This window comes from Camponotus vicinus, unplaced genomic scaffold (assembly GCF_025532165.1).
Source record: "Camponotus vicinus isolate PSW18456_S1 unplaced genomic scaffold, iyCamVici1.0 SCAF_11, whole genome shotgun sequence".
In the NCBI taxonomy this organism is placed as follows: domain Eukaryota; kingdom Metazoa; phylum Arthropoda; class Insecta; order Hymenoptera; family Formicidae; genus Camponotus; species Camponotus vicinus.
The window spans coordinates 7986281-8230073 of NW_028141947.1; the positions used below are offsets into that span (position 1 = coordinate 7986281).

Below are 243793 nucleotides of genomic sequence, written 5' to 3' on the forward strand. Positions count from 1 at the left end.
CAGTTAATTCTATAGTTCAATGGGCCACATCCATTTTTAGGTGCCGATAAAACAGTCAATTGGTTCATGTCCGTGCTACATCCACAATTTATAGACCAGAAATACGTCTCGCATATAGACGTAATTAATAATATACTTCGTTAGCGCGATTTCTCTGTTCCATTCAAGCATCCTAGCAAATAACACCAAGTAACAGTTATATAATTGTTAGTTATAATTTCCTACTCAACAATATAATTGTTATCTAACACATAACAGTTATATAACATGTAATAGTTATATTGTTGAGTAGGAAATTATAACTAACAGTTATATAACTGTTACTTGGTGTTTGCTGGGATATATTATAAACATCAATATATGCTATTAATAAAATAAATTTATGTAATATACATTGTTTAGGATATTTTATTTTCGTGATAAAAAATGGAAAAGAGAGATAAAACTTATATAAAATTCAATAAATTGAATTTTATTTGTTAAAAAACAGTCCTAGAAAAAAGATAATTATAGACCATTCCCAAGATGATGAGATATCACACGGTTTGAACACTACATTTGATACGCAACATATACAGGGTGAGTTTTAATGGTTGTGTCAATCTTTTTATTATGCGGGAGATTACCGATCGCAATTTTAATAAATTGATCGATACTTGGAAGTCAGTTAATTGGATCGACCGTATCAAAGGCCGAAATATAATGTGTACAATTAAAGCAAGTTAAAAGCTGAAATTATGTAGTATGGATTTATTATTATTGTTAAAGCTACGCACTTGTTATTATTATTATTATTATTATTAAATATATATATTATTATATTTATTATTATTATTATTATTATTATTATTATTATTACTATTATTATTATTATTATTATTATTATTAAAGCTACGTATACATATTTAATATATTAAAGCAGTAAGAATACATATTTAAAAATTCAGTTCAAATTTAACACTTTAACGTTTTATGTAAAACTTTATTTCAAATTCCGCATTTATTTTTATGATAAAAATTTTTATTATTGTTATACGCTAAAGGTATGTAGTATTTCTGCCTTCTTGAAATAAAATCACGCAATTGTTCCACAAGAAATACATTCTTATGAAACAATTGCGTAATTTTATTTTAAGGAAGAAAATTTTTTGCTCCATATTTTTAGCATATAAAACAATAAAAATTTATCATAAAAATAAATGCGGAATTTGAAATAAAGTTTTACATAAAACGTTAAAGTGTTAAATTTGAATTGAATTTTTAAATATGTATTTCTTCCGCTTTAATATATCGAATATGTATAATAATAAATCCCTAATTTTATCACAGTAAAATAATAATAATAATAAATATAATAACATATATTTAATAATAATAATAATAATAATAATAATAATAATAATAATAATAATAATAATAATAATAATAATAATAATAATAATAATAATAATAATAATTGTAACGATGCACCCCCAAATGCATCGTTTCCCGGCGAACACCGGCCGGAAGCTGCCGCCCGACAAACACCGGTCGGGCATTGGCAGAGGCGCTGTGCGCCCAATTTTTTAATAACTTAGGAAACATCCGGGTAGGAATTACGATAATCGATTATCGCGACACTGCCGTCGGGAGCCGACAGTTGAGAACCCGCGCTCGGCACCCCGAACTTCCCCGGGCGGACCCGAACCGCTCCGATATTTTTACCGCCGCTTGGTGGGAGTAATTACCGATTACGCCGGCGCGGGCAATTAACCGGGTATAAAACGGGCTTTCGGCGGCACATAAAGACAGATCCTTCCGATCCCTCTCGAGCAGCTGAGCTAGTCTGACGGCAAGCAAAGCAACCACGAGAAATCCTTGCGAGAGTAAAAAGGCCAGAAGGTAGTGCGAACGCTGCCTCTACCGATTGATATCGGCGCCTTCGAAATCGCCTCCGAATCCAGATCCAAATATTAGGAGTCGCACCTATCCCGGGGGGTGGAACTTGAGCCGCCTCCGACGCTTGCTAGCGTCGCGACGCCTTCCGAAACCCGCAATCCATCAGGGGAAATATTAGCGTCGAATTTAAATAACCGGATTTAAATCCCGAACAGCTGAGCGATAAGAACCGCGCCAAGAAACGCGACAAAAACGCGCCAGACGGTTTCGCGTCATAAAAACCCGAGCGCGCCGTACCGATAGACGTGCAACCGTATATTGCACGCCTTATTGTATTGCTATCATTTATTTCCGCGCCGCTAATTGTACGAATCAATACCACGCAAGATCCGTGACACGTCCACGGACGAATTGCATCTCGCGAACTCACAGTTAAGGGGGACTTCCACCAATTACAAGCGCGGCGATTATTCACGCCGGAATCCCGTAGATCCTCGGCCCGCGTTTATCGATTATAGCTCGCTCCGCATACGTACCGATACGCGCGCCCGCACACACACGCACACACACACTCAGACATTGTAAACACACGAGCTCGCATACAACTACACATTCACACACCCACACTCACACTTTGTAAACCACCACACACACAGAGAGTTAATAAATACATTTATTACACATACACACGCAAATCGTTATTATATCCGCCACCTGGATCCAATGGCTATCCGAATTTAGAGATTCCGCGGTACGAAAACCCGCACGTTACATAATAAATGCGTAGCTTTAATAATAATAATAAATCCACACTACATAATTTCAGCTTTTAACTTGCTTTAATTGTACACATTATATTTCGGCCTTCGATATGGTCGATTCAATTAACTGACATCTATGTATCAATCAATTTATTAAAATTGCAATCGGTAATCTCCCGTATGATAAAAAGATTGACACAACCATTAAAATGTATATACAGGGTGAGTTTTATTTCGTGTGTCAATCTTTTTATCATGCGGGAGATTATCGACTGCATAATAAATTGATCGGTACATAAATGTTAATTTTTTTGATCGACCGTATCGAAGGTCCGAATATAATGTGTACAATAATAATAACAATAATAATAATAAATACGTAGCTTTAATAATAATAATAATAATAAATCCATACTACATAAGTTTAGCTTTTAATTTGCTTTAATTTTACACATTATATTCGAGCCTTTGATACGGTCGATCCAAATAATTGACATTTATGTACCGATCAATTTATTATGCAGTCGATAATCTCCCGCATGATAAAAAGATTGACACACGAAATAAAACTGTATATATAACTGTATATATGACTTTTAAAAATAAATATAATATTGAATATATAGAAACTAAATTTTTTTAACTAAATAATTAGGCAATATCGAGCCAACGCGGATGAAAGGCGTGAAGCAATAAAAACTACTTCTGTAATCCACACTTTATTGATGATCAATCATACGTTTCGGACTCCTTTCGAGCCTTCTTCAGTGATATACTGCAAATGTACAAAAAAGGAATAAAAACAACATAAATACAATGTATAAAAGAAAGAAATTAAGAAGTCACTGTTAATATACATACAAGTCAAATAGTTCGACATTACGTAACCATCTCAACCGCACGTCCAATCTAAGAATCTCCTAACTGAGATGTTCGTGTCCGGCCCCGTCGCGTTTTTTGTGTCCGAGTAAGTACCGCAAGTATAATATTTGCATCCATTGGCGTCGTAATAATCATTGGAATATATTTGATAGTGCATTTTTCCTTGCGCCTTGTACCGTTAGGAGATTCTTAGATTGGATTTTTAATGTCGAACTATTTGACTTGTATGTATATTAACAGTGACTTCTTAATTTCTTTCTTTTATACATTGTATTTATATTGTTTTTATTCCTTTTTTGTACATTTGCAGTATATCACTGAAGAAGGCTCGAAAGGAGTCCGAAACGTATGATTGATCATCAATAAAGTGTGGATTACAGAAGTAGTTTTTATTGCTTCACGCCTTTCATCCGTGTTGGCTCGATATTGCCTAATTATTTAGTTAAATTTATATGTTTTTATACTTGAGCCGTCAATTTAGTTAATTTAATTAAATTTTTTTATATTTCTTAATAGTTTATCTTATAGAACATAATTTTAAAGTTAACGAGATTCTTGCAAAAAAATAAAGAATAATCATATTAACAACTCAATATTTGTCATTCAAATAATTTTCGATTAGATATAATTTTTTTATTTATCTAACAATAAGGAAAACTTGTCCGAATTATATTATACTTGATATCATTTTAAACATAAAAATTTCATTAATCTATTTTAATTACTTTCAAAAAGATTAAATAAAATATAAAAATTTTAGTTCTCATTTTATGGATATTTAAAGTTGTAAATTATTATAAGTAACGAACAAATTCCCGATATTGAAAGCGAGAGCGAGAACGAATAGAGCAAACGAGATGATGTATCGTAAAAAGAGTTCCGAAATCACACGCGAGATTCCCTTTCTCTATAACATTTCACAAATTGTATGTCATCTTACTATAAAAAATAAAATGCATTTTATTTGTTTTAACTCGTGGTTTCGTCCTCTTTGTCAGGGCCTGAGCAGAATGGCTGCCTCATAATTTTAAGACTATGTTTTATGCCTTAGGTCTTTGTCTTAGGTAACGCACAATACTGTGTGTTATGTCTCGAGTCTTATGTATACGTGAACGTTTGTAAGAAATAAACGTTCGCGTATACATAAGACTCGAGACATAACACACAGTATTGTGCGTTACCTAAGACAAAGACTTAAGGCATAAAACATAGTCTTAAAATTATAAGGCAGCCATTCTGCTCAGGCCCTCAGACTTCACAATCGTGTTAAACAACTTGGAAAGATAAGCGGACCCGAGAATCGAGAGCGAGACCGAGTAGAGAGTGAGCGAGATGACCTATCATCAAAGAGTTCCGAAGTCTCTTATAATAAGTCGGCTTCCTCACTTTCTCTATCCATTCGCAATTCACGAGAATGTAAACATCTTATAAAATAAAAATTAAAACTTTTATTTTTTATTTTATCGATTTGAAAATAACTGTAATAAATTAATGAGATTTTTGCGATTAAAATGACACCAAATACGATATAAATCGGATAATTTTTAATTAGTCTAATAATAAAAATTTTGTTTACATTTAACTGTCCGATTTATATCGAGTTTGATATCATTTTAATCGCAAAATTCTCATTATTTCATTAAAATTATTTTCAAAACAAATAAAATGCATTTTATTTTTTATAGTAAGATGACATACAATTTGTGAAATGTTATAGAGAAAGGGAATCTCGCGTAAGTAATTTCGGAACTCTTTTTACGATACATCATCTCGCTTCCCTGGCGAAAATAAATAACGGAGCGTAAGTCGAATGTAAAGAAAGAGTAACAGAAGTGTAAACGAAGCTTCTAGAAGGCGTAAATTGAAACAACGAAATGTAAACGAAGTATTAACGCTTCGTTTACGTTTCGTTGTTTCAATTTACGCCTCCTAGAAGCTTCGTTTACACTTCTGTTACTCTTTCTTTACATTCGACTTACGCTCCGATATTTATTTTCGCCAGGGTTGCTCCATTCGTTCTCGCTTTCAATGATATCGGGAATTTTTTCGTTACTTATAATAATTTATAACTTTAAATATCCATAAAATAAGAACTAAAATTTTTATATTTTATTTAATCTTTTTGAAAGTAATTAAAATAGATTAATGAAATTTTTATGTTTAAAATGACATCAAGCATGACATAATTCGGACAAGTTTTCCTTATTGTTAGATAAGTAAAAAAATTATATCTAATCAAAAATTATTTGAATGACAAATATTGGGTTGTTAATATGATTATTTTTTATTTTTTTGCAAGAATCTCGTTAACTTTAAAATTATGTTCCATAAGATAAACTATTAAGAAATATAAAAAAAATTTATGATAAAGAATACTTTTACTCTCTTCTCTCTTTCTTTTTTTTATATATTGATATAAATATATTTTAACAAAAATGTGAGAAACAAAACGCAAATATAAAATAATAGTTACACTGGAATTATAAATAATAAAGGACTATTCGAGACACACTCTCGTGATCCGACTCGATCATCCACGTCTCGACCACCTTTGACGACGCGTACGCTACGATTCCTTCTTCACGACTCGCCACGTGCCTTGCGCTCGACTACTATACATGCCCATTTTTCACTTACGTGGCACCTTTCTGGCGATACCCTCGCTTAGTCGCCATCTTGGGACGTGCGAATATTTAAATAATACTACAGTCTCTAACATTCGGCCACGCTATAAAAGCTCGTCCTCGAGCGTTTTAACGATCTCGAAGTCTTTAAGTCTTCGCGGAACATTCTTAGTACGTGTCGATTTTCGTACTTTACTCTCGTTTTCCCGGGACACGCTTACATTTTGACCTTCACTCTTAGACTTATCACATCCGGTTTCAAACATGGCACTCACATTTACATTTTCGTTATCACATTTCGTTACATCATCAGTCTCGCATTGCATAACATTATCACAGGAATTTGTTTTAGGTACGGTTACATTGATCTTACGTTTTACAATCGTTTCGCTATCTGAGGAAGTCTCTGAGTCACTTTCGTTGTCGAACTTATCATCATCAGATTCACATTTTTCGGCTTTCCAAATTTTCAATTGACTAGCATGGGCAGTTGACGCATAACGTCGCCCCTTACTATCATTGTTTAGATCAGTAACTAGATATGTGTCACTTGGTAACTTACATACGACAACTAAAGGACTTCGCTTGGAGTTTAGTGAACTCGCCCGTCGCACTAGGTACAGTCTTCATATAAACGATATTACCTACATTAAAATCTATGTTACGAGTTCTATTCGCATCGTATCGACTCTTCATTTTCGTTTGCTCGGACAAAATTCTCTCTTTCGCTTCGGCTTGCAATTCCACTGGATTACGATACGTACTCTTATCATCCCTCGTTAACTTGCGCACTTCACCTTCATCACGCCTTGGTACATATCCAAGCTCGAATGGACTTTTACCCGTACTCGCGTCTTTCATCTCATTTAGATCGCTTTGTATTTTACATATATTTTTATCCCAACTTTTTCCTTCATTCTCGATAAGATTGCTCCGAATTGCGGGTACCAATGTCGCGTTTAACCTTTCCACTTGTCCGTTGGCTTGTGGATGACGAGGAGAAGTCAACGTATGACGAATACCATGTTTCTCGCAAAATTTTTCAAACGAACTCGATGTAAAACAAGTTCCTCGATCGGAAACAATTCTCGTTGGAGACTCGTATTCTCGAACAAACTCCTCAAGCACACGTATCACACTGGCAGTTTTCGTATCTTTTACCGCTCTAATCATCACAAACTTCGTTAAATTATCTACAATCGCAAACACGTATTTATTTCCTCGCGCGCTCGTCACAAATGGTCCTAAGTGATCTACATATATGGGGATGATAGAAAAAGGTCTGTGTCCAGGGGGAATGGGATATAGTTCCCCAGCTTGCCTTCCTGGTACCGATTTACAAGAAATACATTGTAAGTTACGCTCGAACGTGACATTTTATATAAGCTCTCATTCGCGGGAAATAATAGTGTTCTAAGATTCGAGACACGGTACGCTCTACGCCCTGGTGACTTTTCAGATCATGAAAACGAATCGCTATACTCTTTCTCATCATTTTCGGAATCACATATAACAGTCGATCATTCCTGCGCTTATACAAGATTCCATCCACTAATTCAAAATCATTCACACATCCTCGTTCATACCTTGTACGTTCACTCTCAGGCTTTAACAATATATCTTTCTTTTGTCGGATATCATCGTCGAGATACTGATACATTTTCACCGAGTCTTCCTCATTACTAACCGACATGACAGACAAGTTCTCGAAACTATCGTACGTTTCTACTGGTGCTCGGCTTAAAGCATCAACGTGAGCAAGTCTTACACCCGGTCTGTGTACAATTTCGTAGTTATATTCACTAAGAAGGTCATTCCAGCGTATCATTTGCGGATTCAACGTCTTTTGAGTACGCATGTAACACAATGCTTGACAATCTGTAACTACGGTAAACGGAATATTCACTAGCATGGTTCGTAAACGCGAAACAGCCCAAACTATAGCCAGTAATTCAAGTTTACTGCTATGGTATTTGCCTTCGGATTCGCTCGTTCGCCTATTTATTGCATATACCAAACGTAATTTTCCTTTTGCATCTCTTTGCATGAGCATTGCCGCTAAACCCGATGCACTCGCGTCCATATGCAATTCCGTTTTTGCTCGAGGGTCGAACATTTGCAATACTGGTTGTTCCATAAGTTTCGATTTTAATGTCTCAAATGCGATACGCTGTTTTTCTTCCCACTCGACTTTTACATGTGACTTCAAAAGTTTGTGTAATGGTTCCGCGATTTGCGCAAACTTCGGAATAAATTTACGAAAATAGCTCGTAAGACCCAAATATCTCCGTACGTCATAAACGTTTTGTGGTATCGGAAAATCCTTAATCGCGCCTACCTTGTCACGTGCCGGCTCAATACCATTGGATGAGATTTCATGTCCTAAATACGCAACTTTACGATGCAAAAATTTACACTTTGCGAGTTTTATTGTTAATCCGGCTTTACGCAATGCTTCGAATACTAATTGTAGTTTTGGTTTGAGATCCGCCCATTCTTTTCCCGGAATCAAAATATCATCGAGATAAAATAAGACAACGTTATCTCTCAGGGGTCCCAGAGCACCATGCATTGCCTTTGAGAAAAAAGCGGGCCCATTCATGAGGCCAAAGACCATGCGAGTGAACTCTGCTGTCTCTTCCGAGGTTATTATCGCGGTTTTCTCTCGCGCATCCTTGCTAAGAGGAATTTGCAGATACCCGTGGGCTAAATCCAAAACAATGAATAACGAACTATCTCAAATCAAGGCCAAATGATCGTCTATGTTTGGTAATGGGAAATGAACTCATTTCATCTGCTGATTGAGTTTTCGAAAATCGACGCAAAGCGATTCGCCCGTTTTCTTTTTGACTAATAAGACCGGACTAGCATAAGGGGATTGAGTATCCGTAATAATCCCTGCTTCGCGCTATTCGTTTAGAATTTCTTTAATCTCACTACGTTCCTTTTCGGTTGTTCGATAAGGCTTACTGTAAACCGGCGTCGACGTCTCTTTTATACTCAGATATCCATCTCTATATTTTTCGCACACCCTAAATCACGCAAATTCGTTGAAACGCAATCTCGAAATTCGTTGATCATCTCACACAGCTCGTTTGCAACTTCTTTGGTCTGCTCCACTCCAAAGTCGATGTCTTCGATACGAATGATAGGGGGATCGATGGATCGCTTTGTCGATTACTGGAAGTCTCGATATTTCGCCTCGTACCATATCCGTCCGTCCTTTTTTCAGAGTTTTCTCGCTGACTCCCAAATTAAGGATTGGTAACGCGTAGCTGTCGCGACAATCGGCTACATTGATGAAACTTATCATCCCCGATGGTAGGGTGACATCTTGCGTTGTTGTCGGATACGACGGCATCGTGATGGCTCGTCCCGGTAAATCTTTATTATGACAGAAGGTAAAGACGTCGCCCACCTTATGATACTCAACATACGGTTTGTCAGTAAAGGTGCGCCCTATGATGGTATCTACCGGCTGTGCTGAATCCGGTACCACTCTCATTACAACGTCCGGTACTTCAACGTCGTCGATAACTATCATTGCTTTCACGATTCCTGGACTCGTGACCACGAATTCTGGAGGACCAAAGCCTTTTAAATCCGTCTCGTGAGGGATCATTTCAAACTGCTCCGTCAACACTCGTAATGCTCGTATCGTACAGTCTGAACTTCCTATATCAATAAAGGCGTTCATTTTTCGTCCATTAACTTCCGCAATTTTCACGTACTTTGTCGCAGATATATCACTTAACTGTCTGATTGTTTGTACCACTGCTTTATCTTTTACGGAACACTTTTTACTAATATGTCCTTTTTCGCCACATTTATAACACGTAATCTCGCGTACTGGTTCAGGGCAATCACGCGCGAGATGTCCCGTTTTATTACAATTATAACATTTACGTTGGCCGTTACTCGACCCTTTCGATACCGATATTTCTCGAACGTCTTTACGCACTTCACTCGCGTCTTCCGATTTCTTCGATTCCTTTGTACTTGTCTTTTCGAATTGCTGTCGCGGTTTCATCACATTCGCTTCACGCGAAGAACGTATACGCTCAGTACGCTGATTAATGATCTTGTAATACAACAAATCATGCAGTAACTCAGTCGTCGTATACTGCGTCGTCGGCATCACCGCGTTTGCTAATTCTCGAGACCACAAACCGATAAGCACTTCTGCTTTTATTTCTCGATACGTGAGTTGTAACGCACAACACAATTTTGTTTTTGCATGGAAATACTGACTTAACGATTCCGATTTCCCTTGCACACGCGCCTTCATTTTCGCCCAACAAGTTGACATGTCATCCTGAATAACAAACATCTCACGAAAAGCCTCACGGAAATTACTCCACGTCATTATTTCTCTCGTATGACTCCGTAGCCAATCTTTCGCGCCACCTCGTAAATGCATGCGCGCCGCTTCAAACAAATAGTCTTCCGGCCATTGGTGTAGTCGCTGCATGGACTCCAGGTTTTCAATCCACTCCCGCGCTCGTACGCTATCATCATCGCCCGAAAATGTCTCAATATTTTTCGATAAGTCCGGAATGACGTGATACGTCGGAATTGGCGGTACGAATGGTGGTTGCGCCTACGCGCGGTACGTTGCGGATTGGACACCAAACTTGCAAATAGTTGCGCCAACGCTTCGTCTCGGTTCTCATTCGACAGTAAATTACGAAAAGCGTTCACCAATGCGCCGTTCGCTGACTCATAAATTGACGAATGTTGTGGAGGGGGCTCACGTGAATACATCGACGAACCTGATTCATTGACTGGATTCTCGCAATCGTTCTGCGCATGAAGTGATGCTCCTTCGTTCACATGCAGTCGCTCACATGATGGTTGCCGCTCTGTCGTTTCCGCGGTTCTGACCGTTGGATTCAATACGCCGCCATTTTGAGGACTATCTTGGGCTTCACCCATGCTCGCACGACCCGGTGTGCCCGGTCGTTCTCTGGATTCACTTGCCCTACCTCGACCCCGTCCCATAGAGTGATTTAGCACCATTCTTTCCAATTCAGCCAACACGAATTTCTCGAACACGTGTTCATCGACCATGTGCCGCCGGTACACTATCTTTACGCACTTTCACGCGAACGATCTATTCTCGTAACTGATGCGCTTTCCCAACCGCTCGGTACAATTTTCGCACTATAAAGGATACGGAATCCCACTTCTGAATTTGATAAAGAATACTTTTACTCTATTCTCTCTTTCTTTTTTTTATATATTGATATAAATATATTTTAACAAAAATGTGAGAAACAAAACGCAAATATAAAATAATAGTTACACTGGAATTATAAATAATAAAGGACTATTCGAGACACACTCTCGTGATCCGACTCGATCATCCACGTCTTGACCACCTTTGTCGACGACGCGTACGCTACGATTCCTTCTTCACTTCTTCTTCTTCTTCTTCTTCCGTTTTGGCACTGGGCAATATTAATCCTCGCCCATGCTGCCAGATATCTTCATTGTATTCCAATTTCCAATAGGTAAAAAGTACAGTTCATTCAGCCAAAGAAAAAATCATCAAACTATATGAGCACTTCAGTCTTATGGAGAAAGGTTAAGATAGGATTAATGATATTAACAGAAGGATTCCTCAAAAGATCGAAGATGCTATAAGGAGGGGGAGGTGCCCAGGGCTTTCCCAAGCGATCTCGTCAGTTGCGTCCGATGATTTCTCAAAAGTGGACAGGACCACAGGATATGTTGAATGTCTTGTCGGGGTGAGCCACAGGGGCAGTCAGAACGTCCGATGAGTCTACACCTGTGGAGGCTGTAATTTAAGTTGTAATGGTTAGATCGGATTCTACAAACAGTTGTTATTTCAGTGCGACTAAGATTAAGCTTGTCAAACCAAGGTCGTCTCGCAAAAGCCGGATAGAGGCCGAAATACTGTGCGCCTCGAATTTCTGATTGGGCAAGCAGATATTTCTTGACCGTAGTATAATGTTTTTCTCGCACCATCGAGTAAAAGTCAGTATGGGGAGGGAGATAGTCAATCTTTTCTCCATCCTGAGCAGCATCCCCCGCTAGGAAGTTCGCCGTCTCATTACCGAGAATACCCACATGGGAGGGGATCCAAATAAGAGAGATGTCAAGGCTCTGTAAGAATGCTGACCTCAGCTTGTTTTTCAAAACAAATATAAGATATGAAAGATCTCTGTCCAACAAACCGTCGGACACAGTCTCCACTACGCTGCGGGAGTCAGTGAATATCGAGGACCTTTTGATGCCCCTTTCCAAGATACAATCGACAGCACAAATAATGGCAATGCATTCAGCCGAAAAAACAGAGAAGCAACCATCAAGCTTATACTTCCTCCACATCTGAATGCAGGGGGAATAATAAGCTGCGCCTAAATGCGGGGACGAATCGGTCTTCGATGCATCCGTAAAAAAGGTGCATCTGCCCTCGATAAGATACGAAAAATGAGAGAAAAACAAGCTGAGGAAAAGCTGCTAAAGCGATTTCCTCAACCACATGTGGGGGGGGGGGGTATAATCAACTCTCGGAACGAAAGGGGAAGTTTCATAAGAGAACAGAAATAACGGTATCCTAGTAAAAGCCGCGACTTTAGATCTATAGTCCTTCGCGAAGCGATAGGCCCGATAGAGAGGAAATCTCCCAAGCAAATCGGTGCGAAAACCAGACTGAAAAATCACCACTCTCGGGCGGGCGGGGCGCCAACACCCGAGAGTATAGTCGAGAAGAAGGAGGAGGCGAAAGAGCAAGTCTCTCGCGAGTCGGGAGAGAAGAATTCGGGAGACTCGGGTACTCCCTGTCGTGCTGCAAAAGGCGACCCTCGTTCGGCGCTGGCGCCCGACTCCGAACACAAGAGGCAGCCTCCGAGAGAAGGATATTTTCATATGCCAAAAATTCTCTAATTTTTCTTTGAAGGATGTATTCGGGGCATGAATAGTCAGAGGCCCTGTGTGGTCCGCTACAATTTATACAGAACGGAGCACAGTCCCTTCTGGGGCAGGTCTCGCTGTCACCATGCCTATCACCCCCGCAGTCCATACAACGAGCGTGGCTTTTACATTGAGCGCCAATGTGTCCGAATCGAAAACATGAAAAACATAATGACGTTTTCGATACAAATGGAAGAACGGAATATCTTAGCATATATAAATATATACAGTCTAGTAAAGCTTAACCTTTAAACGTAATCAGAATAATACGAGAGGGAGTCAAATTATTACTATTATTTACATTACTATTTACACTTGATTGCACAGAAGAGGAAGCAGGGAGGGGACCCCCTTCCGCCTACCTAACTTTGTACAGACAGCACCGCAACAACAGATTCAAGGCCACTCAGGATCTCCCCATCCGAAAGGTCAAGCGGAACACCGCGAATGATACCTTTTCTAGTAGTGCGATAGAACGGAATGTATGCACTATATCCTTTTTCTTTTAAAATTAAATTTGAAGTTAGTCTGTTAGCTGCCTCACGAGTTTTGAAACGAATGTTAATTTTAGTATACCCAATCTTCTTTAGTTCAAGGAAGTGTCGTTTTTATTAGAAAAGTAAAGGAGGCGACCGACCGCTAAAGGGTCAATAGGAGAAGTTATAGAATTACTGTTGTCGCTAATTTTTTGAACTATCACGTCAAAGGGACCAAAAGAATTGGGATCATACACATTCGCGTTTGACGCGGGGGGATCCTGAGTGTCCACAGAAACCGTGGCAGAGCCCGAGGAGGCAAGGGCATGATTGGCCTTACCTTGAAACGAACGACTATCTCCCTCACCCAGAACCTGACGTTTACTCACAGACGAAGCAGAGCTCTGGTCCTTTTTCCTCTTATTTTTATTAATTTTCGTTTCCGCATCCGAGGTATGAACATATGGGTCAACATCCATGTCGGGTCCAGTCGTCAGAACGACACAATTCGATTGCCCATTATTTGGCTGTAAAATAGACGTGATTGAATTAGTATTAATCTCCGTCGCAATCTCTACAGCGGAATCAGAGGACGGGGAGAAGGGAGGGAGTGAAAGAGCAATAAAGTTAAGCCTGTTTTCGTCGCTAGGTCCGGTCGGATTAGAAGCTGACTGTAAAATGAAATCGTCTTTGTCAAGCAAAAAAGCATATGAAAATTCATTAGTAGAACTGTTCATAGGATCTTTAATGGACATAATGTAGGATTACAGACCGTGCTCTCGATGAATTGCCACGCGAGCGGTCGACCAAGATGGCCGGCAGGCGCCGTGATACGCAGAAAATCTGTACGGCCCATGGATGTAATAAATACCTGGATGGAGCGTAAGGTACCCGTTTAGACGCGGAGAGTAAAGCCTGAGGGGTGAGGGGCCATCGTCGCGTCCATCTTAGATGCCTCAGATTTAGCGTCTACTTTCACGTCGCGCGGTATTACACGACGTTAACCGAGATATTGCAACGCTCACATTCCGTGAAATTATCCGCTGCGTAATAACGTGATTAATAGTGATTGTGAGATTAATATAGTGATTATTAATATAGTGAGTACTAATAGTGTACATAACATGCCGGATTGTTGGGCTAAAGGCTGTAAAATCCGAAATAACAATAGCCGAAAGAATAAAATACAATTGCAATGGGAACAATCTCATAACCAAAAAATTACATTTCACAGGTAAGTGTGCTTAAGTATTGCAAAGAAATTATATATGTCATAACTGTTTTATGTTATTGTTAACTTTAATAACAATCGTATAATTATAGAATGCCTAGGAACCCAGAAGAACGTAAAAAGTGGCTAGAAAGGATGAGTTTAAATAATGAAGATGTACCAGAAAATGCAAAATTGTGCTCGCTACATTTTGAAGAAAGTGCCTTTGACAGAAGAGATGATTATTATATTAGAATCCGGCCTGGTGTCATCCCATTTGTATATAAAATATAAAGAATTAATTTAATTATAAATATAAAATCAACTATATAATATTTAAGAAAGTATATTTTTTACAGGGAAACGCAAGTGTAAGTAACATAGAAGCTCCTAAAAAAAAACAGAAAGTACTGGACACAAGAAATCAAGAAAATATTGTTCCCAAGACAATTGTACAAGATAATTCTGATTGCCACTTTATAGAAACTGTACAAAATAATTCTGACATTCCTGGAACAGTAAGATAGATAGTATTATTATTAGTACTTCTAGCACTTCTGAAGGTTATTATTCTCTTTTGTTAAGATAATTAGTCTATTTTCTTGAAACAAATAGTTGCAGATATTTAATTAATTTCATTAAATTATTGTATATTTTTATATATAGTGATTGATGCAGTTTCCCAATCAAGTACACCACGCAAAGTCAAACATCAAGGAACGGCTGTTTCACCACGTTTGTCGGAAGATACACCAAGGAAACAAACATTGAGAATTGCATTGATCAATACAAGAAAGCATTATAACAAGAAAATAAAATCTCTGCGGCAAAAACACCGAAAGTTTGTGAAGTGCATTGCAAATTTGAAAGATGTATTGGCATCTTTAAAGAAGAAACATCTTCTTGATCCACAACAGCTGGACATTTTAAACGGCATAGGTATGTTTAATAAGCAATTGTTACTGCGTCAAAGTAGTAAGATTCATAAAACACTAATGCGTAAACAATACGAGCCCGAGTTAAGATCGTTTGCTTTAACATTACATTTTTACTCGCCACGAGCGTACGCATTTGTCAGAAAAAAATTTAATACGTGTTTGCCCCATCCTAAGACAATTTGTGGGTGGTATAAATCGATTAATGGTGAGCCGGGTTTTAATGAGGAAGCATTACAGTCGATCAAACAACGCGCGGAACTAGTCTATTATCCTCTTTTCGGCGTTCTTATATTTGACGAAATGGCCATAAGACAATATGTCGAATATGACGGTCAAAAATTTAAGGGGTACGTCGACTTAGGTCCTGATATTGATTGCGGTGACACTATAGCTAAAGAAGCATTAGTGTTTTTAGTAAATGTAATAAATCAGTCTTTGAAAATTCCCATAGGATATTTTTTGATAAACGGATTGAATGCCGAACAGAAATCCAATTTAGTTATTCAAGCATTAAAAGCTTTGCACGAGCATAATATAAATATAATAGCAATGATTTTTGATGGAGCTCCCGTTAATTTAACAATGTGCAATATTTTAGGATGCAATTTAACGCCTACTACGTCTTTTCAGACTTATTTTTCTCATCCAATGACACAAGAGAAAGTAGCAGTATTTCTTGATCCATGTCATTCTCTTAAACTATTACGTAATTGTCTTGGAAATCACAAATCAATAATTGATGACAAAGGTAATATGATCCGGTGGGAATATTTCATGAAGCTTCATGAAATCCAATCAAACGAAGGGTTACATTTAGCTAATAAGTTAAGAACACAACATGTAAATTACCAAAAACAAAAAATGAAAGTGAAACTTGCGGTGCAAATCTTTAGTACTTCTGTAGCTGATGCGATAGACTTTTGTGCAAATGATTTAAAATATCCCGAATTTGCAGATTCGACACCAACAACACGATTTATACGATTAATAAACAATCTTTTTGATATCTTTAATTCAATAAATATGAAACAAAGTGGATTTAAACAACCGTTGCATGAAAATAATAGCTCTATTATTATTAACAAATTAAACGAAAGTTATAATTATCTTTCACAATTGCGAACAACGAAAAATGGTATATTGTTAATTCAGTCCAAAAACAAATGTGGAGTGATCGGTTTTATGATGTGTATCAAAAGTTTATTAGAAATTTACAACGAGTTAGTTGTTAGTCAAGACATTCTGAAATACATACCGTGCTATAAATTTAGCCAAGATCACATTGAATTGTTTTTTGGTTGCGTAAGAGCTCAGGGAGGTTGCAACAACAATCCAACAGTTCGGCAATTTAAAGCCGCTTACAAAAAACTTCTTATCCACACAGAGATTGCAGATATAAAAACCGGTAATTGCATTCCTTTGGATGCTATTGCAATTTTACATGTTTCTTCGAATCCTGAAATTATTATTAATCAGTCGATTCCAAGATCACGTTTATTTGAGGATAGCAGTTGTGAAGATAATAATAATTTAGACTTACCATTTTTGCCAGGTATCGTTCAACTTTCTCAATGTTCTACTCGAATAATTGCTTATATTGCTGGTTTTGTGGTCCGCCATTTGAAAAAAATGATACGTTGTGACACTTGTGTCAAGGCTCTCTGTGGAAATGAAACACATCGGGAATGCTCTTTTATTAATATTAAGAATCGCGGAGGATTGACGCTCCCTTCGCATGATGTAATTGCTATTTGTAAAATAGCAGAAACTGTTATTCGTTTTGCTTTACGCGAAAGTGGCGGCAAGCGTTTATTAAAACAAATGACTGAAGCTTATCTTTTACATCAAGTATTACATCGTTTTATTGGAAACAATAATGTATTTCTTAGTTTGGAACAGCATTCCTGCGATCAAACTCCGTTACAAAATCATGCGGTTCATCTAATAAGGGCGGTCGTTTCTAAATATATTCACATTAGACTTTACTTTATAGGGCGTAGTGCAATCGAAAGCAATGTAAGTATAAGGCAACAATTTAACAAAATAGTATTGTTTAAGGGGCAATAATAAAAGATTAGTTTTTTTTAATATATTGTCTGATTAATCACATTATATGCGCAAATGCAGTCTTTACGGAGCCAAGCTGCATTTTGCGTGATGTGATCTATTGATCAGACAATGCATTAAAAAACTTTTTCAAAGTTTATTGTTATTTTTTATTATATTTTTAATAAATTATATAAATTATAAGAGAGTATGTAATAAATATTTTATTCCATTCAATTATAATTTTTTATTTTCCACATTTATTATTTAGTATTAAATATACAATATAAATACAAATTAAATATAATATAATACAACAAATTAGAATACAATTAACTATAATATAATTAAACAAATTAGAATACAAATATTATATATATATATATATATATATATATATATATATATAAGTACAAATCTAAATACAAATAATGTATTACAAAATATGTATATATAATATCTGTAATACATATAAATATATAAATACAAATACATACATATATATAAATTTTATTCATTTTTTTCGAGTGAGAAAGCTTTCTTCGTTCCAAGACGTTAAATAAATCGCACTCCGTGACATTATCCGCCGCCGCCATCTTAAATGCCTCATCTGTTTCATTAGACATTTCATTCCCCTCACCCTTTGTGCTTCTACCCGGCAGCTTTGTGCTCCATCCAGGTATTTATTACATCCATGGTACGGCCAATATATGGTAGCCGAGTCATTTGAACGGCTCAATATGCCAAAAATCGAGTCACACAACAATGTAAAGCAAGCAAAAAGCACTCCCCGTAAAGCAGAGGAGATTGTTATATAAAACTTTACAAGCAAAGCAAGCGAGCACTTCGATAGTACGTCCGTCGTAGTCGAAGATCCAAACGGAAGTCCTTCCTTCTTCACGACTCGCCACGTGCCTTGCGCTCGACTACTATACATGCCCATTTTTCACTTACGTGGCACCTTTCTGGCGATACCCTCGCTTAGTCGCCATCTTGGACGCGCGAATATTTAAATAATACTACAGTCTCTAACATTTAGTTTCCATATGTTCAATATTATATTTTGTTATTTTATTTCGTTGTCTCACATACAAGTGCAATCAGAGTAGCTATACATATTGTGTGTATATATATATATATATATATATATATATGCACAATATTGCACTTGTATGTGAGACATGTGAGATATATATATATATATATATATATATATATATATATATATGCATGCATATATACAATAGAGAAAGAAAAAATAAAATGACATAAATAATAATAATAGTAGCCACAAAACACACTATATATAAGCAAGCAAACAAAGAGAATTTTACTGAGGCGTGTAACGTGAAAAATTAAAGGAAGACTTAGTAGGACTAACGAACGACACGCAACGTAACGCGATGCTATGAACTTCTTCTTCTTCTTCTTTTTCTGTTTTGGCACTGGGCGATATTATTTTTCGCCCATGCTGCCAGACATCTTCTTTATTTAAAAAATTTATTTTGATTCAACTAGCGTTTGTGTGGGCCAATTATACTTGCACTTCAGTCTTATGAAGATAGGACAAAAGAGGATTTATGATTTTGACAGTAGAATATTTTAGGATCTCAAAAATGTCATAAGGAGGAGGTGCACCCAGGGCTTTCCTGAGCGAGGTCGTCAGTTGCGTCCGGTGATTCTTCGACAGTGGACAGGACCACAAAATGTGCTGAATATCCTGTCTGGGACAACCACAAGGACAGTCCGGTCGTCTGACAATGCCACACCTATGAAGGCTGTAATTTGAATTATAATGGTTAGATCGGATTCTACAAACAGTTACTATTTCAGTGCGAGAAAGATTAAGTCTATCGAACCAAGGACGCTTCGCGAAGGCCGGGTAAAGGCTAAAATACTGCGCGCCGCGAAGTTCAGCTTGCGCACGCAAGTATTTCTCAACCATTGTGTGATACTTTTCCCGAGCAATAGAGTAAAAGTCAGTGTGGGGAGGGAGATAGCCAATCGTTTCACCATTTTGGGCAGCTTTCCCCGCCAGAAAATCCGCCGTTTCATTGCCAAGAATTCCCACATGGGACGGGATCCAAATTAGAGTGATATCAAGACTCTGCAAAAAGGCTGACCTCAGCTTATTTTTCAATACAAATATCAAGTATGGAAGGTCTCTGTTCAACGATACGTTGGACACAGTTTCCACTACACTGCGGGAATCAGTAAATATCAAAGACCTCTTAATGCCCCTTTCCAAGATGCAATCCATGGCACAAATAATGGCAATGCATTCAGCCGAGAAAATAGAGAAGCAGCCATCCAGCTTATACTTCCTCTGAATTGGAATGTCAGGGGAAAAATAAGCAGCGCCCAAATGCGGGAATGATTCAGTCTTAGATGCATCTGTAAAAAAGGTACTTCCGTCCCCGATGAGATATGAAAAATGAGAGACAAACACAAGCTGAGGAAAAGCTGCTAATGAAATTTGTTCGACCACATGTGGGGGGGTGTATTCAACTTTCGGAAAGAAAGTGGAAGTTTCATAAGAAAATAGGAACAATGGAACCTTGGTGAAAGCTGCGACTTTGGCTTTATAATCCTTCACACAGCGGTAGGCCCGATAGAGAGGAAATCTACCGACCAAATCGGTGGAGAAGCCAGATCCAAAAAAAGAAAAGTGAAGGTTCTGAAGTTTGTCTATTAGAATATTAGGTCTAGTAGCTAGAGATTTAAATAAAAAGTTTTGAGTTAAAAGATCCGATCTAAAACGAACCGGGCTAATACAGGTTTCTGCGTAGACTATGTTACATGGTGTGGAGCGCCTCAGGCCGGCACAGTATCTCAGAGCTCTACGTGATACCCGTTCAAAACGTTCCGTGAGGCCCTTGTTATGGAACGGGAAAAGGAAAGAAGCGTAGTCCGAGGTGCCCCTAATCATAGCTTTATAAGTATTTAGCAGGGTCCTGGGATGAGAGCCCCACCAGACTCCTCTCAAGAATTTAATTATATTAGCAAGTTTGCCACATTTGTTAATAACGTAGTTAGCATGGAGACGGCCGGTGAGCCGGGGGTCAAGAAGGACTCCTAGAAATCTGGTAGAGGTAACAGAATGAATACTAGTATTTTCCAAGAGAATAGAGTAATTCACGGGTTTAATCCTTTTTTTCGTGAAAATCATGAGGGCCGATTTGGAGGGGGAGATCGTCAAGCCCCGCTCGAACAAAAAGGCAGACAGGGCCCCCGCAGACCTCTCAAGCGACAACAGAGAAGAGTCTATATCAGAGGAACGCTTATATATAGCAATGTCATCCGCAAACTGGATCATCCGGCAACCACCAGACAGGGATGATTCGCATCTTGACAGGTAAAGATTGAAGAGTAGGGGACTCAGAATCGAACCCTGAGGTACACCCTTATGAGGGAAGAAGCTCTCCGTCAATTCTCCATTCACTACAAACTGCAACTCTCTGAAACACGTTAACTGATACACAAACCAACAAAGTTTAGGCGGAAGGCCCAAGTCAATAAGATAAGAAGTCAAGATAGAGGGGATGACATTATCAAATGCGCCCTGTATGTCAAGGAATAGACAGCTAGTTGATTGTTTTGAAATAAATCCATGGTGGATTTCAATAGCTAATACGCCCAGATTATCAAAGCATGAGGTTCTTTTACGAAATCCGAATTGAAAGGGAGGCAGGATGAGAGAGGACTCCACCCACCAACCAAGACAATATAGAATAAGTCTTTCGAGGACCTTAAGGAGACGAGAGGTGAGGGAAATTGGACGGAGTTTACCAGGAGTGGATTTGGGGATGAGAAATACCAAAGAGTGTTGCCAAGAATTTGGAAAAGAGCCGGAGTCAAAAATAGAGTTAAGAACATCAAGCAAGATTGTTAAATACTCCTCCGGTAAAAGAGAGAGCATTTTATTATCAATTCCATCTAATCCAGGAGAGGAGCGGATTTTTAAATTGCGGGTGACCGACATCAATTCCTGGAGGGAGAAAGGATAATCAAACATCTTGCATGAATAGTTCATTGGAAATTCGTCGATTGATGAAAATGAACGGTGGAAAACAGAAGGAGGACAAAGAGAGTTAATAGATTCCTGGACGGAGTGCGAAGGATGGAGATTGGAGGAAGGGGGAATAATAGGATCTTCAAATTGACGGGATCTAAATCGCTTGATAAATCGCCACAAATGGGAGATGGGAGTGCTCGGATTAAGTGTAGAGCAGAATTCCTTCCATCCTCTGGTCTTTTCCGATCTCAGAGTTCTCCTAGTAATTGCCTCTTGTTTTTTAAAAGCAAGATAATTAGAGAATGTAGGCTGTCTTTTGAAAGTAGAAAGAAAAGAGCGTCTGACATTAACCGCCTGCTGACAGTTGTCATTCCACCAAGGAGCCGGTGGGGAGAATCTTTTTCTCCCTTGTGAAGAGCATCGACCCATTGTGTGGGGCTTATCCGGATCAGAATGCCATTGACGGCGAAGATGATCCGCAAAACAAGAATATTTCTGGACTGAATCCAGCGAGGGATCACTCAAGGATTCCCTCAGTGAGTCCAATGAGGAGAAAAGATTTTTAACGAAAATTTCGTCTTGCCGTTTTGAATGTCTAATTTTGTGGGAGAAAAAGTTCCCCCTTGCTGGAGTACGGTTGAAAAGAGTTGCGGTTGGATAATGATCACTAAGAAAAGTGTCGTCAAGGACCGCCCAATCGCAGAGGCCTATAATAGAAGAGGAAATGAAAGTGAGATCGATGGCAGAAATTCTCTGCCCCGGACGTGTCAAAAAAGTAGGAGAACCGTTATTAATGCAGGTGAAGGAGGCCTCTATAGCAGAAGTGAGCAATAACTCACCTTCGTTGTCAGAAAGTTCGCAGCCCCATTCACCGTGATGCGCGTTGAAGTCGCCGAGTAAAATAACATTCGTGTATGAAAGCCAAAAAGCAAAAAGAGCACCGTACTCCTCTGGTGTGAGGGAGCCTCTAGGATATCTGTAGATAGAAATAATAGTTAAGTCAAAATTATCAAAATGAATCGAAACAGCCTGACTATCTAGTCTGCCCTCAAAAGAGATACTATCGTGAATATAAGAGTAGGATAGAGAGGGGCGAATCGCCAAGGCGAGACCACTCCAAATTGAGAGGCTGAGTCCTTACGAAAAGTAATAAAATTGCGGAGGGCAAAACGAGAGTCGACCGTCAACCATGTCTCAGAGAGGGTGTCGTATTTGTCAAAAAGGGCCAAAGATACATCAGACTTATTCCGAACGGAACGACAGTTCCACTGTAAAATGGCCAAGGATGAAGCGGCCGAAGGGTTGCCAGGAGCAGTATCAGTCATCATGAGAACGGTCTCGGGCGGATAGCTCGGTCAAAGGAGTCACAAGAAAATGATCAATGAGGCCACTCACAACATCACGGACACCTAGCGCCGCAAGCACAGGTTCAAGTTTCTCCATTAAGACACCAATCAGATGAAGGAGCACACTCAATTGCGACACTTCCAAGCCCAAAAACCGCTGGATTAATGAAAGAAACGGAGGAAAATCGGGCGCCGCATCCATGGCCACCCCGTTACCGGATACCGAGGGGGTTCTGCCATTAGGGTAGAACAAGGAAGAGAAGGAACCGGAAGAGGAGGCATCAGCCTTCAGAGAGGATGTCCGCGCAAAAGGTCGGGGGGTGGCTGTGAAAATTCATTGTTGTTGTTATTATTGTTGTTATGATCTTGGAATTTGGTTCTCGGTTTGACAGTTTTTTGCTTGAGTTCAGTGGAAGCCCTGAAAAGAGAATCACGGTAGTCAGAAGAATAAGAGGAGGGTGGGAGCAAGGACTCACCCGATGAACCGTTTTCCCTCTCGGAGGGGGGATGCTCTAAAACCCGTGAATAAAGACGAGCAGGCCGAGGAGGCGAGGGAGCAAGACGCCCTCGAAAAGGGGGGGAGGAGTTAGGGAGCCCTGGGTACTCCCGGTCCTGGAACAATGGACGACCTCTATCGGGGACAGGCTCCCCACCCCCTATATAAGTTGCAGCCTCCGACAAAGGAACGTTCTCTCTCGCAGAAAATTCTCTGATCCTCCTCTGGAGAATATATTCAGGGCACGAATAGTCAGAAGCCCTATGCGGCCCTTTGCAATTTATACAGACTGGGGCGAAATCTTTCCTGGGGCAGGCCTCGCCATCGCCGTGTCTATCACCACCACAATCCATACAACGAGCGCGGCTCTTACACTGAGCGCCTATGTGCCCAAAACGAAGGCATGAAAAACATAAAGAAGTCTTAGAAACAAAAGGGAGGACGGAATGTCTCAACATATACAAGTATATACAATCAGGTAAGGATTGACCTCTAAACGTAATCAATATAGTACGAGAGGGGATTAGAATATTAGTATTTGCATTATCTACATTATTATTTACATTATTATTTACATTAGGCCGTATCAAAGAAGAAGAAGGGAGGGGATCTCCCCTTCGCCTATTCAATCTCTGCATCGATAGTATTGCTACAGCAGATTCAAGTCCAGCCAGGATCTCCCCATCAGAAAGGTCAAGCGGAACACCGCGTATGATACCCTTTCTAGTTGTGCGATAAAGTGGAATATAAGCATAATAGCCCTTCGCCCTCAGAGTTTGACACGAAGTTAATTTATTGGCAGCTTCACGAGTTTTGAAGCGAATATTGATTTTAGAATAACCAGTTTTCTTAAGTTCAAGGATTTCATTTTTATTAGAAAAGAAAAGGAGGCGACCGACCGCTAGAGGGTCAATAGGAGAGTTTGCGAAATTATTATTATCACTAATCTTTTGAACTATTACGTCAAAAGGTCCAGGAGAACCAAGACCGTATATATTCGTATTAGGGAGGGGAAGATCCTGGAGACTCGCAGAAGTTGCAGCGCAGCTCGAAGAATTAGAGGCACAATTAGCCTTACCTTGGAACGAATGACTATCCCCCTCACCCAGGACCTGACGCTTACTCACGGACGAGGCGGTGCTCTGGTCTTTTTTCCTTTTATTTTTATTTTTGTTAATTTTCGCTTCCGCGTCCAAGAGATGAATACTAGAGTCAATGTCGGACTCAGTCGCCGTGAGAGTAGAATCCAATTGTCCATTAATTGGCTGCGAAACAGACAAAATTGCATTAGAGTTAGTCTCCGTCGTAATCTCCACAATGGGATCAGTGGACGGAGAGAAAGGAGGGAGAGAGAGAGCTATATAGTTAAGTTTGTCTTCGTCACTTGGCTCAGTCGAGTCAGAAGCTGACCGTATAAAACTACTGTCATTGTCATGTAAAGTTACAGATGCTTTATTCGAAAAGGATTTCATAGGATCCTGAATGGACATAGCAGAGGAAATACAGACCGTGCCGTCGATAGACTGCCACGCGGTCGACCGGCCAAGATGGCCGAGGATGACGTGGTGCTATAATGCGCAGAATTTCTATACGGCTCGCGTGCAGTAGCCGAGTCGTTCAGAGGCTCGAATATGCCAAAAATATGTCGAGGCGGAAATGCCAAAATTGTTAGCACTCCTCTAGTACTGAGGAGGTTGTTATAACACACTCAAGGAAAAGAAAAACAAAACGAGAGAGCACTTCGGATAACACGTCCGCCACTATCGGAGTTTCGATCGGAAGTCGATGCTATGAACGCCATCTACCGATGTAGATAAAAGTAATACAAAAGAAACTAATACAGTAAGGCTGAGTTTCCACTGAGCGCGTAACGCGTCGCGTCAACCAGCGTGAGCCAATCAAAACATCCCATTGTAATAACATGTTTTCCGTGTTATTATAATGGGATGTTTTGATTGGCTCGACGTTTCTGCAAACGTTCGTCAGCATTCATTAACGCATTGTACAACGTGTCAAGAGTTTGATCCACATCCGGCCGGTTGTCCCATGTAGTACAGAAGTGAACAAAACTTGACGGCAAGCCATCCAGGATAATCGTTATCACATTTAGATCTTCGATCTCTCCTCCTGCCGCTTTTAGTGCACTAAGCGTCTTCTTGATGTTCCCAATGTAGTCAGTCATCGACAGATCCGGAGACATCCTTGAATTATGCAGCTGTCTATATATACTTACAATTCGTTGACTCGACTTCTTTTCATAGAGTCCTAGAATTGTCTCCCACATCTCATTTGCAGAATCACAGCCCATGATGAGATTAATCACGTTCTCCTCAACTGTTAAGCCAATTAATCTTCTTGCGCCTTTGTCCTTCCTCAGCCAATTATCCAGCTGTTCTTTCTCAATCGGCCTAGGCTCAGTTCCGTCAAGGACACTATCAAGTCCTTTCTCCTGCATTATGAGCATTAATTGGAACTTCCATACTGGAAAATTGTCTTGTCCTAACAATTTCTTAATTGTGGCTAGTTCGTTACTAGACGTAGTCATCTTTATTCGTTTTATTACTTACTTTCTCTCTCTCTCTTCTCATTTACGGATATAATTTTATTAAATCGATATACCTTATGCGTGCACGCTCGTTTCGAGATATATCCGTATTGACTTGAACTGTGCAGACAATTTACTCTACTGCTGAATAATTTGCGCGTAGTGGAAGCGTGCTGGGCCCATAACCTGTTATTTTATTTCGTTGTCTCACATACAAGTCCAATCAGAGTAGCTATACACATATATATATGCATATATATACAATAGAGAAAGAAAAAATAAAATGACATAAATAATAATAATAGTAGCCACAAAACACACTATATATAAGCAAGCAAACAAAGAGAATTTTACTGAGGCGTGTAACGTGAAAAATTAAAGGAAGACGTAGTAGGACTAACGAACGACACGCAACGTAACGCGATGCTATGAAAGCGATGCTATGAACGCCATTTACCGATGTAAATAAAAGTAATACAAAAGAAACTAATACAGTAACTCTTATACAGAATATACATAGAACAGAAACGCAACGAAATATATTCTATAATAAAAAAAAAAAGTAAAACTAAGTATAATTATAACATATTGTTATAGTCTCACAGACTATAACCCGTACATGATTAAAATATTAAACGTTAGCAAATTATTATTGCTAAATAAATATTATTGCTAAATGCGATATCGAGCATTCACCTCACAAAGTCACTGTCTCAGCGAACCACCAGCGAATTCGCCAATAAACGCGAAAGTGCAACGAAAGATTTCGACACCAAATCATCTTCGCTTGCACTTCAATTTGACCGCACCATGACCACCGTGTGGCCATGTTACTAAGCGGCCCCCCTCTCAAAAAATCTCCTCAAACAAGGGTTTAAATACGAACCACCGGAGAAGCACGAAACAGTAGGACAGCAAGTGTAATCCGTGTTAAGTGCGAACCGATAATTTTAACGAATACTATCGAAGACGAAGGACAAGGCGACAAGACTTACTAAATCAGCGTAGAAAGGCTCCTGTGTAAATTAATGTATATTTCGAAGAACCAAATACAAGGTATAATTAATTTATAGAAAAACATTGCAAATTATTAAAACAGCCGACACCACGGCTCCTGATCCTCGGCGGCCTGAGATATACCATATCTCCCGATTGCTCCCCACATCCCGTGCCGCTCGCGGCATAACATACTGGTGGCAGCGGTGGGATGCACGCCGGAAGAACCGCCAAATTCAGACCACTAACGGCTGGAACAGAAAAGAAAAATACGAATTAAAAAAAAAATATATATACATCAAAAGGAAGCCTAAGAAAGCAAATACACTAAAGCGGATGGACTAAAACAAGCCACCGAACACCTACGGACGACAGAAAGCAGATAAGGAATCACGGTCAAGCAGCTGAAAGCCGAAAGGAAACACCAGCGCTCAAGGACCAGCACCGATCCACAACCTTCGCAGAGGCAACGCATCGCCGACGGACAACGCGTCACCGTGGGACAACGACCCAACATATCAACACGCAGCGTCAGCAATCGAGCAACCCGATACGCGACCATGCGAGTCATCGTACTACTAATGTAAGTCGCAAATTTATAATTAAATGTCGGAACAATTAAAGCGAGTTAGATTCCAAAGCCCGCGATTTTTGAGCGAGCCAGCACGATTGGCAAATAGATTAAGACTTGTAACACCGATACAAGTAGCGGAAGAAGCTGCTCGCGACATCCGAAATAGCGTACGAAAAAATTTAGAAGACTGCTATTCGAGTTCCGAATCGTCCGAAGCACGCGAACTAGACAATAACGATAATTTCGAACAAAACGAACGAAGCGTTAACCGAGTCACTTTTAGAAGAACTTATTCGCCATTATCCGTCGATCTTAGTATTTTCGAGCCAAATCCGGGAAGAAATATGGATAATATCCAACCCGAAGCCGTCGATAGGGAAATCGAACGCTTACGTGCACAAGCCGGACAAGAGGCTGCCGCGAATTACGAAGGCACAGATCACCCGGCCGAAAACACGAGTAATATCTTGTTAACCGAACTCGTACATAGTCTCCGCGAAATGCAAGAAGAGATGAGAAATTTACACGAACAAATGCACAACTTGCGTACTAATCGAGGAAATTTTAATGAAACACGAGCAAATCCAGATGACGTCCCCCTCGACATAACGTACGGTCGCACCGAACGAGATATAAGACATAGGCGTAGCACCGCTCCGCACTATTTACCGCTGAAAGAAGCGCGAACAATGATTCCAGAATTCGATGGAACATCGCGACATAAATTACAAGAATTCTTAAATGCCTGTACATACGCGGTACAAAACACAAATCCCGCGGACGAAGAATCATTAATGCAAGCAATTCTATATACCAAATTAAAAGGCAAGGCTATGCAAGAATTCGAGACGCGAGACATACAAACGTTCGAAGAACTGAAGCAGCAACTTGAAACTTGTTACCAGACAAAGCAGAGCACGACCCACTTACAAATAGAATTCAATTCTTTAAAGCAGAAATCGAGTGAAACCGCTTACGCTTTCGGGCAACGCGTCGATATATTAGCCATGAAACTATATCCATGGTAGAAGGAGAAGAACGCCCTCCTTCATTCAAAAAGGCGATTCAGGAAACAATTAAAAAACAAGCATTAATAAATTATCAAATCGGATTGCGAGATGACTTAAAAATTCTCGTGCGTTCACAAAGATACACCACTCTCCAAGAAGCGATAAACGGCGCGAGCGCGGAAGAAAAGCTGATCGGGCCAACAGTAACCCGAGCATACGGCTTCTCTAACAAAAACAAACACGACATAAAACACACGCGACCTAATCGCAATACAGTTACCCAATGTTATAAATGCGGAAAATCTGGGCATTACGGACGTGATTGCAGAAGTAGCAAATTTACGTTACCAAAACCGGGAGGAAATCCGCGAGTAAATACTTTAAGTAAATTTTGTAAATATTGCAAAAAGACCGGACACACCCGTGAAGAGTGTTGGAATTTGAATGGACGTTCCAAAATAAATAACAATAATAACAATAACAATTCTAAACCGTCTAATAAAAATAATCGCCAAGAGGATAAGCGCGAGCAAAAGACTTCGTATAGGCAACGGAAAAAGAGCACTGACTCCGCCAGCAATAGCGAAGAAGAGCAGGAGGAAGCAAGAAAGAAGCAACCGCGACCTGCCTTAGAATATCGGGTAACGCATATTAAAGATCTGCCTGCACCGATTAAAGACGAACTGCTGCAAGTAACACTACCAATTCGCGAAGTAAAAAACGGAAAACTCAATATGTTATATGATTCTGGATCGACTATTTCTTTAATCAAATTAAAAAATCTAATAGATAGCGCACCGATCTACGAGGAGAAAATTGCACTTACCGGAATAAGCGGACATAAAGTATATACACTCGGGAAAATGTACGCTACGATTAAAATTAATAACCATAAAATTAAACACGCTTTTTACATAGTAAAAGACGATGTAGCGGTAGAGCACGAAGGAATCTTAGATTTCCTTAGAAAGCAAACGGCAAAATGCGACTACGAAAAATCAAATAACGATAAAGGATAGCATATTAAAATTACATCCGTGTAATAAAATTACTTTGAAGCCACGTAGCGAAACAATTATACGAGCCGCAACCAACCACAATCAGGTAGGAATAGTCCGAGCCGAAGAAACAGCACCAGGAGTTTTCATTGGAAGCTGCCTGGTAGAGACAAAAAACCTCTCATGCCCTGTGAGCATAATAAACACAACAGATAAGGTGATTGAAATACCCACTCCAATAGTCACCCTAGAAGACATGGAGAAAAATAGGAAAGAAATAAACATAATAGAAACAGGAAGAGAAATCAAACATACTATTCCTCGTAAACAACAAATCTGACAATTACTGCGAACGCAACATTTAAACGCAGAAGAGAAGCAGACACTCTTAAAACTCTGCGAAGATTACAGTGACATATTCCACTTAGAGGGCGAGCCACTGACATGCACTGCGACGGTAGAGCATGAAATAAACACACGTGCCAACACCGCGCCGGTGAACGTGAGACCATATCGCTTGCCAGAGAAACATAAAACGGAAGTCAACCGACAAATAAATGAAATGCTGAAAGATGAAATCATACGGACTAGCACAAGTCAATGGAATGCACCATTGCTAGTGGTACCGAAAAAAACAGACGCATCAGGAAAACCAAAGCTCCGAGTAGTAATATATTTTCGGAAGCTCAACGAATTAACAATAGGAGATTCATTTCCTCTGCCTAACATAACTGATATTCTAGACCAGCTAGGAAATGCAAAATATTTCACTACATTAGATTTAGCGTCAGGATATCATCAGATCCCAATGGCTGAACGGGATAAAAATAAAACAGCTTTTTCAACTCCCTACGGTCATTACGAGTTTAATCGAATGCCGTTCGGACTAAGGAATGCGCCAGCAACATTTCAAAGATTAATGAACTCCGTCTTAACAGGAATACAAGGACTCAGATGCCTGGTATATCTCGAAAATATTGTGATATACGGATCAAGTTTACAAGAACATAATGAACGACTTAAAGAAGTGTTACAAAAATTACGAAAATCTAATCTAAAGTTGCAACCCGATAAATGCGAATTTTTGCGCAAAGAAGTAATTTATCTGGGACATATAATTTCAGAAAATGGAATATCACCCGATCCGTCAAAATTAACCGCAATAAAAGAATTTCCGATCCCAAAAAAGGTCAAGGATGTTCAATCTTTTATAGGGCTAGCGGGATACTATAGGAAATTTATAGAAAATTTCTCGCGAATCGCTAAGCCGCTCACAAAGTTAACCAAGAAAACAGAAAAGTTCGAATGGACAACGGAGCAGCAAGCGGCATTCGAAGGACTAAAAGAAAAATTAATGACTGCACCAGTGCTAAAATATCCCGACTTCACAGAAGAATTTATTGTGACCACTGATGCCTCCGACTATGCAATCGGAGCAGTGTTATCACAGGGAAAGGTAGGCAACGACCGACCGATTGCTTACGCCAGCAGAGTACTGACAAAAGCAGAGCAAAACTATAATATAACCGAAAAGGAATTATTAGCTATCGTTTGGGCAGTAAAACATTTCAGACCGTATGTTTACGGAACAAAATTCAAAATAATAACTGACCATAAACCGTTAATATGGTTATTTAATGTAAATGACCCCGGATCGAGATTAATCCGATAGAGATTAAAACTCGAAGAGTATGATTATGAAATTATACATAAAGCCGGACGAGCAAACGCGAATGCCGACGCCTTAAGCCGCAACGCGATACCGGAACCATCCACAGAAGAGGATGACCAAGCCATTTTATTAATAGAAACAGAAGAAGGAAAAGAAGAAACCAACACAGATAACATAAAGATATATTCGGAAACAGAGAAAAAACAAATTTTAGCCGAATATCATGATGCACCTATAGGGGGGCATCAAGGAATCGAACGAACAATAAAAAGAATTCGACTTCAACATAATTGGAAAGGTCTAACAAAAGATGTCGAACAATATATAGCAAAATGTGAATCTTGCCAGAAAAACAAATTATCACGGAAAAATAAAGTGCCGTTAATAATTACGGATACGCCCAATAAACCGTTTGAAAAATGCGCATTAGATATAGTCGGACCGCTAACAATTACGACTAACGGAAATAAATATTTATTAACCTTTCAAGATAATTTAACAAAATTTAGCAAGGCAATACCGATTCCGAATCAAGAAGCGAATACAATTAGTAAAGAATTTGTTACAAAAATAATACTTGAATACGGAATACCGGAAAAAATTCTAACGGATCAAGGAACTAATTTTATGAGCGAGATATTTAAAAATACTTGCAAATTATTAAAAATAAACAAAATTCAAACAACCGCGTATCACCCGGAAAGCAACGGCGCGTTAGAACGATCGCATCGCACATTAGCCGAGTATCTACGACACTATATAAACGAAGATCAAACGGACTGGGACGAATGGATACCGTTCGCGATGTTTACTTATAATACAACACCGCATACTGCTACAGGATATACACCCTTCGAATTGGTGTACGGACATCAAGCCGAAATTCCGACAGCATTGACAAAACCGCCTAAACCGACGTATAATTACGACGATTATGCGCAAGAGTTAAAAGAAAGATTGAGAGCAACTAATCAACTCGCGAAAGAAGAAAAAGAAAAAGCTAAAAAGAACTATGACAAAAACACAAAAGAAGCTCATTTTAAAATAGGAGATAAAGTACTAATGTACGAAACGTTACGACGAGGACGATCGAAAAAGCTCGAATCATTATGGACAGGACCATACACGATTATAGAAAAAAATTCAGACGTAAACTATACAATACAAAGAAGAAGAAAAACAGTACGCATACATATAAACAAATTAAAGCTATTTATAGAAAATTAAAATAGACTCACCGAAGGGGAGGCTGCAAGGGGCGCTCCGGACCTGGTCCAAGTTTGAAAAACGCACGGATCTTGTCACCCCGCCGCTTGGACTCGATTTCATCAAACCGGATGGCGTCAAGACGACGGGCTAACTTCAAATATGCCCACAGCCCGAGCAGCTCCTCAGGGGACGTAGGCATCACCCGCTGCACTACGCGTTCCCCCGTAATCAAATTTACGTGTACAGTTAAGCCGTACGGCTCATTCGAGCCGTAAACGCGCGAAAACGCCCTAAAAAGTGGGTCCGAAGGCAAATCATCCCCACGAATATAAATAGGTGACCGATCACGCGGTCGAGGAGACACCACAACACACTTATGATGTACAAATGCGTTAACGCAAGACATTATACAAAAAAAGAGAGAGAAATCAATCGAAGAAACTTCTCGTCAGGGAGACAGCGAGAGACTGAAGCTCGCAAAAGAGTATAAAATATAGCAGAGCTAGTCAAGGAAAACTAAAATCATTCTTAGAAACAAAAGAATATGACACTCGCAGAGTGCATAATATAATACTTAATATATATTATTACAGAACATTAACAATAGGGATCAACCCCGTTCTCGCTAAGCAAGACGAAACCCGTCTTCCGTTTGAAGTGACAGAATTGATCGCACTCCAGGAATTTATTACGAGAAGATTGGACACCTACATCAAATCCAGAAGACATGGAAACTCGTCATCAAATTAGATATAACAGAGCTAAATGATAGGACTTGGCAAATAAATAAATATATAAAACAAACAAACGAAATGTGCGATAACATAAGAACCGAAACTAATATAAAACGAACATGTGATAATTTAAAACACATTATCAATAATGATTCTAATACGTTAGCCAAAATAATAACATTAATAAACACCTTATATAAGACGCCAACAAACAAACGAAGAGGCCTCATTGACGGAATAGGTTCAATAACAAAATCCTTATTTGGAATCATGGACGCAAACGACAGACATTTAATAAACGAACAGATACAATTATTACAGAACAACCAACAAGTATTACAACACGCCGCAAAAAACCAAATCAAAGTTTTAAATACTACCATAATTCACTTAAACAAACTAGAAAACATATTAGATTACAACGGTAAATTAATAAATCATTATATTCGGGAATACACTACACGCGAAGAGATCGACGAACACTTTACTGTTATTATAGTAATGATAATAGATTTAGTAAGAGATGCGAAAGACATTTTAGAATATCTGACACATGTTCAGAAAGGCATAATGCATCCCCTGTTAACGCCGATAAACGAAATTATATTTCATTTAAAAGAAGCGGTATTACAATTACCACGAGGTAGCTACTTTCCATTCGATATAAAAATTGACGAATGTCTAACGATCGAGAGTTATATAAAAGTAAGCGCGTACAGCGATAAAACAAATATATACACGATCTTAAAGTTCCCAATAATTACGCAACCAATGTTTGACGTTTTAAATGTAATTCCGTTACCAACACTTAATTATGAAAATAAATTCATGTATACAGAAATAACTAATAAACTAATAGCTACAAATAAAGAAACACGTACATACTTAATTTTAACAAAACAAGATTTAGACGAATGTATTAATAATAATAACATATACCTATGCGAAAAAAATCAGCCGATCTATCATGTAAGCGAAAATACACCGTGCGAAATCAAAATATATACACAAAGACAAAAGTACCACGAAAATTGTAACATAGGCCATATGATAGCGACCCGCACAATATGAATCACATTACGACAGCCACACTCCTGGCTATATTTAACCGCCTCCGAGCAACAAATCACGATAACATGTAATACGTATCCTGAATACAAGAGGATAATTAAAAAATCAGGTCGAATTACTCTACACGACAATTGTAAGATGACAACTACAGACATGACGCTACAAACAGAAACAAGCACATACAGTACAATTATAAAAACATTCTTACCAGAATTTAATATAACAGTTTCAAATAAAAGAGATAATGACGACCAACTTAAAAACATAATACATGATCCATTAGAGTTAAAAAATTTAAACAATAACTTAGAAGAAATAAATAACGATTTAAAGAATAACAAAAATAATTTTTTCAAACAAAAACAATTTATTTACCCAATGGCATCCAGCGGAATAACCACCATAATTATTATAATATTAATAATATGGATAATTATCCAAAATAGGAAAAATAAACCTAAACAAACAACTGTTAGAATAGTAGATGAAATCGACAGATATCAAGCATACGGAATGCCTAGACCGATCTTAAAAAGAAGTAGAAGCACACGGTTTTAGAAAAATAAAATAAAATAAACATATATATATATATATATATTGCGACGTCTTTTTATTTTTAATTTTTCGATCCTCCTCGGGTGTTGGAGAGGAGGATGTTAATGGGGAGCGAAAACGCCGTCAAAAAAAAAGACACAAGGTGGATAGAGATACTCGCGCTCGGAGGAACTCAGATGGAGGGTGTTCTCGCGCGAGCCGCGGCGAAGCGAAGGCCGTCTCGAGATCTCGAAGTTGGGCGCCAGATACGGTCTTCCACGTATCAATTCGCAAAATCGTCAGAATAGCGCGAAGAACGTTAGCCTGTTTCGCCACGGGCCGACTAGCTCACCTAACGGTAGAGGGGCAGGGTCCGTTGAAAAGGATCTAGAATTATTTTATGCGAAGCTGTCGGTGATTACGAAAATTGACGAACACAACGGAATTTAACACACACGAGAAACGAACACTCAAATAAATTACGCGAATTTAATATAAAAGAGAATGTAACACATTTATTTAAATAAAAGAAATATAATAGAAAGGAATATAAAGTGAAAGAAATAACAAGTTCTAGAAAGAAATAGTAATAATAACATAAATTAGCGAGACTGAATTAACGAAATATAACTGAGTTTAACATAAATGCGAAAATTTGAAATAACGTACCACAGATCGACAGCGATGATAACAATAGCAATACGAAATCGAGATCATAAGACAGCGGAGATATTTATCGTCCTCTAGGCCCGTTTTTATGGCCGGACTTTGCGAAACCGAACGGCGTTTCGAGAGCGTAACGGAAATTTCGACAATCTCCTCGAGGACGCATTTAACAGATCTATTCCCTTTGTTACTCGCTCTTTTAATCGACAGCACTATGTTTGAAATGAGGCTTAATAATTGAGCGATAGTAATCAAGCGATTTGCGAAGACGAAAAATCTCGCTTGCTACGAGCAAGATCGATTCACTCGGAATTCGATAGCCGTCGGACGCCGCTTCGCCTCTTTTCGGCGTAACGCTTTCTATCTACGCGAAACCCTCGAATTTCGACACTTTCTTAATCTATTATGCACCGCGACACACTCCAACGTACGACAAATACCACGCAAATACCACGCAATAAACGCAATTCGTACCAGTATCAAGAGCGACAAGGACAGCACGACATTTGCCACGTCGTCACACGCACACGGTCACACGCTCACATACACGCTAATTACAGACGAAAATTGCCCGGAGATCGATTGCGGGGATGTCTTACGCGGTTTCGACAACTCTTTTCGACAGCACGGATAGCGGACGCATTCCCCGCGATTTACCGCGCACGTGGTCGATATACGAGAGCCGGTCACTACGCGTTTTACGACACCCCGAATCCCGGAGAGAGACGAACGGTTCCTTATCAGCTACGGCCTACGTTACGATCGTCCTTGATGCCTCGGTCGCTTGTCTCCGGTCGCCCGAAATACACGAAAATCGCGAGCTCGGTACAATGCCCGAGCGACAACGAGACACGAAAATGGCGATGGCGACAGAACGGCCGGTCCGCGGACGGAATCGCGTACGTGGCGTACAAGATAGCGATGGGCAACCTCACCGATACTCGCTCCCGTTGACAGGGGATGATCCTCGGTCTCGTCCTCTCGACAACCTCGGCTGCGACACACAAAACGACAACGACAAAATACGTTTCGCAGAACGACTACAAGCTGAGAGCGCCCGCACCAGAGTGAGTCCCTGGATCTCGCGATCCAGGGTCGATAGCGGCGTCAATTCTGCGCGCAGGGGTGCGCGGATTAGCGGCCAATAGCGCCGCGACACGCGAGGTATTACTGCGCCCCGCGACAACGCCGTATCGGGGGTCGTAACAGCCCCGATACTTTAAAAATGCTGACTTTCGGCGATCCTGTTATCTACGATCGTCCGGAGGTAGATTTTCCGTCCTCCCTCCTCTGAGGGTGGCGCCGATCCGGCCCGGTTATTTCGGCCCACAAGACAGATGATTTCCTTCCTTTACTTGAAGGGGGCGAAATCCACCCGCGACTCTGTTCCTCCGGCGTTGTCGTATCGGCTGTCGTAATGATTCCTCTTGGCCTCTTCTGGTTTCCCTCCGGCGGGTTGCCCGACGTATAAAAATGATACAAAAAAATAATTAATACTAGCGCGAAAAAGGATAATGGCTCGTCTCTCCGGAGATTTCGCTACGGCTCTCGCAATCTTTTTCTGGCGCGGCCGCTCGGCTCGCGCCCCGTGAAGATTTCCGGGGCGGATGGACGCGCCTCGGGACGGCAACGTCACAATATATATATAGAGGCTAGATGTAAGAAACGATTGTAATCAACATTGTAAAACGGATAAAAAACATTATATTATATTTAAGATTGAAAAATTATAGAAAAACCTCGTTTCAACCTCCGTTTTTCTTTTTTAACGGGAGAGGGATGTTATAGTCTCACAGACTATAACCCGTACATGATTAAAATATTAAACGTTAGCAAATTATTATTGCTAAATAAATATTATTGCTAAATGCGATATCGAGCATTCACCTCACAAAGTCACTGTCTCAGCGAACCACCAGCGAATTCGCCAATAAACGCGGAAGTGCAACGAAGGATTTCGACACCAAATCATCTTCGCTTGCACTTCAATTTGACCGCACCATGACCCCGTGTGGCCATGTTACTAAGCGGCCCCCCTCTCAAAAAATCTCCTCAAACAAGGGTTTAAATACGAACCACCGGAGGAGCACGAAACAGTAGGACTGCAAGTGTAATCCGTGTTAAGTGCGAATCGATAATTTTAACGAATACTAACGAAGACGAAGGACAAGGCGACAAGACTTACTAAATCAGCGTAGAAAGGCTCCTGTGTAAATTAATGTATATTTCGAAGAACCAAATACAAGGTATAATTAATTTATAGAAAAACATTGCAAATTATTAAAACAGCCGACACCACGGCTCCTGATCCTCGGCGGCCTGAGATATACCATATCTCCCGACTGCTCCCCACATCCCGTGCCGCTCGCGGCATAACAATATTTATTTTTAAAAGATATATATATATATATATATATATATATGTGTTGCGTATCAAATGTAGTGTTCAAACCGTGTGATATCTCATCATCTTGGAAATGGTCTATAATTATCTTTCTTCTAGGACTGTTTTTTAACAAATAAAATTCAATTTACTGAATTTTATATAAGTTTTATCTCTCTCTTTTCTATTTTTTATCACGAAAATAAAATATCCTAAACAGTGTATATTACATAAATTTATTTTATTAATAGCATATATTGATGTTCATAATAAGTAGTAATACTATGAGGTTTCTAACCCAGGGACTCCGAGGGGGGGTGAGGGGCGAGGGGGAACCGGCGGGGGGGTGACGTCACGCGGGGGGGACGTCACGGGGGATGACGTCACGCGGGGGGGGGGGGGTGACGTCACGCGGGGTGGTGACGTCACGGGGGGGTGTGACATCATGCGGGGGATGATGACGTCACGTGCGGGGGATGATGACGTCACGCGGGGATGATGACGTCACGTGCGGGGATGATGACGTCACGTGCGGGGATGATGACATCACGTGCGGGGGATGATGACGTCACGTACGGGGGATGATGACGTCACGTGCGGGGAGTGACGTCACGCGCGGGTAGGGGGGATCCGCGGCGCGACCGGTGGACGAGGGGGTCCGCGCGGGTAGGGGGGATCGCGGCGCGAGCGATGGACGAGGGGGTCCGCGCGGGTAGGGGGGATCCGCGGCGCGAGCGATGGACGAGGGGGTCCGCGCGGGTAGGGGGGATCCGCGGCGCGACCGATGGACGAGGGGGTCCGCGCGGGAAGGGGGGATCCGCGGCGGGCCCGCGATGTGTCCACGTGTGAGAAGGACGGTGCACTGGTTTGAAAAGGATAGCGTAAAGTGTGTGAAGAGGACAGTGCGACAAGGATGACACGTGACATCATCAACGTGTGACAAGGATGGCGTCAACGTGGGACAAGGACGACGCATTGTAAGATGCTGCATAGGTGGGAGAAGGACGACGCAAAGGTAAGTGAGTGATAGCGATGAGCATATGAATGAGAGAGAACGATAATATCGCGAAGAGAACGCATACGAAAGAGAACTATAATATCGCGAGAACAACGTATGCGAGAGAGAACGATAATAGCTAAGATAACGCGTGCGAGCGAGAACGAAGATATCGCGAGACTTACAACTAACGCGAGACTTATTGTTAAAACGATAGCGCGTACGAAAGAGAGAGAGAACGATATCGCTATATTTACAACTAGCGCAAGAGAGACGCAAGGGATGGGAACGCAAGGAGAGGCGCGTAAATAATCACATTCTTTTTTAAATTAAAACATAAAATTTATTTAAATGTGTGCGTGTACTATACAATTTGTGTGTGTATATGTGTGTGTACTTAAAATTAAGAATAATAATAAAAAATATAAAAATATAAAATTTAAAAATAATATAAAATTAAAATTCAATAGGGTGGGGGGGGGGGGTGATGCGCCGGGCTAAGGGGGAGGCCGCTCCTGGAACAGAAAAAAGATGCAGCGTTAATAGAAATATATTACGATAAGATTTATAAAAAACACTTACATCTGTCAATCCATTCCTCGTGTTTTTCCTCATTCTCCTCCTGTTCCTCTTCTTCCTGTTCCTCTTCTTCCTGCTCCTCATTCTCCCCTTCTCTTTCCCCATCCTCCTCTTCCTCCTCTTCTCTTTCTCCATCCTCCTCTTCCTCCTCTTCTCTTTCCTCTTCCTCATCCTCTTCTCTTTCCTCTTCCTCCTCCTGCTCCTCTTCTTCTATGTCCCATAGTTCCTCTATTTCTTCGTGAGGCTCTTCCCCGAAGAGCTGCCGCAGGTCGAAAATATCTTCGACCTGGCGACTCTCCGGGGTGTCGCCCCACATATATAAAAAGTGGCTTCTCCTTGCCCGGCGCACCACCCGCACCCACTGACGGTGCTCAATATTTATGAAGCCTGGTATCCGGATTTCATCCTGGAACTACAAGACAAAAAAAAAATTATTACAAACACATTTTTACAATTTTTATAAAATAATCATAATACATTCAATACTTACATTCCATAGGAACATCAGCTTTAGGAGCACGATGCATAATAGGTCAAAAAATTTCTTTTTCCATAGAGGATATATATTTACGCGATCCATTATTTAAATCTTTACTTAATATAATATTTCTTCTTAACTCGTGCACCGGTCAGAACTTTCTGATGAGAGAACGAGGTCTCGGCACGAGGTTTTATAGTAGAGATGTGGCATTATCACCATATCATAAACGCATCGTAAGACAAAAGTACGGTCCCATGCAACTCAGCGTGGTATATAATATAATATTAATATTATCATATCGCAACTTTGTGAGGAGACAACGAGGTCTCGGTACGAAACTTTAGAATAAGGACGTATCATTATCGCTTTACCAAAAACGCCTCGTAAGACAAAAGTATGCATGATATAATATAACATTATAATATAATGTGTCAACCCTGCTCGAACGGTCATCGAACGGAAATGAACGACCGTTGAACGGCTATCGAACGGTCATCGAACGAAAACGAACGACTGTCGAACGCAAACGAACGCTCGTCGAACAGCAATTGAACGGCTATCGAACGGTCATCGAACGGAAACGAACGACTGTCGAACGCAAACGAACGCTCGTCGAACGGAAATGAACGACCGTCGAATGGTCATCGAACGGAAACGAACGCTCGTTGAACGGTTGTCGAACGGTAATTGAACGGTCATCGAACGGAAATGAACGCCCGTCGAACGATAATTGAACGGTAATTGAACGGAAACGAACGATCGTCGAACGGAAATGAACGCCCGTCGAACGGAAACGAACGCCCGTCGAACGCCCGTCGAACGGAAACGAACGATCATCGAACGGAAATGAACGCCCGTCGAACGCCCGTCGAACGGAAATGAATGCCCATCGAACGGAAATGAACGACTATCGAACGGAAATGAACAACTGTTGAAAGGAAATCAACGACTATCGAACGCAAAACTATATTCAATTATCAAATATTTAAATATTTTATCATATACCACAATATAGTATCGAAATACAATATCTGCGGCAGCTGTGTCACATACGGAAACACGATACTGCACACGTACATAGATAGAGATGAGGAAAGAAAGGAGAGAATAAGAAAGACGATAAAAATATATTGCATCATCAATTTATTATAAATATGGATTCGACGAATCATTATCATGATGTTTCAACCACCAATTATAAATCTTAAATACATTTTCTAAAGCGCAATTTTTTACATGATTTTCACAACGTACAGTATTCTTAATATCTAACTTATTTAAAGAAGCTGCATCCTCATAGTCTGCATCCAAAGTTTCGATAATCACATCGTTTCTCGCATCATTGTCCAGTACATCAGCTAACCATTGTCGTTTTTCGTACCCTTTAACATACACGAGAGGTGACGCATCATCATCCTCCCCCGTTGCACCCATCACCGCCGTCATAATTAAACGTTTCGATTTCCAATATGAAACGTGTCCATCATTCCACGATAATCCATGATGATTTTTCATCAGCCATAAAACCTGACATCTCTCAGATTTTGTGAGCATGTGCCATGGTTCGGGACATGTAAAAATGTAATGAGAAAGTATGGATCCCTTTCTCAGAACAGCAGCTTCCTTCACGACAAAATTTTTGTCAACGATAAATCCTTGTAGATCCACAAACGTTGGCACAGCCATGATGACAAGATCTGATCGCAGACTGATGTCGATCGTCAAACATCTCAATCTTTTATATTTTTTCATATGCAATGGAGGGGATATTTGTTGACTTATGTAATTTTGCGGACTACATTGGTCAATGGATTATATTCGACAACCCGATCGTGCAAGATGAGACAATAGGCGGTAGTATTCGCCGGTATATTTTCCCTGCATTCAAACTCTATTCTCACGTCCACGGTAGCAGTTTTGACAGACTCGTTTTGTCGCGAGCAATCAATGACCGCGAGAGGACCGCAATGTAGAAACTTTGAAATGGTTAATAGCGTGGTGCTGTTATCGCATCCGTAATAAGATTTGCGAAAACGAGAGTACATGTTGAATAGAACGGCGAATCTATTTTTTTCAAAATCTAAATTTAAATCATCATAGGGATAAAATTCCGAGTTTAAATAGAGTTTAACGTTGGTCAATTTGCAATCATCGAACAATGTAACATCTTGTGGCACTGAATTCTTTTTACCAGTTTGCAATGCAAAGATCACGTACCGTGGTTTCTCTAGCTGGGAGGCGGCTTTCACGGTCCATGAATGCTTAGTCGTGCTATGCAGCAGAGGAAATTTGTATAGATCCCAAGATCTGAAACTCATGTTCAAGTATCGTCCGCTTTCCAACATTCGCAACATCGACAATTTATTAATCTCGTTCAATATTACATGAGGCATACGCCACTGTATCTTGAGTAATTCAATCTCTGCTTCCGACGATGGGTGTCCGAATAGACAATTATTATCGTTGCGCGAACGTATCAAAATCAATTCGTGACGAGCGTTAATCACAACGCGTTTATAATCTTCGCAAAATCCCAGCAGCATGTTGAGCGGTCCGCAATAGTTGAAATAATTTTTGTCACCATTGTACGTCAAATCCCACGCAGCGTTCTTCAAGTTTATACTTTTCTGGTGTGTTAGAGAGACATAATTTTTGAGCGTCGAAGTTATTCCAACATTTCTGTTGCGATCAATCTCTACTCCGTCGAGTTCGTATCGAAGCTCATCAAACATGAATGCGACGCAATTGTTTCCCAATACAACCTTCATTTCGTCATTCGCTTTACGCACATTAAACCTTCCCTCGATGTAAAGAAAGCTTTCGCACGCTAACGTGTACAAATCCTGATGTTGTATAGGTATTCGTATCTCGTCGTTGTATCCAAGCGTCGTATTGGCGTACGGATTGTATGTATGAGTCTCAATCTTGACGATGCGATCGTCAAAGACTGGCTCACCTCCTATATTCAAAATATCAATCATTCTTTTCGTACGATGAATCCCAATGATTTTAAAAATTCACGATTCAACGCGCTCAGCTTCTTCTTAATGGCTATCTTATTATTGTCACCCGATACCGCAATAGTATTGTCCCTCGTAAAAGTATTGTCTCTCACGTGCTCAGTTTCGTTCAGCACGAGCATACTATGTTTGTCGCCGCCGTATATGCAATCTTACGGTAATTTCCTCTCCTCGAAAATCAAGCAATCGACCTCTTTGATCCACAATACGTATCGTTTAATCCGTACTGCTCCGTACGATGATCGGCAGGTAAATGATCTGTGCCGGCGTTTCCGATATCTTATATCCTGGTGGTACGCTCGGTGAAAATTCATGTATTGTGTGTACGCGCATGCCATTGCTGTACGCACCAGTAGTCACGTTACATTCTATACGAATAATATTTACGTTTATAATATTAACTGGTTCGTCCGATTCGTACCACTCGCGAGGTTGCAATATACGATTCGATGAGAATCCAAGCAAGGATCCTACATTGTCGGGTTTGGTAAAGTTTATTCTGTAGGCACATTTGATTTCGCTCTTTAGCGTGCTATGATTGGCGCGAAGCACTATTGGATATTCCTCATCATAATCGTTTTCAACATCTCTGGAAAGGTGTTCATCTTGCAAAATTGCACGTTTGAGATAGTCATTTATAGCGTGCAATTCGTACGATCCTTCGGGAATCGTAATTTCTTTGTCGTCGTTGCCAAAGTAAAATTTATTATTTAGATCATTTTTTTATTTAGATCATTTAGATAGATATTTAGATAGATTATTTAGATAGATATTTTTAGATCATTTATTTATTTAGATCATTTTTAATAAATTAACATTTCAATCTCATAATTTCATGTTTAATTTAGTACTTTTTCTTTCTTTGTTCATATTAATTACATTATTTATTTAACTTATTTTACTTTTGTCCTTTGTTTTTACGTAGGCATCGTCAAGATAATGAGATACCGAGACATTTATTATCGCTTTAGACAGCACCCTTTGTAACAGACTCCGATATAAAACACTTTGTTATTATATTTTTTCATTATATTATCTTTTATTATATACTTTCGCGCTGAAGATGACCCAAAAATAGGGTCGAAACGTTCGCTATCCTCTCTTTGTATGCTTTAATATCAATATTTATTTGATTGTAATATAAATAAATGTGTTATAACATCGACACTAGACTCGTATTGCCATTATAACTGTTTTGTTAATTTTATATTTCGAGTTTTATATTTATTAATTTTTTTAAAATTTATTATTCAAAAAATTTACGTTTGGAATCGTATGATAAGTTTCAAAATCCGTTAATCCAAGCTCGTAATCGGCATCAGTCAAATCTATAGCGGGAAAATAGCTTACAGCGAGAACGCTGCTTCTGCCAGTCAACGTAAGTGTCAGTGACATGTCGAACGAATACTGAGTCGTGACGATGGATTGTCAGGCTTTAAATTGATCGTCGACTGTTTGAAAAAATTTTAAACACAACTGTCCACAGATGCTCTGATTGTAACTTTGATAAGATGCATAATTGTATTCAATTTTCACTCGTCCGAAATATCGCACAAGTTCCTTGGGTGGTCGAAGGTTTCCAAAACTGTCGAAATATACGACACGATCTCCCCTCTTTGCGTACGCTACCCAATGAGTACCGGGACCATCAACGTCATCCAAATTGACGATACCGCTCTCGTTTCGTCGTACACCGCTTATTGGTAAATTATTGCGCATGAAAACACCTCTAAAGAACGGTATGTGCATACGTTTCGCCAATTGTTCCAATTGCACGTTAGTTGTCGCACCCGTAGGCATTTTTAATGTTTTTTCGACGTTTTTTTTTTTCTCTTAGACTTTGTTGAGAATCCCTGTCCACGCTTGTACGGAGCGAGATAAAGTCCGCGACCTTCCATAGCGTGATTGTGACGCTGCAACTCTTCCAGCTGACGTTGCGCCGCCTTGCTATCGTTTACCGCCTTTGCGATTCCCGCCGCACCGCCGGCCAAAGAACCGACAACTCCCAACAACGGTAAAAGTGGTAAAATACCACCGCGTTTCGCTACTGGAAGTATTCGTTTTTTCCTCCTCTTTGTCGTCGATGGCTTTTTCATCCCCATGCCGAGTTTTGTCTTTGCCTTCATTGCCGCCCAAACAGTCGTAGCGGCTGCTCTTTCACCAAGAGTCGAATCCCTCGCGGTAATGCGTTCTCGCGCTCTTGCAGCTAGTATGCGATCCGCGACGTGTCGTTGACCGAGGTCGTTGCTTCGCGAGTAAGCAATGTCGTGCTCGCGACAAGCGGCGTCCAATGGATTGATGCCTCGATCGCCTCTAGCCAATCGTTTCTCTAATCGAGTTCCCGGGCCGCAAAACTGATAACCGGGAATATGTAATTCGATGGGAAGCGCGTTTATCGCACGATTTAAGAGACCGCTACCTCTTACGATTCTCGCTGACATTCGTAGCAATCTTTTATTAACGGTGGCGGACCGTCGATGTGCGTTCGCTGCCACGGCTGATTGTAATGTCGCATGCACGAACGATATTGTCGAACCTCCGAATCAGCCTTTATATATTCTGGAAGCTTGTCCCACAATCGTTCCACGTAATCACCAAAATTTTGTAGTAAAACAATCTTTGGGATATACTGCAGTTGTTCGGCGGTAAGCCGGAAAATGTCTCTTTCATCCGACAGAAGGAGAAACATTTTGATACTGAACGGTTTCGAGTTGAGATACCTCTATAAATAGGTCTCCCCCTCGTGATCATTCGCAAAATTGATTCGAAAGAGAAAACATGCGGTTCGTGCGACAAGCGCGGATAATCAAAGTATCAAATTTCGACGATAGACTAATATCGGAGAAAAAAGTACGCAAGCATGGAAACATGCTACCGACTACTATACGCGGTATCGTTTGCGGCCCTTCAAACTGCGGTAAGACAAACGTGTTGATTAGTTTGATAGAAAGTCCGTACGGTGTACGTTTCGAGAACGCGTACGTATACTCGAAATCGCTTCAACAACCGAAATATAGATACTTGGAAAATTTATTAGCACCTATAGACGAAATTGGTTATTTCACATTCTCTAATAACAGTGATGTCATTCCACCGAGCGAGGCGCTTCCGAATTCCATCTTTATCTTTGATGACGTGGCATGTGGCAAGCAAGATACGATAAGAGAATACTTTGCAATGGGTTGACACTCGAGCGTCGACTGTTTCTATCTTTGTCAAACGTATGCCAAGATACCTAAGCATCTTATACGCGACAATGCGAATCTTTTGATTTTATTTAAACAAGACGGCAAACTTGAAACATGTATACAACGATCATGTAAATACCGACATGTCTTACGACGATTTCCGCGCATTGTGTCAGAAATGTTGGCAACGCAAATATGGCTTCGTAGTCATTGATAAAGACAGCACGTTGATCAATGGACGATATAGAAGAGGATTTAATGATTTCGCGATACCGTAAAGCGATCAGTCGTCATCGACACATCGATCAAGCATCATGAACGGCGATCGTGAAAAGATTGCGATAGAGATTGCAAAAATGAGCGAATCAATTCGCAAAAAATATCGCGCTTTGAAAACTGGTAAAATGGAGGAAGACGTTGCATTGGAAAGACAATTTAAGCCAATTACCGAACCTTTAAAACAGCTTATCGAAAATACTGTGGAATCTGATGCGCCGAAAATTGAACCATGGAGTTTAACGTTTGGAGAGAAGCACGAGGAAAAAATAAAAGAGTCGAAGCAAGGAATAAAGCGAGCACGGATAAATATGCCGATAAACGATTCGCCGATATATTCGACACCGAATCGATCGAAACGAAGGAAACAATTTTCTAATATGGCTACTGTTTCTACTCCGATAAAAGTACAACCGCGTCAAACAATACCATCCCCGTCCGTCGAAGAAATTTATGAGACCACGCCCGATTCGTTTGTAACATCGGTCCGACATGAATTAGAAACGTCCGAAGGTCAGAAAACGTTCCGAGATCATTTTGGTCCACTAGCGCAAAAATATATAGGAGCTATCATGAGTGTTGATAAAAATAAGAGTATGGATTACGTCTACGGTGTTAAATTTACCAGCGAAGGAATGATGCTCGGTGATAAACGTTTCGATGTGGACATGGAAGATAATATAATTATCGATGGAATAAAATATACGGGATCCGAAGGTATCTACGATTTGATTTTTAGAAAATTTCCCAATCATAAAAAATACACTCAAAACGATTTGTATAAATATCAAAGTATATTAAAAGCAACAAATGCGCATAAACGTGACAACAAAGTTAATAATCCTATTAAAAGTAACAAAGGATACAAGTACAAATATATAATTGCACCATTATTCCCCGATAGAAAGGTGGGAAGAGGTATAGACGCGCCGCACACCATGACGCTAAGCGACAACATGATCGATTACGTGCATTGGAACGATCCCAACGAATTGGTAGATCGTTTGCGATTGCTGGACGCCTCGCGTCGAGCCGGCAACAATGCTCACGACAATGAAATCTTGTCAATTATCGAAGAACTTCGCGAGGCTGGCATTATTATAAATTAAACTATGCGTCAACGATACATGTCATTCCGTCAAAGTTCTCGGTACCGAAATGTCGATTAATAAATTTGAATTATCGCTCGGAACGTCGAATAATTTGTACTATCAATGGAATGGATTATTGAGAAATTACGTTCGCGATAACGCTCTCTGCCAGACTACTACCGGCTTTGACGCAAGGTCGCGCAAGATTCAACGTGTAGCGCAACCGGAAACTGATACTGACGCCGTCAACAAACGATACGTGGATAAACTTTTGAGAGATCGACAGGGAGAAATTGAGCAAAAAATTATCACGCTTGAAACACACGTGCAGGCGCTACGAATAATGATGGACGAGATAAAGAATGTGCTGAGATATGCAACATCTGACTCGACACAGTAAACGAGACATACTAATATCGCAATATTAATTATGCCTCGATCAAACGTGCGAAAGAAGATAAACACCTCCGAAAAGCGACAACTTGTCGAGGAACTACATGCTCCGGCGAGAAGAAATTTTCCACGAAGACGCGTCATTGTACGCGGATACGACGATCTGTGGCAGGCGGACGTGGTCGACATGCGTTCGTATTCTCGACTCAACAAGGGTCATAAATACATACTCACAGTTATCGATGTGTTGAGCAAGTATGCGTGGGCCGTACCGCTCAAGAGCAAGAGCGGAAACGAAATGTCCGAAACGATCGCAAAGATTATTGGAGACGATAAAAGGTGTCCGAAAAATTTTCAAACCGACAGAGGAAAAGAATTTTACAACGCGAGTGTGCAGAAACTCATGAAGAAACACAACATTAATCATTACTCGACGTATTCCATTATGAAAGCCTCGATCGTGGAACGATTCAACCGTACTTTGAAAAACAATATGTGGAAAATGTTTACGCTCAACGGAAATTACAAATGGATCGACGAGCTATCTCGACTCGTTGCAGAGTACAATACGCGAAAACATCGCACCATCGGTATGAGACCTGCCGACGTCACTCCAGCGATCGCCGAAAAACTTTTAAATACGGTGTATAGCAACGTAAAAATTGCGGCTCCGACAAAATTTAAAGTAGGCGATTCGGTACGCGTAAGCAAATACAAGACCATCTTTGAAAAAGGTTTCACACCTAATTGGACGACCGAAGTTTTTAAGATTGTCGAGGTGCAGAAAACTAATCCCGCGACATTCATACTCCAAGATTCGCGTGGAGATCCCGTCGCTGGAGGATTCTACGAATACGAATTACAACGCGTCGCTAATCCCGACGTATATCTCGTGGAAAAAATTTTGCGGGAAAAGGGTGATGACGTATACGTGAAATGGTTGGGAATGGATAAATCATACAACTCTTGGATACATAAAAATAGTGTATTATAAATATTTATTAAAATAATATACATATAAACTATATAAATAATTTAATATATAAATATTTAATAATATAAAAATATATAAAGTGTATTAAATATAAAAATATATACATGGTTATGTACAAAATATACAATTAATAATAAATAAAATATACATTTATTTACAATGGTATTCTATAATGTCCCCACGGTAACGTATCGGTGGTTTCGGGTACGATATACCGCTTATCGTCGTACGGACTCAGAGCAATTTTCGTCTCGCAGATCGTGTATACTTGGTGCAGTTTAGATCGTATACACGACTGCTGACGCGTCATTTCAATTTCTTCTTTCAAACACCGCGTGTAGTCGTCAAACGTTATCGTTCTCGCAACAACGTTACTCTTGACACCTTTAACTTTCTTCGTGTCCTTTTTTCCATTCACTCGTAACGCGTACATCTTTGCTCTGAGCCCGACGAATTCGGTCATTATGGTACCGTTGTTTTCGTCCTTCATCAGGCCCGGTACCTTTTTATTTACAAGCGGTATACCGTACGCATTATCCACCGCATAATCGCTCGTGTCGAATCTGATGATATCGCGCTTCATATTCTCATACACATCCGCGCACTCAATGTGATATATGAGACTATTCGTATCGGTGTACATTACCTGGCATTTGTCGCGATACATTGGCGCCATATACTCGTGATGAAACTCGTACAAACATGTCTTGGATATGTCGAGTATGCACATACCCACGTAAATCGGTTTGTAGAATTTCACCTCGAGTTTGCGCAATTCCACAGCGATTAAGTTTTCTGAAAAAACGCTTCTGCTGTGGAAATTTGGTTTCGCGATCATTGCCTCTGCGCCATACCGACCATCCCACTTTGTTAATAATTTAACATCGACACGATTGCGTACATTTTCCATCGTTTTACCAAACACCGCATTGTTCATTAATTTATATAAATTTTTTTCGAAATCATTTTTAGCCAATGTTCTAAAATGTGTATTTAATTCTATGTAATTTCGAAGCCAGGGAGATTGTGAAAACTGTAAAAATCGATGTATTTTTGTAACGCGAAGACCGTGACGCGTACACTGCTGCAGGTTGCGGTAGTGTATCACGTAACGCTTCTTATCATATAACGTTGCAAGCAGTTTGAATTCCCGCTTGCCAGGTGGTTTGTCGCGTGTCGGGCAAAACGGTAGGTCAGTGTGCGCATCGTGAAGATGTTGCGGATACTCGAGGTCCACTTCGAGGACATAGCCTGTAGGCGAATCTAGCGTGATGGATGATACGTCAAAATTGATCACGTCGTCGACCCATTGAAAATCGGCGTAAGGTAACGGTTGACACATTGCCCATCCGTACAAATTATTTACATCAAAGTACATCAAGTACGATGCTGGTTTCGATGGATCGTACGACTCCATGTACTTGTTATTAGCGCGAGCATATCTACCCGAACATTGACTCAGACCGCCGCGTATACCACGTTCGATGAACATAACCATGTCGATGTCAGTAAGCAACTCGAACGTAATTTTCGTATGCTTCAACATGGCGTCCCACGTGTATCCGGGGAGAGTATAGTAATACGCGGGGTCGAGTCCGTAACTTTCGATACATTTATCTCGAAAGTTTTCGAAAATGTCGGCTAATAACAAGACATCAATTTTAAGGTACAAGTCGCTATATTCGCCTAGCGTCCGAATGGAGAATCGCGTCCAGATGTTCTCGGCGTGCGCGTAATCGCTCTCGGATACAGTGTCACCGGTCAAAGAACTGTAAAACGATTCGCGCGGTGGTAAACACGTATCTTGCAACCTATCTACCGAGTCGATGTATTCGTACGGAAATACACCTTTCCGCGTTAACAAATTGAAATGTTCGATAGATAAATTTTGATATTCTGATTTTAAAATTTTGAGTTTGTCTTTATCCAAAAACGATGCCAATTTGTCGAGACTCGATGCGAGAAATTTGTATGAATCGATGAAACGTAAGTTTACATGATTTTTTGATTCTTCATCCATACAAACATCTTTTGTGAATGAAATATATTTCTCTTTTGTTATCGGAAGTAACTCGATTTTCCCTTCGAACGATGTGGCTATTTCCTCGATAATAAAGTGTGAATCATAACCTGATAAATTATGAAAAACTATTGGAATACAAAAAGATTCTTTATAATTTAAATTGCAATTTGAGTGTGCTGGACCTCTGTACTGCCCGGTCAGATGGCAATGATCGCGAACGCGTGTATCGTCTTGCACGAACGGTTTTTCGCATATATGACATTGAGTGGCGCTATGGAATTTCTCCCACTCTTCGGGTGTTAAATTTAACATGGGGACATTTGTCTTTAAAATATTTTTTACACGTAACGCTAAATTTTTGAGGTCTTCGGCGAACCAAGCTATACAATCGGCGCTACGACGCGAATGATATGCCGATAAAGATTCGTCGTATGAACAATGTACATAATAAGCTAAACTAAATACTTGGTGATGTTGATATGCGTTTTTCTCTTCTTCCGTCTTGGCCAGAACGCATTCCAGGTCGGCGTAGACCACAAATGGAAGCCGCTCCTTCCGATTAAAGTTGTTGAACGATAACCACTTGTCCTTATCGCTCGGCAATCGGACAGCGCAATCATTCATCTTTCCACAGTCGACCGTATGCGACTGCAACTTGGTGTCCGAATTAAAATAATGCAGGCATCTGTAAAAGAAAAATTTTTTAGATTTATATACAATTTGCTACATAACTTATAATTATTCAAATTAAACTTACCGATCGCAGATATATTTTGGATTCTTGTGTTTGCTCAATTGTGAGCTCACGAGCCGGGATAAATTCTTAATCCAAGTGAAATGTCCGACGCTGTTGTCGTCTTCAATGTACAGCAAGTTGATATGCTTATCCCGCTTCTGCTCCGTAAGACGCATCGGGACAATGCTGTTCTTGTCTTCGATGCTGTACACATTTATAGAAATGTCATTGGCAAGTTCAAAATTTTTTATTTGGTTCACAGTCACTGGAAACTCAATGTTCTGGAGATTCAGCACTGTCGTGTAATGCGGGTACGATGATTCCCGTTCCGCCTTTCTTTCGGCGGGGTATAGTGCGGCGACCACTGCCCACGCAAAACATGCATTGTCCTTTGATTGTACATTAATCACCGCTCTTTTCATCATAATGTTCCGCAGTAATTTGATGTGACATCCCGCACGCAAAGGATTATACTTATTTATATTTACAGTTAAATTTAATATTCGCGACAAAGCCCACCCGCTGTCGCGTTCCTGAAACTCTTCCAGAGACGCTAGGGTGGGTTCGATAACGCGCCGTTCGTACCACTCGCGTAAATCGGATGTGCGAAAGAGTTCATAGTTTTTCGTGTTTATACTTTTATTGGCGCGTTTATCCCCAGCCACAAATTCACCGTTAAATATTGTGTTCACTTTCACATTATAATGTTTTTTCATAACGTCCTGCACATGTTCCAACACAATGTCTTTGGCATCATCGAGAAATTGGCGCGGTTCGATGTGATTATAATTTATCACTGCACCAGTCAATATACGACTCTCGAACGCCGCATCAATCTCGCGCCACGCAAGTCTATTTTGACGCGCACTACATCCGGCACCCGCGTGTATGAAACGTCCACGTACCGAATTTTTCAACCCTTCGAGGCGCGCGATCCGAGCAATCAGCGATTGTCGATATCCGATCGATAATCGCGGTCGCTTGATGCGACTTTGCTCTTCCAACGACTCGATATACGTATCACATCGTTGCTCCCACACAATGTAGTCTTCCAATGAATTCACCAAAGTGGATTGCTCTCGCAAATTTTGTTCCTCCATATTGTATCAGACTTGCGAAATGCGCTTCCCAATGATAGTTCTGGATGTACTTTAGCAAAAATACTGGTGGGATGTGCCTCTTGATCATGATTTATATACTGTCTCATGCATATCATCGAACATTCTAGAATGATTTCATCTTAAAAAATTCCCCGGAATAGCGTGTGCAATTTAACCTTGATAATTTCACGTTTTGTCACGTACATTTGAAAAATCTGATGTGGTTGCATCGGGAGCAGCCGTACATCGGCGCTTGATTTTAGCACATTCAGCTAAATCTTTGTCTAGGGGTGATGTGCGTTTTAACCTTGACGGTTAATCTTTGTTCCGATGTGCATCTTAACCTTGAAAATTTCACGTTTTGTCACGTACATTTGAAAAATCTGACGTGATTGCATCAGGAGCAGCCGTACATCGGCGCTCGATTTTAGCGAATTCAGCTAAATCTTTGTTCTGGGGATGATGATGTCATCACAGCCGTACATCGGCGCGACAAAATTTTAGAGGAAATTAAAATGTCGTGTCAGCAATAATCCCCTCTACATCGCAATTTGCGATACTATTTGAATTGATATTAATTCTAATACGATCAGTATTGCATCAATCGCGCGTGTGAAAGGTTCGCTGAAGAAATCGATATGAATTTTTACGTTCCGATTCGAAACGGTGAAACTCCACCGTGTAAGAAGCAAAAATGTGACACGTAAGTTTCGATCGTTTAAAAATTTTATTTATTATTTAATTATTTAATTTTTTAAATATTGATCTAATTTATATATTTTTATAGCATTCAGCCTCGTCGTGCGACTCGCATACTTGGAAGAAGATATGCTCTAACCCCAACGTCGTACAAGTATTTGGACATTGGAATAAGCGTTGGAGCTGTGTCGTACGTGGAACTGATTCTCGGTGATAATCGAGGTAATCAAATAGTGTTGCCTTTTTCAACATGGAATTTGTTGATGCAGAAGCAAGCAGACATTGAACAATTTCTACAATCGACTGCTCTCCCATTAAGGATTGGAGATTTATCGATTGAAATGTATCAATCGAAAATTGTAAAACTCACATTATGTGACAATTCTTTGTACATGAAACCACTGACATTATTACATTTATTTAATTTTGAAAATTGTATCGATCATATGCACAATTGGTTATGTGAGAATACGTATCTCGTAAATGAAAAATTTAAACAATTTGAAACTGTTTTACGACGTAACAATATTACTACTGTATGCGATGCTGTAAAAACGATACGTGATAGTGACGTCTTTAACAGCGAATCAATAATCGATTGCGAATTATTAACATGTACTGTAAATGATATTCTTTACGATGCGTGCAATAAATAATTATTTTTATTCCATCTATGATTTTAATTCTTTCCTTCCATACGAATAAGAATAGTTATACTTTTCTCAACACGCTTCGCTAAAGATGTAGAGAAATGCTGAGGTAGATGAGACGTGATGCTCTAGTTGGAATGAGACAAAAGATATTAAAAGATATATAATGAAGAGGAGCCTGCGACATTAGAATATTATTTCTTTCGTTGTTCTGTGCTTGTCACAAAGTTGTGGAGAGTGTGTGAGGAAGAAAAGTGAACAAAATTATGTGTATTCCTAAACCATATAAACCGAGGTCCGATCCTCGCTTTTACTCTGATCTCCCGAGAATACACATTGCAAAATGTTTCTGGACCGAATCCTACCAACGTCGAAACCGACACTACTGCAAGGATTGTCGGTACGGATTTTATCGAAATTATGCATTAAAACATAATTATTTCTACGGGTTCTTCGAGGGACCGTTTACACCGTTTAGGTGCTGTCACTGCGGCACGGAGGTAACGGTGATAAGATCTGTCCTAGACTGCAAGGATTGTTACCAGGAATATTGTCATACGTTCCGTACCCTCAAGAGACAAGGATATGATGTAGATAATATGTCCATCATAGTATATAATACTGACCGAATGGAAATATGGAAGATACATTTTTTACCATCTGAACCTCCTAGTATAGAAGAGCAACGAGAGGAGTTGCTGGAACCTTATTACATGCTGCCTACTCAGAGCGAAAATTCGGCGACGCGTAACGAACTCTTCTTTCAAGAAACATAATTTGTAAGTAACTTTCAATTTATAATATATCAAAAGTTCTAAAATAAATTATTAAAAACTATTCAAATGTCTTTCTCTGTTCCAGGAGCGGCTCCACTCAGCCCGGCACATCGACCCCTTAGCATTCTAGGAGCGGCCTCCTCCTTAGCCCGGCGCACTCCCCCCAAATATATTATTCTTATTATTTTATTATTATATTATTATTATTATTTTTTTTTTAATTTTATATCATATATTATTATATATTAAGCGCACGCATACACACACACACACACACACACACACACACACACACAAATTGTATAGTACACGCACACATTTAAATAAATTTTATGTTTTAATTTAAAAAAGAATGTGATTATTTACGCGCCTCTCCTTGCGTTCCCATCCCTTGCGTCTCTCTTGCGCTAGTTGTAAGTATAGCGATATCGTTCTCTCTCTCTTTCGTACGCGCTATCGTTTTAACAATAAGTCTCGCGTTAGTTGTAAGTCTCGCGATATCTTCGTTCTCGCTCGCACGCGTTATCTTAGCTATTATCGTTCTCTCTCGCATACGTTGTTCTCGCGATATTATAGTTCTCTTTCGTATGCGTTCTCTTCGCGATATTATCGTTCTCTCTCATTCATATGCTCATCGCTATCACTCACTTACCTTTGCGTCGTCCTTCTCCCACCTATGCAGCATCTTACAATGCGTCGTCCTTGTCCCACGTTGACGCCATCCTTGTCACACGTTGATGATGTCACGTGTCATCCTTGTCGCACTGTCCTCTTCACACACTTTACGCTATCCTTTTCAAACCAGTGCACCGTCCTTCTCACACGTGGACACATCGCGGGCCCGCCGCGGATCCCCCTTCCTGCGCGGACCCCCTCGTCCATCGGTCGCGCCGCGGATCCCCCCTACCCGCGCGGACCCCCTCGTCCATCGCTCGCGCCGCGGATCCCCCCTACCCGCGCGGACCCCCTCGTCCATCGCTCGCGCCGCGATCCCCCCTACCCGCGCGGACCCCCTCGTCCACCGGTCGCGCCGCGGATCCCCCCTACCCGCGCGTGACGTCACTCCCCGCACGTGACGTCATCATCCCCCGTACGTGACGTCATCATCCCCGCGTGACGTCATCATCCCCCGCACGTGACGTCATCATCCCCCGCATGATGTCACACCCCCCGTGACGTCACCCCCCCCCCCGCACGTGACGTCATCATCCCCCGCATGATGTCACACCCCCCGTGACGTCACCCCCCCGCGTGACGTCACCCCCCCCCGCGTGACGTCACCCCCCCGGTTCCCTCTCGCCCCTCACCCCCCCTCGGAGCCCCTGGGTTAGAAACCTCATAGTATTACTACTATAATATATGCTTGAATGGAAAAGAGAAATCGCGCTAACGAAGTATATTATTAATTACGTCTATATGCGAGACGTATTTCTGGTCTATAAATTGTGGATGTAACACGGACATGAAGCAATCGACTGTTTTATCGGCACCTAAAAGTGGATGTGGCCATGTAGTTCCACGCGGCGTAAAATGGATGTACGCACCGCTAGTGCACGACGTAGGGAAAGTGTTCCCTGAAAAATGGCAGCGTGGCCCTTCTCATGGTGCCGTCACATGCGGCGTAACTTGCGTAAGCGTAACTTGCGTATTCTAGTAACTTTTAAAGGAAGTTACGTCATTTTGAAAGTCGGCTTTTACATGGGTCGTATTGTGCGGAATGCGTAACAAATACAACCAATTGTAGATTAGATTTTCCGTTATACGCTCTAATGGAAATGCTAAGAAGATTTGCGATTGGTCTTCGTAACCTACGCGTCTCGAAAAGTACGCATCATGGGGAACCGATGCTCTGCATACAAGTATGTGTGATGCGGAATGTGTGCAATATTTATAAAGTTAAAAAGATTGAAGTATATATTTACTTCAATCTTTTTAACTTTAAAACAGTACATGTGTTCTTGAGGCCATGTTAAGGACTATCAGTGATACCAGTAGGCTCACTATTCAAAAAAATATTAATTAAATCTATTATTAATCCTAATTATGTTATAATAATTTAGACAAAATTAAAATTTAAAGTTAAAATTTGAACATTAGTATTTACATATTTAGAAAGTAATTCAGAGGTTTTAACCCACAGAAAAGTATATAATAATGGATCCTAACTTAATATTAATAATTATTTGGAAACGATGGCAAAAGTGGAAGAAGATTTGATCGTTATTCATATTTTATTAAAACTTTTTGATGCCTCTTCAACCTACACTATCCTATGTCTTGTACAACACTGTACGATATGCTTACTAATACACATACATCAGCGTTTTTTCCGCCAAAAATTGGATTCGGCGTAACGATAATAGCGTAAAGAGCGTAAAATGACTAGGCGGAAGCTGATACTTAAATGAAACGATGTGATTGGCGCAAGTTACGCTTACGCAAGTTACGCCGCATGTGACGGCACCCTCAGCTTGCAGTCCCATGGAGCATATCGCGTGTATCGCGGATTGCGCGTATTGAAAATCTGACCAATCGAAACGAAACTTTCGCGTATCAAAAACAGCGGAACGTCTGCGATTGGTCAGATTTTCAATACGAGCAATTCGCGATACGCGCGATACGCTTCATGGGACTGCACCCTCAGGGTGACGTCCCATGGCGCGTATTGCGATACGCGCGTATCGAGCGTATCGAGCTCCGACCAATGAGTACGTTTACACGGCAACGTTAATCAGGTTTAGGGCCTCCGCACAAGGTGTTCCGTATCGCATTACGTTACGTTAAGTATAGATCGTAAATTTAACTCCGTACGTAAAATTAAACTTCAGTCAACGCACAGAAGAAATCGTAACGTAAAGACATGTCTGTTCTCTTTTCAATGTCGGAGAAGTGCTCCCCACTTCTCCGACATTGAAAAGAGAAAGAAACTCATCTTACATCTTTTGTCTTTCTTTTCGTATACTTAACGCTTATACAATGGATGTTCGGTCTATACTTACTATGTCTATGGTTCATGCATTGAACTATAGAATTAACTGGAATGAGCGCTCCTTTGTTACGAGCCGAGCCTGCCTGTGCGACGAAGGCACGGTCGTGTATACAGGTCTTGCAACTCAGGCTCTTTTTAGGTACAGTGAGTGACTCGCAATTTGAAGGAGTTTTTAGTGTTTGATTTTGCCACCATATGTCGCAACGATCGGGTGAGAATCTCAATGAGGCAACGTGCTCATCAACAAAACTTACTGTTGCCAGTACAGTTTGTTAAAAAAAAAGAAACAGTCAAAATTAAAAACCTATTAAAATAATATATTTTACGATATTGCGTTATTATTTTTTTCCTATATCTTTTTCTATAACACTTAAGAATATCTATCACACCCTGGTGCTTCGCACGAGCGCAAGAGATATCGTTGCATATTACAAACGCACTTTTCTCTGAAATTATCAATGTTTTGTAAAAATAGATAATATTTAGCCACTTTTTGCCATAATTATGCAGTATTTACGGAAATACGCTTTGAATATAAAATATGCTTAATGTTTGATGATTTATTAGTCATTGGTGTATTTTTAATTCCATTGCATTTTTATCATTAGTCTACTTAATTTTACAGTTCTTATAACTTCATTAATACAGTTATATAATAAACTGAGATTAGATTACAGTGCGCTGTAACCTTTGAGTATATAGACATGGAGGAGGAATTGCTTTGTTTCCTTTAGACCGAAAGTGTGTCCAAAGTCTGTGCAAGAGAGAAAGATATAGAGTGATATTCGTCCTCTCTGCGCATGCGTCAACATCGTAACCTGCACTACAGTTTTGACACTTCTGTACTTAATGTACGAATTGTGTTTAATTATTGAGATAGATATTGTTAATAAAAATGTCTACTCAATATACCAAATACTCAAAATCTGTGTACTGCATTTTATGTGGCAATCGCGAGAAATCGGTTTCTTATCATGCGTAAGTAAATATAAATATACTGTTTTTTACAAAATATAAGATGTGATGAAACATAGGTTAGATTTTATACCAAGTTTAATAAATATATGCAGTATATTTTCATACATATTATAAATTATACAATCAATTTTGGATTACATTAATAGATTTCCCAAGCAAAAGGAAATCCGCCAACAATGGGTAGCATTCTGTGGAATCAATGAAGATGTCCTTAATACGGCTACTAAGTTATGTTCGAATCATTTTCATGAAGACTTGAAGAACAAACGTGGGAAGGCTGTAGTACTAAGTTTTAATGCTGTGCCTTCCATTCGTATGAAGAAGAAAGAAAAGTCTAAGCAGTCAAATTTTGTTCTTAATGAAGTTCATGATAGCATAATACAGAAATATATTGCTACTGATAAGGAAAACATCCATTACAATGTATCAGTTACAGGTAATAATAAATAATTATTGATTTTATACATATTTGCTTGGAATCAATTAAAAACAACTAATTACTTGATGATTGATAACTTCTAGATACTTCAATGATAGTAGATTCTGAATGTGCTCTGGAGAGTTGTGAAAGTACTCAGTTGTCAAAGTGTCAAACATCTCCGAAGGCTATATCACCTTTGTGTGTGAGTTATACTGAAACACTAGACTCGACTACAAAAGCTGAAAGACTCAATAAAAATTGTCTTATATTAAATTGTATATATTAAAATTTATTTATCCCTTTATCATCCTAATATAATAATCCGTTTACCATCCTACTAAACCAATAATGCACTTTATATACAAATATATTTATATTCTAATATAATGCCATTTATAATGCTTTGGCATCTGTTACTCATTTCAGCTGAGATAGCTAAGACACTAACATGCTATAGTATATTTCTCTTATAGTTTCATGACGTACTATCTGTGTCCATACCTTAGTCAGTATATGTTCGAACAATGAATATATAAAAAATATTATTGTAATGAAATGGATTATTTAAGGAAATATAATGACGACAATAAACGAAATGAAATAATGCTTTATTTTGCTAAATTTTTGGTGAAAAAATTCTGTATACAACTTTAATGCGCAGACGTATATTTTTAGCTAAGGTAATACATGAAAAAGAGAGACGGCAATATCAAATAGATATTATCTCCCTCGGCTCGAGGTCACCGGGCAATAACAAAGGCAGCGCTCGTTCCAGTTAGTTCTATAGTTCAATGAGTTCATGTCACGTATATTATACATTTTCTGTCACTTCATGCGCATCATGCGTGAATCGGAAAGTACCCTAGGTGTTCGCGTCGCGATAGAACATACTCTATGGAGCAATTAGGAGCATGCTCCATTTGCCTCAGGGCCTGAGCAGAATGGCTGCCTTATAATTTTAAGACTATGTTTTATGCCTTAAGCGTCGTCTACAATAAGATTTTAAGGAGACTTAAGGCGTAAGACTTAAAAAATTGACCAATCACAGTCGAGTATTCTCTTAATTCTTGACTGTGATTGGTCAATTTCTTAAGTCTTACGCCTTAAGTCTCCTTAAAATCTCATTGTAGACGACGCTTAAGACAAAGACCTAAGGCATAAAACATAGTCTTAAAATCTTAAAGCGTCGTCTACAATGAGATTTTAAGGAGACTTAAGGCGTAAGACTTAAAAAATTGACCAATCACAGTCAAGAATTAAGAGAATACTCGACTGTGATTGGTCAATTTCTTAAGTCTTACGCCTTAAGTTTCCTTAAAATCTCATTGTAGACGCCGCTTAAGGCAGCCATTCTGTTTAGGCCTCTTTGGAGGCCTGCCCCGGCCCTATCTTAAGGTGGAAGCATATAAAATTGCAGGAGCACATAACCATAAGCATAAGAAAATTGATTGGTTCATTTTCTTATGTATATATTTGTGGACCAATCAATTTCCTTATGCTTATGGTTATGCGCCTATGCAGTTTTATGTGCTTTTACCTTTAGGGTCCATCCGCCACTGCTATTTGGTACAGTGGGGATTTTAGTATACAGGGTGATTCTGAACAGACGTTTGTCTTTAAAAAGATAAATTGTCGAGTCTATTCTGAGACGATTTTCCCTTTACCAAAATTGTCTACGAGGCTTAGTTTTTAAATTATTAAATAAAATAGTTCGCGAATTACGGAACGAGTACAAGAGGTAGACAGGGACGGCGCAACTCACTGTCCGATACAGGCGATCATGTGGGGCGCGCGAACAGCTGATTGCTGCACACGATGAGTGTAACAATCAGTGTGTGTGTGTGTGTGTGTGTGTGTGTGTATGTGTGTGTGTGTGGGGTGTATTTATGCACGCGTATCCACACATGCACCGTACTCTCTCTCTTTCTCTCTCTCTCTTTCTCCCTCTTTCTCTCTCACTCTCTCACTCACTCACTCACTCACTTATTCTTACCTTAATAATGAGATTCTTCATACTGCTGATAAATAGCAGTGCTCAGTGTGTTGCACGATAATAATCGTCGTCGACGAGACGTCGTTTCTTCAACACGCAGTCTGACACAAATAAGCGAAGTTTTTTCTTTCATCACTTTCGACACTTTTACAAATTTATTCGCGCACTTAATCACTCACGATTGAACGATAAAAGGAGGAATTTACCAACGGTTACGGTACGAATTTAATAAACGGTTAACGCATTTAATTATTAATTACACACTCGATTAAAGAAACGCGTTAACAGAACGCGATACTCGATGCAAAGCGCGCGACGCGACGACCGACGACAAGCAGGTCAGGTTAGTACTAGCGCCTCTAGCGCTGCCAAACATAAACGTGTAGCATTACGCGCTAGTACTAACCTGACCTGCTTGTCGTCGGTCGTCGCGTCGCGCGCTTTGCATCAAGTATCGCGTTCTGTTAACGCGTTTCTTTAATCGAGTGTGTAATTAATAATTAAATGCGTTAACCGTTTATTAAATTCGTACCGTAACCGTTGGTAAATTCCTCCTTTTATCAATCGTGAGTGATTAAGTGCGCGAGTAAATTTGTAAAAGTGTTGAAAGTGATGAAAGAAAAAACTTCGCTTATTTGTGTCAGACTGCGTGTTGAAGAAACGACGTCTCGTCGACGACGATTATTATCGTGCAACACACTGGGCACTGCTATTTATCAGCAGTATGAAGAATCTCATTATTAAGGTAAGAATAAGTGAGTGAGTGAGTGAGTGAGAGAGTGAGAGAAAGAGGGAGAAAGAGAGAGAGAGAGAGAAAGAGAGAAAGAGAGAGAGTACGGTGCATGTGTGGATACGCGTGCATAAATACACCCCACACACACACACACACACACACACACACACACTGATTGTTACACTCATCGTGTGCAGCAATCAGCTGATCGCGTCGCGCGCCCCACATGATCGCCTGTATCGGATGGTGAGTTGCGCCGTCCCTGTCTACCTCTTGTACTCGTTCCGTAATTCGCGAACTATTTTATTTAATAATTTAAAAACTAAGCCTCGTAGACAATTTTGGTAAAGGGAAAATCGTTTTAGAATAGACTCGACAATTTATCTTTTTAAAGACAAACGTCTGTTCAGAATCACCCTGTATACTAGAGGGATCTTGGGGGATGTGGTCACTTTACGGCGTTGTGCTCGTCGGTGCCGTTTCATACGGAAGGCCAGTCGGAAGCCAGCATGCACGCGAATACCTCCACCGGCACTTATTTGGTCAGCGAGCGACCTTTCAGGGATCCTCCGTGGCAATCGGCATTGCATCCATCGAGTGAGATACCAACATCGCTCTGGAGTCGCATATCACTGTGTTAAAAAGCAGCGTTAGGTGTGATTCGTATTAAGTTAGCCGGAAATTTTTCAGCCAACCAAAAATCTCCTTATGGAATCGTTTGTATTTCGTATGAAGATGTTTGAAGTGTGATAAAAAACGTTTGTGAGTAATTAGAATAATTATAAAAAATTAATCATTTTTACAGTATGTAGTTAGCCAACATAACTAAATATTAAAAATTCTCCTTATGAATCGTTTGTATTTCGTATGAAGAATTTTGAAGTATAATTAAAAAGGTTTGTGAGTCATTCGTTTAATTTTAATTAAATTTTTTTATATTGTGAAGTTAGCCGGAAGCTATATAAAATGGACGCCGTCCTGTGATTGGTCGATTTGCTTATGGTAAATACTAAAATTTTCTCATGTGTACTGACTTGAAGTGTAAGCAAAACGAACAAATTTATCTCTTTTGTAACTTTTAATCCATGACTAATTTATTATTAATTCCGCATAATCGCATAATATATCATGGATCGTGGATAAGCGTAGATAATTGAAATATGTTTTTCTACCAATAAATAAATAAATCTTTTATAATTGTTTTATAATGTAGTCATCATTCAGAAAATGATCACAATTTGTGATTATGTATTTAATTGTTATTTTATATTCGCTTTCAAATAATAAACTATATAATAATAAAATTTATATAAAAAGATGGTAATATATGTAATCCAATTAATTATAATTGACAAAATAATTTCTTGTGAAAAAATAAAAGTAAAAAATATAGAAGAATTTTTTTTATAGCTTGTATAAAAAATCAGTTTTATGCTAAGTATATTATAATTTTCTGGACTGTAGTAATATTTAATATATAATTTTTGCTATATAAATATATATTTCTTCTATTAAATCTATATTTCTTAATTGACAATAATTAACAAAGTAATCAATAATAATTAACAAAAGAAATGATAACATAAAAGAATATGCTAAAAATGTGCGCTTATATATATTTGAAAATACAAAAGAAGACTTATTTCCGATAAGGCATGGGCAACTTTCAAGTTTTCGGATGCAAAAATAATAAAATCTACAGAGATATCTATTTTTGCTCTTACAACATCAGCAATGGATTCATATTGATATATGCCATCTCCTCTCTCTCGCATTTTGATGTAAGCCTTCCGATATTCTGTGACATAACTCAGCCGATCTTACTATCTGTAAAAATAGATTTTATATCAGAAATATATATTTATATAGCAAAAATTATATATTAAATATTATTACAGTCCAGAAAATTATAATATACTTAGCATAAAACTGATTTTTTATACAAGCTATAAAAAAAATTCTTCTATATTTTTTACTTTTATTTTTTCACAAGAAATTATTTTGTCAATTATAATTAATTGGATTACATATATTACCATCTTTTTATATAAATTTTATTATTATATAGTTTATTATTTGAAAGCGAATATAAAATAACAATTAAATACATAATCACAAATTGTGATCATTTTCTGAATGATGACTACATTATAAAACAATTATAAAAGATTTACTTATTTATTGGTAGAAAAACATATTTCAATTATCTACGCTTATCCACGATCCATGATATATTATGCGATTATGCGGAATTAATAATAAATTAGTCATGGATTAAAAGTTACAAAAGAGATAAATTTGCTCGTTTTGCTTACACTTAAAGTCAGTACACATGAGAAAATTTTAGTATTTACCATAAGCAAATCGACCAATCACAGGACGGCGTCCATTTTATATAGCTTCCGGCTAACTTCACAATATAAAAAAATTTAATTAAAATTAAACGAATGACTCACAAACCTTTTTAATTATACTTCAAAACTCTTCATACGAAATACAAACGATTCATAAGGAGAATTTTTAATATTTAGTTATGTTGGCTAACTACATACTGTAAAAATGATTAATTTTTTATAATTATTCTAATTACTCACAAACGTTTTTAATCACACTTCAAACATCTTCATACGAAATACAAACGATTCCATAAGGAGATTTTTGGTTGGCTGAAAAATTTCCGGCTAACTTAATACGAATTTAGGTGTGAGGTCTGGATAGCTCAGTGGTCTAGAGCAGTTGCCCGGAAAGCGAAAGACTCGGGTTCGATTCCCGATACAGCCACTTGCGCCTCACATATTTTTCTAGTCTGCGAATATTGTTTTCTAGAAATTATTCGTTAGGCTGAAAAATGTGTGAATGCTCTCTCCACAGGATATGCGTCAATGCCGTTGCCACGGATGGATTCTGTCGCTCGTTGATCAAATGGGCGTAAAGACACGTCCGACCTCCTGCCACATACATCCCTATCTTTCTCTGGCCCTAAGACTCAATGGTCCATATTCTGAATCCTCTTTTATCGATAAAAGTGCCTCTAAAAGTGGCTTATAAGCCTTCTGATTGGCTATAAGCCACTTTTAGAGGCACTTTTATCGATAAAAGAGAATTCAGAATATGGACCAATGTATAAGGATTTGGAGCCAAAATGACGCCAAAAAGTACAAGTGCACACTTTTGTTACATATATATGTACACTTTAAGTGCAATTTTCTAACCTGTATGTGAAATCTGAGAAGCATTCGTGACTAGGTTGTTGCATAAAAGGCTATAGAAATCAAAGCGAAAAAGGTTTTCGTTTATTTCGCATCCCAAAAAGCGAAAATAACAACAAAAAATGCAAAAAATGGCTGAAATTAATTGCCAAAAATACATTATCATTAAGGAGTCATGTAAATATATAATTTGAATGAACCGCTTATTGGAGCCAAAATAGCAAATGATTGCGGTACTTTGTATATCTAGTGACTTTAAGTGTGTGTATAATAGGTTAGAAAGAGAGAGAGAGAGAAAGAGAGAGCAAGCGAGACAGAAGGTCACTGTCGTGATTGGTTACCTACAAAGTCCGCGCGTGTGCAGTTCATTTTTACTTAGGGCCATTCTACAATGAGTCATTAGTCGTCAGTCTTAAGCAAATTGACCAATCACAGTCGATTATTTTCGAAATAATCGAGTGTAATTGGTCAATTTGCTTACGACTAACGATTAATGACTCATTGTAGAATGGGCCTTACGCTAACATCAAAGGTGCCGACAGAGAGTGGCAGTCCTCATTCCAGATTATATATAGTTCAGTGATCGGAACAGTCTGAATAAGCAGCTGATAGAGCTAATAATAGATGCCAGATAGTTAATGGCCGCATTCAGCGGACTCAACAGTTGGGCAACATTACTAGACTTTCCGATGTAATTCGACGCTGATTGGTCGGACCTGAAAGTAGAAACCAATCATGTTCGACTGCTACTTAGCGGTTGAGTCCGCTGAATGCGGCCAATGTCAATGCTAGGCCGGTATTCATAGTCCGTTCTTATATTTAAGATCGTCTTAAGAACCCATTCAACCAATCAAATAGCTGCAATGCGGTCATTGATTGGTTGAATGGGTTCTTAAGACGATCTTAAATATAAGAACGGACTATGAATACCGGCCTTAGTCAGTCAAGTATCAAATTAGATAAGCTTAGTTCAGTTATTTTAGTTGCTTATAGTATGTTCAACATTCAAATAATTGCCGCATCTACTAAGTTGCGACAATTAAGTCTCTGTAATAAATTGCACGAAAAATTGCATTGTTAAATATGGGTTTAAGCCATAAGAAATTAATCAATCATATTCAATTATTCTTCTTATATTCAACTGTGATTGGTCAGTAATTTACGGCTTAAGGCTCATTATGGCTGCGTTCCAATATTCACTGCCAGTACTGAAAATCTATAGTATGCGTGACATAAACTATAGATTCTCAGTACTGGCAGTGGGTCTGTTCTTTTTAGCTGCACTGCTGCACTAGTGCAATAAGTTAGAAAGAGACAAACATACTTTCTTTCACTCTAAGGGTGCAAACCCATGGAACGGAACGGCGTACGCAGAAAATCGCGGAACGGGAGCCTCGACCAATCACAGGCATTCCGTGATTTTCAGTGTCATTCCGCGGTTTTCAGCGGATAGCTTTTGTCCGCAAAACGGCAGAACTGCGCAATACGCAATTTCATGTACATGTGCTCAATATCACGAGGTTAAGTATCTTGAAGTGTCAATATACACAACACAACGGATAAAACGAATATGAATAAGAATATGAACAAGAAAATATCACAAATGGTAAGAAATATTTTTATTATAAATTCTAGTTATAATCAATTAAGATAATTAATTCTAATTTTTTTAATTTTAATGCTTCTTAGAATTAAAATTACTTGTTATTTTTTACATTATGTTATTATTTACTCTTTTTTTTATAAGAGAGAATTTTAATAAGGTTATGTTACTTTTTTTATATTTATTATTATATATAAAGTCTATCCTTTTTCTTCATAAGAGATTAATTTCAGAACAAAAAATGCGGGTATTATGGCTGGATCCTATCGAGCAAAGTGGACCCATTGCAGCATTCCTGTTTCTCCGATTATGATACAAATGTAAACGTACTGCTCATGGATGAAAATAATGTTATAACAATAAACTGAAATATAGAATATAAACACTATAATAAATAAACACTATTTTTAATATTTTGACAGCACACGTTCAAAGGACATTTAAGGATATTTAACATCTTTCGCCTTTTGAACATGTATATGCTTCAGGGATGTTATAATTAAATTAACACCTATTATTTAATATCATTACTCTGGCAAAAATGAGACGTTTGTTTGGCGTTTACATGAACGTTTGTGGAAGTTCGTCGAGAGTTTAAAAACGATTAGTAAAGAGTTTGTAGAACAAAAATTGCAACACTGCAGCGTTTAAAAGACGTTTGTACGTTATAGCGTAAACGTAAACGTTTGAAAAGTCTGAGTAAACTCTGTACACGAAGATGTATCAACGTTTACTGAACGTACTCTGAAAAATGTTACCTCAGCATTGCAAAACTTTCATGTAACATTATATAAAGAGTTTGTAAAACAAAAATTGCAACACTGCAGCGTTTGATAAGCATTCAAAACCCAACAGCGTTATGTAAGTGCTCTTACAAAGTTTGAAAAGCATATAAACTCTCAGAAAACCCTCACTCAACGGTTGTTAACGCTTTATAAAGTTTCTTATTTTCGCCAGGGTATCTATATTACTTGGCAGTTATTATTATTTTATAATTTGCTGAAGATTTTTGTGGATTAACAGTTCGCTAACACTATGTAAATCGGTGATATTTTTAGGAGCAGTGTGCGTGCCACATTCGCAACATACGTTACGCGAAATCACATCCCGAGGTACCCATGGAGCGGAATAAGCAAAGCGTAACGATTAGTATATTCCAATAATTACTTTTAAATCATTCTATTTACAAGTAATTATTATAATCATGTTTATAAATATAATATTTAATGGATTTCCTGTTAGAAATATTTAATTTAATGCATAAAACATTGAAATAAAATTTAAACAAATTTTAAATGGAGACTCGTGATTGGTCACATGCAATCCGCGCTGCTCTCGTTACGCTCCATGGGTACATAGGGATCGTGAATCCGCGCAACGAAAATAGCGGAATGCCTGTGATTGGTCGAGGCTCCCGTTCCGCGATTTTCTGCGTACGCCGTTCCGCTCCATGGGTTTGCACCCTAAAACTCACTGATGCCAGAATGATTACGCTGGCAACAACAAATTATTTCGCATAGAGTATAGCTCGGCATTCCTCGACGCCCCTCGATCCCCGACTGTACACAGAAACGCCGAGCTATACTCTATGCGAAATAATTTGCTGTTGCCAGCGTAACCATTCTGGCATCACAGCGGGGCGGCGTGTGGCTAAGGCGACAAAGTACTTGCCTGCCATATAGGCCAAAAAGGGGTCTTGAGTTCAAGTCCCGCTGAGGCAGAAAATTTATTTCTGCGATATAGCCGCCCCAATCCCCCTCCTACTCCTTCCCCTCATCCTTTCCCCTTCCTTACCTATGACCTCTGATTGTTATACTTTATTTAATGTAAGAAACTCTGCTGATTATTAATACTCACGAAGATATCTGGCAGCATGGGCGAAAAATAATATTGCCCAGTGCCACAACAGAAATACAGAATACAATACTGGCATCACAGCTCTAACTAATTGCACTAGTGCAGCAGTGCAGCTAAAAAGAACAGACTCAGTGAATATCGGAACGCAGCCTATACCTATTGTGGATTCGGGCTTGTTTATGAAAATCGTAGAAACTGGGATTTGAATGTTTTCATTTATAATGAATTTTAAATTCATTACACCAATCACGAGGAAAAGATAAAAAATGAGCCGGCCAAAATGGGATGTGCTGTGGTGCCCTTTTCACTCCGACAGGTTCATTACCTGGGACAGTGATGCAGTTTTAAGTCTTTACGAAATTGGACCGCGAGATAATAGCATACGAGACAATGATCACATCTGTAAGTTTATGATAAAAAATCTTTATAATATTGTTTCTCATTGAAAATAATCTTACATGTTCTTTCTGACACAGATCTACAAATCTCAGACCACTCCATCGCTGAACTTGTCTCATCCATTACTATTAATAACTATGCAAAGTGTATTGACATATATCCACAACCAGAGCCAGATATCGTGGCGAGCGGTCATGCAAACGGAAAGATAGTTCTGAGTACACTTAGCCCCCCAGAATTTGATTATCAAGGACTTGTCGGGAGAGAGTTTTGTAAATTGTGTTTTAGTATATCATAGTTTAATTATATTAATTATTTTGGTATATTATAATCTTTATGTTAAAAATTTTAGTTCCAAAATATATGCGAACATGCAATGTTGTTGCTTGGAATCCTGTGGATATTCATTTGATTATGTCAGGCTTGGATAAACATAGTAAAGAACACTCTGTATTACTCTGGGATGTGCAACATTATCCAAAAGGTTCCGAACGACCGATAGCAGAAGCTGGTATATCAGAAACTATACATTCCGCTGCTTGGTTTAAACATGATTCGAGATGTCTGGCTTTTGGTGCTAATAACAAGCAATTAAAAGTTGTTGACTTTAGAGGTCTGTTCAGGAAAGATCAATACACAATCAACAGCTTGTTAATATGAATCAATGATGTGATTTAATTCTTCTTTCATTAGATTCTGTCAAAATGGTGAATGCTACTTCCACAAAGGCAGTATATAATCTGGCAGCAAATCCCCATAATAATTATCAGCTACTTTCGCATGTCGATAATCTGATCACAGTGTGGGATACTAGATATTTTGAAAAACCAATTGTTACTATAGCACCACAAAGACAAGTTACAAAAGTGCTATGGTGTCCAACTAGGCGCAATCTAATTGGTACATTACATAAAGACTCAGGTATAAAAAAATGCATTATGCTTTTAGATTATAGTTACACATATATGTATGATATATAGTTACATGATCAATAAGTATGTGTATGCATTTTACAATTGTGATTAAAAAGTATTCAAATAGATAAACTCTTATAATAATGAAAAAAATTAAAGTGAAAATATATATAAATTATATATAAATTATATATAAATTATATATAAATTTATTTTATAGCGGGCTTGCATTTGTTTGATATCCAATACTGTGGAACAGAAGATACTGAACCGGGTGTTTTGGAAAGAGTGGTTTTACCACCATGGCATAGTCCTATAAGTTTTTCATGGCATCTGACTGATGAGAATCGATTGTTAGCGATATCATTGCAAGGTATCTAATAGTATATAAACTTATTTTAGAACAATTCTTACATTTTATAACATATCGCGATTACGATATTGCTTGTTGAAACATTCTCATTTTGCAGGAGTAACCGATTACACTGTATGTGAAAGAATAACACTCAACTGGTCTGCACGATCGTGTCTTATGTGGAATTATGCTTTTAAATCATTCAAATATATAAACAGTGAGGATAGCATTTATAAGGAATTGAATGATATTTCAGTTTTAACTAAAAGACGTGCTATCCTTGAATATGGCTTGCTTGTAAGTGAATAATAAAAAAGATGAAATGTTATTAAGCCTTGAATATTGGCTGTTTCTAACTATTTATATTGAATGTATTTAACATTAATTCTTGCTTCAGATTTATACTAGTCTCTTGTGTTTTTTTTTCTATCTTTGATTATGTTTATTCTTTGAGATACAGTATGTATGTATACATTTGCAGACAGATTTAGCGCAAAATGGTGATATAGCCGAAAATGAAAGTTTGAAGAATTTATGGCAATGGTTATATCTGAGTCGCTCGTTAGTAGAAGATGGCACTATACAAAGCCCGGACAATAAGCACCCCGGTGTGAGGTAAAATTATAATGTGCCATCAGTTAAAATGCACATATATATATATATATAGTTTAATGCTTTCAATCTTTATACAGGACAATTTTGAAATTGGACAGTCAACAAAACTTAAGTAACGGTTTTTTAAAGTCTGAAATCATTCATCGTTCCTGGGCAGACATAGGTTCGAATTATACAACAAAGATTTATAGGTGATGATTGTTTTATCCATAAATGTGTGAATATTTGTATATATCTTATGTAATTTTTATCAATACCTGTAGATCGCCAGACAGAGAAAAAAGTCTTTTTCTTTGTGGTTTGCGATTTGACAAAGAAACTAATACTGCATATGATAATGCATATCTGGAGAAATTAGAGAGGGAAGGTGCATACGCGAAAGCAGCAGCATTCGCGGTATTTAATCTCTGCCTAAGACAAGCTATAGACATCTTGAATCGAGGTGCCAGTAAAAAACAAGCTACTATTCTGAATATGGTGGCTATGGCACTATCGGGTTTTTCCGAAGAACGTACTACGTTGTGGAGGGAATCTTGTCAGAAATCTAGATCTCAATTATCGGATCCATATCTGAGAGCGACATTTGGTTTCTTAACATCGGATAACGATTCTTATGAAAGTGTACTTGTAAGTATAAAAAGTATGCAAATGTGAACCAAATTTTGACGAAAAATTAATTTTACGCTTAATAAACTTGACATCACAGAACGAAAACGGTATGACTGTTGAAGATCGAATAGCATTCGCTCTTATATTTTTGTCTGATAATAAATTGCACGAATATTTAAAAAGATTGACTCAGAAATTAATCGAAGAGGGAAATCTAGCAGGCTTCTTGCTTACAGGTATGTAATTCAAGTATGTTTTATAAGTACATAATATTATTGCATCTACAGATCAATACTTTGTGGCAGTCTCTATATTCTCATTATCACAAGATGTGATAATATTAATTACATTAATAACATATATTATGCTTCAGGAGCAAGTATGGAAAGTATACAATTATTGAATAAATATTTGGAAATCACATCAGATGTTCAGAGTTGTACTCTAATTGCTATTAGAGCTTTTACACCCAAATTGCTTCAAGAGAATCAAGTCCAAGTGTGGATTACTAAGTATTAATCTTCTATCTGTAAATATTTATCGAATAATTGGCATTTCGATTCTATATGTATTAATAATCGCTGTTATAGTTATAGACATCTTTTGAATGCATGGAAATTATGGTTTCAAAGAGCTAGATTTGACATTGCTATGAAATCGACGACACCACAAGAAAGACCACCGCAACAGATACATGTTTCTTGTAATTTCTGTGGTAAAAGTATATCTGCTTTCATGCAAGGACTGAGCAGGACTAGAGTCCCATTTAGATTAGGTACTACTCCTAATAAATTAAAGGTAGATTGCCTACACTTTTCTGTGTATCTTATATATTTATTGGATTTGAAAAAGTCGCAAGGGTTTTCCTCAATGTGCTTTCCAATTCATAGATGACAGCATGCCCAAATTGCCGCAAACCTTTGCCACGTTGCGCAATATGTTTGATGCATATGGGAACTGTCAGTGGACTGCAAACTGCTCCTAGTCCTGGTGGCAGCAGAAGTGAAGAATGTGATATCAAGGTTACAGAATTCAATAGTTGGTTCACGTGGTGTCTGACATGTAAACATGGTGGACACAGCGAGCACATTGCCCAGTGGTTTCGGTAAGAATTCTAAATTACATTCATGTTGACTTTCAAAAAAATCTGCAATATTATTAATTTCTATGTTCTAGGCAACATACAGAATGTCCAGTCACATCTTGCAACTGCCGTTGTTCATCTTTAGATTATACACGTAATGCAACTGTGACATAAGAATATATACCTCTTGTAAATAGGAATTTTTATATATTCTTATATAATGCTAAGGACATCTTACATGACACTTGTAATTCTAGAGTTTCTTGCATGTTTGTCAGATTTAATTGGATTAATTTTATATACAGACAAAAGACAACACATGTCTCAATAACTTTTATTGGCATTTATAATTTTACGAAAATATATGCCATAATAGCTAATAGAATGTAAAGAAAATATGAAACAGTAAACAATTTGCATATATTATTAATTTTTCCTATTCTCTGTTAATCCTTATAAAACACTCCCTCCAATTGATTACCCACTGCGCAGCGCATATTCATCATGGTATTGTAGCCATTTAAATCTATAAATATATAAATTTTAATTAAGTGGTGTTGATACTTTTAGTGATAGAAAAAAGTCAATAATGAGAAATATTTTACTTACCAAAATCCTTTGTCATGTTTAAAGGAAACAATACAAAATTGCTGCATGACATAGTAGACTTTGATTTTATAATACCACGTATTTCCACGTAACCTGACGCATCGTCGTCGAGAAATTCTGGGAACGTTACATTAATTCGAGCATCATCCGTTGTTGTTATCTCTGCGCTCTTGCCATCCGAACTTTTCTGTAAATCGCATCAAACTAACAGTACACGCATATAACATATGCTATCGACATATAAATATTTATTTTAAAAAATGCGAAATTATTCTAAAAAATATTAAACAAATTAGTCAATTTAGATTAACCCTTTGGCATTTGTTAAAAGTACAATTACAAAAAAATGAGAAAATTAATATTTTGTTGAATTCTAACTTATTAGACTATATTATGATAATGATAATATTAGTGTTTATTGCAAAAAAGGCAATATTAATTATTTTCGTAGCGCAAATCAAAACGCCGGCGAAAACGTCATAATCTAACCTATTCTAATCTAACTTGGAATATTTTCTTACTCCCGTAATTCTGCCGAGTACAATCGCCTCTTGTCCGACGCGTTGTACTAATCGTTTGCCCAATGTACGTATATCCGACATTTTTCCAAATTAATTGATATATCTCTCCGATGCCTTAGAAACTCGCACGGTTACTGCTAAACTACATAAACGAAGAGCCGGAAGAAGTTTTGGCGCCAAACGCCAAATGACAAATGATGCACGTGCAGTGATGTCAGAAAGAAGACGCAACTACTTATAATGCTGTATGCAGCACATGTACGTGATTCTGATTGTGTATGTGAGCCGCGTCCTCTTTGTAGCACCACTGCGCACGCGCAAGTTGGAACGTCTAAATCCAACTTGTATGTACGTACGGTGGCATTCTCATATTCTTTTTATGAAATATTTTTGTATGGGTCTCCATTATTTATTATAACAATTTTATATCTTGATTACTTTTATTTATAAAAAGTAAATAATTGAAATATAACGAAATCAATATAAATTTACAATTTCACAATTATTACAATCTTAAATCTATTACTCAAATGTAAATAAACTACGCTACAATTAAAAAATTGACATTTCTTATTTGTATCTGTTTCTTCACATGTACTCTGTGATTTTATACATGTATACATTAAGAAATGTTTAAAAATGTTAAAATAGTTACAATCACATTATACATTGCTTTAATCTCTGCTTTATCTTCAGTTTCACCCATGCCAAGTTGAGTAATAATAGGCTGGGATGACAGACGTAAGCTTATTATACAACCTTTCGTTAAGCTAGGTAAAATAATTTTTTCTATCTTGATTTCTAACGTTCTCACAATATCTTGTACGACTTCTTTTATTACATCTGCACGATTGATATATTTGTCCCGTACAGTTTGCATTTTTTTTCTCATATTAGAAGAAATTTTGCTGGAATAAGTTTTTTCGAATAAATCATGAAGGTCTTTGAGTAGAAAATCTTGCCTGGTCATTTTACGTTCTTTGTTGGTACATTTCATATACAATGTTTGTGCCTTTTTTGATAGATTTGCGACTGGTAATGTTGGTTTGCTAATCACACATTCTGATATTTCTATACCTGTATTCTGTAATTTCTGTATAGTTTCCTGAAGCATTTCTTTGCTATTTACTTTGTTATTTTTTTCATTATTTCTTTCTAATAACTCATTTACATCAGGATGTAGACGCTGAAGCAAATTTTTTGCAGCTTCTTGCTTGGCAGTCTTTTTACATGGTGCTGAACCTTTTTCACGTACAGATCCTATACTGACTTCTATTGTAAACATCTTCATATGAGCTGGTCCACTCTCATCAACAACGTTATACAAAATGTTATTGACCAATAACTCCTGTTGTACACAAAATTCCTGCATATAAAATATAAGGTGAATACGAGAAGTTGAATAGTTAATTGTTAGAGTAATAACTCTAACAATTAACTATTGTATTATCTGATAAGTAAATCACAAAGTTTACTTGCAACAATCCAACATAATTAACAATTTTAGGGCTCGATTGAGTCTCCATTTTTGATGGTGATATTTGCTCGCAAGTTTTTATTGGCATAGAGGTTTGTACTTTGTTTGCAATTGGAGACAATACTGAAATTTCATTTTTCGCAGCCAGTAGTGATAACATTTTCTCTGCAGCATTATGTTTAGCATCTTTTTTAGAATTTCCTTCACCTTTAGCATTGAATTCTTTACAATCTACTCTACATACAAAACGATTGTAAATTCCATCCCTCTTTACACTCACATCATTATAAATAGGAACATATCCCTGTTTAAAAGCTAATTCTTGGAGTAAACTAATTGGTGATTTAGCCATCCTGAAATTAAAAAATACAAGATACTTTATTTATAAAATTATATAAAAAAAGAGCAAAAAAAATGAAGCAAACATATAAGTTTATAGTTTTATAAGAGTTTTTACTAAGGTTTTAATCATTGTGTACATATTTCAAATATAATTATACATTATCATGCATTATAATACATAGTATTGCAATAAATAATTAATATTTTAATTAATTTCCCATAGAACTATATAAGACTTACTTTTAATGTAGAATTATTTACAAATAGGCAACAAAATTGTTCCAAAATCTTGATGTAATTTTGAATTAGAAATATTATTTCTCACACAAAAAAATCTGTTTTTTTATGCTTAATGAATTATTTCAGCTTTCTACTCAATTAATTAATTATTAGCTTTTAATTATTGATAATATCTCGTAGTAATATATCGTATAAGTCGGAATCAAATTGTCTAACGCAATCTTTCGAAATCATTTGTTGATATATGCGCTCGGAATCAAAATTTATTCAAATAATGATGATAATAATTATGTCACATCTGCATATATTTTTTTCTTATAATTTACACCTTTTTCGTTTCTTTATATATGTATACGTTAATGTGATAAGAGAAACTTATGTTCAATCATGGTCCGAGACGTACTGACGTGGCTATCGAAAATGTTTCATAAAAGCCGGGGAAGTCTCATCATGTAAATCGATAAATACCTAGATTACGTTCCAAAACGTCCTCTCCGAGGAAAATTTTACTCGATGGCCGTTCCGAAACTCTTGCCCGATTTCATCAACCGCGTTTAACTTTAATCTTAGTTCAACTCACTCTTTGTCTCTTTCTAAAGGAAGAATTAAAAGAAGATAAAGAGTGAGTTAAACTAAGATTAAAGTTAAACGCGATTGGTGAAATCGGGCATAAGGCTGCGTTCAGCAGGAAAAGCTGCTTTGCAACTGTTATAAAATTCGTGAATCTGATTGGTGTATGCTCTTAGATTCAGTCAAAATTAAGAGCATACACCAATCAGGCTCACGAATTTTACAACAGTTGCAAAGCAGCTTTTTCTGCTGAACGCAGCCTTTTATTCCGATTCGTTCAAATCGGCCATCGAGTAAAATTTCCCTCGGTTACTTAGGCCGGCGTCCCATGGAGCAGAAATATTCAGCGGAACGGAAAGTGCGGAGCCAGGGCGACCAATCACAGCCATTCCGTTTTTTTTGCGGTGCTTTTTCTATGGCTGTGATTGGCCGCGTTGGCTCCGCGCATTCCGTTCCGCTGAATATTTCCGCTCCATGGGACTTCAGCCTTAGGGTGCGTCCCGATGGAGAAAGAAATAGCGGAACGGAATAGTAACGGAAAAGTAACTATATGATGGCTAACCAATCAGAATGATTCCGTTCCGCCTTTACGTGACCGGGTTCCCCATGGCAAACATTTTACGGAACGGAATGAAAACGGAAATTATGTACTACATAATATCATCATGTATTACATAGATATATCATGTCTGTGATAACCACGGTCTTACATACAGGTCTGGAAACTCCGGTGGTGGGGGAGGTCTCACTTAGTGTGTCCGTTTTTCGGAAGTTCACGGTTTGCCTGCTAGGTTCGCTGCGATCTAGAAGTCATTTTAGACATATGTTAGAGAGAGAACGACTACTGCCGTCTATCTCTGTCTCTCTCGCTCGTATTGCGACTTCTAGTCGAAAAACGGACACACTAAGTGAGACCTCCCCCACCACTAAAAAAGGCCTGAGTTTCCAGACCTGTATGTAAGACCGTGGTGATAACCTATAACCTGGTGAAGCAATTTACTGAAATCACGTGTAATAAAATAATTAACATTATGTTATCAATAATTAACATTATATTATATAATTAACATTAATATTATCATTAATGATTTTTTAATTAATTTTATTATTAACGCGACATGGTAAATATTCATTATATTATATTAATACATGATGACATTATGGTCCATATTCTGAATCCTCTTTTATCGATAAAAGTGCCACTTTTAAAGGCACTTTTATCAATAAAAGAGGATTCAGAATATGAACCTATGTAGTACATAATTTCCGTTTTCATTCCGTTCCGTAAAATGTTTGCCATGGGGAACCCGGCCATGTAAAGGCGGAACGGAATCATTCTGATTGGTTAGCCATCATATAGTTATTTTTCCGTTACTATTCCGTTCCGCTATTTCTTTCTCCATCGGGACGCACCCTTAGGGCCTCCGCACAAGGTGTTCCGTATCGCATTACGTTACGTTAAGTATAGATCGTAAATTTAACTCCGTACGTAAAATTAAACTTCAGTCAACGCACAGAAGAAATCGTAAACGTAAAGACATGTCTTTACGTTTACGATTTCTTCTGTGCGTTGACTGAAGTTTAATTTTACGTACGGAGTTAAATTTACGATCTATACTTAACGTAACGTAATGCGATACGGAACACCTTGTGCGGAGGCCCTTACGTTTTGGAACGTAACCCTAGCATCTTTCTCTGAAGATAGTATGAAGGTGTATTTCGATTAAGATCTCTTCTTTATATTTATTATCTGAACTAAAAATATTTATCACCAGATTTAATAATACAAGCGATAGAACGATATGCAGCTTCCAGATGTTTTGATTTTCTTTATCAATTTAGGTTGCATTCCGATATAAACTGCCAGTACTGAAAATCTATAGTATATGTAACGTAAACTATAGATTTTCAGTACTGGCAGTAAATATCGAAACACAGCCCTAGATTATAAAACGTTATTAAAGCCGGTATTCATAGTCCGGTCTTATATTTAAGATCGTCTTTAGTTCATCTTCAGATAATCCATAGCCAATAAAATGATACATACAATATCTAAAGATGAACTTAAGACGATCTTAAATATAAGAACGGACTATGAATACCGGCCTAAGAAAGATTTTACTCGATAGTCAACACGGAATCGGAAACGTTCGAAGAGATTTCAAAATGGCTATAGAGTAAAATTTCTTTCGGGAAAGAAAACATTTCTTCTTCTCAAAAAGACGCTTCTTCTTCTTATGGCTAAAAAGCTTCAAAAGAGGCCTAGACGCCAGGACGTTGGAAATGTTTTGAAACGTAATCTTAAACAGTGAAATTCAAAATGGTTACGAATTATTTATTTTTCTTTCAATTTGCAAAGTGTACGGCTGAGTTTCCACTGAGCGCGTCACGCGTCGCGTCAACCAGCGTGAGCCAATCAAAACATCCCATTATAATAACATGTTTTCCGTGTTATTACAATGGGATGTTTTGATTGGCTCGCGCTGGATGACGCGACGCGTGACGCGCTCAGTGGGAACTCAGCCTACGTCATGTATGAAGTCAATATTTTTGACTGATACTAAATAGTGACGAAATCAATCAATCAACAAATCTCTCTGATAAAAATAGCGATCCATTCAGCATACATTTTTTACAAATTAAATCATTTTTCTATTCTTGAAGACTCTGATTTCAGTATATTATAAAATTCAATGTTATCCGGCTATTTATCATAGATGACAACCGGTTGTCCATGGAAGGTTGCGTTCCAAAATTTACTCCTTGAGATAGAATACTGTTTGATTGACCAATTAGAACGAAGAAATTTTCATTTCTTTCATCCTGATTGGTCAATAGCGAAAGCTACTCTATTTCAAAGAGTAAATTTTTGAACGCAACTTTAATTGATTATATCTATTGAAAAATCCTAATCGGTTACTACAAATATTGTGACACTGCTTTGACAGTTCGTCATACGTGTATGTATCGTCAGAGAGAAGCCTAAAAGCGGTCATGCCCCTGATGTAGAGCCTGAGCAGAATGGCTGCCTAATTTTAAGACTAAACGTATGTATATATAACACATAAATAACAATTCTATTACGTAACTAATAATATTAAATGAATATTTTATAAATACTTATAACATTATACATTTTTAACTCAAATATGTAATAATAATATCTCATACTTTGAAATATAATTAAATAAATGTGAATATAACGTAATTAAAAAAATGTACAATATTAGTATATAGTAATAAATATTTATAAAATATTCATTTAAAATTATTAATTACGTAATAGAATTGTTATTTATGTGTTTATATATACATACGTTTACTCCTTACAAACGTTCGCGTGTACATAAGGCTTGAGACATAACACAGGGCTCCTGCACATAGGACGCGGCAACGCTTGCCGCGCGGCGGAAGTCGACGCGATAACCAATACAAAAGTTAGATTGAGTTCAACTTTGACGCGCGGTGGATGTTATGTATTTGCTGATTGGCTATCGCATCGACTTCCGCCGCGCGGCAAGCGTTGCCGCGTCCTGTGTGCAGGAGCCCACACAGTATTGTGCGTTACCTAAGCCAAAGACATAAAGCCGGATCTACATTGGTCGTATCGTAAGGTTGTAAGGTCGTAGTCATAAAAAATTGACCAATCCCAGTTGAAGTTCAGGAGAATAATCAACTGTGATTGGTCAATTTCTTACGACTACGGCCTTACAATCTTACGATACGACCAATGTAGATCCGGCTTAAGGCTTAAGGCCATCACACACAAAATTGCATAGCTGCATATGCATAGCATAAGACCATATGGACCAATGAGCATCGAATATTATGTTATGTAAGTCAATATGGCGACTTAATACTCGATGCTCATTGGTCCATATGGTCTTATGCTATGCATATGCAGCTATGCAATTTTGTGTGTGATGGCCTTTAGGCCCAGTTCCACAATTTACTTTAACCGAAGTTTAGCTCATTAAAAGAGGATTTACATTGCATCCAAAGCCCACTGTATCCAATCGGACGTCATACATCGGACATTGAACGCAATGTAAATCCTTCTTTAACGAGTTAAACTTCGGTTAAAGTGAGTTGTGGAATTGGGCCTAAAAAAATAGGTATTCTCGTCCGTCATTTTTCTTCCAACCGTATGTGAAGGTTAGGTACGTTTTGTATACGTCAAACGTCAATAACCTTTACAGTCTCGAGGTTATAAACACATCGGTCCATATTCTGAATCCTCTTTTATCGATAAAAGTGCTTCTAAAAGTGGCTTATAGCCAATCAAAAGGCTTATAAGCCACTTTTAGAGGCACTTTTATCGTTAAAAGAGGATTCAGAATATGGACCATCGTGTCTTCGTTTCATCGTCGCATAAAGTTCTAATGGTGCTTTTAAAATGCCTGGCTGCGTTGCATTAAACTGCAGTAATAGACGTGAAAATGGATTTCTACTTTTTCAATTCCAACAAATGTAGAGCGACAAAAAAAGTGGCTTCGAAACCTTCGCCGTGAACAGTGGATACCTCTACATTTGGAAATGGAAACTCAAGGCTTGCTCCAGAATGCGACGTGCTTGGATTTTTTTGATTGCCCCCAGTTGACATTTTACAAATAGCCAAAAACTTAACTTAAAAATACAAATATGTGAAAATATGACAAAACTGCAACATAAAGACAATTTTTGCGATGAGTATTATTTAAATAACATGCCTTTAATCCTTGAAATTGTTCCAAATATGTGTTGCTTCAAAAACGTGCAATGAAACGGAGACACGATATGTTGATTTACGAAAAATATAATACTTTCTACTTGCGCGTTTAAGAACACATGTCTAATTAATTAAGAATCAATTAACACCTATTTTCAATTTAATAGAATCGATATTTAAAATTAATTTTTAGATTAATCGCGAGGTCGAAAGGCGTATGTATGTACAATCAATGCGTATTGACATATATGAAAACATACCTAGGCCGGTATTCATAGTCCGGTCTTATATTTAAGATCGTCTTCAGTTCATCTTCAGATAATATATCCATAGCCAATAAAATGATACATACAATATCTAAAGATGAACTTAAGACGATCTTAAATATAACAACGGACTATGAATACCGACCCTAATCTTTCATACAGTTGGAAGAAAAATGGCGGACAAGAATACTCATATTTATGAGCCTTAGGGTGCGTTTTCACTTGACGCTGTGACGCTGGCTTTTAGCGTCATATCGCCGCAGCGTTGTAGCGTCAATGAAAACTGATTGACGCTAACGTCTGGCGTCAAAACGGAATAACCTTTCATCAAGTTGTTCTTAAAAGTAATAACGTGTCTAAGTTAACAGATCTTAATTTCATTTAAAAAATGTTATGTAATCAACGATACTACGAATGGCAAAGAGAATGCTTAAAAATAATAAATTTAAAAAGGCGAGAGAAGAATAAAAAACGTCAAATGATTTGTATAGCAGTGATTCATGAGTTGGAAAAAATGAAGAAAAGACAATATACCAAAAAACGTTATTGGGTTGCACCGTTATTTAAAAATAGAAAAATGCATGGTTTTTACCATGCAATATTTCCTAATATTATTTTGGAAGACAGCACATTTAGAAATTATTTTAGAATGACTGCTACACAGTTAGAAGAATTGCTACAAATAGTAGGACCTTCTTTGAGTAAACAGATAACTCCCTTTCGTGAGCCAATATCCGCTCCTGAACGTTTGTGTTTAACATTAAGGTATGTTGTTATTAATTATAATATTATTATATTATTACATTGAGTGCCATCGCTAATGACTGAGACAGATCTTTCTGTTGAAGCTCGACATTCAATATGTTAACAATCTGTTTATTATTACTTGCATTTTAAATATATTACATTTTACAGATATTTAGCTGCTGGTGATTCTATGAAATCAATATCATATCAATATCTAATTGGTGTAACAACAGTTTCTAACATTATTAGCGATACATGTAATGTCATTTGGAATTGTATTCACGAGGAAGTCCTTCCATCTACTTTGAGTGAAGGAGATTGGTTACGCATAGCAGATGAATTTGAGGAAAAATGGAACTTTCCTCATTGCATAGGTGCTATTGATGGAAAGCATGTAGTAATACAAGTAAAATCAGTAAAATGATTATTTCCTAAATCTCATTATTAACATTATTTTTTAATTGATAACAATTTTTGTAATACTTTTTTTCAGTGTCCTAATAACGCAGGTTCTTCATATTATAATTACAAGAATTCTCACAGCATAGTACTTCTGGCAATATGTAATGCAAATTATATGTTTACTTTTGTGGACATTGGAGCATATGGTCGACGTAGTGATGGTGGCATTTTTCGATCTTCTTTAATGGGACAAAAATTTCATAATGAGGAAATGAATTTACCAGAACCACAAGCTATATTAGCTGATGAAATACCTCTACCATTCGTAATCGTGGGTGATGAAGCTTTTCCTTTATCAGAATATTTACTTCGACCGTATCCTGGAAGAGGAGGTTTAAGTCAAGAACGAAAAATCTACAACTATCGACTGAGTAGAGCAAGAAGAATGATCGAAAGTTCTTTTGGAATTGTATGTAGCCAATGGCGGATATTAAGGCGTCCCATTGACACTACAGTTGATACATGTATGAAAATTGTTCAGGCCATTATCTGTTTACACAATTGGCTGCGAATTAAAGATATTGATCATAACGAATATATACCATCCAATCTAATTGATCAAGACAATTCATACAGTTTTATATCTGATACTTTGAGCTCAGATATAACTGATGAAGGTGCTTTGCGAAATATAACTCAATGTGGTTCTAATTTAGGTTCACGTAAAGCCATGATGATAAGAGATACATTTTGTCACTATTTTAATAGCGAAGGAGCAGTTCCCTGGCAATTCGAGCACTGTTAAAATATTAAGAATAAAGAAATAAAATAATTAATAATGTCAATAAGTATTAATTGTGTAAATAAGTATTAATTGCGTAAATAGGTATTAATATATAAATAAATATTAAGTATAAGTTAATTATATTGAATCTTTTATTTGTAATCTTTTATTTGTAACTTTTTAATAAAAAATTTTACATTATTAGGAACATTATTATAAAGAACATTATTATATTACTTTATTCAATAAAATGTAGCAAACAAAACAATAGTTGTGATAATTTAGTTTCATAATAACAGTTAGAATTTGATTTTATATACTATTTTCTTTTAGCATATCATATGACAACTGTAAGTGTCTTTGAAATGCTTCCTGTTTTTGCTCTTCGGATAAACGACGAATTCGAGACCCCAACAAATTTAAAAAAGAGTCGATGTCATCAGGCTGAGGTGGAGGCGGTAAAATAATTTCATCGTTGGAAGTATCGCACAAAGCATTAGCAATTCTCTCAATAGCACTGTTTTCTTTGAGATTATCTGTTTTTTTAGCTGTAAAGTAATAAAGATTAATAATTATATATATATATATATATATATATATATATATATATATGTGCGTGTGCGTATAATGTATTGTATGTGTATACAATAGATTACAATAGGTAAATCACATTTATAAATATTTTTTTCAATCTCAATCATATATAAAAGACAAATATAAATTTTCATATAAATGTTATATACCTGACCGAACATTCCTAGTTTCTTCTGATGACTGATCCGAATCATTGAACGATGCTCTTGTTCTAAGAATATTTGATGCTGTGCTAAAATGTATCAATGAATAATTAAATATGTATATAATTTATTAGGTACACATATGTAAATTTTTTAAATTTCATAATTCAAATTTAATTTGAATATTCTTTAATAATATCAAAATTAATAGAAAATTTTAAATATTTGTTTTACATATGCACTCTTTTAATAAATACGAAAGCAAAACTTACGTTTTGACCAAACAAGAGTCACGCAAAAATTCCATATTATTATAATGTTGCCACAAGCGAGTAGTATTTGGTGTTGCAGATCCACTTGCCTTTTGTTCAGATTGAATAATTTTACGATAAGTATCATGTAAAGATTTAAATTTATTTTTAGCTGTTTCTGGACTAATTACACCTAAAAAAATGTAATGACATCTTAGATATAAAATGTTAAAAAAACATTGGAAGAAATATATAAAGCTTTTTAAAAAACAAGACTCTCTTTTTTATTTTTACCATTTAATGCGTCAGAAACTTCCTGCCACAATTTATTTCTTTCTTTCGGATTTCTTTGTCTAATATCTAATTGGAAATTCCGTAACGCTTCTCGTTTTTGTACTTCCAGAATCAACAGCTCTTCTTCGTCGAATGACAAACCTGTTTTGAATTTTCTTTTTGGTTCTGGAATATTGGTTGTCATTGGGAGCTTCCTTTTTAAATGTTGATTATCTGCAAAAATAAAATAAAATTATATATTTAATATTACATCTTATTTTTAAGTGATTACAATTTATATTTCTTACTTGACAAATTTTCCTTATTAGAATTATTATATAAATTTTTTTTATTGTTTTCTTTTGCCTCTATTACTACTATTTCATCATTCTCAATTAAACTTTTTCTTATTATGTTTTGTCCGTCATCTGTAACAAAGCGTCATATAGAAATAATTTGCATAATCCTCAGGCACTGTCATTATGATTGTTATATGTACCTGTCATTGGATAAAAGTATAATGTTGAATTATCAACATAATATTTAGAATATCCTTCTAAGCAAGGATGAGTATTAATATTTTCAATGGGAATGACCATTTCGCAAAGCCCACATGTTTGCACCATTTCAAATTCCTATTGAATATTAAAATATAATAGATATTATTTTATACACTTTATTATTACAAGTAAATTACAATATTACATGTTCTGATGTTAATAGTTAAAATAAGAAATTTTTGGACATAATGTTTGGAAGTAATTTATATGATTAGGTTAGGTCTTTGGAATTATAACTCAAATTAAACTATTATAAATATTGCTATTTAATATTAATGATTTACATAAAAGTTAGTAGATCAATTCATATATCAATTCATAGATCAATTAAATATTTATTTCATTAAAAATGTATTTTGAATTTTCTATTCATTTAAAAAAAAATACTTAACTGATTACGTCGTGAAATTATCATAAATATATTCATGCAAATTTATTGTTATTATTAAAATGTAATGAGTAATAAATAAATAAATAATAACAATATTACTTACGTTTTCTACAGACATTTTTGAGGCACTGCTTGACGCTTGAAGCTGAACAAATCCAGCTTTTTTCTTTTGACGCTAGCGTCCAAAAAGAGGTCACGTGATCGACTAGACGCTAGCGTCAGATAGGTAATGAAATCGCAGCCAAGAAAAAATATGGAATTGTTAATTGCAAATTACATATTTTTTCTTCGAAACAACTATGTGTTTTCTTTACACCAATTGATTCCTCTCATTATTTTGTACATAAAACTATTAAGGTAAGGTAATCGAAAAATGAATATTTTACAAGATATTTTACGGTTTATGTAAAATTAAGAAATTATTTCAAGCCTCATAACTCAAAAAGTACTTAACGAAAATGTACTTAATTATAGTGTTTTGGAAAGCTCTCGAGATGAGCTACAAGAATGTACAAAAATATATAGGATGTTCCATTTAAAAAAATTGAAGTGACCTTCACGTGACCTTCAAATGACTCTTCAAGGTCAAACCAATGATACCATCTTATGGCCCCCTCGAAACCATACAACTTTTGTCTAAAACATTTTTCTCTATCTTGCTTATTTTTCGAGTTATTTGGCTGCCTAAGTTAAAATGGGTCACCCTGTATACAAGGTGATTCTAAATAACTTTATGCTTTTGCAAAAACATAATCTTGACCGAATTCTAAGACGATTTTTCCTTTGGCAAAATTTCGTCCGAAGCTTAGTTTTTGAATTATTAAAGGAAGTAGTTAACGTATGACGGGTCGAATACAAAAGGCAGGCAAGGGTGGCGCGATTCACCGTCATACGCGGGTGCTTACGCGGGGCGCCTGCTGCGATCAGCTGGTCGCTATACACATACAGACACACATGCGAACACATTTTTTTTTTAAACGCAGGGAAAATCCTCATGGATACCCCCCCTCCCCGGGGAGAGAGAGAGAGGGTTATGCCGGACTCCTACCGGCTAAAACCCCTGCGGGTGTCCACCACCGCGGTGTCACGGGGGAGCCACGGGTACGCCACAGGCATTCTTCCGCGACTCCCCCACCGCAATCCCTCGTTGTAGCCGGGAGGGAGGACACCCGTCCGCCTCCCGGCTCCGTCCAATGGGGTTCTGTCCCGGTGGGAGATCTCCCCGCTCCGGGTGTGCCTTTTTTGACCACGTTGCGATTGACCACAGCCAATTATATCGACCTATGCCTAGGGTAACCAGCAACATTAACCAATCAGAGATGGCTGTGGTCAATCGCAACGTGGTCAAAAAAGGCACACCCTTGAGACCCACTCCCCCCTTCACTGCAGGCTTGGCGGATAGGTGGGAGTGAGAGGGAGGTTCCGGGGCTGTGAGGGCCTCCTTATGGCCCTTCTCGGTGGCCCCCTCTCCCTTCCCCCCACCACGGCATAAGAAGAGGCCCCGTTCAGGGGCCGTGGCGAGGGGGGCCCCGGTGTGGAGCGGGGGGATGTGCCTTTTTTGATCACGTTGCGATTGACCACAGCCATCTCTGATTGGTTAATGTTGCTGGTTACCCTAGGCATAGGTCGATATAATTGGCTGTGGTCAATCGCAACGTGGTCAAAAAAGGCACACCCGGGTCTCAACAAGGTCCCTCCCCCCATTCAGTCCCTGTCCAGCGGTGGGGCCGGAGGCCCAATCAGCCTTCTCTTCCCCCGCCGGGTCCTCCTGGCCGCTGCTCTTCCTCGTGCTGCCATTGGGGCGGGCATCATCCGCCGATCCCTCTCCGCCTCTTCCTTGTTCCGCATGACCTCCTCGCAAAAGGAGGCCACTGCCCGCCACTCCTCCTCCCCCCTCAGCATCGCCTCAATGACGGCGCCGAGGGAGAGGTCAGCTCCCACCACTGCGACCAGGGCACGGCGCTGCATCTCCCAAGCCGAGCAGGCTTCGAGAGTGTGCTGCGCCGTGTCCCGATCCTCCTCGCAGTGGTGGCACCTGGGGGTTGGTTCCCTCCCGATTCGGCACAGGTAGTGACCGAAACACCCGTGCCCGGTCGCCACCTGCGCCACCCGGAAGGTGATCCGCCCCCAGGCCCTCCTCATCCACCTCCCGAAGACCGGGAGGACGGCTCTCACAACTCTTTGGTTCTCGCGGGCTGGCCCGGCCAATTACCGCTGCCAATCCACGAGGACCGAGTCTGCCGCCTTCAGCCTGATGGCCCTCTTGGCCCCCGGCCCCACCACAATTCCCCTCCCCCGGAGCCCCCTAATCCCCCAGTATATCCCGGCCCGGGCCTGGGCCAGTAGCTCCAGGGGAGGCGACCCCGCCAGCACCGCCACCGCCGCATATGCGACCGTGCGGTATGCACGCGCGGCCCTTAAAATTATGGGGCGGTGCGCCCCCCGTAGTACTCCCCTGATCTTGTTGAACCCCGAGGCAGCACCCGCCCAGATCGGTGCCCCGTAGAGGGCCACCGATCCGACCGCGTCCACATGAAGCTTGCGGACACGGCCGTCCGGCCCCCCCAGGTTGGGCAGCAGCCCCGCCAGCAAGGCCGCTACCCCCCCCATCCTGGGGGCCAGCTGGGCAAAGTGCTCCTCGAAGGTCCACCTTCCGTCCAGGTGGAGACCCTTCAGGAGATACTTCATCCGAGTCCCCACCTGGACGTCATGTCTGTCCACCTTAAATGTGAGCTTGGGGGGGCCCCCTGGGAGCCGTCATGGAAAAAGACGGCTTCCGTCTTCCGGGGGGCCACTCTCAGGCCCAACGCCTTTATACCGCGGACCACCCCGGCCACCGCGATGTTCCCCAACGCGGTCGCATCCCTCCAGTCCTTCCCCCCAGCTACCACCAGCGTGTCATCCGCATAACAGATGACATGGCCGCCGGGGGGAAGGACCCTCCCCAATACCTCATCGTACGCGATGTTCTACAGCAACGGGCCTAGAACGGACCCCTGCGGAACACCGCGCACGACGGGCCACCGCCTACGCACCCCCTCGGCATCGCGACAGGAGATACTCCTTCCCATGAAATAGTCCCGGATTACCCTGGACAGGTAATCCGGGACTCCGTGCGCTCGTAGTCCCGCCCCTATCATGTCCCACGGGAGAGTATTAAACGCGTTGGTTATGTCCAGGGACACAGCCAACGCCACTCCCCCGTGCTGGACTATCTGTTCCGAGCGGGCCCGCAGACCATCGATCGCGTCGATGGTCGACCGGCCCGCCCGGAACCCGAACTGGGACTCGTTGAGCCCCGCAACCTGTTGCAGGTGCTCATTGAGCCGCCCCACCAATATCCTCTCCATCAGCTTACCGACCTCATCCAAAAGACAGAGAGGTCGGTAAGCCGACGGATCGTCGGGGTCCCTCCCTCCCTTCGGAAGGAGGACTAATCTCGCCTCCTTCCAAAGAGAGGGGAAGACCCCCTTCCTGAGGCACCTCGTAAAGAGGTACCTCAGGGACCCGCCAGCTTCCCCCAAGACCAGGGCCCAAATCTTACCCGGAATGCCGTCCGGACCGGGAGCCTTATTCGGCTTCATCCTCCGGACAGCATCCCGCATCTCCTTCGCTGTCACCTCCCAGCCCTCCCTCCACTCGGGCATACGGTCCGAGAGGGGGAAGAGCACTGCGCCCCCCGCTCCCCCGGGGAAGAGAGTCTCCACCACCTCCCCAAGGAAGCCGGGGGCCAGAGACTCCGTAATCGGAGGCGCCCGCAGCCTCAATTTCTTGAGGACCATTCTGTACGGGCGCCCCCACGGGTCCTCGTTCAGGGAGGCGAGCAGCTCCTCCCAGGCCCTGGTCTTGGACCTCCCGATGGCGACGCCGAGGGAGTGTCGGGCATCCCGACACTCCCCCCGCGCCCGCTCAATACAGGTCTCGCTACGGTCCTTCCTTCGCATACATCTTTGAAGTCGGCGTCTGGCTCGGACCGAGGCATCGCGGAGATTCGCGATCTCCTCGGTCTACCAGTACGCCGACCTCCTCCCGCATCCTCTCCTTACCCTTGGCATCGAGGCGCAGAGAGCACTGCGAAGCCTCGATGCCAACTCCTCCACTCCCTTTACCTCCCACGCCAGAGGGTCTTCCCCCCAGACCCATAGCGAAGCCTGCATCGAGGCCATCAAGAGGTCCGGGTTCAGCCTGGTGAAGGACCACCTACGCACCTCCTGTGAGTCCGGCCCGGTGGGCGGATGTCGGGCGACCAAGCTGAGCTCGATGTACCTGTGATCCGACAGGGTCTCAAGCTCAGCGGCCACCCTCCATCCCCCCACCATGCGCAAAGCCGCAGGGGAGGCCCACGTCAAATCGACGATGGATTCCCCCTGCGGCCTCACGCAAGTGGCGACGGACCCGACATTGAGCAGGGTCAGCCCGAGTGATCCCGCCCAATCCCGCAGCGTCTCCCCGCGCCGATCCTCGGACGGGCAGCCCCAGCTCCGAGATTTGGAGTTGAAGTCGCCCATCACGAGGACCGGCCCGGGGAGGCCGCTCCTCACCGCCTCTTCTATCTCGCCGAGCTCGGCCTCATACTGGGCCAGGCTCAGCGAGGGAGGGAGGTATACGCCTACAACGCAGGTGGTCCCCCACCACACCATCGCGAAGTGCCGACCCTTGGTCCCCATCCTGCAGGGGGGCGACCCTTCGCCGCCCCCCCGCACGATGACCTCCAGGGGGGCAGCCCCCCAAGCACCCTCCCGGAAACTAGGACGGGTGGTCGGGGGGGGGCCGCGTACGGCTCCGACGCCACGCCCAACCCACAACCGCGCTCCGCCATTGTGTGCAGGAATAGATCCTGCGCACGGCGGGCGTGGTTGAGGTTGGCCTGTAGGATAGATAGGGGCGCTGGCTTACCTTTGGCCATCAGTGTCCTCTATCTCCATCCTCTCCTCCGCCGCCTCCTTCTCCCCTTCCTTCTCCTTTCCTCCTGTCCCGCTCCTCAAGGGCTGCGGCTTTCCTTGTGGCTGCTGCTGCTGTTGCTGCTGCCGCTGTTGGGGCGCCTCAGCTCCCGCTCCCCCCCGTCTTGTCTCTCCACGTGATGGCGTAGCGGAGGTCGGCGGGGCTCGTCCCGATGGAGGTCCACAGCTCACTCCTCCCCTACGGTGATCCGCCTTCCTCCCCGCCTCCACGCACGCAGTGCAGTAAGGGGCCGCCTGGCAGGATGCAGCCGTGTGGCCCACCGTCCCGCACCTGTAACAGGTGCGAGACCTGTCCTCGGCGCCCCTGGAGGCCACGTGTCCCTCTCCCCTGCACCTAAAACAGTGGGTGGGACGCGCCGCTGCCAGTTCCACCCTGGCGGTCGTCCACCCTATTCTTATGCGGGCGGCTTTGGCCAGGTCGTCCGCCGCTCTGACAGGGCAGCGGACCCAAGCCACCCCCATCCCGTAAGTGGGCCTGTTGATGGAGACTCTTATTTCTTCGGGCTTGGCCACCCCCCTGTCCGCGATGGTAGCAACCACCTCCTCCACTGTCACCGCCTCGTCCAGGCCTCGAATCCGCACCGCCGCTGTGGGCCTGTCTATACGGACAGAGGAGTCCTCGGCGAAGACCCTCCGCATTTCCGCGGCCAGGGCCTCCGCCTTGGACTCCCTGTCCTCCTTCGTGGGGCCCGGGATCTCGAGGACATACGAGCCCGTCATTCCACGACGGGTCCGCATGTCCTCAATTCCCAGGCTCTTACACATGCGAACACATACATTCTCTCTCTGTCTGTCTGTCTGTCTGTCTGTCTGTCTGTCTGTCTGTCTGTCTGTCTCTCTCTCTCTCTCTCTCTCTCTCTCTCTCTCTCTCTCTCTCTCTCTCTCTCATTCGCTCACTCATCTGTATTTTTTTTTTTTTTACGAGAGAGGGGAAAATGCATTTTATGCATACCCACCGGTCGATCCAGTGAGTTATGTGGGACTCGAGTACCAAGTCGAATTACCAACTCGGTACTCCCTACCCACTAAAAACCCCTCTCTTTTCACGAATTCCTTTGACACACTGTCCCTCTGACTTCCCGAGATCTGTTTTCACATAAAGTCAAAAAATAGTTATTATTACCTTGTTCGATGACTTTTGATGTATTGCTGTAATTGCTTGAAAGAGAAATGAATTTTCCGATAGATCGTACATTCTCAAATTTAACGTAGATATCACGTTGCAAAAGACAAGAAATCCACACTAAATTATTAACTGAAAGTTTTTCTTCTTTCATAAACTGTATTCTTTTATAAACTTTAACGTAATCACATTTATTTACTCACTCGATGAGACGAGAAATTTACTAATGACTCTATTACTAATCACTATTAATCACTGTCGAACAATAACTGTTGGCGATTAAAAATCACTCGATGAAAGAAACACGCGCGGACACGTTACTACACGACGCGACGACGCGACAATGCGACAATAATTACTCGGCGACTGCAAGCAGTTTTTTGTCATGGTAGGTTGCGGTAGGTTAAGGTACTACTGGCGCTATCGAACGCGATCATGTGTTCGATTGAAGAATGCGGTAAACATAATAAACATTTAACATATTAATATTATTATTATCATGAATGTGTGTGATATCCATACATCGTATGATATCTATTTAAAAATTAATTAGATTAAATAAGTGTTTTTAAAATATTTATTACTTTTACTATTATCATATAAAATATTAATATTAAATATTTATTTAAGATAATAGTAAAAGTAATAAATATTTTAAAATCACTTATTTAATCTAATTAATTTTTAAATAGATATACGATGTATGGATATCACACACATTCATGATAATAATAATATTAATATGTTAAATGTTTATTATGTTTACCGCATTCTTCAATCGAACACATGATCGTGTTCGATAGCGCCAGTAGTACCTTAACCTACCGCAACCTACCATGACAAAAAACTGCTTGCAATCGCCGAGTAATTATCGTCGCATTGTCGCGTCGTCGCGTCGTGTAGTAACGTGTCCGCGCGTGTTTCTTTCATCGAGTGATTTTTAATCGCCAACAGTTATTATTCGACAGTGATTAATAGTGATTAGTGATAGAGTCATTAGTAAATTTCTCGTCTCATCGAGTGAGTAAATAAATGTGATTACGTTAAAGTTTATAAAAGAATACAGTTCATGAAAGAAGAAAAACTTTCAGTTAATAATTTAGCGTGGATTTCTTGTCTTTTGCAACGTGATATCTACGTTAAATTTGAGAACGTACGATCTATCGGAAAATTCATTTCTCCTTCAAGCAATTACAGCAATACATCAAAAGTCATCGAACAAGGTAATAATAACTATTTTTTGACTTTATGTGAAAACAGATCTCGGGAAGTCAGAGGAACAGTGTGTCAAAGGAAATTCGTGAAAAAAGAGGGGTTTTTAGTGGGTAGGGAGTACCGAGTTGGTAATTCGACTTGGTACTCGAGTCCCACATAACTCACTGGATCGACCGGTGGGTATGCATAAAATGCATTTTCCCCTCTCTCGTAAAAAAAAAAATACAGATGAGTGAGCGAATGAGAGAGAGAGAGAGAGAGAGAGACAGACGGACAGACAGACAGACAGACAGACAGAGAAAGAATGTATGTGTTCGCATGTGTGTCTGTATGTGTATAGCGACCAGCTGATCGCAGCAGGCGCCCCGCGTAAGCACCCGCGTCTGATGGTGAATCGCGCCACCCTTGCCTGCCTCTTGTATTCGATCCGTCATACGTTAACTACTTCCTTTAATAATTCAAAAACTAAGCTTCGGACGAAATTTTGCCAAAGGAAAAATCGTCTTAGAATTCGGTCAAGATTATGTTTTTGCAGAAGCATAAAGTTATTTAGAATCACCCTGTATATATATATATATATATATATATATATATATATATATATACAGGGTGATTCTAAATAACTTTATGCTTCTGCAAAAACATAATCTTGACATAATCTTGACTTGATTATATATATATATATATATATATATATATATAATTTTTAAATATAATTTTTATATTACTTAATTTATCTTGCTGAAAATAATTTTAGAATTAATATGATTTTTACGACTAATTGTAAAATCACATTAAACCCAACATTTTATTCAAATAATTTTCAATTAGAAACATTCTTTTACTTATATAACAATAAGTAAAAGTTATCCGAATTATATTGTGTTCGATGTCATTTTAAATGCAAGAATTTCATTAATCCCTTTTAATCAAAAAAGATCAAACAAAATATAAAAGCTTTAGTTTTTATTTTATGGCAATTTAAAGTCGTATATTATTATAAATAACGAAAAAATTCCCGATGCCGCAGATTCCGAAGTTTCTTACACGAGACTTCATTTATAATATTCACGAATATATGTCAAAAAATAAAATGCATTTTTTATTCATTTGAAAGTAATTTTAATAGAATAGTGAGAATTTTGCGATTAAAAGAATACCAAACACGATATAAATCGCATAAATTTAATTAACTATATAATTATAATAAAATATTTATTATCAGATTAATTAAAAATTACCCGATTTACGTCGTGTTTGATATCATTTTAATCGCAAAAATCTCATTAATTTATTAAAATTACTTTCAAACCCATAAAATTAAAAATAAAAGTTTCAATTTTTATTTTATAAGATGTTTACATTTTCGTGAATTGCGAATGGATAGAGGAAGCGAAGAAACCGATTGTAAGAGACTTCGGAACTCTTTGATGATAGGTCATCTCGCTCGCTCTCCACTCATGGTCTTACTTTCTTTGTCACACTTGACAATCGTGATAGACAGCTCGGAAAGATAAGCGGACCCAAGAATCGAGAGCGAGCGAAATAGTAACAAGAACGAGTGAGACAATAATAGGAGCGAGCGAGACAGTAATAGGAGTGAGCGAGACAGTAATAGGAGTGAGCGAGACAGTAATAGATGCGAGCGAGAGGAAAATAATAGCGCGCAAGAAAAATCCGATTCTCGAGCTCGAGTCCTCGTTGCTCGTGCTATTTCTATCTCGTTCGCTCTTATTGTTATTTGACTCGTCCTTCTCGCTTCCTCACGTAACTCTCGCATTGCTTTTATACATACATACGTACATACATACATACGTATATACTACACACACACACACACACACACACACACACACACACACACACACACACACACACACACACACACACACACACACACACACACACACACACACACACACACACACACACACACACACACACACGTGTATACATATATATATATATATATATATATATATATATATATATACATCTTTATTATTTAGAACTTTTATTCTTAAGAAATGTGTAGGATCTATGTTGAAAATAATATCAAACTTCCTCTCTCTTTAAATATATAAATTATTTATTAATAGTTTGGTAAAAAATATCTTATTTTCAAGTATAGTCATATTATGAATAAATTTCTATATATTGTATATAGCTATTTTTAGTATAAATCTCGATATATATATATATATGGAGAAAGAGAGACCACAAATCTTATTTACATTAAAGATGTATACATAACTTGTCTTGCATTCATATTTTTGCAGTCATAATTGCCGGCTTTGTGCATATAGCACGGAACAGAACCACAAATCGTGGACATAGCATGTTACCCTTTGAAAAGTTTCATGGTGTGACGTCCCGCCATCTTAAAATTACTAGATTTAGTTACAATTCGCTTACCCATCTTATTTCTTTGCTATATCCATGGAATAAGAATGAATATTCAATTCTATTATTCGTAATTCAATTTTACTCACTATTATCAATTATATTACTATTAATTTTAATTCTAATATATGCGCATACGAATTCTAACGCTTAAAATATCAATTATAATATTTGCTTACCGTTTTATTCTACACGGTTATTTAGCCCGCTACTTAAATAAATACTCCCTCAATTAATGTATAATGAGGACTTTATATACGCGCTAAAATTCGAATTTAGATTTTAACAAACGCGACCGAAAACATATAATTTAAGCAATAACAAGTAAGGTATTTCAAAGGAATTGTTGAATTGATCTTAAATATGAATAAATACAAATATATTTAAACACTTTGAAATGCTTTATTTAAAAATTCATTATGGGATCATAACCAGTGGAAATAACTTTCTCTATATGCTACAACTTAAAATTAATCTATTCTAACTTGAGCCGTAAATTTCTGAACCTTTTCTAAAATATAAAGGAAGTTATACATGTAAAATGATTCCGTAATCCTAACACCGCTAATGATAGATATTAAATTAAGAGCGCATAGTTTTGACATGTGAGGTGGTCTAAGAGGAAGTCATAAACATATCGGACATTGACTTCTTGAAGATGTCAACCGACACTTCCGATAATAGTCGCGTACTACTCTTTGATCACCGCCGCGCTTCTATGAAAAGGATATCTATGTCAAAACAATTGATAAGTAATTCAGTAGTGCTTCCGAGAACGACGTGATCCGATGTAGAGATCACCTTACTCGAGGATTCCTACAGCTAGAGATCATGCAAGGAACAACGAAATCGCTAGTATATAAACCCCGGATTCTAGGCGCGAGCGGTTCATTCTATCATTAATAATTAGTCAGTATAGCAGACTCGCTGTTAGTCGTGATCACTTTGCCGTTATTCTTTATTATTCTTTAACTCATTACAACTAAAATTTAATACTTTGTATCAATCTGCTATATCGTTCAGTAAAATTCAAATAAAGAAGTTATACTTGTGCAAATTCACTGTGTCAATCCTTGGAGATTCCCAGACCTTGCTTAGACGAAGGCGATCGAGACCAACCGAAATCGACATCTGAGTGGTAAGTACCAGATTTTTGTCCCATTTTATGCTTGTCTTCGTGCGATAATATTCACCTTCCTTGCATTCACGACATTTCCTGAAACAAAACATCGAGGATTAAATAACAAGCATACTGTCAAGCACTAGCACGTCGCTGGCAGTATTCCTCCCTCTTATTCCAGCGCAACTTGTTTTAACTTGTTATTCTATTCTGATAAGCGTCAAAGCAAAAATTAATTAGGACTCCAAAATCGCCCTCATCAATTGAGCGTCGCAGCATCCCTTCTCTGAAGATTCCTTCATCTCCAGGCATCCTCTGCCATGCCGGAGAACTCCTCACACTCCAATTTTTATTCTTAAAAATTCATTACCACTTTTTACCCCAAAACCAGATTTCCATCGTCTCCGGGCATCCACTGTCATGCCGGAGGCATCCGACATCCTAAACCAATTCGCTTAATCGACGCTTCATTGAAATACCAACGATATTTGGATTTGCATAAATTTCTAACGTCGCTACTAGAATAAAACGTCTTTCCACACATAGGTATAGCATCTTCGCGGTGCTGTGCACAGAATTTATTATCCATTCACCCATTCTTCCGTCGCTGCCGGGCATCCACTGTCATGCCGGAAGCATCCTAAGTTCCCTACCCTTATACGCAATTTCCGCTATCGTAACTTTATTCTGCCCTCAAGTTCCATCGTCCCCGGGCATCCACGGTCATGCCGGAGACATCCACATATCCTTATGAATTACTCCTTCATTGACGTTTTAGCTAAAACAAAATTACAAGAATAAACGTACTATGTGCTAATGTGCGTTGACGCTGATTCAGTTAAAAATAATAATAAGAGCAAATAAAATACCACTTTCCTCAACCAATACTATATTCTACCTACCAGAAAAAATATATATTAACATTAATATTATCTCTTTAAATGGTAACCCCATCGTCAGAATTCAAAAGAAAAAGACATAGAGCAGGAAAAATAACCCGTGAATATCGTGACGCTTCTCGATTCCGTCGGATCAAGAGATTAGAATTAAACTCAAAGCGTATCCTTGTCAAATCAGAAACAAGGGTCTTCCTTCCAGAAAGTTTTGTCTCCGCTTTAAAGGCTAGGGCTAAATTCCTCTTTTACTTACCGGAAAATTTTACTTCACAGAAATTTCTTCGAATAGTTACCTCAAACGTAGAATTTGACTCTTTCTATAATTACTATTTGGAAATTATAAAAAATAAAGATACGATTGAAAACCCTTCATTAAGTTCAATAGATCTGATAACTCAATTAAAATCCCAACTTCCGGAGAATCAGTGTGAAATAGAGAGTTACTTACAGACTCTCCAATGAAGCCTTCTTGCAACGATAAAGATTTTTTCGCCCTAACAGATGAGGAGCAAACTCGAGAGAATTCTCGATATACTCTTGGAATTCATAGATCAATATATCGCAGGTAATATCGATATCGATCAGCTAATGGATTTGATAGAAAATATCGAAATCCCATTTTAATAGATACCCTTTGCATATACAAATATATATCTCAATAGTCATCCAATTATAGAGTTTCGCGGCTCCCTTACATTTTTCCGTAATCGATAAGTCAGATCCTCGCTCTCGGCATCCCCAAGGTATAGCCGGTGTAAGCAGGTTGCCTTGAAAACAAAGAGAGCGCACTTTTCTCTGGAACTGAGGCATCTAGGGGAAAAGTTGGTCACTGAGACGTGACAATGGACATGGCTATGGTAGTTCAATGTCCACGTTTTATGGACATAGGCCCATATTCTGAATCCTCTTTTATCGATAAAAGTGCCTCTAAAAGTGGCATATAAGCCTTCTGATTGACTACAGGCCGCTTTTAGGAGCACTTTTATCGATAAAAGAGGATTTAGAATATGGGCCATAGAGAAGCTTCAAATACGGGTTCCACCTAAATCAGGGGCATGGCCGCTCTCAGGCTTCTCTTTGCTCTCAGACTTCTCTCGGCTCTCTGCTACTACGAAAGTACCCCAGCTCGTGTGACATCGGGGTACCGAGAACCGTGCTTCTATACTTGTCTATGGGTCTGTTCTTTTCAGCTGCACTGCTGCACTAGTGCAATAAGTTAGAAAGAGACAAACATACTTTCTTTCACTCTAACTAATTGCACTAGTGCAGCAGTGCAGTTGAAAAGAACAGACCCATTATTCTTTGTCCACGTTTTATGGACCTAAATCGAGGGCATGACCGCTCTCAGGGCTCGTTCCCACTGAGCGCGTCACGCGCGCGTCAACCAGCGTGAGCCAATCAAAACATCCCATTGTAATAACACGGGTCCCTCAGGCTTTTCTCTGGTTGCATGTTTGCATATACATGCACGTGTGCATATGAGAGCATATGATAACAATTATAAATATAAACATTGACATAAGTGAAATATTAAAAAATAAAACAATTTATATAATATTTCGTTCATAATGATATAATTAACAAAAGATTAGGAGAAATGGAGGACCAAATTTCTCTCCTACTATTTTAACCCTCAACTTTGTCCAATCGACAAGAATCGTTTTTTAAAGTATGTTTTTATGTACAATCTACATAAACCATGTCGGATGCATTTGAGGAGATACAAGCGATCAAAATAAAGAGGAATAGTTATCGCGAGAAGCTACAGAAGAGGAAACGGGAACGACATGAATTATATACGCTCACTTCAACGTCAGTTTCATCCACCCTGACAACAGAATCAGCGTGTCCTGGTATTGAAAAATACCTATTAGACTAATAAATTTGATAGAGAAAAATTTATTCGCAATTTTTATATATTCATCTGTTGCAGATTCCAATGCATCTTCACGCTCTGATCACAGCGAATATGAAAGAGATGTACTTTGCATCTTGCATGAATCTTTGCCTAATCTACCGATAACGTCTGCAGACTTGATAGATCAGCTACGCAAAAATCTCAATGCTGATGTATCTTCTTCTGACATTCATAAGATTCTAGAGAAACTGGCCACACAAGATATAGTCAAGTTAGTGAGAATCTATATTATGGTCCATATTCTGAATCCTCTTTTATTGATAAAAGTGCCTTTAAAAGTGGCTTATAAGCCTTCTGATTGGCTGTAAGCCACTTTTAGAGGCACTTTTATCGATAAAAGAGGATTCAGAATATGGACCTATATTGTATGATGTAAAATAATCCTATTTTTTGCTGTGTATATGAAAGCTGCTTTATACTTATATTTTTAGAATCAAAGAAGTCACAGAGAATGGAGTGTTTGGGTATACAGTATTATCTGTAACAGAATCTCAGTCGTCATGTCAATCCCAGTCTGACGACACGGAGAATCCCGAAAGCGTAGAAACATCCGCGTCTGATCCAAATGATCACATACCTTTGGAAAAACAAGCAAAGATAGAAAAAAAGAATACTGAGGATATTATGTCCTTGATTTCGATGCCGACTATCAGAGAAAAGGAGAGCAAAAAAGTCGGCGAACAGATCTTAGATTTATTGTCAAAGCAGACTTCCAAGGAGAAATCGCTGGCTGAACGATTTCGCTCTCAGGGAGGCGCTCAAGTTATGGAGTTCTGTCCACATGGTACAAGAGTTGACTGTGTAAAATTGAACGGCGGCCCAGGATTTGCAGAAAAGTGTAAAAAGCTGCATTTTAAGAAGATCATACAGAGTCACACAGATGAATCCTTGGGCGATTGTAGCTTTTTAAATACCTGCTTTCACATGGACACATGCAAGTAAGAAACCAAGAAGATTATAATCTATCAAATCCACATATGATATAAATCCACATAAATCTGTTAATTTTTCAATATTCTTCAAATATTATTTGCATATTAATCTATCTTATAAGATTAGATTAAATATTAGTTAGATCTCTTTGGATATTTTTATTTTAAACCAGAAGAAAAGAGAATTTAGAACTAAATTTTTCATTTTTTTACCTCATGCAGATATGTACACTATGAGGTGGATGGTCCCACAGCTCAACCAAAGGAAACCAATGATTCCGATAGTCTAAACAATAGCGTGCCCAACAAGACGCTGAACTTGGATAATAAGAATGGTGGTGGTAGCAGTAACAATGTAGGCAGCGAATTGACTCTGTATCCACCACAATGGATTCAATGTGATTTACGTTATCTCGATATGACAGTTCTTGGCAAGTTTGCTGTAATCATGGCTGATCCACCATGGGATATTCATATGGAATTACCTTATGGCACTATGTCAGATGATGAGATGAGACAATTGGGAATTCCAGCACTTCAGGATGAAGGACTTCTGTTCTTGTGGGTAACTGGCAGAGCCATGGAATTAGGAAGAGAATGTTTACAGTTGTGGGGCTATGAGAGGGTTGATGAGATTATTTGGGTGAAGACCAATCAACTACAAAGAATAATACGGACTGGTAGAACGGGACATTGGCTAAATCATGGCAAAGAACATTGTTTAGTTGGCATGAAGGGCAATCCTCGTATCAATCGAGGACTGGACAGTGACGTGATCGTCGCCGAGGTACGTGCAACTAGTCATAAGCCTGACGAAATTTATGGCATCATCGAGCGCATGAGCCCGGGCACAAGAAAAATCGAATTGTTCGGTAGGCCACATAATGTACAGCCCAATTGGATCACTTTAGGTAATCAAGTTGATGGTGTTCATTTAATCGATCCACAACTCATCAAAGCATTCAAGAAACGTTATCCCGATGGAAATTCAATGAAACCTGCTAAACCATAAATCTGCCCTCTTTCAATAATATATATTTGATATGAATTAAAACACTTCATACGTTTTGTTAGAATTTATTGCAAAATGTGTATATAAATTCCATTTATCATTTCGATATATGCTAATATAAAATGAACGCATAATTATAAATATAGAGAAATCAACTACTTATCTTGTATTTTAAGTTGATAACATTTGTGTATATGTATATATTATATTTAAGCTATGCTTTATCTAGCATGTATGTCTTACATATATATGCTCTTTTTTAATGAAACTAATTATTCAAGGAAAAAATATCAATGTAGATTAAATTTCTTGAAAACTAGGTTCAATTTCTGCAATATATATGTTATTTCTTTTTAGCACAAGATAAACCGGATTGCGAGTGTAATATGTTAACTGTGTTTTATATGTAAATATAAAAATTATAGATCAAATCTAAATTTATATCACCACATTTATTGTACATGTTATGGAATGTGTTGCTATAATGTTTTTTTAAAAACTTTTAGTTATCACTAAAAATTCTTTTAAACTCACAGTTAGAATTTTACAAAGTAAAATTACAACATAACAGTTACCATTACTTTAACTTTCTTTGTACTAATTAGAAATATCTCACCCTTTTTATATAATACATTAACAAATATGCTTCTTATCAAAAATACAAAAGCTCGAAATGAGCTTTTATTATATATAGCCGATACTGTTGCGCTTTTGCTTGAGCAAACTTTTCCTTATAGAAAAGGAAAAATGATTATCATTTATACTACTTGTGGAAGTTCTCCTGGATAGTGATGTCCGTGTAATGCGATTATTCGAATCTGATTCTGTGTTATTCAACAAATTCTCCTTGTCATCAGTGTTAAACACTTTGTCTGGAATACTCATTCTAGAGTATAATTTGTTGAATGCATCAATCCAATGTCGTCTTTTATGTCCATCTTCTGTTATGAAAGAATATTCTCCGACTTTAAAACCCATTTCCACGTTATTTTTATCATCCGTTTGTACACATATTTGTTCTTTAGGTATGATGGGAAAGAACAGATTGTATTTTTTGCTAACACGCCGCGTAGGGCGAGTTATTGCAAAACATGTGTCAAAAAGGAAGCAGTAATATTTCTACAAAAATATTAATGTGAGCATACTTAAATGAATTTATTATGTTATATCAATAAGAAAGCGTAAAATAGCACTTACTATTCCACGTGTATCCTTAAGCTGCCCTTCAATGATTAAATCTGTGGCGTTGATGATGCACTTTTCAGGATCATATTCGATCTTTACGTTTATTTTCGATTGAGCGAGTTTGCACTCGGCATCACCCATGATCCAATCAATATCTTTTAGCAAATCGGAAAGGACATTACTTGCTTCTTTCAGCAACAAATGATCTGTGTCATTGGTGGCAGTATGTTTTAAGATCTCCTTCACCAATAATGGATACTTGACAATCCTTGAACGTGGCACATCTAAATAAGTCCACAAATCGACAGAATGTGGCAATTCTAATCGTTTTTTTAGAAATGATTGAAATCTTTTATTACTAAATTTTTTCTCGTCGAGTAAATGTCTCGCCCAAATTAATGTTCTGCATCTTTCTAAATATGGTTTCTTCAATGTTGACAACTATAAAAATAACTAAATTATAATATATCAAATATAATATATATTTATGGAACATATTAATGAAAAAGAAACTAACCCAAATCAATAATGTTGGACCGACAGTCTTTGTGAATCCAGATTTATCTCTGAGTTTGAGCAACTCATCCCTTAAGTTCCTGTGTATCTCAATGAGATTTGTAAGATCACCAAAAAGGATGAATAACTCTTCAGATGTAAAAATTTCAGTAGATAACATTGGTTCGTAATAAAAATTTTTTAGTATGTAGAGCTCGTTTAGTAGCACATTTTCACCACAGTACAACTCATAAATAGCCTCCTGCCTCTTAATTTCACTTCGACTTAATATATTATTTAAACGCTCTTTGCCATGCAGTTGTGCGACATCCAACATCCAACTTCTGATCGTCAAATTATTGCAACTTTCAGCAGTATTATTCAATCTGAAATTACCAAATATATTTTGAGAAACAAATTTATTTCCTAAATCAAGACATTTAAGTGTCAGGCAATTACTTTCTGCGTAATGTTCCAGTATCTGTTTCATCTTCAATAATTGATAAATCTGATGAGTTTGGTTGAACTGTAAAAGATCTGTGCAGAGTGTTTCCCAGCTTACTCCCAACTATGGACGAGGAAAATATACTGCTAGCAACCTCTGTAATCCTGCGACGCTTCTTCTTCTTTCCAATGTCGGATTCCATGGATATGTCCATCGAGCTTACGCTCATCGCATCGCTCTTTGGCCGTTTTCTTGATCTCTACAGCACAATGCACACAATACAAACAAATAACATTTAAGCATTATTTTCAACAAATACAATTTCATTATCAGCATACACATCGAACAATGATAACTCGAGTAAACATGAACACTACGACGTATATAATACATATGTGTGACGTTACGTACAATTTCAATTGCAAGGTCTGGAAAATTGAAAAGTAGGAAATTCGTTCGAATACACTGACATTGATGACATTGACATTCGAATGTCGGTTACAGAATTAATTAGCTGCGAAAAAACGTCAACTCGCGAAACGTTGGAAAATACGCGGAGACTCACCAGCCAAAACCTTTTCCGCGGTTCTTGGAACGTTTCTTTGATAGTTGTGTTGCAATCATCGTCCATGCTCTATCTCGAATTGTTAAAAAAAGTTAAGATTTTACGAGCAATCCGACCGTACTGCACACGCCGCGTTTGATTTCACCGCAAGCGGTTGTCAAACGACATTCGTCGCGACATCTTTCGGTGTAACGTGACAACCGACAAGTTGCTCTCGTTCTCTCTAGTAAATATGGTATAATATGCTTTTTTATGTAATCTTCGCGTGTATTGTTATTGGATTGTTAATCAGGTAGGAATCGGTTTGTCACCTTCGATCGATGTTTCGTGTATATAAGTGATTTTTTTTAAATATATACGCGTACTTTTAAAATATATATCCTTACTTTTAAGTAAAGATCTCTGAGAAGATATCGAAGATTATCAGCATTAATTACGAATACCAATATTATGTATGTATTAGTTTATGCGCTTTTTTTAAAAACGTATTCTTCTTTATATTTTGATATATACGTTACATTAGATATATATATAAGTGCGAAATATGAAAATATCGGAGAAAATGTAAGCTTAAATTACATGTGGGAGAAATTAGGTTAGAGAAACACAATAAGTGGACACTTAATATTCTCTTTATATTATAAATTTAAATATAAAATATTAAAAAAAAAAGGGAATATTTTTCAGAATGAATAATGCATCAACTGGTATGGGAACTAAAAAGAAGAACAAGAAACATCAGCTTGTTCCAAACACTGAACGTAAAGCATCTGGATGTAATTGGGAGATGTACAAGAACTTGTTTTCCAAGCCAAACACAGAAGAAAGTCATGCTCTACAGAATAAACGTCTAAAACCTAAAAGAACACATACTACTTTACATACAGTAAGTATCATTGTATACTTAAAGTATTATATGGACATGTATATGTATTCTTAATTAATAAATGTACATCTTAATATATTTATCAATTGTAGAATCGACAGGAGGAGAATAATAAACATAATGATGTCAAGAATAATAAGCATAATGATGTCAAGAATAATAAGCATAATGATGTCAAGAATAAAGAGAATAAAACTTTGACAAAACAGGTTGCCATAGATTGCGAGATGGTTGGAATTGGCGATGGCACAGAGAGCATGCTAGCCCGAATATCAATTGTAAATAAACATGGTGATTGCATATATGACAAATATGTTAAACCAAGAGAAAAAGTTGTAGATTATAGAACAGCAGTCAGTGGAATCCGACCAGAACAATTGCAAGATGGAGAAGACTTTAACATTGTACAGAAGGAAGTAGCGGATATATTGAAAGGTCGGCTTCTGGTGGGTCATGCATTGAAGCATGATCTTAATGTATTGTTCTTGTCACATCCACGAAGATATTGGCGAGACACCTCGAGATACAAACCTTTTCGTCAAATATCGAAGGGGAATACCCCCAGTCTGAAAAAACTTGCACATGAATTGTTAGGTAGAGAGATACAGATAGGTGAACACAGTTCTGTAGAAGACGCGAGAGCAGCAATGCAGTTGTATATGTTGTATAAGAATAAATGGGAATCAGAGAGAAAGGGACGCTGATGAGTAAATCCTCCATAAAAAGAACTTTCATCACAAAATACTTTCTCATTGAACAATAAAAGAATTTTGTACAAAATTTGAAAAATCAATGTAACTTTTACTTACATTTATTCAATTATTATTGATCACAAAAACTCTACAAAATATCTTTAGGGGATAAGTAAGGGAATACATACTTTTGTAATATGGATAGTTAAGGGAATACATACTTTTGTAATATGTATATATATATATATATATATATATATATATATATATATATATATGTATATATATATATATATATATATATATATATATATATATATATATTTATATTTATATATAATTTGTATAATAATAAATTGTATTTTAGATAAAATATGAAAAATGCACATATTTTTTACTATATAAAATATATAAAATTTAGTATTGTATATATATAAATTCCATATTGCATATATATAATTTCAATTATTGCCTTATGTTTTTCTTTCAGATATACTAGTCTTTTTAAATTATATAAAACTAAATGTAAAAAGTATCATAATAATAGTCATTCCAGAAGTAAAGTGGACATATAAAAAAGCTTATAAATCGAACTTTATGTTTATTTGATAAACACGTGGAACGATGACCTTGTTATCAGTATCAGCTTTGTATTTCTCCTCTTAATACGATCACTTTAACGAACTCCATTTGGTCATTTTAAGTTCAACTGTGATACATACATTACTCATTCTATTGGATTTCATTGGTGCGAATACTTTGTGATTTTTTCATTTGCTCGAGTAAAGCGTAATTATATTGTATTTTATCGAAAATTAATTTTCAATTTGATTAACATTGTGACATCTTATCTCTTATCTCGTCTTATCGAATTTAATTGAATGTGTGTTACTTATATATACATGTATGTAAAACATTTATTTCTAACATATCTAATGTGTTTATATTCAATCTAAGAGCAACTTCTAACAATTAAGTGTGGGAAGTTTTAAACTTAATATATCTAAATTTAATGAAATATATATGAATATATTTTTATACACTTTTATATATATTAGGATAAAAGAAGATGAATAAATGCTCGATTTTTGAATCTGTCGTATCTAATGTATATGCGTCTAGAATTCGTGAAAAGCTCTTGTTAGAGCTGCAGCGAGTCGTTGCAACCTAACTGTGATTTTAACAAGAAAAGTTGCATGAATTAATTATTCCGGATCATGCAATTTCAAACAAAAGATAGTAGTTATATATCAAAGTGTGATCTCTTTCGCATCTACACATCTCGTTTAAATTATACTATCATATCAATTTTTATACGATCAATTAGCAATAATATTCTAATTAAAATAACAAAGATAACGGCTTCTCACGAATTAAATCGCAAGTAAACAGATAACTTTTATCATTCTCAGCCATTATTGAAATTATCTTTCTGCGATACAAATAATACAGAAATATTAATATTTAACATTAGTATAATTTTAGATTAGATATATATTATTTTATATAATTTTTATATATTAGAGAAAAAATTATATTCCGATTGGCTAAGATATGATATGAATATATAATAAAAAAAGTAAATACGGTAAGTTATAAAGTATTCTTGTATTATGAAATAAATAATATGAAGTGCTTTGTTTGCTACGAAATAATTTGTCGGTCATTTTCGCTGAAGGTGTTCTGCTTGCGTTCTGTGAAACTTAATCATGAAAATCGCTGTAATCGGTGCCGGAGCCGCGGGACTCGCTGCGCTTCGTCAATGCACTTCCGGTAATTACGACGACGAAGTGGTGTGCTACGAAAAAACAGACCAAATCGGCGGGACATGGGTCTATCGAGAGGAAACTGGTTCCGATAGATACGGTTTACTGATTCACACTAGCATGTACAAAAACCTCAGGTATGAGGTGAATCACTTCATTGCAGGCAATTTTCATTTTTTATCTCAAGACAATTTTCAGTTCTGCACAGGAAGCGAATTTTGAAAATTTTACAAGTTCATCTTATTAATATTTTATTATTATATAGAGATTTTTTATTATTAATCTTATCTACAATAATAAATTTTACAATTTTAAAATTTTCATATTTATATGTATTCTACATAAATGTTTAAGTACACATTGTGGATTATACGATTTGATTTATGAAAATTGCTATATCGCTTATAGGACTAATCTGCCAAAGGAAGTAATGGGCTACCCAGATTTTTCAATACCGGAAAGACCTGAAAGCTACTTGTCGCGTACGGAGATACTGGATTTCCTAAACGTATATTGCGATCATTTTGCACTACGTCCTTACATTCGAGTGGGTATATAAAATTGGATTAATTATGCAGCAGCGCAAAGTCGTGTTTATATCAAATACATATATCTATTTAATGTGAATTACAATTAAACATTAATTTATGTAAATATATTATTATTATTATTAATACACAAATAAAATTATTGATCAAAAACAATATTTGTTACAAATTAACAAAACAGATCAAATTTTGTTATAAATATTCTATGTTGCAGCTGCTACATCACGTAGAACTGGTGGAACCGGCCTTAGGGGATCGGAAGTGGTCGGTCAAGGTCAGGGATTTACAGAGGGACGCGGTCGTGACCGAGGGGTTTGACGCAATCATGGTGTGCAACGGTCATTATTTCGAGCCCAGAATCCCGAAGATATCAGGTCACGATATTTTCGCGGGCAAGCAGATGCATAGTCACGATTACCGGGTTCCGGAGATCTTCGACGGCAAAACTGTCGTCGTTTTGGGAGCTGGTCCTTCCGGTACACATATACATTATACACGAAACAGTTTGCTTATTTCTTTAATACAAGCTTTCTCGGCAATTTTTTTTTTTCGCATTTCGTATGATTATCAATAGAATTGCGACAATAATCACGAAGAAACGTTTTTTTCTGACGATTTTATTTTCTCCTAGCTTTATTAAAATTCTAATGTAATAAATGAAGATTATATACAGGGTGGCCCTGGCGAAAATAAGAAACTTTATAAAGCGTTAACAACCGTTGAGTGAGGGTTTTCTGACAGTTTATATGCTTTTCAAACTTTGTAAGAGCACTTACATAACGCTGTTGGGTTTTGAATGCTTATCAAACGCTGCAGTGTTGCAATTTTTGTTCTACAAACTCTTTATATAATGTTACATGAAAGTTTTGCAATGCTGAGGTAACATTTTTCAGAGTACGTTCAGTAAACGTTGATACATCTTCGTGTACAGAGTTTACTCAGACTTTTCAAACGTTTACGATTACGCTATAACGTACAAACGTCTTTTAAACGCTGCAGTGTTGCAATTTTTGTTCTACAAACTCTTTACTAATCGTTTTTAAACTCTCGACGAACTTCCACAAACGTTCATGTAAACACCAAACAAACGTCTCATTTTTGCCAGGGGGCCCATTTTAATCCATCCAGTCGAATATCTCGAAAACCAAGCCCGGGAGAGAAAAATGTTTCAGACAAAAGTTGTTTGGTTTCGAGGGTAATAAGATGGTACCATTGGTTTGACCTTGAAGAGACATTTGAAGGTCACGTGAAGGTCACTTCAATTTTTTTAAATAGAACACCCTATATATTTTTGCACATTCTTGTAGCTCATCTCGAGAGCTTTCCAAAATACTATAATTAAGTTAATTTTCATTAAGTACTTTCCGATTTATGAGGCTTGAAATAATTTCTTAATTTTACATAAACCGTAAAATATCTTGTAAAATATTCATTTTTCGATTATCTTACCTTAATACTTTTATGTACAAAATAATGAGAGGAATCAATTGGTGTAAAGAAAACATAGTTGTTTCGAAGAAAAAATATGTAATTTGCAATTAACAATTACATATTTTTTCTTCGAAACAACTATGTTTTAATTTGCAATTAACAATTACATATTTTTTCTTCGAAACAACTATGTTTTCTTTACACCAATTGATTCCTCTCATTATTTTGTACATAAAAGTATTAAGGTAAGATAATCGAAAAATGAATATTTTACAAGATATTTTACGGTTTATGTAAAATTAAGAAATTATTTCAAGCCTCATAAATCGGAAAGTACTTAATGAAAACTAACTTAATTATAGTGTTTTGGAAAGCTCTCGAGATGAGCTACAAGAATGTGCAAAAATATATAGGGTGTTCTATTTAAAAAAATTGAAGTGACCTGCACGTGACCTTCAAATGTCTCTTCAAGGTCAAACCAATGGTACCATCTTATGGCCCCCTCGAAACCAAACAACTTTTGTGAAACATTTTTCTCTCCCGGGCTTGGTTTTCGAGATATTCGACTGGATGGATTAAAATGGGCCACCCTGTATATTAAATATTTAATTTTTATCTATAAAATGTTCGGATAAAAAATCTTTGATGAAATTATTTGCGACAATTAAAACGCGATGTTTTTCTGTTCTCCGATTCAGGTATGGATTTGGCGTTGGAAATATCCAAGAACGCGAATCGCGTGATTCTGAGTCATCACTCACTCGAGACTATACTCACCGTATTCCCTGAGAATGTCGTACAGGTGAAAGCGTCACGCGAGCTCAAAAGGAAAATAATAAAATGAAATAAAGGAAGATTCTTCTTAATCGCGTTATCTCTTTTTAGAAACCTGATTTGATGCAATTAACGGAGCGGGATGCGATTTTTTCGGATCATACGAAAGAGCAGGTCGATGTCGTTCTCTACTGTACAGGTACAATTTTTTTCTTTACATAAGTTCTTACGGAATCGTACCTTGTTCTCATACAAGATGATTAAAACACAATACTCTTTTCTCTTTCGGCAGGATATAAATACAGTTTCCCTTTCCTTGCCAAATCCTGTGGAGTTTGGGTGGATTCCAACATGGTCAAACCCCTTTGGAAGCATCTGGTGTCTATAGAGAACCCGACCTTGGCACTGGTGGGTCTTCCGTACTACGTTTGCGCCTTCAGTATGTTCGATTTGCAGGTATAAAATATTCTTTTATCTCTTCTTAATCTACAATTTAAAATCTCTCTCGTGATATTTTTTAAATTTCATTTCTAATTTCTATTATATACATTAAATCGTACTTTTTAAAACGTACTCTATAATATTTTAAGTCGGTATTTAAAAGTATATCGGACATGTACGAGAAACACAGAAGAGAATCGCGTGTAATTCATTTGACTGGTAGCATTCCAAGCGTACAGGTCATTCGGGGCGTATGAAATTGCCTTCTTCAGCGTGGCTGACGAAGAAACGCGGTCGCGCATTCGCGACAGAAAAATGCTAGAAAGCCACGATCGCGTGGTCGCCGACCGCGGTAACATGATGGCAATGCTCGCGATTACTTGCAATTTCAAGGTGCGATTCGTCCTACGACACTGGCACGGCGAGAGGCAGTTTCCCGAGAAAGAGGATATGCTGAAGTCCGAGACCGAAGAAGCGACGACACGAATCTTTAAGAAGCATTTGCAGAAGAGACACTTTCACATGATGGGTCCGGAGCAAGGTCAATATTACGATGATCTGGCGAATATCGCGGGTATCACGCCGTTACCGCCCGTGCTGACGAAACTCCACAACGAGAGCAGCAAGCGCTTCCTGGACGACCTGGTGCACTATCGGCAGGACCGCTACAGGATCATCGACGACTACAATTTCGTTCAGCTTTAGAGCGACAGAAACAGAGTCATTTATACAAAAATAAAGATACTTTTATTATATAATTTGACCCCAGGCTATCGATTAAGCGTATTAAAAATATGATCGGTTCAGCCGTTATTGAAATCCGATAATCTGAGTTACTCTCAACTGTCCGACTCGCGTATAGATACACGGAGTGCCTTGCTTTGCTGCGCCTGAACTTGGCGCGAGACACTACCGTGTCTCTTGATATGATGATTAGATATTTTTTCAATTTGTGAAAGCTATATATTTTTTTTAATTCGTACAATTTATGGAAAAATAATACTCACGTTTGTCATTGCTTACGAATTTTTTTTCATGTTTGAAAGTGCTTTCCTGAGCGTGAACTCTGCGTCATTTCAATTACTTCTCTCTAGGTAATTAGGATGATTATTTCTAGGAATGAAGGGCTAAAGGAATTTTCTTACAAATGATATAAAGCATGCTCGGCGTCTTAATTAAATGCCTTAACGCGTACAATTGCACGAATATCTAGACACAATGAAGAATAATTTTAAAAGAGAATTTAATTTTAATAGAAAGAAAACTCACGAAATACTTACATGCGTCGTCTTTCATCGTGGGAGAGTCTAGGATAACTACACGAGATTAATTCATATACAAAGAGTTAACTATTTACACCGACGAGATACTGTTAAAGACCAACAGCCCTGGGTAAATTTTCATGACCACCAAGTGGGCCCGGTGGGCCCGGAGATAATAGAAGATGATATTATCGGCCGTTTTGATTATATTGAAGACAATTACAAGTGTTATTTAAATCATACGAGTATTTTAGGTCATTCAGTTATTGTTTTATTATCGAAAATGTATAAATCTTTTATGTACCTATTTCAAAAATGACAAATTATGTATCAAATCATTATTTTATTATCGACAATGTAAAGATTTTGTTACCTACAGCGGCACTTTGCACGTTTTTTTCTGGTCACGCTAAATCCCATAAGACCATCGGTCTTTAACCCCTTCACTGTCAGGGACTCCTATAGGGGTCAAAAAAATTCGTGCCACTTTTGCTTCATGGCCCCTATATAGGGGCATCTTGAAAAAAACATGTTATTACTGTTACGATTTGATTGTCCTTGAGTATTTTAAGGTTTCTGAGGTCGCTGAATTCGAATCTGAAATCAGAATTTCGAACTTCAAAATGGCGGATCAAAATTTAAAATAATTTTGGATTTGAATAAAAATAGGTTTCTTATCGTTTTTGGGATCGCCGAATTCGAATCTAATATCAGATTTTCCAAATTAAAAATTGCAAATTTAATATGGCGGACCAGAACAAATAATTGCCATACATAAAAGATGTACACTTTTTTCTTCAATTACTTATAAATCCCGCTATCTGCTGAATCCAGAATCACGAATTATCAAATCAAGCTGTTTGCACAGAAGTGGAAACGTATCCCAATTTTCAAGAAATAAAAAAAATAAAAAAACGGAGTCAATAACCGCCACATCCTCGATTCGTGACTCTGGGTTCAGCAGAGAGCGGGATTTAAAAATAATTGAAGAGAGAAATATACAACCTTTATGTATGTCAACCATTTGTTCGAACTCTGGTCCGCCATATTGGATTTGCCATTTTCAATTTGGAAAATCTGATATTAGGTTTGGATTTTGCAACCCCAAAAATGATACACATTTTTATTGAAATCCAAAATTATTTTGAATTTTGATCCGCCATATTGGATTCACCATTTTGAATTTTGTAATTCTGGCTTCAGATTCGGATTCGGCAACCTCAATAATATTTATACTGACGTATTCATGCAATTTTAAAAACTTTTTTCTTTAACACACTTTTGGCACGGAAAGTTTCTTTTTGCTGGACTGTGAAGGGGTTACCCGATAAAAACAGTTACATCACATCCTCGTCGAATCCACGTATTTTACGTGGCTTACGTGGATGCAGATTTATCCACGAATTATCTACGTGGATACAACTTTCTTTTTTCATTATTACATCGAGGTACTTTATTCTCGAAATATCAATGTAGATTTCATGGATATTTCTATTGAAATTATGATTAATCATTCAACGACTCGGTAATATTGTAATGTTAAAAGATATTTTATTAAAATTTTTCAATTGTAATTTTGTATCTGAAATATTTCAGAAATATACCTGCATCATGTTTTTTTATAATATTTATAATATTTATATTATAATATTATAATATTTATATTTTATATAATATTGTATTTGCAATATTTCTGAAACCTTTCAAAAAGATAAAAAAGTTTGCTAAAAAAAAGATTAATATCTGTATGTTTCTAAATATGTAATAGTACATATGTATATAGAATATGCTTCCTCGCTTTGCCGCTATGCGGCGCTGCATCAAATTAGCTAACTCGTATTCAACTTTTCGTCATAAAGGCCCATATTCTGAATCCTCTTTTATCGATAAAAGTGCCTCTAAAAGTGGCATATAAGCCTTCTGATTGGCTACAGGCCGCTTTTAGGAGCACTTTTATCGATAAAAGAGGATTCAGAATATGGGCCAAAGTGTATATAAAGAATTGATACTAACACGGTCCGAAATTTATTTTTTTTTTTAAGGACCGTCTACGATGGAAGTAATATTGGTGGAGTGGACGGTGGAGTAAGGCGTAAGCGAGTGGTTCTTTTCCATTTCGCATTACTCCTAGTCTTACGCCTTACTCCACCGTCCACTCCACCGACATTATTTTCATTGTAGGTCCTTTAGTCAGTTTAATTTAATAAACTGATTTAATTTAAAATAATTTGTTTAATAATGTGGATCGCTTGTTGGGATTCAGAATATGGAACAGATTATTTGAAATTAAACGGATAAATGGGAGATAGCCTATTTATTGCGTATATTAAAAATAAAATATAAATAAAAATAAAATTATTCTTATGGCCGAGTGTATTTATATACTTTTATAAAATATTGTCCAAGATATTCACTTATCAAAAATGAAAAAAGTAATATGTCTCGAAAGTTCATGAAATTTTCACATAGATTCCACGTAGATTCTAGTACCGTTTTTGAGCGGATTATCCACTCGAATATCCACGTGGATTCAACGATATTAATCTACGTGGTAATAACGTGGATTTCACGTACTGTTTTTGTCAGGTAATAGTATCTCGTCGGTGCTATTTATCATGTACGAACTTCTTCCTTCCTCCTCCGGCGAACTTGACGCGCGGATCCTGCGCGCCGGATTCAAATTTCCCGCGATGGCGCGGTCACGTGACCGCGAGCGCATCGGCGCAGCGGCGACGTACGGCAGTCGGTTAAATGCCTCGTACGCACGTACATACATCTGTCGTGCGAGCGAGTGGCCGTGGTCCGTGTTCGTGGTCCGTGTCCGTGGTCCTCATGTAGTCGATGTTGCACGAGCGAGTTGTGCGCGCGCGTCCTCTCCTTCTCTCTCTCTACCTGTCATCACGAGCGACCGCGCTATCATCGGCCGACAGGACGATGAGAGTTTACGCGATCCGCGAGTGATTCAGTGGCCCACGGATATCACCTGCCCGATGTCTGTCCGCATCGCCGCTGGAACCATGACGGTTACGTGTGCTGGCGAACGCATCATCGTGCAAGAAGCGCAGCGTGAGTAGCCAGTTCCCATCCCTTCGCGAGAGAAAACGGAGAAAAAGCTCGCCTCGCATCTCCCTTTCTCTCTCTCTCTCTCTCTCTGCTTCTCGGATCGCTCACTTTCTGTCTCTCGCTCTCTCTCTCTCTCTCTCTCTCTCCATGACAGACATCCAGCCGTCTCTTTCCCGACAATCCGCCGCCGATGCATCGCCTTGTGGCCAGTAACGGCCACTCGAACGCGATCGAGCATCCCGAATGTGAGTCGAGGGGGAAAAACGCGAGATCGCGTGCCATTGTTTCCGCCGTTCGGATTGTGCATGTGCCTGGCCACGTCGATGCGGGAGTACCATGAGGAGGAGAGGACCAAAGAGTGAGAGAGAGAGAGAGAGGGAGAGAGAGCGATGCGAAGCCGCCACCTCCCGCGTAGCATTATTTACGTTACGTGCGGCTAGAAAGCTGCATCGGACGAGTCTTTTTTTCTTTCATTTGCAACTCTTCCGTTTTCTCTCGTCTTCTCCTCTCTTTTTTTTCTCTCTCTCTGAGACCTGCGAAGCCACGCGCTCGCTTCGCTCTGAATCTGAATGCAAGGAGCTTGGGAGAATGCGAGCTGAAACGAATACCGGACGAGTGCCCCGATTAGATCAATCTCGCGTATATACGCTTCGTTTTTTTTTTCCTCTCCTTTCCCCTTCCCTCTTTACTCGAAATATAGAAAGTACAGGAAAATGCTCCGAGACGAATGGACCTAATGACGCGCGTCATATGTGAACGGCACGTCGCACGCGCCGCGCACGGGTGAATGCATTCGTAAGAATGTCGTGCCCCGCGTGCGTGTTTTACCCTCTCCCTCCCTCCCTCTCTCCCTCTTTTTGCTCCTCTCTCACCTCCGCGATCTCTCGCGGTGGCGTTCCTCTTACCTCGCTTTATGTAATTGCGCTCGCGGACACCTGTCCGTCTGGACGCGCGTCGAGCCATTTAACGAGATTGCCCGCGATGAAAAAAATGCAAGGGGTTCGATTGGAGACAGATTCGTTCGTTTCGACCCTCTGCATTCTTCCGTAATTTCTTTCCTTTCCCCTTTCAATCGGAGAGAAAATCCTGAGGCACGTTTCAAATGCAGCGAACGTAGGCCGGAATTCATAGTACGATCTTATATTGAAGATTGTCTTAAGTCTGGTCTTAGGTCGTCTTAAGCCTTCTGTTCAGCCAATGAAATAGCCGTATAACATTTTCAAACCTTACTTCCCATACAGCACGGAACATTGCAGTAATATTGCGGCAATATTGCAATGTTGCTGCAATGTTACAGCAATATTAATAATATCGCTGCAATATTCTGTGCTGTATGGGTTAAGATGATCTTAAATATACCCATACAGCACAGAAGCTTGCATCAACATTGCTGCAACGTTACAACATTGCTCACTGCCGTATAATGTTGCAAAAGTAATGCAGAGACATTATTTTGTAATATTACTTTGGCAATGTTGCAGCAACATTTTAACATAGCGAAAATGTATAACATGTGTTTCTTTACTTGCCGCTACGCGGCGACACCAAATTTAACTAACTCGTATTCGAATTCATCTAAAGTGGATATAAGGTCTACAAAGGACTAATGTAGTAATTATATTTCTTGTCTTGAGTCAGTTTAATTTCTGATAAATTGACTTGATTTATTTAATATTCTGAATTCTAATAAGGGATCTAGGTTATTAAACAAATAATTTATTTAATAATCTGGATCCCTCGTTGGGATTCAAAATATTAAACAGATTTTTCTTCACTGAATGGATAAATGAGAAATAGTTCATTTATTGCACGTATTAAAATATTCTGTCGAGGGTATGTAAAATAATTGTATGTATATTATTGAGATAAATATTTAATAAGAAATATTTATAGATAAAAAATTAATTATTAATAAATTTATTAATATAAAACACTAATAGATATTTTTTTAAAGGCGTGAAATTTTTTTAAAGGGAAATGTTTTTTCCTATCTTTCTTAAACATTTTTTTAATATTTTCAAAGTTTATTTATTAAATTTAAAACGGTCTGCATTTGTAGTAAAACGCGTTTTAATATTATAAATACAATGCACCGTAACATTACTACAATCTTATATTGCAATATTCCTAAAAGCGGACATTTTAATGTTGCTGCAATCCCACAGCAATGGTGCAGCAACATTTTGCAGTGAATTTGCAATGTTGCAATATTGCGGTGAAAGATTGCTGCAATGTGTATGCAATCTTTGTGTGCTGTATGGGAAGTCTGGTCTTAGGTCGTTTTAAGATTCTGTTCAGCCAATGAAATAGCCGTATAACATTTTCAAACCTTACTTCCCATACAGCACAGAACATTGCAGTAATATTGCGGCAATATTGCAATGTTGCTGCAATGTTACAGCAATATTAATAATATCGCTGCAATATTCTGTGCTGTATGGGTTAAGACGATCTTAAATATAAGAACGGACTATGAATACCGGTCGTAGAGACGAGTTATATTATCGAGGACGCGATTAGAATTCAATTAAGCTAGTTTATTTCAATCACTTTTCTTTCTCCGCTTCTGTTTCGATGCTGTCAGAACCAACTTGGCGAGCGAGGATCACCGTCCGTGACGCTCGCAACGTGATACATGCACGGTACTGCCTCGTAATGACGAGTCTCTTCTTAATTAAGCGACGCGTCAGACGATTGTTGTGTTTTTTTGTGTAGCTATATGAGCGCGATTACTGCGTAGAGAACATGACATGTAGATTTATTGCATGAAAATGTGTTTTCCTTCTCCTCAATAACAACTTGGACGAACGTTGATGAATCCGAGTTTGAAGAATACATTTGACACTTGATTTGACAGATGAATCTTTCCGTAAATTTAATAATCGTAAGGCAAGATCCGCGCGTGAGATATTATTGATATTTCTCTGTCAATGGCCCATATTCTGAATCTTCTTTTATCGATAAAAGTGCCTCTAAAAGTGGCATATAAGCCTTCTGATTGGCTACAGGCCGCTTTTAGGAGCACTTTTATCGATAAAAGAGGATTCAGAATATGGGCCAATGTGTACGCCAACATTTATTCATGCCTCATCAATTCTTATTCAGGATTGTAAGATAAACCAGAGATTTCGAGATGGCTACCAAAACTGACGACGCAGCGTCTATCGACAATCCTAATGATGGTACGGTAATCATTTTCGAAATACGTAATGCAAGTAACGTAATTGCAAAACTTTTCACGCGTGTATTTCACGTTAAAGGAGAGAGCCTCGATAAAGAAATATTGACGATCGGTGAAAACGATGGGGGAAGAATTCCACCGACGTATTTGTATAATACGGGCTCGGAACAAAGTACAGGAACTTCCGACCAAGAACAAACCGTTCGAAATCGTACTCCATCCAAGGAGGATCAATTAGGTCCGTTACCGACTAATTGGGAGAAGGCGTACACGGATACGGGAGAAGTTTATTTTATAGAGTACGTATACATATTTATATATACATGCAGTGCCATTATATACTTTACATTATATAGATAATAAGATTAAAAAATAAGTAATTCGTATAAATAATCTTGATAAACTTTGCTTACTTCGTATATCAATTGTATTAATACCGATAAGAATTATATTATACATATAAATATTACACACATATCTCATTAATATAATAACGGTAAATTTCTATTCAAAAACATGCTCATGTGTGTGCAATATATTTTCTTTATTAGTATTGTCTTTTATTTATTATTATTCATTTAATTATTTTTGTTCCGAATAAAATATAAAAATATTTTCATAAATTATATCACAGCCACAATACGGGCACATCTCACTGGTTAGATCCACGTCTGTCGAAATTTCAAAAGAGATCTCTGGAAGAATGTCTCGACGACGAATTACCCTACGGTTGGGAAAAGATCGACGATACACTATACGGTACATATTTTATCGATCACGTGAATCGTAGGACACAATATGAAAATCCAGTGTTGCAAGCGAAGAGAGCGCAACAAAACTTGCTCGAGAGGAAGAGTCCCAACTTCACCAGAAATCCCGATAAACTCAAAGGTCAGAGGATACGAACTGCTTTGATAAAGAGTTCACGGGGCTTGGGATTTACCATTGTCGGCGGTGATGACACCGTGGAAGAATTCTTGCAAATTAAAAGCGTCGTGCCAAATGGTCCAGCATGGCTGGATGGGAAACTACAAACCGGTAATTTTTTTCTCTAGATACCGCTAAATTTCTCAAGCGATTCACTTCCGCTTCCGTACTTTGTAATTGTACTTACTATTTCAGGAGACGTGCTAGTGTATGTTAATGACACCTGCGTGCTAGGATTTACCCATAACGAAATGGTGAATGTATTCAAGTCAATCGGTAGTGGCGAGACAGTAAGTTTGGAAGTGTGTCGAGGTTATCCGTTGCCTTTCGACCCCAACGATCCTAATACAGAGGTTGTAACGACGATCGCTGTCAATGCGCCAGGTAAAGAAATAGTTGAGAGTAGTTAATAGATCTTTTCATTGAAGAATTAGGTACTATTATCTCGGATCTTTTCTTTTGACAGAAGATCCTGCAATGTATATGGACTTAAACTCGTCTCTCCAGGACAATGGACGTTTCAATTTTTTGGATTCCACATTCTTGCCGGTGCACAATCTTCAAAACGGCGAGAATCTCGCCACAACGTCGGTCAATTCGATGCCCGATCTCTGCATTTCGGATAAAATCAACACGATTAAAAGACCGAGCAGCACGGACATTCTGCTATCGGAGAGCAGCGATTTGAACGACTGTAAAAATTCGCCGGTGTCTTCCAAGCCGGAATTTCTCAGTATCGCTATTGTCAAGGGGGCTATGGGATTTGGATTTACGATAGCAGACTCTGCCCATGGCCAGAAAGTCAAGAAGATCTTGGATCGTCAGCGTTGCAAGAATTTAATGGAGGGCGATATATTGGTTAATATAAATGAAATCAATGTCAGAAATATGTGTCACTCGGAAGTGGTACAAGTACTGAAGGATTGTCCACGTAACGAAGAGGCGTTGATACATGTTCAACGAACGACAACGAAATCGACGAAAGAGAAGAAGGAGAAGAATATGCAGGACTTTTTCAGAAGTAAAACACCCACCGCAGATATCTATAGCACTCAATCGAAAACGATAATACCTAGTAGACCAAAAACGCCACTGATCGATACCAGAAATCATCCTAAATCACCGACTGATGCGAGCAGATCAAACTGGAACGACGTACAGGCAGAAAATGAATTGAATCCGCTGGATAATCACTATAAATATGCCGATTATTCACACGGAATGTATTATTCGGATCCGTATAAAGCTAATATCACAGCGAATTTATCGGATAATTTTGCAGTGATGAATCTCGACGACGATTCCATTAGAAATGTATCGAAACGCGATTGGGTTGCGAATGACAAATTAAATATCAACAATGATGTGTATTCCATCGACATCTCCCATCATGACAATATGCTCAAGCAAAATGGATATTTGCATTCCGATTACTATAAAGACGTCTATCCCGTTCAATCGCATTCCCAGTACAATGAAGATTATAGTATGTATTCCATTGGACAGGAGCAAAATGTTGATACCGGCGAAATCTGGGATAAGAGAAAAGAAACGACTAGTTTCGAACACGAACAGCCGCATTCTAGTTCTATATCTCGGTACGTATATTGTTTTCTTAATTAACAATCAAGCTTTCAAAGAATTTTACTTAAACCAGAATCGTGCCCGTTTTCCAAAGCTTTCGAAAAATAATATCATAATCAATTAGATAGATAAAATATATGTTTGAAAATTGTTAAATACATTTGCAAACTAGATAGATAAAAATAAATAAAAATTATTTATTAAAATCATTCGTAATATTAATTATAGGTATCCTCAATATACAAGCGAATTGGTTTGTCCAATGGTTCCCGACATAGAATGGATAGAAACTCTGGTGACTTTGGTCAGACAAGATACTGGATTTGGATTCAGAATAGTGGGTGGCACAGAAGAAGGATCTCAGGTTGGTTTTTTAATGTGATTCATATTAATTCTTATAAATGTTTTTTTCAAAATCTTATTTTCATGTATTGCGAAATTAAGCCATCGCAGCACTAATGAAAACAGAAACGTTAAAAATATCACGGTCAGCAGGTTTCGGTGGGTCATATAGTTCCCGGTGGAGCGGCGGATCTTGATAGTAGACTCAATACTGGCGATCTGATCATGTCCGTCGATGGGGAAAGTGTCATGAATTCTTCTCATCATCATGTGGTGCAGTTAATGATAGCAGCAGCGCAAAATGGACGAGTGACTCTAGGAATACGACGTCGAATCAACACGCAAGAACACCTTCAGGAGAACCTTCAATCCTCTTATAGCCGGCAAATGAATCTTCAATATCCATATGATGTTACTGTCACTCGAATGGAGAACGAAGGATTCGGTTTCGTGATAATCTCGTCCGTTAACAAGGCCGGTTCTACAATCGGCAGGATAATTGAAGGTTCACCCGCTGAAAGATGTGGAAGATTGAATGTCGGAGATCATATTCTTGCTGTCAATCACATCGATATCACAAACGTTTGCCATAAAGACATTGTCAATTTAATCAAAGATTCTGGTTATTCTGTCACATTGACAATTGGATATCCACTTGATGATTGTTGCAGCAATACATCTCTTTCTCAAAAGGTACAAGCTTTATTGATTTTATAAATTAGCAAACTATTACGAACGTAAAAAAATAATTTCTTTATTATTAATTATTTAATTTCTTTATCATTCACCATGATAATAGAGTAACCATAGATTGTTGAATTTTTTTTTCAGGATGAACTTACCGGAGACGGAGATGGCGGCCAATACCATGCTGTGGAGCTTACTCGGGGTACCCGAGGTTTTGGCTTCAGCATACGCGGTGGTCGCGAGTTTCAAAATATGCCGTTATTTGTCTTGCAAATCGCTGAGAACGGACCAGCGTCTATTGATAATCGACTTAGAGTAAGTAATATCCCGGTATATTGTTAGAAATATATTATAAATGTGATGTAAATATGACATTATATAAACAAATCTATATATCATTCCTAGATTGGAGATCAGATAATCGAGATAAACGGTATTAATACGAAAAACATGACACATACAGAAGCGATTGAGATTATACGTAATGGTGGACCATCTGTTCGTCTGTTAGTACGACGTGGCTGCCAAATGCCTTCAGTGGTAGGTGCTCCTCCACATCTCTACGATATGAACATATAGACAATTAACCTTTTGATAATAACATATATATATTAATTTTAACTTAATGATATTTTTCTCCTCTTTTGACAATACTAATGCTAACATTAGTATTATATAGAATTTTTTTGATGATCTGAAAGACAGAGAGTTTCAGGGTATATAACATTATTAGATATGCTAAGTGAAAAAAAAATGAAAGACAATACAAGAAAAAAAGAGTCTCGGATAGGCAATTACGTTGTAATAATTTAATATTGTGAAAATACGTTTGGTATCGATATATTAATAAGATAGATGTGTTATATCACATAAGACACAGTCTTATGCGATTTCAATAGATACAAAATATGGTATACATTATTTGTAAAAATTATATATATAATTCATTTTGCAATTAATGTATGTTGTATGTTTTTTTCTTGTTTTTAATGATGTTTAGTCATGAACTTAAATGTCATGTTTAGTCATGAACTTAAATGTATCGTTTTTATTATGAAATAGTTCACTTGATTTTGTTTAAAAATAGCATTAAACTAAACACCAAATGATGATAATTCAAAAAATAATAAGTAACGATAAAAAGTTTTTACTTCAATTATTATGCTCATCAAAAAATGTTCTCTAATGAGAAAGAAAGATCATATTTGACAAGGGACACACACAGATGACTTTTTTTCTTGCAGCTATCATTATGCAGCTTGCGAAAGTTTTAATATAAGGACAATCGTACTTGCTCATCCTAACAAAATTAGGCTGGTGCTAACCTAGTTTCTCTTTATTGATCTAATTGCAAAAATGTAATTCATCCTAACATGTGTGATAGCTTTGAAAGTATTGTGCCTTGTTATACGTGTGTTCCGTATTTAATGAAAATTACTAAGCAAATGTCACAGCCTTCAAAAGTGATTATAAACGTACATTGAAATTCATTATAGAGTAATCTCACAATCGACCAAATAAGTATTCGACCGAACGATGAGGGCAAGCATTTATCGAAATTACCCAAGAGGGGTGTGCCCCCCAAAAAACGTCAGAAAGTTCGATTTTCCATTTCATTGAACTGCTGTTCATCCAAAAATAGATACTCGTAAGCGCTTTTAGACGTATTTTTACCTCTCTCGCGAATTGTATAAGTTAATATTTCATAAGAGATTAAAATTATTTTACGAAAATAATAATCCAGCAATCCCTTTAAAATGCATTTATTCGGAAACGCCTTTAAGCGTAGACTGCTGTAATTTCTTTAAAGGAAAACAAATTATTAATTTATAAAAAAATGTGAATATAGTGTAAATCATAAATGATTTATACTGGCATATAGAGATGTATTGAAAATGGCACAGTGTGTAAAGTGTCAAGAATATAAAGTTGCAAGTACTATCTATTTATTAATGCAAGTATAGCATTGATATATATAAAGAATCTCAGAATACAATATGTTATATTATGTAGAGACACAAAGGACAGCTGTATATTCATATGCTGTCGAGGTGATATTGTAGACTGGCAATTATATACATATATATAAATTTATCTGCTCTTCTCAATAATGTTTCAAAGTATAAGCTTTTAAAACTTAGACTCCTATCGTAAACACCATTTTGTGAATTTTTTTTATATAGTGACATGTGTGGCCTTGATAAAATGTTACGCTTTTTACAAAAAGTATACAAAAAAATTAACAATCATTTAATTATTCTTATCTGACTATTCTATTGTTCTGAATTACTATCAAGATTTTAAAATTGTATCGATATCTTGTTTTTTCTTTTCCTAAATATTTATTACCACTTTTATGAAATGTATATGTATGTCAATAATTAAAATTAAGGACTCGTACAACCAAAGAAGCACTTATGAGCCATTTTGTTTTGAAGTACAGTGTGTAATGGGAGATCAATATGAAAGAATTATTATAATTATTTAATCAATCTTCTCTTTTTCGGGAATGTTAGTCTTTTACCCGATTAAAAGGATGACTTTCCATAATTAGAAAACAACGAACGGAGCAAAATTCTAATGGAGAACAAATTTAACAAGATTCTTCTTTACTCTTCCTGTCTTTTTTTGATATTTATAAAAGTTACATGTTATAAAAGAGAACAACATATATATTTTTTTACTTGTAAAGTAATGAAAGATCGCAGATGTTTGGCACGATGTACTAATGAGACAAAAAAGGGAAAGGTAAACACTAGATTATATTTCTAGATCTCAGGATTGGTGTAAGAAAGAAAAGAATGCGTATTATACGTATGTATATATGTATGTATATATCATATACACATATATATGTATGTATGTTTATAGATGTGTGTGGGAATTTGTTTATATTATTATTATATATATAATATCTAAACGAAGAATTCAACAATGTATAAGTGATAAGCAACAGCAAACGCATTTAATCGGATCATATAGTATCCATTTTATATATAGATATATAATCATCGCGTTTATTTTTTATAATTATATATACATATATATAAAATATTTGTATAGCATATAGGATATAATAAGTTTAATATAAATGTGTATATACTTGTTTTTCGAAGACTCTAAAGGATAATGTTGATAATTTATAAGATTACTGTAAGAAGCAATAACGCATCAATCATCGTTTTACTTATTTGAAATTTATTTGTCGAAAAATCCGAGTCTTCTTTACTATTCGTTTTAGCTTTACTCTTGCCAAAACGGCAAGTTATACTTTTCGCATTTTCTAACACAATATATTATGAGTTAGGCTATTTCTCGCAAATATATGCATGATGAACGATTCAGGATTAATTGGAAAAAAATATTGAAATGTTTCTATGAACATTGTTTATCTATTATTGTTTCGAGTAGTAAAGATAGCAACAATCATTAAATTTAAATCGCACATAAAAAATATTTTACATGTACATTGTTCGATTGATATAATAAGTTAATTGGATCGAACAATTTTTTTTGTACGAGCTTCGTATATTTATTGTATAATTCACAAATGTAAACCGAATTTTCTCTGTATATGTCCGTTATATCTTTAATAATCGTCGTTGAGTAATCCGAAATAAAAACTGATATTGTTGCTAAGTGAGTATATTATACTATCAATTATATATATATATTGTTGTTGAAATATACTGAAATAATAAATGCTACTTTAAAAAATTTAAAGGAAATTACCGAAAACATATTTATATTTTTATACATAATTCCATATATTTCATCAGAATTCATTCAAGAATCCTTAAATATCTAACATTGAATTTTCACAATATGCAGGGTATGTAGGATAAACCACACTGAATCTTTATAAATTACATTATACAATTAATAAAATCATGGAATATTCTTATGCGAGATATTATATAGATATTTTTTTATTAAATGTTACCAGTAATAAATTTGACAAAAATCAAGTACTTCATATTTTACCGCTCGTTCTATCAAGACTAAAGTGAAAAATCAAGAAAACTACATTATATATTAATTGCATTATATATACTTAATATAAAAAAATCGCATATTTTATATCTGTTGATTTAAGATTAATTTAATATAAAATGAGCGCTTTTTTTTGCGTTGTAAGAAAGAATATTTCGATATAAAAAAATGCTATTGTATTACATATATATGGTATATGCGCTTTTACACGAGATGTATCGATATTTTTCTTTTGAAATATGGCGCCTTCGCAAAGCAAAGACAACAGTTTCCAAACAAACCATTTTTCAAAGAAAAATTTGTCATAATAATATCAATTTAGTTAGCCTACAATTTTACTAAACATTTCCGCATTCTAAGACGACGTACTTTCCAGAAGGCGAATAAGGTTATCGAGATAATGTAATTATTTAGGATCAATGATTCTTTGAAAATTCCGCATGTCCGATCTTTCCCATTAATCACAACCGAGATCAATTACAGCTTTATTAAAACATTGGCAGTACTGTGTCAATCATTGGCACGCATTTTTCGCGAAAACGGACGCGTATTTGTCATCGATCATTGTCGATTCCTCGTAAATGATTGTCGCAAAACATTTTCTTCAGATATCGATATTAGTCACGTAATTTTATCACGACCGCTTCGATCAAACTCCAATAATAAGTGAATATCTTTGATTTCTATAAAGTAGACAGTTTAATATTAAGAATAATTTGGAGAAAAATAGATGGACGAAAAAAATACATCGGTAGATGTGTATTATTATCAGTGTTTTCCGTTATCTGGATAAAATTATCTAGATTTTCATCTAAATGCAATTATTGTTTATTTTATCTTTTATCTATACAGGGTGGCCCATTTTAATCCATCCAGTCGAATATCTCGAAAACCAAGCCCGGGAGAGAAAAATGTATCAGACAAAAGTTGTATGGTTTCGAGGGGGCCATAAGATGGTACCATTGGTTTGACCTTGAAGAGTCATTTGAAGGTCACGTGAAGGTCACTTCAATTTCTTTAAATGGAATACCTTATATATTTTTGCACATTCTTATAGCTCATCTCGAGAGCTTTCCAAAACACTATAATTAAGTTAGTTTTCATTAAGTACTTTCCGAGTTATGAGGCTTGAAATAATTTCTTAATTTTACATAAACCATAAAATATCTTGTAAAATATTCATTTTTCGTTTATCTTACCTTAATACTTTTATGTACAAAATAATGAGAGGAATCAATTGGTGTAAAGAAAACACATAATTGTTTCGAAAGAAAAAAATGTAATTTGCAATTAACAATTACATTTTTTTTCTTCGAAACAACTATGTTTTCTTTACACCAATTGATTCCTCTCATTATTTTGTACATAAAAGTATTAAGGTAAGGTAATCGAAAAATGAATATTTTACAAGATATTTTACGGTTTATGTAAAATTAAGAAATGATTTCAAGCCTCATAACTCGGAAAGTACTTAATGAAAACTAACTTAATTATAGTGTTTTGGAAAGCTCTCGAGATGAGCTATAAGAATGTGCAAAAATATATAGGGTATTCCATTTAAAGAAATTGAAGTGATCTTCACGTGAGCTTGAAATGACTCTTCAAGGTCAAACCAATGGTACCATCTTATGGCCCCCTCGAAACCATACAACTTTTGTCTGAAACATTTTTCTCTCCCGGGCTTGGTTTTCGAGGTATTCGACTGGATGGATTAAAATGGGCCATCCTGTATAATTCAAGTTTGTGGTATCTTTATCTGTATCTCAGATATAAGAAAAGTGATATCTTTTATTAAAACACATAAGATAATATAATTAGTGTGCACTGAGTACAATTTTTCCAAACCATAGCAATTTACCGGCCAGCTACTCTAATCGGTCAATTTCAACATTTCAATCATAATCGAGCCCGCGACCTATAGTGTAATACGGATTTAAAAGCGTTCCACTTAATGATCGCGGCACTCGTAAATATAATGTGTCTTTGTTTAACTTTTAGCGAACAACAAGGATAAGATGATTTTGCGAGCGTTGCGATTGTTAAGTGGAACGTAGCCATAATCACATTGGTCAATTAACATTGACATTGTGGACACGGCCTATACTCGTTATTATTGTCAAATGAATATATGCTTATTTTCTGTAATTTTTTGTCTCGAGTGTATTATTTTTATATATCCTAAATTGTCTTAAATATTATCTTAAAAGTATCTAGATAAAATATTTAACTAATACATCTTTTATCTAGATACACTCAAACCGAATTATCTTTATTTTATCTGAGACACATGAGTATATGATTTATCTAATTTGTATCTAGATTATTTTAAATTATCTAAGCGCAACACTGATTATTATACATTTTTACGTCTGAAACCGAAGCTTTCGTCAAGAAGGAAAGATCGCTTTTGAAAAGCGCGCCACTCGAGCGTCACCTGGCGGGTAGAGAAAATTCACGCGGTTCCGTTTCCAAGAATGCAGCGCTTGACGTTCAACGTGACGTCAGACGTCAGTCGCTCGAGCCGCGCGCAATTACACGGATTTCAGGAACCGCGTTCCGCGGCGATCGTTTCGCGTACGTCGAAAGTGGCCGTAAAACGGAGAGCCGAAGTGACGCGAGAAGGAAATCCGCGTCGTAGGATGGAGGAGTCCGACAGGATCGATTCTACGCGAGTCCCATCGCGAATGTCGCGAAATGTGATCTCGACGCGCTGACCTCCCCGCCCGAACCTCACCCCCCTCGCCCCCGTCGGCGCCATCTTCCTTTTTGTGCATTGCCGTGTGGTCGTCGTTCCCGTCAGGTTTACAACACTGGCGATTGATCGCGCACACATACGCGCTTTCCTCAGAATGCGCCTATCACGCGTACAGTTGTGTCGTACGAGGTTCAGTAAGCGCGATCTTGGCCGAACGTAAACAGAAACATTTTCTGTCGCTCGGGACACGAAGTGGAAAGGGCCCTTCGGGCCGAGTTGTCGGGGCTAGCGAGATGCGTGCTCGCGTGTGTTGGTGAGATAAACTGGTGGAAAACCGTGTCGCATTCTCGATCCGGATCGGCGCCCGAAGGTGTATGTGTGGGATACTGTAAAGTGCGAACGGCGCTAATCATTGGCCGCCGCTGTAACCCGGCCCGTTCGCATCTTTCTCTCTCTCTCTCTCTTTGTACAGCCGACCTTCCCCCCGTCTCTGTTTTTCTCTGCCGTGCGCGAGCGCGTGCAATTGCCTATTCCCGATATATACCCGAGACGGGTTCGCGTGCGAATAGCCTACGATTGTGTACAGTCGTGTGTTGGCTCCGGTGGCGATGAGATATCTCGGGAAGAGATCCATAGATGAGCTGCAAGTGTAAGTGACAAACTCTCCGCGTCTTTTCGTGCAATATTCTCGCGTGACATTTTTACGTATGTGAGAAAACTGAATTGTACAGGCCCGCAAACATACAGCGATGCCTCCGTGCTTCTCCTCTTTTATGCCCCTCTTCCTCTTCCTCTCCTCCTCGCGACAGCACGAAACACAATCGTTCGATTATCGTGGATTTTTCGGAGCAATCAAGTATATCATTCTCGTCGTCTCGTCTTTCAGACATGTATATATGTATGATACGTATTTAAAACGTCTCTCCTATTTAACGCGCTCGCCTGGATTGTTTAGTTTTGCTCCGCTCATATGTGTGTACGTGCTTGCGTGAGTGCGTATCTGCGTTCACGAAAATGATCTCGCTGTATTTTTGTATACGTCGTACATACAGGATTATCGCTTCCTTTTGATATTACAAAAATATTAGATCCTCTAAATGCGTGCATGTAAATGTGTGTATATATATATATATATATATATATATATATATATATATATATATATATATATATGCAATTATTATTTTGCGTTAATATTTTGCGAAATTTGAATCATACCCAATATTCAATATCAAATAACAAAATTCTTTTTTTTCTTTTTTTTTTTAAGAAATTTATTATAATAAAAAATATAATATATATATTACATTATGAAATATATAAATCATCATAAATCATCATAAAATATATTACTAAAATATATTAATATAAATGCAATTATTATATGTATATATATATAATATATATATATATATATATAATAATTTTTCCTACGTATCCAATCCCTTGGGATTCAGTCTGGATTAAATCCCTCATTATGCGTACGCATCCGTTTATGGGTGAGCGTGTGCGTATCTTTTACATTATTGGTCGCTTCTGGTTGTGGTAGATATTCTTTCTTTCTCTCCTTCTCTCCCTCTCTTTTTCTTTCGCTCGTTTGTAAATAAAAAACTGAGGAGCTTTTTGAGAGCATGTTTGCGTCCCCCTAAAGAGAGTGGCAAACAAATTTCACAATCTTCTGGGATAGAAAAGCATGCACAATGCTGGGTTGCTGAGGTCAATTTTTGGCCACAAGTTTTTGAAAAAAGAAAAAAAATTTCTTTGACACAAGAAATTGGACAGGGACAGAAAAATGAAAAAAATATCTAGGTCCTGCATTTCATTTTCTTATTTATGTTGCATTTATAAAATTTTATATTATATGGATGAATTTTTATAGTAATGTGGCAATTTTTTTCTGTATTTGCAAATTTAAAATGATAAAGCGTCAAAAATCACTAGAACATTTTTATAATATTTTCATAAATTCTAAATTTTTCCATAAGAAATTCCTAATACATAAATCGAAAAAAATCGCAAATCAAAAATAATTTAGAATATAGAATGTAGAATGATTTAGAAAAAGAATTATATAAAATTTATTTGTTTTTACTATTTTCAATACTTTTTTCTCCTTTTTCTCTTTTTGTTTAAACCTTTTAAATATTGTTTAAATATTAACGGAGAAAATGTAATAGAAAGCGACTAAAAATTAACATTTTTTAAAAATGTTAATATTCCTATTTCTTGGCAGATATATGAATATATATTTAAATTTATTAAATATTATAGAAATATAAATTCGTGAATGATCAATTAAATAAGTACATAACAGAAATAGAAAATGTTAATTTTTGCCTAGAATTCACCTTGAAAAAAGATAAGTAAAAAGGAAGATAAGCATTTATAAATAAACATTACATTTCAAATGTATTTTTTTAAAGTATATAAACTTATTATTTCCTCACAAAAAATATAGAGAGAGTATCAGATTATACATTACTATAAAATAAAAAATATAAAACGCAGTAATATAATTATTGTAATTAAAGTAATATATAATGTGTTATTATAGATGGAAAATTATCATTAAAATTATTTTTTTTATTTCAAATTAATATAAATTTAATATAAATTTAATATAAATTTAATATTTTTTATTTTTCTTTTATTTAATATACTCCTAAGTATATTATTTTTCTTAAAGAAAAATAGAAGTAATGATTTTTCCATTCTAGTCGTGCATCTATACAATCTATCATTGTCTGAGACAGAGATTCGAAAATTTTACCTTTTTTTCCAAATCCCAGATAAAACCATAAAATTAACATGGTGCATGAAATCCACTGCATGGAGAATAATGGTTTCTACACTAATGATCTTTTTTTTTATAATGGAATGCCTTAAAGCATATTACAAGTGTAGGCACGGAAGTGTCCCCCTCCGATTTTGATAAGCTTTTAATATGTTGTCTTCTAGACAAAAATAAGGGACACGTATTTTTTTATACGTGCCCATACGCGTGTCTAGGGGATGATAAATAAACTTCTATTTTTCTTTAAGAAAAATAATATACTTAGGAGTATATTAAATAAAAGAAAAATAAAAAATATTAAATTTATATTAAATTTATATTAATTTTAAATAAAAAAAATAATTTTAATGATAATTTTCTACCTATAATAACACATTATATATTACTTTAATTACAATAAATAAACACCCTTTTGAAAAAAATCGGTTTTTTTCTTTCGAGATGAATATTTCAGAAACTATAAGAGATAGAAAAAATTTTCAAATTAAAAGTTAAATGGCTTCAAGAGTACTTTACAACAATAACAAAAAAAATTTTTCAAAATAATTTTTCAAAATTTTTTTTTTTGTCAGTTGTCAGTTTTAAAGATATTTTGACCTGAAGTCTATTCTAATCCATTTTTGGAGTAGGTCTCAAATTTTAATGAAACAACATAATGAAAAAGAAACGACCAATAATATTCTACCAAATCATTGTAAACCAGTGATCACATCTGGCATCAATTTTCTAGCTATTACAATTCTATATCCTCGTAAGAGTCTAATTTTCAAAAGATGAATGTAAAATTTTATTTCGATTAATCCCTTAAATCTCTCGCTTTTACTTAAGACAACAGATAAATAGCGTAACTGTATTCCAAGGCCGAGTAATATTCGTATAAGCTCAACCTCTCGAATCACGCTCGTCGCATCGTGATGTGCGTAAAACCGAAAGACGCGCTTTAAAATCTTCACCGAGACAAGATGCACGGCGACCTTCGCCGAGAACAAGGTATGACGTCCCGCTCGTAAAATGTCGAAGTGTGTTTCGAACATCGGAGGAACCGTGCGGACGTTCCTTTCGTTTCTCTCGGTATGCAAAGGAGCGAAGTAACATTTCAAGCTTTGCTTTTCGTGCCAGTCGTGTGTTTTATGCATCGAGCGTTTTCGTGCCTCGGAAACGTACAGCCGAGATGCATATTCTTCACAATATCGACGAAAATAGTTGTTTTAGAATTTCGAATAAGTTGCGAATTGTATATGATCAAGCAAAATGAGCTCAAACTAGAATTGTCATCTCTTGGGATTTTAATCCAGACGAAAAGAAAAGCTCGGAACTCCTGCGGATAATGTTTCTTTCATTAAGGTATACAAAGAAGGTAACGTTTCGAAACTTTTCACATTCTTTAAATGTCATTTTCATACTCGACATATATCCAAGACGCGCAAAATCAAGCAAGCTTTAGAAAAGCTTTGTAAATTGTAGGATAATTTATAGCAAAAAGGGTTTAAAAATTTCCTCAAATTTTAAATCAAGCGAGGGAGAGGATTTCCTTTAAGATAAAAGAAGAAATTTTGGAGCGTGTTTAGATATATTTTGAAAATTTTTTTTGTCGTATACGCACGTTTATAAAATTGTATTTTATATAATGCGATGCTTAGATTTATCTTATAATTTTACACACATTAATATTTCAGTATTGTTTATCGTCTAGAAATATGTTGTAGAAATTTTTTAGAATGAAATATATTCCTGATTACAATATTTATTCTATAATTATTACTCGCGCGCTTGCTTTTAAGTTTATATAAATGTTTGTAAATTGTTTATACAGGATGTTTTTTAATAAGTGCGAAAAATTTCAGGAGATGATTCTTTGTCGAAAATTAAGGGAGGAAAGTTAAAAGTTAGGTTTTTTAGGTTTTTATTATAATTCTGTTTTTGTTCCAATTTTCCCAACATTTACTCTAATTTTATTTTTATTTTAAAATTTAACTTCTCGTAATTCGAAACCTATGCTATTTAGTCTCGTGCTGTGCACGATAACGTATTTTTTTTCTTGAAAACTACTGATTTTATAAAAAAATAAAAGAAATAAAAAAGTTTCTAAATAAATTAAACTTTTTAATGCATATTTTTAGATGATCATATTCCGGCCCATTAAAAAGTTCTAATAAAAAATTGAATAGGGGTTGCTAGTTTCAGCCCCTTATAACAATACGGGAGGCTGAAAAAAATATTAATAAATAATCTTTTTTACTAGTAGAAAATACCCACCTAATTTCACTTCTTTAACTTGTTCCAAATTTGAGAAAAAATAAAAACCTAATTTCTAAAACCCCATTTTTGGAGGAGTGTAACTCCACAAGGTGGGATGTAGAAGTATATGTTTATATGAAAAACTCCCCTTAATTTTCGACAAAGAATCATCTCCTAAAATTTTTCGAACTTATTAAGAAACGCCCTGTATATATTTATAAATTTTTGAGAAGTAATCTTTCGAGATGAATATATAACGAAATATCATATCCTGGCTTAAACATGGATTCTTTCTCGCTTGATATGCAGGTAGTATATTCGGGTTATAAACATATGAGATGGAAATTGAACGGCGGTTTAACTCTATTAAATTCCACGGTGAGGGAGTGTAAATCGTGTCCGCGAGACACGGGGGGGGGGGAGGGCATCGTACGATAGATTGCTCGTTTTTAGCCGTCGAGACGACACAGACGTCGATCTCGCAGCGTGCGTGCGGCAAGATACATAATCGCGTCATTATATATTATGTCATATCATCGTTATATAATATCGTCGTTATCGTGATAAGAGCCTCACGACCACCAATTTTCTAGGTATTAAAAATCATTTAATCCGCGTGTCCTTTGTCCAATCTTGTTGGCCTTCTCGATCGTCGAATATCTAACTATCATTACTTGGTATCAATATATTGAAAGATAGGATCGTTAGACGCGTTATTTGTGATAATTCTTAGGATCCTAAAATCATTTGAGAACAACTCTCGCATTGAACGATGACGATTTCTAACGAGTCGCCGGTATTCAGGGAAACGCGATATGTTACTAAATAATCATTGAAACGTTTTCAGCAATTGCTGGCGTTAATAATTAATGCCTCGCCTTGAGAAAAGTATAGAGCTCGGTTGAGATGGTTATAGCTCCGATATATTATACCCGATAATCGATATTCCGATCGATGAGGGGAGTTACCGATAGATAGGTACTTTAAGGGCGTCGAATCGCGAAAAACAAAGTTGCTACGCGACATAATAATCCTCTCTCGATATAAGGTCCTTTAATATACTCAAAATCTTCAACACGATCAAATATCATGGTATCTGTTAAATGTGTAAGAGGGATTCGTACGAATAGATATCATCGTCTGAGATTAATCGAGGGAAAAGATACTTGAACAAATCGATAACGGTAGAGTGTATTATTGTTTTCATCGCGGATGCTTATCGTATGTACTTTGCAACTTTCGTTGTGTATCGTCGAACGTGCACATCCAACGTCCATATCTTCCACGTCGTGGAAGAGCGTATTCTAGCGAAACGCACGTCTTGGTCGTTTTTTCAAAGAGATCTGTCATTCCGCGCGCGCGGAGATATAAATACGCGACGACGACGACGGCGGCGGCGCCGCGTTCCTGGGAAAGGTGGAATCCGCCGCGAGCGACGACTTCGCGCTCCTCTCATCTGACCTGGGCTGCACGATTTACAAACTTACATGCGAACGATTTTCTCACGTCTTTCCGAGAAAGCCGAGCACTTCCGGTGAATACACTTCCGTTTCGGAATCTGTATATTTTGGTAACACACGTAATACGCGTCCGTGTATACACGGTGTCTCTCTGTAAACAGGTTAGATAGGTTCGCTAAAAATATGCATTCTTACCGCACGCGACAACGGCGGCTCTTATCAGCTCAAGCTCGTGAAATACGCATTACGTCAACGGCCCGTTCAACTTGAGAGCAGAAAGTAACGTCATCGATCATGAAAGTGTCAATAAGCTCGGTGATAATAAAAATTAATTATAAATGTACGCATGGAATCTTCCTTATAATTTTCTTATCAACACTGTTATTACCAGTATGTATTACATGTGTGTGTACGAAGATACTTTTATGAAAATGTTGCGTAATTAGGTCGTATCATTTTTCTAAAAATGGATGGCATAATCGGACTTCTTATTTCGATTTAAGAATTAGGGACAATAATTTTTCACTTGCTCCTTTGACATAATATATACGAGATGGCAACACAAAATATTACAAATTATATCATTTATATTTATAATTATATAATTATATTTATTATATAATTATATTTATAATTATAAATTATTATATTTATAATTTATATAATTATATGTATAATTTAATTTTAATTAGCAATTAGCTTTGACATAATATATACGAGATGGCAACACAAAATATTACAAATTATATAATTTATATTTATAATTATATTATATAATTATATTTATTATATAATTATATTTATAATTATAAATTATTATATTTATAATTTATATAATTATATGTATAATTTAATTTTAATTAGCAATTAGCTTTCAAAAATGTAGAAGCAATACCGATAGATTTTTACTCGTAATTAAGCTCAATGGCCTTCTCGGCACAAGCATGGTTTCATGGTTTTCTGGGACATATTTGATTAACGAAAATCGCAACGAATATCCATAAAATTTTCATTTGTACGGCGTGATCGATCGACAATACGACACGAGCCGAAGGCGAGTCGTAATCACGACGCGATGCGATTAAAAGGAGCCTCCACTCCTTATCAGTTTCCCTATTATTCTGCGATTTGTCGATGCCGCTGCGGATCAACAGCTGCGAACAACGGATAAAACCGGTCGCGAGGAAACGGGACGATCGATTTATCAGCGAGATAAAGCATCGGCGACAAACCGTCGATACCGTTCTTTGATTTCGCTGCGCTTCAAGCTTCGCAAATAAAGCTCGATTGTTGTTTTCACGATAGGATATCGATTGTTCGCCTTTACGTTACATGATCGCCGTTGGATTCCCTTGCGAGCAAAAATTATCACGCGACATTCAAGGAAGGAGTGCATTCTTGCATTCTAATAGGCTAAAAATATAACTTATCAGATCATCTGTTCCTTTGTTATTGTTTTATTGATTTCAAGATTTCTAATTTACAACGTGCAATCTCGATATACACTTAAAATATGATAGCGGTCAAACTCACGGCTTTAATTCGGGATGCCAATTGTACGGACAAACCTGGGTCACGAGAGACCGATATTCAAAGAATGTAATGCCGAAATAAATATTATTCCGTGGTTTTCAATTGTTCGAATAAAATTTTATATCGTGTCCTCTTTTCTTACAAGCAAAATTCCATTAAAAGATTTAGTACGACTTATAAATTTTACAAAAGCAATTATTTAAAGCGAACATCCGAGCTTTCATACATGCATAATTGATCAATTAATCTTCATAGAATCGTTTTTGAGACGTATCTAATTTTCCTATTAAAATTGAAATTTGAATTATTCTGTCAGAATAAATTATTCGCGCGAAAGTTTAGAAATTTAGTAGATTATGCGACACCGAGATTACGTTGAGATTATTTCTACGGTACATTTGTGTTGTAAAAAAACAGATTAATTATTAATTACTATTATTTAACAGAAAACTCTTCTATATTATTTCTATTTCATTTCATTTTATTTGCGGAAGAGGAAAAAATTGAAGTTGGATAAAAATAAAATGCTCAATTTTCCTGTTATATTCCTTCGCCGTTAATAACACATACCTGTAAATAGTCATTTGCATATTTGTGAAAATCTTGTTTCCTATCACAATGTCTTATGCAATATACATCATGCATAATTTTATTCGTAATGATCTCGAGCTAATTTAGAGATGATTTTTTTCTTATTGAAATTATTAGCGAAAATGCCAATAATTTCCGAGTCTCAAGCAATTAAAAAAAAATGTTTTATTAACTATTTTTTTAAATTTTAAAGATTGACAAAACTACATTCTTCAAATAATTTTAGACGAACAAAAATTAAGTCAAAATTGAATTTTGATTTAATTTTTGTTTATTTATTTGTGCCAAATTCCTTATTATTAAATTTTAATTTTAGATGAAGTTTTTATTTCAGTAGAATTCTAATTTGAATCTTATTGTTAGATATAGTGAAAAAAATTAGAAACTTGAAAAAAATAATGACTTTTTTCAGCATTTTCGTACAAGAAAACTTGACTCTTAATTGATCAGAAAATCTGCAAATCTCATCTAAAAAGACATTCAGACGCTTTGAGAAATTATTTTAATGATCTGTTTTTTCTCATATAAAATCGCTAAGATCGTTCAGAGAGAAAAGCTATATATTTACATTATCGATATGATATAACGAAAGAATATAATATTTATCGGAAACACAACAATGGTGCTTCTTCATGTATCATGACCTCAAAATTCGTTAATAAGCGAATGTATTCTTCCTTCTCACATGTTCATCTTCTACATTTCTTGTATGTTTCCTAGGCAAATTAGTTGTACCTTAGCTTGAATACAAGTCATACATTACATCCATTACACACAGTACATCCATTGCTGCTGTCTTTCCTTCTTACATACTGTTCATTTTGTTCTCAATGTAAAAAAAACTTGATATTTGCGTTCTATTTACTGCGTTTTTGGTCCTGATAGTCTTTAAAGACAATTAAAAAAAAAGGAGACCGGCGACATATCGAGCCGATTGGATTGTCTTTAAGATACGTTCTTGCTATGTCTTTTGCCGAAAATTTGTTTATATTTTACAATTTTATTTTTCCGACATGTACAGCGAACTTTTTTATTTATTTTTTCCTTTCTCATTATATTTAATTCTTCGTTATGTTATTTATATTAATTTGAATGCTAATTTTGTTCATGTTCATTTCATTAAAGAGAGTCTGAATTAGATCGAAATATTGCAATATTTGCAATAAAATATTTTATAATTTTTATTGAAAATTATACTCTGCATTTGTTGCGTTTTTTTGGATCTTAACAGCATTCTTTTCATTTATGTGATTTGATCTTGTGAATCTATACTAATTTAGACATACTAAATTAATTATTTATTTTATTTTTTGTTACTTATATACGTTTTATGACTAGCATGATAATATTAAAAATTTAAAAAGGAATGTAGATTAATTTAATAATGTTACAGTTAGGGATTTATATACAGGGTGTCCCAGACCACCTGTACACCCCTTTTAAAATGAAAATAAATGGCTTTTATCAAAAATCGCGAACAATTTTTAAGTAAATCGGGTGATGAAATAATGAACTTCAAATGTTCCTGTGGCGCAACTAATGACAAGGATGTGTGTGAAAACGTTTGATACTAAAGTTTCTCATTTTTTCACGTACAATTCGAATCTGTAATAAAAAGTACCATGTTCCCCTAAAAAAATTCAACTTCCGATCCGGATGGCGTATTTCCGGTCGGAATCAAAAGTTGAAAATATCACCATTTGATAGAGCGTACCCGATTTACTTAAAAATTGTTCGCGATTTTTGATAAAAGCCATTTATTTTCATTTTAAAAGGGGTGTACGGGTGGTCTGGGACACCCTGTATATATATATATATATATATATATATATATATATATATATATATATATACAGGGTGTCCGATTCGTGAGGGACCAAACGAAAAGTGATGATAGATTGGGTCAAACTAAGAAGAAAAGTCCTCTACCATTTTGCAAAATTCGCAATAATTATTAAGTTATAGGCAAAAATGTCTCAGCGCATGAGAAGCGATCTATCTACCGCTTCTTATACTCTGAGACATTTTTGCCTATAACTTAATAATTATTGTGAATTTTGCAATATGGTAGAGAACTTTTCTTTTCAGTTTGGCCCAATCTATCACCACTTTTCGTTTGATCACTTAATAATCACACACTACAAGCGGTTTACCGCTTCTCATGCGCCGGGACATTTTTGCTTATTACTTAATAATTATTGCGAATTTTGCAAAATGGTAGAGGACTTTTCTTCTTAGTTTGACCCAATCTATCATCACTTTTCGTTTGGTCCCTCACGAATCGGACACCCTGTATATATATATATATATATATATATATATATATATATATATATATATATATATATATATATATACACATACTCTGAAATATATAGAGAGAAATTTTAAGATTACTTCTAATCGAGTTTTTTTATTTTTCAGTGAGATTACAAAAAAATGTCTTTAAACACCACTAATATACGATGTCCAAGAAGAATGCCTCATTTGTGTATATCTTCGATAATGAAATGCTATTTCAATAAAATATTTCACTTATCGATTGCACACAGACGAGATCATTCATGGGGAATTAGATGGATTTTTGTTGTCTTGAGTTGCCTGTTCTTGATGGTAAATGCGCAGCAAGTCAAAACATGCTCACCTGGACTAGAAACAGCAGGATGTAAGTTTGAAATATGATACATTTTTTTTTTGTTTCATATAGCACGATACTTCTATAATGTTAAAAATTGCATAACACGATAAATTTCCTATATATCTTGACAGATAATTTTCGCTAATAAGCATGAAAAATTTTGCGTTTCCTTTATAATAAATAATTTCATATCTTTGGATTTTTTGCTACTGATAATGAGCCACTCACCGTCCCATACCATCGTATTCTATTTGCTTATAAATAATCGTTAGAATAATGCTGTGTTACACACACGAATAAATTATATTAAACTTATATTTTTATGAAGACAATTTTCTTTTACTTTTATTATATTATGTACAGTAGGCGCCAATAATGCCTTAACATATGAAATTGGTCGCATTCGGTACTAATAATAACTAGACACATCACATCAAGCTATTCATGAATCATGACTGTTAATTTCGAAAAGGAACCGACAACATTATTTGGGAATTGTGTCCACACACATCTGTTCAACAATTTTAAATGCAAGTTATAATAGATTGTAGGCATAATTTCAAAACAAATATTATCGGTTCCTTTTCTAACTAACAGTCATGATGCATGAATAGCTTGATGAGATGCGTTTAGTTATTACTAGCCCCGAATGTGACCAATTTCATATGTTAAGGCATTATTGGCGCCTGTACAAATATATAATACACAAAATTCAAGGCAGTGCGTACATTTAGATTTATATTCATTTTAAATTAAAGATAAAAATTGTTTGTTTTCGATCTCTTCCTCATGCATGCCCCGTCTAATATATCAGAATTATAGATAAAACATATGTCTCAATTTTCTCTATGATATTCTAGTTTTAAACTAAATGCATATATTTACATTTAACGCTAACAATATAATTGATACCGAAATTATTCATATGATTGAATATACAACCGACATCACCATTTAATGTTATATTATACATATTTTTTAAAGAGCTTATTCTCGCATTAATTTATTATTAAGTAAACATTATAAATAAATATTGTTTAATATTTCTAACTTAATATTTTTAAAATTTTCGAATATGTAATAAATTATATTTTACTTTTTATAGGGACGGTGCCGGAAGGTGACATATTTGTCAAATATGGCGACAACCTGCAAATTTGGTGTAATTTAAATGAAACGTTTGTTGCTAAAGAATATCCAGGTTCAAACTCTTCGAATATCTCCTTCATTCGCGATAATACAACAGTAGAGCAGAAATTCGTTACTATAATCAATAAAACAACAGCACTGTTGACCATTGAATCACCACCAGCTGGCTGGTATATGTATTCTTGCGATTTGGACATAGCCGGTGACAAAGACGCAGCTGTTTGTCTCAATATAGTTTTTGTTGCATGTAAGCAATCGTATTCATTTGTGAATTATCTTTTACATATGTTTTCGAATTACATATTTTTTCAAAAGACTTTTCTCCTCTTCAATTATACTATCTGTAAGAAATATATTCTATTTATTTAACTTTTAAGAAATTTCTACAAGAAAATATACTTTATGATATACTCTTGATACAAATAAGATGAGAAACTTTCTCATGAAGGAAATACAAAAATACTACATTATTTACAATCATTATACGTATCTAAAATATAAATATTTTCATTACAGTAGAGATGTAAGGTTGCTAGTAGAAATACATAGTTATCCTCTTATCAGAACACGATACTCGACGCGATTTTTTATGGAGACAATACAGTGCATTGATTGTCGTTTTATTAAAATTATGAGTAAATCGTTTGATATATACATATATCTTAGAAACCATTTTCCTATCATCAATGATAAAGATAACTAAAAAGGAGACATTGTATAATATTAAGAGTTATTCACAAGTAATTTCTTATCTTATAGAATTTGTACATTGACCTACTACTCAGTTCTACTTGTTTGCAAAAGCAATGTTTGAGAATACACACACGATATAAATTACACACTTTAGTCATGTATTTACTTAAAAAAATTAAGAGATTTTTAATGTATTAATGTTTTGTATATGTTGCATTAAATTGCTTTTTATAAAATCTGTGTAAACATAGAAACGATAAAAACTGAGAATTTATGTTAAATGAAGTAGTCTCTAGTACAACTGATACACAAAAAACAAGTCGTGATAGTGTTTATGAATGCAAATTCGAATAAAAACAATTCGCAGCGAGATTCATTAGCGAAAATGTATTAAAGAACATGCATATTGAATATTGAAAGATATATTTAAAAATTAATTACATAATTATAACAGATATATATTTCTCTTTTTTATATGATGTATTTTATTTTATTCAACAGATGAGCCTCAACTGCCAAGCAACTTTACTTGTAGATCCTATAATTGGGAAAGTATAACATGTACATGGGAGGTATCAAAAAATTATATCCCAACAACCCATAAATTATTCTTTAAAATGCACGGAGCAAGAGGGCGAAAACTTTTTCCTTGTCCTATAGCAAAAGCGAAGAATGATTCTTGCACTTGGACTCAATATACAAATCCGATATACAGGCAAACATACGAAAACTATACGTTCGTAATGCAGATTCAAAATATGTTTGGCAACAAAACCGTCGTATATAAAATTGATCATTATGCTATAGGTATATATATCTTTTATTAGACTATTTCTTTTCATGTAATAGAATGATCTCATATGTATTAAGTAATGAGACATATATGATCTTTGAATATATATTTTAAATTTAACAGTAAAATTATGTTATTTTTATACTATTTTCAGTTATTCCTGCAAAACCTGCGCCTCTGTCAGTGATTAACAAAACATCGGATAGTGCAACATTGTGTTGGGAATCCCGCTTTCCGATGAAGAGCTTTCCTCCCGGTTTAACTCATAAAGTTATGTACCAGAATCAATGGGATCATAAAAAAAATTGGAAGGTAGGATCAATTTATATTATTAGCATTATTAGCGATATTTTTTATCTCTTTAAGATAATTCGTCGGTTTATTGTAATTAAATGTACGAAACGATAATCTCGATTGAGTGGTATCTTATCCACAGGTTATCAATATTGATACGGAGCCTCATTTGCATAAGAGATGTTCCACTCTTACTGGATTGTACGCTAATACCGCGTATGATGCACGCGTTTACTTAAGAAGCGCCAAGGCCGTAGGAGAGGATATGTATAGTGAGCCCGCTGTTATTATATTCAGGACATCACCAACGTGTAAGTGGATTTATAAAGTAGGAAGAGAATCTATCTATTATCTTACTTTTACTTTTATTTATATTTATAATACGATAAATATAAAATTATTTTAATATATAATAAATTTTATTCAATAGATTATAATTAAATAACGTATTTGTTTTATTTTTCTTATTAAATTTTTAGTACCTAGCTTTCCACCGCGAACCGATATTGGTAGCTTCGAAATTGTTGAGAACAATGGAAACAGGGACATATATTTATATTGGCAAATGATACAACAATACTACGAGAATGGTAATAAATTTAAGTATCAGGTTAATCATGTGGAAGAAAATGATCATAAAATAATTCTCGAACCGATCGAGATGACGAAAACGTATGCCAAGTTTAAGGGACTCAGCTTTAATAAATACCGGTTTAAGATTGTCTCGGAGAATGAAGTCGGTATTAACAAGAATTATACGGAAATTATTGTACCTAGTCGAGATGAGAGTGAGTATATCAAGAAGATTGATGATGAAAAAAAAGCGAGCTAAATAACGTTTAAATTTATATTATTATTGCGAAGAATTAACATGAGATGTTTTTCTTACAGTGCCACGTGAACCGATAGCGTTCACGAGAATGGCTTTCGAAAATGGACTCTACGAATTGTCTTGGAAACCGCCGATCATGCATAAAGATATCACGAATTATACTATCTTTTGGTGCGACAACGAGCGCGATCGTCCTTATCAATGCACAGTATGTGTTGATTTTATCTGTTATTCATTTGCAAAATAATTTTACGCGCAAATTAAAATGATATATTTCCAGGGTTACTTGAACTGGACACATGTATCCATGAATACTACAGTCTATAACATAACCGTACCAGATTCGAGCAAAATATATCAATTCGCGATTTCCGCAAATACGAATAAAGGCAGCAGCGGTATGATATGGTCATATTGCACGGTGATTCATTCAAAAGCGCTCGGCAAAATGAAATCCATATGGATTAATCGTATCGGATCGGACTTTATCGATGTCGGATGGAAGCTTGAGTGTTCAGATCGCATTGGGAGCGTCGAAGAAATGAAGATTTACTACTGTCCTATTGTGTCACCGTTAAATGCCAAATGCAAGGAACCCAAGCGTAACGTCACCGTCAAATCCTACCCACCTATCATAAACGGCATTGTCAAAAACTTGACGCCCTATACTACGTATATGCTCGAAGTCACGACGGTGACCAAGAATGGTGAGAGTCAGCCTAGTGAATCCTTATATAACACTACTCTCGAGGCGGCACCCAGTTCTTCGCCTTTGAACGTAACAGTCATTAATGTTACCAACACGACGATGTTTATCGCATGGCAACCACCGGAGGCGATGAACGGTGTACTCAGATACTACGAAGTCTACTATAATGGTTTCATGAAAAAAGTAGAAGAAGGGAATGATACTAAACTGACGAATTTGTTGGCGTATACGGAATACAACATTAGTGTTACCGCCTGTACTGTGGCATGCAGTGAAAAATCACCGATGATAACAGCACGTACGAAAATTGGTATCCCCGGTAAGATTAGTATACCGAAAGTGCACTTCATGAACTCCAGCCAAGTGCTCGTCACATGGGATCCTCCAGAACATCCTGCCGGCCCGATACATCTAGCTTATTATGAGATAGAGGCTACCAGTGGCGAAATTCAGAATGTTACTAATATGGGTGAGATTTGCGACTAATTTGTAAGCTAAACTGAGTTAAATTAAAAGAGAAATATTTCTATTAAATACACGCACTATTTAACTTAATTAAATATTTTCTTTTTTAAAAAATTTTTAAACGGCCATAGGAGCCAAACGCGGATGGTAGTGCGTAAGCTCAACGAGAATTAAGTTTTCGTTGAAACTTATTTGTGTGCACAGAGCACTAAATTTTCTTGGTACGGTACCAAGCAAATTTAAATAATTCTCAATTCGAGAAATTATTTAATTATTATCCCTATTTCCCCCCTATTGTAATGTTGTAGGCGAGAAAAATATCGGGCTGAAAGTCGCTGAATCGGAAATCGAACCCGAGTCTTTCGCTTGCCGAGCGACTGCTCTTACCACTGAGCTATTCAGACACCTCAACTCGATACTTCTCGGTCGTCTACAAATATATATTAAATTAAGGAATAACGCTCTCTTCCGCCGGCGTGAATTAAAATAAACTATAAGAAATTAGGCTCCGAATATTGAAATATAAACTTTTTTTAAAAATTTTTTCTAAATATTTTCTATTCTTCTATAAATTTTTCCTCCATTATTTCTTATATATGATCAAATGACAAATGTGTGATGAAGTAATGGAAAATAGGAAAGGAGAAAATTAAAAAAATATGAAAGGAAGAATATGAAAGTTTATATTGTATTGTTTATATTTGTATTACAGAAGCGCAACTATCCATTCCTGATTGCAAGACTGATGGAAAACTGTACAAATTTCGAGTTAGAGCCATTAACATCAATTCCAACAATGAACGTTTAACGGGACCTTGGTCCGAAACGGGAGAGGGTAATTGTTACAGTAATGGTCAGTATTTTATTGGAGAAGAAGACAAAACTTATTATGATCATCTATATTGTAAATGTTCATGTTTATAAATATTTATGTGTAAATATTATGTACTTATAAAATTGATTAACATTCATGATTCTTGTGATACTCGGAAGCACGATGTAACGCATTAGCAACATACGAAATAAGATAAAGACAACATTTATTAAACAAGCGAGAATTATATGTTTATAAAATTAAACAACTTTTTAACAAAAGATAATAAAATCGTTTAATTGAATCGGAAATTGAGTTGAATTTTTTTTTATTTGTCAATAAAACTCATAAATTGCTTAATTATATTTTTTTTATAATTTTTAGTGAGATATTGATTTTTCTTGCTACTGCAATTTTTTTCACTTTAATTTAGTGAATGCAATAATATCAAACTAATATTTTTTTAATTGGATTTAAGTGGAATTTTATACGAATATTCTTATTAGAATATATATATTTTCTATGTAACAGGATTATCACGATTTCTGATAATAGTAATAAGCGTTATTGGATTTATCCTCGTCATAGCATCTGTTTTGGGCCTCGCATATTATATAAAAAGGTAAAAAAATTATATATATAATTTTGCATATAAAATGTAATTTTTAAAACAAACAATATTATATAATTATACAGTTATTCTCTTAAAAATTATGAAAATTTATATATTGTAAAGTTTATATATCATACTATGTATTATATTATGTATTTTTCTTATAGATGGTGGTTAAAAATTCAAGATATGCAAAATATTAATGTAAAATTACCGCCTGGTCTCACTTCAAACATGGTAAGTGAGATTTTAAAAAATTGTTACAAGTGCAAAATTCCAAATTATAATATAACTTTCGATTTTCATAGAAACTATTGCACAAGGACAGCGAACCACATAAACGACAGCCATCTGCTGATTCGAGCGGCTGTTCAAGTGGCCAAGAATCTGTCACTTCATCGGTCACAACGACCGAATTTCAAATTTCCAGCGACAGCGGTACAGAGATAGATCCAGTACCCGTGTCGTTCGGCAAGACTGCGTCAACTTGGGAATCAAATTCTATCAGTCTGCGACAAAGAAGTCTTTCACGAGGACCGGAGACTACATCCTGCCGGGAGTCATATATCCCAGTTAAGACCGGGGATCCAACTCTCAATGAGAATATATCTCTAACGCGATCAACTCCAAATCTGACGGATAGTACGGGCAACACAACGACACTGCAAACATGGCCTAGTACCGGTTATATGAGCATGCTATCTTCCGAAAATTTGTTGGATAATCCGAGCCCTATGTCGCGGGAAAACACTATGGTCAACACCACTGGCTCTTATAGTCTCATTGGTATACGAACACCTATGCAAACCACATCTGATGAAGACGGTGACGATGGTATAGACAGTGCGAAAACTGTACACGATACCTTGATATCGGTCAAAACAGGAGTGAACCTCGCACATAATTCATATTTGCCTTTTGTCATGAGAAAGGAAGTGCCGAAAACCCTTGACACTTTCAATTTGAACACATTCGTCAAACCGGATAAGTTTGAGGAAGATGCATTGATATCGCATCTTACTACTTCTGACAAGACGACATCCAAGCCGTTCTTTCAACCTAATCTGATAAACACAGTGCATGAACCACTCACTTTGTGGAGTCCGATCGAGCAGTCCGAGAAGAATAATATTCGCAGCTTTCCTGTATCGACATCACCTACGAATTCCTGCAACAAGTCGTTTGTATCGCCATTCATGAATCCGACATTACCGATCTCGTCAATCGATACCACTTCGACCCCGTTAACCGATAGCGCTTCAATTTCGTTAACCGATACCATCTCGACAAACTCGCATATTAGCGATCAAAAATCAACGCCCTCTGAGACATCGAGATTGCTGATTCCTCAAGAGAAGAATAAAGACACTTTGAAGTCACAAAAATTATCTCATGTTTCGCACAATTCCGCGCCAAGTGAAAGTTTTTCGAAACCATCTGTGCTCGCGAGTTTTGTGCCTCAAATGCTACAGCAACAAGAGAAAATAGAACTTCCACCCTCAAACGTAATAGAGGATGTTAAAGAGAGGGAATTCGAAAAAGATTCCGCAACGTATCTTCCTCTACCTTGGGATGCGACAACGAAAGATACGAATGAAAGAAGTATACAACTAAAGGTAAAACAGAACTCCGGTTATGTTGTTCTTTCCGATCTCCAGCTCTCCAATTCTACAATACAGCAAAAACCGACAACTAACCAGTCGGATGAGCAGTACAGTAAAGTGACGGTTGTACCGAATACAATGCAGTGAAAGAAGGAGAAAAACGCACTTTTCAGCGTGTCATCATCTTTTTCTTGTGAAGATGATTTCACCAATTGCATAGGCAAACGAAATAAGTTAAAGTAAAATGAGTATTAAGATAAGTTTTAATAAAATAAGATCTTGTGTGTGCATACATGTGATTGGTACGATAATAGAAGACTGCATGTGTGTTAAACGCGGATAGCAACGACGTTTTTAACCATAACAGAAGAAAGGATATCAAAAAAATGAAATATTTAATGCAATCCAAAGATATTTTTATTTGAAGGAAATTCAATCCTCTGTAGATTCGTAATTTTGTTATTCTATTCTTGCGTCGAGATCGAGATTAATGAAGACAAGATATAATCAAATGAGAAAGCACATTGGCTTGGGATCATAGGAAATTCATTTCTCGTTAAAAAGATTAATAAACTTACGTTTGAGAAAATTCTTCTTTAAACACTAATTCTAAAACAGGATTTTATACATAAAAGTACATAAGAAATAATAAAATACACAAGAAATATACGCTATCTATAGAGTGTTTTAAAAGTAATTTCAAGATAAAATTATGTAAGAAAATATGTTTCTATATCTTTTAGACTCTTAAAATTGAATTTTTTTTATTTCTTCCATTTCAAGTTATTAGTGACTTTCTTTTTGATTGCATCTTGTGTATGCAAATATTTAAAACTTTATTTAATTCTGCAAAAATTCTTCGCATACGATTAATTAAGGACTAAAGGATTGTTTCTGTCGATGATTGATTCTTAAACTTTATTGCGTCTATCATCGCCATTGTAGAAACAAATGTATACAAATATTCTTCCGAACGATCTCTCGATGCTACTGAAACATTTACAACGCATTTGCAGACATTTTGATTCATTTTTCGTGACAGAATTATGATTGCTCAAAAAGAAGCAAAAGTGATACGCTTGAAATTATTGCACGCGAGTACAACGACAAGAGTAACATCATTTTTAAAATATAAATCTATCTATATTTTTTAATTCAGATACACACACATACTGTAAAAACATTAATGGAGCTTTTTTTCATCTACAAATATCGAATGCAAAAACTGATTCAATTTCTTCGCTCGTACATATGATTTATCTGTTGTTGCCTTTCGATATTTCTCAATATCATAAACATGAGTCACAAATAAAATTATATGCATTAAGATAAGAAACTCTTTTACAATTGTATTATACTACAGTATATACAGTAAAAAAGGACAGGATCAGGGATGATAAAATAAGTAACGAATAAGAAAAACGAATCTTGCACTCCATAGGCGTCGTAAAATAGCAAAATAATTATAAATTGTTCTAAATCCCCGTAAAAGCATAACATATACCAAAGCATTCATACTGTATAGTATGATTTGTTAATATTATATTAATTTTATAAAATGTTTTCGTATTGTTCCCAATTTAGGATGAGATAAAACGGGGAATAAGTGCTCTTAAAATGCGTTTTAATACTACGTTCTTGAAAAACAAAAAATATTTGGTCGCTTAAAAAAAATTAATAAGGTCGTCCATGCTTTGCAATTATCCCAAATTACGCGCTTAATTGTGTGCGAGACATCAAACAAACCTATATAACTAGCATGTGTAGGTTACTCGGGCATATAAGTTAATTATGCGAATAATGGGCAAACTGCAACTGGTCTCACTCTCATACCGAGACTGGAAGAATATATATCTGTGTATACACGTATTTTAAGCTAGTCAGTGAAACGAGTTCGTTTCGCTTGCAGACCTCTCTCTTACAATCAATTTTTCAGTGTACATTTCGCAGATTTTGAGATGTACAGAATTTATCAAATAATATTAGAAACGAACTTGCGTCAATTAATCTTTCTTTTTTTGTTTTTTGTTTTTTTGTTTTTCTTTTTCTTCTTTTCCCATCTGAGTTTCATACTGCTAAACGAAAGAAAAGAAACGAATAATCTTTTAATTGAGATTTATTTTGATCCAGGATGCGCGAATAGTTTTTATAAACATTTTCTTAAGATTTTTTTTGTCGGTCATAAAAGAATTCACCATAAAAAATTCTCCCAAAAAATTATCGGACATTTATTCTATCATTGTTACAGAATGAAATTTTGTAAGCAGTAATATTGCAGTTTTTAACAATGACAAATTTTAATAAAAGAGAAGAAAAATATTAGAAGTCTATATAAGTCTAAGATAGAGATAGCATATAGTTTAATTATATAGTTTAATTAAGACATAGCAACCACCGAAGTTACGTCCGTTATCAAACTTGCTATAAGAATTGTAATATTCTAAATTATATGCAAATGAAAGAATGTGGATCATTTTTAAGATTTTATGGTTATTTTGCAAGTTCAAACAATTTCTGCCGTTTGGTAGATTTCATTGTTGCAACTACAAGATGAGAAATAAAATTATCTTGTTTGTTCTTGCGAAATGATACTTACGAGATTTCGCGACTGCATATTCGCGAAGTTTCCCAATTAAAAATGAGCTTACGTATATTACTGTTATTAAGAGACATGCCACTTAAATATTTAATGCATTATGTAATGGCTGTTTAATCTATAACGATATTAAGTTTGTATAAATATAATGAAAAATATTGTAAATTGAAGTTAGTAGAAACGGCTTGTCGCAATATTACGCAAATACATGACGCATAAATCCGTTTGTTTTGGTTGTATTTTTTTACAGTCTAAGATGAATCACCCGCACAGACGTCGCGGATGCATATACATTATTCGGAAAAATGTTTGAGGAATTTAATTTATTTTGGCACATTTTTCAATAAATTCAATATTCTACTATACATTTCATAATATCCGCAAATAAGAATCATTATCATCATCACGAACAATTCAGCTGTGCACATGTATCATAATGTTTTGCTATAGATAAACTTGAAATCAATAGTGTGCCGATTTTGATCAAGAAAGACAAGATGCAAATTGTTAAAAAAGTACAACTAAAACGAACAGATTTAATTTTACATTCATGTGACATTTTAAATTCGTATATGTAATATAATAAGGATTGTAGTGTATTATGTACACCATTTAAAATTGACAGATGAGGAAATTCTTAAAAAAATGTTTAAGACGATAGTGTACAGTACAATTGGTAGTAATTATATCGCTCGTCAATGGAACATCTGAGCGAAAACATATCGTCGATTAAATCCTGCTCATGCGCTCATCGAAATAATGAATTTTGTGCGATAAAAATAAAAATTTCATAAATTGATATAGCAAAATATATATTTCCTCATAATTTTTTAGGAATATCATATAATATATATATATATACATATATAATTATCTATTTTTGTTACATATTTATAAATGAGAAAACGGTATACTATGTTGTATACTATCAGTGTAACGAGATTTTAGGAAGAGATTTAAATACAGGAATGGATTTATATATATATATATAAACATGAAGACTCTACCGGCCATTTATATATAAATTAGAATTATATATATTATGTACTGTGTTAACAACATATATCTCCATCAATTTACCTGATAGAATCTAATCGCATGTAGAGACTATTAGAGACTATTTCATGTTTTTTCTAAACATAATCAAATGATCTTTACTTAATTTAGTTGATTATTTAATGTATTTTATTACATTTTTTAATTTACGTTTGCGTTACGATTTGCTATTTGATAACAGATATGAAGGAGGTTGCCGCAGATAAAGTTGCATGAACGATACATTAATCATGACGAAATTAAATGATAAAATTATATGTATAGCGAAAGCATATTTGTTAAGGCGATAATTTGTTCTTCTCTCTCTCTTTGACTCTTGAATGTAATGTTGAATAGTAATGGCGATAATTTGTTCTTCTCTCTCTCTTTGACTCTTAAATGTAATGATTCACAATCTTTATTCATATAGCCTTTATTCACGTAATGCGTATAAATGGGGCTAAATTTTATAATTTTATAATTATTAATGAGCACGTAATTAACTGTAATCTTAATGCAATGACTTATGACAAGAACTCTTACCAATTTATGTACATATTACAGGCCGCGATTTTACATGTAACATAATTCTATACATACTTATACGCAAATAAACCGGCAACTACGAATACACTGCTTATATAGTGCAAAATGCATATATAAGGTGTATACACAAAAGGACTAAAAGATATTGCTAAGATCGCTAAATATCTCGAAAATAAAGCATCTGCGAGAACAGATTCAAATTGTAGCATTTAAAGTGATCAAATATTTATTTTAATTTTGAATCATTTGTAAAAATTATTTTTGTAAATATCATCTCGCGAATTTTTCAAATAGAAACTTTTATATTTATATATATTTATATTCTTGTAGCCGGTATCGAGATGTTGAAATGATATGATCAAATTTTTTATGAACAATTTCTTAAGCTACAAATTGTAGAAATTATATCACTAGCATTAGCATGTCCGATATACTTATGAAGAGGATTTTAAGTTAGTTAAATATCGTAGTAATTACATCCTAATCTCTAGACACACACACACATATATATGACATATACAAGAAGTTTAAATCATGCTAATAGTGATAACTTCGGTTCATAATTATGAAATAATTAATAATTATATATTATAAATAATTAATAATAATATTATTAATAATATTATAATAATTAATAATATGTGGTATAATAATTATATTGTTTTGGAAAACAATAAAACAAGTAAACAGTTGTCCTCGAATCAATTATAAGAATATAATATATAGTAAATGAGATAGTTTCTATTTAAAAATTTAGAAGAATTAGATTTTTAAGTGATCTTCACAATGATCCAAAATCGAAATAAATATTACACACATTCGATCACTTTAAATCTTACAACTTTTGTTTGAAACATTTGGAAACGAAGCAAACGCTTTCCGAAGTATTCGGTCATCCTAGGATTTTGCACTCTATACAAGCGATAATTTGTATCAATTTTTTTTTCTTTTAAATTTAATGCTTTGATTCGCGTGATATCATCCTCATTCATATCATATATACGAATAAACGAGGAATAAATTTCCATAATTGTTAATGGGATGCATATACTGATTGCAGGATGATTAATGATATATGACAGAACTCGTAATTAATTTATGTACATATTACAGATCGCACGTGATTTTATAATATATTCTGTACACATCTACACATAAATACACTATCAATTATAAATATATTGCTTGTATAGCGCGCGATGCGAGATGCATACATGTATATGTACCCCATACATGATCTTTTTATATCCGAGCTCTTCTTTATCTTTAGTGTTCAATTTTAGGATAAATGATTTATCATAGAATTAATTTATCGAATCGTTGCTACAATTTATTCGTACCATTGTTGACGTTGATTCATGAATTATCCTAAGATTCTGTGCAATCCGCTATTTTAGTACACATATCAGATACGTTACTTTGTAATTAATGTCGTTGTTAATTATACAATATCGGCGCTAAATCGTTACTTATCAGGAGGTTTTGTACAGAATATTGTAAAATATTATTACCGCTTTTCTTCTCTCTTTTTTTATTTTATTATTTATATATTATGCGCAATATTTTCGCTTCTCTACCGTAATAATTGTATAAACACGTCGTACTATTAATTAATACTATTAATTAATTCTACTATTATTTGCCATTGTATAATGCCATGCCGTCGAGCCTTGCCATTCGTTATTCGTTCTCAGAGACGAACCCAAAGCTATCATTTTTATTTTTTTCAATACTCACACATGTGGATCGCGCTGAACACGCAAGATAAGTTTTGTAATTAATAATAAACGTTGTCGGTGCGTTCGTATGAAGAGAAGAGCTATTATATTAGTTTATAATCATTAAGCTGAAATATATGACATTTATATCGAAATACATTGTATATTTCTTCCTAAATTGTATCTTCCTGTGTGAAAAATTGATATTTAATTCGCGCTTATAAATTAAAAAATAATTATTAGCGGGAGAAGCATAATACGTTAACGATATATTCTTCATTTTTGCATTTATTTTTATAAAAGTACCAAGAATTTCAACAAAATGTGAAGAACAATTATTTAAAGCGAATATCCAAGCCTTCACACATGCATAATTGATCAATTAATCTTCATAAAATCGTTTTCGCGACGTATCTAATTTTCCTATTAAAATTGAAATTTGAATTATTCTGTCAGAATAAATTATTCATGCGTAACTTTGGAAATTAATAGATTATGCGACATCGATTATGTTGCGAATATTTCTACGGTACATTTGTGTTGTAGAAAACAGATTAATTATTAATTACTATTATTTTAACATAATACTCTTCCTATTATTTCCATTTCATTAGTAGAAAAGGAAAAAATTGAAGTTGAAAAGAAATAAAATGCTTAATTTTCCTGTTATTTCTTCACCAACATATATCTGTAAAAAGTCTTTTGCATATTTGCGAAAATCTTGTCTCCTATCGCAATGTCTTATGCAATACGCATCATACATAATTTATTTTGTAATGATTTCGAGGCGATTTTCTCTTATTGTTAATAGCGAAAATGTCAATAATTTCCTAGCGACTGAAAAAAATTTTTTACAAACTAGACTTTGTTAAAATTTAAAGATTGATAAAACTACATTCTTCTGCAAATAATTTTACATGAAGGTTTTGTTTCAGTAAAATTCTAATTTGAATCTTGATTAAATACATACTGAAAAAAATTTCAAATTGACCAGAAAATCTGCACATTTCATCTAAGAAGATATTCAGAGGCTTTGAGAAATATTTTAACGAATTTCTGTTTTTTCTCATATAAAATCGTTGAAATCGTTAAGATAGAGAAGCCACATCTTATCGCTTGTACAGCGAAGGAATATAATAAATTTACCGAATATACACAATAATGTCGCGCTTCTTCATGTGTATGACCTCAAAATTCGTTTATAAACGAATATATTCTTCCCTCTTTCACATGTTTATCCTCTACATTTTTGTATGATTCCTAGATTGGCAAGTTAGTTGTACCTTAACTTGGATATGTGTCATATCTATTGCGAATTATCTTTCCTATATGCTGTTCATTTCGTTCTCGATATAAAGAAACGTAACATTTTTTTCTGTTATTTCAAGCTTTAATGTAAGTCGATTATATTAAATTATATTAATTAAATTGAATTAATTTGAATTATTATTTATATTAATTTATATTTGAATGTCAATTTTTGTTCATATTCGTTACACCGAAGAAGGTCTGAATTAGGCTAAATGTTTGCAATATTTTATAATTTTTATTGAAAATTACACTTATCATTTGCATTTTATTCACTTTTTTGGTCCTGATTTTTAAAGATAATCAAAAAAAGAGGAATCGGCGATCGAGCCGATTGAATTGTCTTTAAGATACGTTCTTGCTATGTCTCTTCTCGAATCAGTTTATATTTTATTACAATTTTATGTACAGCGAACTTTATTTATTTATTTTTTCTTTTCTTATTGTATGTAATCTCTTTCTTATATTATGTTATTAATATTAATTTGAATGCTAATTTTGTTCATATTCATTACATTGAAAAGGGTCTGAATTAAATCGAAATCTTCGCAATATTTCATAATTTTTATTGAAAATTATGTTTTTAGAATTTGTTGCATTTTTTCATTATAGCTTTCCTTTCATTTATGTGATTTGATCTTGTGGATCTATATTGATTTACATGTACTAAATTAATTATTTATTTTGTTTTTATGTTATCAATATACGTTCTATGATTAGAATGTTATACGATAACATTAAAAATTTAAAGAAAGATTTAGATTAATTTAATAATGTTACAGTTATATACTATATATATATATATATATATATATATATATATATATATATATATATATATATATATATATACAGGGTGTTGAAAAAAAAGGGTCACATATTTTGATAGCAGGTAGTATTGATCAAAACAAGAAGAAAAGGTCTAATTAACATGGGTCCTAAGACTAATATCTTCAAAGATACAAGCTATTTTGTCATTTGAGCTCTTTGTCATTTTCTTATTAGTCGTGTCATCTTTAGAATGTAATGAACAAAGGAATAGGGGAGAGTGGGGTACAATGGGGATATCTTTTTTCTAGGTGCCTTAAAAAATAAAAAATAAACAAAGAGAGATAAAGAAGAGAGTGCGTGATTTGAAAGAGTGCGTGATTCTCTAAGATGTAGAGCTGAAAGATGCGTGAGAGTGAATGGCAATCACATAGAGCACCTCCTCTAATGCTGAGTCAGCATTAAAATTTTTTGTTTTTTGTAAAAAAAGAGTTTTTATTTTGTTATCATACATTCAGTTTCTTTACTTCAGTTTTTTCATGGAAGATAAATGATTACATTTCATATTAAAATAAAAATTGTTTCTTTATCTCTCTTTGTTTATTTTTTATTTTTTAAGCACCTAGAAAAAAGATATCCCCATTGTACCCCACTCTCCCCTACTCCTTTGTTCATTACATTCTAAAGATGACACGACTAATAAGAAAATGACAAAGAGCTCAAATAACAAAATAGCTTGTATCTTTGAAGATATTAGTCTTAGGACCCATGTTAATTAGACCTTTTCTTCTTGTTTTGATCAATACTACCTGCTATCAAAATATGTGACCCTTTTTTTTCAACACCCTGTATATATATATATATATATATATATATATATATATATATATATATATATACTTTGAAATATATAGAAAGATTTTATTTCTAATTGAGTCTTTTTATTTTTCAGTGAGATTACAAAAAAATGTCTTTAAATATCTTTAATATACGATGTCCAATAAGAATGTCTCACTTGTGTATATCTTCGATAATGAAATGCTATTTCAATAAAATATTTCACTTATCGATTGCACACAGACGAGACCATTCATGGAGAATTAAATGGATTTTTGTTGTTTTGAGTTATCTGTTCTTGATGATAAATGCGCACCCGCAGCAAGTCAAACGATGCATACCTTCTCTACCAACAGCGGGATGTAAGTTTCATTGAAAAATGATTAAATTTTTTTTGTTTCATATGGCACGGCACTATAATGAAAAATTTTACGTTTCTTTTATAATAGATAATTTCATATCTTTGGATTTTTTGCCAATGAGCAATTTTTGATAGTGAGCCACCCCTCACCGCCCCATATCACGTATTCTATTTTCTTATAAATGCAATCGATAGAATAATGCGGTATTATATACACGAATAGTAAATTATCAACTTACATTTTAAAATAAAGACAATTTTCTTTTGATTTTACTACGTTATGTACAATGTAATATTCAAATTTCAAGGTAGTGCGTTCATTTGGATTTATATGCATTTTAAAATAGAGATAACATATAAAAATTATTTGTTTTCGATCTCTTCCACATACGTGCCGCCTAATATGCCAGGATTATAGATAAAACATATGTTTCTTAATTTTGTTTATGATATTCTAGTTTTAAACTATTCTAGTTTTAAATGTATGTATGTACATTTAAACGTCAACAATATAGTTGATACCGAATTTATATTAATTACTCATATGATTGGAATATACAATAGATATTAATTCTCTTTAATGTATTTTTACATTTTATAATATTGCATATAATATTATTATTATATATTCAACATTACATATACACATGTAGAAGGACCTGTAATTAACGTTATACATATTTCTTTAATGAGTTTACTTATTTTCGCGTTAATTTATTTTTAAGTAAATAAACATTATAAATAAATATTATTTATTTATAATTTAATATTTTAAAAATTTTCGAATACTTAATAAATTATATTTTATAGGGACGGAGCCGAAAGGTGCCATAGATGTCAAGTATGGTGACGACCTGCAAATTTGGTGCAATTTAGATGAAATGTATGTAACTGAACATTACCCAGGTTTAGACTCTTCGAACATCTACTTCAATTCCGATGCTGATAGAGTAGATCAGAAATTCATCACTACAATAAATAAAACAACAGCACTGTTGACTATGGAATTACCACCAGTTGGCTCGTATACATATTCTTGCAATTTGGAAGTACCTGATGACATAGACCCAGTTGTTTGTTTCAATGTAGTTTTTGTTGCATGTAAGCAATCGTATTCATTTGTGATTTATTTTTTTCATATATTTTCGAATTACATATTTCTTCAAGACTTTTCTTCTCTTCAATTATACTATCTGTAAGAGACAGAGTAATTATATTTTATTTGCTTCATTTCTATAAAGAAAAGATTAAAAATATATAATACTTTATGATATATCCTTGATACACAAATAATCTGAGAAATTTTCTCATGAAGGAAATACAAAAATACTGCACTATTTGCAATCATGTATATCTAAAATATAAATTTCATTACAGTAGAAATGGTTGCTCTAGTAGAAATACATATAGTTATCTTTTAATACGATACTCGACGCTTTATGGAAATAATACAGTCATTGATTGTCTTTTCATTAAAATTATGACTGAATCGTTTGACATATAGATGTCTTAAAAACCATTTTGCTATCGTCAACTATAAAGATAACTAAAAAGGAGACATTGAATAATATTCAGAGTTATTCAAGTAATTTCTTATCTTGTAGAAATTATACATTAAGTTACTACTCAGTTCTACTCGTGCAAAAGCAATGTTTGAGATAAATACACACACATAATATAAATTACACATTTTATTCATATATTTACTTAAAAAAATTATGATTTCTTTTAATGTAATATGTTTTGTATATTGCATTAAATTGCTTTTTAATATATAAAATCTGTGTAAAGGATAAAAACTGAGAATTTATATTAAAAGAAGTAGCTTTTAATGAAAGTGATACACAATAAACAAGTCGTAACAATGTTTATGAATGCAAATTCGAACAAAGAAAATTCGTAGCGAGATTTATTAACGGAAAGAACATACATATTGAATATTGAAACATATATTTAAAAATTAATTATGCAATTATTTAACAGATATATATTCTTCTTTTTTATATGATGTATTTTACTTTATTCGGCAGATAGACCCCAATCATCAAACAACTTTACTTGTAGATCCTATAATTGGGAGAATATGACATGTACATGGAGAATACCAAAGAATTCTATTCTAACAACCTACAAATTATTCTTTAAAATGCACGAAGCAGAAGGACGAAAACTTGCTCATTGCCCTAAAGTAAATGTGGAGAATGATTCTTGCACTTGGACTCAATATACAAATCCGATATACAATCAAACATACGAAAACTATACGTTCGTAATGCAGATTCAAAATATGTTTGGCAACAAAACCGTCGAATATAAAATCAATCATTATGCTATAGGTATATAAATCTTTTATTAGCTATTAGACTATTTCTTTTCATGTAATAGAATGATCTCATATGTATTAAGTAATGAGACATATATGATCTTTGAGTATATATTTTTGATTTAACAGATTTGATTTAAAATATTATGTCACTATTCAGTGTAAAAATTACACTTTTCAGTTATTCCTGCAAAACCTGAGCATCTATCGGTGATTAACAAAACATCGGATAGTGCAACATTGTGTTGGGAATCTCCCTTTCCGATGAAGAATTTTCCTCCCGGTTTAACTCAGATGGTTACGTATCACTGGGATCATAAAAAATATTGGAAGGTAGGATCAATTTACTGCATTATCAGCGGTATCTTCTATCTCTTTAGGATAATTCATTAATTTATTGTAATTAAACATAGTTTACGAAACGATGATAATCTCGATTATCTTCGGTATTCGAAGGTTATCAATATTGATGCGGAGCCTCATTTGCATAATAAATGTTTCACTCTTACCGGATTGTACCCTTATACCTCATATAATGCACTCGTTTACTTAAGAAGCGCCATGGCCGTAGGAGAGGATATGTATAGTGAGCCCGCTTATATTATATTCAGGACATCACCAACGTGTAAGTGGATTTATAAAGTAGGAAGAGAATCTATTATTTTTCATTTTTACTTGTATTTTATTTATATTTATAGTACAATATAAAATTATTTTAATATACAGGGTGGCCGATTTATTTGAAGACATTGAAATATCTCAAAAACTAAGCTCAGCAAACAAAAATGTTTCAGACAAAAGTTGTATGGTTTCGAGGGGAACATAAGATGGTACCATTGGTTTGACCTTGAAGAGTTATTTGAAGGTCACATGAAGGTCACCTTCAATTTCTTAAATGGAACCTACTATTTGTCATTGCATATTCTTGTAGCTTATCTCGAGAGCTTTCCAAAACACTATACTTAAGAACCTTTTCGTTAAGTACTTTTTGAGTTATGAGGCTTGAAATAATTTCTTAATTTTACATAAACCGTAAAATATCTTGTAAAATATTCATTTTTCGATTATCTTATCTTAATACTTTTATGTACAAAATAATGAGAGGAATCAATTGGTGTAAAGAAAACACATAGTTGTTTTTAAGAAAAAATATGGAATTTGCAATTAACAATTCCATATTTTTTCTTAAAAACAACTATGTGTTTTCTTTACACCAATTGATTCCTCTCATTATTTTGTACATAAAAGTACTAAGGTAAGATAATCGAAAAATGAATATTTTACAAGATATTTTACGGTTTATGTAAAATTAAGAAATTATTTCAAGCCTCATAACTCAAAAAGTACTTAACGAAAAGGTACTTAATTATAGTGTTTTGGAAAGCTCTCGAGATAAGCTACAAGAATATGCAATGACAAATAGTAGGTTCCATTTAAGAAATTGAAGGTGACCTTCATGTGACCTTCAAATAACTCTTCAAGGTCAAACCAATGGTACCATCTTATGTCCTCGTCGAAACCATACAACTTTTGTCTGAAACATTTTTGTTTGCTGGGCTTAGTTTTTGAGATATTTCAATATCTTCAGATAAATCGGCCACCCTGTATAATAAATTTTAATAAATAGATTATTATTAACGTATTATTTTATCATTTATTTTTTTAGTACCTAGTTTTTCACCGCGAACCGATATTGGTAGCTTCGAGATTGTCGAGAACAGTGGAACCAGGGATGTATATTTATATTGGCAAATGATACAGCAACGCTACGAGAATAGTAATAAATTTAAGTATCGGGTTAATCATGTGGAAGTAAATGATTATAAAATAATTCTCGAACCGATCGAGATTACCAAGACGTATGCCAAGTTTAAGGGACTCAGCTTTAACAAATACCGATTTGAGATTGTCTCGGAGAATGAAGTCGGCATTAGTAAGAATTATACGGAAATAATTGTACCTAATCGAAATGAGAGTGAGTAAATCAACAAGATTGATGTTGAAAGAAAAACGAGCTAAATAACATTTAAATATATTTTATTATTGCGCACAGTTAACGTAACATGTTTTTTTTTACAGTGCCATGTGAACCGATAGCGTTCACGAGAATAGCTTTCGGAAGAGGACTATACGAATTGTCCTGGAAGCGGCCGATCATTCATAAAAATATCACGAATTATACCGTCTTTTGGTGCATCAATGATTGCGATTCTCCTTATCAGTGCACAGTATGTATTGATTTTCTTTCTTATTTATTTGCAGAATTAATTTTGCGCGCAAATTAAAACGATATATTTGCAGGGTTACTTGAACTGGACACATGTATCTATGAATACTACAGCCTATAACATAACCGTACCAGATTTGAGCAAAATATATCAATTCGCGATTTCCGCAAATACGAATAAGGGCAGCAGCGGTATGATATGGTCATCTTGCACGGTGATTCATTCAAAAGTGCTCGACAGAATGAAATCCATATGGATTAATCGTATCGGATCGGACTTCATCGAGGTCGAATGGAAGCTTGATTGTCGTATTGATATCGTCGAAGAAATAAAAATTTACCACTGTCCTATTGTGTCACCGTTAATTACCAAGTGCAAGGAAACCAAGCGCCACATCTCCGTCAAATCTTATCCACACATCATAAATGGCATTGTCAAAAACTTGACGTCCTATACTATGTATATGCTCGAAGTTACGATGGTGACCAGGTATGGTGAAAGTGAGGCTAGTAAGTCTTTATATAGCACTACTCTTGAAGCATCAACCAGTACTTCACCTTAGAACGTTTGATTGCAAGATTGTTGGAAAACAATACAAATTTAGAGCCATTAACGTCTGTTCCAACATTAATGCCTGTTTCTACCAACGTCGTTTAACTTTAATCTTAGCTTAACTCATTCTTTGTCTCTTTCTAAAGGAACAGTTAGAAGGAGACAAAGAGTGAGTTAAGCTAAGATTAAAATTAAACGACGTTGGTAAAAACAGGCATAAATATTCGAAACCGGAGAGAGTATTGTTACAGTGATATTATATAACATTTATTATATATTAATATTTTGCAAAAGAAGATAAAAATTATTGTGACCATTCATACTGTAAATATTCATGTTTCGAAATATTTATCAGTGAATATTATGTACTTTTTTATAAAATTGATTGACATTCGCGGTACTTGCTTTACTCGGTAGCACAATGTAATACATTAGCAAAATACGAAATAATATAAAGACAATATTTTTTTATTTCATCGACTGCATAGATAATCAAGATAAATTAAAATAAAATGAGTTAAGATAAGTTTTAATAAAATAAGGTTTTCTGTGCGCATACATATGATTGACACGATGATAAAAGATGCGTGTTAAACGCGGATAGCATTGATTTTTTTCAACCATAAAAGAAGAGAATTGAAGTCTTTAATGCAATCCAAAGAAATTTTTAATTGAAGGAAATTTAATCTTCTGTAGATTCCTAATATCGTTGTCTAAAAACAAAATGTTCTATTCTTGCGTCGCGATCGAGGTTAATAAAGATAAGATATAATCAAATGAAGCGCACTGACTTGGGATCAAATAGGAAATTCATTTCTCGCTAAAAAGATTCCAATAAACTTACTATAAAGAAATTCTTCCTTCAACAATTATCCTAAGACAGGATTTTATACACAAAATACACAAAAATATATAAAAAAATAACAAAGTACATAAGAAATATATTCTATAGAATGTTTTAAAAATAATTTCAAGATAAAATTATAGAAAAATATATTAGATTCTTAAAATTGAAATTTCTTATTTTTTCCATTTCAAGTTAGTGTTTCTCTCTTTGATTACATCTTGTGTATGCAAATATTTACAACTTTATTTAACCTAGTACAAATTCTTCGCATTACATGCGATCAATTAAGGATTAACGTTATTGTTTCTAAAACGTTCGCTATCCTCTCTTTGTATGCTTTAATATCAATATTTATTTGATTGTAATATAAATAAATGTGTTATAACATCGACACTAGACTCGTATTGCCATTATAACTGTTTTGTTATTGTTTCTGTCAATCATTAATTCCTAAATTCTATTGCGTGACAGAATTATAATTGCTTAGAAAGAAGCAAAAGTGATATGTCTGAAATTATTACACAGGAGTACAACAACAAAAATAACATCGTTTTTCAAATATAAATTATCTATATTAGAATTAGTACAATATATACCAAAGTATTCGTATTATATAGTATAATTTGTTAATATTATATATTATATTATAATAATATTATATTATATTAATTTTATAAAACGTTTTCGTATTGTTCCCAATTTAGGATTAGATAAAACAGAGAATAAATGACTTTAAAATGCGTTTTAATACTGTTTTCTTGAGAAATAAAAATATTTGGTTTCTTAAAAAATATTAATATATATGGACATCCGTTCTTTGCAATTCCCGATTTATGCGTCTAATTGTATGCAAACATCAAACAAACCTAATATAACTATATAGGTTACTTGGGCAAAAGTTGGGTAAAAGTTAAGTTAATGTGATTAATCCGCAAACGGCAACTGATGTACATAGAAACTTTTATGAAAATGTTGCATAATTAGGTCGCATCATTTTTCTAAAAATGGATGACATAATCGAAGATTTCTTATTTCTTATTTCGACCATTTGAGAATTAAGAACAATAACGTTTCATTTGCTCCTTTTTAATATAATATATACGAGACAAATAAAGTATTTTAACGTTAACATATAAAGTATTTTAAATTGTATACAAATTTCCAATTTTCTTATTTTAAATATCTAAAAAGAAAGATTTTAATTTTAATTGATTATTATAACGATTATTATAACGATTAGTTTTAAAAAAGTAGAAACGATACCAATAGATTTTTACTTGTAATTAAGCACAATGGGCTATTCGACACAAGCATCATGGCTTTCACGTTCTTGAAATATATTTGATTAACATAAATCGCAACGAATATCCATAAAGTTTTTACAGCGTGATCGATCGACACGAGTTGAAGGTAAGTCGCAATTGTGACGCGATTAAAAGGAGCCTTCGCTTGTCGATTTCCCTATTATTCTACAATTTGTCGATGCCGCTGCGAACAACGAATAAAATCAGTTGCGAGAAAACACCGAGTGAACAGGATGATCGATTTATCACCGAAATAAAGCACCAAACCATCGATACGATTTTTTTTATTTTGTTGCGCTTCGAGCCCCGCAAATAATATTTGATTGTTGTTTTCATGATAGGATATCCATCGTCAAAGCCGATTTTAGGGTAGGGCATGATTGAGCGATCGCCCAGGGCGCCAAATCTGAAAGGGCGCCACTGTCTGGTACTCGCTCGTAATGTATGCATCTAGAATCTATTATTCAGTTATTCTTTTTACACATCCGGTTCCGATTTTCATAGGCCGTAAATTTTTGCTTAGCTACACAGAGAGAAAAATTTTAGAAAAATTCCCATTTTCCCACTGTGCTGTATCATAAAAATCTCCAATAAAAGTTTTTTACATCTCTTTTATAGTAGCACACTGAGAAAAATCGTTTGATTGTACCAACAAGACGTATATGATTGAAGGCATTTTGGTTAAATCAAACAAGAATTTCTAGTTATCATGATAAGACTTGATTTTTTATAACTAGAACGTTTAATAGATTTTACTATAAGGATCTGGTTAATATTTTCTGGTTGAATCTATAAAATATCTTGTTACATTAACTTCTTTGCTTACCGCTAGGCGGCGAGCCACTCTTAACTTAACTCGTATTCAATATTTGCCATGAAATGTATACAGGGTGTCCGATTCGTGAGGGACCAAACGAAAAGTGATGATAGATTGGGTCAAACTAAGAAGAAAAGTTCTCTACCATTTTGTAAAATTCGCAATAATTATTAAGTAATAAGCAAAAATGTCACATGAAGGTTATCTTTAATTTTTTAAATGGAACCCCCTATTTTTTATTATGTATTCTTATAGCTTATCTCGAGAGCTTTCCAAAACACTATAATAAAGTATTTCTTCATTGAGTACTTTTCGAGTTATGAGGCTTGAAATAATTTCTTAATTTTACATAAACCATAAAATATCTAGTAAAATATTCATTTTTCGATTATCTTACCTTAATACTTTTATATGCAAAATAATGAGAGGAATCAATTGGTGTAAAAAAAAACATAGTTTTTAAGAAAAAATATGTAATTGTTAATTGCAAATTACATATTTTTTTTAAAAAACAACTATGTTTTTTCTTTACACCAATTGATTCCTCTCATTGTTTTGTATATAAAAGTATTAAGGTAAGATAATCGAAAAATGAATATTTTACTAGATATTTTATGGTTTATGTAAAATTAAGTAATTATTTCAAGCCTCATAACTCGAAAAGTACTCAATGAAGAAATACTTTATTATAGTGTTTTGGAAAGCTCTCGAGATAAGCTATAAGAATACATAATAAAAAATAGGGGGTTCCATTTAAAAAATTAAAGATAACCTTCATGTGACATTTTTGCTTATTACTTAATAATTATTGCGAATTTTACAAAATGGTAGAGGACTTTTCTTCTTAGTTTGACTCACTCTATCATCACTTTTCGTTTGGTCCATCACGAATCGGACATCCTATATAAAGAACTAGTATTAACATTAAATCCAAGGTATATTTTTTTTCTCTTACGAGCAGTAGTGCCAGAAAGAGGACGCTAGCTCTCTGATTGTGTGTGTTTGAGCTGCATCCTCTTCTTACATCACTGTTTATCAGTTTAATTTCCAGCAAACTAAATTTAAAATAATTTATTCAATAATCTGGATTGAATTTATCCAATAATCTTGTTGGAATTCAGAATATTAAACAGACTTTTGAAATTAGATGGAAAAAATTTTAGACGACTTGGTGCTGATGAGTTTAGTATTATTAACCAGAAAATTTGGTAAATTTAACAGGAAGAAATTAATCAGAATCATCTGGTAATTCCTACAAGAATTCTGGTTCGTCCATTTTCCAACAGACATACTGGTTGAATCTACCAGAATTCTAATTAATGCAACCAGATTTTTTTCTCAGTGCAGCATGGGAATTTTTCTAAATTTTTTTCTCCGTGTAGCTTGCAAGGGATTTCCCAATCTAAAAACAAAATAGGGTCCATCGTTCGATATTACCATTTTGTATTTTCTTCCTCAAGAATTTCGAGCCTTTGAATGGGTGCCGCGATAATCTTGCCCAGGGCGCCAATATTGCTAAAACCGGCTCTGTCCATCGTTCGCCTTTTCATTACACGATCGCCGTTAAATTTCCCTCCGAACAAAAATCATCGCTCAATATTCATCTCAAAAGAATGTGCTACTCTAACAGGTTAAAAATATAACTTATTAGAGCATTTGTGCTTTTTTTATTATTTTATCATTTTCAAGACATCTAATTCACGTGTTGTCTCGATATACATTTAAAATATGATAGCGGTTAAACTTACAGCTTTAATTCGGGATTATTATTATGGATAAATCTAAGTCATGAGAAACTGATATTCAAAGACTGTAATGTCGAAATAAATATTGTTTCGTAATTTTCAATCGTTCGAATGAATGTTCTTAAGTAAGATTTTATTTCGTGTTCTCTTTTCTTACAAACAAGATTCTATTAAAAGATTTAATACTACAACTTATAAATTTAAAAGAAAACAATTATTTAAAGCGAATATTTGAACTTTCATACATACATGCATAATTGATCAATTAATCTTCATACAATCGTTTTCAAAATGTATCTAACTTCCTTATTAAAATTGAAATTTGAATTATCCTGTCAGAATAAATTATTCGCGCGAAACTTGGAAATTTAGTAGATTATGCGACATCGATTATGTTGCTAATATTACTATGGTACATTTGTGTTGTGGAAAACAGATTATTAATTATATTAATTATATTAATATTCTGTTTTCTACAACACAAATGTTCTTATATTGATTATTATAATATTATTCTAACAGAAAGCTCTTCTGTATTATTTCAATTTCATTGTCGAAGAGGAAAAAATTGAAGTTGGATAAAATGCGTAATTTTTCTATTATATTCCTTCACCGTTAATAATACATATCTGTAAATATAGTTATTTGCGAAAATATTATTTCCTATAGCAGTGTCGTATGCAATACGCATCATACATAATTTATTTTGTAATAATTTCAAACAATTTGGAGGTAATTTTCTCTTATTGTTAATAGCGAAAATGTCAATTATTTCCTAGTCACAAGTGACTAAAAAAAATTATTTACAAATTATATTTTGTTAAAATTTAAAGACTGACAAAACTGCATTCTTTAAATAACTTTAGATGAGTTTTTATTTCAGTAAAATTCTAATTTGTATCTTAGTTTTATATATAGTGAAGTTATATACAGTGAAAAAAATTTGAAACTTGCAAAAAAATAATGCTTCTTTTGGACCATTTCGTAAAAGAAAATTTGACACTTAATTATCCAAAAAATCTTATCGAAAAAAACGTTCAGAGATTTTGAGAAATTATTTTAAAGACCTGTTTTTTTTTTCATATAAAATCGTTAAGATCGTTTGGAAAGAGAGACTACATATTTACATTATCGGTGATATAGCGAGGGAATAAAATAACTTATCGGAAACACAACAATGTCACTTCTTCATGTGTCATGACCTCCAAAATTCGCTAATAAACGAATGTATTCTTTCTATTCACATGTTTATCCTCTAGATTTCTTATATATTTCCTAGATCGACAAGTCAGTTGTACCTTAGCTTGGATACGAATCACATCTGTTTCAATTGTCTTTCCTTCCTACATGCTATTCATTTCGTTCTCTGTAAAGAAACTTGGCATTATAATATTTTCTTCGGTTATTTCAAGCTTCAAGTAAGCTGTAAGTTGATTTTTGGAATTATATTAATTTGAATTATTATTTATATCATTAATTTAGGTGTGTGTGTGTGTGTGTGTGTGTGTGTGTGTTTGTATTTTGAAATATATAGAGAGAGATTTTAAGATTATTTCTAATCGAGTCTTTTTATTTTTCAGTGAGATTACAAAAAAATGTTTTCAAGCACCTCTAATATACGATGTCCAAGAAGAATGCCTCACTTGTGTATATCTTCGATAATGAAATGTTATTTCAATAAAATATTTCATTTATTGATTGCACACAGACGAGATTATTCATGGGAAATTAGATGGATTTTTGTTGTTTTGAGTTGCCTGTCCTTGATGGTAAGTGCGCAGCAAGTCAAAACAAGCTCACCTGGACAAAAAACAGCAGGATGTAAGTTTGAAATATGATCAATTTTTTTGTTTCATATAGCGCGATATTTCTATAATGTAAAAAATTGCAATGCATAAGACGATAAATTTCCTATATATCTTGACAGATAATTTTCGCTAATAAGCATGAAAAATTTTGCTTTTATTTTATAATAAATAATTTCATGTCTTTGGATGTTTTGCTACTGATAATGAGCCACTCCCCGTCGCATACCATCATATTCTCTTTGCTTATAAATAATCGTTAGAATAACACTGTGTTACACACACGAATAAATTATCAACTTATATTTTTATAAAGACAATTTTCTTTTACTTTTATTATATTATGTACAAATATATATAATATACAAATTTCAAGGCAGTGCATACATTTAGATTTATATGCATTTTAAATTAGAGATAAGATATAAAAGTTGTTTGTTTTCGATTTATTCCGCACGCGTGACGCCTAATATATCAGGATTATAGATAAAACATATCTCTTAACTGTCTATGATATTCTAGTTTTAAACTAAATGAAACATACATTTATATTTAACGCCAACAATATAATTGATACCGAAATTATCTATACATGATCTATGATTGAATACAACCGAAATCATCTCTTTTTAGTTTCACTTATTTTTATGTTTTATAATGTTATAACACACACACACATATTGCATATAATATTATAATATTCAACGTTATATACATACGTAGGACTTACAATTAAAGTTATATTATACATATTTCTTTAAAGAGCTTACTTATTCTCGCATTAATTTATTATTAACTAAACATTATAAACAAATATTGCTTAGTATTTTTAATTTAGTATTTTTAAAATTTCCGAATATGTAATAAATTGTATTTTACTCTTTATAGGGACAGTGCCGAAAGGTCACATATTTGTCAAATATGGCGACAACCTGCAAATTTGGTGTAATTTAAATGAAACGTTTATAGCAAAAAAATATTCGGGTTTAAACTCTTCGAATATCTTCTTCATTCGCGATGATGAAGAAATAGAGCAGAAATTCGTTACTACAATCAATGAAACAACAACACTGTTGACCATTGAATCACCACCAGCCGGACAATTTATATATTTTTGCAATTTGGATGTACCTGGTGAAATATTCGTAACTGTATGTTTTAATAGAGTTTTTGTTGCGTGTAAGTAATCATATTTATTTGTGAATTATCTTTTTCATATATTTTCGAGTTACATGATGTTTTATGGAGACAATATAATACATTGATTCTCTTTTCATAAAAATTATGAGTGAATTGTTTGACATATATATGTCTTAGAAATCATTTTGCTATCGTCAACTATAAAGATTACTAAAAAGCAGATATTGTATAATATTCAGAGTTATTCAAGTAATTTGTTATCTTGTAAAATGTTAACTTGTACATTAAACTACTACTCAGTTCTACTTGTTTGCAAAAGCAATATTTGAGATAAATACACAGACAATATAAATTATACATTTTATTCATATATCTACTTAAAAAAATTATGATTTTTTTAAAATATAACATGTTTTATACATGTTGCATTAAATTGCTTTTTATTGTATAAAATCTGTGTAAACTTAGAAACGATAAAAACTGAGAATTTATATTAAATGAAGTAGCCAGTAGTACAACTGATACAAAAAACAAATCATAACAATGTTTATGAATGCAAATTCGAACAAAGATAATTCGCAGCGAGATTTATTAGCGGGAATATTACAGATCAAGCATATTGAAAATTGAAAGATATATTTAAAAATTGATTGTGTAATTATAACAGATATACATATTCTCCTCTATTTTATGTGATGCATTTTATTTTATTCGACAGATGAACCTCAACTGCCAAGAAATTTTACTTGTAGATCCTATAATGGGAAGAGTATAACATGTACATGGGACGTACCACAGCACTATGTACCAACAACCCATAAATTATTCTATGTAATACAAACAACAGGAAGACGAGAACATGTTCCTTGTCCTATAGAAAAAGCGAAGAATGATTCTTGCACTTGGACTCAACATACATATCCAATATACAGGCAAACAAAAGAAAAATATGAATTCGTAATGGAAATTCAAAATATGTTTGGCACGAAATCCTTCACATATGATAATATCGATCATTTTGCTATAGGTATATAAATCTCTTTTAGTCATTGGATTATTTCTTTACATGTAATGAAATGATGTCATATGGAATAAATAATGAGACATATATAATCTTTGAATACAGTATATGCTTTTGACATCCAACACTGACATTATATATATATATGTCATTATTTTCAGTTATTCCTGCAAAACCTACGCATGTATTGGTGATTAAGAAAACATCGAATAGTGCAACGTTGTGTTGGCAATCTCCCTTTCCGATGAAGAGTTTTCCTCCCGGTTTAACTCATAAAGTTATGTATAAGTATCACCGGGATCATAAAAAGAAATGGAAGGTAGGATCAATTTACTACATTATCAGCGGTATTTTCTATCTCTTTAAAATAACTCATCGTTTATTATAATTAAATTTATTTGTAATTAAATTTATTTTATGAAATGATGATAATCTCGATTACGCGATATCTTATTCGCAGATTATTAATATTGATACGAAGCCTCATTTGCAAAAGAGATGTTTCACTCTTGCCGGATTATACGCTAATACCGCGTATGATGCACGCGTTTATTTAAGAAGCGCCAAGGCCGTAGGAGAGAATATGTATAGTGAACCCGCTGTTACTAGATTTAAGACATTGCCAACGTGTAAGTGGATTCATAAAGTAGAAAGAAAATTTATAGTCTTTGATTCACATTTATTTTATTTACATTTATAGTACAATAAATATAAAATTATTTATATAATAAATTTATATAATAAATTTTAATAAATAGATTATTATTAACGTATATTATTTTATCATTTATTTTTTTAGCACCTAGCTTTCCACCGCGAACCGATATTGGTAGCTTCGAAATTGTCGAGAACAATGGAAGCAGGGATGTATATTTATATTGGCAAATGATACAGCAACGCTACGAAAATGGTAATAAATTTAAGTATTGGGTTAATTATGTGGAAGAAAATAATTATGGAACATTTCTCCAACTAATCGAGATAACCAAAACGTATGCCAAGTTTGAAGGACTCAGCTTTAATAAATACCGATTTGAAATTTACTCGGAGAATGAAATCGACATTAGTAATAATTATACGGAAATTATTGTACCTAATCGAGATGAGAGTAAGTATATCAAAATGATTGATGATAAAAGAAGAGTTACATAACGTTTAAATATATATTATTGCGAACAGTTAATATGAGATATTTTTCGGACAGTGCCACGTGGACCGATAGAATTTACGAAAATGGCTTTCGAAAGAGGATTGTACGAATTGTCTTGGGTGCCGCCGATTATTCATAAAGACATCACGAATTATACCATCTTTTGGTGCGAAAACGAACGCGATCGTCCTTATCAGTGCACAGTATGTATTGATTTTCTCTATTATTTATTTGTAGAATAATTTTGCGCGCAAATTAAAATTATCTATCTGCAGGGTTACTTGAACTGGACACATGTATCCATGAATACTACAGTCTATAACATAACTGTACCAGATTCGAACAAAATATATCAATTCGCGATTTCCGCAAATACGAATAAGGGCAGCAGCGGTATGATATGGTCATCTTGCACGGTGATTCGCTCAAAAAAGCTGGACAGAATAAAATTCATATGGATTAATCGTGTTGGATTAGACTTCATCGAGGTTGGATGGGATCTTGACTGTTTAAATTATATTGGGGTCATCAAAGAAGTGAAAATTTACTACTGTCCTATTAATTCAGTATTAAATATCAAGTGCAAAGAACCCAAGCGCAATATTAGCGTCAAATACCATCCATACATGATACTCGGAACTGTCAAAAACTTGACGTCCTATACTACGTATATGCTCGAAGTTACGATGGTGACCAAGTATGGTGAGAGTCAACCTAGTAGCTCCTTATATCAGACTACTTATGAGACGACATCCAGTATTTCGTCTTAGAACCTTTGATTGCAAGACTGTTGGAAAACAATATAAATTTAGAGCCATTAATATCGGTTCCAATAATAAATATTTAGCGGGACCTTAATCTAAAATTGGAAAAGATAATTGTTATAGTAATGGTCAGTATTTTATTGAGAAGAAGACAAAAATTATTATGACCATCTATTGTAAATACTTACGTTTATAAATATTTATGTGTAAATATTATATTTTATGTGTAAATATTATTCTTAATATTGTTCTTAAATATTATTAACATATTATTCTTTTTTATAAAATTAACATTTGCGGTAATTGCGATACTCGGAAGCATGATGTAACGCATTAGCAAAATTTTGCATTATGCGAAATAAGGTAGACAACATTTTTTTAACGATTGTTATTGTTTATGAAATTAAACAACTTTTGAAAAATAATAAAATAATTTAATGAATCAGAAATTGAGTTATACTTTTTTGTTTATTTGTCTAACTCATTATTTAAATTGTTTAACTGTATTTTTTTCTATAATTTTTAGTAAGATATTGATTTTGTATGTTATTGCAATTTTTTTTCACTTGAATTTAGCAAATGTAATAATATCAAACTCACATTTTTAATCGGATTTAAGTAGAATTTTATACAAATATTCTTATTAGAATATACGTATTTTCTAAGTAACTCATTACCCGATTTATGATAAAAATTCTAAGCGTTATTGGATTTATCACTGCCATATCCATTATTTTGTGCTGTGCACATTATGGAAAAAAGTAAAAAAATTGTAATTTTACATATAAAATGTAACTTTTTTTTAAAACAAACGATACCATATAATTATAGTTATTCCCTTAAAAAATATATTTTTATATTTAATTTAGTTTTTTAATATTTTATAATATGTCAATTTAGTTCTCAATATTTTATAATTTGTTTATATATTTTATAATAAATACTGTTATACTATGTATTATATTATGTTGCTTTCTTGTAGAATGTGATTAAAATATGAAGATATGTGAAATATTGATGTGAAATTACCAACTGGTCTCATTTCAAACATAGTAAGTAAAATTTGAAAAAATTAACTGTTGTTACAAGTGCAAAATTCAAAATTGTAGAAAAATTCGATTATCATAGAAACGACTGCACAAGGACAGCGATCCATATAAACGATAGCTGAATCGAGCTGTTGTTCAAGAGACTAAAAATCTGTTACATAATCGGTCACAACGATTGAATTTCTAGCGACAGCAGCATTAAGATAGATCCATCGCCCGTATCATTCCGCAAGATTGTATCAACTTGAGAGTCAAATTCTGTCAGTCTGAAACTGATGAAAGAAGTGTTTCACGAGAAGTGAAGATTGCCGCAAGTCATATATTTCAATTAAGATCGGTAACCGAATCTTAATGAGAATCTACCTCTAACGTGATCCACTCCAAATCTCACGGACAATACGGAGAACACGATGACACCTGTTATGACTTAGTCTCGGATACATGAGCATTTCAAGATAAACTGATTAAAGAAAATATTTTTCTATATATTAGACTTTAGAATTGAAATTTCTTATTCCTTCCATTCCAAGTCAGTGTTTTTCTCTTTGATTGCATCTTGTGTATGCAAATATTTAAAGCTTTATTTAACCTAGTAAATTTTTAACACCAAATTTTTCGCATTATATGCGATTAATTAAGAATTAACGTTGTTTTTGTTAATAATTGATGCTTAACCTTTATTGCGTGACAGAATTGCTCAAAAAGAAGCAAAAGTGATACGCTTAAAATTATTACACAGGAATACAACGATTGAACATGGTTTTTTAAATATAAATTATCTATATTAGAAGCGTAACATATACCAAAGTATTCATACTATATAGTATAATTTGTTAATATTATATTTATATTATATTATAATAATATTATATTATATATATTGATTTCATAAAACTTTTTCATATTGTTTCCAATTCATGATGAGATAAAACAAGGAATAAATACTCTTAAAATACGTTTTAATATTGTTTTCTTGAAAAATAAAAGATATTTGGTCCCTTAAATAATATTAATATGAATATCGCGCTTTTCAATTATCCCGAATTATGCGCCTAATTGTGTGCGAAACATCAAACAAACCTTATATAACTATGTAGGTTACTTGGGCACAATGTTAAGTTAATGTGATTAATGCACAAACAACAATTGATGTACAGATACTTTTATGAAAATGTTGCATAATTAGGTCGCATAATTAGATGACATAATTGAAGGTTTCTTATTTCTTATTTCGACGATTTGAGAATTAAGAATAGTAATTTTTCATTTGCTCCTTTTTAACATAATATATACAAGATGTTAACACATAACGTATTTTAAATTATATACAAATTTCCAATTTTTTTAATTTTAAATATTTATTAATTCTCAATTTTAAATATCTAAAGAAAAATTTTAATTTTAATTAGCAATTAGTTTTAAAAAAGTAGAAGCAATACCAATAAATTTTTACTTGTAATTAAGCTCAATGGGTTACTCGGCATAAGCATCATGGCTTTCATGTTCGTGGAAGATATTTGATTAACATAAATCGCAACGAATATCCGTTATATATAAATAAACTTTTACTTATACAGCGTGATCAATCGACACGAGTTGAAGGCAAGTCGCAATTGTGACGCGATTAAAAAGAGCCTTCGCTTGTCTGTTTCCCTATTATTCTGTGATTTGTCGATGCCGTTGCGAACAGCGAATAAAATCAGTCGCGAGAAAACGCCGAGTGAACAGGATGATTGATTTATCAGCGAAATAAAACAGCAAACCATCGATACCGTTCTTTGATTTTACAGCGCTTCAAGCTCCGCAAATAATTCGATTGTTGTTTTCATGATAGGATATCCATCATTCGCCTTTACGTTACACGATCGCCGTTAAATTCCCTTCCGAGCAAAAATCATCGCGCAATATTCATCTCAAAAGAATGTGCTCCTCTAACAGGCTGAAAATATAACTTATTAGAGCTGTTTAAGTTCACAAGAAAATTTATGTTCTTTTTTTTCTCTCTGCTAACGCGTAATAATAAAAATTTGGTTTTTTTTTGTATAATTTCATGTAATCGCGTAATCGTCTTGCCTCAGGCCTTCATAATTGTCTGGCACGAGCCTGGGCGAGACTACCGAAAATCAAGGTATCGGGCAACTCGTATCTCACCCCCTCTTCGAAAAGAAGCTCTCGACTTTTTCTGCGAACGGTCGTTAGATCTCGTTTCCGCGTACGACTCTAAGGACAAAGAAAGTTAATTTCAAACGAGAAAGGTAATTTTCAAACCGCGAGTTCTAAGCGAGAGAGTTCTTTCCGATTAAAATAACGATCGAAGAGTGCCAGTGCGAGAGACAATAAAAAGACGATTTTGGGGAAAGTGTCACTGCAATAAAGTGGTGCTTTTATACTAATTATTGTATGAGTCTAAACCTTTGAATTCGTTAACGTGCGACATCGATTGCGAGCGCAAGTGTCATCCGCGACGTTTGATGATGACCATGACTTGACTATCTATTGTCGGTCTAACTATAATTCGTATTTGTGACTACCTCTGCGATAGAAGCGCGGCAGAACATTAAGTTTTTTTAAATAAAAGACTAATTAAATTCGAAAGGATCTAGTAATCGAATATTCGCCTCTCGCTTCCTCCCTATCATTCTCTCTCCTTCTCTTGTTCGCTTTGTTCCCTCGACGGTTCACCTTTAAGCCCCTTGCACAATGCTAGGCAACAGGCAATAAGAACAGGAATAGTATCTATTCTCTGCTCCTATTGGCGAATATTTTCTATTCCGCGTATTTATTGGTGAATAGTTTCTATTCCTTATTTCTATTGCCTGTTGCCTAGCATTGTGCAAGAGGCTTTAGTCGTAACAATGGGCCTGTTCTTTTTAGCTGCACTGCTGCACTAGTGCAATTAGTTAGAGTGAAAGAAAGTATGTTTGTCTCTTTCCAACTTATTGCACTAGTGCAGCAGTGCAGCTAAAAAGAACAGACCTAATAACATAACGGTTTATCCGTTGTTCAAAAAAATCAATCCTCGTTTTCAAAAAATCTCAACGTCTTCCGTCGCTCATCTCTCGCTCTCTCTGAGCGATATCAATATTTGATCATCGCAAAATTAACTCCGCGATTGAACAAGAGCATTTGTGCTTTTTTTATTTTTTAATCAATTTCAAGACTTCTAATTCACAACATAGTCTCGATATACATATACTTAAAATATAATAGCGGTTAAACTTATAGCTTTAATTCGGGATTATTATTATGGACAAATCTAAGTCACAAGAGACTGACATTCAGAGAAAGACAGTAATGTCGAAATAAATATTATTCTGTAATTTTCAATCGTTGATTCGAATGAATGTTCTCGAATAAAATTTTATTTCGTGTCTCCTTTTCTTACAAGCAAAAAATTCTATTAGAAGATTTAATACGACATATAAATTTAAAAAAAGCAGTTATTTAAAGGGAATCTTTCACACATGCATAATTGATTAATTATTCTTCATACAATCGTTTTCGCAATGTATCTAACTTTCTTATTAAAATTGAAATTTGAATTATTCCGTCAGAATAAATTATTCGGGCGAAACTTTGGAAATTTAGACATCGATGTTGCTAATATTACTGCGAAACATTTGTGTTATAGAAAACAAATTATTAATTATATTAATTATATTAATAATCTGTTTTCTATGTACAACACAAATATCCTTATATTGATAATTATTATTCGGTAAATGTTTACTTTAGGTCACACAGCTCGAAAAATTTTTATTTTCACATATGTTGTAGAGGATACATTCCTAAGTAATACACCGTTTGAATTTTGTGGCACTCTCTCTTCGCTCCTGAGATATGCAATTTTGAAGTTTCATACTTTTATGTCATCTTTTCGTTATATCCTATTTATGTGTTTACATTTTTTGTTTACATTTGCTCAACACGGTTTCATATTATATTTTCCTTGTGTGTTTAAATTTTTTTGTTTACGTTTGCTCGTTGTGACTTCCATGTCGCTAAGTTATAGAAATATCACATATATATGTGTACACCATAGACTTATATAATAGACCAAGCCAACCGTGAGAGCAACCCACGCTGGCACAAAAGTGAGAGAGCAATAGCTGGAGTTGTGCTCTCTCTGTCTAAATGTGATAAGGTGGGGATAAAGGAGAGAATAAGATAGAATAAGATATAGTGCCTTCTCCGCCTTCTCCGTCTTCTCCGTCTTCTCCCACTCTCTCTCAAATATGAGAGAGAGCGGACGACTCCATCACTATCTCTGTCCTTCTATGTCGGCGTGCGTGCGCCCATAAGATGGCGCGGTCTATTATATAAGTCTATGGTGTACACACACACACGCGGGGGATGCAAGGGGGGGCCTTCGGCCCCCCTCCCGCAACCATCCCGCTGGTAGTCAAGGTGGACCACTTCGACTTCCGTTGGGATCTTCGACTACGACGGACGTGTTATCGAAGTACTCGCTTGCTTTACTCGTGAAGTGTTCTGTAACAATCTCTCCTGTTGTGTGGGGAGTGTCTTTCGTTTATTTTACACGGTTGTGTGACTCGGGTTTTGACATATTCAACCGTTCGAGTGACTCGGCTACCAGATATTGGCCGTACAGAAATTTTTGCATATCACGGCGCTACGTCGCCGTGGCCATCTTAGTCGACCGCCCGCGTGGCAATTCATCGAGAGCACGGTCTGTAATCCTTCATTATGTCCATTCAAGATCCTATGAACAATTTTTCCAATGAACTTTCATCTGTTTTTTTGCATGACAATGACGATTTTACTTTACAGTCAGCTTCTAATTTGACCGCACTCAGTGACGAGGACAAGCTTAATTTTATTGCTCGTTCACTCCCGCCCTTCTCCCCGTCCTCTGATTCCGCTATAGAAATTGCGACGGAGATTAATTCTAATTCAAACACGTCTATTTTACAGCCAAATAATGGGCAATCGAATTGTGTCGTCCCAAAGACTGATATGGATGTTGACTTGTGTGTTCACACCTCGGACCTGAAACGAAAGTTATCCGTAACAAAAGGAAAAAAGACCAAAGCACCGCCTCGTCGTTTGTGAGTAAGCGTCAGGTCCTAGGTGAGGGGGATAGTCAATCGTTTCAAGGTAAGGCAAATTGTGCCTCTATTTCTTCGGGCTCTGCAGCTAATTCGGTGGGCATCCAGGATCTCCCCTCCTCTAATGCGAATATGTACGATCTTAATTCTCTTGAACCTTTTGACGTGGTAGTCCAAAAGATTAGCGACAGTATTAATTCTGTAACTTCTCCTATTGACCCTTTAGCGGTCGGCCGCCTCCTTTTCTTCTCTAATAAAAATGATATTCTCGAATTAAAGAAAACTGGATATTCTAAAATTAATATTCGCTTCAAAACTCGTGAAGCGGCAAATAAACTAACTTCTAATCAAATCCTAAAAGCAAAAGGATATCGTGCATACATTCCACTCTATCGCACGACTAGAAAGGGTATTATACGCGGTGTTCCACTTGATCTTTCTGACGAAAAGATCCTGGCTGGCCTTGAATCTGTAGTGAAGGTGCTATCGGTGTAGAGATTGAGTAGGCGAAGGGGAGGTCCCCTCCCCTCTTCCTCTTCTGCACAGCCTAATGTAAATAGTAATGTAAATAGCAGTAATATTTTTATTCCTTCTCGTACTATACTTATTACGTTTAGAGGTCAAGCCTTACCAGATTGTATATATTTGTACTGGTTAAGACACTCTGTCCTCCCTTTTGTTTCCAAAACTTCGTTGTGTTTTTCTTGCCTTCGTTTCGGGCACATAGGCGCACAGTGTAAGAGTCGCGCTCGTTGTATGGATTGCGGTGGCGATAGACACGGGGACAACGAAACCTGTACTAAGAAGGGCCTCGCCCCAGTTTGCATAAATTGTAAGGGGCCGCATAGGGCCTCCGATTATTCATGCCCCGAGTATGTCCTTCAGAGGAAGATCAGAGAGATTTCTGCGCGTGAGAATATCCCCTTGTCGGAGGCCGCAACTAGTGTACGGAGTGAGGAGCCGGCTTCCCATGGAGGTCGACCATTATTGCAAGACGGGAAGTACCCAGGACTCCCAAATTCCTCTCTCCCTTTTCGCGGGCGACTTGCTCCCTCCCCCTCTCGTCTTTACTCTCGAGTGGTGGCACCACCCCCTACTGAGAGGGAAAATTCTTCATCGGGTGAGTCCTTGCCTCCTCCTTCATCTTGTTCCTCTGACTTTTTTGGTTCTATTTTTAAGGGTCCTTCTGAACTTAAACAAAAAATTACTAAACCGAGAACCGGAACTCAGGGCCACAATAATAACGAAGCCTCACACCCACCCCCTCGATCTTCAGTACGGACGTCCTCTTTGAGGGCTGATGCTTACTCCCCCGGTTCCTTCTCCCTGTTTCATCCTAATGGCAGGACCCCCTCGGTTTCCGGTAACGGGGTGGCCATGGATGCGATGCCCGACCTTCCTCCACTTCTTTCGCTTATCCAACGATTTTTGGGTTTAGGAGCGTCACAATTGAGTGTGCTCCTTCATCTGATTGGGGTCTTAATGGAGAAGCTTGAGCCTGTACTTACAGCGCTGGGCGTTCGTGATGTTCTGAGTGGCCTTATCGATCGTCTTCTGGTGTCTCCCTTAATAGGGCTATCCGCCCGGGACTCCTCTCATAATGATTGACTCTACTCCTAACAATCTTTCGGCCTCTTCATCCTTGGCCATTCTCCAGTGGAATTGTCGCTTCATTCGGAGTAAGTCCGAAGTGTCTTTGGCTCTTTTTGATGAATATGATATCCTAGCACTCTCTGAGACATGGTTGACTGCTGACTCTCGATTTGCCCTCCGCAATTTTATTACTTTTCGTAAAGACTCAGCCTCTCCTTTCGGAGGAGGCCTCGCCTTGGCGGTTCGCCTCACTCTATCTTATTCTTATATTAACAATAGTATCTCCTTTGAGGGCAGACTTGATAGCCAGGCTATTTCGGTCCATTTTGATAATTTCGATTTAACCATTATTTCTATTTATAGATATCCTAGGGGCTCCCTCACTTCGGAGGAATACGGTGCCCTTTTTGCTTTCTGTCTTTCATTTACTAACGTTATTTTACTTGGTGACTTTAATGCACATCATACTGAATGGGGCTGTGAACATTCTGACAACGAAGATGAGCTATTGCTCTCTTCAGCTATTGAGGCCTCCTTCACCTGCATTAATAATAATGGTTCTCCTACTTTTTTGATACGTCCGGGACAGAGGATCTCTGCCATCGATCTTACTTTCATCTCTTCCTCTATTATAGGCCTCTGTGATTGGGCAGTCCTTGACGACACTTTTCTTAGCAACCACTATCCAACCACAACTCTCTTTAACCGTGCTCCTACTAGGAGGAATTTCTTCTCCCACAAAATCAGACATTCAAAATTGCAAGATGAACTCTTCGTTAAAAATCTTTTCTCTTCATTAGATTCGCTGAGAGAGTCCTTGAGTGATCCTTTGCTGAATCCTGTCCAGAAATACTCTTGCTTCACAGAGCATCTTCTACGCCAATGGTATTCCAATCCTGAAGAGCCTCACTCAACGGGACGACGCTCTTCACAGAAGCGAAAGAGATTCTCCCCGCCTGTCTCTTGGTGGAATGACACTTGTCAACAGGCGGTTAGCGCCAGACGTACTCTTCTTTCAACTCTCAAAAGGCATCCTTCATTCTCTAATTACCTCGCCTTTAAAAAACAAGAGGCAATTACTAGAAGAATTCTAAGAACGGAAAAGAGCAAAGGCTGGAAGGAATTTTGTGTTAGTCTTAATCCGAACACCCCCATCTCCCATTTGTGGCGCTTTATCAAGCGAATTCGATCCCGCCATTTTGAAGATCCTATCACTCCTCTTTCCTCTAATCTCCATCCCTCGCATTCTGTTCAAGAAGCCATTAATTCCCTTTGTCCTCCATCTGTCTTCCATCGCGCATTTTCGTCAATTGACGATTTTCCTTCGAATTATTCATGCAAAATGTTTGATTATCCTTTCTCTTTCCAGGAATTGATTTCGGTCACCCGCAATTTAAAAACTCGCTCTTCTCCTGGATTTGATAGAATCGATAATAGAATGCTCTCTTTCTTACCAGAGGAGTATCTAATAATTTTGCTTGATGTTCTAAATTCTATCTTCGACTCCGGCTCTTTCCCAAGTACATGGCAACACTCTTTAGTATTTCTTATTCCCAAGTCTTCTCCTGGTAAACTCCGTCCTATTTTCCTCACTTCGTCTCTCCTTAAAGTCCTTGAAAGACTTATTTTGTATCGCCTTGGTTGGTGGGTGGAGTCCTCTCTCATCCTTCCTCCTTTCCAATTTGGGTTTCGCAAAAGAACCTCATGCCTTGACAATCTGGGCATATTAATTACTGAAATCCATCATGGTTTTATTTCAAAACAATCAATGAGCTGTCTGTTTCTTAACATATAGGGTGCCTTTGATAATGTCATTCCCTCTATTTTGATTTCTCAACTTATTGACTTGGGCCTTCCGCCTAAATTCTGTTGGTTTGTTTACAGGTTAACATGTCTCAGAGAGTTGCAGTTTGTCGTAAATGGAGGACTCACAGAGAGCTTTTTCTCTCATAAAGGTGTGCCTCAGGGTTCAATATTGAGTCCATTACTCTTTAATCTCTACTTATCAAAGTGTGGATCCGCCTTGACTGATGGCTGCCGGATAGTGCAGTTTGCGGATGACATCGCCTTATACAGGCGTTCTATTGATATCGAGTCTTCTCTGTTGTCACTCGAGCGGTCGGCGGGGGTTCTATCGGCTCTTTTATTCGAGAGGGGCTTAACGATTCCCCCCTCATGATCTTCACGAAAAAAAGAATTAATTTTGCGAATTACTCTATTCTTTTGGAGAATGTTAGCATTTATCCGGTGCCCTCCGTCAGGTTTCTGGGGATCCTTCTTGACCCCAAATTCACCGGCAATCTCCATGCTAATTACATCATTAATAAATGTGGTAAACTTACTAATATAATAAAATTTTTGAGGGGAGTCTGGTGGGGCTCCCATCCCAGGACTTTGCTAAGTATTTATAAGGCAATGTTTAGAGGTACCTCGGATTACGCCTCCTTCCTTTTTCCGTTCCATAACAAGGGCCTTACGGAACGTTTTGAGAGGGTATCACGTAGAGCCCTGAGATACTGCGCCGGGCTTAGGCGTACCACACCATGTAATATAGTCTATGCGGAGACTTGCGTCAGCCCCGCTCGTTTTAGATCGGATTTCTTGGCTCAGAAATTTTTGTTCAAATCTCTTGCCACTAGGCCTAATATTTTAATAGACAATCTTCAGAAACTTCACTTTTCTTATTTTAGATCTGGCTTCTCTACTGACCTGCTTGGCAAGTTCCCTCTCTATCGGGCCTATCGCTGTGTGAAGGATTATAGAGTTAAAGTTGAGGCTTTTACCAGGATTCCGCTGTTTCTGTTTTCTTACGAAACTTCCACTTTCGTTCCGAAAGTTGATTACACCCCCCCCACAGCTAGTGAAGCAAATCACATCAGCAGCTTTTCCTCAGCTTGTTTTTCTCTCTCATCTTTCGTATCTCATTGGGGACGGTAGTACCTTTTTTACAGATGCATCTAAGACTGATCTATTCCCGCATTTAGGCGCTGCTTACTTTTCCCCTGATATGTTGATTCAGAGGAAATATAAGCTTGATGGCAACTTCTCTATTTTTTCGGCTGAATGTATTGCCATTATATGTGCTATCGATTGCATCTTGAAAAAGGGCATCAATAAGTCCTTGATATTTACTGATTCTCGCAGCGTGATGGAAACTGTGCCCAGTAATACATTGGACAGGGATCTTTCTTACCTAATATTTGTATTGAGGAACAAGCTGAGTCAGCCTTTTTGCAGAATCTTGACATCACTCTGGTTTGGGTTCCTTCCCATGTGGGGATTTTGGGTAATGAGACGGCTGATTTCCTGGCAGGAGATGCCGCTCAAAGCGGAGAAACGATTGACTATCTCCCTCCCCACACTGACTTTTACTCGATTGCTCGGGAAAAATATTACGCTACGGCAAAGCTGCCAGATCTCCGCCGCAAGCAACATGCAACACGGCGTGGAGGGGGTAATGAGTATGTGAGCGTAAGCGTACGTGTGAGCTCGGCGCTTCGGCTAGTAGAAGAAGACAGAATACAGTCTTCTGTCTCCTTCCTACCAAGCTGGCAACGAAAGACGGGCGACGCGCGACGCTGTTCGCTTCTCGATATCTCAATGCGTGCGACAGCGTTAAATGTTTTTCCTTTATAGCTTTTTATATTACACACATATTTTTTAACTGATAAATATATTATACATTTATCAGTTGTAAGAAAATATCGATATATTTTTTCATGTGAAAAATTAAATGACATAATTCTTATAAACAAATGTATATACAGGGTGATTCAGAACAAATGTTTGTCTTTAAAAAAATAAATTGTCGAGTCTATTCTAAGACGATTTTCCCTTTACCAAAATTGTCTACGAGGCTTAGTTTTTAAATTATTAAATAAAATAGTTTGCGAATTACGGAACGAGTACAAGAGGTAGACAGGGACGGCGCAACTCACCGTCCGATACAGGCGATCATGTGGGGCGCTCGACGCGATCAGCTGATTGCTGCACACGATGAGTGTAACAATCAATGTGTGTGTGTGTGTGTGTGTGTGTGTGTGTGTGTGTGTGTGTGTGGTGTATTTATGCACGCATCGTCAAATAAGCGAAGTTTTTTCTTTCATCACTTTCGACATTTTTACAAATTTACTCGCGCACTTAATCACTCACGATTGATAAAAGGAGGAATTTACCAACGGTTACGGTATAAATTTAATAAACGGTTAACGAGAAAAAACTTCGCTTATTTGACGATGTGTCAGACTGCGTGTTGAAGAAACGACGTCACGTCGACGACGATTATTATCGTGCAACACACTGGGCACTGCTATTTATCAGCAGTATGAAGAATCTCATTATTAAGGTAAGAATAAGTGAGTGAGTGAGTGAGTGAGAGAGTGAGAGAGAAAGAGGGAGAGAGAGAGAGAGAGAGAAAGAGAAAGAGAGAGTACGGTGCATGTGTGGATACGCGTGCATAAATACACCACATACACACACACACACACTGATTGTTACACTCATCGTGTGCAGTAATCAGCTGATCGCGTCGAGCGCCTCACATGATCGCCTGTATCGGACGGTAAGTTGCGCCGTCCCTGTCTACCTCTTGTACTCGTTCCGTAATTCGCAAACTATTTTATTTAATAATTTAAAAACTAAGCCTCGTAGACAATTTTGGTAAAGGGAAAATCGTCTTAGAATAGACTCGACAATTTATTTTTTTAAAGACAAACGTTTGTTCTGAATCACCCTGTATATATATTCATTTTTAAGAATTATACGATTTGATTTTTTAATATGAAACGATATATCATAATATTTTCTAACAACTGATAAATGTATAATATATTTACCAGTTATAAAAATATCTAATATAACAAGCTAAAAGAGAAAAACGTTTAACGCTGTCATACGTATCGAGATATCGAGACGCAACCAGCGTCGAAAATTTATATGCTCGTTATGAATCGGGCGGAAAGAACGAATTGTCAACTAACAGCGTAGCGCAGTGGGTAAGCCGCCTGATTAGTACGCTGCCTGTCGCTGGTTCAAATCTTACCTTCAGTTTTTTTTATCTTATTATTGTGCTCTCTCTATATATTTTTATTATTTCAACAGACAAATTAGTATTTTAATTATAAAATATATTTAAAAATCATTGAATTAATATTTTTTTATGAAATTGTAACGGTCGTATTTTCGAACGTTTTCTTTGTAGCGCGGATAGATCGCCGGTGCAAGGTTCGTTGGAAAGAAAATACGCGATGTGTTTTAAACGAACGTATTTATTCGAATATATAAGTGTACAGAGTATGTGTATGCGAATGTGTGTGTGTGTGTGTGTGGTTAATAATTTCGCTGGCTGATTACTAACGCGACAAATGCAGTTTTCGTCGTTAATTCCGGTCTTTGATCGCGAACAGCTGTTTGGGTTTACGGCGCGCGAGACAGCGCGTGTTTTTGCGGCGCTTTTTCCGCGAGGAATCCCCGCGGTCCTTAGAATCCTCGGGCTCTCGGAATCGACGGTTGCTTTCGCGAGAATTATTATTTCCTCGATGATACGATTTAAAGTCCGCGTTCGGTCTACTATAATCGGTGCTCTTTAATCACAGCGGCGGATGCCGTGATAATTGTATGCGCGTGTTGCGCTTTGACGGCGGCGGCGGAGGCCGCGATATTCGGATGCGCTTATGCGTTCGGTAACAAAATACGCGGCGGCGGAGGCCGCGATAAACGGATGCGCTTATGCGTTCGGTAACAAAGTGCGCGGCGGCGGAGGCCGCGATAAGCGGATGCGCTTATGCGTTCGGTACAAAATACGCGGCGGCGGAGGCCGCGATAAACGGATGCGCTTGTGCGCTCGGTGCGGTTGATACGTGCGGCGGCGGAGGCCGCGATGATCAAATGCGCGTATGCGTTCGATGTTAAAGTACGCGAGATAGGATCGCGTCGCGAAGGATGGTGATCGCGTTGCAGCTGGGTCGAGAACACTCGACTCGGGGCGGCTCTGAGCTCCACCTTCCGTGATGGCCCAGCTGCGGATTAGGCGGTTTGCACTTGCACTTCGGAATCGAGATCACTCGGCTAAGACGGAGCGCGCTCCACCTTTCGTCCTCTGTAATGAGTGCTTGGTAGGATTTCTGGATTGCTGCTGAAGCGTACTGCTTAGAGCGGATCAGGAATATGGTGATTAGACGCCGAGATGGGCCCTTTTTATACCGACTAATTGCCCGCGTCGGCGCGCGGCGGTATAACCCCTTCCGAACGGTTTTTCGGAAACGGTACGGTCGGGTCCGTTCGGAGGGGTTCGGGTTGAGCGCCGAACGCGGGTTTTCGCCGGTCGGCGGTTCGGGCCACCTCGGCTCTGATCGGCGGTGTTCGGCCGTTTTGAGCCCTTAACGGCTCTGGGCCGTAATGAGAACGATTAAAAGATGGGCGCACCGCGCCCCTGCCTCTGCCCGGCGGGTGTTCTGCCGGGCGGCAGCTTCCGGCTGATGTTCTGCCGGGAATCAGGAACGATGCATCGGGGTGCATCGTTACAAAATAAACATTTATTTATAGTTCTCATTGCATAGCAAATAAATTAATTCAATGATTTTTAAATATATTTTATAATTAAAATACTAATTTGTCTGTTAAAATGATAAAAATATATAGCACAATAATAAGATAAAAAAAAATCAATGGTAAGATTTGAACCGGCGATAGGCAGCGTACTGATTAGGCGCCTTACCCACTGCGCTACGCTGTTAGTTGACAATTGGTTCTTTCCGATATATAACGAGCATATAAATTTTCGACGCTGCTTGCGTCTCGATATCTCGATACGTACGACAGCGTTAAACGTTTTTCTCTTTTAGTTTGTTATATTAGATATTTTTATAACTGGTAAATATATTATATATATTTGCTAATCGTAAGAAAATATTATGATATATCTTTTCATATTAAAAAATCAAATCGTATAATTCTTAAAAATGAATATATATACATATATATATATACATATATATATATATATATATATATATATATATATATATATATATATATATACACACACACACATTTGTTTATAAGAATTATGTCATTTAATTTTTCACATGAAAAAATATATCGATATTTTCTTACAACTGATAAATGTATAATATATTTATCAGTTAAAAAATATATTAAATAGATTAATATTTATCAGTTAAAAAATATGTGTATAATATAAAAAGCTATAAGGGAAAAACATTTAACGCTGTCGCACGCATTGAGATATCGAGAAGCGAGCAGTGTCGCGCGTCGCCCGTCTTTCGTTGCCAGCTTGGTAGGAAGGAGACAGAAGACTGTATTCTGTCCTCTTCTACTATCCGAAGCTAGCCGAAGCGCCGAGCTCACACGTACGCTTACGCTGACATCCTCATTACCCTCTCTACGCCGTGTTGCATGTTGCTTACGGTGGAGATCTGGCCATGGACCTAAGAAGATATGGATGGAGTCTAGTGCCAGGGCGGTGTGAAATTTGCGGTAAGGGGGGTGTATAGCTCTGTCTCTTTCCAAAAGCAACCTTCGGGTGTTTCCGTCGCATATCCGATAATTCCCGAAAGTTTACATATCCCATATTATCTAACTTTCGAATAAAAATACAGAATTGTAATTATTGCGAATATGTAAATAAATGTAAAATAAAATGTAATAATATGTAAAATATGTAGCGGTTGAAGTCGCCGGCAGAGCGATCGCCACTTATCGCCGATACTGTTTATGTTTATGACTGGCTGATAATTCGACCACCGTGCGGCCAACGTCGAGGCGTACGCGATAGATCTTTTAACGGTGTCCTTTGTCTAATTGCGGTTGCCAAGCAACGACACACGGATATAAAGTCGAGGACGTGCGCCAACGGGCAGTCTCCCGACGATTACAGAAGCGACCACTGTACCTTCGATGAATAATAAATCTTTGTCTTAGTAAATTGTGAGTGAAGTAAGACCTGTCCGTTCCGTATCAAGATTCCGGCATCCTAACAAATATGTATGTAAATAATATGCAAATAAATATATATTTAACCTAAAAATAAAAAATATGTAAATATAAAGATTAAATATATTAATATAAAGAATTTATTTTTTTAACAATTGGAGACGTTTTTTAATAAAACTATGAAAATTCATAGAAAAACAAATACCACTTCTTCAGTAATTTCAGAAAATCTTAGTTAATTTTTTTTTAATTCCAATAATTCAAAATTGTAAAAATGTAAATATGTAAAATTTTTTTCGCCACAGCGTCTCTTCGCCTCTTCGTCTACTGAAATATAGTAAAGTAATATATAGTATAATATTTATAATAGTAATTATCATATATAATAGTATCACACATATAGGATCATATTATAAAGAATGAAATAAAAGTAAATACGATTGTAATTTATAGCGAAATTAGAAATTTATTATTTTATTAATTTATAGCGAAATTACATACCATGAAAATTTTTTTCAGTTTATTTATTATCCTTTAAATAAAGTAAGTTTATTATAAAATTGTCTTTCGCTCGGTTTTACTGTAGATAATTTTAACAGATGACATATACGCGTTTTTACATATGTTTCTACAATTAATTTGATTAAATAAAATCGGTGATTTTGCAATGGTTCTTGGTTTTCTGTGTGATAATTTAATTCGCTAAAAATGTTTCTGCCTATAAATTCATGAATAATTTCATTTTCTATTTCTCTTTGCAGATGTTTTGTTATGTTGCCATTATCAAATCTTGATTTAATTGCTTTTTCCGCACTTCTATTATACAAATAAATACAACGTCGGCTGATGGATGTATTAAATAACCTCGTGACTTTATTTTTATTAACGCATGATATGTTGTTTCGCTTGGTGTCGTTAATAAAACCTTTAAACATTCAATGCATCTTATTTTCTTTTGAATTTTGCGCACAATAAATCCGGCTACATATACAATAACATTAATAAATTCAGTAGCATAGTAAATATTTTCTAGGTAATCATGATCTTCGTTAGTATGCAAAATATCTGTCCAACATGATGTATAATTGTTTATAACGTCAATCGGAAGTATACGAGGAAGTATGCAAAATTGCAATTTCTTCAATAGATATACAATTCCCTGTAGTGGGTATAGATAATTCAGCGTGACTTATATTTTTTTTTAAATCAGTTTTGAACTGATTTGCAGTCGGATTATTGTTGCAACCACCGTGCGATCGTATAACACTAAAAAGCATTTCGAGATGGTCTTGGCTCAATTTATAAGTTGGTATATATGATAAGAGATTGTCTTTTTCGCATACTTCCTCGTACAACATCAGTATGTTTTTAATGTTAATTAAAAATCCCAAGAAACCAGTCTTTTTCTTTGAATCTATAATATTAATGATTCTGTCTGTAGAGACCCGTAATTTCAAAGCAGAAATATAATTAGCTGTGTCATTGAGTATTTTCTGAATTTGTTGACAATTTTCAGAATTAATTGGTTTTGAATAACCATGTTGCTGCAAAGATTTTGAATTGAAAATGTCAAATAGATCATTAAAAGTTTTCAAAAATTTAATTGTGGCAGCAGCCCCCTGAAATGTTTGCAATTTTAGTATATCTTTGCAAAATATTAGTGCATCTGCAACAGACTGGCTCATAAGTTGTGCTGCTAATTTTACTTTCATTTTTTGTTTTTCATAGTTAATATGTCTTATACTTAGTTTGTTGCCTAAATGAAATCCTTTCCCATTGGATTTCTTGTCCTTGATCATCTATTAAAATTTTAGATGCTCCCAACGTATTTCTTATCAATTTTAGCATATGGCTCGCATCAAGGAAAACAAATACTTTTTTCTTAGATACTGGATGCTGAAAATATGTTTTAAAATTATTTATTTCAAAGTTACAACCTAAAGTTTTTAAAGCTGTAAAATTAGTTGCCGTGCCATCAAACGTAAGTGAAATTATTTTGAAATTAATTTCATGCAGTGAGGTCAAACATTGATTTATTAAATTTGCTTTTTTTTTCAGCACTTAGACCATGGATTAAATAATATGCAATCGGTACTTTCCATTTTTCATTTAAACACACCACACAAAAAACCAATACCTCTTTCGCTAACAATGTCTTATCGGTTTCAATTCTACTACTAAAATCGACATGCCCATAAATAGTACCTGAGACATACTCAAGTTGCTGACGAATAGCCATTTCATCAAACATTAATGTTCCAATCAATTGATAAGCTGAATTTTTAACACGCTGTTTTATTAATGTAAGTGATTCAGAGATTATACCAGGTTCGCAGTTAACGGAAGTATATCATTTAGATATCGTTTTTGCATGCGGTAGACAATTATTCAATTTTTTTCGAACGTAATTGTAAGCACAAGGAGAATAGTAATGGAGTGTAAAAGCAAAGCGTCGCAATTCAGGATCATACAAGCGAGGAACTTTTAATTTTTTTATCGTGCATATTTGTCGGTTTAATAAATTCTTGTTCCACTCACTGAAATTTTCAATGATGTCCAAGTCCTCCAATGAGAGCAGGTTTTTCTTCTTCAGAGATCGTAAAATTGTGTCGAAAGTTTCAATTTTTTTTTTATATGTACTTGCTGTTGTCGGGAACTGTACAACTGTCGGCGAAGCATTGTAATCTCTCTTTTATGTGCTTCTCGCATCCTTTTTTTTAATTGGGGAGTTGTGTAGTCTACTGGGCGTAATAGATCTTGAAGAATCAACCTTTGTTGTGTGAAGTGGACTACTGACTCTCACAACCTAAAAAATAAAAATATTCTATAAAATATATGAAATTGATACATTATGCAAAGAACAAGATGTAATATGTCTTTGTGTAAGATTGATTTAGACAAAAATTTACTACAACATATTTTCGGTACTTCAGAATATGTTGATGTTGGTGTTGGTTCTTCCGATATAGGATTAGGATCGCTCACAAATTGATCAAAAATCCCTGCACTTGCAGGTACTGCTGTTTCTTTTAAAATTCTTTGTGTTGTCCAATTTTCAAAGTCACTTTCAGTAAAATGATGAGAACATATTGTGGCTGTTTTCGGAGGTTCCCAGTTTATTCCCAAAGCTGTTAACCAAATTTTTTGTTTATACGGATCTCGAGGAAATCTGAAATATGTCAAAACAACCAATATCTGACAATATGCAACAACTTAAAAACGTAGAAATACATACATATATATATAAATATATACATATATATATTTGTACAAAAATTTATATAAATATTTATATTAAAATATATACAATTATATGTACTAATAAATGTTTCATTAAGTTCAAAAGAAAGAAATTAAATTAAAAATCAAACAATATTACGTACTTGTGATACGAAATTTTTCTGCATTTTTCCTCTTCTATTTGTACTTCGGACTTTTTTTCGGGTTTTGTACAATTCGTACAATTGGAAACTACACAATATGGCATTGTTCTTTTCGAAGAAAATTTAAACAACACTGATAAAACGTCGATGTTTGCTTTATATTTAGCGTCTACAAGGAGTTATGACACATATACTGTACAAGTACACAATGCGCACTTCGGATATTTTCGGTTGCATTCGTTACAAAGCCGAAGGTTGCTTTTGGAAAGAGACAGAGCTATACACCTCCCTTACCGCAAATTTCACAGCCCCCTCGCCCATATGAGCGCTTTAGACTCCATCCATATCTTCTTAGGTCCATGGATCTGGCAGCTTTGCGCTACGGTCGAGAATTATTTGCGAGCGCAATCAGAGCTTCGTGGCGCGCAATATTTCGGCCTCTACCCGGCCTTCGCGAAGCGACCCTGGTTCGATAGATTTAATCTCTCTCGCATTGAAATAACAACTATATGTAGAATCCGATCTAACCATTACAATTTAAATTACAGCCTCCATAGGTGTGGTATTGTCAGACGCCCTGACTGTCCTTGTGGCTCTCCCAGACAGGACATCCAACACATACTGTGGTCCTGTCCATTGCTGAATCATCACCGGACGCAACTGACGAGCTCGCTCGGGAAAGCCCTGGGCGTGCCCCCTCCTTATGACATCTTTGAAATCCTAAAAAATCCTTCTAGGATCATAAATTCTCTCTTGACCTTCCTTCACAAGACTGAAGTGCATATATAATCTGACCACTCAAACTGTGGTCGATTCAATTCAATTTTGATAACAACGAAGAAATCTGGCAGCATGGGCGAAAAATAATATTGCCCAGTGCCACAACGGAAGAAGAAGAAGAAGTTCTATAGTTCAATGCTTGGCACATGGCGGCTCGTGTAAACAATCAGTAACCACGTCACACGCATTGATCGTCATTTTTCGTTTATAATGAACGCCTATTATTAATCTTAATTAATATAATTCTTCTATCGTCCATGGAGCCTTAAATTAATATTTTACTCAACAAATATTTGAAATCTTCCAAACGGTAATAATTTGCAAATCATATTTTTATTATCTTACATTTATATTGTTGTTACTCGTTTTTCTTTTTCTAGATTTTATTACACAAGTATTAAAGTAATATACTTTTAAAAAAATAAAATGGATAAGATAATAGATATGGTTAATGCCAAAGTGCTTGTAGCAAACAAACAGCATGAACTCACAGACAGATATAAGGAACTTAAGACTGATCAAGAACGTGTAATATCTACTTTCAATGTTATGCTTGAATATGATATAATTCCTAATGCAACTGGTATGCCAAAAAATGCCAAAGAATCCGAGAAATTGCGGGAACAAGGCAATAAAGTTTTTATCAAAGGAGCCTTGAATAATATGACATGCATCTATGCCCTAAAATTATATACAAAGAGTATAGCCTTTGCTCCTTATCCATCTGAGCAACTTGCTCTTGCCTATGCCAACCGATCAGCAGTATTATTTCAATTGGGTTTACATTCGGAATGTATTCAAGATATTGATAGAGCACTGGCCTTGAATTATCCTGATGATCTAAGAGCTAAGCTCTATGTGCGTAAAACAGAATGTTTAATGATTTTGGGAAATTGTTCCGTGGAAGACATTCTGAAGGAAGCTCAGCATTGGCTAGATAAAATGACTTTGAATGATGCGAATCGAGAAAAATTGCGGTCAAAGCTTGATATCTTACATTGTAAGGCTGTACAAACAGAACAATCTGTTAAAGATAATTCACTGTGCACAGAAGTGAAAAAATCGGGAAGTGAACTTCCTCTTCCCACCATTGCGTCCCACAATGATGAAGTTCCATGTGCATCAGATGCAGTAGCTATAAAATACAATACTCGCTATGGCAGACATGTTATTGCTACTCGTAATATTAATCCTGGCGAAGTGATTGCTGTGGAAAAGCCTTACACATTGTTATTAGTGCAACAGAACATGCAGACTCACTGTTCAAATTGCTTGAAAGTATGCTGGGCAAATATACCTTGCAATTATTGCACTTATGCTATGTATTGCTCAGAGGAGTGCAGATACGCTGAATGGAAAAGATGTCACGATGTGGAATGTGCTGTCTTCCCTGCTTTGATCGAATATGATTGTTATAAAATTGATTTACTTAGCGTGAGGCTTGCTGTGCTTGCTATAAGGGAAGCTGGTGGTATAAAAGAATTAAGAACCATGCTGAAGAAACTTGATGAATGGGATGGTATTTAAAATTTTCATTTTCTTTTTTTTTTTATTATTAATATAATGGCATATATATAATGCTATTGTTTCAGATCCACGGACAAAAGGTTTCTCTGAAGACGGAAAATTGCATAGCGATAGATATTTTAGCATATGTAGTCTTGTGACGAATACCGAGAAGAGACCTGTTCCCGATTTATTTAGGAGGTCTTTGGATAGTTGCTTTATCTTGTACTTCTTAGCGACACGTACTGTGATGTTTGGTGCTAAATTACCCGAAGATTTAAGCGTTTTGGCGAAAAACGACGACGTTACGTTTTTTGGAGGCCTCATTTTAAGATATCAACAGATAATTCCCAGCAATATGCACACTGTATGACATTGGCTAAGTATTTTAACGATATACATCGATTGTGTGTGCGTTTTTATTTACTATTTATCTACTTTCGCAAGTGTGTCGATAACGATTTTTTATCGTCCACTTTTTTTTTACAATTTTGTCAATTTGCCATTTAAATCTGATATTTGCAGTTCACCGAAGAGCAAGCCTTAGAATGTGTAGAACGCGGTATAGCTGCAATGCCATTTTATAGTTTGATTAATCACAGTTGTAATCCAAATATATTCAGTCACTCGAGATCTAAACACATGGTGATACATGCCATGCATCCCATTCGAAAGGGCGAACAGGTATTAAACTAGTTTGTTGCAATTATTTTTTATAAAATACATTCTCTTTTTACATATCAATATTATATTTTATTACAGCTCTTTGCCAATTATGGCCAACTATATGCTCTTATGCCGAAAGCAACGAGACAACAGAAGTTACTCAAACAGTATTTTTTCACCTGTGATTGTATTGCTTGTCAAGAAAATTGGCCTCTATATTTTGAATTACAGTCATTTAAGGTAAATAATAATAATTTGATTAGTAAATGAAATAGTTGAGCTTTAAGAATATCATACTTTGTCTTCTAAATTGCAGACTTTAGTGAAGAAAGCAGAGGACAAGGCTAAGATAAAAAAAGCATTGCGCAAATTTAATGCATATGTTTATCTAGCGACAGAAGGCAACGTGCAAGATAAACCTTATATTATTGAAGATTTGTTGAAGATGATACAAATACTACATAAATACGCACCGATGCCGTGCGAGGAAATGAGTAATGTCATCGAGACATTAAAACGCATATTCGATTTAAGCGGGAATAGATTTCAAATACCAAAAATATGCACTTATCAAAAGTGAATCTTACTTATACTTTTTGACTGACAAAACAATGCTATTGTTACTGTTTGATATATGATTAATACATACGGAGGCTTCCTAAAAGAAAAAGAGAGATTGATATTTTTTTTAATATATGACAGATTTTCTAAGAGGGAGAGATTAATACTTTTTTTTGTTTCATGCGTGATAGTTTTTTTTGACAAATAAATATTTTAGAGATTATTATATTTATACAACTCAAATATATATTATAATAGTTACATATATTAGTTATATTTGTCAAATTTAAGATTTTAACAAATGCAATGTTTTTAAAATGTTAAAGTTATAAAACGAATGATATGTGTTAAATTTGTGTTTTTCACTTTTTCCATTGTCTTATATATAATTCTTATAAGAAATAGAGAACAGAGAGTAAAAGCATATATATTCCTATGAGAATGAAGAAGCGTGCAGAATCAATATAAAAAAATCGAAAATAAAGCATGATTTTGGACTATAATATTTAATTTGTTCATATTTTTCTATTTCGTGTAGAACTACAAAAGTTCCAAGTATTACTAAAAAAATTAGTATCGATGTTATATCACTATATATATAATTTAATCTATACAAATAAATTCTCTTTCTCGATATTAAGCCATAAGGATTTATTAAGTTTTGCATGCATGCTTCTCATATATGCTTTTAGTCTTTGTTAATAAATCATAATAAATAAATCGCAAATAATATTGAAATAAAAAAAGGGACAGAGGGATTATGAGGGGGAGAAAGAAGACTATATAATTATACCTAGACTAGATAATTATAATTAAACAAATTATAAATCTTGAATATTTTGATAGGCTATATTATCTCTATAAGAGATTATAATAATTAATTATAATTATCTAGTCACAAGTTGATATTTAATCATGTTAAATTTGTATCACGTTCAAATAGCATTTTTCTTATGTCATCAATAGCCAAGTAATGATTGGTAAAAGAATCGTTATCCCGACTGGTCGATATATCATCCCGAAATTATTGTTATTTACATTATTGTCATTTATATATGAAATTCTCCACTCCACTCCTGGATATACTGGACTGTGTTTTTTGAAATATTGCTCTAATACATCCATTATAGTGATACCTGTTGAAGTAAAATAATCGTGATAAATTTTCGATAGATATATGATGATAGTATTGAAAGATGCGAAAGAACTATATTTTAATAGAAAATAAATGTTGAAAAAACATGTCTGTTTTCATTAAAAAAGAGAAGTTTGATTGTTTTCATTATTTTTTAAAATATATTATTTCTCCATATTTTTCTTCAATATAATAAAAAAACTAAAATTCTATATTTTTAATTTATATAACTCTTTTGAATGTAATTTTAATGAATTAATTAAATTTTTGCAGCATATTTCATAAAATCATATAATTTGAATAATTTTCTCAGTTAGATTGCATAGTCTAAATTTTTATTATCTAATTGAAAATTATCCGAATTATATCGTATTTGGTATCATTTTAATCGCAAAAATCTTATTAATATTTTAAAATTACTTTCGATAAGAAGAAATTTTAAAATTATAAAAATTTTAGATTTTTTTATCATATTAAAATAGTAACTAAAGTACATTTAAAAAAATTACAAACTATGTTTTCATATCTACAATAAAGACAATTCATTCAATTTTAATTTGCTTTTGGAGAATTTATCTAATTAAAAATTATAATTACATAAAAGAATATGTTCTTTTCTATTTACTCTCTAGATGATGGAATTAAAAAATATCACACATATAAAATGCGAATGTTATGCGATATATGTATAAACATACTCAGCGGAATTGTTTCAACGTTCTCCAACATATGATAACCATCCCCGCCATTTGCAAGGAAATTGTTTACGAGGATATTGTAAGTATTATTTTTTTGGAGTTTGCTATATATTGGTGCTCTACAAGCGGCGCATTTTACTTGAACGGAAACCACCCTCGAATTCGGTGGTCGACTTGTATCATAGGTCACCTGTATAAATAATGCAAGTTGATCATTGATGTGAATTAGAGTAGTTATACATACATATTCAAATTTTCGATATTCGAATAATTGAATAAATAAGTGGGAATTGAAAACAATGTTCATAAAATTTAACGCAGTTATTTTCAGATAATAAATTTCAAGTAAATTTTACCTGTAACCCTGAATATTGTAGAAAAGCGCCGAATAAATTGCCGGTAGAAGTTACATTGTCGAGATTATGAACGCTCCATTCTAACATGGAAAGAATCTGTTTCCCTGTCACGGAAGCCTTAACAATGACATTTCCAAAGGGCAAAACGCTTATAATATCTTTCCGGGTAACCTGTAAATGTTGCGTTTGCGAATGAAAATGAAAAGAGATTGTGAGAGAAAGAGAAATGTGCATAATTAATTACCTCATTATTTCTCGCTCTGGTGATGGACGCTCTGATGTTACCGCTGTTTAGCATAACGATGGCAGCATTCGTCCATCCATCCTTGCTCAAGTACTCGCTGGCATACTGCAAAGAAAAGACACATTATTAAGAAGAGCGAAAGAGAGAGAGAGAAAGAGAGAGAGAGACATCCATTATTAAATTAATTAAAAAACTTACATAATCGATTATAGCATCGCAGATTAAATTTCCCATGTTGCATTCTTGTCGTCTGCAATTTTTGCTATCTCCATCGATGAGCACTCGTGTCTTTCCGATCACCTCATGTTCCAGAGCGTCAATGGGTCTTTTCTTATCAGTTACCAATTTTAGAACGTCCTTTGCCTTAGAATATAATAAAAAAATTATCATATAATTTAAAATTTTGTAATTTATATATGTTAACATATTTTTTTCATATTTCTCATATACAATTATTATAAATACTTCTCATATGCAATTATTATAAATATATTTTTCTATAGTGTATATTTGTGTGTTATACAGAGTGGGGCATTTAAAATATTACAAGCTATTATTTCTGAAAGTACGTATTATAACAATAAATATTTTAGTTAAATTTTTAATAAAACATTGATTTGACATTTTTAATAAAACTTTGATTTGACAAGAGAAAAAATATGGTTTAATCTTTGTGTCAAAGTTTTGTGAAAGTTAACACAGTTTTTTTTAAATGAAACTACCCTAATTTTTTTATATCTTTTTATTATTTTACACATAAAAATATCAAGATAAGATAATAAAAAAATGAATATTTTACGAGATAATTTATATTTTATATAAAATTGTGTCAAGTTAAAGTGTAAAATATCTCGTAAACTACTCAATATTTGGCCATCCTATCCCATCCATCTTATCCTAATTTTTCCGCCGAGTATCGTTGATTTTTACGTGAAATTATATACATGAAAAATGACTTTATTTTAAATTCAAGATTATCAATTTTTTCTTTCTCAAAATTCTAGAAATTTTGTTTAAAAAATTTTTTATTATCGTCAAATTTAAGAGGAAACATATTTTAACACTTTAAGTGCCTCATTGTATATACATATATATATTGAATATTTTAGCTATATAATTTTTTTAATATTAATTATTTTTCTCTCACCATTTTTTGCGATCTTTTTTTTAAATATTCACCTGCTCCACATTGGCGTCCACAAGAATCGGATTTCCCTCGATATGTTACTTCTCCTCTAATGTCAAAACTGACGGAGAAATTACCCAGATACTTGGTATAGGCATACGCCTGAACAACATAAACCTTCCTGCCGTTCTTCTGCGTCACCTCCGTTGGATAAAAACCCTCCGGTACTTCAACATCTGGCGGTTTGCCGCGATACAGAAAAGTGTTGGTGTGACCGCCGATCACGAGATCGGTATCCTCGACTTCCTGGGCGATCCTCTTATCGGTCTCAAAGCCCGAATGACCCAGAGCGATGAGGATGTCGACACCTTGCTCTTTCAGCTTCTTGGCTTCACGCTGAATGGACTCCATTTCGTTCTTGAAGATCACATTCTCCGTAGTCGACAGGATCTTCGTTTCCGGTGTGAGATAACCGATTATGCCGATTTTGTTGCCGCTAACTTCGAGAATCGTACTGTTTTTCAGATTCGTGGCGGCCAGGTCCGGCTGCTTGGAGAGATCGAGATTCGCCGTCACGATAGGATACGAGGCGTTTTGTATAAAGCGTCGTCTACAATGAGATTTTAAGACGTAAGACTTAAGCTTAAGCCGTAATTTCTGACGTCATTTCCGTTCGTAAGTCTTTTCCGCCCTCACTTTGGCCGTAACTTTAATCCTTTAATGAATTGGTGAAATTTCATTTCTTACTACTAAAAACTTAAGGCTTACAGTCGAGTGCTATCAGAAATGAGACAGAAGTGAAAGTACAAAATATACACATCCCACACGATGGATTTCATTGAAGTACAAGAAAATATCGATGACGAAATGTTAATTTCTCTTGTAAGAGAAAATGCAATCGTATATGACAAAACATTAAAAGATTACAAAAACAAAGAATTAAAAAATGAAATATGGAAAAGTATTGGGGAGATTCTTGGCTGTACAGGTTAAGTATTGCATATTTTAATTTGGTAAAGTAATATTTATTATTAATAATAACAAATATTTAATTTAAAAATTTTGATGTTATTAGGTGAACAAGCAGAAAACCGTTGGATTAGCCTTCGCAATACATTTACTAAAAAGTTACGTGAAATGAAAAGTGAACCTAGTTTCAGGATTGAAAATGACAAAAACATGGATTTATTTTAAACAAATGTCTTTCTTGATTCCGCACATTGCACATCGAATGTAAATATATAATCTTTGAAGAATATCTTATCGCTACTGTAAAATTTTCATTTGTATTTGTATATTTTTATTTGTATAGGTCACGCAGCTCTATAGCAGCATTCCAACAAGTAAAAAGTATGACATTACAGAGTATGAAGAAGCGCTGAAGATGACTTAAATACAAGTCGAAACGTCCGCTTTTAAATTGTCTAAACATCATTGTTTTATTAAATTGAAGTTTTAACTATTAATGTTTTCTACTGGTCTTTTTAATCTGTACAACTCGTTACTAATAATGATCTTCAGCTCTCCATGCCTATCTTAATCATTTATTTTATTAATTTAAGAGAGCTTTATTACTAATTTAATTTTAATACGCTAGGCTGAAAATATGCGTTACTGTAATAACATTTTTAGTTACATTAAATTACATTATGGTCTTAAACCCTTCAAATTGCTTAAATTTTGGATTAAAATTCGCAGAGATATTATTGTAAATAAGCAAAGGATTAGATTTCTACGTAACTGCCAACATCATCATGTTCTCCCATCACATATCGAAAACATACTAGGTAAAGTTGATTTGAACTTGAAAAATTGTAATTCTGTGTATGACTTTAAAAAGATTAGGAAGGAGTTCTTAAAAAAGATATTAAAAATTGAAATTAGTGACTCATATAAAATCATTAAATATAATTATGATCATATCTATACCACTACGCAACAAATATTGAACTACATCCCGGAATATATTTGTCTATCATTTTTTAATAAACAGTGTGGTCCACTATTGACTTTTTATCATAATACATGTAAGAGGTTTGATGGAAAACTCAAACGAATTTTAGATAAACAATATAAAAGACCTGACATTAGACCAATACACTATTTTAGACCATTTAATGTATCAAAGACGTCTAACATTGGAACTTTACTTACTAATCAAATTTTGCCTAACCATAATAATGACAAAATTATCATTGATATCAAACCGTCCCTGTTTTCTGGATTTGAATATGATATATCAAACATCAACAACAAATGGTTTTTATTAACATGTCATCAACTCACGTCCCAGACAATATAAAAAGTTTTTTACAGCTAGGCGGAAATTTTAGCTTACCTGTAACTAATAGGACAAAATTAACTACTGAATTTATAATCAATTATGAGAATAATCTTAGGAAACTTCCAGCTTTTAAACGAACGACGGTTCGAAACAGATCCATGAATTTGATCAATGCCGTATCTTCCTTCCAATATCCTCTTACTAAAACTCATAATTGTTTGCTACAACTTAACGTCATCACAAAAGAATTTCTCAGGAAAAACCATAACTTAATTATCACGCGGGCTGATAAAGGCAACATCACGGTTGCTCTTGACAAAGATGAATATATTCGTAAAACAGAAGAGTTACTCAATGATAGAGAGACGTATGCTGTTGTAAATAAAAATCCCATTAATAAATTAATATCTAATTTACGTGAACTACTAACAAGATGGAAAAATAACGAGTATATTTCACTAGCATCGTACCGCTCCTTGTCATTTAGTGAAGGTACCCTTCCACGTTCTTACAGTTTACCGAAAGTGCACAAGCCGGACTGCCCGTTCAGACTGATCGTATCGTGCGTTAACACCCCCCTTTACCAGTTAGCAGTATTTTTACACAAAACTATGATCAAAGGCTTTCCTACGGCTGACAGCTATATTGAAAACAGTTTTGAATTGGTTAACAGACTGAGGAACGTACATCTAGAAGAAAATTACAAACTCATTTCTCTAGACGTAGTATCATTATTCACTAATATTCCTGTGGATCTTGCTATGGAAAGTGTTTCAAATAGATGGGACTATATTAAAGAATACACGGACCTTCCCAAACTTGAGTTTTTACTGGGGGTGAGATTTGTACTAAATTCCACTTACTTTACATTTAATAATACATATTATCGTCAATTGTTTGGTACTCCGATGGGTTCTCCTCTGTCTCCAATTATTGCCAATATAGTGATGCAGGATTTGGAAAATAAAGCCTTGAATACAATTGGATTTACACCACCATTCTACTTTAGATATGTTGACGATATTATCACTGCTTGTCCATTCAATTTGGTTGACCACGTTCTAAACATTTTTAATTCATCTAATCCTAGACTACAGTTCACCATTGAAGTCGAAAATAATAAAACTCTGAGTTTTTTGGAAATTACTATTTTATCCGAAAACAATAGACTACATTTTAATTGGTACCATAAACCAACGTACTCCAGTAGATATCTGAATTTTCACTCACAACACCCTGAATGCCAGAAAAGAGGTACAATTTTTAGTTTGGTTGACAGGGCCTACAGATTGTCGGACCCTAGGTTTCATCAGAATAACATAATAGATATTATCGGGATTTTACTTAATAATGGTTATCCTTTAAAATTTATATTTGATAACATTAATCAGAGACTTCGCCAATTGTTGCATAATGACTCCGCTAATAAACCTGAAATTGACAGTGAGAGTGTTTCGTATTTTACGGTTCCATTCATTCCATCCTTGACTGATAGTATGAAGAGCTTTATAAAAGACACGGATACTGTATTGTCATTTTAGTCTTAACAAGCTTAATGCGATCATAAGAGCCCATAAAGACGTTATTCCAAAGGGCTCTCACACTAATGTTGTTTATAAGATTGAATGCGAGAGTTGTGATACAACATATGTTGGACAAACATGCAGGAAATTAAGCACTAGGATAAATGAACACAAGAAGAATATTAATAAAAATATAACGAATAGGTCTGCCATCACAGAACATAGATTGAATTTTAATCACGATTTTAAATGGGATGACGTGAAGATTTTAGACAGAGAAACCTTTTATTACAAAAGGTTAATTTCTGAAATGATTTATATTAAACGACAACGTAACGGCTTAAATTCACAAACAGACACAGAATGCTTTCCTGACATATACAATGAAATAATAAATAAACTTCCTGATGCTTAAGGTCATACACAGAAAAATTTATACCAGTATAATGATCGTTTATCTATCATTTATATTTGTACCTTCGATGAAGGAAGTAACATACCTGTATAGCTTTTAATGGATTATTAGATTGGTATTCGTATATATGATAGTTCATAAAGTTTTCCAATGACATATAAATTATCCGTATTCATCATGATATTGTAAGTTATTCTTTACTCATTAAACTTTACATTGTTAATTTGATGTAAATCACTGATAAGTGCAACAATTTCTTAATTTGTATTTACTTAATTTAATTTTATTATTTTTAATTTTAATTCTGTTCACCGGTTATTGTCTCATGTTAATGTAATTTCTTGAATCAACTGTATACGAGTGCACTTAATTTTAGTCCGGCTAATGATCTGGTGGTTGACAAACGTCTATTAGAACCACACAAATTTGGGCTTATTAACCTAAATTTGTAGTGTCCGTTTCCTCCATGGGTATAACCGTAAGATGATCTCCCTACCGTTTTACTGCGATTTATAAATTTATATACATGTTCATTGCGTACAACATTTGTATACTTTCCGAGAATAATATGCGCTGAAGATGACTTAAATACAAGTCGAAACGTCCGCTTTTAAATTGTCTAAACATCATTGTTTTATTAAATTGAAGTTTTAACTATTAATGTTTTCTACTAGTCTTTTTAATCTGTACAACTCGTTACTAATAATGATCTTCAGCTCTCCATGCCTATCTTAATCATTTATTTTATTACAGAGTATTATGAGGTCCTCAATACCAGAAGATTCCATAGTAAAGACAGTGTCGAGTCCATTATCAATAAATAATGCACGGAGCTCTATAAATCTATTAACATGTTCAGATGACAGCAATAACAATCTTTCAATCGATGAATCCTTATCAGCTAGTATTGCATCAACTTCAAACCAGCAATCTGTTATTTTGACAGACTCTGAAGATAATGTATCTGAAGATGTGAATAATATAGTGCAAGAGAAGACAGTTGCGGATATTATTACTGAGACTACAAGCAATGTAATTCAAAAGAAAAAAATCGTGCCACCATCAGATCGATTTGCAGTAAAAAAGCAGAAGACAATGGAAACAATAGAAAAAGTATTGTGCCAGTCTTCTCATGCTCTTAATGTAATGGCAACAGCATATTTGAATCGTGCTACTACTGAACAGCAGCATCCATATATTATACAGGGTGACCAATGGGAATGTCTTGAAAGTAAATAGTTATTACTTCGTAACAAATAGGCCGAATAAAATGAATTAAACGCCATTTTGTAGAGAAAACTTGTCAATTTTTATTACCATATATATGAAAGAGAAATATAATAATTTAACAATTGAAATACACAATATAAAAAAAAAAGAAAAATTTTGCTTGCGCATATGAATTAATGGTATATGTTTTCAAAGTGTTGTCCATTAGAATTAGCACAGAACTGCAATCGTTTGCAAAAACTTTGAAATACATTATCTAAGATAGATGTAGGAATGCTGCGAGTGCATTTTTTAATACTATTTATCAGCTCTGCGGTGTTTTGAGGTTGTACGGCGTAACATTTGTCTTTGAGGTAACCTCAAAGAAAAAAATCACACGGGTTCAAATCAGGTGAATAAGGAGGCCATTCCAGACCTCCATGAGCAAATTTCGGGTATCCTAATCCAATTACTCTGTTGCCATACACTTCATGTATCGATTCAAAGACTTCGCGTGTACGATGTGGAGTCGCGCCATCCTGCATAAAATGGAAGTTCTTTACTAATCCGCGTTTCTTTGCATGGGGAAAGAATTAGTCTCCAATAATTCTTTATAACTTTGACTAGTCACAGTTCCTTCAAAAAATTGCAGGTAGACCCCTTTTACAGAAATTGCAGCCCACGCGGAGACTTTTTGAGGATGAAGAGGAACGGCAATAGACACGTTTGGATTTTCCTGTCCCCAAAACCGATAATTTTGTTTGTTGACATATCCGTTTAACCAAAAGTGAGCTTCATCCGTAAATATTATTTGTTTTTCATCGAGTTCCTCACTTTCAAACATATCGGTTATCACCTTACAAAACTCAACTCGTTTTTCCATCGCTTTCTCCGTCAGCAATTGATGTGTAGTGATTTTGTAGGGATGCAGTTTAATGACGTCTCTCATAATCTTTCGGAGAACTTCTCGCTTTAAATCCAAAACCTGAGCAGCTTTCCTAATCGAGGTGTTTGGATTTTCATCAAAATATTTTCTAACGTCATCAATTGTTTCGTCCGTTGTAACGATACGATATGGGCCAGGTAAATCATGTCTACGATTGTTCAAAGTGCCATACATACCAAAATTATCAATAATCCTGCCAAAAAATATCGACAAATAAAAATAAAATCTCACCTAACCAACATTGGAATTATGACGCGATTCCAGGGAGAGGGAGCGTGGGTAAAAAGTATCAAAAACATACCTTCTGAGTATTGTTTCGCTTGAAACTTTTTTATAGATCCATATTTACTACGGAATCCACGATACGCCTGACTATAGTTTTTGCCTCTACTATAGAAGCACTCGATGAGAAACACTTTTTCTTCGATGCTTAGCGCGTCCATCCTATAACTCGCAAACCGGTCTATACGACGGTTCAAATGAAATTGACGGGTCTTAGGTAGCGGACCCTAGTCGGTAAAACAGTTACCGAAATCGAGGAGGGGATATATAACCGTTTACTTTCAACACATTCCCATTGGTCACCCTGTAGCAATAGAGACTGAAGCAATGAGACGAATACCAAGTGAGCAGCAATTGACTTGTTTCATGTCGATAATGCAAACATTTTCAACTTACACATCAGACAAATAATTGCGGATAACTAAGATGTCATGAATACACAAAATAGTCTTCATATTATTTTGAGTCTTTCAATATAGTACAAAAAAAACAAGATTTTATTTGATATTATAGTTAAGTTCATATGCTATTTTTTTATTTTGTAATGTTTTTATTTTTTTGGTAATAACTTCTAAAAGTGCTCTTTTTTTCTATCAAAATGCTAATTATATTAAACTTTTGTAAGCCTTGGTAGAATAATATTCCTAAAACAATTACTTTTTATTTCCATATAAAATATTGAAATCAAGTTTACTTTTTATTTTTAATTAAACATTATTATTGTGCAAAATTAATGTCTTATGTGTATGCATCTGTTAAACATTGCGTGCCAGTGGTGATATGATGTGTTCACATTTAAAATATGTTGATAAATGCTTAAGTTTGTTATTTATTTTATTTAAGTATTGTAAAACTGTTTTAGGTTAAAACTGATTTATTGTCATGAGAATCATAAAACTGTTATTTAAGTTTTAATAAAATTTATTTTATAAGAATAGTAAAATACATAACATGCCGAAGATAGCAATTAACATTTACTGAGATTGTTAAATATTGAAATACATACATGTATGTTTTGTAAAATAAAATGCATATCAGTAATTAAATAATCAGTTATTACGTTTATTTTTATGTCATTTAGTAAAAAAAAATTATTTTTACACACATACACTTAGCACAATAAAGTTTAAAAAATTAAATTAACAATATTAAGGAACATTTATTACGCGATTTTTGTTTACAACATTCCATTGCCAAGGAATTTGTCCTTCATTTGAAATAAAATATGCAGCTATTGCATCTTGTTGTTTCATTGCATTTGTGGCAGCACGATTAGATCCTACCCGATTAAGTCGTGTTATACATCTAGGAGTGCTTTCATCGCGCCAAGAACCAGGAATAACATCACCATTTTCATCATAAGAATCTATATAACCAGCTGAACAATATAGTTGGAATCCAGCAATGTGCTCTTCATTTTTCATAATAAAATTATGTATACAAACTGTAGCAGAAATTATAGCTTCCACATTATCTGGATATACGGCTAATGTAGTTCTCAGCACTCTCCACCTAATATAACAACATCTGCCGCTGTATACATTGATTTTTGTATAGTTCAATGATAAAAAATCAAAATAGCAACATAGTTTATTACAATCAAGTAATAAATTTAGCTAAATTTTTTACAATAATGTGCACCTAATTTTTCTTTCTTTCTCTATAAAACTTAAATATATACTTATTTTACTTTTAGTGCACAAAGTTAAGCTATGAAAAACAAACTTAATGATCTCACCTGGTTACAAGAATGCCAAAAGCATTTTCAATGACACGTCGTGCTCTGGAGAGTCTGTAGTTAAAAACTTTTTGTGCATTTCCTAATAAGTGCTTTCTCGCATATGGTCGCAATAGATTCAATCGCAAAGGAAAAATTTCATCACCCACAAAATAGTGATGGACGAGCAATGTTGACTTTGGCAATACCTTTGGTGGTGGCAGATTTAATTTATCACGTTCTAGAGCACGTCCAAATGCTGATGCACTAAGGATACTTGTGTCTGATAGTGTGATCCTAAAACATTATTAATGTATAAGCATACTTAAAAATTTATTATTTTATAAACTTATAGACTAATACTAAATGATGCATATTCTCACCATAATCCCCAATATCTACCGAGGTAAATGCATAATTTGCATCGCATGTAGCTAGTAACACAATACTATAATATCCTTTGTAATTATAATAAGCAGAACCACAGTTGGGTGGACATTGCACACGGATATGTTTTTCCGTCTAAAGCTCCAACACAGTTGGGGAAATTCCATCGATCACAAAAACCTTTCTCAACATTATTCCATTCCTCTTGAGAAGGAAACATCAAATATTTTTCTTGAAGACATTGCCAAATGACATTGCATGTTTCTATAACCACTTTATAGGATGTTGATCTGCCTATGCGCCAATATCTGGCCATTGAGACAAAACTGTCGCCTGATGCTAGAAAGCTGTAAAAAATGCAAATATGAAATTTAATTAAAGATAGAGAGAATATATATGAATATTTTATAGGACAATAAAACCTACCACACCGTAAATGCTAAACGAAATTCAGGATCCAGAAATTCTCTATTGCTATTCTTTTGCAAATCAGGGCTAGTTAAAGTGAGCAGATCTTCAAACTGTTTTACTGTAAGTCTTGTCATTTTAAAAAATTCTTCGTGATTTGTGTGTTTGTATTTTAAAAACAAAGTCGTATATACTCCCAAATAAGATCTTTCTCGTTTATCTGGTAGCATCCACCATCTCCGATTTCCATCCTGGCACAATTTTGATAATAAATAAGCACTCATTTGTACTAATGTAATTGTTATAAACAAAAACATCAATTCATCTTCGTCTTCCATTATAGTATAATCACTTGGCACAATTGAAGGAAAAAACCAAAAACAGACCTTATAAACGCACGCTTCTTTTGCGCCTGCGAAATGGTCTGCTTTCTAATTGGTTGTTTGCGATCGTTAAGGCTTAAAACTATGGGCAACGATATTCATTGTGGATACTATGATTTAACGATTTACGCCTTATGCTTAAGTTTAAAATTTAAAGCTTAAGTCTTACGCCTTAAAATCTCATTGTAGACGCCGCTTAAAGGGTATCAGACTTTTGACGCCGTCGTCGAATTCGTGGTTGCCCAAGGACTGTCAGAATTCAATCGTAAGTAATGTAAGACGATACAAAAAAAATCAATGTTACTTCAATAATATACATAACAATTTTATTCATATTTCTTGTAAATAGAGATGTAAAAGAACTGTTTTTAATAGAAAAAGAAACAAATTTTTTAACATAATATTATTTTTCTTCAAATTTTTTTTTAATATAATAACAAAATTCTCTCTAGAGTTCATATGCTTTAATTTATCTTCTTTCGAAAGTAATTTTAATGGATTAAAAATAGAAAATTTTATTATACATTTAACTGAAAATTATCTGAATTATATTGTGTGTGATATTATTTTAACTCATCCATCCATTAATTGGATTTAAAATTCTGTTCAAAAAAGGTAAAGCAAAAAATAAAAGAGCAGTTATGTAGTTTTTAGTTTATAAGATATTTACATTCGTGAATTGCAAATGATTGGTGGAAGCCGACTTTGCTACACTGAGAAAAATATCCAGCAATTTTAATCGGAAAAAGCCGTTCGAACACTTTATCCGATCGGTTTTGAATGGATCTTGGACTATCCGATGAAATGATGGATATCTTTATCCGATGAAATGTAATTTCCGTTGAAATATGGACGGATAATGAGCCGCCATTTATTTATCCTTGAAATTAATGTACAATATGATCGGACATTGCGCTTGATTGGATAAAAACAGAGTATTTTTTCCGATCAAGCTGAATATCCGATTTAATGTACTATTTCCGATTAAAATGTATCCGATGATACAATTTATCCGTTCAAACATATCCGATAGTGCGCGTAAGCAATTGCGATTGCGTCATGCTGGCGGCAGTACCGATCAGGCAGACTAGCAGGGATGCAAGATCTTCTCCGCAAGCAACATGCCACGCGTAGTGGAGAGGATAACGGAGATGTGAGCGTAAGCGTACGTGTGAGCTCGGCGCTTTGGCGAGCTTCGGATAGAAGAAGAGGACAGAATACAGTTTTCTGTCTCTTTCTTACCAAGCAGGCAACGAAAGCGACGGGCGACGCGCGACGCGGGACGCTGCTCGCTCTTCGATATCTCAATATGTTTCTCTCTTACAGCTTTTCTTTATGTTTTATATTTTTGTTACAAATATATATAAATATGTACATATATAAACGTATTATATATTTATAATATATATATTACATATATATACACACACATACACACACGTTTTGTAATATATTAAATATAATTAATTTTTTTATATATTTAAAATATGAAATTAAGAAAAATAATGAGTGCCGATTTTCCACACCACCCATGAGGTATCACCAATGGCGCGTTAGGTTTTTTATGTGGACCTTCGCCTCGAGCCCTATTATACCACTTTGCATTATTTTATCATTTACAAGTATGGTGTCTGTTATACAGACAAAATATTTTTTATATTTTAGTTTATTCAAGTATCTGGGTGTCTGTTATACAGACAGACACACACACACACACACACACACACACACAAGATGTTTTTTATATTCTTGCTTTTACAAATATGGTGTCTGTTATACAGACAAGATATATTTTATATTCTTGCTTCTTACAAGTATGGTGTCTGTTAGACAGACAAAATATTTTTTATACTTTAGTTTATTCAAATATCTGGGTGTCTGTTATACAGACAGACACACACACACACACACACACAAGATGTTTTTTATATTCTTGCTTTTACAAATATGGTGTCTGTTATACAGACAAGCAGTGTTGCGCTTAGATAATTTAAAATAATCTAGATACAGATTAGATAAATCATATACTCATGTATCTCAGATAAAATAAAGATAATTCGGTTTGAGTGTATCTAGATAAAAGATGTATTAGTTAAATATTTTATCTAGAGACTTTTAAGATAATATTTAAAACAATTTAGGATATATAAAAATAATACACTCGAGACAAAAAATTACAGAAAATAAGCATGTATTCATTTGACAATAATAACGAGTATAGGCCGTGTCCACAATGTCAATGTCAATCGACCAATGTGATTATGGCTACGTTCCACTTAACAATCGCAACGCTCGCAAAATCATCTTATCCTTGTTGTTCGCTAAAAGTTAAACAAAGACACATTATGTTTACGAGTGCCGCGATCATTAAGTGGAACGCTTCTAAATCCGTATTACACTATAGGTCGCGGGCTCGATTATGATTGAAATGTTGAAATTGACCGATTAGAGTAGCCGGCCGGTAAATTGCTATGGTTTGGAAAAATTGTACTCAGTGCACACTGATTACATTATCTTATGTGTTTTAATAAAAGATATCACTTTTCTTATATCTGAGATACAGATAAAGATATCACAAACTTGAATTATATAGATAAAAGATAAAATAAACAATAATTGCATCTAGATGAAAATCTAGATAATTTTATCCAGATAACGGAAAACACTGCAGACAAGATATATTTTATATTCTTGCTTCTTACAAGTATGGTGTCTGTTAGACAGACAAGGCCGACACATGCCTGAAATATTCCAAAGAACGCGGCAGTCATTGCTCCGTCGCTGTGACTTTTGTCGGAACGTTAGCGGTCGTAACTTTCAACATTTATTGTAAACATATCAAATTGACGAAATAAAATCATTGCATCGCAGACGTTGTGACGATTCAATATATATATAAACGCCCGTCACGCCATAATGAAACGTCGCCGACCCATGGTTCCTATACTTAAGATGCTTGTATTCGTCCCTTCTTTCATGACACAAATTTATGGCACTTAATTTTTCATCACCCTGTATATTTCCTAGATCGGCAAGTTAGTTGTGCCTTAGCTTGGATACGAATTACATCTATTTCGACGGTCTTTTCTTCGTACATGCTATTCATTTCGTTATCTGTAAAGAAACTTGACATTATAATATTTTCTTCTGTTATTACAACTTCAAGTCGATTTTTGGAATTATATTAATTTGAATTATTATTTATATTAATTTAGGTGGTATGTGTGTGTGTGTGTATGTGTTAATATGAATGTCAATTCTTGTTCATATTCGTTACGCCAAAGAGGATCTGACTTAGACCTAAAAAAACGTTTGTAATATTTTATAATTTTTATTGCATATTATACACACACACACAGACACACACACACACTCTTATCATGTGTATTCTGTTTACTGTGTTCTATTTACTTTTTTGATTCTGATAATCTTTAAAGACAATCAAAAAAGAGGCACCGGCGACATATCGGGTCTCTAATTATCCTTACTATGTCTCTTGTCGAATCTGTTTATATTTTACAATTTTATTTTTCCGATAGGTACAGCCAACCTTTTTTTTATTTTTGCTCTTCTTATTTATTTAATCTTTCCCTTATGTTACGTTATTTATATTAATCAGAGTGCCAAATTTTTGTTCATATTCATTACATTGAAGAGATCTGAATTAAATCGAAACACTTGTAATATTTTATAACTTTTGTTGATAATTATACTCTTAACATTTGTTGCACTTTTTGGTCTTTATAGCTTTCATTTTTTCATATGATTTGATCTTGTGGACTTATACTGATTTAGACATACTAAATTAATTATTTGTTTTCATGTTATTAACATACGTTGATTAACATACGTACTATAAATTAACTAATTATTTTATTTTCATACTATTAATATATGTTGATTAACACATATTATGACTAGCATGATATACGATAACATTAAAAATTTTAAAAAGAATGTAAATTAACTTAATAATGTTGCAGTTAAGAATTTATATACATATATACTTTGAAATATATATAGAGAGAGATATTAAGATTATTTCAAATCGAGTCTTTTTATTTTTCAGTGAGATTACAAAAAAATGTCTTTAAACACCTCTAATATACGATGTCCAAGAAGAATGCCTCACTTGTGTATATCTTCGATTATGAAATGTTATTTCAATAAAATATTTCATTTATCGATTGCACACAGACGAGATTATTCATGGGAAATTAGATGGATTTTTGTTGTTTTGAGTTGCCTATCCTTGATGGTAAATGCGCAGCAAGTCAAAACAAGCTTACCTGGACTAAAAACAGCAGGATGTAAGTTTGAAATATGATCAATTTTTTTGTTTCATATAGCGCGATATTTCTATAATGTAAAAAATTGCAATGCATAAGACGATAAATTTCCTATATATCTTGACAGATAATTTTCGCTAATAAGCATGAAAAATTTTGCATTTATTTTATAATAAATAATTTCATATCTTTGGATGTTTTGCTACTGATAATGAGCCACTCCCCGTAGCATACCATCATATTCTCTTTGCTTATAAATAATCGTTAGAATAACACTGTGTTACACACACGAATAAATTATCAACTTATATTTTTATAAAGACAATTTTCTTTTACTTTTATTATATTATGTACAAATATATATAATATACAAATTTCAAGGCAGTGCATACATTTAGATTTATATGCATTTTAAATTAGGGATAAGATATAAAAGCTGTTTGTTTTCGATTTATTCCGCATGCGTGACGCCTAATATATCAGGATTATAGATAAAACATATCTCTTAACTTTCTATGATATTCTAGTTTTAAACTAAATGCATATATTTATATTTAACGCCAACAATATAATTGATACCGAAATTATCTATACATGATCTATGATTGAATACAACCGAAATCATCTCTTTTTAGTTCCCCTTATTTTTATGTTTTATAATGTTATAACACACACACACACACATATTGCATATAATATTATAATATTCAACATTATATACATACGTAGGACTTACAATTAAAGTTATGTTATACATATTTCTTTAAAGAGCTTACTCTCGCTTATTCTCGCATTAATTTATTATTAAGTAAACATTATAAATAAATATTGTTTAATATTTCTAACTTCATATTTTTAAAATTTTCGAATATGTAATAAATTATATTTTACTTTTTAGGGACGCTGCCAGAAGGTGACATATTTGTCAAATATGGCAACAACCTGCAAATTTGGTGTAATTTAAATAAAACGTTTGTAGCTAAAGAATATCCAGGTTCAAACTCTTCGAATATCTTCTTCATTCGCGATGATGAAGAAATAGAGCAGAAATTCGTTACTACAATCAATGAAACAACAGCACTTTTGACCATTGAATCACCCCCAGCCGGACATTTCGTGTATTTTTGCATTTTGGACTTACCTGACAAAGACGCAATAATTTGTCTTAATAAAGTTTTTGTTGCATGTAAGTAATCATATTCATTTGTGAATTATCCTTTTCATATATTTTCGAGTTACATATTTCTTCAAGAAGACTTTTCTTCTCTCTCTACAGTTTATACTATCTATAAGGAACATATTTTATTTATTTCATTTCTATAAAGAAAAGATTATAATATATAAAATATATAATACTCTATGATATACCCATGATACAATTTATCTGAGAAATTTTCTCAGGAAGGAAATACAAAAATATTACACATATTTATGTTTACATTCATTATGCGTATCTAAAATATAAATATTTTCATTACAGTAGAAATATATGCTTGCTATAGTAGAAATACATAATTATCCTCTTATCAGAACATAATATTTGACGCGATGTTTTATGGAGACAACATAGTACATTGATTCTCTTTTCATTAAAATTATGAGTAAATCGTTTACATACATATGTCTTAGAAACTATTTTGCTATCAATTATAAAGACTTTTACTAAAAAAGAGACATTTTATAATATTCAGAGTTATTCAAGTAATTTCTTAGTAGAACTTGTGTACATTGAACTATTATTCAGTTCTACTCGTTTGTAAAAGCAATGTTTGAGATAAATACCCACACACAATATAAATTACATACTTTATTCATATATTTACTTAAAAAAATTATAATTCTCTTTTAAATATAATATATTTTGCATATGTTGCATTAAATTGCTTCTTATTGTATAAAATCTGTGTAAACATAGAAACGATAAAAATTGAGAATTTATATTAAATGAAGTAGCCTCTAGTACAACTGATACACAAAAAACAAATCATAACAATGTTTATGAATGCAAATTGGAACAAAGACAATTTGCAGCGAGATTTATTAGCGGAAATATTACAGATCAAGCATATTGAAAATTGAAAGATATATTTAAAAATTAATTGTGTAATTATAACAGATATACATATATTCCTCTATTTTATGTGATGCATTTTATTTTATTCGACAGATGAACCTCAACTGCCAAGAAATTTTACTTGTAGATTCTATAATTGGGAAAGTATAACATGTACATGGGACGTATTACAGCACTATGTACCAACAACCCATAAATTATTCTATATAATACACACAACAGGGAGACGAGAACTTGTTCCTTGTCCTATAAAAAAAGCGAGGAATGATTCTTGCACTTGGACTCAACATACATATCCAATATACAGACAAACAAAGGAAAACTATACGTTTGTAATGCAAATTCAAAATATGTTTGGCACGAAATACAGGGTATATGATACTATCGATCATTTTGCTATAGGTATATAAATCTTTTATTAGTCATTGGATTACTTCTTTTCATGTAATGAAATGATGTCATATACAATAAATAATAAGACATATATGATCTTTGGGTATAGTACATACTTTTGACATCTAACAGTGAAACTATATATATGTCATTATTTTCAGTTATTCCTGCAAAACCTGCGAATTTATCGGTGATTAACGAAACATCGGATAGTGCAACGTTGTGTTGGGAATCCCGCTTTCCGATGAACAATTTTCCTCCCGGTTTAACTCATAAAGTTATGTACCAGAATCACTGGGATTATGAAAAAGATTGGAAGGTAGGATCAATTTACTACATTAACAGCGGTATCTTTCTATCTCTTTAGGATAATGCATCATTTATTGTAATTATTGTAATTAAACGTAGTTTATGAAACGATGATAATCTCGATTGAGTGATATCTTATTCACAGATTATTAATATTGATACGGAGCCTCATTTGCACAAGAGATGTTCCACTCTTACCGGATTACACGCTAATACCGCGTATAATGCATACGTTTATTTAAGAAGCTCTAAGGCTGTAGGAAAAAATATGTATAGTGAACCCGCTGCTATTAAATTCAGCACATTACCAACGTGTAAGTGGATTCATAAAGTAGGAACAAAATCTATTGTCTTTGATTTACTCTTATTTTATTTATATTTACAGTACGATAAATATAAAATTATATATATATATATATATATATATATATATATATATATACTTTAATATGTAATAAATTTTAATAGATGATTACAATTAAATAATTATTTTACCATTCAATTTTTTAGTTCCTAGCTTTCCGCCGCGAACCGATATTGGTAGTTTCGAAATTGTCGAAAACAATGGAATCAGGGACGTATATTTATATTGGCAAATAATACAAGAATATCACGAAAATGGTAATAAATTTAAGTATTGGGTTAATCATGTGGAAGAAAATGATCATAAAATAGTTCTCGAACCAATCGAGATGACCAACACGTATGCCAAGTTTAAAGGACTCAGTTTTAACAAATACCGATTTAAGATTGTCTCGGAGAATGAAATCGGCATTAGTAAGAATTATGCGGAAATTATTGTACCTAGTCAAGATAGGAGTGAGTATATCAAGAAGATTGGTTTTAAAAGAAGAGCTACATAAATTTAAATATATATATACAGGGTGTCCCATTTTAAATAATACGCTCAAATATATCCGAAACGGTGCGTTAAATAAAAAAATGTTTCAAACAAAAGTCATATGGCTTGAAGGGGGCCATGAGACGGTGGTAATGATCTTGGAGAGTCATTTGAAGGTCATGTGAAGGTCACCATCAATTTCTTAAACGGAAACCCCTATTTTTTATTGTATATTCTTATAGCTTACCTCGAGGGCTTTCCAAAACACTATAATAAGATATTTCTTCCTCAAGTACTTTTTGAGTTATAAGGCTTGAAATCATTTCTTAATTTTACATAAACCGTTAAATATCTTTTTGTAAAATATTCATTTTTCGATTATTTTACCTTAATATTTTTCAAAGAAAAAATATGTAATTTGCAATTAACGATTACATTTTTTTTTTCGAAACAATTATGTGTTTTCTTTACACCAATTGATTCCACTCATTATTTTGTACATAAAAGTATTAAGGTAAGATAATCGAAAAATGAATATTTTACAAGATATTTTACGGTATGTAAAATTAAGAAATGAATTCAAGCCTTATAACTCAAAAAGTACTTGAGGGAAAAATATTTTATTATAGTGTTTTGGAAAGCCCTCGAGATAAGCTACAGGAATATGTAATAAAAAATATATTATTCCATTTAAGAAATTAAAGGTACCCTTCATGTGACCTTCAAATAACTGTTCAAGGTCAAACCAATGGTACCCCTTTATGGCCCCCTCGAAACCATACAACTTTTGTCTGAAATATTGTTGTTTGCCGCGCTCAGTTTTTGAGATATTCGGCTGATACTGGTGGTCTGCGACACCCTGTATATACAGGGTGTATCAGACCACCCGTGCCAGCCAAATATCTCGAAAACCAAGAACGGTAGATAAAAATATTTCAAACAAAAGTTGTAGGGTTTCAAGTAAGGTGTTTTGGAAAGCTCTCGAGATGAGCTGCAAGAATATGCAATAAAAAGTAGACAGTTCTATTTAAGAAATTTAAGATGACCTTCACGTGACCTTAACAACGCTATTCAAGGTCGTATCAATATTACTATTTAATGCGTTACTTGAAACCCTACAACTTTTGTTTGAAATATTTTTATCTACCGTTTTTGGTTTTCGAGATATTTGGCTGGCAAGGGTGGTCTGATACACCCTGTATATATATACAGGGTGGTCCTCGTAACGGTCGCCACGATTTTTAAGGCTCTCCAAGGTTAAATCATTGCCACTATCTGATAGCCCCGTTCAAGCCATACAACTTTTGTTTGAAACATTTTTTTGTTAGATTATTGTAAGTGCCTTAAAAATCGTGGCGACTGTTACGAGGACCACCCTGTATATATATATATATATATATATATATATTATTGCGAGCAGTTAATATCAGATATTTTTCTTACAGTGCCACATGGACCAATAGAATTTACAAGAATGGCTTTCGAAAAAGGACTGTACGAATTGTCTTGGGTGCCGCCGATTATTCATGAAGATATCACGAATTATACCATCTTTTGGTGCGACAATAAACGCGATCGTCCTTATCAGTGCACAGTATATATTGATTTTCTCTATTATTTATTTGTAGAATAATTTTGCGCGCAAATTAAAATTATACATCTGCAGGGTTATTTGAACTGGACACATGTATCCATGAATACTACAGTCTATAATATAACTGTACCAGATTCGAACAAAATATACCAATTCGCGATTTCCGCAAATACGAATAAGGACAGCAGCGGTATGATATGGTCACCTTGCACGGTGATTCGCTCAAAAAAGCTCGACAGAATAAAATTCATATGGATTAATCGTGTTGGATTAGACTTCATCGAGGTTGGATGGAACCTTGACTGCTTAGATCGTATTGGGGTCATCGAAGAAGTGAAAATTTACTACTGTCCTATTGAGTTAGTGTTAAATATTAAGTGCAAAGAACCCAAGCGCAATATTAGCGTCAAATACCATCCATACAGGATACACGGCACTGTCCAAAACTTAACATCCTTTACTACGTATAAGCTCGAACTCACGATGGTGACCAAGTATGGTGAGAGTCAACCTAGTAGGTCTTTATATCAAATTACTTATAAGACGGAATGCAATATTTCGTCCTAAAATGTTTGATTGCAAGACTGTTGGAAAACAATATAAATTTAGAGCCATTAATATCGGTTCCAATAATAAATATTTAGCGGGAGCTTGATCTGAAATTGGAGAAGATAATTGTTTTAGTAATGATCAGTATTTTATTGGAGAAGAAGACAAAAATTATTAGGACCATCTATTGTAAATACTTACGTTTATAAATATTTATGTGTAAATATTATATTTTATGTGTAAATATTATTCTTAATATTGTTCTTAAATATTATTAACATATTATTCTTTTTTATAAAATTAACATTTGCGGTAATTGCGATACTCGGAAGCATGATGTAACGCATTAGCAAAATTTTGCATTATGCGAAATAAGATAAAGACAACATTTTTTTAACAATTGTTATTCTTTATGAAATTAAACAACTTTTGAAAAATAATAAAATAGTTTAATGAATCAGAAATTGAGTTGTACTTTTTTTTTATTTGTCTAACTCAATATTTAAATTGTTGAATTGTATTTTTTTCTATAATTTTAAGTGAGATATTGACTTTGTATGCTATTGCGATTTTTTTCACTTTAATTTAGCAAATGTAATAATATCTGTAAAGACTTTAATCAATGCGTATCGAAAACTTCGCTAAGCACCAGTCAGCTTATTACCGAAACGGAATTCACTTGAAATCAGCTCAGAGGCCCATGATCCCGACCTACCGCAATATTTACACCTCGCGTCTCGTCCCACCGCGCGTCTCGCGTGACCGACTCTGCTAGATAATTATAAAAGTCGCCGTCTCTTCGATCGAGCTCTCTATCTCTCATGTGCCGCTACTTATTGATTATAGTTCTCGATTGTTCAGTGATATCTTGTGATTTCTTTGCAATAAATGTAATATCGGAACAATCAAGGTAGACAAGCTCACCGTGTCATTTTATTGCCTCATCTCATCTTAAACTTACGGTGCAATCAATTTTTAATCTCAAAAAGAAAAAAAAGAAACATTTATTTATTAATATCAAACTCACATTTTTAATCGGATTTAAGTAGAATTTTATACAAATTCTTATTAGATATAATATTTTTCTATATATTAAACTTTAGAATTAACAGACTTTTAATTATATTAATTATATTAATAATCTGTTTTCTACAATACAAATGTTCTTATATTGATTATTAATATATATTGATTATTAATATAATATTATTCTACCAGAAAACTCTTCTCTATTATTTCAATTTCGCAATAGTTATTTGCGAAAATATTATTTTCTATAGCAGTGTCGTATGCAATACGCATCATACATAATTTATGTTGTAGTAATTTCAAACAATTTGGAGGTAATTTTCTCTTATTGTTAATAGCGAAAACGTCAATTATTTCCTAGTCACAAGCGACTAAAAAAAAATTATTTACAAACTATACTTTGTTAAAATTTAAAGACGAAACTGCATTTTTTAAATAACTTCAGATGAGTTTTTATTTCAGTAAAATTCTAATTTGCATCTTAGTTATATATAGTGAAAAAAATTTGAAACTTGCAAAAAAATAATGTCTTTTTTGGGCCATTTCGTAAAAGAAAATTTGACATTTAATTAGCCAAAAAATCTACAAATCTTATCGAAAAAGACGTTCAGAGATTTTAAGAAATTATTTTAAAGACCTGTTTCTTTTCATATAAAATCGTTAAGATCGTTTGGAAAGAGAGAACACATATTTGCATTATCGGTGATACAGCGAGAGAATAAAATAACTTATTGGAAACACAACAATGTCGCTTCTTCATCTGTCATGACCTCCAAAATTCGCTAATAAACGAGTGTATTCTTTCTTTTCACATGTTTACCCTCTAGATTACTTATATATTTCCTAGATCGACAAGTTAGTTGTACCTTAGCTTGGATACGAATTACATCTGTTTCAACTGTCTTTCCTTCCTATATGCTATTCATTTCGTTCTCTGTAAAGAAACTTGGCATTATAATATTTTCTTCGATTATTTCAAGCTTCAAGTAAGCTGTAAGTTGATTTTTGGAATTATATTAATTTGAATTAATATCTATATTATTAATTTAGGTTTGTGTGTGTGTGTGTGTGTGTGTGTGTGTGTGTGTGTGTGTGTATTTTGAAATATATAGAGAGAGATTTTAAGATTATTTCTAATCGAGTCTTTTTATTTTCCAGTGAGATTACAAAAAAATGTCTTCAAGCACCTCTAATATACAATGTGCAAGAAAAATGCCTCACTTGTGTATATCTTCGATAATGAAGTGCTATTTCAATAAATTATTTTACTTACCGATTGCACACAAACGAGACCATTCATGGGGAATTAGATGGATTTTTGTTGTTTTGAGTTGTCTATTCTTGACGATAAATGCGGAGCAGCAAGTCGAACAATGCATGCCTTTTCTATCAGCAGGATGTAAGTTTGAAATAGAATAAATTTTTTTTGTTTCATATAGAGCGATATTTCTATAATGTTAAAAATTGTTATGCATAACACGATAAATTTCCTATTTACATGTTTATCCTCTACATTTCTTATATACACTTGACAGACATCTTTCTCTAATAAGCATGAAAAATATTTTACGTTTCTTTTATAATAAATAATTTCATATCTGTGGATTTTTTTTTGCCACTGATAATGAGCCACTCGCCGTTCCATATCACCGTATTGTCTTTATTTATAAATAATCGTTAGAATATTGCTGTATTACACACACGAATAAATTATCAATTTATATTTTCATAAAGACAATTTTCTTTTACTTTTATTATATTATGTACAAATATATAATACACAAATTTCAAGACAGTTCGTACATTTAGATTTATACGCATTTTAAATTAGAGATAACATATAAAAATTGTTTGTTTTCGATCTCTTCCGCATGCGTGCCGCCTAATATATCAGGATTAGATAAAACATATGTGTCTTAACTTTCTATGATATTCTAGTTTTAAACTAAATGCATATATCTACATTTTACGCTAACAATATAATTGATACAGAAATTATTCATATGATTGAATATACAACCGACATCAGATCTCTTTAATATATTCTTACGTTGTATAATGTTATAATATTGCATATAATATTATTATTATATTCAACATTTTATACATATGTAGAAGGACTTGTAAAATTATAGTTATATTATACATATTTCTTTAAAGAGCTTACTTATTCTCGCATTAATTTATTATTAACTAAACATTATAAACAAATATTGCTTAGTATTTTTAATTTAGTATTTTTAAAATTTCCGAATATGTAGTAAATTATATTTTACTTTTTATAGGGACAGTGCCGAAAGGTCACATATTTGTCAAATATGGCGACAACCTGCAAATTTGGTGTAATTTAAATGAAACGTTTATAGCTAAAGAATATTCGGGTTTCAACTCATCGAATATCTTCTTCATTCGCGATAATGCAACAGTAGAGCAGAAATTCGTTACTACAATCAATGAAACAACAGCACTATTGACCATTGAATCGCCACCAGCCGGACAATTTATATATTCTTGCAATTTGGATGTACCTGTTATATACATAATTGTTTGTCTTAATAGAGTTTCTGTTGCGTGTAAGTAATCATATTTATTTGTGAATTATCTTTTTCATATATTTTCGAGTTACATATTTCTTCAAAAATACTTTTCTTCTCTCTTCAATTATATTATCTATAAGTAACATATTTTATTTATTTCATTTCTATAAAGAAAAGATTAAAAATATATAATACTCTATGATATACTCTTGATAAAATTAATCTGAGAAATTTTCTCATGAAGAAAATACAAAAATATTGCACTATTTACAATCATTATACGTATCTAAAATATAAATATTTTAATTACAACAGAAATATATGCTTGCTGTAATAGAAATACATAGTTACTCTCTTATCAGAACATGATATTCGACGTTATGTTTTATATGGAGTAATACATTTATGGAGTAATACAATATAATACATTGATTCTCTTTTCATAAGAATTATGAGTGAATTGTTTGACATATATATGTCTTAGAAATCATTTTGCTATCGTCAACTATAAAGATTACTAAAAAGCAGTTATTGTATAATATTCAGAGTTATTCAAGTAATTTGTTATCTTGTAAAATGTTAACTTGTACATTTAGCTACTATTCAGTTCCACTCGTTTGCAGAAGCAATGTTCGAGATAAATATACATAGACAATATAAATTATACATTTTATTTATATATTTACTTAAAAAAATTATGATTTTTTTAAAATATAACATGTTTTATACATGTTGCATTAAATTGCTTTTTATTGTATAAAATGTGTGTAAACTTAGAAACGATAAAAACTGAGAATTTATATTAAATGAAGTAGCCAGTAGTACAACTGATACAAAAAACAAATCATAACAATGTTTATGAATGCAAATTCGAACAAAGATAATTCGCAGCGAGATTTATTAGCGGGAATATTACAGATCAAGCATATTGAAAATTGAAAGATATATTTAAAAATTGATTGTGTAATTATAACAGATATACATATTCTCCTCTTTTTCATGTGATGCATTTTATTTTATTCGACAGATGAACCTCAACGGCCAAGAAATTTTACTTGTAGATCTTATAATTCGAAGAATATAACATGTACCTGGGACGTATCACAGCACTATGTACCAACAACCCATAAATTATTCTATATGATACACTCAATAGGAAGAAAAGAACTTGTTCCTTGTCCTATAAAAAAAGCAAAGAATGATTCTTGCACTTGGACTCAACATACATATCCAATATACAGGCAAACAAAGGAAAATTATATATTTGTAATGCATGTTCAAAATATGTTTGGCACGAAATTTTTCGCATATGATAATATCGATCATTTTGCTATAGGTATATAAATCTCTTTTAGTCATTGGATTATTTCTTTACATGTAATGAAATGATGTCATATGGAATAAATAATGAGACATATGTATAATGTTTCAATACAGTATATGCTTTTGACATCCAACACTGAAACTATGTCATTATTTTCAGTTATTCCTGAAAAACCTACGCATGTGTCGGTGATTAACAAAACATCGAATAGTGCAACGTTGTGTTGGCAATCTCCTTTTCCGATGAAGAGATTTCCTCCCGGTTTAACTCATAAAGTTATGTACCACAGTCACTGGGTTCATAAAAAATATTGGAAGGTAGGATCAATTAATTGCATTATCGGCGGTATTTTCTATCTCTTACAATAACTCATCGTTTATTATAATTAAATATAATATTTTATGAAATGATGATAATCTCGATTGCGCGATATCTTATTCGCAGATTATTAATATTGATACGGAGCCTCATTTGCACAAGAGATGTTCCACTCTTACCGGATTATACGCTAATACCGCGTATGATGCACGCGTTTATTTAAGAAGCGCCAAGACCGTAGGAGAGAATATGTATAGTGAACCCGCTCTTACTATATTCAAGACATTGCCCAAGTGTAAGTGGATTCATAAAGTAGGAAGAAAACATATTGTCTTTGATTTACTTTTATTTTATTTACATATATACTACAATAAATATAAAATTATTTATTATATAATAAATTTTAATAAATAGATTATTATTATCGTATTATTTTATCATTTATTTTTTTTAGCACCTAGGTTTCCACCGCAAACCGATATTGGTAGCTTCGAAGTTGTCGAGAACAATGGAAGCAGGGATGTATATTTATATTGGCAAATGATACAGCAACGTTACGAGAATGGTAATAAATTTAAGTATTGGGTTGATTATGTGGAAGAAAATAATGGTGGAACAATTCTCGAACCAATCGAGATAACCAAAACGTATGCCAAGTTTGAAGGACTCAGCTTTAAGAAACACCGATTTGACATTTTCTCGGAGAATGAAGTCGACATTAGCAAGAATTATACGAAAATTATTGTACCTAATCGAGATGAGAGTGAGTATATCAAAATGATTGATGATAAAAGAAGAGTTACATAACGTTTAAATATATATTATTGCGAACAGTTAATATGAGCTATTTTTCGGACAGTGCCACATGGACCGATAGAATTTACAAAAATGGCTTTCGAAAGAGGACTGTACGAATTGTCTTGGGTGCCGCCGGTTATTCATAAAGACATCACGAATTATACCATCTTTTGGTGCGACAACAAACGCGATCGTCCTTATCAGTGTACAGTATGTATTGATTTTCTCTATTATTTATTTGTAGAATAATTTTGCGCGCAAATTAAAATTATACATCTGCAGGGTTACTTAAACTGGACACATGTATCCATGAATACTACAGTCTATAACATAACTGTACCAGATTCGAACAAAATATACCAATTCGCGATTTCCGCAAATACGAATAAGGGCAGCAGCGGTATGATATGGTCATCTTGCACGGTGATTCGCTCAAAAAAGCTCCACAGAATAAAATTCATATGGATTAATCGTGTTGGGTTAGACTTCATCGAGGTTGGATGGAATCTTGACTGTTTAGATCGTATTGGGGTCATCGAAGAAGTGAAAATTTACTACTGTCCTATTGAGTCAGTGTTAAATATCAAGTGCAAAGAACCCAAGCGCAATATTAGCGTCAAATATCATCCATACAGGATACTCGGAACTGTCAAAAACTTGACGTCCTATACTACGTATATGCTCCAAGTTACGATAGTGACCAAGTATGGTGAGAGTCAACCTAGTAGCTCCTTATATCAGACTACTTATGAGACGACATCCAGTACTTCATCTTAGAATCTTTGATTGCAAGACTGTTGGAAAACAATATAAATTTAGAGCCATTAATATCTGTTCCAATAACAAATATTTAGCGGGACCTTAATCTAAAATTGGAAAAGATAATTGTTATAGGAATGGTATTTTATTGAGAAAAAGACAAAAATGATTATGACCGTTCTATATTGTAAAATTTTATGTTTATAAATATTTATGTATAAATATCATTAACATATTATTCTTAATATTGTTCTTAAATATTATTAACATATTATTCTTTTTTATAAAATTAACATTTGCGGTACTTGCGATACTCGGAAACAGGATGTAACGCATTAGCAAAATTTTGCATTATGCGAAATAAGATAAAAACAAAATTTTTTTAACGATTGTTATTGTTTATGAAATTAAACAACTTTTTAAAAATAATAAAATAGTTTAATGAATCAGAAATTGAGTTACACTTTTTTTTTATTTGTCTAACTCATTATCTAAATTGTTTAACTGTATTTTTTCTATAATTTTTAGTAAGATATTGATTTTGTATGTTATTGCGATTTTTTTTCACTTTAATTTAGCAAATGTAATAATATCTGTAAAGACTTTAATCAATGCATGAGCGTATCGAAAACTTCGCTAAGCACCAGTCAGCTTATTACCGAAACGGAATTCACTTGAAATCAGCTCAGAGGCCCATGATCCCGACCTACCGCAATATTTACACCTCGCGTCTCGTCCCACCGCGCGTCTCGCGTGACCGACTCTGCTAGATAATTATAAAAGTCGCCGTCTCTTCGATCGAGCTCTCTATCTCTCATGTGCCGCTACTTATTGATTATAGTTCTCGATTGTTCAGTGATATCTTGTGATTTCTTTGCAATAAATGTAATATCGGAACAATCAAGGTAGACAAGCTCACCGTGTCATTTTATTGCCTCATCTCATCTTAAACTTACGGTGCAATCAATTTTTAATCTCAAAAAGAAAAAAAAGAAACATTTATTTATTAATATCAAACTCACATTTTTAATCGGATTTAAGTAGAATTTTATACAAATTCTTATTAGATATAATATTTTTCTATATATTAAACTTTAGAATTAACAGACTTTTAATTATATTAATTATATTAATAATCTGTTTTCTACAATACAAATGTTCTTATATTGATTATTAATATATATTGATTATTAATATAATATTATTCTACCAGAAAACTCTTCTCTATTATTTCAATTTCGCAATAGTTATTTGCGAAAATATTATTTTCTATAGCAGTGTCGTATGCAATACGCATCATACATAATTTATGTTGTAGTAATTTCAAACAATTTGGAGGTAATTTTCTCTTATTGTTAATAGCGAAAACGTCAATTATTTCCTAGTCACAAGCGACTAAAAAAAAATTATTTACAAACTATACTTTGTTAACATTTAAAGACGAAACTGCATTTTTTAAATAACTTCAGATGAGTTTTTATTTCAGTAAAATTCTAATTTGCATCTTAGTTATATATAGTGAAAAAAATTTGAAACTTGCAAAAAAATAATGTCTTTTTTGGGCCATTTCGTAAAAGAAAATTTGACATTTAATTAGCCAAAAAATCTACAAATCTTATCGAAAAAGACGTTCAGAGATTTTAAGAAATTATTTTAAAGACCTGTTTCTTTTCATATAAAATCGTTAAGATCGTTTGGAAAGAGAGAACACATATTTGCATTATCGGTGATACAGCGAGGGAATAAAATAACTTATCGGAAACACAACAATGTCGCTTCTTCATCTGTCATGACCTCCAAAATTCGCTAATAAACGAGTGTATTCTTTCTTTTCACATGTTTATCCTCTAGATTTCTTATATATTTCCTAGATCGACAAATTAGTTGTACCTTAGCTTGGATACGAATCACATCTGTTTCAACTGTCTTTCCTTCCTATATGCTATTCATTTCGTTCTCTGTAAAGAAACTTGGCATTATAATATTTTCTTCGATTATTTCAAGCTTCAAGTAAGCTGTAAGTTGATTATTGGAATTATATTAATTTGAATTAATATCTATATTATTAATTTAGGTTTGTGTGTGTGTGTGTGTGTGTGTGTGTGTGTGTGTGTGTGTGTGTGTGTTAAGATAAATAACAATTTTTGTTCATATTCGTTACGCCAAAGAGGATCTAAATTAAAGCTAAGAAAATGTTTGTAATATTTTATAATTTTTAGTGAAAATTATAAACATACACTCTTATCATGTGCGTTCTATTCACTGTGTTAGTCCTTATAGCTTTCCTTCCATTATTTATATGATTTAACCTTGTCGACCTATACTGATTTAGACATACTAAATTAATTATTTATTTTGTTTTCATGTTCGTAATATACGTTGATTATGACTAATACGATATACGATGACATCAAAAATTTAAAAAGAGATGTACATTAGTTTAATAATGTTACAGTTAGAGATTTATATATATACTATATATGTGTGTGTGTGTGTGTGTGTGTGTGTGTGTGTGTGTGTGTGTGTGTGTGTGTGTGTATTTTGAAATATATAGAGAGAGATTTTAAGATTATTTCTAATCGAGTCTTTTTATTTTCCAGTGAGAGTGCTATTTCAATAAATTATTTTACTTACCGATTGCACACAGACGAGACCATTCATGGGGAATTAGATGGATTTTTGTTGTTTTGAGTTGTCTATTTTTGACGATAAACGCGGAGCAGCAAGTCGAACAATACATGCCTTTTCTATCAGCAGGATGTAAGTTTGAAATATAATAAATTTTTTTTGTTTCATATACAGCGATATTTCTATAATGTTAAAAATTGTTATGCATAACACGATAAATTTCCTATTTACATGTTTATCCTCTACATTTCTTATATACACTTGACAGACATCTTTCTCTAATAAGCATGAAAAATATTTTACGTTTCTTTTATAATAAATAATTTCATATCTGTGGATTTTTTTTGCCACTGATAATTAGCCACTCACCGTTCCATATCACCGTATTCTCTTTATTTATAAATAATCGTTAGAATATTGCTGTATTACACACACGAATAAATTATATTAAACTTATATTTTTATGAAGACAATTTTCTTTTACTTTATTATATTATGTACAATTAAGGATTTATATATATATATGTGTGTGTGTGTGTGTGTGTGTGTATGTGTGTGTGTGTGTGTGTGTGTATATATAAATCCTTAGGTTATATACATACGGTTATATAACATTAGGGTATATACATGCCTTGAAATATATAGAAAGAGGTTTTAAGATTATTTCTAATCGCGAGTCTTTTTATTTTTCAGTGAAATTACAAAAAAATGTCTTCAAGCACCTCTAATATACAATGTCCGAGAAGAATGCCTCACTTGTGTATATCTTCGATAATGAAATGCTATTTCAATAAAATATTTCACTTATCGATTGTACACAAACGAGACCATTCATGGGGAATTAGATGGATTTTTGTTGTTTTGAGTTGTCTATTCTTGACGATAAATGCGAACATGCAGCAAGTCGAACAATGCATGCCATCAGCAGGATGTAAGTTAGAAATATAATAAATTTTTTTTTGTTTCATATAGAGCGATATTTCTATAATGTTAAAAATTGCCATGCATAACACGATAAATTTCCTATACAACTTGACAGATATCTTTTTCCAATAAGCATGAAAAATATCTTGCGTTTCTTTTATAATAAATAATTTCATATCTGTGGATTTTTTGCCACTGATAATGAGCCACTCACCGTTCCATATCACCGTATTCTCTTTACTTATAAATAATCGATAGAATATTACTATATTACACACACGAAGAAATTATTATAAAGACAATTTTCTTTTACTTTTATTATATTATGTACAAATATATAATACACAAATTTCAAGACAGTTCGTACATTTAGATTTATACGCATTTTAAATTAGAGATAACATATAAAAATTGTTTGTTTTCGATCTCTTCCGCATGCGTGCCGCCTAATATATCAGGATTAGGTAAAACATATGTGTTTTAACTTTCTATGATATTCTAGTTTTAAACTTAATGCATATATCTACATTTTACGCTAACATTATAATTGATACAGAAATTATTCATATGATTGAATATACAACCGACATCAGGTCTCCTTAATATATTCTTACGTTGTATAATGTTATAATATTGCATATAATATTATTATTATATTCAACATTTTATACATATGTAGAAGGACTTGTAAAATTATAGTTATATTATACATTTTTTCTTTAAAGAGCTTACTTATTCTCGCATTAATTTATTATTAACTAAACATTATAAACAAATATTGCTTAGTATTTTTAAGTTAGTATATTTAAAATTTCCGAATATGTAATAAATTATATTTTACTTTTTATAGGGACAGTGCCGAAAGGTCACATATTTGTCAAATATGGCGACAACCTGCAAATTTGGTGTAATTTAAATGAAACGTTTATAGCTAAAGAATATTCGGGTTTCAACTCATCGAATATCTTCTTCATTCGCGATAATGCAACAGTAGAGCAGAAATTCGTTACTACAATCAATGAAACAACAGCACTATTGGCCATTGAATCGCCACCAGCCGGACAATTTATATATTCTTGCAATTTGGATGTACCTGGTATATTCATAATTGTTTGTCTTAATAGAGTTTCTGTTGCGTGTAAGTAATCATATTTATTTTTGAATTATCTTTTTCATATATTTTCGAGTTACATATTTCTTCAAAAATACTTTTCTTCTCTCTTCAATTATATTATCTATAAGTAACATATTTTATTTATTTCATTTCTATAAAGAAAAGATTAAAAATATATAATACTTTATGATATACTCTTGATAAAATTAATCTGAGAAATTTTCTCATGAAGAAAATACAAAAATATTGCATTATTTACAATCATTATACGTATCTAAAATATAAATATTTTAATTACAATAGAAATATATGCTTGCTGTAATAGAAATACATAGTTACTCTCTTATCAGAACATGATATTCGACGTTATGTTTTATATGGAGACAATATAATACATTGATTCTCTTTTCATAAGAATTATGAGTGAATTGTTTGACATATATATGTCTTAGAAATCATTTTGCTATCGTCAACTATAAAGATTACTAAAAAGCAGATATTGTATAATATTCAGAGTTATTCAAGTAATTTGTTATCTTGTAAAATGTTAACTTGTACATTTAGCTACTATTCAGTTCCACTCGTTTGCAGAAGCAATGTTCGAGATAAATATACACAGACAATATAAATTATACATTTTATTTATATATTTACTTAAAAAATTATGATTTTTTTAAAATATAACATGTTTTATACATGTTGCATTAAATTGCTTTTTATTGTATAAAATCTGTGTAAACTTAGAAACGATAAAAACTGAGAATTTATATTAAATGAAGTAGCCAGTAGTACAACTGATACAAAAAACAAATCATAACAATGTTTATGAATGCAAATTCGAACAAAGACAATTCGCAGCGAGATTTATTAGCGGAAATATTACAGATCAAGCATATTGAAAATTGAAAGATATATTTAAAAATTAATTGTGTAATTATAACAGATATACATATTCTCCTCTTTTTCATGAGATGCATTTTATTTTATTCGACAGATGAACCTCAACGGCCAAGAAATTTTACTTGTAGAGCCTATAATTCGAAGAATATAACATGTACCTGGGACGTATCACAGCACTATGTACCAACAACCCATAAATTATTCTATATAATACACCCAATAGGAAGAAAAGAACTTGTTCCTTGTCCTACAAAAAAAAGCAAAGAATGATTCTTGCACTTGGACTCAACATACATATCCAATATACAGGCAAACAAAGGAAAACTATATATTTGTAATGCGTGTTCAAAATATGTTTGGCACGAAATTTTTCGCATATGATAATATCGATCATTTTGCTATAGGTATATAAATCTCTTTTAGTCATTGGATTATTTCTTTACATGTAATGAAATGATGTCATATGGAATAAATAATGAGACATATGTATAATGTTTCAATACAGTATATGCTTTTGACATCCAACACTGAAACTATGTCATTATTTTCAGTTATTCCTGAAAAACCTACGCATGTGTCGGTGATTAACAAAACATCGAATAGTGCAACGTTGTGTTGGCAATCTCCCTTTCCGATGAAGAGATTTCCTCCCGGTTTAACTCATAAAGTTATGTACCAGAGTCACTGGGATCATAAAAAATATTGGAAGGTAGGATCAATTAATTGCATTATCGGTATTTTCTATCTCTTTAAAATAACTCATCGTTTATTATAATTAAATATAATATTTTATGAAATGATGATAATCTCGGTTGCGCGATATCTTATTCGCAGATTATTAATATTGATACGGAGCCTCATTTGCACAAGAGATGTTCCACTCTTACCGGATTATACGCTAATACCGCGTATGATGCACGCGTTTATTTAAGAAGCGCCAAGACCGTAGGAGAGAATATGTATAGTGAACCCGCTCTTACTATATTCAAGACATTGCCCAAGTGTAAGTGGATTCATAAAGTAGGAAGAAAACTTATTGTCTTTGATTTACTTTTATTTTATTTACATACATACTACAATAAATATAAAATTATTTATTATATAATAAATTTTAATAAATAGATTATTATTATCGTATTATTTTATCATTTATTTTTTTTAGCACCTAGGTTTCCACCGCAAACCGATATTGGTAGCTTCGAAGTTGTGGAGAACAATGGAAGCAGGGATGTATATTTATATTGGCAAATGATACAGCAACGTTACGAGAATGGTAATAAACTTAAGTATCAAGTTAATTATGTGGAAGAAAATGGCCATGAAACATTTCTCGAACCAATCGAGATAACCAAAACGTATGCCAAGTTTGAAGGACTCAGCTTTAATAAATACCGATTTGAGATTTACTCGGAGAATGAAGTGGGCATTAGTAAGAATTATGCGGAAATTATTGTACCTAATCGAGATGAGAGTGAGTATATCAAAATGATTGATGATAAAAGAAGAGTTACATAACGTTTAAATATATATTATTGCGAACAGTTAATATGAGCTATTTTTCGGACAGTGCCACATGGACCGATAGAATTTACAAAAATGGCTTTCGAAAAAGGACTGTACGAATTGTCTTGGATGCCGCCGATTATTCATAAAGACATCACGAATTATACCATCTTTTGGTGCGACAACAAACGCGATCGTCCTTATCAGTGTACAGTATGTATTGATTTTCTCTATTATTTATTTGTAGAATAATTTTGCGCGCAAATTAAAATTATACATCTGCAGGGTTACTTAAACTGGACACATGTATCCATGAATACTACAGTCTATAACATAACTGTACCAGATTCGAACAAAATATACCAATTCGCGATTTCCGCAAATACGAATAAGGGCAGCAGCGGTATGATATGGTCATCTTGCACGGTGATTCGCTCAAAAAAGCTCCACAGAATAAAATTCATATGGATTAATCGTGTTGGGTTAGACTTCATCGAGGTTGGATGGAATCTTGACTGTTTAGATCGTATTGGGGTCATCGAAGAAGTGAAAATTTACTACTGTCCTATTGAGTCAGTGTTAAATATCAAGTGCAAAGAACCCAAGCGCAATATTAGCGTCAAATATCATCCATACAGGATACTCGGAACTGTCAAAAACTTGACGTCCTATACTACGTATATGCTCCAAGTTACGATGGTGACCAAGTATGGTGAGAGTCAACCTAGTAGCTCCTTATATCAGACTACTTATGAGACGACATCCAGTACTTCATCTTAGAACCTTTGATTGCAAGACTGTTGAAAAACAATATAAATTTAGAGCCATTAATATCTATTCCAATAACAAATATTTAGCGGGACTTTAATCTAAAATTGGAAAAGATAATTGTTATAGGAATGGTATTTTATTGAGAAGAAGACAAAAATGATTATGACCATCTATATTGTAAAATCTTATGTTTATAAATATTTATGTATAAATATCATATTATTCTTAATATTGTTCTTAAATATTATTAACATATTATTCTTTTTTATAAAATTAACATTTGCGGTACTTGCGATACTCGGAAACAGAATGTAACGCATTAGCAAAATTTTGCATTATGCGAAATAAGATAAAGACAACATATCTTTAACGATTGTTATTGTTTATGAAATTAAACAACTTTTGAAAAATAATAAAATAGTTTAATGAATCAGAAATTGAGTTGTACTTTTTTTTATTTGTCTAACTCATTATTTAAATTGTTGAATTGTATTTTTTTCTATAATTTTAAGTGAGATATTGACTTTGTATGCTATTGCGATTTTTTTCACTTTAATTTAGCAAATGTAATAATATCAAACTCACATTTTTAATCGGATTTAAGTAGAATTTTATACAAATATTCTTATTAGAATATACGTATTTTCTAACAGTATTATCCGATTTGTGGTAAAAATTCTAAGCGTTATTGGATTTATCACTGCCATATCGATTATTTTGTGCTGCGCACATTATTGAAAAGGATAAAAAATTGTAATTTTACATATTATAAAATGTAATTTTTTTTAAAACAAACGATACTACATAATTATAATTATTCTCTTAAAAAATATATTTTTATATTTAATTTAGTTTTTTAATATTTTATAATATGTTAATTTAGTTCTTAATATTTTATAATTTGTTTAATATTTTATAATAAATATTACCATACAATGTATTATAATATATAGCTTTCTTGTATAATGTGCTTAAATATGAAGATATGTAAAATATTGACGTGAAATTACCAGCTGGTCTCATTTCAAACATGGTAAGTGAGATTTAAAAAAATTAGCTGTTGTGTTACAAATGTAAAATTCAAAATTATAAAAATATTCGATTATAGAAACTAATGCACAAAGATGGCGATCCATATAAACAATAGCTGAATCGGGCTGTTGTTCAAGAGACTAAGAATCTGTTACATCATCGGTCACAACGATTGAATTTCTAGCGACAGCAGCATTAAGATAGATCCAGCGCGCGTATCATTCCGCAAGATTGTATCAACTTGAGAGTCGAATTCTGTTAGTCTGAAACTGATGACAGAAGTGTTTCACGAGAAGTGGAGATTGCCGCAAGTCATATATTCCAATTAAGATCGGTAATCCGAATCTTAATAAGAATTTACCTCTAGCGTGATCCACTTCAAATCTCACGGACAATACGGAGAACACGATGACACCTGTCATGACCTAGTCCCGGTTACATGAGCATTTTAAGATAAAAGTATTGAAGAAAATATTTTTTTATATATTAGACTTTAGAATTGAAATTTCTTATTCCTTCCATTCCAAGTTAATGTTTTCCTGTTTGATTGCATCTTGGGTATGCAAATATTTAAAGCTTTATTTAACCTAGTAAATTCTTAACACAAAATTCTTCGCATTATATGCGATTAATTAAGAATTAACGTTATTTTTATTAATAATTGATTCTTAAACTTTATTGTGTGGCAGAAATGCTCAAAAAGAAGCAAAAGTGATACACTTGAAATTAATATACAGGAATACAACGACAAGAACATCGTTTTTTAAATATAAATTATCTATATTAGAAGCGTAATATATACCAAAGTATTCATACTATATAGTATAATTTGTTAATATTATATTTATATTATATTATAATAATATTATATTATATATATATATTGATTTCATAAAACGTTTTCATATTGTTCCAAATTTATGATGAGATAAAACAAGGAATAAATACTCTTTAAAATACGTTTTAATACCGTTCTTTTGAAAAATAAAAAATATTAATATGAACATCCGCGCTTTTCAATTATCCTGAATTATGCGCCTAATTGTGTGCGTAACATCAAACAAACCTTATATAACTATGTAGATTATTGCACAATCAACAATTGGTGTACATAGATACTTTTATGAAAATGTCGAATAATTAGTATCATTAGGTGCTTTCCATTTACATCAAAACTCAGATAAATCTCACTTCTGTCTTTCTTTAACATGAATGTTGAAGAAAGACAGAAGTGAGATTTATCTGAGTTTTGATGTAAATGGAAAGCACCTATTATGTGACATAATCGGAGGTTTCTTATTTCTTATTTCGACGACTTGAGAATTAAAAGTAGTAATTTTTCACTTGCTCCTTTTTAACATAATATATACAAGATGTTAACACATAAAGTATTTTAAATTATATACAAATTTCCAATTTTCTTATTTTGATTATCTAAAAAAAAATTTTTATTTTAATTAGCGATTAGTTTTAAAAAAGTAGAAGCAATACCAATAGATTTTTACTTGTAATTAAGCTCAATGGATTACTCGGCACAAGCACACACACACATCATGGCTTTCATATTCTTGGAAGATATTTGATTAACATAAATCGCAACGAATATCCGTAAAGTTCTTATTTGTAAGGTGTGATCGATCGACACGTATTGAAGGCAAGTGTCGCAATTGTGACGCGATTAAAAGTAGCCTCCGCTTGTCGGTTTCCCTATTATTCTGCGATTTGTCGATGCCGCTGCGAACAACGAATCAAATCAGTCGCGAGAAAACACCGAGTGAACAGGATGATCGATTTATCAGCGAAATATAGCACCAAACCATCGATACCGTTTTTTGATTTTACAGCGCTTCAAGGTCCGGAAATAATACTCGATTGTTGTTTTCATGATAGGATATCCATCGTCCGCCTTTACGTTACATAATCGCCGTCAAATTCCCTTTCGAGTAAAAATCATCGCTAAATATACATCTCAAAAGAATATGCTCCTCTAACAGGTTGAAAATATAACTTATTAGAGCATTTGTGCTTTTTCATTGTTTTATCAATTTCAAGACTTCTGATTCACAACGTGTATAGTCTCAACATACACTTAAAATATGATAGCGGTTAAACTTACAGCTTTAATTCGGGATTATTATTATGGACAAATCTAACTATAAGTCACGAGAGACTGACATTCAGAGACAGACAGTAATGTCGAAATAAATATTGTTCCGTAATTTTCAATTGTTGATTCGAATGAATGTTCTCGAACAAAATTATATTTCGTGTCCCCTTTTCTTACAAGTAATATTCTATTAGAAGATTTAATACGACTTATAAATTAAAAAAACCAATTATTTAAAGCGAATCTTTCACACATGTATAATGAATCCATTAATCTTCATACAATCGTTTTCGCAATGTATCTAACTTTCTTATTAAAATTGAAATTTGAATTATTCTTGTTAGAATACATTATTCGGGCGAAACTTTGGAAATTTAGTAGATTATGCGACATCGATTATGTTGCTAATATTTCTATGATTCATTTGTGTTGTAGAAAACAGATTATTAATTATATTGATTATATTAATAATCTGTTTTCTATGTACAACACAAATATCCTTATATTGATAATTATTATTCTAACAAAAAAGTCTTTTGTATTACTTCAATTTCATTGTCGAAGAGGAAAAAATTGAAGTTGGATAAAATACGTAATTTTTCTGTTATGTTCCTTCACCGTTAATAATATATATCTATAAATATAGTAATTTGCAAAAATATTATTTCCTATAGCAGTGTCGTAAGCAATACGCACCATACATAATTTATTTTGTAATGATTTGAAGCAATTTAGAGATGATGTTCTCTTATTGTTAATAGCAAAAATGTCAATTATTTCCTGATCATAAGCGACTAAAAAAAATTATTTACAAACTATACTTTATTAAAATTTAAAGACTGACAAAACTACATTCTTTAAATAAACATAAAGGAAAGCTCTAGAAGAATCAATTAATATCAATATAAAAGGCAATAGAGTGCATATAAACAAGTAATATTGCAATCAAAATGTAGGAAAGAATATAAAACAAATATAGTTAAAAATACAGTAATTTAATAAAGCAAAAAAATACAAAAATAGAAATCGAATTATAACGGACGTTTCTGGCTCTTGTTTTGAGCCTTCTTCAGCGCAAAAAAATTAAGCAATATAGGAAGTTACAAAGATAAAAACAGAAAAAAGAATGAATTAAGATCAATAATCTAATTTAGACGAGGTGTCAATAACGCATGAACGCAAAATTAATAGACGTTTATCCAACCGTTGGCTCTCCAGATTAAAAGAATAACATTATTGTTTGGCGGAAATGAAGAGTGCAGAATCAAGATTTGAAAACATTGACAAGTGCCTCCTAAAAATTTCACCATCCGAATTAGTCCGCTAATAAAATATGAAATACAAAAAAAAAGGAAAACTTACAATAAATTGTTCTGCCAGAATATGATCGTTGGAGAGGCAACGTGATATGTATGACGATCGATTACTGTCGAAAACGCTAATGAGAAATAAACATATACCCTATATACCTAAGTATGACATATACCTAAGTATGACATATCAATACTTAGGCAGACTGTTTATAAAACTATGATAAACAGACGGCAAATTTTCTGTGTCCGTTTGCAAATTTAAACCATTTTTCTGTCTTTTAATATGCAGCATTTCAGATATCAGCCTTTTACTATACAGTGACGTTTCATCCAAAATCTCAGCATCATCCCAAAGAAAATCATGATTATATTGCAGTCTATGACTAGTAATTACTGAGCGATTAACATAATTTCTATTAATCTGGGATCTATGTTCGGAAATTCTAGTCTTCAACATTCTGGAAGTTTGACCCACATAAGACGCATCGCAATCAGAGCAATCAATCTTGTAGACTACATTGGTTTTACAGTTAATAGGAACCCGGTCTTTATGTACTTTAATGAATTTATTAAGTTTATTTAGACTGAAATAAGATAGTTTGACATTTAAGTCCTTAAAGATGCTTCTGAACCTCTCTGTAATATTAGGTAAAAAAGGAACCGTGAAAAAAGAAGAACTTTCCATTCGTCTCATCCATGACACGAGCACGTTTATTAAACAAGAATTTAAGTCGCCAATTCAAAACGTCAAAAATAAAATTCAACGGGTAGCAATTGTCTAAAAGAATATGTATGATAAATTCAAGATTCTTATTGTGAAACTTTGGATGTGACAAAAGGAAACCTCTATCAACAAGGCCAATAATCGTTCCTCTCTTCTGGCAATCAGGATGCTGAGAATAAAAATTTAGATATCTGCCCGAGAATGTTGATTTATGAAACCAATCAAAAACTAAAACACCGTCTTCCACTAACAAAGTAACATCCAAAAAATTAATTTTTCGGTCAACTTCTAATTCCAATGTAAATTGAAGTCTGTCATGGAAAAAGTTAAAGGTTGAGAGAGTCAAGTCGATGGAATCAAAGGGGACCGTCATTAAAATATCGTCAACATATCTAAAATATAATTGGGGAGTGAATTTTAAAGTATTCAAGGCCTTCTTTTCCAGGTCTTGTAGTACTATGTCAGCAATAATAGGCGATAAAGGAGACCCCATAGGGGTACCAAAGGTCTGTCTATATATAATGTTATTACAGACAAAAAAAGTAGAGTTTAAAACCAATCTAACCGCGTTCAAAAACTCACACTCAGGCAAACCACAAACGTCACGAATGAAACACCATCTGCTCGAGACACTAGAGAGAGCCAAATCAATCGGAATGTTCGTGAACAAGGAAACAACATCTAGTGAGATCAATTTTGTGTCATTGTCAATTACGAAATTCGACAGTTTATCTACCAAATCGAAACTGTTGTTGATGTGGCTAGGTGCACGTGCTTATTTGACCACGAAGAATTTCCTCCATAAGAATAAATTAATTTGCAATTAACAATTACATATTTTTTCTTAAAAACAACTGTGTGCTTTCTTTACACTAATTGATTCCTCTCATTATTTTGTACATAAAAGTACTAAGGTAAGATAATCGAAAAATGAATATTTTACAAGATATTTTATGGTTTATGTAAAATTAAGAAATGATTTCAAGCCTCATAACTCGGAAAGTACTTAATGAAAACTAACTTAATTATAGTGTTTTGGAAAGCTCTCGAGATAAGCTACAAGAATATGCAAAAGCATATAGGGTGTCCCATTTAAAAAGTTGGAGGTGACCTTCACATAACCTTGACAAGGCTATTCGAGGTTATAATAATGTTTCTGTGTAATGCGCCACATAAAACCCTATAACTTTTGAATGAAACATTTTTTTTTTAAATGCGTATTTTTCGAAATATTAAGGGGTTTCCACACTTTTGCTAAACCCTGTATAATAAATTTTAATAGATAGATTACAATTAAATAATTAAATAATATTTTGCTATTCAATTTTTTAGTGCCTAGCTTTCCACCGCGAACCGATATTGGTAGCTTCGAAATTGTCGAAAACAATGGAATCAGGGACGTATATTTATATTGGCAAATGATACAGGAATATCACGAAAATGGTAATAAATTTAAGTATTGGGTTAATCATGTGGAAGAAAATGATCATAAAATAGTTCTCGAACCGATCGAGATGACCAGAACGTGTGCCAAATTTAAAGGTCTCAGCTTTAACAGATACCGATTTAAAATGTCTCGAAGAATGAAATCGGCATCAGTAAGAATTATACGGAAATTATTGTACCTAGTCGAGATAGTAGTGAATATATCAAGAAAATTGGTGCTAAAAGAAGAGCTACATAAATATAAATATATACAGGGTATCCCATTTTATACTTGTCAGTCAAATATCTCGATATTACATAGTTAGAAAAAATGTTTCAGAAAAAAGTTATATTGTTTGAAGGGGGACATAAGATGGTGTCATTGGTTTTACCTTGAAAAGTCGTTTAAAGGTCACGTGAAGATCATCTTCAATTTTTTATACGGAACCCTCAATCTTTTATTACTTATTCTTGCAGCTTATCTCGAGAGTTTTTCAAAACACTATAATAAAGTACTTCTTCATTGAGTACTTTTCAAGTTATGAAGCTTGAAATAATTTCTCAATTTTACATAAACCATAAAATATCTAGTAAAATATTCATTTTTCGATTATCTTACCTTAATAATTTTATGTACAAAATAATGAGAGGAATCAATTGGTGTAAAAAAAGCACATAGTTATTTTTAAGAAAAAATATGTAATTTGCAATTAACAATTACATATTTTTTCTTAAAAATAACTATGTGTCTTCCTTTGCGCAAATTAAAACGATACATTTGCAGGGTTACTTGAACTGGACACATGTATCCATGAATACTACAGTCTATAACATAACTGTACCAGATTCGAACAAAATATACCAATTCGCGATTTCCGCAAATACGAATAAGGACAGCAGCGGTATGAAATGGTCATCTTGCACGGTGATTCGCTCAAAAGAGCTCGGCAAAATAAATATTTTACAAGACATTTTACGGTTTATGTAAAATTAAGAAATAATTTCAAGCCTCATAACATAAGACAGTACTTAACGAAAACTAACTTACTTACAGTATTTTGGAAAGCACTCGAGATGAGCTGCAAGAATATGGAATAAAAAGTAGGCAGTTTCAGTTAAAAAATTGAAGGTGACCTTCACCTGACCTTCAAACGACATTTCAAGATCAATCCAATGACACCATCTTATGGTCCCCTTCAAGCCATACAACTTTTGTCTGAAACATTTTTTCCTAAGTCTAAGTAATATCGAGCTATTTGACTGACAATTATAAAAGGGACACCCTAAATATACATACATATATACAGGGTGTCCCGAAACTAACGCTTGATATTTTAAAGGCAAATTCTCTGGCCAATTTAAAAACGATTTTTCCTCAACGAAAATGTCGCGGCACTAATAGTTTTCGAGTTATAAACGATTGAATATAAAAGGTTTTTCGCAAACTAAGGCTTATGGGAATAAAATATTAATAAAGTCACATTCTTTAGTTAATTTAAGGTAGAATTTACTTTAATAGAATTTTAATTTAAGGCTTAGTTAGAAAGATACATGATAACAAAAGTTGAAAATGTGCAAAAAATAATGATCTCCCTCGACATTTTCGCTGAGAAAAAATCGTTTTTAAATTGGCCAGAGAATCTTCCTTTAAAATATCAAGTATTAGTTTCGGGACACCCTGTATATATATATATTATTGCGAACAGTTAATATGAGATATTTTTCTTACAGTGCCACGTGGACCAATAGAATTTAAAAAAATGGCTATCGAGAGAGGAGTGTACGAATTGTCTTGGGTACCGCCGATTATTCATAAAGACATCACGAATTATACCATCTTTTGGTGCGGCAGCAAACGCGATCGTCCTTATCAGTGCACAGTATGTATTGATTTTCTCTGTTATTTATTTGTAGAATAATTTTGCGCAAATTAAAACGATATATTTGCAGGGTTACTTGAACTGGACACATGTATCCATGAATACTACAGTCTATAACATAACTGTACCAGATTCGAACAAAATATATAAATTCGCGATTTCCGCAAATACGAATAAGAGCAGCAGCGGTATGATATGGTCATCTTGCACGGTGATTCGCTCAAAAAAGCTCCACAGAATAAAATTCATATGGATTAATCGTGTTGGGTTAGACTTCATCGAGGTTGGATGGAATCTTGACTGTTTAGATCGTATTGGGGTCATCGAAGAAGTGAAAATTTACTACTGTCCTATTGAGTCAGTGTTAAATATCAAGTGCAAAGAACCCAAGCGCAATATTAGCGTCAAATATTATCCATACAGGATACTCGGAACTGTCAAAAACTTGACGTCCTATACTACGTATATGCTCCAAGTTACGATAGTGACCAAGTATGGTGAGAGTCAACCTAGTAGCTCCTTATATCAGACTACTTATGAGACGACATCCAGTACTTCATCTTAGAACCTTTGATTGCAAGACTGTTGGAAAACAATATAAATTTAGAGCCGTTAACATCGGTTCCTACAATAAATATTTAACGGGACCTTGGTCCGAAATTGGAGAAGATAATTGTTTTATTAATTATCAGTATTTTATTAGAGAAGAAGACAAAAATTATTATGACCATCTATTGTAAATACTTACGTTTATAAATATTTATGTGTAAATATTATATTTTATGAGTAAATATTTATGTGTAAATATTATTATTCTTAATATTGTTCTTAAATATTATTCTTTTTTATAAAATTAACATTTGCGGTACTTGCGATACTCGGAAGCAGGATGTAACGCATTAGCAAAATTTTGCATTATGCTAAATAAGATAAAGATAACATTGTTTTAACAATTGTTGTTGTTTATGAAATTAAATAACGTTTGAAAAATAATAAAATAGTTTAATGAATCAGAAATTGACTTGTACTTTTTTTATTTGTCTAACTCATTATATAAATTGTTTAACTATATTTTTTCTATAATTTTAAGTGAGATATTAACTTTGTATGCGTTTGCAACTTTTTATCACTTTAATTTAGCAAATGTAATAATATCAAACTCACATTTTTAATCGGATTTAAGTAGAATTATATACAAATATTCTTATTAGAATATACGTATTTTCTATGTAACAGGATTATTCGATTTGTGGTAATAATTCTAAGCGTTATTGGATTTATCACTGCCATACCGATTATTTTGTGCTGCGCACATTATTGAAAAGGATAAAAAATTGTAATTTTACATATTATAAAATGTAATTTTTTTTAAAACAAACGATACTACATAATTATAATTATTCTCTTAAAAAATATATTTTTATATTTAATTTAGTTTTTTAATATTTTATAATATGTTAATTTAGTTCTTAATATTTTATAATTTGTTTAATATTTTATAATAAATATTACCATACAATGTATTATAATATATAGCTTTCTTGTATAATGTGCTTAAATATGAAGATATGTAAAATATTGACGTGAAATTACCAGCTGGTCTCATTTCAAACATGGTAAGTGAGATTTAAAAAAATTAGCTGTTGTGTTACAAATGTAAAATTCAAAATTATAAAAATATTCGATTATAGAAACTAATGCACAAAGATGGCGATCCATATAAACAATAGCTGAATCGGGCTGTTGTTCAAGAGACTAAGAATCTGTTACATCATCGGTCACAACGATTGAATTTCTAGCGACAGCAGCATTAAGATAGATCCAGCGCGCGTATCATTCCGCAAGATTGTATCAACTTGAGAGTCGAATTCTGTTAGTCTGAAACTGATGACAGAAGTGTTTCACGAGAAGTGGAGATTGCCGCAAGTCATATATTCCAATTAAGATCGGTAATCCGAATCTTAATAAGAATTTACCTCTAGCGTGATCCACTTCAAATCTCACGGACAATACGGAGAACACGATGACACCTGTCATGACCTAGTCCCGGTTACATGAGCATTTTAAGATAAAAGTATTGAAGAAAATATTTTTTTATATATTAGACTTTAGAATTGAAATTTCTTATTCCTTCCATTCCAAGTTAATGTTTTCCTGTTTGATTGCATCTTGGGTATGCAAATATTTAAAGCTTTATTTAACCTAGTAAATTCTTAACACAAAATTCTTCGCATTATATGCGATTAATTAAGAATTAACGTTATTTTTATTAATAATTGATTCTTAAACTTTATTGTGTGGCAGAAATGCTCAAAAAGAAGCAAAAGTGATACACTTGAAATTAATATACAGGAATACAACGACAAGAACATCGTTTTTTAAATATAAATTATCTATATTAGAAGCGTAATATATACCAAAGTATTCATACTATATAGTATAATTTGTTAATATTATATTTATATTATATTATAATAATATTATATTATATATATATATTGATTTCATAAAACGTTTTCATATTGTTCCAAATTTATGATGAGATAAAACAAGGAATAAATACTCTTTAAAATACGTTTTAATACCGTTCTTTTGAAAAATAAAAAATATTAATATGAACATCCGCGCTTTTCAATTATCCTGAATTATGCGCCTAATTGTGTGCGTAACATCAAACAAACCTTATATAACTATGTAGATTATTGCACAATCAAC

General features: G+C 34.9%; 20 protein-coding genes, 2 long non-coding RNA genes and 5 pseudogenes across 50 annotated transcripts; 15 read left to right on the plus strand and 12 right to left on the minus strand.

Annotated features, from left to right (window-relative positions):
- Positions 1-14561: 14561 nt before the first annotated feature.
- On the plus strand, positions 14562-17760 carry LOC145961480 (uncharacterized; annotated as a pseudogene). The gene is made up of 5 exons (XR_014435644.1): positions 14562-14794; positions 14884-15049; positions 15130-15333; positions 15437-15709; positions 16339-17760. The product of XR_014435644.1 is annotated as an uncharacterized LOC145961480 (transcript).
- Positions 17761-34540: 16780 nt separating this feature from the next.
- Positions 34541-52206, minus strand: LOC145962278 (uncharacterized). Its single transcript, XM_083083242.1, has 3 exons — positions 51803-52206; positions 51388-51730; positions 34541-34579 (listed from the first exon to the last, which is right to left on the minus strand). The coding sequence occupies exons 1-3, from the start codon at positions 52204-52206 to the stop codon at positions 34541-34543; spliced, it is 786 nt and encodes a 261-aa protein (XP_082939368.1).
- An 11392-nt stretch (positions 52207-63598) lies between these two features.
- Positions 63599-64446, minus strand: LOC145961678 (uncharacterized). 2 transcript variants are annotated; one of them, XR_014435680.1, is made up of 2 exons: positions 64295-64446; positions 63599-63947 (listed from the first exon to the last, which is right to left on the minus strand). It is a non-coding gene; the product is annotated as an uncharacterized LOC145961678 (long non-coding RNA). The 2 variants fall into 2 exon arrangements; XR_014435679.1 differs by lacking the exon at positions 64295-64446 and adding an exon at positions 64097-64126.
- Positions 64447-68538: 4092 nt separating this feature from the next.
- Positions 68539-73195, plus strand: Mio (GATOR complex protein mio). The gene is made up of 14 exons (XM_083082808.1): positions 68539-69191; positions 69266-69460; positions 69541-69801; positions 69882-70109; positions 70323-70475; positions 70573-70754; positions 70939-71072; positions 71150-71263; positions 71336-71699; positions 71779-71917; positions 72055-72193; positions 72272-72479; positions 72572-72786; positions 72858-73195. The coding sequence occupies exons 1-14, from the start codon at positions 69056-69058 to the stop codon at positions 72937-72939; spliced, it is 2550 nt and encodes an 849-aa protein (XP_082938934.1). The 5' UTR covers positions 68539-69055; the 3' UTR covers positions 72940-73195.
- LOC145962045 (uncharacterized) lies at positions 73086-74174 on the minus strand. The gene is made up of 3 exons (XM_083082815.1): positions 73896-74174; positions 73375-73561; positions 73086-73291 (listed from the first exon to the last, which is right to left on the minus strand). Exons 1-3 carry the CDS (start codon positions 73974-73976, stop codon positions 73212-73214), a joined length of 348 nt encoding a protein of 115 aa, XP_082938941.1. The 5' UTR covers positions 73977-74174; the 3' UTR covers positions 73086-73211.
- Positions 74175-74304: 130 nt separating this feature from the next.
- On the minus strand, positions 74305-76586 carry LOC145962043 (uncharacterized). Of its 4 annotated transcripts, XM_083082810.1 has the most exons (4): positions 76423-76586; positions 75955-76365; positions 75371-75725; positions 74305-75261 (listed from the first exon to the last, which is right to left on the minus strand). In XM_083082810.1, the coding sequence occupies exons 3-4, from the start codon at positions 75722-75724 to the stop codon at positions 74518-74520; spliced, it is 1098 nt and encodes a 365-aa protein (XP_082938936.1). In that variant the 5' UTR covers position 75725; positions 75955-76365; positions 76423-76586; the 3' UTR covers positions 74305-74517. The 4 variants fall into 4 exon arrangements, with proteins under 4 accessions (XP_082938936.1, XP_082938937.1, XP_082938939.1 ...); XM_083082811.1 differs by lacking the exon at positions 75955-76365; XM_083082813.1 differs by having other exon boundaries at positions 76358-76586.
- Positions 76587-83565: 6979 nt separating this feature from the next.
- Positions 83566-85880, minus strand: LOC145962044 (uncharacterized). Its single transcript, XM_083082814.1, has 7 exons — positions 85747-85880; positions 85192-85327; positions 85001-85120; positions 84714-84926; positions 84441-84612; positions 84175-84257; positions 83566-83979 (listed from the first exon to the last, which is right to left on the minus strand). Exons 1-7 carry the CDS (start codon positions 85759-85761, stop codon positions 83744-83746), a joined length of 975 nt encoding a protein of 324 aa, XP_082938940.1. The 5' UTR covers positions 85762-85880; the 3' UTR covers positions 83566-83743.
- A 3770-nt stretch (positions 85881-89650) lies between these two features.
- LOC145962279 (uncharacterized) lies at positions 89651-90310 on the minus strand. Its single transcript, XM_083083243.1, has one exon. It carries the CDS (start codon positions 90308-90310, stop codon positions 89651-89653), a length of 660 nt encoding a protein of 219 aa, XP_082939369.1.
- A 5975-nt stretch (positions 90311-96285) lies between these two features.
- LOC145962046 (uncharacterized) lies at positions 96286-98196 on the minus strand. 6 transcript variants are annotated; one of them, XR_014435792.1, is made up of 4 exons: positions 98057-98196; positions 97059-97243; positions 96394-96561; positions 96286-96327 (listed from the first exon to the last, which is right to left on the minus strand). It is a non-coding gene; the product is annotated as an uncharacterized LOC145962046 (long non-coding RNA). The 6 variants fall into 6 exon arrangements; XR_014435791.1 differs by lacking the exon at positions 98057-98196 and adding an exon at positions 97810-98049; XR_014435794.1 differs by lacking the exon at positions 98057-98196 and adding an exon at positions 97655-97799.
- Positions 98197-98798: 602 nt separating this feature from the next.
- On the plus strand, positions 98799-101383 carry Mettl3 (methyltransferase like 3). 2 transcript variants are annotated; one of them, XM_083082818.1, is made up of 5 exons: positions 98799-99214; positions 99295-99490; positions 99711-100217; positions 100434-100998; positions 101123-101383. In XM_083082818.1, the coding sequence occupies exons 1-5, from the start codon at positions 99061-99063 to the stop codon at positions 101147-101149; spliced, it is 1449 nt and encodes a 482-aa protein (XP_082938944.1). In that variant the 5' UTR covers positions 98799-99060; the 3' UTR covers positions 101150-101383. The 2 variants fall into 2 exon arrangements, with proteins under 2 accessions (XP_082938944.1, XP_082938943.1); XM_083082817.1 differs by having other exon boundaries at positions 100434-101383.
- On the minus strand, positions 101330-104086 carry LOC145962048 (rho guanine nucleotide exchange factor 3). The gene is made up of 5 exons (XM_083082819.1): positions 103914-104086; positions 103363-103607; positions 102926-103289; positions 102421-102849; positions 101330-102342 (listed from the first exon to the last, which is right to left on the minus strand). The coding sequence occupies exons 1-5, from the start codon at positions 103977-103979 to the stop codon at positions 101908-101910; spliced, it is 1539 nt and encodes a 512-aa protein (XP_082938945.1). The 5' UTR covers positions 103980-104086; the 3' UTR covers positions 101330-101907.
- Positions 104068-105722, plus strand: LOC145962049 (RNA exonuclease 4). 5 transcript variants are annotated; one of them, XM_083082820.1, is made up of 4 exons: positions 104141-104205; positions 104312-104365; positions 104601-104799; positions 104892-105722. In XM_083082820.1, the coding sequence occupies exons 1-4, from the start codon at positions 104156-104158 to the stop codon at positions 105501-105503; spliced, it is 915 nt and encodes a 304-aa protein (XP_082938946.1). In that variant the 5' UTR covers positions 104141-104155; the 3' UTR covers positions 105504-105722. The 5 variants fall into 5 exon arrangements, with proteins under 5 accessions (XP_082938949.1, XP_082938947.1, XP_082938946.1 ...); XM_083082822.1 differs by having other exon boundaries at positions 104156-104205; positions 104307-104365; XM_083082823.1 differs by lacking the exon at positions 104312-104365 and having other exon boundaries at positions 104068-104148.
- A 1247-nt stretch (positions 105723-106969) lies between these two features.
- On the plus strand, positions 106970-111209 carry LOC145962050 (senecionine N-oxygenase). The gene is made up of 7 exons (XM_083082825.1): positions 106970-107394; positions 107666-107804; positions 108020-108281; positions 109935-110038; positions 110122-110209; positions 110303-110466; positions 110845-111209. Exons 1-7 carry the CDS (start codon positions 107201-107203, stop codon positions 111154-111156), a joined length of 1263 nt encoding a protein of 420 aa, XP_082938951.1. The 5' UTR covers positions 106970-107200; the 3' UTR covers positions 111157-111209.
- Positions 111210-114462: 3253 nt separating this feature from the next.
- On the plus strand, positions 114463-123131 carry LOC145961855 (membrane-associated guanylate kinase, WW and PDZ domain-containing protein 1). Its single transcript, XM_083082363.1, has 10 exons — positions 114463-114779; positions 117882-117958; positions 118037-118256; positions 118592-118995; positions 119080-119268; positions 119351-120482; positions 120697-120832; positions 120961-121503; positions 121642-121812; positions 121903-123131. Exons 2-10 carry the CDS (start codon positions 117910-117912, stop codon positions 122074-122076), a joined length of 3018 nt encoding a protein of 1005 aa, XP_082938489.1. The 5' UTR covers positions 114463-114779; positions 117882-117909; the 3' UTR covers positions 122077-123131.
- On the plus strand, positions 122022-153455 carry Dome (cytokine receptor domeless). Of its 2 annotated transcripts, none has more exons than XM_083082361.1 (13): positions 122022-122037; positions 139226-139466; positions 140545-140835; positions 141783-142088; positions 142229-142386; positions 142511-142679; positions 142848-143156; positions 143260-143408; positions 143481-144378; positions 145087-145227; positions 145720-145810; positions 145969-146038; positions 146110-153455. In XM_083082361.1, exons 2-13 carry the CDS (start codon positions 139241-139243, stop codon positions 147550-147552), a joined length of 4251 nt encoding a protein of 1416 aa, XP_082938487.1. In that variant the 5' UTR covers positions 122022-122037; positions 139226-139240; the 3' UTR covers positions 147553-153455. The 2 variants fall into 2 exon arrangements, with proteins under 2 accessions (XP_082938487.1, XP_082938486.1); XM_083082360.1 differs by lacking the exon at positions 122022-122037 and adding an exon at positions 127987-128834.
- A 1134-nt stretch (positions 153456-154589) lies between these two features.
- On the plus strand, positions 154590-163086 carry LOC145961863 (cytokine receptor-like). Its single transcript, XM_083082374.1, has 9 exons — positions 154590-154695; positions 156329-156575; positions 157385-157675; positions 158605-158910; positions 159079-159230; positions 159354-159522; positions 160564-160872; positions 160977-161125; positions 161199-163086. The coding sequence occupies exons 2-9, from the start codon at positions 156344-156346 to the stop codon at positions 161685-161687; spliced, it is 2097 nt and encodes a 698-aa protein (XP_082938500.1). The 5' UTR covers positions 154590-154695; positions 156329-156343; the 3' UTR covers positions 161688-163086.
- A 4596-nt stretch (positions 163087-167682) lies between these two features.
- LOC145961856 (cytokine receptor-like) lies at positions 167683-172708 on the plus strand. The gene is made up of 9 exons (XM_083082364.1): positions 167683-167815; positions 167971-168211; positions 169084-169374; positions 170054-170362; positions 170518-170675; positions 170817-170985; positions 171156-171464; positions 171561-171709; positions 171782-172708. The coding sequence occupies exons 2-9, from the start codon at positions 167986-167988 to the stop codon at positions 172274-172276; spliced, it is 2106 nt and encodes a 701-aa protein (XP_082938490.1). The 5' UTR covers positions 167683-167815; positions 167971-167985; the 3' UTR covers positions 172277-172708.
- A 5018-nt stretch (positions 172709-177726) lies between these two features.
- LOC145962324 (protein-lysine N-methyltransferase SMYD4-like) lies at positions 177727-196103 on the plus strand. 8 transcript variants are annotated; one of them, XM_083083341.1, is made up of 8 exons: positions 177727-178009; positions 178255-178392; positions 191866-192407; positions 192478-193616; positions 193690-193970; positions 194129-194287; positions 194366-194509; positions 194586-196103. In XM_083083341.1, the coding sequence occupies exons 4-8, from the start codon at positions 192524-192526 to the stop codon at positions 194847-194849; spliced, it is 1941 nt and encodes a 646-aa protein (XP_082939467.1). In that variant the 5' UTR covers positions 177727-178009; positions 178255-178392; positions 191866-192407; positions 192478-192523; the 3' UTR covers positions 194850-196103. The 8 variants fall into 8 exon arrangements, with proteins under 8 accessions (XP_082939467.1, XP_082939463.1, XP_082939462.1 ...); XM_083083337.1 differs by having other exon boundaries at positions 178255-178388; XM_083083336.1 differs by lacking the exon at positions 178255-178392.
- Positions 190355-192396, minus strand: LOC145962326 (uncharacterized). The gene is made up of 3 exons (XM_083083345.1): positions 191318-192396; positions 190863-191103; positions 190355-190740 (listed from the first exon to the last, which is right to left on the minus strand). The coding sequence occupies exons 1-3, from the start codon at positions 191419-191421 to the stop codon at positions 190627-190629; spliced, it is 459 nt and encodes a 152-aa protein (XP_082939471.1). The 5' UTR covers positions 191422-192396; the 3' UTR covers positions 190355-190626.
- On the minus strand, positions 195133-199209 carry LOC145962280 (snake venom 5'-nucleotidase-like; annotated as a pseudogene). The gene is made up of 7 exons (XR_014435844.1): positions 199183-199209; positions 198443-199046; positions 197462-197626; positions 197264-197368; positions 197020-197190; positions 196664-196853; positions 195133-195966 (listed from the first exon to the last, which is right to left on the minus strand). The product of XR_014435844.1 is annotated as a snake venom 5'-nucleotidase-like (transcript).
- Positions 198367-206088, plus strand: LOC145962281 (uncharacterized; annotated as a pseudogene). The gene is made up of 7 exons (XR_014435845.1): positions 198367-198850; positions 198915-199377; positions 199465-199622; positions 199702-199764; positions 201188-201927; positions 203345-203818; positions 205365-206088. The product of XR_014435845.1 is annotated as an uncharacterized LOC145962281 (transcript).
- Positions 200355-205232, minus strand: LOC145962325 (uncharacterized). 2 transcript variants are annotated; one of them, XM_083083343.1, is made up of 3 exons: positions 205068-205232; positions 204692-204959; positions 200355-204359 (listed from the first exon to the last, which is right to left on the minus strand). In XM_083083343.1, the coding sequence occupies exons 2-3, from the start codon at positions 204938-204940 to the stop codon at positions 204201-204203; spliced, it is 408 nt and encodes a 135-aa protein (XP_082939469.1). In that variant the 5' UTR covers positions 204941-204959; positions 205068-205232; the 3' UTR covers positions 200355-204200. The 2 variants fall into 2 exon arrangements, with proteins under 2 accessions (XP_082939469.1, XP_082939468.1); XM_083083342.1 differs by having other exon boundaries at positions 200363-204959.
- A 108-nt stretch (positions 206089-206196) lies between the features above and the next one.
- Positions 206197-207697, minus strand: LOC145962282 (uncharacterized). Its single transcript, XM_083083244.1, has 4 exons — positions 207579-207697; positions 207149-207199; positions 206787-207062; positions 206197-206560 (listed from the first exon to the last, which is right to left on the minus strand). The coding sequence occupies exons 1-4, from the start codon at positions 207695-207697 to the stop codon at positions 206197-206199; spliced, it is 810 nt and encodes a 269-aa protein (XP_082939370.1).
- A 3292-nt stretch (positions 207698-210989) lies between these two features.
- On the plus strand, positions 210990-218436 carry LOC145961860 (cytokine receptor-like). Of its 2 annotated transcripts, none has more exons than XM_083082368.1 (9): positions 210990-211059; positions 212013-212253; positions 213131-213418; positions 214400-214708; positions 214861-215018; positions 215154-215322; positions 215519-215827; positions 217295-217443; positions 217516-218436. In XM_083082368.1, exons 2-9 carry the CDS (start codon positions 212028-212030, stop codon positions 218008-218010), a joined length of 2103 nt encoding a protein of 700 aa, XP_082938494.1. In that variant the 5' UTR covers positions 210990-211059; positions 212013-212027; the 3' UTR covers positions 218011-218436. The 2 variants fall into 2 exon arrangements, with proteins under 2 accessions (XP_082938494.1, XP_082938495.1); XM_083082369.1 differs by lacking the exon at positions 210990-211059 and adding an exon at positions 211088-211158.
- A 1439-nt stretch (positions 218437-219875) lies between these two features.
- On the plus strand, positions 219876-225210 carry LOC145961858 (cytokine receptor-like). Its single transcript, XM_083082366.1, has 9 exons — positions 219876-220014; positions 220180-220420; positions 221307-221594; positions 222586-222894; positions 223042-223199; positions 223327-223495; positions 223655-223963; positions 224060-224208; positions 224281-225210. Exons 2-9 carry the CDS (start codon positions 220195-220197, stop codon positions 224773-224775), a joined length of 2103 nt encoding a protein of 700 aa, XP_082938492.1. The 5' UTR covers positions 219876-220014; positions 220180-220194; the 3' UTR covers positions 224776-225210.
- Positions 225211-228084: 2874 nt separating this feature from the next.
- Positions 228085-232823, plus strand: LOC145961862 (cytokine receptor-like; annotated as a pseudogene). Its single transcript, XR_014435724.1, has 8 exons — positions 228085-228316; positions 229160-229447; positions 230418-230727; positions 230875-231032; positions 231158-231326; positions 231486-231794; positions 231891-232039; positions 232112-232823. The product of XR_014435724.1 is annotated as a cytokine receptor-like (transcript).
- A 5408-nt stretch (positions 232824-238231) lies between these two features.
- LOC145962283 (cytokine receptor-like) lies at positions 238232-241747 on the plus strand (annotated as a pseudogene).
- The last annotated feature ends 2046 nt before the right edge of the window (positions 241748-243793 follow it).

Excerpts from the sequence above, each read along its gene's own strand:
- LOC145962279 (XM_083083243.1), bottom strand. The coding sequence starts at position 90,310 with ATGGGGACCAAGGGTCGGCACTTCGCGATGGTGTGGTGGGGGACCACC.
- LOC145962325 (XM_083083342.1), bottom strand. The coding sequence starts at position 204,940 with ATGTATGGCACTTTGAACAATCGTAGACATGATTTACCTGGCCCATAT.
- LOC145962049 (XM_083082820.1), top strand. The coding sequence starts at position 104,156 with ATGCTTTTTTATGTAATCTTCGCGTGTATTGTTATTGGATTGTTAATC. Across the intron at positions 104,366-104,600 it reads ATTACGAATACCAATATTAT|AATGAATAATGCATCAACTG; the intron begins GTATGTATTAGT and ends AATATTTTTCAG. Across the intron at positions 104,800-104,891 it reads CACATACTACTTTACATACA|AATCGACAGGAGGAGAATAA; the intron begins GTAAGTATCATT and ends TATCAATTGTAG.
- LOC145961863 (XM_083082374.1), top strand. The coding sequence starts at position 156,344 with ATGTCTTTAAATATCTTTAATATACGATGTCCAATAAGAATGTCTCAC. Across the intron at positions 158,911-159,078 it reads AATCAATCATTATGCTATAG|TTATTCCTGCAAAACCTGAG; the intron begins GTATATAAATCT and ends TACACTTTTCAG. Across the intron at positions 159,523-160,563 it reads ATTCAGGACATCACCAACGT|TACCTAGTTTTTCACCGCGA; the intron begins GTAAGTGGATTT and ends TTATTTTTTTAG.
- LOC145962044 (XM_083082814.1), bottom strand. Across the intron at positions 85,121-85,191 it reads ATACTTTTATCCAATGACAG|ATGACGGACAAAACATAATA; the intron begins GTACATATAACA and ends GCTTTGTTACAG. Across the intron at positions 84,927-85,000 it reads TAATAAGGAAAATTTGTCAA|ATAATCAACATTTAAAAAGG; the intron begins GTAAGAAATATA and ends TTATTTTTGCAG.
- LOC145962045 (XM_083082815.1), bottom strand. The coding sequence starts at position 73,976 with ATGTCGGATATACGTACATTGGGCAAACGATTAGTACAACGCGTCGGA. Across the intron at positions 73,562-73,895 it reads TACTCGGCAGAATTACGGGA|AAAAGTTCGGATGGCAAGAG; the intron begins GTAAGAAAATAT and ends TGCGATTTACAG. Across the intron at positions 73,292-73,374 it reads AAACATGACAAAGGATTTTG|ATTTAAATGGCTACAATACC; the intron begins GTAAGTAAAATA and ends ATATATTTATAG.
- LOC145962050 (XM_083082825.1), top strand. The coding sequence starts at position 107,201 with ATGAAAATCGCTGTAATCGGTGCCGGAGCCGCGGGACTCGCTGCGCTT. Across the intron at positions 107,395-107,665 it reads AGCATGTACAAAAACCTCAG|GACTAATCTGCCAAAGGAAG; the intron begins GTATGAGGTGAA and ends TATCGCTTATAG. Across the intron at positions 110,467-110,844 it reads TCAGTATGTTCGATTTGCAG|GTGCGATTCGTCCTACGACA; the intron begins GTATAAAATATT and ends TGCAATTTCAAG.
- Mettl3 (XM_083082817.1), top strand. The coding sequence starts at position 99,061 with ATGTCGGATGCATTTGAGGAGATACAAGCGATCAAAATAAAGAGGAAT. Across the intron at positions 99,215-99,294 it reads AACAGAATCAGCGTGTCCTG|ATTCCAATGCATCTTCACGC; the intron begins GTATTGAAAAAT and ends CATCTGTTGCAG. Across the intron at positions 100,218-100,433 it reads TTTCACATGGACACATGCAA|ATATGTACACTATGAGGTGG; the intron begins GTAAGAAACCAA and ends TACCTCATGCAG.
- LOC145961855 (XM_083082363.1), top strand. The coding sequence starts at position 117,910 with ATGGCTACCAAAACTGACGACGCAGCGTCTATCGACAATCCTAATGAT. Across the intron at positions 118,996-119,079 it reads GGATGGGAAACTACAAACCG|GAGACGTGCTAGTGTATGTT; the intron begins GTAATTTTTTTC and ends TTACTATTTCAG. Across the intron at positions 120,833-120,960 it reads GCACAGAAGAAGGATCTCAG|CAGGTTTCGGTGGGTCATAT; the intron begins GTTGGTTTTTTA and ends TATCACGGTCAG.
- LOC145962324 (XM_083083341.1), top strand. The coding sequence starts at position 192,524 with ATGGATAAGATAATAGATATGGTTAATGCCAAAGTGCTTGTAGCAAAC. Across the intron at positions 193,971-194,128 it reads TTCCCAGCAATATGCACACT|TTCACCGAAGAGCAAGCCTT; the intron begins GTATGACATTGG and ends TGATATTTGCAG. Across the intron at positions 194,510-194,585 it reads TTGAATTACAGTCATTTAAG|ACTTTAGTGAAGAAAGCAGA; the intron begins GTAAATAATAAT and ends TCTAAATTGCAG.
- LOC145962278 (XM_083083242.1), bottom strand. The coding sequence starts at position 52,206 with ATGATGAAAAGAGCGGTGATTAATGTACAATCAAAGGACAATGCATGT. Across the intron at positions 51,731-51,802 it reads CCAAAATATATCTGCGATCG|ATGCCTGCATTATTTTAATT; the intron begins GTAAGTTTAATT and ends TTTCTTTTACAG. Across the intron at positions 34,580-51,387 it reads TCAAAAATTTAGCGTTACGT|CGTCATGTCTGTAGTTGTCA; the intron begins GTAAAAAATATT and ends TTCTGTTTGTAG.
- LOC145961856 (XM_083082364.1), top strand. The coding sequence starts at position 167,986 with ATGTTTTCAAGCACCTCTAATATACGATGTCCAAGAAGAATGCCTCAC. Across the intron at positions 169,375-170,053 it reads TAATAGAGTTTTTGTTGCGT|ATGAACCTCAACTGCCAAGA; the intron begins GTAAGTAATCAT and ends TTTATTCGACAG. Across the intron at positions 170,363-170,517 it reads TATCGATCATTTTGCTATAG|TTATTCCTGCAAAACCTACG; the intron begins GTATATAAATCT and ends CATTATTTTCAG.
- LOC145961858 (XM_083082366.1), top strand. The coding sequence starts at position 220,195 with ATGTCTTCAAGCACCTCTAATATACAATGTGCAAGAAAAATGCCTCAC. Across the intron at positions 220,421-221,306 it reads GCCTTTTCTATCAGCAGGAT|GGACAGTGCCGAAAGGTCAC; the intron begins GTAAGTTTGAAA and ends TACTTTTTATAG. Across the intron at positions 223,964-224,059 it reads TGTACCTAATCGAGATGAGA|TGCCACATGGACCGATAGAA; the intron begins GTGAGTATATCA and ends TTTTTCGGACAG.
- LOC145962282 (XM_083083244.1), bottom strand. The coding sequence starts at position 207,697 with ATGACAAGACTTACAGTAAAACAGTTTGAAGATCTGCTCACTTTAACT. Across the intron at positions 207,200-207,578 it reads CGTTTAGCATTTACGGTGTG|CTACATGCGATGCAAATTAT; the intron begins GTAGGTTTTATT and ends TTGTGTTACTAG. Across the intron at positions 207,063-207,148 it reads GGTAGATATTGGGGATTATG|GATCACACTATCAGACACAA; the intron begins GTGAGAATATGC and ends ATAATGTTTTAG.
- Dome (XM_083082361.1), top strand. The coding sequence starts at position 139,241 with ATGTCTTTAAACACCACTAATATACGATGTCCAAGAAGAATGCCTCAT. Across the intron at positions 143,157-143,259 it reads TGTACCTAGTCGAGATGAGA|TGCCACGTGAACCGATAGCG; the intron begins GTGAGTATATCA and ends TTTTTCTTACAG. Across the intron at positions 143,409-143,480 it reads ATCGTCCTTATCAATGCACA|GGTTACTTGAACTGGACACA; the intron begins GTATGTGTTGAT and ends ATATATTTCCAG.
- LOC145962326 (XM_083083345.1), bottom strand. The coding sequence starts at position 191,421 with ATGCCATATTGTGTAGTTTCCAATTGTACGAATTGTACAAAACCCGAA. Across the intron at positions 191,104-191,317 it reads AGAAAAATTTCGTATCACAA|ATTTCCTCGAGATCCGTATA; the intron begins GTACGTAATATT and ends GACATATTTCAG. Across the intron at positions 190,741-190,862 it reads CAACATCAACATATTCTGAA|GTTGTGAGAGTCAGTAGTCC; the intron begins GTACCGAAAATA and ends TTTATTTTTTAG.
- LOC145962048 (XM_083082819.1), bottom strand. The coding sequence starts at position 103,979 with ATGGACGATGATTGCAACACAACTATCAAAGAAACGTTCCAAGAACCG. Across the intron at positions 103,608-103,913 it reads CGCGGAAAAGGTTTTGGCTG|AGATCAAGAAAACGGCCAAA; the intron begins GTGAGTCTCCGC and ends ATTGTGCTGTAG. Across the intron at positions 103,290-103,362 it reads ACTGGAACATTACGCAGAAA|ATTGAATAATACTGCTGAAA; the intron begins GTAATTGCCTGA and ends TGGTAATTTCAG.
- LOC145962043 (XM_083082811.1), bottom strand. The coding sequence starts at position 75,724 with ATGGCTAAATCACCAATTAGTTTACTCCAAGAATTAGCTTTTAAACAG. Across the intron at positions 75,262-75,370 it reads ATTATGTTGGATTGTTGCAA|GAATTTTGTGTACAACAGGA; the intron begins GTAAACTTTGTG and ends TTTTATATGCAG.
- Mio (XM_083082808.1), top strand. The coding sequence starts at position 69,056 with ATGAGCCGGCCAAAATGGGATGTGCTGTGGTGCCCTTTTCACTCCGAC. Across the intron at positions 72,194-72,271 it reads GTCCAAGTGTGGATTACTAA|TTATAGACATCTTTTGAATG; the intron begins GTATTAATCTTC and ends TCGCTGTTATAG. Across the intron at positions 72,480-72,571 it reads CTACTCCTAATAAATTAAAG|ATGACAGCATGCCCAAATTG; the intron begins GTAGATTGCCTA and ends TCCAATTCATAG.
- LOC145961860 (XM_083082368.1), top strand. The coding sequence starts at position 212,028 with ATGTCTTTAAACACCTCTAATATACGATGTCCAAGAAGAATGCCTCAC. Across the intron at positions 214,709-214,860 it reads TATCGATCATTTTGCTATAG|TTATTCCTGCAAAACCTGCG; the intron begins GTATATAAATCT and ends CATTATTTTCAG. Across the intron at positions 215,323-215,518 it reads ATTCAGCACATTACCAACGT|TTCCTAGCTTTCCGCCGCGA; the intron begins GTAAGTGGATTC and ends TCAATTTTTTAG.